Source organism: Leptosomus discolor, chromosome 4 (genome assembly GCF_034619465.1).
Source record: "Leptosomus discolor isolate bLepDis1 chromosome 4, bLepDis1.hap2, whole genome shotgun sequence".
Taxonomy (NCBI): Eukaryota; Metazoa; Chordata; class Aves; order Leptosomiformes; family Leptosomidae; genus Leptosomus; species Leptosomus discolor.
Window position 1 is genome coordinate 65697048 of NC_141394.1, and position 234254 is coordinate 65931301.

Consider the following 234254-nt stretch of genomic DNA (forward strand, 5'->3'; position numbering starts at 1 on the left):
CATCCTGAAACCACATCAAGTATCACACGAAATTAAAATTTGAGCTTCAGTCATTCTGCTTATCATTACTGATCTTACCAGTCATTATATGTATTTCTCCTTAATCTTTCTTTCCTGTAATATCTTAAGGTTTGACTGCAATACAGGGGCAAAGTCATTTAAAAACATGAGACACCAAATGAATGTCTACAGGTAAAATGTCTTATAGCAATGAAGTGTCCATTTATTTTAAAAGCAGCAAGGTTTAATGGAACATTACCAAAGCTTTTAATCTTTCCTCAAGATATTTCAGACCTTTTCTCCTGGGAACCTTGTCTGCAGGGATCCCGGAGCTAAAATGCATTCAAGCTGCTATTTCAGAAAGGGTTGAGGCAGTTCACACTTAAATTAAATTGCAGAACCCTCACAGCAGGAAACTATAGTTATAAAAAAAAATAATCTTTACATAAAAGCCTTTGTCTTTAATCTCTTTCATTAGATTAGAAGTTTAATTACAATAAGTTGCGGCAACTTCCACTGGAGTTAAAATGGCTTCAGAGGGACCAAAATTTTGCCATGAGCATCAGCCCAATACATTTCAGTAAGGCTCTTTACCTCAAAATCTCCATGATTTAAAGACATCCCTCCTAATAAACAGAATTTATTATCTTGCCTCCACTAGCTGAGTAAGTATGGCTACATTGCTTTCAAATCAGCAGTGAATCCCATTCTCAGAAAACAGCCCCACAATAGACAGTCTTTGCAAAAGCTTAATTAAATATATCCATGATTGACTTTGTATTTGAGATGCAGGTACATGAATTGAGCAAATGCACCTCCTTTCTCTAATTACCAGCTCCTAGGAAGCAGGACCTTTGGTAAGAAAGCAGGCTGTGCCTACACTGGTCAGCTCAGCTAAAGCCCAGAACCTTTCCCAGACACTGGAACACAACTACATGTACTAATAAATTGCTAGAATGGTCCTTGGTATACTTCTTCTTTGCCAGCTAATTCTTTCCCAAACAGTTCCTGGGTGCAGTTCAAGAGGCAGAGCTTTCCCATATCCATTCCCAGGAGGCACCTTGGGGGGGTTTAGCTCCAGGGATGCAGGCTGTCCCACTCCCCTTGGCCACCATATCCAGGGCTGTTCTCAATTACACTTCATTTACTAATACAGATGTGGCCTTTGAGACTACTTAAAACAGAAGGTTACCATGGCATGTCATTGCATTGAGCCAGCCCAGTCACTCTGACCACTGCATACTGCCAGGTCTCCTGGAGGACTCTTCTTTCTTGCTTGGAGCACAAGACTCTTCAGAAGACCAAATCAAAGCTGCCCCCTTCAGCTCTTGGTCGGGGTCCCTTGGGTCATGTCAATACACCAGGACTCCACATTCCCATGGACTCTAACCAGAGAAAAGTCCAATCTTTTGTTAGAGTAGTCTGAAAACCAGACCGTTGTGTTTACAGCTGGAGCCCACAGCCAGCAAAGTATCATATTCTTCCTTACAAAGGGTCACTGTTACCCCATCCCTCTTACCTCTACTGCAGAAACTTTCTTTATTCCAGAGTTTCCACTTAATTCAGGATAACTATCAGATGGTAAACTAGGCAACACTTGTTTTTCTATAAACAAGAACATACCGTGAAAGAGCATTATAGCAAAAATTATAATGTTCAGAGTATTATATTTATTAAATAAGGAAGTGAAATATCTCAAGTAGGTAGTTATATACGATTTTTTTTTGCCATTGTTCATGCTTTTTAAAAATATTACTCTGGGTGTCTCTTTAGGGTAAAATGTTAGTACATCACAAGTTGAGTGTTTTATAAAAAGTTTCAAATAAAAGTTCTTTCTCCTGTGATTCAAGTGACTAGTTAATCAGTTGAAGTCAACATATCTAGAATATTTACTAAGCTTAATGAACAGTGCCTTTTAGGAACCATATTTTAATCACTAGGTCACTCTGAAAGCAATTTGCTACAAAGCCAGTAAATATAATTACACAAATAACTATGATGTGAATTAATACATAACAACATTCACAAATGCAATTTGGATTTGAACACTACCATATAATTCAAACACACTGGGAAATTACCTAAACTAAATAAAGCAGTGTATTTTTGCAACTTCATTTATATTTCGATCTCTCTCACCTCCCACTAAAGCCTTCTGTAATTTAAAGATGCACTTCATGATTACAATACTGTAAATCACAGGTCTTATATGGTAAAAACAGCACTTCCAAATTGTAATTCTTTAGATCATATGATTAACATTCTCATTTTCTTTTCTGGATGAGGAAAGTCCAAAAAACAAAACCTATTTAAAGATTATTGTTCAAAATCCAAATGTAATTAAGAAAGCAATACAGAACCTCTTACGTTCATAAGTGTATGTGTATATATGTGTAATACACACAAATACATCCTCATGAAAGACTTTTTAAAGTTATGAGAATACTTGCGCTTTCATGCAATAGTGAGTAAACGGTTACTATGACTATGAGGTCTCAGGACACTGAAGATACAGAGTATTTTCAGGCCCAGAGGAAGTCAGTGGAGGAGGGAACTTATACATTTCAGAGGAGAATATGGCCACTTCAAAGCCTATTGCATTCAGGAAAAATAAAGATCCACACTTTTTTTTTTTTTTTCATACTGCACTTCAAAACTTAAAAAGCTGTGTCAGAGCTACTTTGGACCCACTGCTTCTCTCAGGGGTTACTAATTTGGGCATACTATCACAATACTATGGTTAAATGGCTTCCAAGGCTGAAGCAGGCTGTGTTGAAGCACAGGCCAAGAAAATACATTACTATTATCTGCAACATCAAGGTAGACCTACGTAGGCTGTACTATGTAAAGATTAATGCATAGATGTTTTACCCTTTCCCAGCATGTGAACAACCCTCCCATCAGGTTTACTGAAATAAGGGTCTTCATTCTGCTGAAAATCTTTCCTTCTCTTCCCAATTAACAGCTCAACAAAATACTTTTTTAGTTGATAAAGAGATTGACAGTAACCTAGACTGAAGGGTCCACTCTAGTTTGTGTGGCTGTATGCACATGGACAGACACAGCTCAGATGACACTTAGGTAACAGATCTAAATGACCTTATTTTTACGTCTTGAATTGGTCCAGAGACCACTCTAATTTAACCTTCATATATTTCTCCCACAAATATTCTTACTTTGAAGTCACTATTCCCTTTTTCAGTTTTGTTTAACCAGTAAATAAAAATCATCCAAAAAAAAAAAAAATAGGAATAGAGTATTCTTCGTCTAAAAGAATTTTTATCATATAAAGAGAATTTAAGTAAATCAGATTCTAATCCAGTTAATTAGTGTTCAAACTGTGCTCAGACAGCCCTGAAAAAGTATTTGTTCCATAGTCTGGATATCCATTTAAAAGCATATTATAAATCATTTCATTTTGCTTGTCTTCTAACAGTAATAATTACAAAACCAGAGCACATTTTTCTAGCAGCTATTAATACACTTCAGGAAAAGTAAGAATGATTATCCCCATTTTAGAGGTGGGGAAACCTATTTCGCATTTCATTAATGATCCCCTTTTTCTTTGCACTTCATTAAGTCATCCACAGCAGTATAAAGGGAATCTAAAGTAGTGCTGTGGTAGTATTTGTAGCATGCGCAGTTTTTTGTCATTTTGCCTTGAATGAGCAGCTTCAGTGCAATGTTAGATCAGCTTTAAGGACTGAGATACTGAGGTTTATTAATGACATTCACATCTATATGTGACTAAATACTACTCATATAGAAACCTTCCACTGAATAAAGCAATAGTGATCAGTCTTTACTAACTGAAGTCTCATGAGTGTCAAGAAATGGAATGTCAGCTATTTAATTCATAAGATTTCAGAAAGTGAGTGACTGAGAAAATCAACTTATTTTATTCCTCTGAATACTTTACATTTTAAAATCTACCTCTTGAAAAATACCAAACTCTTATCTTAGTGTCCAAGATAACAGATCAGATAGAAAAAGTGTAGTGCTTAGCTGATTGCCCTCTTTCAAAAAGGTCTCTCCTGGATTCAGCACATACACAGATATGCATCAATTCCAGGAAACTTTATCTTCAAATGATGTCTGAATCACAAGATAAATAGACTGTTCACCAATTGAACTTTCTGGCTATTTTAGCTCTTTTAAACAACTGAAATTGCTACCACAGCCATTGTAACCACAGCTAGCTTCTGTGTTATTTCTTTGAGTGACAGCTGTAAAAATGTCATAGTGACCTTGAAAACAGAGCTAGTGTGGGAGCACTGTGGAAGAGAAAAGTCACTGAAACACGAGACTGTTTTGGATGGCTCCACAGCAGATGCAGTCCTGTTTCCCTGCTGCTATTTACAGCTGGGGGAGGATGTGATACTACATTTTCCTTCAACCCTCTCACTTTGATGGCCTTCAAGATGTAGCAGAAGAGTCAAGTGATCTGCAGAAAATGGGTGGCATCAGTTTCAGGGCAGTGCATTAAAGAATATGCTCCAGGCAGCAGGTAGTATGGCAGCACAGACACCTCTGGAGGACCTGGACATTGCAACTCCTGACGAGCTCTGCCCACTGTCCAGTCTGCTCCACACCTGGCATTTTCAAAATATGCTTCTCAAAACTCTCCAGCAATTTCTTCATTTATACTAAAGGTTTTTTAAGAAATAAAAGGAGCAAAAAATATTTATATCTTTCTGGTTTAGAATTACACCCTGTATCACCTTTCCCACCTTTAGGCCCACTGTGTCACGTTTAGAAGGTAAACCATTTGGGGCAGAGACTGTGTTTATGGTCTTTTTCATGCAGTATTTTGCACACTTTGTACAAAGCTCACAAAAGGTTAGTTGTATACACTGCTGATATGATACACTGGTAGGACAGCTAAAAAAAAGTCAGTGCAGATAGCTGGAAAATTACATTAAAAATAAGTTAACAGGAAAGAGAGGAAGACATTTATTTTATGTCATTTTCCATTTGTTTCATACTCTGTTTTATTCTATTAGTCAAGCATTTAGCCAAAATTCTAGTTGCTGAAAAAAAATTGCCTTCCAGTCTCAGTTCATTCAGATTTCTTAAAATTTTTTACATTCAATTAAATTGTCCTCTTTAAATTGGAAGTTGGTAAAAAGAAATATGCATCACCAACCATGTGGAAAACATTCTGCTTTGAAAAATTTTCCTTCAAATCATAATCATTTTTCTGCAAAACACTTTGAAAATATTCAGCAATAAATATTCAATTTTATAACTAGTAAGAAATGCAAGAAATTTTATATTTAAATTAGTTCTTCATTTTAGAATATAGTACTTATCATTAGTATGTTATACTTAATCTGAGCATTCAGGACTTCAGTAAATGATTTGCAAATGAACAAAAGTCTCTGAGGATTTGCATTTGGACATCATCCTCTTCCCATTTCATTCTTCTTCAACTCTCACCCACTCTGTCTGCAACTCAAAAGAAAACAGAAATAAGCATTCCCTTGCCTTCCACAGTTTTCCACCAGACATTACAAAAATGGTTTTTTATCCTTTTGCTACTGTTAAGAATTAAGATTAGAAGATTCAAAAGAACATTTTTGATTTTTTTTTTTTTTTAATTTAGGGGTTCATGTCTCTTTCTAAGCCACTTTGTGCTCATACCAGTTGCAAACATTCAGTAGCACAAGACGTAAGAAGTGCTAAGGGACCATTTATAGACTTACTTATTGACCACATGGTGGTTGAAAACACATTTTAATCAAGGTAGCCTCGTTCCAGTTAGTTTTTTATTCATATAAATCCTAAATATATCTGAATTGTACTGAGCAAAATGTCTTAAACTTGTGACAATGAGTTCCATGGGCTAATTTTATACCATACAAATAATTATTTTCTATCAGGCTTTTTTTGATAGCCTTTTTTATTGTCTCTGAATATATTTTTCCTTGTTCTATAACAATGCTATGCTCTGCATAGCAATACTATTCTATACTGTTATATATATCCAGTAATTTGTGGCCTCTAACTGGGATATTTGTATAACTATGGACAGCTTCACACATAAGTGCTTCATCATCCTTAATGTATTTTCTGTTAAGCTCCTGGAATTGTTATGTGTGGAAGTACTTTTATCTTTATTTACAAAAGGAGAACCAAGACACAATGTTTATGTCTACACGATGTCAATCTATGTTAGGAAATTAAACACATTTGCAGCTATTCTCTGGCAGTGCAGCCATTCTCTGGCAGTGCAGCCATGTAGAGCAAAACAGCTTGTGCCTGTGTTTTTAAACAGGGGTTCCACAAAAGCTGATTTTAGAAATGATCCTCTGCCTATTCATGCTACCAAAGAAAACCCTAGATCTGTTTAGGAAGATAGTGGTTAGCACAGATCAAAAGCACAACAGGGAAAACTCAAACACTGCAATGATTTAAGTGGTATTTTTTTGGCCCTGCCCCTGTTTAAAGTTTACTTGTACAGCTTTAGCTGAAGAGTGTAGGCTCTGGTTTTCACCTTGAACAGAAGTTCAGTGTTTTATCCAAGACTACCCATGCAAGAAAGCTAACCTGAGAGAACAAATCATGAAAAGCAGTTGCTATCGTCAAGAAAAATTCGAGTTTTCCCTTGAGACAAGGGGCACAAGCCCTTCAGGAAGCACCAAAGAGCAGCTGGATCTACTTGCTAAAATGGGTGCAAGCAAGAGAATTGGCTGGGAAACAAGAAGGAAGAGAGGGTATTATTCCCTCTTATTTAAACCCCCGGGTTTAAAAGCCTCCCAGGATAGGAAGGATGAGCTTTTGAAGTGAGAGCAGCGACTTGCTTCAGGAGTTTAAGTGCTTTGGCTGGAGCCACATCAAGTTCTTTGCTTTTTCTGAGGTTAACATGGCAGAGCTGAGATGCTGCATTCCTCTATTTTTGCTGGAAAGAGACGTTTTTGGATTATAAACATCAAAAGCTGTAGTTTTTGGTGATCTGGTTTGCAGGAAACAAGACCAGCCTATAAAACAAAGTTTTTGACTCTTATAATAATTAAAAACTGTCTCGGTTTTATTCAGATCTTAACTAAAAGCAAATTCAAGTTAAGGGTATACTTCTGTTTTCCTAAAAGCAAAGATAAAACCTAGCTTAGGTAAATCAGTAGCTAGACTGAAACCTGGACCTAGGACCCTAGCCACTAGGCTATTGATGTTGTGTCAATGCATACATATTCTTCAAATAAATTATTCTAATCACCTGCTACCTCAAGAGGAAGAGGGTTTTTTACTTGCCTCTGAGTGTATTTTGATACGTTACATGGGACAGAGAGGTAATACTTAGGATACAATAAAACTCTCATGTTATTTCTTTATTGTAAAGGTCAAACATTACTCTCATAGGTTAAATGCTTACCTTATAAATGAAGAAACAATAGGGATGACCTAACAAACCCACCAAATGTCAGCAAGACCTGGAGCAGGCCCAACAAAACCAGACTTAAGTTAATGAAGTTAATTTAGAAAGAACACTGAGAACCCTGCTAGAGAGCAGCTTTTTAGCTGTCAATGATCAGCCATGTTATGATCACAGGACTACTCTAGGCAGAAAGGTAATCTCAAAGATGTTTTGTCAATGGAAAATCACCTACTGACTTCAGTCATTTTTGGATCACAACTTTAAGTAAGACAAATTAGAAACTTAAGAAGTTGATCCAAGTATTGGCCTTTTGTATCTCATTTAAAAATGTCCTAACTCCCATTAAATGTAATGCATTGAGGACATGGAATCTAGACCAAGATCATCTACACAGGGACAGATTAATCACAGCTCCAATGGAAAATAAAATACATATTTCTCTTTTATAGAGAAGCAAGGAGCACTAGGATAGCTTTAGACTTCATCTAAAAGCTATATTATTAAAAGATTTGGTACAGACATAGGCCATATCAATTCCCATTCTATTATTGAGTTTTATTCTGAAACTAGCAATCAAAAGAAGTAAGACAAAGTAACTTGTCTAGAGTATATGGACATTTTGAATAAACCAATCAAAAATCAACAAAAAAGACGCTTCTACTCTGTGAGTATATGGACACTATATCATCACACAAAGTCAGAAAGAATAAGAATACATTCCAATTACTTTTTCTTAAGGTCAATTAATTCAAAATACATTTCATTTGGGCTTTCAAAACTAATAAGGCTGTATACTCTGTGCTGCGCAAGTGGGACTTGGCAATATGCTATATTGCCATCTGGTTTTGTTTATCATGGATTTCAACTATTAAACATTTATTAAAGACCTTATTGGTTAAGCCATTCCTCAATAATTGTGGTTATTATTTATTAATCGTAATACATCTACATAATTAGTTAGGGCCTCCTTCTGGTATCCTTACTCACACTGAGTAATAATTTACTCTATTATCTACCCCAATAAAACAAACCACAAATCTGGCTAACACTCATCACAAGTTTGGGAAGCAAAACTGGTTTTCCTGTGGCATTTGCAGAGTACGTATTAAGTTAAATGATTAAGGGCATGCTCATCTGCATTTGTGTGTTTCAGTTATCTGAAGAGTTGTGTGAGGTTCTGCTTAACAATTTCAGTTTTGAGGTGTGTACATTGCTAATTTTTCTGAGATAGTTAATTCGCAGGAAGCGCAGTTCAAGATCTATCACTGCTAAGGATTTGATCTGTGTTATTGACACAAATTCTAAAGGACAGGTGATGTTCTGTTTCTTAAGATACTTTACCTGGTATTTTATTCAATATCTACTGCTATCTTGGGTTATTTTGTAAAGCAGACTAAGATTCACAGTATTTTTTCAGACAGAGGTGTACAATTTTGTATAATTTGGAGACCTGAACATTGGATAGCCCACTTGATTTAGTCATCCCAAACTGAAGAGCACAACCTGACATTAAGACACATCTTAACAAGTTTCAAAGAAATTGTTATTGGGCCCCTCAATAAGGAAATCAGGTATGTCACCCAAAAACTGTACCAAACAGTCTGACTTAATATAATCAGAAGCTGAATAGCCTTTAAAGGTTCTTTCTCACAGTATACACGAGCCAGTGAAAGTAAAGATAACAATGTGCGTATTTAGGAGGAAGGGAGCCTGACATTGCACAGATAATCAAGGAAGAGATTATTTTGAGAAAACAGCATGTAACACAATTAAGAGCCCTTGAGAAACAAGACATCAGGTCTCTGCTTGCCATTTGTGAATGGGGAAGACATGCCACAGTCCTAATGAGTCTGATCCAGACAAGAGATTAAATAACTCGTTTTCTTACCTCAGGCTGGGAAAACTGTGAAGGCCAGAACATTTCAACATGTTTACGACATATTGGATTTGTATTGTCATATATAGATGAGAACCTGGGGCATCAGAAAAAGGCAAAAGTAAGTTTGTTTTCCTACTTTCTTTCAGTTCTCAGTGATGAAAATGATGCTAAGGGTCTTTTTTTTATTATTAACAGATCCTGTTATTTTTAGCCTTGACTCAGCAATTCCCATCTCAACAGAGCTAATAAAATCCACCAAGAAAACATCTTAAAGGAATAAATATGTAATTGAGCTAGATTCATTTGATTTGTACATATTATTAATATGTATGCGGCCAGAGACTTAGGAAGAGATGTGAACACAAAACTGAGCTTGTAGAGGGTTTTCTGTACTCTCTAGGAAGTGCAGTAGGTGGAACTTTGTCTATATGTAGGAGAACTGTGACCCTTGATCAGGGGGTTTCTTAGGTGTAAATTAACTTAGCGGAAGCATTGTGGAATTAGAAAAGTAGATGCTGAGAATAATAGCTTGCCCTTAAAAATGCCTTTTTTGATTCCAGAGGTAAAATTAGTTTTCCTTTTTTTTCCATGTTTAACCTGGTCATTATTCAAAAGCATTGTATGTGCTATACGATGATTAGAAGCTAGGCTTTCTCATTGCAGTTAACACAAATGGTAAAAGCAAACTTAAACAGAACACTCAAGGGTTTGTAAGCACACTTTCAGTATATTTTAGTTCATTTTCACCAGACAAAGAAGTCTTAATGACAACCACAAGAAATTTTGCCTCAACACAGCAGAATACTCCCGTACTCAAATTAAATCAATTTATGTTAGTATAAAAATATTACAGCACAACAGAATTAAAACGATCTCTCTTTGACCGTCAGTCAATTCTGATGCACTTCTGCGATATGCATTTCTCTAGTAAGTTTGTTCTTCTCATTAAGCAATCTAAATACCACCAGCCCTTTACAAAAAAGTGAAGAGGATTTTTGGAAGGAAAAATTGTGTGGTAACACAACTTCACACTGTTTTTTCAAGCTTTTCATAAGCACTCTTTACTTTGAGTCTTTTATTGTAGTTTCTACTAGCTATAACAAAGAACTACTCAGTTACAGGACAGCTAATAGGAAATTCAACTTTGAAATTCCATTGCAGCCCTTAAAATGGTATCTCATACTTTAATGACTACACGCAAGTTTGGTAGCTGCTGAGCATCTCTATGAGCAAGATTTATACAGTCCCGTCTCAATAATCTCTCAGGCTTGGCCAATGTGCTATAACTTTCAGTCAAGCATGCTGGCTACCATCATTGATAATGCAGTTGGGTTTCACTAAATCATATTTTATTTAGCTGGAAATGGCATAAGAATTGAACTGATTCCAGATCATGGGATTTTTAGCAAGCCACAAGCGATGAGGTTGTTTCTCTCGCTTTTAATGCTCAGTGTTTCAATTTTACAACACATGCAAGAAGTGTCCCGTCGCTAAGGGAAAAAACAGTCTGAATTAGACAGTCCTGGTCTTGGATCCTGATCAGCCATAGGCTCACAGCATAACTTTGAGCAAGACTCTTTTAACCAGGCTGATCTCATTTTTTACCTTCAGATGATGCAGAGTATCCAATCTACATCAGATATCAAGGTTTCCTCCCAACAGTGCAAAGAAAAAGATGTGCATCTCCAGAGACAGATTTATTTCATCCTAAAAGATATTTCTAAGACAGGTGGTAGTGGTACTAACTGCGCTTGTACTCCTGATGCCTGTAGCAGTACTAACTGACTGCAAATGGAGCTTAGAGTTTAGGATTTTGTTGAGCTTTGGACAGCTAGCATAAGATAAGGATTTATCTGTGCTACGTTATCAGAGAAAAAAGCATGGGCCCCTTAGCATGGCCCCAGTGGCACTGGTTTCAGTATGGACTAGCACCTGAGAGAGGATTCTTCTCTGCTAACTTGCACAGTCCAGACTGCTTTCTCCACTAGCAGTGTCCACCTTGCCCAGCTTTTAAAGGCAACCTGTACACGTTGCCTTGAGCTGCAACTATATCAGCAACAGCAGTTCAGAAGGCAGTGTGAGTACCGAAACCATTTAGGGACCTACCTCTGTGCTTTAGTTCTCCACCTCACAAAAGGAGAGGAGCACTCCCTTCTTTTAATGTGTATTCCGAATACTAAAATGTAAATAACTTAGAGATTAGGAGATGCAGTAATTACAGTAGTAACAATGCTTAAAAAATCCAGCTTCTGTTAGGTTTTTAAATCATTTCAAGAAAACAAGATTCTACCCCATTCTTAAGCATGTTTCTCAAAAATTAAACAAAAGCTGTCCAAAACACAAAATACAAAAGGAGCATTTACTCTGAAAAGATGTTTTTTCAAATATATGTGTTATTTGCTACGAATATTTACTTTAATCATACTTTTTCTTTCCTACTGTTTTTTTTAACCACTTTTAGACCATACTCTGAAATGTCATGAACACTTAATTTGTACAGAAGAAAAAGGAGTACTACAGTAAGCTTTGTGTCTGTTGCTAAAATTCGAAACTATGGGATGTTTTTGCACCCTATTATATAAGAAATTGTTGAAATTGTGTTATTAAAGACTGTATTGTAATGCCTATACACCGGGGGCAGAGTAAAGGCCACTTCTAACTGACATTTCCTGGCTTGAGTGCACTATGCAACAACAGTATAGTTCAACAGCGAATATAAGGGGGTTTGCATTTAATAGAGTATTTATAATTCAAGTCAGCAGTAGCATCTTCCTAATTGCCTTATTGCCAGTTGTCGTCAGATGTTAAGCTAAAGACAGAATGATGTGTAACAGAAATGTGCTGCTGCAGTAAGAACGAACATAAATCGCCCTCTGCCATAACATAATAACTCGGCAGCCGACCATAAAGTACTTGACTGTGCAATACTCTATCCAGGCCTGTCTCACCAGAGTGAGGATTGTAGGAGTCTTCCCAAAAGCAACAATACGTTTTTTAAAAAAAAGAAAAGTGTATGGAGAAAAGTTTGGGCTGTTCTTGAAATGTCATTTCCTAGCTTGCTTCCGAGTCGGAGTGGTTCTTAATACTTGAGTGCCAGCCAAAACATACCAGCTGATAGAGGATCAATAAGCTAAAATAACTGCAGATGCCAAGACTAATATTTAAAATCCAGTTTCTAAACAGGCTTGGGATAGCCTCACGTTTAAATCAATTCACTTTTTGGCAATTATTTTTAAAATTATGACTCAGTTTAGAGAAAAATTTAAGTCGATTTATCTTTCCTCTGTTGAACATTTGTATTTCTGGAAAATTAGTGTAAGTTACTTAGGAAAGGAAATAGGAATCTGACTCAGAAGAACTAGCAGAAATGAAAGGAACAATTCCTTAAAGTATTATTAAAAAATTACATAAAGTGTTTGCCTACAACTTTAAAATAACATTTAGAAATTAGAAATTCTCCTAATACAAATCTCTCTTTCAAAAATGGCTGCCTTAAGCATTGAGGGAATAAAAGAGGGACTGCTTTTTAGAAGAGAAGCTGAGCTGTGATCCAAAAGTCCCAGTTGTATCCTCTCCGTGTAGTGGATTAAAGCAAAATCTTACATCTGAATGCAATCTATTTTAGGACTGTCTGTTTAGGTCTCATAGCTCTTTACAAATATTAGTACATGGTCTTCCATTCTTCTCCTGGATAATGTAAAATTGAATCTGAATAATTAAAGGTGTTTTCTAGAGATGTAATGCATTTGTTTTAATATCACCACTTTATTTTTTTTTCATTTTCTCAGTTGTTTCTACGCTTTTGCTAATGCAAACTGAAACATCTTGACATGACATTTCCCTTGATGTATACCTGTTTGTTAGAGGCACCTGGTCAATTATTTAATGACATAAGTGGTATTTTACTTAATATGAAAGAACATCTCTGGTGTCTACTGTCATGTTACATTTGGTATCATGTGTAAGAACTAGGAGTGATTTGCTCAGTTCTTCAAATATTTTGTCATGTTTCATTCTGTTTTTGAAAAGTGTTATAAATTCTATAGGAAACACTGAAAAGATAAGAATCACTTTGTAATGTTTTGTGTATGTATGCATGCATACATGTGTGAATAGAAACTTAGTCCAAATTTGAAACATTAAGTCTCGAGTGAAGCCCAGAAAAATCAATGGTAATTTATGCATTTTTTTCAATTTCCTTGTGACTAGTCCTATGTAACTTATTCTGTTACAAAATTGTTAGGTTCACTGAAAGAGTGAGCTTTTGTTTCTGTGTTGACATGTTGCTTAAGACTGGTAATTTCTGTCACAAAATGTAAAGGGGTTGCATCAGAATCTCCCAGACAGTGCAAATGATTATGCTGCTGTTCAGACCTCATAATAAATACTGCTAGTTCTCCACTGAGAGTATAAGCTAAACTGAGTAAGGTCTCTGTGGGGCACAATTTAGAACAGTAAGGATGTCTGACTCGATAAATGACTGGTTGATTTAACAAAAGGGTGGATGAGATCAGAATGACAAATTAATTTTGGCTAGCTGAAAAGCCATGCTTTTCTTTTTTTAATCCCCTTATTTTAAATGTACAGCACCCTTACACAGATTTTGCTTTTCAAAACTTTACAAAATTTCATAGGTGTCATGGTTTAACCCCAGCTGGCAACTAAGCCCCACACAGCTGCTCGCTTGCTCCCCCCCAGTGGGATGGAGGAGAGAACTGAAAGAGTAAGAGTGAGAAAACTCATGGGTTGAGACAAAGACAGTGTAATAGGTAAAGTAAAAGCCACATATGCAAGCAAAGCAAAATAAGGAATTCATTCACCACTTCCCATCGGCAGGCAGGTGTTCAGCCATCTCCAGGAAAGCAGGGCTCCATCACGGAATGTTTACTTAGAAAGACAAGCGCCATCACTCCAAATGTCCCCCCTTGTATGACATCCTATGGTATGGAATATCCCTGTGGTCAGCTGGGGTCAGCTGTCCTGGCTGTGTCCCCTCCCAACTTCTTGTGCACCCCCAGCCCACTCGGTGGGGTGGTCTGAGGAGCAGAAAAGGCCTTGACTCTGTGTCAGCACTGCTCAGCAGTAACTAAAACATCCCTGTGTTATCAACACTGTTTTCAGCACAAATCAAAAACATGGCCCCATACCAGCTACTATGAAGACAATGAACTCTATCCCAGCCAAAACCAGCATAATAGGTTTCAGGGAAAAGGTCAGGATTACATTACAGCCAAAAGTCTGCACTACCAGTGAGTATACTATGATGAAAATTAAAACTGAAACAAATACAGCATCAGAAGGCAGAAGGAAAACTTCTCAGTCCCAAAATCTGTTTTGTTCTGACAACCTTTGCCTGGTAGTTTGAATAGGAATATGAAAGATGTTGAGATTCCCTATACTCAAATCCAAAAATGGATCTTCAAGCAAAGATCCATTTAATGCTTTTGAATTAAAACCAAACAACATTATTTCTTCCTTCTCACCCAGTAAAGGAAGGTTGTATTTCAACAGAGGTGCCGCATAAGATAACATATAGGTTGTTTCTTTCCCTGGAAAGTTCAGGAGTCAATTATTTACGTTTCTGCTTCATTTTGGGTGTGAGTGCGTGCTTGAAGATTTGTGGAGTTTATCTAAATAGAAACATATTACACATTTTCTTACATCATATATGGACCACATATCGAAAAAGTGGTCTTAGGTAGATCACTAGTGAGAAGTGCTGTGGCACTGAAATTCAACAAGCAGCACTGCTACATTTCCTAAACCTGCAGGCAGAAACAAGAAAGAAGGAAAAAGAAAAAAAAAAAAAAAAGAAAAAAAAAAGACAACAAAGTGAATAGCACTCACAGGACTCACAGAAGTAAGAACAAATGAAAAAAAATAGCCTAGGCTGCATTTTATCAACTCATCTCAGCACATGGAAAGTGACAAAGCTATTTATAGCAAGAAGTCCTTTTCTATTCTCCACCAGGTTTTAAGCCCAATAACTAGTGCATAATCAGAAGTGTGAACTCCCACAAAGCATAAGTCTACAGCCCAGAAACAAAGCTAGCTCTGCTAGCTTACAATTCTTACAGCATGGCTTGGTCAGAGGGTGATTTTTAGGCCTTTTCCAAAATTGCAGAATAAAAATCAAGCCCTGCTCCCTAGACCTCAGGCCATTCTGCCAGCTTTCTGCCACTACATTAGGTTTGCCTAGACCACTGGCTCCCAGGGAGGACCCAGAAAAACTAAGAGGTAGCACCATCTCCCTTGAGTGTGCCTTAATACTGTCTGCCACAGTGTATGTGGGAGAGCCCTCTCCATTTGTAACCAATTCTCCAGTCACTTAAGGAACACAATTAAAGCAGAGGTGGAGGCAGAGGGCAGAAGAAAGTGTTTCAAGATCTTATGTATACATCTGAATCCATCTTAGGCCTCCTAGGCACCATCCTCCCTCCTTCTGCAGCACTGCTGCACAGTTCTACTTTGCAGAGAAGGAAAATCAAAAGCAGAAAAGACTCAAATAGCAATTTCTATATCAATCTTTTCCTAATACCCCACCACCAAAAAAGGAAAGCCTGTGGAAGGCTATGTTGTCTGTTCCAACCCACAATACCCTCTGAAGTAACAGTTCACAGGCAGCCAGTATAGCAGCAGGTCCTCAGGGAGCAACAGAGGCAAAGGAAAAGGAGCACCCAAGTGAATGTTTCATTCTTCCTCCAGCTTTTCTGATATCTAAATGGACCATAAAGAGTCTGGAATCTCAGATGTGTTCAACTTAGAGACCAATGAAATCACTTTTCCACTGGAAAAAAAAAAAAAAAAAAAAAAAACTCAAATAAAATTGTAAACACTCATGGACCAAAGAATTGCTGCTGTTTATTGAGAAAGGAATAACATCAATACCTTTCTCAGCCTCAAGGACCCCCTGCATTCCTCTCTCAGAAACATTAGCAAGATAAAAAAATACAACGATTTTTAGAGACAAGAGCCAGAATATTCTTGGCAATTGCAGTAAAATTGGGCAAATTTACTTCAAGTGCACAATGTAACTATATGATTTCTTTGATGATAACTGAGACTTACATTATTTTGTCTTTAATGTATAATCAGTTTATATTTAAGTAGGGAGGAAAAGCAACTTTTTGTAATGTCATTCATTGAAAAAGTGAATTCTGGCAGTGCCCAGCCCAGATTCTGGCAGCCCTCTTAAAGGGCAGTACAATTACCTTTTAAACAATCACAATATTTATTATTAGCACCACCAAACTAAGAATCAGACTGGCTCTCTCACTGCTCAGTACCTCAGACCATGCTTCCTCAAAGGAAAAAAGAGACGAGCTTTGCACATGCCTGAAAGACTAGTGAGTGAGGGGAGCCAAATCTGAAACCTTGTCCTACAGGCTTCAGCAATAACACCTACTCCCTCTGCCAAATCAGGGTGGCAGTCCATTTGAAGGTAGTAACAGCCTGCAGGCTATTGCTATGAACAGCGTTTTTCAAATACGGATTTCAAACCTCTTTACAAAGGATTACCATTATCTGCATTTTACACACAGGAAACAAAAACACTGGAGAAGCAGATATTCTCTAAGGATACAAGAGAACAGGAGAAGAAACATCACCTCCTTAGTTATAATCTAACGCATTTTCCGCTAGGCTAGCAACTTAAAAGCCACCAGAAGCCTCAAAACCCCAAAAACAAAACAAAAACCAGCCAAAACAGTGATTAAATGTTTTTACCAAACAGGCAGTTTCCAGCATATTCCCATGCTGCAGATGGACAAAAGTGTACACCTTCCTACATTCAGGACAAAAATGAAGGACCAGATCTCCAACGGGTGCTAATATATCCACTGGGTTTAGTGAATTTTCACTCATTTACACCAAAGAATTCAACTATTATCTACAAAAACTAAAGTGGTGATGAGTTATAAATTTTGTTTATATATAGTTTCTCCATGAAAGAGAAAAATTCTCCCCAAAAATCTACCTGTTCTAAAGACAAAGTTTTGTTGAATTATAGTTACTGAAAGTAGAAAATCATCTTTATAACAGTATCTAGAGTTAAATCTTAGCTTCAGAGAGACAGTCCCCTCAGTAGCAACTTCAAGGAAATAAACACCTTTCCAGAGATTAACTACAGGTCTAACCTGAGGAAGAAAGCTAACAGTGAATATGACTTTCTCTTGAAAATAATCTTGTTAACAAAAAACTTTTTTGTGCTGTTGAGGTAATGCTTTAGGTGACCTCGTAAGTCTTTTCCATCTCCAGCATCTGTGCTTTTGAAAATTTCCAAGGTAACCAGTACTTCAAATAGGCCACAGGAGCCAAGAGGAAACTGAGTATTTTCTTAGTTTCTTTTTTTTTGGGTGGAGTGAGCGAGATGTCTTGTTCCTCACTAATGTTTCTATTTTTCCATCTATTGATTTTTTTTTATAGAGAGAGTAGCTTTAGAGTCTATTGACAAAGTTAAGCCAAAATTAACGTGTGATGTGTATTTTTTGCACATCCCTTTAGCACTGAAGCATGTAAACAGCAGTGCTTTTTGTTTCACTCCCTTTCCTCTTTCTGTTTTGCCTGCAAAATACAAGTATGTTTGTGACATTATAGCTACCATAATGGAATATGACAGCACAGAGGCAGGAATGTCATTTTATCGCCATGGCAATAGACAAACAGTGTTTATTACCCGTAGTTTTAGGCTTTCACTCAAGCTTTGGAAGCACTTTTTAGTTCTTTCTTCTTATGCAAACACATTTTAGTGATTTTTGGCTGGCTTCATCTTTGCTGGCTCAATAAGGTGCAAATTAAACAGCAGTTCTGTGGGCCAGGAACACTTCCTGCTCCACTGAGAAATAAATCACCTTGTGATGACAGATTGCATTTCCACTACCACTCCTTCCCTCAGTCATTGCAGAGGATGGTATCTTTATATTCGGTCCAGAGAGTATACGATCATGCGTTCATGGTCTCCCCACTCCTGAGTCATTCAGGTTTATGAAACCTTAAAGCAAAGGTGAACTTAGTCCCTTTACTTAGCATATCTGACAGCATCATTAAAAGCAGTGCTATAACTTCTACTAAGTAGTACCCCGACTAAGTTTCAATTGACATACTGTCCAAATCAAGACAGATGCTTATTTAACGTACTCGCGTCTTAAGTAATTACTTAAACTTCTGAATTGCCTATAAGTATTGATCCCACTTAAATGATCTTCTTAAGTGAAATGTAAATTATCCTACAATTACAATTGTCAGGATTTATCATAAGAATCAGCATAGATGGAACAGCCTTGGAAAAAAAATGATCCTATTCTAAGACAGTCAAATTAATCAGCAGGCCAAACAGTGCTTGTGGTTCAGCTTAGATTCTGCAGCTAATATTCTATTAATATTAATTTCTCTTAGAAATGTTCCTGGTTCATTTTCACCAAAGCCAGTAAGGTTAATTATTGGGCATTTAACACCTATAAAGTAAGTTCTAATTTTAAATGTTAACTTGAATAAATTGCACTATCTGTCGTGACCTGGAAAATATACATAAATGACAGAAGATGTTGAAGCCACAAATACTCTTTTGTTGTCCTTGTCCTTTTGGCTCTTAAGGTAAATTTTGCCTGCACATATGTAGTCCCAAAGAAATGAATGCTACAGCATCACTTCTGACAGAAACATCTAGCCCTGGGGTTGAAAGAAATCTCAGACGTTTAGAAAGTGCCTATAACCCCAGCGAGAATCAATTATATATCACACCTGAGCAGTTTGTCCAGCCTGCTCTTAAAGTCTTCTAGAGATGAAGATTCATAACCTTTCCTAGACAATCCCTTATAGTATTTCGAGGCCCTTGGCAAATCCTTTATAACATCCCATCTGAACCTCCCTTGCTTGAGATTCATCTTGTCTCAGCCACTATGGAAAGACACCATAGAAAACCTTTTTCTCTGCAGCAGCCATTACATGTAGAAGATTGTTACCACATCACTCCACAGTCTTCCTTTCAATAGACTAAACATCCCCATATCATTCACTCTTCCCCCCCTGTATTTGGTTTGCATGTCAAAGTTTTGGTAACGAGGGCGGTATGGGATGGCTTCTGTGAGGAGTTGCCAGAAGCTTCCCCCACGTACAATAGAGCCAGTAGCAGTGGAATCCAAGATGGACCCGCCGCTGGTCAGGGCTGAACCAATCAGTGATGGTGGTAGCACCTCTGTGATAACATATATAGGAAAGGCAAAAAACTGCTACACAACAGCAGCTGGAAGAGAGGAGTGACAACATGTGAGAAACAACTCTGCAGACACCAAGGTCACTGAAGAAGGAAGGGGAGGAGGTGCTCCAGGTGCTGGAGCAGAGATTCCCCTGCAGCCTGTAGTGAAGACCATGGTGAGGCAGGTTGTTCCACTGCAGTCTATGAAGGTCCACAGTGGAGCAGATGTTCACCTGCAGGCCATGGAGGACCCCAGGCCAGAGCAGGTGGATGTGCCCAAAGCAGGATGTGACCCTGTGGGAAGCCCACGCTGGAGCAGGTTTGCTGGTAAGACTTGTGATCCCATGGGGGACCCACACTGCAGCAGTCTGTTCCTGAAGGACTGCACCCCATGGAAAGGACCCATGCTGGAGCAGTTCATGAAGAATTGCAGCCCATGCAAAGGACTCACATTGGAGAAGTCCACGGAGGACTGTCTCCCGTTGGTGGGACTCCATGCCTGGAGAAGGGGAAGGAAGTGAGGAAGAAGCAGTAGCAGAGACAATCTGTGATGAACTGTCCTCAACCCCCATTCCCCTTGAGCTGCTCAGGACAGGAAGAGGTAGAGAAACTCAGGAGTGAATTTGAGCTTGGGAAGAAGGGAGGGGTGGGGGTCAGGTGTTTTAAGACTTGGTTTTACTTCTCATTATCCTACTCTGATTTGATTGGTAATATATTAAATTAATTTCCCCGAGTCAAGTCTGCTTTGCCCATGACAGTAATTGGTGCGTGATCTCTCCCTGTCCTTACCTTGACTCTCGAGCCTGTTGTCGTATTTTTCTCCCCTGTCCAGTTGAGGAGGGGAGTGATAGAGCAGCTTTGGTGGGTACCTGGAGTCCAGCCAGGGGTCAACCCACCACACCGCACAACAACATCTTACAAAATTTGAACTCATTGCTCTTTTTTTGGACTCTTGAATACTTTGCCTCTTTCTTGAAAAAAGTTCCCCGACCTGGGTACAATATGAGGCCTTACTAGATAACTGGATTAGATCTTTACTAAGATTTAAGAGTTATTTAATATGATCAGCCACACTTAGAAGATTTTGTATCTCTTCATCAAAAGCTTTTTCATCTCCTTTTCCATGAATTTAATGAGTAAGTAGCTGTCAATATTGCAGTGCGGTATCTGGGTAACATCTGAAAATACACCATTGATACAGTATGTGTCACAGTCCAAGCTGTGAACTAACGGGACTAAGGGTTAAAACTGAAATTTTCACAATAGGACTAGAGAAGCTTGACCTATCTGAACAACAGATGGCCAAATATGGGATAACAAAATTAATTTTATTAAGCCAGAATTGTAGTAAAATCAGTTTGTTAAGACTAAGTAGCAAGGATAAAATCAAGTTCTGTGTGGAAGAGAACCTGTGGATGGATGTACTCACAGACAATGGGTAACACCCTAGTAACCTTTTTTCGTGCTAATGAGGCTAGAAAGCTTGAAAAAACCCGTTAAAATTTAATGTCCTAAAATTAAGTGGAGTAGTAATCGTAGTAATCTTAGTAAGGAATTAGAAATGTTTCCAATATGAACGTCTCTTTAACAAAAGTATAGTCATAACTGAACAAAAACCTACTTTTGTAGCACTGGAGATTGAAAGTTCCCAAAGGTGGTTGCAGTTTACCAAGGCTCTGATCCATTTTTCCACAATGAAGTCCTTAAATAGCACACACCTGTTCATCATTCGATATATTTTCTTTTGCTGCCGAAATAAGTATCTGCTGACTTGGTTTCATTTTGAAGCAAAAATTTTATAGTGAAAATATATTACAAGAGGATTATGTCTCTGGTATGATTCAGAGTCCTTCATCTCAAAACCTCAACCACAGCAACCAGTCTGAGAGCTAAACCACATGAACAAGTGTATAATCAATTCCAATAAACCACTTAATAAATCTAAATTGTGAATAAAGCGTCGATTGACTTCTAGGATAACACATTTTGAGTCTGTAGCAAAGAACAAAAGTTTTAAGCTCTTTGCAAACTCTCAAGAATGCAACATGTTGCACACACTAAAAAGTAATAGCAGTTGTACCATCGTTGAGCGTTTGGTGACATTTCACTGGTTCTTTGTTCTTGATCGTTCTTCTCTTTCTCTCCTGCACACTGGGAAACCTTGTGGCCACACAGTCCCTGCCTATTAATACAAGAGATCTTTCCCCACTTTTAGCTTCAAGTCCTACCAGGTGCATGTTGCAGCTCTGAAAATGTTCCCCTCTGGGAATATGTTAAGGCAATTGCTGTAATAAGCTCTGTCTTTCATCAACTGATAAAAGGTTTACACTCTGCCCTCTACCACATATTTACCTCTACAGAAAGGGCCCATCAGAGTTATTGTTAAGCACAGACAAATTGCAGATTTGTCTCTAAATTTCCAAACTGAGACATGGGACTGTGAGGACCTTTGGGAATCCTCTTTCCAAAGCTGGCTGACAAACCAGTGGTAGCCCTACAAGGGGGACTTCAGACAAATTTGTTAGTTCTGACAGCATGCATATGAGTACTCAGATGTCAAACAGGTGCTGGGGATAACCTGGTCTGCTCTGAGCACCCCACAGCTTGTCCACTCCACAGCACAAATCTCATGTGGAAACAGAAGAAGCATCCACTGCAGTCTGAGGCAGTGCATTATGCCTGATCTTGACCATGACCCCTAATAACTAGTGGTCATGCTCAGCTGCAGTGGTTTGGTTTCTGCGAGGAGGTAGGCATTAATCGCTGAATAAATTAGCACTCAGTGTTTGACACAATGCCAAGAAGCATGGGTCCTATCTCTGGCTTTGATGCAGGGCCTTCGTCTTGCTCAGCTGCTACTTCAGGCATTGGAGCTGCTTTCACTGACTGGTAATTTGTCTAAGGCAAGAGGCAAGATACTCCAAGGTGTACAAGGGCTTAAAATGACACTCATCTGACCCTTGAAAGACTTCAAGGCAGGAATAGCAAATCCTTCTTGCTCTTTCTCTTGGAACTTGCACTCCTCCAGGTCTGAGAATTATGCTCATTTTGTTTATTAAGAGAAAGGGATTTTTTTTTTAGTCAGACAGAGCTCACCAACTTCATAGATATCTAACACTATCAATATTTTTAGGTCATCTTTGGTGCAAGTATCAGAAAAAGGTTAAAGAGGGAATCGGCAACTGGAAGGATATCACAAAGCCTAGAAACTGTATTCATTAGTTCTCAGCAGCTCATTTTCTTCAGGACCAGGAGAGTGAAAAGCCTCTGTAATTACTAACTACAAATGTTAACATTATCCAGGGATTTGCAAATTCCCTTTGATTGCTGATAGCAGTTCAGATACTTGAGGTAGGGGAAGAAAAACATAAAGGGAGTAAGATCACCCGTTACAGCCAGTTCTCACTCTTTCATCCTAGGGGGAAACAAGCTGCTGTGAACACAGGGGCAGTAAAAGGACAGTTTAGCTAAAAAGCTAAAAACTTCCAAAAAGTTGCAAATAAACCAGCATGTTGGGTAGGAAGCTCATTTGAAAACTTGTGAAATAGCACCACTGATTTCTACAGAGCAGGTTAGAATTCACCTACATATAACCAAGTGTTTTGGTCCATAGAATAAATATACAGGCTCACCAGGCAAAATTTCATATTTGCAATGAATTTTCCTTCCTTGAAAATCCCCTTTGCATACACAATTAGGTCATACTGCTGCCATTTGCTTTCTTCCCCATGTGAACTGCTTGGCAGAAAAAATCCCAGCTGTGAATGAACAATATATCTTGAGAGCCTTAGCAAACCAAAAAACCTGTAACTACTGAAACAAAGTGTTCTGCCTCAGAAAGGTATCCTGTGCTTAGAAAAGTAGGTTGCATTTTACACACAGCAAAAAAATACTGAAGCAGCTCTGAGCTGAGTCTTGTGGGAAACTAGGATTTAACATTAGTCACCAAACCCAGGCTATAAGTATAGTTATGCCAGTATTGGAAATCTTATTATAATATTCATTAACCATTGTGTTTATCAGAGAGTTTATATCTACTTAACTCATGGCACCCCGGAAAAGATTTCCTGAGGATAATTAAAACCTGAAATCCTGGGGGGATTAACATCAGCAAATCCCAGCCCCCTAGGTCTAAGGGATTGGTCTGAGGATTCATAGGTGTACTTTACACAGTCATTAGTGTTTCAGGCTGCCAGTTTCATGTGCTAACAAAAATGGCCAGTACAGCCTTTTGTCAAGGTGAACAAATGCAAAGTCCATTAGGAGGGTGGTCAGTCCAGGCAGTGAAGCATTTGACCTTACACCTGCGTTTTTCTTCTGAAATGGCTTTACTTACCCCTAGTCATTGCCTAGGTCATCCCAGCAATTTTTACAGTGTTTCCTCTATTCCTGTAGGGCTCTTTCACTTACACAGCCACTTATACAAGTATATGTATATGTATATGTAGGTGTGTGTATACAGATTTACATAAAGAAAGGGAGGGTGTGAGAAAATTCTCAGTAGTAGTAGAAAAAAATGCATGATAAAGATTTTGAGAGGAAGCATGAATAAATGAAGATGCCATACTAGGAATATAGCAAAAGCCAGAAGACTAATAGACAGGCATTTTGGTCCAGGGAAACAGGAAACCACATCTAGGATATACATACATTTTTTTCATTTAAAAGAATCATGTGCCACTACTGTTATGGGGTAGGATGGGCAGCCTGTAGTATAAGTCGAGTAAGAGGAGAAGGCTCCTAAAGACAGATAAATTGACAGAAAGTAATTTTCAATTTCTCTTGCCACAAAATGACCAGATAAGAATGACTCCTTTTACAGTCCTCCTTTGAACACATATTTGGCTAAAGTAAACTCCTGGGGTTACAGAGATACTGACATAGCATTCTTGAATCACAGACCTGGAGAAAAAAAGTTGACAAAATGGAAAATATTAGATCTTATGGAGTCTTTTTTCCCCTAAAGCAAATGTTAGAATCCTAAAAACCCATCACTATGCATGTAACACTGCTCAAAAAAGAGTGTGAGAAGACATAATGCCGTCATAACTTCTAAGTAATTAATGATATTCACAATCATATGAAGGATTAAAATTTGAAAATATATGAAAGCTAAAGAATCTTCTATGAAATACATAGGATATACCCACGAGGGAGCATGAATCCTGATGTGTTGGCTTTTTAGGTATTTTGTTTCTATTAAAGCTTTCACAGGCACTAGAGTTACCAGACTAGAATGTAAATACTAACCCATTAATAATTTGTCATACAGAATTCTAAGATACTTCCTAACAAAAAAAAAAAAAAAAAAAAAAAATCTGTTGTAATTTGCACATTTTGTATTTGTCAAAATCCTTGAGTTAAAGGTCAGCACACAAAAAAATGAACCCCCCAAAAGACGGTGTCCTTTAGGTGTAGTTACTCACTGCTGTATATCATGCATATACTGCCTGTCATCTGCATTTGGAAAAGAAAGGCAAAGAGTGAAAATAATTTGATTTTCCAGGCCATTTTCCTGTATTTTCTCCACCAGGATATCAAGATTTAATTTATTGTGAGGATTCATTAAATATGTGCTATGCAGTATTGTAACAAAAGAACAGTATTTTTTGAAAGATATGGAGGGCTGCCAAGATGGGCAGAGGCTGGAGCACACAGCGTACGTGGAGAAGCTGGAGGTGGATTTGTTCAGCCTGGATAAGAGAGGACAGAGAGGAAAGCTTGTTGCTGTCTACCTCATGGGTGATCATAGGGAAGACAGAGCCAAACTATCCTTGGAGAGGCATGGTGAAAGGATGCGAAGAAACGGACACAAGTCGCAGCAAGGACAATTCTATGAGGAAAAAAATATCTCCCAATGAACAAAGTTGAACCCTGGAGCAAGTTGTCCAGAGAGGTGGTTTCATTCCCTGGATACATCTAAAACTCTCCTGGATACGGCTCCAGGTAACCTGGTCAACTGCAAAAACTTTCTTCAAGCATGGGATTGGACCACATGACCTCAGAGGTCATATTCTGCAAGTCCATGATATCTATGCAACGTAGTGAGGTACGGAGCCATTTGCATCAAAAGCAGCAATTTTAGAGGAGGCCAAAAAAGTGGGAATATGTAAGAGTAAACTACTGAGCTTAAAAGACACTAAAAAATACCCTTGTTCATATGTCTTACCGTATTTAAAAAACAAAAGAGATACTGAAATTCTGATTTACGAATCAATCACTTTTTTTTTGAAGAAAAATACATAAAGTATGGAAACAGTTCAAACACTGATAATCGCTGATTTCTCTGGAACATAAAGTACAAACAGTATTCCCAGCTGGTTAAGGTAGAAAATATGGGGGTGGAGAGAAACACTAATTATACATTAGCTCGGTTAAACTAATTCATGTGAGACTGCATCACATGAATTGATGAAATAAATGTTAGTATATGAAATGGTGGAAGAACTAGTAAACACATTATCATTGTAAACTCATCTCTGTATAAGTAGCCTGGATTTATAAATACTACAGTAAAAATGAGACATTTAAAGATATTAGACCTATCCAGCCTGCATATATCCCACAACTTTTTTTCAATAGCAATTAAACTGACAGTAAAATCATCAGAAAAAGCATGTAAACATCAACAGCAAACAGAAGGCAGCCTGGAGTAGCTTCCTGGAAAAGTGAAGCAATGATAACTCTGGGGGACAAAACATAGTTTAACTATATAGAAAGACAAGTCAATAGAACCAAGGTGTTTGATTATACCAAAAGGGAAATAACTTGGGTGTCAAAACAAAAGATAAAGAGATTCTGCTCCAGATCTTTACTTGGTGTAAATCCTACAGCTCTAGCAAAGGTGGAGGTAGATCATGGCTGCACAGATCATGGCTAGGGATCCAGACTTCAAAGTCTTTTTTTTGGTAGAAAGAAAAGTGTAGTTCATACCCTTCTTTTCACACTGAACAGTGTTTTGTTCTTCAGAGAGTCCTCATAACTCCAACAAATTACGTACGAAACGAAATATTAGAAGAGCTGAAACTTTAAGAATTAGAAGAAATTAGCAAAAGTGATCAAATTTGACAGAGGAACACCATTTTGTGCCCATAAACAAAGTTGCTGTTTCTCTATATCCCTGAGTTCTAAAGAATGTGCTTTATATACTGTATATTGTTCAAAAGCTGTTGACACTTTTCTTTCACCTGGAAAATCAAACACATGTTTCTGCAACTTTGATAAATGCCCTATTTTAGTAAATGAAATCAGAGCATATTGTCATGAACAGGTAGTTTTAGGACAGGCAAGATGCATTACTGTGAAATAGTGCTTGTGTACATTGCCTGTGTGATTATGCTTAATTTATAGAACTCACCGTCTGAGAGTGGTTTTAGTCATTTATTTCAGAGTGTATTTACATAAAACACAAGTGATCCCATTGGGATCTGTAGGTTAGCACTGAGGATATCAGCCAGCTTTGGTATTTGATGTGAAGTTTGTTCTCTCCTCCACAATTTCTCCATTGTGACTGAATAAATAACAGACCTGTAGTTTTTGAGGGCCACATACAGAAGTTTTTTGATAATCTGCTGAATCTGATCTTAGATTCTGTGTTTGGTTGTGTAATTCAGATAGAAAGTCTTTTAGAAAGACATCACATCCTGATTTTGAAACTTTGGGTAATGGAGAATATGTGACTGTTTTATTAGATGGTCCAACAGTCACTTACCTTCAGCTTAAGAAAAATAAATCTACATTTAAATAGGAACTGAATTTCAGCCTTGAAGTAAGTCACTCCATTGCTCCAGGCTTCCATTTCCACCTGCTGTATTTTGTTCACTTAGCCCAGATTGAACCAATATGTTGCCTGCAAGGAAAATTCATCCTGAGTGATTCTTCCATCTCACCCACGATGACTTTTTTCCCCAAGAAAATAGCTCTTATGCATGTCCTTGTGCAGTACCAGTGCAAACTAAGCTGCTACCTCATCCAAAGCAAAGGCAAGGCAGGGGGCAGATTTTTGCCCACATAGCACTTAAAAGTAGCTGCTGTGACTCAGAAGTGGTGAAAAGCAACCCAAGTCACCTGCCTCCACCTCTCTGAATGGAAAGCACAGGGGAGTGTGGCATACAGAGGAGTGACATACCGTTGCCCCACCAGTCCCCGCAGGGATTTGGAAAGGTGCATTCCTTCATCAAGGGTTATCACCATGTCCAAGCAAGTTTTGGAGGTAGGGGAAGGGGTATCTCCTGCACAGGCAGCGTGCATGTGAGAGCTGGAGGAGGAAGATGTGCTTCCTCCCCAGGGCCAGACTCGACTGTGCCACGTAGTTGGTGCTGCTGCCACCACACTGATCAGCAGAGAGGGTCCCAGACTCACACTGCCACTGCCACATTTATATCACAGCCTTTCTGGGAAGGGAGTCTTCCTTTACCACCACTGCACAGTCTCTGTTGCAGTGTCTATTATAGATAACATAGCACAGCGTACCCAAAGAAAAAGTACTTGTGCTGACTTGCAAGTAGAATAAATTGTTACATTTCTCATAGCCTGCGGCAATTGAAATTCCCAATTAATGTTTTTTCTGTGTTTATTTAGGGAAAAACATTTAGATGGCTTAGATGAGTAGGAATCCTCCCACTCTTAGCATAATACTTTCAATGACTTACTTTCCTAGCTAGATCTTTTTCCCTTTATTACTCAGGTAAATGTAAAACAGCAGTCTTGGTCTGTGTACAGCAAATAATGCATGTCGACTCCACTTCTAACAAATTAATGATATATCTTTGGTAAGATACCATTTTCTGAATATTCATTTTCTCAGAGAGATTAGATTCTTTCTGCTAATTTCAGCATCCTTTGCTCTCAACCACTAACCACCACTATTATAATTTAGTAAATGTGACATACTGAAGTGAGGGTTTGACCAATTCTAACAGAATTTTGGCAACACCCGGTTGACTAAAAGAAACTTGGATGACAAAACATTTTAAATGTTTGTAAATCAGGACCTTAGCACGGCTTCTGCAAATGGAGAAAAATGCCATGTCTAGACAGCTGTAGAAAAAATGGTGGGCAGGAGGAGGAAGAGCTTTGCAAGTGGTAATTAACTTAGTGAACTATATCACAAACAATATTGTAATTTTGTAATAGATCTGAAGTGGAGAAAAAGGTAATGTGTAAAATCTTCTTAATGAGAATTTAAACACATAGGCAAGTCTCACTGAGCCAAATCTTACTGACACCTTGCAATATCTTAAATTGAGGTGACAAGCTGTCTGCCCCAGGGAGAACAGCGAGCCACGAGCTGATGAAACAAGGGAGATGTGCTCAGATATGAATACAGCCACCAGGTTCTAATCTCTCCCGCCAAATATCTCAGCTATATAACCCTTGGGCTTGCACAGGCTGCCCTAATTCACAGACTGTTAAAATGCTACACTTAATGCTTCTTTTGCCTTTGGTTTTCAGGAGTTTATAGTGGCTCATAAGGGTATAAGTTATTTACTTAAGTGAGGAGGTATTTAGGTGCTCTGCAACATAGATACAGGCTTTTTCCAAAGCATGCACTTAGGTAACGGCCATCTCTGCTAATAAGCATGAAGCTTTTCAGCATCTTGAGACCTATACATTTCTTTAAACATCTGGAATATATGCTTGCTGAGGTCATGTAACACCACTTATGGTGAGCTATATTTGAAGAATTAAGCCTCAAATGGGCTGTATTTTTTGTAGCTGCAACATTACTAGGGAATTGGATGTAATACTGAAATAGAGATGCTAACAAACCTCCTGGTGTCAAATCTCTTAGGCCAGCTGGTCAGTTAGTCTCATTTTGAGATGTTCTGTATATTCAGTAGCCTCTCAAAAATAATACAAACAGGACATGTTTTGAAAATAGGTATATATACTTACAAAAATAGTCTTAATCCCACAAACCTTCTTGCAGCCTACCACATCACTGGGCTCCAGAGCAATTGTAAATGAAAACCCCACCTGGGCATAAATAGGACTGAATCCTCTTCAGAGAATAAGCCTAAAATTCAGTTCATGTCCATTCCCCAGGGTCTGATGCTGCAAATAACTGTCACCTAGTATAAGAAAATGTCTGGTAAACCAAAATGATAGTGAAATAGTTCTGGGAATTGGATCCATTAGTTACTAGCCCACTGATTCGAACCCCTATGAAGATTCAGCAGAATGAAAGAACTAACAACTTTATCTCAAAAGTTGGTTTTGACCGCAGTTGTTTATGAAAGCAAATCATCAAAGGTAAATATCTGGGAACTATACTTTTTTTTTAATCCCTTATAAAAACAATTTATGATTCTTATTTCTATTTCAAATGCTTGAGAACACTCATTATGAAATGAAATATAGCTCAGCAGGATCCTCACACAATATGTTGATTACAATTCTATGGTATTTATTTAAGACTGAAAAATGTCCCTGGCATAATGCCAGTGTCTTTCACTACTGTCTACAGTCAGCACAGAGTCTGCATAACTGCAGAGGTTGAAAAGGCTAAATTTTGGGTACATTTACTTGCTGCTTTAATTATTGAGGAGAAAACAGTTGGTCACTAGAGGCTGATAACATTCCTACTGTTAAAGTGCTTTTCATCTCCCATGGTAATGCGAGACTTTACTTTTTATATAAATAATTATCCCTATTTACTTCTAGAGCTTTTACATATATCAAATTTTGTATTAATTTTAATTAAAACCAAGTAATTATAATACCAATAGAGGGTGACTATGCAAAGATGATAAATTACAAATTATTGATAATTAAATATTACATGTGAAGGTACTTAGAATTATTCATATTTATAATTAACCATAATCTGAAATAAAAAGAGGTGTATGAAAACTAAGACCTATTACTGCATTAACATTCTCTTCCTATAATATCCAGCTTTCCCTTATAAAATTATTCATATAAAAGCTTATAATTACATATCACAATATTGAATTTTTTAGCACATGATCATTAAATCATGGGCTTTACTTTTGATACCTTCTTACATTCTCTTTGTTCTGAGTGATACAATACATGACTTGTGAAAGTACCTGAATTTTTTCAACATTATGATCTACAGTTTTCTGTTCTGTTGGTAACCTGGTAATTGAATAGTTTGTGCATGGCTAGGCTGTTCGTCACCTCTGTAATTTAATTTTTTTTTTTTCTAATGATATCTGATGTGGAGAGATTTGTGCAGTTTTACAGGGAAAATTAGTTTAAATATTTACAAATCTACTTTACAGAAAGTATCTTTTGACAATATTTTTATTTTAAATAGTCATAAAAGAGTATCTGAGTTTATTTGAGTGAGATCTAAGAGGTATTCCAGATTTCAGAATGTCATAAGTTCAAGTATAATGAATTTTGGTAGATTGATGTGAATCTGATTTTCTGAAATGTTGAGGCCCCAGTCATACCAGTTCAAGCTAATAAGAGCAAACAAACCTTTGCTTCTCTAAAAAAAAAAATCAATCTGTTACGCAGATGTGCATTTTGACATGAGCATCCATAAACACCTCATAAAAGCTCAAGAATAGAAAAGAACGTGATAAATTGCACTAATTCTGTTAGCTAGTGTGTAACACGGACTTACATTGATGTTAATAGCAAAAAAAAAAAGATTTTAGCTTCAAACAGCACCAGGTCTTTTTTATTTATTGTAGATAACACCATTGTTAATAGCTGTCATGTCACAAGTTAAATGAATGAATATGTGCATATGCATCTCTGTAAAAGTGTGTAATAACAAAGACATAATAATTCTGTATGTGCTCACATACACAAGGTAAATCTCACTATCTTTGAAAGGCAGCATGGGTCCAAATGTTTTTGCTTTTGAAGCCTCATAGACCCTTTGCCTTGCTTGATTTCTCACTTTCTCTCTAGGGTGAAGGACATGAGGGCATGTATACCGCTGACAGTGAAAACCTTGCTTAATGAAAATAAGCTGACCTAAAGATTCTAGAAGAAGGATACCTCAACATTGAAATTATATGTATTTGCTTTCTGAGCATTTTAGCTCCAAACGGATGAGACACTGGTGCCAGCAACTGGAGTGTAGATAAGGAACAGATCTAGAGCTTTTCGTGTGGAAAGATTGCATTAGCCTAGGGAACAATAGTCTCCAGATACTGCTGAGCCACAGTATAAAGAGGAAATACAATTTAAACAAGAGAGAGCAAGTATATATTACCCACTGACCTACTGCCATGGTTCTTATTTCTTAACCTTTAAAGAGAAACGTCTATTTGTTGGAGGACAAAAGAATGGTCCTGGTGTAGAAGAAAATGTGGCATATCTCAACATACAGTAAAATATGGCTTATGTTTACAGAGCACTCTTCACACAGATGAATACATATACTTACAAAGTCTGTCATTATTAATTTTGTTTTCTTCCCTGAAAAAAAAAAAAAATCAAAACAAAGCCCTAATGTTCCTATACAAGGGTTTAAAACTAATGTTTCACACAAGAGAAGCAATCTCTCCAATTTTGTAAGTCATATTACATGACTGCTAAAGAGTGACTGCAGACGCCCTTTATTCAGCATTACATTTAATCATCGTTATGGAAGTTTTGCCTCTCACTGTAATACTTAGAGCTCATACTGTAATACTTAGGGCTCATACTCATAGACGAGAAAGGGTACATTCACTTCCATGGCCCTGTCCTACATTGCTGCAGAGAGTTCCATCACAGGATAGCAACCTGCAAGGAGAGAAACCGGGAAATGGGTCAGGCCAGCTCAGCAGTGTTTAGTTAGGTGAATACCTAAAAATTTTCCCATGGCAATTCAGATCACTTTAAAATTTTTGTGTGTTGGGAGCTTTCTTACAGAAAACCCCATGAGCAGATGTAGTTAAAGGAGGGGCTGCTCTCCCACAAAAAAGCACCCAGGGCCTCCAAACTCACCACAGTCTGAACAGAAATGCCTACTTAGAAGCCAGATAGATCTGCTAAGCTCAGTATTAGAACAGACCAAAGCCTTGAAAAGAATCCAAGACAAAGTCTATGGCACTATTTTATTGAGGTTTCAGAGATAACCTCTTACAGATGTCTCTGCAGAAAATAGGTGATTGTGCCTCAGTTTTCTCTTTTCATTACATTCAGTTTTAATAACGTTACCACTAGCTCATCTTTTGAGGAATTTTAAGGAAATAGCTGTTATAAAAGTAACAGACGAAGGGTATTATCCTGGAGACTTTTGACATCAACAAGCCTACTTGCATGCATAAGTACTGGGCACCACAGAAAATTTTTAATTAATATTTAAGCTGTCAGCAATGTATCACCTTAAAATGAGAGTCTATGTTATTGACTATTACTTATCTTAAGACCTAAATTTGGTTGTTTGGTCTCCATGTTATCCTGTAATGACCCCTTTGAGATGATCTTCTTTCAACACCATCTGCTACCAGAAAAAGCAAGTACATACATATACATTTTTTCAAACCTTCATATGCAGTTACTAATTTTCCTTGGTACAGTAACATAGTCCACAGGTAGAACTGGTCATGTTCAAAAAGAAGAAAGCCCACAGCCTGGTGAATTTAATATTGTGTATTTGAATATTGCCTGGTAGTAAACAAACAGCTACTTACTGAGTTTTACGCAATATTTAAAACAAATTTTGCATAAAAAAATAATTTAAGTATATACTATTCTGGAATACGATCCAGGTAACTATATCCATCCTGCTAAGGCTAAAAGCACTCCTAGTCCTCCTAAGACTAATATAACGTAAATAGTATTTGCCTGTTCAGTAACCTACCAATTTCGCCATCTTTACAATTACTGGTTTCGCGACAGGGAAATGATTGACTTCCTAGTGAGAGGTATTATTCAGCACAAGCAAAGATAGGAGAACATGACCTGAGCAACATGCTTACCTAAAAGTTAGTCTTGTTCCCACTGAATGACCTTACAAACTGCCCAGGAAGCAGGACTCCCTATTTGACTTTATGTGCTTCTTTCAAAGTTGCAGGCAGAATCTAGTAATTCCTTTCAGGTATATGCACTTTTCATAAGCCAGCTGTTTGTTTCAGTATGTATCACAGCTACCTCATACACCATGGAAATTACAGAGTTTCTCTACTGGTATCAAATACAGTTAAGAACAAAAACAGTTTTCAAAGTGACATGTTTAAAAAATAACACTTTCAGTGTAATTAATAGAGCTGTGAATTAACATCAAGTTATTTTCCTCTTCAGACGAAAATATAGCCTGAGATAACTATATGCTGTTTCCAGCAAATTCCATGAAGTACATATATTTACAAATGTACATGCCCTATTTAAAGTTTTAGTAGAGCAGCTGTGTCTCGTGCCCTCCACTATCAGAGCCTGATCTTACACCTAAGCTCCAAGAGACACAGTTTTTGTCAGATTATTGTATCTCTCCAAGATGTTTAGTAGAAGACTAGCAGTAAAGCCACCAACTCAGTTTTTCTCTTTGTTCTGCTAATCCAGGTATTCCAAAATTAACATAGAGGAGGAAAAAATGGAAATAAATAACACTGAAGCAATGGAAAACAGTCAGATAAAGCAGACAAGGAGAAGCTGTGGTTGAAAGGAAAAAGATTTTAAACCACTGTGTCTTATTTTATTCTTTTCTCTCTTAGTTGAAGACTCATCCTCAGGTACATGAGTGGTCTACAGAGACCACAGGAGAGTTCCTGTCATACACCCATGTTCATGCATTTAAAACGTGGAAAACCCAAGTTCCTTCTCTTTGCTATTGTAATCAAAGTTTAATATCTTATGACTGTGGGGCATATTTCATCCACAAACACAGAAGCACTATGTCCAGGAAGGAAGAAAGTATCACTATCTATCACCACAGGCAAACCTGAGGGCACAATTTTTTGTTACAGCTCTATGGAGCCCATCTAAACTGGCACTCCTGGAGTAGGCCCCACTCCCAAAACACCTGCCCTACCTGCAGGTAAAATTGTCTTGAGTCTGACCCTGAGTCTGCGCAGACACAGGAGATGGAGCCAACAAAAATAAGGTATTGCAGGGTGGTGTTCTGCTGTAAGAGCTGGTTGAACGCAGTTGACCCTGAAGCTGCACAAGTGCAATTTCCAATCAAGGGGAAGGGGCCAAAGATGGATAGGGGGAGCAGGACTGCGGCTTTCAGAGGCGGTCACTGTTAGATGGAGCTACACATGAAACCCATGCTGAGATATAAGAGCTACCATGGTATGACATAGTGGCAGCACCCAAAGCTGCTGCAGGTCTATGTCTCCAGCCTCATGGCCAAAGGGCTGGAAGAGGAAACTACAAGTATAGTTGTGAGGCGTTGAGAGGACCAGATCAAGTCAGCTATGTTTTAGGCAGCTAGGTCATTTGCCGAGAAGGGATGTGCTTAATGTTAAAATGCTTCCCTGAGCTGCAATCTTATGAACTTCAATGAAGAAAGGCTGTGATGGAAAAGGAAGTTGAAGGGGGAAGATGCAGAATGAAGTTTTGATGTTGGGAGAAACAAAAAAAGCCTTTCTGTCCCTGTTCTTCCTCCACAAGGGAAGGAATAAACAATATACATTTCCTGATTTATTGCCAGTCATTGACTTGACTGTAACTCTTTTAATCTGCCACAGATTCTTTTTTTGACCCCACAGCACAAGCATATCATCAGCCAGCAAGTCTCTTCTTCCTCCCTTCATGGACTAGAGCACACAAAGGGACAGTACACACCATGCCATGCCTCTGCCCTTCTCTGGAAGCTCAGAGAGGTGGTGCGTGTGATATTCCTTCCTTTCTGCCATTCGGTTTCAAGCCATTTGCAACTTTGTGCTGAGATGACTGTTGTGCCTGAACGTTTCAGAGCCAAAAATGGAGGGTAGAGATCAACATAAGTATGGTTTCCTCCATTGTTTTTGTCTGCCTTTCCCCAAACACCAGCGCACACATAAAAGACTATTGAGCCTGTACTGTTCATAGGCTTAATGTACCCACTACATTTTGCTGCTCTAATCTGCTTTGTTTTCCTCTGCATCCGATTTTTCTCCTCACCAGATCAAGCACCTTGCTGTGCACCATTTGAAATTGCTGGAACACAAAACACTAACATACATTTCACGAAATTATACATTTACAGTATATGTCCCAGCTTTTTAGCATGGGTGACAATGATGTACTTTAGTTACAAATGAGAACATCAACAGATTGTATTACAATCTGTCACACATTCTCAGGAGGGAGAAATTGGCAACTCACTACACTGAAGAACAGTAATCAAGCATCTGGAATATTACAGTACAAGTAGATTTTATATGATCTGACTAGTTGAAGCAATTTATAATAATGACTTTTTTAAAACGAGCTTGCCAACAAGAGGTCTCTGTAACAAGCTTATGTTCATATTGACACCAGAACACTTAATGCATGTGTCTCTCTGATCAATAGTATCTCTCATCTATTTTACTAATGACACTGTTCTAAATTATCTGCACCCAAAACAGATGTACCTTAAAGACAAAAAAAACCCAAAAAACAAAAAACAAAAAACAAATCCCTTGGTGCTAATCAAAAGTAATACCCTATTTTTACAGATGCCTAATATTCAGGAAGAACTTTAAGAATGCTCACTAAGCAAAACATTTGTGTCATTTTCTGCACCATTGGCAAGTAAAACATAATAACTGCTTTCTCTCATGTGAGGAAAATGATATATTGAACAATCTGACAAAAATAGAAAGGCTGTCAAAAAGTAATCCAAAGGGGGAAAAAATGTCCTCTAGTCTCTATCACTCTGAGCTTGGACCATTACAACAGTTCCTTTTGTTCAAAGAAAAACAACAAAAAAAGAATCAAAGAAACTGTGAATATGATGTTTAATTCCCAAAAGCACAAGTTACTAATGTTCCAGTTGAGGTGAAAAGCTCAATAAAGTAGCTTAGACTGAAGGGATCCCATGCCAAAAAAACTGCTAAGCTGCTTCTAAGGTTGTATCTGTCAATCAGCAGCACACAGGAAGAAAGGAGAAAGCTAAAGAGAATGCCACAAAGTTTTTTCAAGACAAATATTTAGAAAGGGAGGCAAAATCATATTCAAAAATACAGTATAAAATTATCAACTTAGTCAGCCCTGAATTGGTCAGGCAGTTGGACTAGATGATGTTTGTAGATCCCTTCCAGCTGAAAGAGTCTAGTCTGTTCTATTCTCTTCTATTCTATCCTAATCTATTCTAAAACATAGCTATGCACAACTGAATTTATTCGAAAAATCTTGAAATTACTGTTATCTTCCAGTTCTGAAAATATGTATGTGAAATGGAGACTTGAAATAGAAATCTTTAAGAAGGATACAGTTTATGATTAAAGTATATGGTTAAGAATTAAGGCCTATGATACTTTAAACTTGGAATACTATGTAACATATAGTAAGATGAACTAAATAGTTTTGATTTATTACTAGACTTAAAGCCAGAACAGCTAAGCACAGATTTGCAGAGTCTTAAAGTCGTGGTCTGACCCAATTCTCACAACCAATGATACCTGTGCAGCCAGAGAACTGGGAACAGCAGAGGATATGAGGTAAATGAAGGAATCAGACCAGTCATATATAATTCTTGCTCCTTGTCCTCTTCTTTCTACTTCTTGACCTCAAAACAGCTTCTTCTCCAGGCAGTCAAGCTACTCCTGACCATCCAGATCCATGCTGGGCCACATTAGACACAGGAGGAGAGAGCTGTTATACCTCTTCTTCCCCCTCTGGTCCAATAAGTGAAGTGAAGCTTCCCATCATTTCTGTCAGTCATACATGGCTAAAGCAGAAAACTTACTTACAGATACCAGTCTCCTTGTTTCCACACTTGGGAGCTGCAAATCTATCAATAGACATACACGTACATACACACTACAAGATTTCAGGCCTTTGGTGTGTCTCAGGGTCAAGAAAACCACAAGCTACAAGGAATTCTTCATGTGACTGACTGCTCTAACCCATTCACAACTCACTATTGTGGGAGGCTTAGGAAAGCAAATCAAATGTTCCTCTGACAAAGAGCCAGCCTCCTTGGTGCCTCCTATCCAGTCCCTCTTCTTCTACTGTTATGTCCTGAGTCCTGCAGACCCTTTCACACTCATCTCCCAGCATGCATCTGTTGATTCCTCTCAAAAAAATCACCAGATCAGTCTTATCAAGAGTTAGAGCTACAAGAACATTTCTGAATTCCTCTCTTGACTTTCTTGAAGTTGTCTCAGTGCTGACGAGGTGCTGCTAGAGCTAGATGCAGCTCACGAAGCATCACTCTTCAGGGGAATTCATCACTGACTCCCTTGAGTTTGGCCTAGCTCAACCTTATTACTTAGTTGAGCTTCATTAGATCCACTGTTATTGGCAGATGATCCCAAAGAGGCAATGGAAACCCTAAATGCCTTTTGAGTTAACAAGCAGAAGTTGGGAAGGCTTCAGTCATAACACTGAGTGTAAGGGAAGAACAAGGCCTCAAAGGTCCCAGTGTGATATATAGGAATGAAGACATACAAGCTCCTTTGTATTCACACTTGAAGTCAAAAGAGCAGAGAAGGAGCTTTCCAGAGCACTTGGAGTTATCCAGAGTAGAGACTCCTGTAAAAATAGGGTTAAAATAAGCTCTTAGGACCTGTGTTGAACAAGGATAACGTCCTTGAGCTAGAAATGTTACGATCCTTGGACCTTTCAGTTTAAAACTAGTTTTTGCATGTTAAGGTTGACAGACAGCCTGACTAAGCTGCAGCTGCCTGCCTTCTGAATTTTCCTCCAGCAGTTTACCTGCTGTTCTGTTTAAAAACATGGCACAGAAGGTTCAGACTCAGAGCACTGACCACCTATTCTGACTTGGAGGTCTCACTGCCTGCAGACCATCTTCAGGGTGGTTTGTGTATGATGAGGAAGGGAGAGAAAAGGAAGCAGCAGCACATGTATTAAGTCTGGGGAGACATAGAACAGCTATGTTGAATGAGCAGCAGATGGAGAAAAGAGGGCCACCACAGTGCAATTGGGGAAGGCAAACTGTGCATAAGGGCTTCAAAGTAACCGGGTATGACTCCCAGTATGAACAGGGACACCGTGGGTGATTTGGCAAATGCCAAGGGAAGTAGTGAGAAGAATCAGGCAGTACCCAGGGCATTAGTCTCTGATGTCAGTACTACAGAGGATGTTGGCCCCAGGAAGAGGAACGAGGTGTTGAAGTCCTGGCAGGGAGTGATTGCTTTAACATCAAAAGATGGAGTGCTACGGTAGCTCACTTCTTTGTTTTTACAGTCTGGAAGGCTCCACAGGGGTAATTCCTGCTCTGCTCCCTTGCCAAGGACATATGACCTCTGATAGATGTTTCTCCCCCACTGAGGACCATAGAAGAGAGCCTGTCAGGTTGGGACATTTGCAGAGGCATAGCTATCCCTGACACACATGTAAAGGAGCCTGACAGCTCTCTAAAAGAACTTTCTTTATGGAGGAAGCCTGAATAGCTGCTTGGAGAGCAGAAAGTCATAGAATACATTAAAAAGCCACTTCTCCATGGAACAGCTTAAGCATGACACATAAGGCTGTTTCAATAATTATGTATACAGGCCAAGCTGCTGCTTATCTGCTGCTGTTCTGCTTTTGAAGCATAAGTAACCATAACCAGCCATTTGCATTTATTCAAAGTGGGCTCTTGGTCCAAGGATCACAAATGCAAAAGTAAAAGATCAAGCAGGAATGAAAAAATGAGGGGAAATATTGAGCTAAAAGGCAAAAAAGCAAAAAGATCTCTCTCAGTACTAAGAGTGGTGCTGGAAGAGTTAGACCAATCCTCTTGTTTTGAGATTGGGAGCAGAAAGAACACAGAAAAGCTGCTGAGATGTAATAGAGCAGTATGAGGGTCTTCACATTTAAGAAGGGATTAGCAGGTAGGGTTTTCTTCTTTGGGAGGAGAAGAAGAGGAGGAAAAGTAAAGACAGCTGGAGCTTGAAGAGTGTGACTAAAAGGAGAGGGAAGGATTCATGATCCAGCTTTCTGATTAGGGTGTTAATGTTGTGTTTCCCATGGCCTTGAACAGGTTTAAGTGGACTGAAATGTTGATACTGACTTTGCAAAGCAACAACTTCCTAATGGGGATTTCTGAAGCCAATAGAAATTGAATCACTAAAATCTACAAAGTAATTTTAAAATCCAAATCTGCATATTCATTGTGTGGATTTTGTGATATTTATTTGTAGAAGAAAATGAAAATTGTTTGATTTGATTTGGAGGAGGTCTCGCTGTATTAATGAAATTCTGTTAGTCAGTGTACTGGAACAAACTTAAAACATTCTATCATACCTCAAAATTTACATAAATATTTCCCAAACCATTTCATTAGAGTTAGATAAAAGAATATAATACATGAATTCATTTAATTTCATGGTTAGTTCCTTAATACTCTTTCAGTAAATGCCCTCTAAAATATTTTCTGTATACAATGAATATTTCACAAAACAGGATTTGACAACAGTGTAGTGTTTGTTATTAAATATTCACAAAGAAGGGGGAAGCTACTTGTAGAGATTGGTAAAGTGTGAGTATGAAAGTCTGAGCTCTATGAATATGTTTGCTGTATGAGTCTTTATGGGAGCGACAGGAAAACGTTTGACAGAATATTGCTTACGAAATTGACCAAGGAGTTCTATCTTTTGGTCATTTTATGATATATTACTTCATACAGCAGCAAAGCCAAAAATGAATTTGTTAATATCTACCACATCATTTTTCAAAATTACTTTAGAAATGTGAACTCAATGTTGGATATTGTAACAGTTTTTTCCATTATATGTGAGAGTATAATAAAATAGTAATAAAACCTCTTTATTTACACAGTAGCTCAACAGTCCTGCTTACACAGGACATTTTCATCCTACTCCATTTTTAACAGTTGCAAACATAATGCTGATTTTGCAGCTGATATAGCAAAGGACAAATCGTGTTCAGCATCACGTCAGCTAGCTGTTCTTAAACTCATTGAGAATACAGCTTCAATTTGAACGTGTGATACGATCACTACCAGAACTAGTCCTTTTCTACACTGCCTGAAAAATCACACCAAGCTCTGTCAGCCAACTTGTGTATTAAAAATTACTTTTAAGAGGATAATATTTGCATTCTCTCAAGCTACATTTCTTTTACTCAGACAGGACTTCTTCCATAAGGGTGACTCACTGGGTTTCAAAAATTAAGCATTTTTTCATCTTTTATGAAGAACTTTCAGGTACAGCAAGATACCATCACAGCTCTGTGAGATGTGAACTTGTGTTATTTTCACTTAAATTAATTCTTTCACTTTGCTACATTCATTCACTGTATTAATTTAGAAACAAACAAACAAAAAAGTAGAGCTACCTCACTGTTCCTATTGTATTTAATTGCCAATTCTTCCCTCTCCTCTGACCACATATTCCCACTCACGTAGCTGAATGTGCAGAGAGGTTCCTAGGTCTAAAGCTTAATGCTCTGCAAGTCCTCATGGCCTTTAGCATTTGCTGTCTTCATCCATTGCACTAATACATTATCCTGGGGAGTCTGAGCCAAAATCTGTTCTTAGAGACAGGAGGTTAAACCTGAGGCCACCATGCTGTGTGTGCTGGCTCACACTCTTCTTGTCCCCAGCTGCCCCGTCTCAGCTGGGCATTGCCCTCGCAACAGACAGGGGCTGAGGGCCTGCGGGGCAGGAACCGGCAATGACTTGCAGGGACAGTTGTTCATCAGCAATGCACCCAGATAACTTCGTTAGTACCTCTGTGAGTCAGACCAGAACTGCTTCAGGATGCCAGAACAGCAGTGGGATCCATTTAGCTGCTGTAATGCCTAAAACACTTAACCAACTGAATAATTTACCATTGGTCCTTCCGAAACTAAGCTGTGGCACCTCCCTAAGGATAAAATAATACAGCAAGTATCTGGAGCAGTGGCTCCCAAACACTTTAACCACAGACCACTGCCTAAATATTTTTAAGGACTTCCATATACATTTTTCATATTCTGTATTGGAAACACTGTAGACAGCAAGGTTGCCATGGCCAGTGGTTGCATTAGTGGTCTGCAGAGAACACTGATAATCTATACTGAGTCCTGCTGGAAACATGATAATAAAATGAAGCTTTCCAAGAAACAAAATATATTCATTAGGAGGTCCCAAAATCCAGCTGCTAATGAAAACATTCCACACTAATTACAGCCACTAGAATATATATAATATAGGTATCAGATAGTAATAGCTTTGTTCTTGTTTTAAAAAGAGACCCTTTAAAAACAGCAATGGAATCTTTCAGCTATAAATATTTAATCAGAAAATCCTATTCATTTGAATAAAGAAAGAACTGATCTAGGAAAATCTGGAAAATGACATATAAAAGCTCAGAAAACATCAAAACATTTCATTCTGGTGCTTTGAAAATTTAAAATTACTTTTCCTGTGCTAAAAATAAGTTTAGAATATAATTATAAAACAAAATGTTCAAAAAACCCACAGTGAAATAGAGAAGAAATATTTGAAGCTATTAAATAAAGTATTTCAATTGGCTTGAGCTGACTATTTTCTTCATTTTTGGTTGTGAAGACTTTTTGAGATTTTGATATTGCATTCTTTTATTGAATAGGACACATTTCAGGCTCCAAAGATTGCACAGGAAACAAGCAAACAAATAAAAATCCTTCCTATCCTAAATGAAAATTCATACTTTAGGGAAAAATCTTATAGCTGTGTCTCCTTGTCCTGGTGAAGGACTACTGAATATTCTGTGAAGCTCTGTTGTACTGCAGTGTTTAGAACAGTCCAGCTTTCCCTGACACTCATTGTTCTGCCTTCACCGTATAAAGCTCTCCAGTTCTTTGTTTAAGACTGCTTTACAAAAGCAATTATAAAGAATACTATTTTTGTGCTCCGAGTATTCTTCAGTCAATGAAGGTTACAATAACATTTTCTTTTTAACAGGGATGCTGAGCAAAAGGCCTACCCTTGCTGCTTCACAGCTCTGGAAACAATTGATCTGCTAGTTCTTTCTGAAAGGATGAAGGTAGCTGAAGCAAATGCAATATCATGTGGCTTAGAGGTACAATCAACCAGTATGTGGACTGTCTACGTGAGTACTTCAGTGTTCCCCAGCCTTATGATGCTTAACGTATTTATCTTGTGAACGTGGTAGTGAAGATGGTTAAGTAACGACAAGAGACAGAATTACAAGATGCTAAAGGACAGACTGACAGATATAAAAATGCAGATGGACATTTAAGAAGGCCTCTAGGAAGGGGAGATTCCTAATCTGGTTGATTTCAAAGGGAATTAGGTGCTTAAAATTTATCATCTATTAGTAGCTAGATCCACAACAGTTTAACTATTGTTTAAATATCTATCTCCCAAGTCTTTCAAATGGAATTAAAGATTGTGTAGCCTATGCTGAGCTGCAGGTCTTTGGTAGACATTTAAACAGGTCTAAGTGATTTGCCCAAGACCCATGCCCAAGTGCTACCTTGACCCCACAAATTTCACATGGGAGTTCCCAGCATTGGCTCACTCCTCTACAAGTTCCTTTCTAACAGAGAGCTCTGTGCACATTGGGTTAAGCTAAATTATTTGAAAAGGTTCACAAGAACAGCATGCTCCTAGAATATCACTGGGTTTGGTATGTCATTGTCTGTCTGCTCTGTATAAAAGGAACACTAAGAGTGGCAGGCCAGGCAGCATTTGCAAGAAGAGAAATCAGACTAAATTGATAGTAAGACTTGGATAATACACCTACAATGTACACCCTTGTGCTTGCCACATCTAGCATAAGATGGCATGGCTGATACTATACAGATAATTTAACATCTTCTTTATTTAGTTTGATTTTCACTGATTCGTACAGAGATCAGCCTTTTTTCTTACAGAAAAAGAAGGGAAGTGATTTTTTTACTGGTGTTCTGGCCAGCGTATAACTTCTGTATTTAACAACTTAAAGCAAAGCCTCATTTACAGGTAGACACTATAACGGTTTTGTATTCAAGGATTTTCCACATCCATCAATACATATGTAAAAATTGAAGTCATCTTGGATTCACTTTGTGAAGTTAATCCAAAATAATAAATATGCCATTTACAGTAGTTACTGCTCTTAAAAAGGCCACCAGTGCTGGGACCGAGAAGGAGTTTCCTTGTATCAGAGAATCAAGAGCCACTGGCATTTTTGTTCATATGGAGTGTTTTTTTCAGCTAGAAAGAGTATTTAGTTAGTGCACTGACAACAACCACAGTCTATCCTGATCTCTTCCTGTGGAACATTTTAGCCAAGACTTTCATCTTTTATTATGGAGCTTGCGTTTTTAATGAGATGCGGGAATGTTTGATGTCCCATGGGATGTATAGATAGCGTGTAGCACAGTTAATACCTTGGACCCTTCAAACTTGATATAATTGCTGAGGATTACAGAGAACTAGATCTGGTGATGCAGGTGACCATTTCCAGCCAAATATTTCTGCATACTTCTCTTATGTTTGATCTGTATCTTCTCACATCTCTTACTTTTGTGGAAGATATGGCTCCTCATACAGCATTTTGCTCAATTTTAGGGCTAAAATGCTCATTGATGAAGAAGGTCTTCCTTACGGCCACTAGAGCTGCTGTGCTTCCTCCCCCCTCCTATTTTTTCCCCACAGTCCAGAGGGAGATCTCCCAGTCCCTGTGGAAATTAAGTCAGGACATTTGAATTTGAGTCTCCAAAATTCTGAACAGACTAGACCTTATCCAGCAATTTATAAGTACCCGCTTAACCTCGAACATGTTAATAAACACAGACTTCAAAGAAAGCTTTACTTTGCATATGAATATAAACTATGGTTTTAATTTACTTTAGTAAGAGCTACATAGTCTAGTGAGAGTATTCTTGTAGCATGATAAAAGCCTATAGCACTCCTTTAAATACAGATCTATAAATCTTTTTGTGATCATGCCAAGTCAATCACTAATCTGGTGGTTTAACAGAAAAAGAAAAAAAATAATCACTACTTAAACCAGTGAATCTCAGCCTTCGAGTTCCAGACCTAATTGTTTTCCTATATCCTAAACTCTACTAAATTATGTACTCTGTATTTTTCAGATTTTCTGCACGCAAAGAAAAACTCAATTTAAAATAGCATAAATATAAAATAAATGTAACATGTCAATGTGTGAGCCATATTTACCTGCTACATCTGTAGCTATTCCACCTAATTCTTGGCAAAATAGAAAAATACTCATCAAAATGTATTTTTAAAATTCATTTATTAATTTTGCCCTGAGAAGCATTTGATTTTGTAACATGTCTTGCCTAAGTACAGATGGGAATGAATACTCTGTTGTCCAGTAGAGTATAACTTGGTAAAGTTTTTATATAGCATATACAAGTATAAGGAAAAATATGCTGACATTCCGGGGAAGTCTTTTGTGATGTAGCACTTCTCCCAGGGCACACATAATCTCTCTTCCATCCACCAGATTAAAAAATCTGTGCTAGCTATACACAAAGAAAGCTTCCTTTGCATCTTAGAGAGAAAGCTCTGCCAGAGAGGCTTTATCTTTTTGACCCTTTAACCCAAATTCATGTGAACTTCATGCTTTACAATCTGTTTGAATGTATAGGAAATATGTTAGAGTGATGATCAGAAACTAGTAAAATATGCATGGTTAGAGCAACTGCTATCAATGTAATGCAGGATAGGTTGGATGGGGCTTTGAGCAACCGGGTCTAGTGGAAGGTGTCCCTGCCCATGGCAGGGAGTTGGACTAGATGATCTTTAAGGCTCCTTCGATCCAAACCATTCTATGATTCTATGATTTGTATCACCATACTAAGTTTCTAGTGTAAACTGTAATATTAGTTTCCTTAAAGACGGAAATTGCTTGTTCCCTATGAAATATCTTTGGAAACAATTCACATCATCCTCAAGAGAACTACTTTTGACAGAAATATGTGGAATTTGTAACTTTAAGTTTCATGTTCATCTCAATTATAACATAAAACATTTAAGGGAAAAATAAATGTAAGAATATGTCATAAAAATTAAAATGCTTTTAAAGGGGAAATTCCTCTGCATAAATTTATGTAACATCGCAGAATAAAGCAACCCATCCTCTCTAAGTAAAATGGCAGCAATAACTGTATAGCTCCAGAAATCTCCACTTGTGAATGATTTTTGGTAAGGAGAAAAGATGTGTCATAATATAGACACTCAATAATTTGGTAGTAAGTGTTCCATAAAATGCAACTGTAAAAATATCTAATATAATATATTTACTTATTCCTTTTTTAAATCATAAGCCAAATCCTTCAAAAGCACTCAAGTCAGTATCTCAGAATTCCTTCACATAAAGCCTTAAAAAGTTTATAGACCCAATTTCCAAAGAATCCTGAAACCGTCACATTCTAAGTCAAATGTACACAAAGGCAAATATTTCCCCAGACATTACTATATAACAATAATAATAAAGAAAAACAACAATCAACTGTCCTGTGCCAGGTGGAAAATTACTTCCTCTGATATTTTTAACAAGTATAAAATTTTGAACAAACTTACTAACCTCAGAAAACTCTACCGTCTTTAATGATATTCTCTCAGCTTCTCTGTTAAGCTTTATATAAATTTTCTTTCAACCTCCTCCTACTTGTTCTTTACAGAAATGGCATATCTCTTCACACCTTTGCCTACCCATTTTTCCCACAAACACAGGTTTTAATAAGTAAGTGATTAAGTATTACATTACAGACCCAAAGAAGTCATTAGTGTTACCATTCATCAAGTGCCAGTTACGTGCTGGTCTTTGGTAGTTATACCTAGTTTCACCTGATTCTTTTTAGATTTTCCATTGTATTTATAAAGACCGTAAGTTCAGCAGATTTAAGACTCCTCTTAACGCAAATATATATCAAAAATTGTTTAGTTCCACCTTCTCTCCCTTTAGACAAATAATTCAGATCAGTTTGAACACAAGGGAGGAGCAGCTCTAAAGAATTCTTTGAGCAATGATTTCCCTCATTGTCTGAGATCCATGTTGGTAGATGAGTTGCAGGCATGCGCTTGCAATCATATTGCAACCTGAGGCTTAGTGTTTGGATCTAAAAAACTTCCTTATCTCCATCTTATAAAATGAAATTGTCAGAAACAATTTCTTTCATAAATCATGGAGAGTAAATGAACGTTTTCTAAATTTTCCATCCCCTGGTCATATAGAAACATGAGGTAATATCCTTCTTCATTCACAGAGTTCTGCAGCTACTGTTTTTCAGCTTCTATTGGTCATTATCATCAATGATACGATGAATTTTCTCCACAGCTTCTATACTGGGCTGCAGGACCTGCATCAGGTTTCTGCATGTCAGGTCTTTCTAAAGGTATTCATGGATTCTTTGCATTTTTTACCTCTACCTCGAAGTGTGTGGAACACCATTCACACAAGAGCTCACTGAAGCGGTAATGCCACTAATTAAATAGTCTGACATACAGTTTGCATTCCTGTATGAGCCTTAGGCAATACCTCAATCACTGTGAACTCAGAGTCAAACCTGGCAGTATTTCAAGGTGGAACCTACACATTTGCCTCCACTGAACCTCCAGAGACTCTGAATGATGAATAATAGGGGCTTTATATAATCTGCAGCAGAGCAATGTCTTATTTTTCAGACATCTTAAAAATCACAGAAGCTATGAAACCACCTTACTGTGTCTCTCCTTTTTTGTCATGGTTGCTCTCCCTCACTGGAAATTATTGAGGCCTTAGGCCTATGTGGGGAATCCCTCAGAGCTCCATACCCTCACTGATCAATGCCTCCTACAGCTGAGCATCCCTTGCAGCAAGAAGAGAAGCCACCAGGAGCCCTACTTTACACTGTAGCATTCATTTGCTTCTCAGGACCTGCACAATGTCTCACTGCCAGCACCTGCCAAAGTAACTTGAATTGAGAGTCTGTGTTTATTATAAAGCCATGCAAACATTGTTTGCTGTAACTTGATAACGAGCTTCTTTATGAGGATGGATACGATATTAATTTGCAGCTAACATTCAACATTTTTAAAAATTGAGTCATACACATTTCAACATTTTAACTGTCCTCTATTTTTTTAATTTGCCTGCATTTGCACATACATGATTCTTGTAAGTATAAAAGCTACTGTTAGATTGGTGCAGCTTGCATTTTCTTCTACAGCATTCTAAGCCAATAATCTCAATTACTTTCTGAGTATGTCTTAAACTAGCATTGTGTTTCTCCTTAAACTTCCCATAACATTAGACAGTGGCCAGATAAAAGGAAGAATCAGGAGCAGCTCTAATTTGATAAGCAATTACTCTAATGTACTTGTTTTTAACAGATTTCCATTTATTCAGGCTATATTTCAGTTAATTCAGAGGAGGATAGTTATGAAGTCGTGATTTTGAAATGTGAGAAGTTCTGCATTGTCACATTAAAAATAAAACACAATCTCAGTTCAAAGATCAAGGAAAATATTTTTTTAAACTGATAAAACTGAAAAGCTAATATTGCAATTGTGGGAGATTGAGCTTCTACTAAAGTAAACAATCATAATTGGGATCTGGGATATAAAATTTGTGGATTTATCCTAAAATAGTAATTAGAACTTGCCAAGCAAAGTCACCCACATCAAAGTAAGATTTATGCAAGCTAGACGATATTCTGATGTTATGGAGAACATAAAATACTACAAGAAATGAACCCGGAAGCAAACAAACAGACATAATTCAAACGAGTCTTCAAGATCTGCCTTAAAGCCACTTGGCCAAACAATAAAAACCAAATTGTGATCCAATATTTGAATGAAGATGTAAGGTAGTAAAAGCAAAGAGAAAGCCCTTTAGCTCAAAGACCACTTTGTAAGCACAAGGCACAGAAACACAGAAGCAGATGATAATACTACAAACCTTGTTGCAAAAGATGGGTTAGTTTTCAATTAGTGCATTGGCAGTATGGTGCCAAAAGCAGTTACATTAGTTTTAAAAAAGCCTCATGTTTTAAAACTTATACTGATAGCAGTCAGGGTTATAAAAAATACTGTCCAGGTAAACAAACAATGTGAACTTAATCTGAGAGTAAATAAACTGGAAAAGATGGAGTTTGCAGTGGTACCTCAGGGGAAAGTATCTATTAGTATATTTTTAAATTAACAAGTATGTCTACTGAAGGAAAAGTGGGCTAAAATAACTGAGGGAAAGTTTAAGATTACTTTCCAGGTGAATATTTTTCTCATCAGAGTATAGAATACAGGTAATGGAGTCCAAACTTTCACTTTGTCCCAAGGAAAAGGATCTATATCAGAAGAGACTCATCACTCTGGGAATCAAAGAGCAAACAAAAGAAGAAGAGACACACATATGTGTGTGTGGAGGGGGTGTATATTGTCATATAGATGATACTAATATCCAAGAAGTATTTCCATTTATTAAAAGTGGAAGAAAAGCATGGCCAAAAGATCTGAATATCTACGAAAAGGACCAGAACTGCTGGGCTAAACGTATGGATACAGCAACGTAGACTGTGTTAGAGAAAAAAATCACTGAACAAAAGGCACAGGTAAGACTGAAGCTATCACCTATATACACAGTCTTCCAGGCCAAAGTCTCCTAACCTCTCACCTAAAGTCTCAGTTCACTGATGAACACGTTTACACAGAGTACTCCTGAACAGGAATATTCTTTTAATAGGTCCAGCGAATCAAACAATCCAGATTCTTCTACATGACTGCCAAATCTTCAGAGTTATTTACACCTCAATCACACATTTTATCGTCACTGATTTCATACTTACTTCCTCATATTGTTGCTGAAATGTTGAAAAAACATTGAGCCTAATATCAATCTGAGTAGTACCTCAATAGGAAATCCAGCATTTGATAATGATTCACCACTGGCAAGCACTTGAAACCTGCCATATATCTAATCTTTAGTCCATTTATTAAGTGCTTTTTTTGCTGTGCTGTAAGTCTAATTTTTCACCAAAATATTATTCACCTTTATATAGCAATCTCTTGCCCTTTTGAATTACTGGCACAAATGGGGTTAGTTTTCAACCGCAAGGAACTTCCCTGGTATTCAAACGTTTATTGAAATTAAAACTTGCAGACTAGATACCTTAGCCAACTCTTTTCAAACTCTAGACTCCAGTTACTGACGTCAGCAGCGGTATCAGCACTACTTCTGCGAGCAGCCTAGAAAGTTCTTCCTTGTTCTTATGTAACTCTTGTACACCAACCTTTCCAAATAGGGAATATGAACAGTTGTTGAACATTTCCTGAGTAATTATCTTCACTTTAGCCATGTCCAATTTCACAATGGCCTATCCCATTAGCAGGATCTCCTTTGTTCCCAATGTAATTGAAAAAAAAAATTCTACTATCCTTTTTACTGGCAGCCATGACTTTTTTTGTAATTTCTATTTTACCATCAATTTCCTATGCTCTAGATTGAAGCTCATTTCTCACTCTTTTGCTTTTCTTCAATTTCATAGTATGTTTTTCTATTTCTGTTACCTTCATTGTGTCACTGAATTAGGGTAAGCTTTTAAGAAAATTAATCTCTTTCCTGATATAGAATCATGACTTTGAAGATTTTCTGATCATTCTCTAGATTTAATCAGAACACCTATTTTCTAATAACTCTGTCTAAAGGAGACAAATTTATTAAACTTCCAGTTCAGTCAAATTTATCTATTTTAATGATGTTTCTTCTTGGTGAATCCATGTATTATAAAACTACTGTATTTAATTTTAAAACCTTTAACAGTGATCAGAGCTCTTGCTCCGTAAATTCTCCTACACTTGCTTTTAAAAGTAATAATACTTTTTCCTCTCCATACATTACAGTCAGATTTTTCTATTTTTGTTAAATGGTCTTTAATAGACTCCCTTTTGTATCTGTATTTGTTAGCCCTTACAGGGAGTTCTCAATACTATGCTAGAGATACACCAAAAAGTGCCTATTTGAATTTAAATAGTAATTCGAGTGGAAAGTAGAGGGAAAGGGGTTGTGTGCAGAACCCAGTAGACCCTCTCAAAATTGTCCATTACTGAAAACTGTGCTACCATATCACAGCTTTCAGAAGTGGATGTCTAAAGTTAAGCACCAGAATAAAGGAGTAAAATGAGTTAAGCACAAGCGATACAATTTTCTTGGAGGCACTGATCAGAAACACAGGGGTTTTATATTTTCAGGTGTCTAAATATGGTTTTCAATGCTTATTTTTTAGAATATGAGATTGAAAATTGTAAGCAATCATTATTAACCGGTTCACTTCAAGACTCTAAAATATGACAAGGGCTTGTAAATATTGCATGTTGTTTCCTAAGGTAAAATCAAAACTCATAATGTCGATGGACTGGAAATCCCACATCATCCCACATGTTGTCCCACATCCTTTTCAAAAGTATTGCCTTTGTCAGGTTTTGAACTCAGCTCTAATTATTCTAGTTTCTTAATGGAGACAGAACCTACTTCTGTGCAGTATTGAAGGGAATTTTAAGGGGAAAAATATCTGTAATCAGCAAAGGGATAAATATGTTTCTGATTGGGCAATAACCCTTCCTCACATCTAGGGGGGGTGGAGACAGTGGTTCTCTATTTTTAAATACATTTTTAGTACAGTTGAGGAGACTTTATCATAGCTTGCATCTATCCAATGACTATTTGTCATTAATTTTAAATATTACTTAAGTTATAAATCTCATACAGAATAGAAACTCACAAGAATTACATTCCTTCTTCAGCAAAGCAAGAAAAAAAAATGGGTGTCACTTCTCTGTCCATAAAACTGATGTAAAACAGCTATAAGAAGAATCAGATAGCCTATTAAAGGATCTGGGACAAAAAATTAATATACTAACGTTCATTTCAGTTTTATGTCTCGTTTGTGTTTTTGAGAAATCTTTCTGAGAGCTCATACTGAGGTAAGAGTTCATCATTTGCAGGAGAGTACAGAGTTTTTACTCTTTCTTCACCTTTTGGCCTCTGACAAAAATGGTGGTCTCACAGAAGACCAGAACCTCACTTTGTTTTTAATAAAAGTGGATACCATGCACAGTTATCTTCTTACTTGTTTATTAAAAACTGAATGCCCTGACAAAAGTTATGATGTAGGCCCCACACATACACATTTTCATCTGCCTGATTTCAGCCATTAATCTGATCTCAATTTAACAGCATGTCTTAGTCTAATATAACAAACATTTAAACTCTATGACCTCGTTCTAATGCTTCTCTGCTCTTGCATACTCACATTTTATTTCAATTAGTTATTTAGATTTATAAATAAATGGCATGTCTTTTCCTCTCACCCCAGGCAATCAGGTAAACAAAATCTAACCTTAATTATGCTGTGCTTTCCTCTCTCTGCAAAATCTTTTAATCATTCCCATTCCAAAGTCTAGTGTTATGAGAACCTGGGCAATAAGAAAAATTGGGTTTGTTGTCATATTTTCTGGACATTTCATCAGCTTTTGATTACAGATCCTTGTAAGCATATTAAAGGTTTTAGTTGATTGAAAAAAAGGCTGACTTGATACTGAAAGGGACGAAAAATATAAACTTCCGTACTTCACATTTTAAACATGATTATACAATTCTATTATGTTATTTGATGTCAAAGAAGGGTGGGATTATTCTGTGGTTTAGTACAATAAAGTTGAAAAGTCAATTAACTACAAGATACAAACCTGTAGCAAGCCAGACTTCATTAGTTCCACTGTTCACGGAACTACTTAAACACAGTCAACAGACATTTACCGAGATTTTGAATTATTATTGCTCTGGATGCAGAACATACTAGGTCTGAGAGAGCTTGCTGGCTCAACCTCAGAAATGACAAAACAGAGTTACATTAATCCTAGGACAACTCTTGCCCAGAAACAACTCAACTTCTTTTGTGTGAGGTTGTAAACTCAGCAGCCCTAATTTTGTTCCTGGAGAACCATCTCAGTGCCTCAGGATTGCACTTCTCATCACCCTAATGCCAGGAGAGCTTCTTAGATGGGCTCAGCAGCCTGTGAACAGTAGAATGTGAGCAGGCTTAAGACCAGCACCCAAGTTACCCGGCAATACGATCAAAAGACAGCCAATGCACAAAGCCAGCATGTACCTGGAAAAAACAATGTTGAGCTTTGGAGTTAAATAACCTTTATTGAGCGCAAAGTAAGTTTCAGACAACTACAAAACCATTTTGCTTTTCAGCCAGATTCATAATATTCATAACATACAGATTTTTCCACTAGCCTAGACCTTCCTAATCATCTTTCTCCAACATAATCCAGAGCTGACTACGGCCAAAACACCTAAAAAAAGCAAAGTCTGTTACTATATTTGTTACTAGATGTAGATATTAAAGTCATAAGTAGTGATGTATATTTCACAGAACTATACATTATTTATTTCTATTCTGTATTTGTAATGAAGCAGAAGGAGATGTTATGTCCCATATGATGTTAAGGATGCAATAAGAAGTTTACCATCTGTTGCCAAAGAAAGATGTGAAGGAGCATTTACTAAAATTAATTATTTCAGTTAAAGCTGTGCATCTTATATGCAAGATCCCCACAGTAACTAGCTGGTGAGCCCACTGGAACAGTCTAGGGCTATTCTGAAGGACGGTGGGACTCTTGGTGCAGTTCCAATGTCAGGCATGGGCAAGCTCAAGGATGAATCAGGGACTCCAGACCAGCAATCACCCCCTGCGGCACAGCAGGGCTCCCATGCCCAACTGTACAGTGGCTCACACTGCCAGCAATGTGTAAGCAGGTGTTTGCAGGCACAAACCATCCCGGGAGTGGTAAGATGCCTCTGTTGGGACGTTGTGCTACTGCTTCTCACGTGCTTTGGGAGCTCTTGCCAGCAAGGGAGCAGCAGCAGGCATGCTCCTTCGTAAAGTCAGTGTCCCAAGAGACACAAAAAAGCCACAGCAGCATGTATGGATCTGTGATGGGAACAATTCGGAAGGACAGTTATCTGAATGAGGACCTGCGGTCACTTTAGCCCCTGGTAAATACCCACATGCCAATTTTAAAAAGAACTGGAGAACAGTAATGCTGGTCTGTTATTCACGTAATATTATATTTATCAAAACTCATGCTTCAGGGATTTAGTCAGTCCCTTATTTACATTAGGAAGATTTCCCTTCCTTTCCTCTGCAACACACAACTGAGAGATGCATTCAGAGGGAGAGAAAGCTTGTTTTTAAGATATTATGTTGGTCAACAACAGAGAAGGTCATCCTGCTTTCTTTGCTTTCTTTGCTGCAGTCCACTTTCTCAGTATGTCTGCCTAAAGTATTCAGCTCACATGACCGTATCTCTACCACTAGATTTGGAAAGTGTGAACTTCTGCTACTGCTTGCAACAGACCATCCAGGACAGTGAGTATGCCATTGTTTAGTCTCCTGACATTTGGAATGATTTTCACTAGCAGAAACCTTTGGATTATAGGGGAAGACCAGTATAAAATGTAACAGCCCTTGACATACAAAAAGTCACACTAGGTGATTACATGGTATTCTTTGGCAAGTGGATCTGATGAAAAATCTGACTTGCATATTCACTGCTTAAAGAAACAGCCAAGAACTTGAACACAGGGGAAAAAAATAAAATAGCAATACAGACCCAGTCTGGAGTCATGGGCTTAGAGGCAGAACGATCGCTCCATAGAATGAGTTTCATGAACCACTTGATCACTAACAGCAGATACTCAATAGAAAAACTAATTCAACAGGTAAGTTTTATTTTGTGTTGTAGGCAGATTGAGAAGGATTCAGCTGTCTAAACATGGATGAAAATTTTAGATGCTCCAGAAACTGGAGTTATCCACACTTGACTGGCTGGTAGACTCATCACCTCCTGTAGTTGTAGCCAGAAGCCATGGGGAATATAAAATGAAAAATATAACTGGGCACATGAATACCAATAGGTAGCAAAAGTCCATTTAACAGTTGCAAACTGTTTGGGCTCTTAAATCTTCCTGTTATTCCACAGGAAAGAAACTGGGTTTTCTATATGCTAGAAATCAAAAAGGTGTATACATCCTCAACATCAGTTTTTATTTTCCTTCCCCATTTTTTTTGTTCATAGTTTCATATTGAAAAACAAATAACTAAATCTACATATTGAAAAACTGCAATGGGCCACCTAATTATGGCAATAAGTTAGGGAATAGGTCTAGTTTAAAATATTGCGATAAATCAGTCAGACACCGAAGGGAATGGAATTAAAGTGGACTGATATGGCCAAAACAAGGAATAGAACAATTATTTTATGTTTTGGCATGGAGTTACATCTGCTCATAGAGCCAAATTTGTTATGAAAATGTGGTGATGCCATACAAATAGCCTTGATTAAAGCAAAAGACAGGAATGCATTTCTTTTCAAGGATATAATATGTCCCTACAACAAATCATTCACTGCTCTTGAAAGTTTAAAGTACTGGGTTAGTCATAAGCCAACAAAAGCAAGACTTCAGCAGTAAATTGTGCTCCTTCTTTTTTCAGACTAGCTCCTCTAACAGTACAGCCTGAGAAAATACAGCTACCATGTGTGACAGAGCAAAAGCACAATCCCGTAAACACTGAGTAAAACAGAACCAGAAGGTATGGTTAACATTGGTCACAACAGGTAACAAAGCTTAAGCAGAACTTGCAGGTCCTATCATGCTGCTATAGGAGACACAGAGTATAACAGTAGAGGGTTTTAATAAAGAAGGAAGACATAAAGAAACCTATTCTTTTCTGTAGTTGTGTCTTGTGTCTTCCCTTCCACTTACAGGGAAGAGGACAGATAGTCAAGCCTGATAAGTCATCAAGCCGGTTTTAGTCATTAGCCACTTTTCTACAGCTCTGCAGGTTTGTGAGCAAAGGAAAGAGCACTACTTCCCTTCATGCCTCCATTCCTCACATTTCTCCCTCTACAGACTTGCTGAGTAGCAAAGCAGGTTTCCTTCCTCTCTGGAGCTCTCAGGTGAGACTTTCCTCCTTCTTTGGTACATCTGGATTCTGGAGGAGAGAAATATTCCTGCTTTTAATTTGCTTTCTCCACTTTCTGCTCTCTGTCTTTAGTATTACTCCCATGAAGACCCATGGGCTCCCCAGGGAAGAGGAGTTGTGGGGTTTCTGTAGTACTTCCAGCACAAAAACCGAGCAACATCTCCTTTATAATCTGTGCCCAACAGTTGCATAAACAGGAGTTTTAACCTGCAAATGCAAACAGGGAGTGGCACTGTATATGGTTCATATTAGCATATCACATGCAGCAGAAATGGACCTAGCATCAAATCATTTGGTCTAGTCAATATATGCATTAGCTTTCTTTTTTTTTCTCCAGTCAAAGTATTTGTCAAAGCAAGAATAACATTCATCTAAATTGTGATTATGGAAAATAGTTCTCCATATAATACGGTCAACCCTCCCATTAAAATGTTAATCAGTGAATGATAGCAGTAATATTTCAGGTATGGTTTTATACATATTTCATGTCCTCTGAACCATAGTTTACTTTGTAAATATTTGCTAATCAAACAAAATATGTACTGCTAGCCTCAGGTCACAACACATTCAAAGACAGCAAAGAGGACTTCGTGCCATTTTATAATGTGACTTCCCCATTTAATTAACTCCTTTAATCTGTTAGTATCAGACTTTTTTTTTCCTAGCTCATGTGTTTTTGCTTGTGTGACTGAAAAGCTCTGTGTACCATTCTGCACAGGTCAGCTTCCTCCCTCTCTCATAGCAACTGAATCCTGGCTACCTCTGAAGTGGATATGCTAAATGGGAGGGACTTCACATCATCTCTTGTCTCTCTAGCTTACATGCACAAAATGCCGCAGTTCTGCTCAGAATGTATTTTCAACAACAACCATTTTGTGTGTGATGCTAATCAGTTTGCCATTGATGACCACATCTACTCAGTAATAAAAACATGTCGATAATACAACTAGTCTATTTCATGTTCTTTCTTAATTCACTAATATGTGGTATATACAGACATTCTTTTCCAAATTTTTTTAAATTTCCAGAAGACATGCTTAAAGCAGAAGCCACAAACTTTTACAAATCTACTTACTGTTCTTGCTTAAATAAGAAAGCAACATTCTACTCTGTATGCTTCACTTAGAAAAATGCTTGATGCTAGCGATTTGCACCCACACATTAAGCATTACACCGAACATTGTAGCCATTTTTTTCTGACACAACTTACACTTTTTGCTAACACAAGACCCAGTCCTGTAACCCTGATTCAAATGACCTCACGAGAATAATCTCACTAATTTCAGTAAATCTATTTGCATTGGTGCTGCTCAATATTCTACTCCAGCTTGCTGAATCAGACCATTAGCAAAGATATACAAATGTATTCAGCCATAGGCAACTTGTGTTTCCCTGTTTCTAAATTAATGAGCTTATCTTGCAGCATAAACAGCTCTTATTTTTCACAAAGCTTTCAAGGAATGAACATGTTCAAGATTAAACTCTTCCTTTATTATGAATATCTGTTATTTTTTCATTATCGGTTACTAAATTTTGTAGGATGCCCTACGATCAGAGAATGTTTTGTTGCTGAGTTCAGTGGTAAAAGGTTTGTTTCTTCACGGCACAACTGAAATATCTCCTGACCAGTTTGATGAGCTTCTAAGCTCCCTTCACTTCTAATGAAGAACCATTTCTTAGCAATGATAGAGCATTTATTAGCTCTCAATAGCTTTTATTCAGTAAGACTATTTATGACAGCAGAACTGAAAATGAGTATAAGCACGTGCAGGGTGGCAGCTTTGACAAGAGGTTCTGTGAAGTGTGTTGCTAACACACCTTACTCCTCAGAGCAACAGCAGGCAATGTAGTGCATTGCTGACCAAGCTGCTATGTTAATGACAGAAGAATAATTGATGTTAAAGGGGTTTTTGATCTAATGGTAAAAGGAAAAATTAAATACATTTACAAGTTCGATGTAGTAATACTGCTCAAATGCATTTAACCTCATTTATGTTCATCTGCATTACTGCAGTGATGTTCCTCTCCTTTTATTTAAGTCAAACTTCTGTTTTTATAGCTTTGCTGGAAGGGGAATATGAGACACAAAAGGTCTGCTGCAACAGAAGGGAAAAGGAAAGATCAGGACCTTCAGCGTGACTGCAGTGTGCATTGCCTGAATTCTCCCTTCCCTTTCCTTGGACAAATAAGAGTGCTTTTAGTCTAGGTTACCATAGTTTCTGGTTTCCTTAGTAACCCCTTTGAGAGCATTCATGTGTTTGTGTCAGTACGAAAGGGTGTGAGGTGGTCTAAAATGGAATGCAAACATCTCAAACTTGGAGTGAAAAAATCCCAAATTTTCTCCTCAATCAACAAAACAAAACCAAACTTAAACCAAGCAAAGTCTCACCGAAAATCAACTAAAATAATTATGACTGGGTATGAATTAAATCATGATGTGATGAAAGGACAAGTTTGTTCTCAGGTCAGAACCGTTTGGGGGTCTCCAGGCTAAACCTGGAAGGTGCACAGGAGAAAAGCACACTTCTTATCATCAAGGTGGGAATTTGGATTTATGAACTCTGACTTGCAAGGATGCTTCCTTTCTAAAGTCTTGATGCATGGCAGTTACAAAGAAAGTGGTTACCCACTTGAAGTGTAATATCAGCAAACAAAAACAAGGCCAGTAAGAATTAAGTGTTTACTAGTAGCTTTCTTTAAGTATAATGGAAATGCTCTCATAATAATATACCCAGTAATATGTTGTACAGTACTTCCTCCTCCCTTCACCCAACTGGAACTAAATACCAAAATAATGTGTTTTATGAGTTAATGGCTTGTTCTTGTTTTTTTAATCTGAAGTAATGGACATGCTCCTTAACTACTTGAGAATTTAAATTTATATTTAAATTTAGAAATCTCTTTATGTTTAAAGAAGACTGCTTTTTACCAGTAACCGTCACTGACCCTTATTGTTTTACAATCTATCCTGTCCTAGAAAGAAACTTGTCAGTAGATTTACTCTTTTGCTCTTGTCCTTGAAGAGCCCTTTTGTGTTTGAAAGGTATGGGTACAACTGAAGCAAGTCTTAGCCAAACAGCATAAAAAAATGAATATAAGAAAAAACATTTTTACTGCAAGAGTGGTTGAACACTGGAACAGGTTGCCCAGAGAGGTTGCAGAGTTTCCATCCCTGACATATTCAAAACCCAACTGGACAGAGTGCTGGACAACCTGCTCTGAGGAAGGGGGTTGCTCTAGATGTCCAGAGGTCCCTTCCAATTCCTGCCGTTCTGTGACTGTGGGACTCTGAAGTGCGTAATGGTTGGGAAACTGACTAAATGCAGATTACTGAGAGAACTGGAAAAGGACTACACTTCATGTAAGGAGGCATCAGCACATGTAAAAATGCTATTTCACAGATGTAATACTTCCCTAAGTTAATTTATAGCGTTTGACAGTTTAAAGTGTAAGTGTTTTTGAGGATATTTCCATATAAAAAATAGAGAATAGTAGCTACGGCATTGTTATTAAATAGGCCTAATGTCGTATTTTGGCAATTATAGGATTTTGAATTATAGGAATTTGGGGAAGTTAAAGGAATTAGAAGTTACAGTTAGAAGAGTTTAATTTTTATATGACAAAAGGTAAAGCTCGTCACATACAAATGGGAATAAGATGGAAAATAACTGCATTGACAACTTGAGAGTGATATGAAGGATTAAATGCTGTTAGAAAGAAAACAACATAAACATTTATCATTTTTTTAGTTCATATTTCCCATTCTTATCCCTAAGCTGTCATTCCCCTGTACTGTTGATGGCTTCTTGTGTTTTTGAAGGCAGCAATGGCAAAGCTGCTGATACCACTTTTCTAATTTCTGGATCCTGTGTCAATGTTTTTTAACTTATAATAACAGACTGCAAAATACATTTGTTGATCTTTGTCTATCTGATTTTCTAAAATGAAAATAAAAAAGAATGACATAGGTCAGCAATGAATGGTTTTGTTTGTTTCTATGAGCTTCTCCTCAGAAGTGGTTTGAAAAGAAATTGAAGTTTTCATATATTGTACATGAATGGAGTAACAGCCTCATTCTACATACAGAACACCTTACATACACATCTTTAATCAGGTAAGCAGTTTCAATAGGTGGCTCCTAATGAGCTATTTGCTACATTTCAGAGGTGATTTATTGATTTGGTTTCTATTAATTATCAGTAGGTCCTCTGCCCTTTAGTTGGTATGTCTTCATTGGCCTGTTCATTGTCCTCAAATTATTCTCTGATGCTGCCTTTTTTTGATGTTGCACTGCTTTGAATCTTATAGAATATATACTTCAGCACAAAGAGGAGGATCGGAACAGTAACATTCTGCATCTGTTTTGCTGAGATGAAAGTCCACATCAAAAAAGAATGAGGATCTTTTCCTTCAGATAAATAGCACTAAAAACACACAGGATCACAGTGCACCACTTAAAAGTCTGACTCAAACCTCAGTAAAATCAGTGGGAATTTTTCTATTTAATTGAATAAACTTCAGATTGGATCCTGAATAGCCCTGGTTTAAATTATAGTCAAAGAATGCCCTTTCCTCTAAGAGGCAGAATTGACTCCCTAGTGACTTCTAATGCTGTTTTTGAGAAGTATAAAACTGTAAAGATGAGACTGCAAAATAACAAAGAAATAATTGGAAATACCATTACCACAGCTTACTTCTTAGTTGCTGACCACAAATTTCAAGATTCAGCTCAACTGGAAAAAAAAAAAAAAAAAAAAAACAAACGAACAAAAAACACCACCAAAAAAACCCAAACTCTACAGTGAGGACTGTAGTTTGTATGTGTCCAGACTCCTGGGAGAATTTCCCTCCTCACACTTAAACAGTCTGGACTGTAGGGGCTACTTACAACTTCGGCATCATTGTTGGTTTGCAGACTGAAAATACTCGTGCATTAAGTAGAATGCTTTTAACATAAAATGCTAGTATGAGACATAAGTGCTATAGCTAAGACTAATTTTTTTTAAAAGACACATATTATTGCATATTAATAAATTTTCTTCTCAGAAAAGTGGGTTCCTTACAGATCTTGACGTTTACTAATCAGTAAGGTGAAAAAAAATAAGTGTTACTGTTTTCTTTCATCTTCTCATTCCTTCTTTTATGACTGATTTTCAGATTTCATATGGAAAAAATGGGCATTCTTTAATAGAAAAAAAATATATATCACTGAAGTTCTATAGTTCTATTCACAGATTAGCACCTAGCTCTCATAATAAAAATGTCTTTTCTAATCCAGAAACATGCATAAATATGATAGTAAGGAATCACGAATTGGATAGCATACTTATTACAATATCATGTATTGTAGTCATCACAGCCACAGAATCATTACGAAGTGTCCAGCGCAGTATGTTACTAAAATGCCTTTCTTATACACATAAGGTTATACTTCAAAAATATTTCTTAAAATACATTTCCATAAAACCTCCAATCAGATATCTCAGAGGATTAGCAAATCAATGCCTATACTTTCAGTTTCAGGTCACGATTCAAGTGTCAAAAAGTTGTTGGTTATCAGAACTTGTTACCGTCTGATGGTGTTTAATATCTCATATAAACCAGGCCACACTCCACTTTCTTGTAGCAAGTGATATTCCCCCCACAACAAAAAGAGATACTAACTGGCACACTTGGTAACGACCTCAAGGGAAGGATCTTGAATAATAGAGGCTTAAAAGATCTCTCAACAATTGGGGTACTACCGCAAACCAGGGTTTAGGCAAAATGATACAGGGAACTAGTAAAGTTGTTAGAAAATCAGTCAGAAAGGGGGGGGTCATTCTGATTAGACTATTTGTTTCTAGTAATTTTGTAATTTGTTCAGGTTCAGAGGCAAAGAAAGAAATTTGTGTTCCTTATTTTCACCTCCAGTAACCCACTGGCTTTGTATACTTTTCTTTTGGAACAAGAAGCACTGAATTTTCAAGGTAGTATTAAATAAACACATTGCCAGTAACGCTAAGAAAATCCCTACTCTTATACAGTTAATTAGTCTTGTTACCTTAATTGAAAACCATTCAGAACTCAGATCTGAATGGAGGGCGATCTGGGAAAGTGGCCAAGCAGGGGTTTAGAGCGACGCACAATGTGCCTCTCCACAGCCCGCTGGAGGCAACGGGTGTTACCTTCACAGGGCAGCGGATCAGGCTATGCTGCTGATCAAAAGTGTTGCTGAGGAGCCATGTATTTACTGTAAGTAATCTCATTTAGCAGCGGTTATAATAATGAAAAAGGTGGAAAGGGAAAGCTTTTTAAAGGCCTTTCAGCAAGCAAGAAGCAAGGAAGGTATCTTCTTACAATGACCATAAGGGTGTACAGAGGGCAGACTGATAATGGCTAAATGCCCTTCAGGAAATAGCCGTGCCTTCTTGCGGGTGTTTGCAACAGTCAGAACATATTTTTTACCTCTTTTTCTTTTTGTTTATTCCCAGTTTACTTCTTTGAACAACAGAATGTTCATAAAATAATGATAGATCACAAATTAAAAAGGTATATCAAATATTCTGAACTCTGCAATGTAGCGAATAGAAAAATAGGACTAGGATGAAAACATTTTTAAGCACTGGATCACTGAATGTGAAGACATGTTTGCTCAGCTCTTTCCGAGCTTTCAATCCAGAGAAAAAGATAAAATATAGTAACAAAGTACTTTATGATGATTTTCTATTACTAAAAGACAAAAATACAGAAATATAGAAAATTAAGAGTTGTATGTATATTTGGATTCTAGTTTATGGAAAATTGTGCACTTGTCTTAAGGAAAATAAGGGTGTTTGTAGTGAGACATCCTTGGCCAAGGGCCAAAGTCCCACCCAGCCACTCTGTCACTCCCCCTCTTCAATAGGACAGGGGGAGAAAATAAGATGGAAATACTCATGGGCTGGGATAAAGGCAGGGAGATAGCTTAGCAGTTATCACAAGCAAAACGGGCTCGATTTGGCAAAAATTAATTTTGTTTAGTACCAATTAAAATAGATTTGGGTAGTGAGAAACAAGGACAAAAATTGACACAACACCTTCTCCCGCTTTTTCCCAGCCTCGACTTCACTCCTTCACTCCCACCTCTTCTTACCTTCCCCCAGCCCCGAGTGGTGGGAAGTGGGGAGGGGAATGTGGAGTTGTGGTCAGTCCATAATGGTTTCTCTCTGCCACTCCTTCCTCTGCACACTTTCCCCCTGCTCCAGAGCGAGTCCTCCACAGGCCACAGTTCCTTCAGGAAATATCCACCAGATCTGGAAATACCTGTTCCATCACCTGCTGCATCTCTTCCCCTCCTTCTCTGGCCTTGGACTTTGCAGGGCTGTTCCTCTCTCTCTCCTGCCCTCAATCTGTTTTCTTCTCTTTCTTAAATGTGTTTATCTAGAGGCTCCCCACCCGTGGCTGAGGGGCTCAGCCGTGCCCTGCAGTGGGTTGGTCAGAGCCAGCTGGAACAGGCCACGCCTGCCACAGGACAGTCCCAGTCTCTCTTCACAAAGGCCATCTTGTAGCCCCCCTGCTGCCAACACCTCGCTAAGTAAACCCAGTACAGCATTTGATTCAGAAATTTGGTTAAATTCAAATATGAGAGAACACAAGTGTATTTTGCAAGGTATTTGGAAAGGAAAGCTTCTTGTATTATTTTGGAGGTAATAACGAAATACTCCTGAATAGTTGTAGGATATTTTTATATTCTTGTGACACAAGCTGGTCCAAATTAAATCCAAGTGTACATTGGAAGTTAATAGTAGCACTTGATTTTCTGAAAAATACATGGTTCTTCAAAGACGCAGATCATTTGTTTTCTGGAATAATGTTGACAAAATGCTGGATAAAATTTAACTCTTTTGGAAAATAATGCTTTGAAACAGAGAATGGTATTGAAAGTCTGTGTGGAAAATAAAGATACGCTCCTGGAGGCTCTCCTCTTTTTATCATACTATAGTTGGACTAGTAAAGGTATCTTTGCTTAAAAATATTGCCTTTTTAGATCGCTACAGAGCTCATTCCAATGTCCTGAATACCACCAGGTTTGTAAGATGCTTCAGAAACCAAGACTATTATTAAATTCTGTAATTCATTGCTATAGTGTATTTGCTCTGTTTTCCTCTCCTTTTTCCTCCCATATGTATATCATAAATTATTCTAATCCCAGATATCTTAGTATAGCAATCCTTATTTGTTCACGTGCATTGTCTGATTTTTTGCTACTATGACTTTTTTTCTTTTTTATCTACAGATCATTTTGTGAGCTCTTTTTGTAATAATGGAAAAAACCTGGGATTGGGGCATGCATTTTGCAAAAATTGATGCTTGAATTATTAAATATAACTCTATTCCCACGTGCACTGAGAGACAAGTAGAAAATGGAAGCTATCTATAATTTAATTATAGTACAAACAATAATAATCAGTTGTCATTAAGACCATGATTTTCACTGTTATGTGCAAATAGAGAAATGCCCAATTCACATCAGTGAGGTGTTGTGTGGCTTGCAGACCAGGACTGTATCCTTTTTTGTCCAAAACTGGAGGTTTTATTTATTTATAATATTTATTTCTAGTGACAGTATGTCACTCTAAACTTTTAATTGCATACGACAAACACATGACACTAACGGGTTTTATAAATTAAAGAATCCTTAGCTTACAAATAATTTATTTTTAATGTAATTCACAAGAGATGGGCATATTCTAGAAAAGGAATCAGAAACAGTATTCTTACTTCTAAAAGTGATTCCTTTTTAAATTGTGAGTTCGTGCTGCTATTTTGAAATTAAATGCCATAGTCTCAGCTCTCTAATGATAGAAATTTGTTGACTGTTACAGATCTTTAAACAGCATTCAGGCACATACTGAAACAGATTGATAATGCCAGCTGGATACAAACTGGAAGTGTTAAATTCTGATGCTTTGAAACGCTTCAAGAGTAGAGTTCTGGTGGCTCCAGATTGAGGACTATGCTAAACAAGGTCCCTATCTCATCCAGCTTACACCCCAACCATAAAAAGATTCCCATTGTCCAGATGAATGCTGAGATGACACTAGGCAAAGGTCATTAACACAATAATACAAACGTATGAAAAATTCAAAGTCTAAATATCACAGCTGTGCAACTGAAGTAGAGACTGGCAGAAAAGTTGTCCACAGTCCGTTGAAGGACAAGTGAAGGTCTACTTGTCGCCCTGTGTGGAGATAGACACACAGCCTGGAAAATACCAGAAATATCTTTCGAAAATATATAGCTTGTACTGAACATGTGGTGTTACTAATGACTAGGTTTTGTGTACGTGATTTGCATATTAATAAATTAATTAACTAAAAAGGCACATGATGAAAATTATAATCTATAGGATTTTGTCTAAGGGACTGACTAGACATCTACGAAGGTGCAAATTTGATTCAAATTGCTGGACAATTGACACTATAGTGCTGGTGACTATTAGTCAGCAAAACACTCTTAATGCTTTTCAGTTGCTGTGCAGCCTTAATAAAGAAACCCAAGAAGTGAACCAGGTCAGTTTTGAGCCACTTCAGTCAGTCTTTGTGGCTGGGAAAGGATAAGCAAATCTGGTCCCTGTGAGAGCTGGGATTTGAGGTAGACCCTGGGACAGTGAGCAGTGGCCTGTGGAAGAGCCCGTGAGCCCTGTAGTGCCTGGGAGATCAGGGTAACCAGCTGTAATGGCTTTTTAGTGGCAGCTATGGACATATTCAGCCCCTCTTTTTTCACCCACCACCAAACACGAGGAATTTCTATGAGAAACATCTTAATCTTCTACATCGGATTGGTTTTGGAAGCTTTTTTTTTTTTTTTTCCACAGTTTTCACACTCTATTGAGTGCCCAAACCTGCACCCTGAAAATGGTGCCTAGCTCCCACTGAAATTAAGAAATATTACTTTTCAGATCAGCTGAATTTCCATATTCAGTTGAAGAAATCTATTCAAGACTGCCTGAAAAACATATAAAAAACAAATGCCAGATTCCAGACTGCATCCCACTGCTAATATACAACAGAAATTACAATACACTGCTTGCACAGGAGCTTGATTGCTGACAATTTCACAGCCCCTTTTACCACAAGCGAAAAACTTTCAGTTCAAAAGGGTTTTTTATGGCCTTAGCTCACAAACTGATGGCATGAAATGAGACTTGCAGCTTCCATGTAATCAAAATCATGATTTCAGGCTGTCATAGTTGCAAGCACATTCTTGAATGCGTTACTCAGGCGCACCTTGTGGGCTTAGAAACCAAGATGTAGACCAGTTATTTACAGATCTGCTCCACAGCTGCTGAGTGTTTGGAACTGCCCACACTAGTGCCCATGTCATATACCTGAATGGCTTTTTCTCTCCCTTACTAGATAAAACTGCAGTTTGAATTCTTAATGGTGCCATGATCCAGCACTAAAATAAGTAATTTCATACTGGTCAGACTAAACCCAACAAGCCCAGGGTCTAGCAGGGACCAGCAACCCACTCCACTCAAGTCTGCTATGAGGAAGGCCTTTGACCCAAGAAAAGCACAGAAATTATTCCATGCCTACTCCTTCTCTTTTATGTAACGAATTTTCCTCAGTATTTGCCCACAGAATTATACATTTAAGCCATGCTACCACATTTTTTTTCAAAACGTTACAATTTTTTTTCAATTTGCTTTCTTTCTTCCATTATAATTATCAGGACCATCTAATGCTTTTGGTAATGTGGAACTCTTGAACTACCTTTAGTTAGAGCATAGTTAAACTCTGTAGGCAAAAATTGAGCTCTGTATCACCACAGAATTTCTTTGCTTATAAGGAAGAATATTCACTAGCCAAAAGACAAATCTGCAAGCATTTAACTTCTGGAAAAATACACGTTTCAGGATATGGTATCAACAAATATCCCATCCTCTTTCATGTAATTTTACACCTGTCATACAGGACTAAATATAGCCTGATTCTGTGCTCCACCACCATATGTTGCCAGTTTCTGAGTGCAGCAAGAGTGGTTTTAGATTTAAAAGATTCTATGCAAATTCCAGCTGCTAATGGCACTCATTTTTATGTTCAAAAGGGGTTTACTGCTTTATGTAGACGTTTAATTTCTACTTGTAGTTACTTAAGGTATATTCTAACATCAGATGACACTTGTCTAAATTTTATATGGCATATTCATCCTGTACACCTGTGAAACATTCTTGAGAAGAATAAGGAACAGCCAACTACTCACAGAAAATGGCATTTCATGATAATCAACACATTATGAAAACATGTAAGTCATTGCTTACACTCATAGCCTCCATACATTCAGTCCTTACAGATTACCTTTTCTCAAATAGAATTAAAATTATGGCCTTGTTATTTCACACTTCCACAAGCAAAACAGGTGTTCTGGAAGCAGGTTAACGGAAGTAGGCCTCCCAATGTTCGGGACAAGATTCTTGCTCATAACCTGTACATGCAAACACCTTTAGGTCAGGCACAAAATAAATCCATAAGCAAACACCACTCTGCACACAAAGTTGTAAGTTTTTCGAGCATAACTTACTGTAATAAGTTCAGTAGAACAAGTCTGTAATGAGTCCCACAGAACGGCAGCAACAGAAGAGGACAGCTGTGGAGAATTAAATATGCCAAACCCCAGTGACAGAGCCCTAACACAATGTTTAAGGGCACCTCATCTCACTGTTCCCTGCGTGAAAAGAATTAGCCCTTTCATACCCTTAGTCTTATTCCAGGAACGTTACAAATTCATGAAAGTGTTGAATGCCCAGTTCAGTTGTCTGGATCACTTCTATCCATCCTGATTCAGCTCAGCTGTTCCCTAGGTAGAAGTGTTTTCACTGAAGCTCTCCTCTCATCCAGATGTGGCCTAATCACGGATTTTCAGTTCTAGCCTGCAGACCCTCCTCAGCATCAACTCTGTCCTTTTTTCCAAGAGAGTTTAGGCCAGGTGTAAAAGCCTAGCTGTTGTTTTGTTCATAGGAAAAGAGGGTAGAAGAAAAGTTGTCACTAATACATCCCATAAGTACTTCATTTTTTGGCTTCCAGTTGTCTCTAGTAAGTATTTACAATACCTTTAATACTTGATGACCTCTTGCAGAATTCTTTTTTTTTTTACTCTGTGCACCCTGAACGACGAAAACTTCTATATGCAGTCCAAGCTCATGCTTATTTTAAAGAGTATCCTCACACACTTCTGGAGGACAAGGTTTTCTCCAAAACTGTGTTCAGAGCAAGAAAGAGGATTTGGAAAACCAGTATGACCATCTGATAGCTTATAATCTATACTTTCTATAAACTGACAAGCGACACCTAAAACATACGGCAATTCAAAGTCAAAATGTTGTTCAATATTTCAAAATACTGATTAATCATTTCCTTCAGTGATGTGGAATTCACTAGTGCAAAACAGAAGCTATGACACCTTGTGGAATCCACACCTTTTTTTGTCCTGCCTAGAAGGTAATGGGCAGAGCATGCAGGAGAAATACAAAAAGCTTAGAAAACTGAAAGAAAACTCAGGAGAAAAAAAATAAATAAATAAAACAAAAAAATCAAGTTCAAAAGCTGGTTGAGTGTAGTTTATCTTCAGGTGCCCAACTTGAAATATATTAAGTGCTTTTGATTTTCAGGAAGGCCCAAATTCACTTGCTGAAGACCAGTTCCTGTAGGACAAGGCATATTGGGAATTCCTTATACATTCAAATTCCTTTGAAAAGTATCGGACAAAGTTGATTTGAGTTTTCTTAGCTCTCCAATTAAGCTGACAAGTTGTCAGTTGCTCTTCTGAAGAAATACATTATAGCATGTTTTGAGATTGACTTTTCTTGAACCTCAAATCAGGCCCCAGCAACGAATTACATAGAACTGTTAATCCAGAGCTTGTATAACTAGTGTGTAACTATTAACTTGTGTAACTTGTGGAACAGTTACATCATCTTATTTTGCAGACGCCTTTTTCTATTTTATGCAATTAAAGACAGTGACATGAAGAGACCATCAAATAGGTACAAGAAACATATTGATAAAAGGTTTTATAGCCATGATTCTGGGAAGAGTATGTTCCTCACAAAGAAGTTACACAACTTCTTAGAAGTGCCAATAAAATCTTTATTCCTCTCCTTCCCCACCCTTTCCCGTATATAAATTTTTATTCTCTATTTTGGAAAAATGTATTTTATTACATTTTCAGAATTTGAGCCCGTTTGTCGTTCACCTAGATATTCATTATTCTGTATCTGTGTGAGGCTTTCAGCTGCTTCATATATATACCATACATATACAAATATATGCACGTTCCTTCTTTATCGTATTCCTTCATTAGGTATCAGAAAAAACATTTTAAAATATTTTAGGTCAGGTCTAGAAATATTCACTGCTAGGTCATGTTGTTCTGAACATACTGTCTTGTAGAAGAATATAACTTGAAATGCAGATTGTTGCACTGGACTGCTGGGATTCCAGTCTCTCACAAAACTTTTAAAGCATTTGCAATAAACCTTCTAGTTAGGGAGTCATCAGTCATATAATCAAAATATGCATTTTTAGAGATAATCCTTTTAATCCATTTTAAAGTTTTTCATTTCACAACAGAAAGCATGGGATGATCTAGTAAAGCAGAACATAAACAGCCAAACTGTACCACAGATTTTGCTAAGGATTTCCTGGGTCAGAGCAAGCAAGAGGATTTCTAACCGTTACATGCTGTGTCTTCCTCTGAAGTAATGAATCATGGTTTCTCTCTTTCACAGAGCACTTCATGTTTACAGCCTAAGTGCTTTTTTCTTGCTCCGCCCCACCCCACCCCCACTCAAAGAGGAAATAAGAGTCACAAAATAAAAGGGGGTTTCTTGGTCAGAACAATGATAAAACCAAACCTGACAGAATAAAGTCGGGCATTTCAGTGGAGCTTATTACACTAACAGGTACAACTTAACAAAATCCAAGAAAGGATTAGATATCTGGACATAAAGTTTCTAATATACATTAATTAAAGATACTCTAAAACTTTCAACTGAAAGACCTAGCAAAAAACCTAAACTCATGGTTTAAACCGGTCACTGTGTATTAGAATTTAGGATAGCATTCAATGTATGAGAAAATTTTTTACTCCAGCTCCTTATCGGAGTTTTTGGTGCTGTCTTCTTCGATCTATACTACTGGTCACTGGAAAAGTCTGGCTGCAGGTTTGATCCACTGTGTCAGTCCCAGCGTATCAATGTTATTACATTGATAAGATACTATGGCTTAACAAACTGAAAAGACAAAAGTGCTACCTAAACAAATTCACAAAGCTGAAAAAACCTGACAGAGTATTTCTTAGTTACAGTATTAAAGTACGTGCAGTACTGGTGAATTCCTCTGAGGTGGCTCATAAATTTGAGACAAAGACTTTGCCTCCAATAAAGCCTGAAAGTTGTAGGTGCCGCCTTCGGTAAATATTAATAATGGCACTGGGTGCGAGTTCCACAAGCAAAGGGTAGTCAGCCACTCAGAGCCTTCCCAACAAAACCCTCACTACCACCTAAACTCCGTATTGCTTGTTCTCGAAGCTTCCTATAAGATTGCAAATGTGAAAGAATTTTTCTATATATACCCCAACACCACATGGATTAAAGACCACAGTTACTTCTTCATTGCTACTTGCACTCTGGACATAGCATTTAAATATTTTTTGCAGTAGTTAAGAAAGCTTCGGTGTGCTTTTGAGCACTCACAGTGACCAACTCAGTCCAAACTACATCTATCCCCCAGAAGGTCTTCTCTAACTGCACTCCAAAATGTACTCTTCAACCATAAACTACTTTAAAGCAAACACATTTAATATCTTTTACAGATTAAAAAAAAAAAAAAAAAAAAAAGACAACACCCACTATGGAATTTTTCAGTCACTATAGAAGACACCACACTAAATTCTGCTAACAACCTGACATCCCAAGTGGGTACTCAGCAGAGATGCCTTGTGCCTCGGTTTTCCCTGGGTAATGAGGACACAGGCTCAGGAATGGAGCACAAACCTGCCAGGAACTACACAAGTCATTCCACTTTTTTGCTGCTCTGTCATTTTAAAGCATCTCATGAGCATTCACTGTCTCAAAAGGAGGCTTGAAAGAGGCAGAAATTGCCTTGTGTGCATTCTCCTTTTGATTCCAGGGCAAATCAATGATTGTTTATCTATCTCGAGTGAAGCAAGCGATGGTTTTTCTCCAAATTCTAGCAGACAATGCATCTATCGCTGAACCTGGCATGACATGTGTCACACAGAACTGGAAAGGGGCAGGGGACTGGAGCAGGTTAGAAACCAGCTGCCTTGGTCACACAGAGAGCACAATTACTTAATGACAGCAATTTACCAGTTTTATAGTTTGCAATGCCAAGGAAATATCACTTGTGACAGTGGAAACAATTCAACCTTGAAGTGGTTACGCAGCACAGAAAAGCAGAGCTAGTTCTTCTGACACTGAAAATCATGGAATTTATTTCAGTGCTTAATTAATGCTTTGGATACCCAACTCTAAGTAGATTTGCTGGAAAGTTTGGGACAGTGGTCCTTTTAAATAACCAGAAGCTATGGATTAAATTGTCTTTACTTCTTCCAGTTATTAACTTGACACTGGATTTTTTCCTAATGATTGTTCACTGTATGGCATTCGTCTTCCAACTGTGACAGTTATTTATTTGTGCTGTTTTCCTAAGCAACTCTGCTAATTCCCTACTGAAAGGTCATGCACAAGAATAGGGCTACCTAAGCCAGCTGAACTCTTTCAGTTCAGAAGGAGATGACATTAAGGGAGAAAAAGGTTGTTGAAACCTCTTGAGGCTAGATTAATATTTTCACCTTTCCACATTAAATGAGTGCTTTTCAAATTCGTGCTATCATTCGTTGTAACAGGAGTTCATAGACAGAAAAATTCTTACTTTTTTATACCTAAAACCACTTAAAGAGAAAAGACAGAAACAGATTTGGTTTAACAGGTAACTCACAGTATCTCAAGAATAATGTCATTAGTGCACAGGAGGGGAAATCCCAGCTATATGTATTTTTCCCTGTCGTTTATGTAAAGCTGCAGTGGTGATTTATTAGATTTATACAAAATGAATGAGAGTCAAAATGTGAAACAATCGGTAATTAAATTAGGGTGTTGATTTTTGACTAAAAAATTAATTAGCCCAAAAACTAATGCACAAAGGTTTTTACAGTCGAATAGCTTTCAGACTGAAAAACACTAGAAATCTATCACTGCTTTCTGACCTACTTTCCATGGTCATGGCTAATTCGATCTTCTTGCCTTTCATATCTCTCTGTCTCTGCCAACAGACAGATGAGCAGTGGAAGAACAGAAGAGGCAGGTTGGGTTAAGAGGCCAGATCAAGGCAAATCACAGCAAACAAGAGATTTCAGAGACCTACTCCCTAAATAAGCAGACAATTAATCTTATTAGGATGAAGTCAAAGGACGTTATTATCACAAATATAGTATGTCTCATAAATCACAAAAAAATGTCCAAGTAAATAATCTATGCATGGATAATGTAATGTCTGAAACAATTATCATACCACTTACAGTATCAAATCTAAATTCTACAAAAAGTTAATCAAGCCAATTGAATAAATAGTAGATCTGTTGAAAAATGAAACACCAGAAATTGGGGGGGAAATTGAGTACATCAGACATTTTCTACAAGAATTATTTTTATTTTTGTTTAAGAACTATTTGTTTGTTTTGAAACAGAAACAATTTATAAGATGTGAAATAACCCAGAAATCATACATTTTATTTCAATTCAGCTATTTTACCTGACCTGAACAACATAAAAGAATGTTTTTCAAGCAGGTATGATTTTGCTTTTTTCCAATAAGAAACTTTTTGTATGCCCCAATTTTCTATCCAGAGCCTTCCTACATCAATTTTATTCTGATTTCCTAAGTAAATGAGGTTTATGTAACAACACTGTCAATTGTCATCTGTACTCCATGTCTTCCAGTAACTTTTCATCTCATTGACCACTTTAAAATAGATGATATGAAGATACAAATCTCTACAAATATGTCTGATAATTGATAGCTGTTTTGTAAAGACCATAATTCATAGCCCTGTTTAAAGCAAGACAGTGTAACTGCAGCAGTTTCCTGTTGCCCAGATAGTATACACACCGACTAAGCCAGCTTCTGCATGAGCTGCTACATGCCCAGCCAAACATGGAAGTGATTTAGGAGCTAGAAGAAAAAGAGGGGAAGAGGAAAGGAGCATTAGCACATCAGGAATGTTCTGTGAGATAAAAGAGAGAGATTTAGGACACTGACCAACTCAAAGCTAGTCTCCACTCGTTTTACTGTTCACATGACTTTTTTTTTCCCTTCAAATTTTCCATTGTAGCCCCCAAAATGAAGTAGTCATTATTTGCACTCGCCTAATTAAATAATAATACAGTCTCAGGTACAAGCCACATGAAAGAGATCAAGATTCTAAACTTCAAATGATTAGGAGAGTTCAAAGAAGGGTATCTGTCATCTAATTATGCTGCCATGGTTCTGAGGATCTGCATCCTCTGACCTTAGCCCAAGTGTAAAACAAGCCACTGACTGCACTGATCCATGTCTACAGTTCCTGAAGGCAACTATCATGTCTTTCCGTGTTTGCATCTAATAAACACAAAACACATTGCTTATAGGGATTAATTGCCTTTTTGAGATGAACAGCTTATTCCTCACTGAAAATTATATTGGGACTGAGACAGATGTAAAACTGGTAGGAGTGTCAAGTCTGCCAAAGAACATGCAGATATCTTCCTAGTCCCATGTTGTGCATACATCTCTGTAATCCTGTTTTAAGGAACATGTTGACTTTTTCAGCCTTAAAAGAGCCAATTGGATTTTGTGCATTTCAGCTATAATCATAGTAACCAACAGGACATATTTCAACCAACTGTCCCAAGCTCTACCCTCTTATGCTGAGATTTCTAGTGGACCTGTGTCCACCCCACTGCCATGAAACAACAGCACCTGTATTATTGTTCTTTATAGATTGGCAGAAATTAGTTCTTATTTGTTTGTTCTTGCCTATGAATTTCCCTTTCAGAAAGCCATCAATAATGGAAATAACAAATACTCCCCAAATGCTGTTTTCTCATTTGCTTTTACAATCCCTTAGTGAAAAAAAAAAAAAAATCACCTCAAAAACCTGCTAAATGACTAATTTCAATGTTGTTTTTTTAAATTAGAAAATACTATGGTGATGAATTCTCAGCAAACTCCAGATGACAAAAGAAAAAGTAGAAATACAGAGGTTGTTCGGCTCCATGATTAAGGTTGTATGGACTATTAAACCTTTGCTTACATTAAACACACTTGGTTTCACAATTTAATAATCACAAATTTGAATAAAGTAATTCTTCAGAAGATGGCAGAACTAGATACACAATTTTTAATTTACTCTATATTTTTAAAATATAGGTGCTTTATTCTGCAGTGTTCTGGCCACACAGAGGACAGGAGAAGGGAGAGTTAATTTCGCTACAACTTTCAGTTTCAAGATTGCTAATAAAATGTATTTCTTTCATTTCAAGATTGCTAATAAAATGTATTTCTTTCAATTCAAGAGCTGGAGTCATATTTCGTATTCTATAATGCTGTTATAGATTTTCTTTTTAATAGATAATTTGGCAGAAAATTAAGTAAAAATAGCTGGAAAAAATTTTGGGAATTTAAATTAAGAATAATTAACAGGAAATTAACATTTTATTATAAAACCTTTTAGGACTGTTTTAAGTTTTTTCAAATATTATTTCTTATAATTACTATCATAATCATAGAAGATTAATACACCTAAAAGGATAGTAAAGTAAGAATAATTTAGGTAGGGAAACTTCTCAAGGTGTCTAGTAAATCTAATTTAACGTTTGTGGGCTTTTTTTTTATTATTTTATAGCTACCTGAACTGAGAGGTAAAAGTATGTGAGATATTTATAGAATATTATTATAGCCTAATGGCTACAATTTTATCTATATTGAGTAATACAACTGGTACTAAAAGGGGTTTAGTTATTGTAAGTGCAGTCATTCACACACATTTGCAGAATACCGGCTTGCAGCATGGTGCTCTACTTCAAATGTGGTTTTAGAAAAGCAGGTTCAATTAGGGAAAAGTATGAAAATATTATAAAGGAAAGAAAGTTCACCTTCAAAACCAAAGTCTTTCACAGTGCTTCTTAAACAGAGAAGCTCTAATTTTTTTACTGTTATTCAGAAACAATCATTATTTTATAGTTTTCTGCTTCCATACTTTTTTTTTTTAAAACCTTTGAAACCACATTTTTTTAAGAAAACAAAGAAATATTTATTTCTTCCCTCGGGACAATAGGAAGAAATTTTTGTTGTGTAGCAAAAGTAGAGAGCTCAAGCTCAGAAATACATGATAGGTATTTATTTATTTATAACATTTTACCTTCTACCTTATCTGGACCAAAAATATCCTCAGAGTTCTTTCACCTTTTTAAACAATAGAAATTGTTCACATATAATAATATGGCTTCAATGGTTTTAGAACTTCCGTTATAAAAATCATGTGCCATTTTTAACTATAAGAATGTAATAAAACATTTAGTACAAAATTCTATAGTTCGCCACTGAAAGGAAATATGAATCTTCGAAGGTCAGCTATAAATACCTTTTCTAATACTTTTGAGACTGAAAAGAGCTTCATAATAATGAATATAATCTTTGCCTTCCAGGAAATCACAATTTGGTAATTTGTACCTGCTAAACCAGTTTCTTTAACTTTCTTCTTTACAGGTGCTCTGCAAGATTCATCTTTCCATAGCAAAGTAGAAAAAAAAAAAAAAAAAAAACTGTTTAAAAGGAGTAGCTGGCATCATTGCAAAGTAGACTGAAAGTGTGTCTTCGGCTGGGAAGAAAAAAAAGACTTCAGGAAGAGACTTCAGGGGAAAAAAAAAAGAGTTCTGCTTCAGTGTGTGAAATGAAGTGAAACGTTTTTGGATTAATATAGAGAAACACAGGAAAAACAGATTAACTAGTAGGATTGCAGCTTTCATTGTTTCCTTAGATTGGCCTCACCCATGGTTGTTCCCAACACCAGAACAGGCATAAAATAAGTCCTGAAGGGCAAAAGAAGCTAGTGACATATCCTTCAAAATTACAGTCTTCAGTGGCTTTTACATTAAATCTATAATAATACGAACAGTTAGTGAAGTTGAAGAGTTCTCATGCAAGTGCATCTTGTCTGGCATTTTAAGAGCCCTCATGGAGTATGTCTTTCTCTGTTTATATAGTACTCTCCTTAATGCAATAAACCAAACAAGATTCTGAAATATGGAGCTACTCTGAGTAAACCAGTAAGGCCAGTAAGGCCCATGCTAAACTCAAGAATTCCTAACATCTAGGGTTTGGAGTTGTTCAGGGTTTTTTAATTATCATCCATTTCTGAATATGGAGTGTAAAAATGTTATTTATTTCACGACAACTAACAGAGAGAGAAATATGTTGACCTTTGTGGAACAAAAAGGTGTACTGGGATGGAACTGGCTGGTAAGACTACTGGCTATCTCACTCTACCTTGGCTTTCCTGTGAAGCAAAAATTCTCAGATAAATATATCTCAGATAAACACGAATATATCCCATGTCCTTACTTAAGATAACTATCACCAGAAGACAAACTACTCCTAGACCTTTCCTGACGACTCAAAAAGAACACTCCTGAAAATGTTTATAACAAAGAAAAAGGACCTATACAGATAAAAGTGACAGAATTAGAAGCCTCAATTTTATTTGAGCTGACACACTTAAAACAGTTCATTTAGTCTGTATGTGAAGACACGGAAGAACATAATTTTTTATGCCTCAGCTACTTAGCCTTTAGACCCCCAGGGTAGCCGGCTCTCTTTCAGGGCACTGGGTCGGACTTCAATGAGAAAACGAATCACCCTTCAGGCAGGTGTGATATGTACACCTACCTAACAGCAACCAAATGAGGAAAGACAAGATTTTGATCAATTTCCTTCAGTTTGACTCAAAACTAAACAGAAGAGTAGTGGTTGTTTTTTTTTCCAGAAGTAGTAGCACAGGTAATCAGTTGGCCCCAAAATCTTGCTTTTGAAGGCCTACCAGCAACAAGTGGCATTCAAAGGCTGTGTAACGAGCCAGATACTGGCTCTCAACAACCTGCCCAAGGAAGGACAAGAATACAGAGCCAGAAGCAAAATAATGAGCCTCAAAATAACACACAATGCAAGTGTTTTAAGGGCTGAGTAATCACTGACCACCACATGAAGCCAGATATGAAAAGGAAACTCAGCTACAAATGGATCATCCCCAACTAGAGCTGAAACTCTGGACAGGTGAAAAAACAGACAAGGAAGTGCAAAATACTGCTTAAGTTTTAGGTACAAACAATGAGGAATACAAAATCCAGTAACTTTTACTCTTTTTCCTGAGATGGCCTTGAGGCATTCAGTGCATGCAGCACTGTTACAGAAATCTAATAATTATTTCATGTCAAGAAACTGTAAAGGGGTAGTAATTTTAAATGAGTGCTAAATACTGATGTTGCCAGTGCCCATGTCAATGCAGCAATAATTCATTCCATCTAAACTGTTGCAATTGGGAATGCAACATGACGCTTTATGTCATGATTCCCCAATTAGTTTAATTCATACTACTGCTGAAGGGGTTGAGCCTGTCTCCTTCCCCCCTTCCCAATTCCGGTCCCCTCTCTTGTGCCAGCGCTCAGTAAGACACGTGGTGGATCAGACAGAGATCTCACCTCCATGAAAATTACATTTGGGGGATCAGTTTCTAGCCAGATCAGTGCCAGATCCTGTTCACCTTGCAGCTGCATGGATGTTCGTGTCTGGTCAAGGGAAGAGGCAAGAATAAACAACTAAGGCTGTGCCCTTCAGTAGCAATGACAATTTATGCCAGTTAAACTCTGTTGGATTCCCAGGTAATGGTTGCCACAGAAAACCTTAAAATGGAGCAAACAAACCGCTGCCTACTGTAGCTTTGCATAGGATCAGTGACAGTGATTCCTCAGCCACCTCTCGCAGTTTCTTTTTCCACTCGGCGCTTCATATATTTTTCTGTTATTTAAGCTATTCAGTCACAGTAATAATAGTTATTCCAGCCACGTTAACTAATGAGAATAATTACCTATTGTCATTTTTATAAAATCCCTTCTTTTTTAAAAAGAAAAAAAATATTCATGCTTCTTACTTTACTTCTTTCCCCTAAGTTGAATAGGATGAGTTGATTTCCGTAGTATCTGCTAGAAAAGGATGTTGGTTTAATAATTATGGATTAAATCCCTGTGCAAATTAAATCAAAAGCATCTCTCTCTTATTGCATTGCCACTTCAATCAATCCATCGCCATTCAAATGCAAGAATTCTACTAGAAGAACTCCAAGCCTCTATTGTTTTCTGTCTAGGAATCAGCATCCTTACTTGCCCTGTAACTTCCCTGAGTCAACGCAGATTTTTACAGTGCCTCTGACGTACTGTGAAGGGATTTGTATTTTCCACCCTGCAAGCATACAGGTCTTCCCTAGCTGCCCTTAGACTAATTTAAGGACACGTGGAAAATTTGGCAGAGACTGTTACAGTGCAGTGAATGGAACCACTGTAGTTAGGGTTCATGAGCAAGCCCATATTACAGTGTCATAATACAAATATATAACTAATTAACTAAATAATGAAGGGGCAATATAAAAAGAGTTTCTTATGCCTGGGGAATTATCGAGCCCAAGGCTCAAATGGTAGCTTTAAATAAGTATTCCTTTGCTTTCATTAAGACCGGTTGTTTGATTTTAATATACATTTTATATTAAAATTAATTATAATGTATATTAGATTCTGTGGTTATAATTTGTATTTTCTGCTTTATATGTCACTCACTCATTAGTTTCCTAAATAACAGAGAACACACTTAGTCAGTTGGCATTTTCCAGTGTTTTAATTGCCTGCTGTGATATAATTATTGTGACATTTTGGGATGTTTTTAGCATCCTGAATTAAATATTCTGACATCCCACAGAGCACTTCATGAAAACAGTCAAACTGTATTCAAGTCATTAGGAGTCTACAGTTGTCCTTTAATATTAAAACTATTTTTGACACAAAAAAAATGCAGATAAAATTAAAGTATTTAACAACTTAAATCTTATGTCAGTTTCATCTTTAAGATTGTGAAATGTTATTAGAATAACAGTAACTATAGAGCTCAAAATACTGCATTAATTTGTATTTCATTTTCTTTTTCTTTTCTAAGTAGCTATCAAAGAATGCTTCCTATGAAATCCTATCTACAAAGCTTAATTTTTGGTGAATTCTCACAGTAAAATATGTTACACATTTTAAAAAATAAAATAAATAATTTATTCTGATTCTTTTTTCACAATTGTTCTGAAATACTGTACATCTTTAAAAATTATTTTACTCGCCACAAAAATACTTTATGACACAATATAAAATGCTTTGACTTCCAGATTAGATTTCACTTCTGCAGACATTAGTTGTTTAATGTATTAAACAGTGAGAATGACACATGTCAATTAAAATCTTGTGAGTTAGCTCCTAACAAGGTGCAAGAACACCTAAGAAGAAGATAAATTTACATGGTAAACAGCTATTTGCCTGTCTTGGTCTTTTCAGTTGTGTTTTGCAAATGGATTGGAAGTTTCCTGGTATGTGCTAGGAGAATGTAGAAGAGGTTTTAGGAACCACAGAGCCAATAAGGTCAGCTCCATTCAGCCTTCCAGTCCAGCCCCTTCTGTCACTACCACCATCGCTACAGAAATGTGTAGGTCTTGTCAGGGATAGAAAGAGAAGTCAGGAGACTGATGGAGGATGATACTGCACACTGGCAGCCTCCAGTTAGTACCTGGTCCCTAAAGACTCATACGCTGCCTTGTGCACAGCGCTATACTAAATCGCGGTACGGTCAAACTAGAAAACCAGACAGACATAAGCTGCCACTTAACTTCCCAATGTAAGTGTACAGCTCTAAGACACAAGTTGTGCCTGTTTATTAAATCTACTTTTAAAGAGTGAGTCAATGTTTCGGTACAAACTGAATGTTTCATTTATACTTACCACTGATATCTCGAAAACTGAAACAAACTCCTCAATTCATAGTCTCACATTTTAAGACCTAAATAATGATTTTTTTAGCTTCACTGCAAATTTATTTAGTCTATAACATTAATCAATTAAATTTCAAAAGATTTCCTGAATTTTCCTGTAATAAAATTTAGAAAGAAATGCAACCCTGTAACACTGAAGTGATATTCGACAAGTCTTAAAGATAATTATGTATGTTTATACAAAAATATATTGTGCTATTGAGTGACCAAGACACAGTCAATGTAAGATGAGTGACAAGATGTCACAGCTTGAGTGGGAAGATAGTAGTTGCTGGTTACCAAAACTGAAACTGGAAGCGAGGAAGCAACAGTAAACAGCCCTATACTATGTTGGCATCAGTCTGATAGCAAGAATATAGAAAGTGAAGTTCTTTCTATTTCTTAGGACAATACAGCAAAAATCTTCTAAATCAAATCAATTATCTGATACAAGTGAAGTAAATGACAGTATTACTGTGTGCAGTGTGTGCAAAATTATTGTCCATCATAACTTTTGTGAAAGCCTGGAGAGAAAGATAATGGACTTATGACTAGGGGACAAATTCGCAGCAAAGATGTTACTTTTATGTATACGATTACCTGTCTCTTCTATGAGTTATAGCTCTACTTATAGGAGTACTTAATTACTTTATATCTTTCTGATAGTACACTGATGATTCATATTGACTTGAGCATGCCCTAGTGTATTTACTACAATAAAATGCGCTGAAACAATCCCAACTATATGGTCAAAATCTTCAATAACTCAGCTGACATTTGATGCTGACACTCCATCCTCATGTCAAACTTTATGCAGGCTTGAGAATCTTTTTTTTTTCTTGAAATCATGTCTCCACTCTTTATAGGTCTTTAAAACACTTTAAATGAGTTAATTACAATTCCAAACAGCAGATGTGGGTTTTAACAGCCATAGGGTTTGCACTAACAAGATATCTGAGCAAATATCCTGTTAACTTAAGCGAAATTAGCTCTCTTGCAGAGCAGGAAGAGTACAGAACCAAGAAATTAAAGATTGCAAATAACATGGTTAAAATTAAGCTCACATAAACTCTGTCTGCATTTATAGCCAGGAGCAGATCAGCCCTGGTCTTATGTATCCAGTTCTGAATCATTTTTTAATATAAAATTGGTGCAAGTGTCCTCAACCTTACTGACTCTATTGAAGTCAAAACTCCTACTACTTCATTTTAGCTGCTGTTTGACGGTGCTAAATGCATCCTCATTCAACAGAATATTTAAGTACATGCTTCATGCAGCTGAACACAACGTACTTAAGCACCCACTTATAATGACTATGGCAATACATGGCCCTGAATTTGCTTTCCTTTCTGCTTTTAACTATTGCCAAGCATGAAGATGGTGACAGATCACTGGAACTGGGAAAAGATTATCCAGAACAGCTTATTCAACTGGTCATTTTCAGACACAAGATTTGAGGGGACAGAGGTTTTTAATTTGAAATACAATCAGCTGACATTGTACTCCATTGCAGTGTTGTATTAAAAGCCAAAGAATAAACCAAAGAACAGTTAAGTGCCAGAAGTAAACCTTTAAAAAGACTCCAAAAACTTTACCAGATTTTTTTTTTCTGGAATATCTACTAGAAAAAAAAAACATTTTTGTGTTTGTGTGTGGAAAGGTGCTAAAAGACTATCTCTTCACTTTGTTAGAAAATAAGCACCTATCTAACAAAAAACCTTTAATGCTGTAGTCATTTAATTCATTACTTGCTCTGAGATAGTATGGAGTTACCATCATATATTTACTTAAATAGTTCTTTCAGATATATTGAAGTGATACCTGAGGTCATGAGTAAAATCACACTCACTTTTCAACATTGTCAGACAATGCATTTCGCTATTAATAAATTTGAATTGGATCTTTATCTTTACTGAAGGAAAATTATATTGGCACCACCTATAAAGTTAGTGTTTTCAAGCATGTCTCCCACTCATCACCACGTACTATGCTCCACTTCACATTACAGAGCTGTTTTAGAATGCAAAATCTGCATAATTTTCAGATGAAACTAAGCAAAAAGCACACCAAATAGTGTCCACTCCTGGCCAGACAGCTAGTCCATGGGGCCAGACTACAGCAGTCCAAAGTAAACCTCCAAAAATATAAATAACAGGGACACAAGACCTGATCACCAGTGCATAACTCTACAGGTAGAATGGGTGAAGCCACTTGTTAATGCAAACATAGCCATCTGTCCAGAAAAGTGCCATGGAAGGTTTGATGCTTAAAGGTAGAAATCACTCAAAACCAAGATTTTTAAGAGAAAACATAAACACTACAGTGACTGAAACAGATGGCAGGGACTTTTTCTTTTCTTTTGATGTATACAATAATTTAGTGGAACATCATGTCCTCCCTTGCCAATGGTTCACCTCCTAACTCTACAGGTTTCTTAAAATATACAGTGATAAGCCATCCTTGAGATTGAAGCTTCCAGGTTATCTCTGACAAGTCCTTCTTGTCAGTGCATCTTCACCTCTTAAATAAGAAACCAAACAAGGTGATCCAGACTCCACTCTTAGCTACATCTTCAGGGTTTTGAACCTCTCCCCTCAAGAAACATCTATAACCATGAACCTGTGGGTAATTTGGGGGAGAAGGTGCTCTCCATCCATCTGACTGACACCATGACAGCATGCAGAAAGGAATTTGTGATAAAATGGATAGGAAAGAGAGAGCTCAACTCTAACTTATTGATTAGGACATTTCTGTTAAAGACAGGAATACTTGGTGACAGTCTGCAGGTAGTGGTAGCTGTCATCGCAGAAGGTGATCCCTAGCATTGGTTTCAGAAAAACACTACAACTGCATTTTGTCCAGGGCCTAATCCTGTAAGCATTGCGTATGCTCTGAGAATGCCTCCCAGATCAAGCTGCTTAGAGGATTTGGTAGAGAAACAGTTCCCAGATCACTGCCAGACTGAGGTAGAACATAGGCAAGCTCCAAGCAGCCCTGGATATGCACAAAAACAAAAGTCTAGACACATTTACAACTTTAAAGGCAAAGAAACAAAGAAAGTCAAGTCCATCTAGAAAGAAACTGCTACTGAGCAAGGTCTTTTTGGATCATATTTTAGGCTTCAAGATCATAAACCCTTTATTTGAGCTACTACCCAATTCCTCTGATTTTAAGGTCTATTAGTACTTTCCCTGCAAAAGAAATAGCAGGACCTTGGGAAAATAGAGGCAACTGCTCTGCAGAAACTAGAGCAGACTAGCAGAAGGAAGTGTACACTGCAAGCCACATAACTTAACAAGCTTTACCAAGGCAGCTTGCACACTGGAAGCAAGTCAGTGGAATCACCCCGAGCGCCAGGCAGCTGTGGTTATAGACAGTTTCCAGCCCCTGAGCAAGCTGCTTTCAAACTAGCTCAGTTAGCTCTGTGCTCTGCTGCAGTCAACAGGCGTAGCATAAAACCAATCCAGGAAAGAACTTTTGGTATGCGCTTAAGTTCATAATTAGGAAAGTGGGTAAGTGGATGCTTGAAGTTAATCATCTACTTAAGTGTTTTCCTGAATTACAGCCATACACGGGTATAACTGATAACTGTATCTTTATGTAGACTCCATTTTATAATTCCATACAGAAGCAGAGAAGGAAAGTATTCAGATTAAAGGAAGGGGAATGAAGCTGAGTAAATTCTATTCATGCTAGCTTTGTTGGCTTTCTTAATGCTGTCACACAAGTTTGACCTTTATTTAGAAAGCTGTTTGATTTTTGTCATTTTAGATTGATATGTTTCTAAGCAATAGACTGTTTCTGGAAGGAAAAACATTTCTTCCATTCCCCTTTGCTTCTTGATTTTCCTCATATTATAACAATTTGCACCATTTCTTACTTCTATTGCTAATTAGATACGGTTGTTAGGTTTGTAGTAATTCCAACCGTAACTGTCCACTGTATATGGCAGAGAGCTGTTTCCTGTCCCTCACCCTGGTGAAGCAGCTTTCTGAGTAAATATTTACAAATAAACAATTTCAGTACAGTTTAATTTAAATGTTAATTTTTAAAGAATGAGAAATACATAAAGTTGATAGGATTAAATCAAATGAAAAATCAAAACAAATAAGAAAACATGAGCTAGAGTCAGTACAATCCTATTGATCATTGTGAACAACAGAACATTTATGCTTGAAAATGATAATTCAGGACAGAATATTTTATGTTCACTGAATTCACACAAAAACCCTTCCACAACTTTGTGTTTACTAAACATTCTCCAACATACTTCACAAAAAGTGGAAACAATATTGTTAGCTATTCTGAAAAACTCCCAGGTTTCAGTAAATGCAGTTTATTCTGCTCACACCAGAATCAACCCAGATGCAGTTACATCAGCAAGGGTACCTATTAGTCCAAAATTTGATCTTCACTCGCTGAAAGTGTTGTTCAGGTTGTTAAATACTCACTGCATTTCATTTCAAGGGTAGGAAAGCCATCCCTGTACAGATTATATTTCAGATTTAGTGTTACTCTTTTCTCCAGAAAAAAAAAAAAAAAAAAGCATACATAGCCTCAGTCTTGCATATTTTAAACCAAGCTTTACTAAAAAGTCACCTGTGAAAAACTAAGAGAAAACAGCTACAGAATGACAGAAGAAATAATTATCTTGCAGATATAGATCTGAGTAATGAAACAAGAACAGAGATACCTTTATTTTTTAGCTATATGTATATCCATATATTTGTAGTCATGTAAGCTAGGATGGAATTTTTTGGAAGACTGTTACAGGAGAAAACGTGTGTCCACATTAATTGTCTTGCACAATCAAGGCCTAAACTTATTCAAAAAAGAACCCAAATTCAGCTAGAAGCTCGATGTTAGCTCAGTTTCACTGTTTCAAAGATAAATTCACCCAAAGATTTATAATCCCTAAAAAGAGATTCCATTGAACAAGTAATAATGAAGCAGAACAAACTAATCCTGTAGCTAGAGCAAATTCTGAAATATTGAGACATAGGTTTAAAAAATGGTTTGAGAAAAAAATCTGTCCCTCACCTGCTGAGCCCCTAGAGGCTATGACTTTCTTGCAGTCCATTTTTCTTAGCCAGAAGTTTCCCAATCTGAATACATTCTGCATAACTTCCTCAAGAAAGCCAACTTCTTTCTATTCCCTTAACTCTTTGAGTCTTCACACTGCTGTAATTTAGAATCATAGAACAGTTTTGGTTGGAAGAGACTTTCAAGATCATCGAATCCAACTTTTGTCCTAGCTCTGTCAACACCACTAAACCATGTCCCTAAGTACATCTACCCAGCTCTTAAACACCTCCAGGGACGATGACCCCACCACCTCCCTGGGCAGGCTGTTCCAATGCCTGACAACCCTTTCAGTAAAGAAATTCTTCCTAATGTCCAGCCTGAACCTTCCCTGGTGCAGCTTAAGGCCATTTCCCCTTGTTCTATCACTTGTTACTAAGGAGAAGAGACCTACCGCTGCCTCGCTACAATCTCCTTTCAGGCAGTTGTAGAGAGCAATAAGGTCTCCCCTCAGCCTCCTCTTCTGCAGGCTAAACAGCCCCAGATCCCTCAGTTGTTGCTCAGACGAGACATGCTCCAAATCCTTTACTAGCTTGGTAGCCCGCCTCTGTACCCTCTCCAGCACCTCAATGTCCTTCTTGCAGCGAGGGGCCCAAAACTGCACACAGCACTCAAGGTGCGGCCTCACCAGTGCCGAGTACAGGGGCACGATCTCTTCCCTACTCCTGCTGGCCACACTATTCCTGATACAGGCCAGGATGCTGTTGGCCTTCTTGGCCACCTGGGCACACCGCTGGCTCATGTTCAGCTGGCTGTCGGTCAACACCCCCAGGTCCCTCTCTTCCCGGCAGCTCTCCAGCCACTCCTCTCCAAGCCCATAGAGTTGCTGGCAGTTGTTGTGGCCAAAGTGCAGGACCCGACACTTGGTCTTATTGAAACTCATGGAATTGGCCTTGGCCCAGCGATCCAGCCTATAACTCGACCCTAATTCTCTCACAAATTTGTTTCCAGTTGCAAATTTACTGTGATCTCTGCCTCAGATTCTTTCTCACCCCCCTAAAAACGCAAGATTTTTTTTCTCATCATGTAGTGAAGAAATCACTTATTGTAATACTCCTTCATACTTAAACCTTCTCGCAGGTGAACATGGTTAACTACGCCCAGGGGAACTGCCTCCCTCTCCCTTATGGACTTCACCTGACCAGAGAGCAACACCCAAACCAACACAGATAGGTAGCTATTCTCTCTGTGCCCAGTCACAGGTTTATTAACAAAGCATAACATGGAGTACATTGTGTACAAATGATCAACTGACTATCATAACGGGACAGGTTATAACTCTAAGCTTAGGTGATCAGGTTAGATAAAAATAACCTTTGAGTCCTATTTTCTAATCTGAAAATCATCTTTTTTTAGAAGAAAAAAAATAAGAGATGTTCACTTATAGCCCACATTTGAGGATTGATAAGCTTGTGTTTCACGTTATTCAGTGCTTCTACTGGGTGAGTATTTCAATATTTTTTCCCTTTGTTTTGATTCTTTTGAAGATAGCAGATTAAAGTTTTTTAATTCTGTACTTTTGTGGGTTTGTTCTTTTTAAAAAAAGATCTACTGATACTGCCCACAAAGCACACAGTATGTGCTGGAGATAGGAGCATTGGTTATGTCAGAAGCATGTTAGCAGGTCCTCAAATGACCTTTCCATAAACTCCAGGATCCTTACTCCTTCTCAGGGAGAGAAGCAAGACGACTACCTGATCACTTAATATTTTGAGGAAAGGTGATTTCTAAGTCATCATTTCTCAAGCAAGCTATGTCAAAATTAAATGAAAGCTCACCAAAACGATACCTCGAGAAGCTTATGTAGCTTGAAGGCTTGTATAGCTCGTAGCAAGAGGATTTCCTCATAACCTCTTCCTCTAGCTACTCTTGGCTGTCACTTAAACAAAGAAGCAAAATTTATTCTCAATATAGGGTAGAAAAAAATTGTCATAGTGATGTTTTCTTTATATACTTTTGCTGAATTGGGAAGACAATACTACCCTGTCTCCCTAATTCTGTCATATTTATAAGAAGCAATGTGAAGGAACAAAAAATGTTTAATAATATGTTTCAATATTTTTTTCTTTTGACTTTCATTTTCTTAGTGAGCTTTGCTTGCATGACGAGGGATTGCTACTGGTTTATGTGTGTATACATAGAGATATGTGTATATATACACATGTGTATGGCTTTGTTTCAGAGAGAGAACTATTTATTGCAGGTCATCTGGATTCTGCATGGACTTGAACTGTTTCTTCACCTTTAAGGTTTTTTGGTTTTAATGTTAAAAACTGTTATTTTAAGGAAGCATATTTGCTTTGGAAGATTTGTTTTAAATGCATTTCCCTGCTCCAAGGCATGCTATTGCTTGACTGAATACCTCTGTAACTAAAAGGAAACGTCTTTCCATGTGACCAAAAGGGTGGCTGTTTTCCCATATCTAGAATCACCACCATCACTTAAGTTTATATCTTTAGCCATACCTACTACATCAGCTTTTCTGCTTCCAGCGGGAGCACAACTGTGTTTCCAAGAGTAAATTCTAGCCGTAGATGGTATAGCAAATTCCTGTGTTGGCTAGAACAGTTGAATCAGAAGCTGTGTGAATGGTCACTGTGAAGTGTACAAGAGAAAAACAAAATTAAATTAGATGTGACGCCTTAAATATCTCGAGTATATCAAAAGTTTTTGACAAGTGAAAGAAGAAATAAAGGGGAGAAGAAACCTTACATACTTTTAGAGGAGAAGGTCTTAACAGATATTGGTGAGTGAAATTTCACGTGTTTTACACTAAAGCATTTTCGACCTGTCTTATTTTGTGCTCTCCTTAATTACCATTCTCTCTGCATTAAACCACATATAAAGTTATTGACTGTTGAAACAAATGAGAGAAAAATTTATAAATTGTGACATTCTATACTCTTGTATTTGACTCTGTTTTGAGTTACATTGTTTTATCAGAAACATAAACCACTTTTATACTTATTAGAAATTTAAACCACTTTTGAAGATGGGAAGCAGATGACAATGTAGTGGTTAACAGGGAATCCTTACTGAATAATTTTATTCAGCAAGCCAAAGTAAAGGTTGACAGAAGGCTCTAATATTATTTGATATTTGAAAAAATGGATTGATACTCTGAAGTTTTCTTTCACGATTGGAAAGTAAATTAAAAATTACAAAGATGAAAACTTGCATCTGATGCAAAAATTGTTGCATTTGTCAAGGATGGTGAGAATGAGCTCACTGCATTGCACCCAGCTAATTAAATAAAATGTGGGTCTCGGTATAGCCAAGTAGAAGACTATATGTTTATATGAAAAAAAAAGAAACATAGGCATTTCTTACAAAATGGAGAACCATATTCTAGGCAGTGGTGGTCAAAGAAATCCAGGGACAATAGCACAGACGAATGAGTTCCTCTAGAAAGGATAATGTGATTCAGACAGTTATATTCTAGCCAGGAAAGTAATCAGTATCCTTTAACTGAAGTAATTTTACTTCCAGTATCTCACTTTTGAGGTTTTTTAAAATTCTGCTGCCTGTTTTTATTCTTCTTTTTTAAGTGTATTGAGAATCTAGAAAACAGGCCAGCAGAGATCATGAAAAAATAAAACAAAATTGAACTCTAGAATATGGCTTGCTTTGTGGCTGCAGTGTGGAAATATCTCTTTGCTTCCTCTCTCACTTAAGAGAGGCTTAGTATTATATTCAAAATATTTGAGGCACCATATGAAACCTGATTTTTTTTTCCTTTCATCCAGTTAATAAACCTGACTCCAAAATATAAATTAATATATTTCATGGTGAAACATATTTCTTAGAAGAAAGTTGTCATTGTTTACTTGTTTAAAAAAATACAATTTTGAGGACTATCTGAAAAGTCTCACACATGTTGGTCATACCCATCGAGTATTTTTGGCCTAAGAGTGATGATGTTCCTGAAATGATTCCTTCATGCACTTTTAACGAAGGCTGGGACACGGGGGTAGAAGGGGAAAGAGCAGCTCTGCCATTTTGTCGTGGTTTTTTTACTTAATATTGTGTGATGTTCACCCAGACCATGGGAGGCCCAAAGCCCATTATCCTATGCCCTAGGAAGTTAGAATAGACATTTCTGAGTATTGAGAAGAGCCTGATAGTATCATACCATTGAGGGCTTAGGGCAAGGTTTGCTTGTCTGCTGGCTCATGTGCTCTTTCTTTTACAGCTGTCCACTTTGCATGGATTAGCTAAACAGTTGCATTGCCTGTTTGGTGACTAGCTGTATATCCACGTAGGGCCCTATCACAAGGGCTGATCTTAGTTCAAGCTTCTGTTTCATGTGTTTCTCCAGCTTGGTTTTGTTTCATACCTTCCCCTCGGCTTTTTGTCATCTACCGGGTGTATCATCTTGTCCTAGACATGGTTCTTGTATCATCAATTACATCACTAACAGCAGCATTATCTTTATTATCAAACTCCAAGGTTTCACTTCTGTGAAACAAATAAAATGCACTGCAAATAAAATATGTTGTTATTTATATGTTATAAATATGTTATTTGTATGTTATAAATTGGTGATAGAAGTGGTATAATAATATTTAACACTTAATGTTGAACTCTCTTCATATCAAGACATTCTTGGGCAACGTTGATTTGTCACTGAGTCACATGCTTTAGAAGACTCCGTTTATGACAATGTTGCTCAGAAGTACTCAAATTTAACAAACAATCAGGCCACAGATGGCAGTTAATCTAGTCTTTGACTAAATTAATTGCTTTCATAATTGGGTACACATGGAGCTGTTTAAACATTAAGCACAATGCTCTTAGGTATCTTTAACATAAGAAAGTATGAGTGTTTTAACCAAATGCTTTGAGCAGCTGAAAATAACAGGAGAGTGTGTTGTAGGGGGAAAAAAACAACAACCCAGAGTGCTGTGACTGCATTTAGCTCTGCAGAGACAAGAAACAGCAAGATTAGAATTGGCATGTTTGGTTAAATTTGAGAAATGTTTTGTAATTACACAGAGATAGGAAACTTGTTACTATCCCTTCACTGGGCACAGAATTAGCTTAAATGTTTGGGAGATAACATGTTTTATCAGTTTCCCCTACACTTAACCACCTGATTGCCTGCATATGAAAATAAGGGAAGAGGAGAGTTACTACTTGCACAACCTTTCCAGTGTTTGAGTGTGCAAACCACCTTGAACCTCTGACTTATCTAGCCAGGGACCCATTATGGGGAGAATGCTGATAACTAGGGTGAAAACATGATAGCTGTGGTAAGGGGAGTCTGATAAGTACTAGAATACCAAGGAGTGGTGATTTCACGCTGGTGGATTTGCACACTTACGTAGCACTCTACACATAAAGTTACTTGTGCATCATAGCAACTTGTGCTGACTTTGACTGGTTTCCACCTAACAGGCCAAGTTCTGTCTTAGCTTATCAGGTAGTTTTAGGGAGATTGTTTTTCAGATATGCACAAGCTCCTGTCTCGCAACCTACAGAGCTACACAGGAATTCCCCACCATCAGCGCAAGCTCCTGTCTTGCAGGCCACACCTGGTAAGGCTACACAAAACCAAAAAGCATTTCCACTAAAAGTCCTAATATCCCTGAAAGCACAGTGGAAATTCTGTCACTTAGACTCTATTTATTTTCCAGTTAGTATGCTCTTCCTACCCTTTCCTTTTCTACAAAGGACATGCAAGATGTTTTAAAATGTAACATTTTCACTGATAAGAAATATTGATCCTAGCATTGAAAAGATGTTATTTCCAATAATCTGTTGCCAATAATAATGCAAAACAGTTTATAGAATCATAGAATGGTTTGGATTGGAAGGGACCTTCAAGATCATCTAGTTCCAACCCCTCCTGCCATGGGCAGGGACACCTTCCACTAGACCAGGTTGCTCAAAGCCACATCCAACCTGGCCTTGTACAACCAGTTGTATAAAGTCAATGTGGAAATGGAGCTGAGATTTATTTTAGAAGTGGCACTCCATGTATAAAGGAGCATTCACAGGGGACAAGGCCACTGCTGAGGAGCTTAATGAGTTCTTTGCATCAGTGTTGGAGGTGGGAGAAGCTAGGGAGATCCTTATGCTGAACCTTTTATTTCTGGGAAGAGGGAACTTGGCAGAAGACTTGTCTGAAATCAAAGTGGCTGTGCAAGAGCTATGGAACAAGTTGCTAAAATAAACACTAAAAATAAATCTCCAAGATTTGAGTATTCACTTGAGTTCTAAAAGAATTCCAGATTGAAATAGCTGAACTACTAGTGGAAGTGTATGACCTCTTACAGCTTTTTCAAGTCTGAGGACTGGAGATAACATCCCTAGAGATTTGCTATCTTCAAAATAAATATTAAAAAAAAAAAAAATCAAAATGAAGATAAAAATTTCTTTGAATTTTTAAAGCTTATGTGATTTCTACAATGAATTTGTAGCTAAATATATTCCAGTATCATAGTCCTGTATATATAATGATAAAAGATTAGAGACCATTTTAATCATCAGCAACCAGTGCTGTTGGTTTAAGACATTCCTAGCACCAGTCTATTTTAGTCTATTTAATAAGCAGCAACACTTAGTTGATAAATGTTGAAAAAAGCTGATTATGGGAATGCCTAAAATCCTGAGAAATAAGCTAAATAAGGAGGGCTTGTTACAAGGGTATGAAAAGTACTCAGCATGAAACCTTGCCAATCAAATGTGATGAAGTGGTGGTACAGCCTTGGCTTGTAACAGTATTTGCATAACACTTAAGTCTACAGTTAATTTTTTAGTAGTAAAACACTAAAGTTAAGACTGAGTCCTTACCTTAAAGAACAAAACATTGCCAGCTTTTACACTCACATTACAAGTTCTGTTATTTCTTCAAGTCCAAGACCATAGAATCAGCGGAGACAGGAGCCTCCTGGCTTCCCTTTGAAAGAAATTACTCACATAATAGTGCAGAAAAGGTTGAAAACATACCTCGATTCAACCCTAAGCAGAAAGGGAAGAAAAATTGCACAATGGAAAGTAATACAATAGAGAGCCTGGACAGAGAAGGAATATATCTGAATCACTGTGGCACTGTGCCCAAACTTGAAGGAGCAGGATCCCAGCACTGCTCTGAAGTGGTTATAGCACTTTTAGATCCACACGAGTTTCTTGGCTGTCTTGTTCTGTGCTGCGTGGAGGCATTGCCAGGGAATATAGACATCTAGCTGTGAAAACATCCTTCAAAGCAAATGGTAGGAACTTAAACACTCTACATTTTTAAACAAGAGGAGGAAAGGGAAGAAACAAATGTTCGGGTTTTTAGAGGAAGTGGACTTGCTTAAGATAGAGAAGGAAAAGATTAGTTCTGTTTGCATCTGAACCTATGAATTTTTGGAATGAAAAAGGCGTTTCCAGGGATGGATGATCAAATTACGGGGGAAAAAACCTTGCAATGTTATGCTTTTTCTGATGATGACTTGCAGCCATCCACTTTTCAGGAATCCAATGAAGAACTGTTCTATCTGTCATGTTTAGCCCACTGTGACTTCATTTTTTTACTAGCTGGGGGGATTGCTTCATGTAGTCCCAAAAAGGAATACTTAATGTGAACCTATAATTGTTCTGTTAATTTATTTGAATTAACCTAATACAAAAATAGTCTTTAAAAATTAATGTGAAAATGGTCAGACAATGTAAGAAAAATCACAAAAGTTTAAAAAAAAGCTACTTGAGAAATAACATGAACAGAAAAACTATTCCATGTGTTAAAATCTAAATATGAAAAAAAGGACAATATGAAAATATCTTGGCTATGTTGAATTAACTGCCTTTGCAAAACAGAAACATTTTCAGCCCTTTTGCAGCACTACTGAGACAGATTGATTAAAACCACATGAAAATATACCGATTGAGAACCAGCAGATAAAAACACAAACATTTCAAGAGTGCAGTTATGTGAGGCAATATAAGGCCATAGCAAACTAAACCCCACAGCACTGATCTAGCTAATGAAATAGTTGCATTTCAAGAACAACAGTTTTCAAATTAATTCGGGTCTGAGAAACCATGTTACTCTCTGTTTATTTTGCTAAAAGGGTGGTGAATTTCATCCACAATGTTCCTCCTTTTTTTTTCCTTTACTTTTTTTCAATTTGAGATGTTTATCTTGAAAATTGAAGAGATGGAATTGGTAGGAAAGGAGGGAGAAAGGAGTTGAGTGGGGGATTCAGAAGATAACATAACTTAAATCACAGACAATTCAGCTAAAAGAAAGGTTATACATAAAATTGGTAAGATGAAGCTTATAGATGTAATAAAAATAGTTGTTCTAAATCAAACAATGAAGAGCTCTACTTCAAGAGGCAGTAACTCTGCAAGTGATGTTACAGGAAATAAACGGCTTTACTCAATGACCAATGACCCATTCAGTTTCATTTCCCACCAGCTCCCATGGTGGATGCAGGTTAGATTGTCTATAAAATTGCAGCCTATGCCAGAAACTACAGCTGAAAAGAGGTTCAAAGGACTCCAAAACATGAATTTCTGCAGTAAAACCAGAAACCTGTTATAGGCATACGCTTTCCTTCTCACAAAATCACACACACATCCGCTCCTGGGGAGACGCTAAAGACGGAGAAGGTGGGACTCTATGCTCTGCTTCCTGGGCAATGACACCATTGGATCAGCCAGCTTGTGAACTGGGTGTTGCTTATGTGATACTCTGAGGAACCACATCCTCTGTTTGAGGCTCCGTGTGTGCCGTATCTTGTCACACGCTCTGTTGGCACTACTGTCGTACAGGGAAACGCATCAAGTGTGATATTCCAGGCAAGGAAGGGTAGGTTTGGGGGGAAAAACTTCCTCCTTAGCTTAAATAATAATCAATATGTGGTCTGCAGCAGAACTAGCAGCTCTTGTGTTACTTAGCTTTAGCGAGTCCTCAGCTAGTGTAATTGTAAAAGTCATTCATGAAGACAGTAAACAGTTCTTTGTCTTTCAATAATAGCGTGAATTTGGATTACTGGTGCGTGCTCTGATGGCTGGCTCAGTTCTTCCTGTCTGTCTCTAATATTAAGCTACAATTAGTGATCTATTCTCTCTGGGTTTAATCGCAGTATATTTTCAGCTGCAGAGTTGCTCTGGTGATGGCATACTTAAACTACTTGGCCACTTGGGAAACTTTAGAGAGAGTGAGTGACATTACTCAGCTGTGTGTAACATAGGATAACAGTTTAAATGGGAGGGAAAACCAGCCATATTTGATAGATACCACTCTGGAGACATCACTTAGGAGTACATATCGGATTTTACCTTCCCTCTAAATTTAATTTTAATAGTCGAATAACGACATGTTAAAACAGCAGCCTAATCTATAGAAGACTAATCTGTTATTTTTTGGCATTTCAAGCTAGCTCCTTTCACTTGCGTACCTTTTTCTGCCAGGCTAGTGCTGAAAGAGGATGTATCATCTCATAAGAACACTTTAAGAATAATAAATGTTTTAAATTAGTACTGAAGAGAAGTTGCTATATTTCTAGTTGCAAATTATTCTAATTGTTTTTTATAAGATGACACCATAGAGTCTTTCATGTAGTTTGCACATTAGCATTTGATTTCACCTCACAAGCCTGTACTGTTTAAAGCCCTATTTTTCCTACCTTACTGTGCACTGAAATGTAGCTCTGCTTTGAGGGGTGATTCTGTAAAGTAACATTTTGGATTCTACTCTGACCAAATATGCTCAGCTCACCATAAAAGTTTATGGTGAGGTTGTTTTTTTCCTAGCTCCAGGGGTTTGTTTAAATGCAATGCAGCCTTCATACATGTGTGCTTTTGTGTAGCAAGCAGAACGTGTGTGTGATGAGACCACGGCCCCTTGGCCATAGAATCACCAGAACTTTAGCCTCTAAAAAGTAGTGATAAACAAAGATCTGAAATTAACCTTTGAAGATTTCTCTGTGTATTCTAAAAGGGTATAAACCAAGATCTCTATTCATGTTTTAGTTACCCATGTAAAAGTGAGTGCATCTATTTTATAAATATTTACTGCGGAGTTTTATTATAATGCTTGCTTGCTACAAATAAGGCTAGTTTGATACATGGAAGTGACATCTCTATTAAATCAGCTAGTATAGTTAAAGCAGACAGGACATGAAGAAACTGGTATTCTTGCAAGCTTGGCTGCTTTCAGCTGAGTTAATTAGATGGTCCGATAAGAAAATATCCACTCTGATACAAACTTTGTTTTACCTATTCAGATCCTCACAGCTTTAAGAGCACTACTGCTAGAACATGTGATAACTAGCATTTTCCCACTTTTTATCTTCTATACAAGGGATAAAGATGTTTGTCAAAAATGATCATCTGCCTGCAATAATCGTGTTTCTCGTACCTAGAATTAGGTCAATAACACGGGCACAAATACAGCGCTGACCTGATTGGCTTAGTGCTGCCTTTCTACTTGAGGAAAGCTTCACTTCATTAATTTCCTGGTACTTTTCTCTAGGTAGAGATTTAAGGAGCAGGTTTTGGTTGAAATATGTTATTGTACATTTAGAAATTCACCTTGGCTAGCTTTCTATAAACCTGTGCATAGACACAGTTGTGTATATATGTTGGAAGATAGTGATATCAGTTAATGCTGATGGGATTCACAAAAGCAGACCCTGTAATTAGGAGACAGCAGTACTTTTCATCGTATGAAATATGCAGTCACTGAACACCAAATATTATACACTGAGATTTCAGATGTAAACACGTGCTTTTTTTTTCTTCATCTGCAAGATGTTTGATATTAAATTATAGCCTCTCTACCCGTCACCATTTCTAAAGGAGCACAAGAAGATAAAAGGCCTAAACCTCAGGGACCTGGAATGCTCGCAAATCTTACTTGCTCCTGGTGATCCAAAAGCCAAGGAGTGGACCCGAAGTTGCCCGACCTTTATGCCCTGTTAGAAAGATCACTCTTTCATCCGTGTGCGAAATGCAAACTTCTCCAATAGTTCTTATTTGAGTCTGAGCTTTCACTTTCCCTACTAGAACTGATGACAATGCAAGGAAATGTTCGGGGTTCACGTTTCAAGGCTCGCAGGCCCCCTAACCCAGATGTCAGCAACTAACTGTGAAGGATTTTAGCTTTTTAAAAAAAAAAAAAAAAAAATTCTGAATTTTAAAGATATTTTTGTGCAACTTCACAATGATTGAGGTTGTTACGAAAATTCCAAGTCTAAACTATTAGATCAGGCATAATCTTTTCACCTGGGCTGTGCCGCTTGCCACCACAGGCAGGGAAGCGGTAGATAACGTGATGCCTCTCACAGCATTCTTGCCATACTGCACTACAGCTGCTGGTCCAGCTTCTTCTAGTGGAGGTTACCTTCCTTCTCCACTGGAGGAAAAAGAGTAGGCTGTATATCAAGCTTGGAATAGTGGAGGTATCTGCTGGCAGGATGTGAAATAGTAGGTGGAGCAGTAATGCCCCAAACCATACTAAATCTAGCTGCAGGGGAAAATAATTATCATTCCCCAGCTGTCTGTGCTTACCTCTCTTTTGGAGGTTGCCAACCTACTCAGCCACAGCATTTTACAGTACAGTGTATCAGTTTAAATCTCTGAAATCCATGGTGTTCTAGCTGATGAGATTGTGCTCTTTTGCATCTTGCCAGATTCTCCCAGAACCGCTATCTGTGCTGGCTGTCCACTCATCACAGCCTGAATCTACAGATGAGATGGTGCCTGAAAAATCCTGTTGCTTTTGAATCTGTGTACTTTTCCAGCTCCTGTATTTGATCTCCATTTTATGCAAGCAGCTCTAGATCAACTTAAATATTCTGTATGAGTGTGCCTTTAGGAGTGACCACAGGGATTCTGCCTTCAAAGCATGAACAAAAGTGTATGCAGATCACTGAACATAACTGGAGGGTTTGCATCTCACAGCCTCTTCTATGGAAGCTGTGTGCTAAGTCCCCTAGAATTTTTTAAGATTAAGTTCTCAATGATCAGTGAGGAAAAAATGATAATTATTTTTTTAAAATGAGAAAATGCCTAGATAATTGATCACTTAAAATGACATTTTTCCTACATCTGATACTGCAAAAGAAAGTGGTATATCTTACAAGCATCTCTAAATTTTTTATAATGTGCTAAATTGTTAGAAAATGGATATTGCAACTAGCTTTAAGAAGTCATGTATTGGGAATCTAATATTCATGATGATTACTAAATAACCCTTATTCAGTTTGGCTAGATTCTGTTTCTAAATGATTACATTAGTGTTTATGGTGAAATCTCCTCTAGTGTAATTTTTTTTTTACCCTTCTATTTTCTGCTGTTATGCATCTTTCAAGTATGAATGATTCTCTGCAATACTCATTCATAATGCTATCACACAATTCGTCATTTAACTCTTTCTGTTTTACTAAGGCACTGACAGTTTCCAGGTTTACAAATTGCATTCATGTGAGAAAGGGAGCTGACCACTTCAGGATGTATTCACTCCAAGATAGCCTCTGCAAAAGGCTTACTACAGTGTTTTGACTGTTCAAGTTAGACTGTTTTAATTACACTTCATCCTTACCCCCAGTTTCTGCAAAGCAGTACTTATGTGACAGAGCCATGCAAAGCTGTCTTTGGAGGAGTGAATTCCACCTTTGGGGATTAATTATAAAGAGGTTTTGGTGATGAACAATTTTGCAATGTTTCAATAAGATAGTTAAATCTCCCCAATGTGAGTTCAAAAAAATTAATTCAAAATGTCAGATTTTGACGGGGTTGTGGTATCAAACGGTAAGCATCCGTGACTATTTTAATTTCTCTATACCCCCAAATTAATGTGAGATGAAGCAGTCAGAAAGAACAGTAACAATAATTCCTGTAGCTTCAAACAAAATTGTGCTGGACTTTGCCTCCAGAGCCATTTCTAAGGAACTGACTCTCTGATCCCATAAAAATTAGCTAGGAATGGCAGCTAAAATTAACTAAATCAAAATTATCCCTCACTGCTCCAGCTTCTGCCCTTAATCAGTCTTCGAGTTTTGATCCAATCCTTGTTCAGGAGAGTGGAATCGCTTCTATAAAATCAAGACAAATCCACATAAGAAGTGACATCTTGGCTGGAAAGTCATTTTCATAAAGAAGGAAAACCAGCTAATGTAAAAATAACACCCCTGATGATTTTGATGAAGCAGGATCCTTTGGGTTACCCGGTTCAGTTTTAAGTTTTGAAGAATAAAACACCTCAAATGGAGAGAATGGTTCAAAACCTTGTTTCTACAGCATATCTGATATCTAGGCAGTATTTTCAGAAGGCTTAGGAATTCAAAATCTAGGCAGCTGTAAAAATTCAGTTTGAAATTCTTTCTTTCTTTGTCCTTTCCTCCTCCTACTCCCTGAAATCTGCTCACCAACTTTGTTAGTCAGGTTTACTTCTTTTTTTTTCTTTCATGCGTGGAGAAGTGTCTCATACAGGAGGAACCTTTAAGCTACAACAAAAAGTGTATTAAATTAACAAAATGGGGGGTGATGTAGTTCCTTCTCTACTCTTCATTTAATCGTAGACATCTCAAACTAAAACTCTTCCAATGTGGGGCATTTGTGTCCCTACAAAACTGATTTATGTCAAATAACTTCAGGGATTTAGTTAAATGAGTAGTGTTTCAAATTCTTGTGTGTTGAATTCATTAAGCTCAATTAGCTGTTTTGCAGAAGTGACAAAGTTTATTTTTATGAAATTTCTTTACAAAAAAAGACATGACCTGCCATCTGTTAACAAAGTTTTGTCATTCCAATGGAAGCAGAACTGATCTTCAGCGCTGTGCTCTACAAGCAATCCCTGAATATGTCCTTCACCCACAAAAAAGAACATCTTTAAGAAGTTCAGAAGGAAATATCTGCCATGGAAAGTTTGCAAGAGAAGCAAAAACATGACAGATTTTTTAAGCCCACCTTATGGTAAAAAAATATTTTTTTACTAGAGGATATTATTAGTTTGAAACTGATGCATTCTGTCCAAATAAGGTTACATTTTAGTCTGTGTGGGTTTTGACAATGCTTTCCCAGACTTGCCTTGTTTTTTGCCGTTTCTCTGAGGCAAGGCTGATGATTTTTGTTGCTGTTTGGAAGTCCAGTGCAAATAAGAGGTATTTGCAACAGATCTGAGGTGAAGGAGTAGATAGCCAGCAAGATAGACTGGCAAGCTACTGCTTGCTGTGTATTGTGTGTTGCCGTGATGAAAAGCTAGAGGAAGCAATGGGCTGCCTTTTCACCTGCACTTCCAGTCTTCCCATTCTCCTAAAATTCTCCACTGAAAACCAGTAAGAGCTCCAGTAAGAGCTCCATTCCCAATAGCCCCACTTCTGGTTGCGCTGACGCTCTACACAGATACGTAGAGGGATGACTGAGTGGAGAATGGTTTCCTGTTGAAGCTGAAGCCCCTCTGCAGCTTTGACAGTATCGTTGTCATTAACTCTGCTCATCTTTTAGCACAAGAAAAAAATTGTGTATAGATAGGGGTGACATGATTCTTTACAGCATTTCTCCTCCTTATGGGGGAGGGAGGGGAGAAGCAAGGGTGTCTCTTCTTTTCTATGGCATTATTAAATCCTGTTTTCTATCACAACCTGCAAACAGGCACAGAAAATGCCATTTCTTGTTGAAGAAACGCTGCATAAAAAGACTGTTCTGAGAAAGGGGGCAGGAGGGAGGAGGAGGTACTCAAAGACACACCAGGATCTGAGAAAGCAGTAAGATCTTGATTTTTCTGTCTGGGGAATTCAGGACTGCTAATTGCTCTCCTGCAAGGCACGGGTAGCAATTGTCACATTAGACTGGTGCTGAGGGATGTCTATCTTGTGCTGGAGTCTGGAGGTACAGCATGAGGGTGGCTGTGTGCAGAGCAGCAAAATCGACTGTCCAAGCAGTTGTCAAACGTGCCAAGTAATCCAACCTGACGTTCTTGTACTAACTTTTTTGCAGTTATCTTAATCTGACTTCAGTTCTGAAGTCATTCGTGGGTTGATAGTAAGCTTTCTCAGGCGTGCTCCCCAGATACTGAACTAAACTACTTGCTTCCAGTTTCCAAGCTATTCTTTTCCGAAGGGGTGGTGGGAGATAATGCGTGTTTTGGGAGATAATGCCGTGTTTTGTGTGATGCAGCCCGCAGCTCACCTCCCCAGCCAACTCTACGTGATCAACCACACTCAGGCTGAGGGAAAAGGCGTTGAAAAGTCTGGTGAACCGAGCGGTAGTTTAGAGAACTTCAAAAATCTCCGCCTGGAGTGAATTTGGCTAGCTAATTGGAAGGGCACAGCATTGCGCCTTCCCTGGTGTGCCAGCCGCATCCACGCGGGTGGTGGAGTAAGGGATGGAAGGCGGGAATGGGCTGCCGACGGGCAGCAGCCCCGGGGGGGTCAGGCGTGGGCGAGGGAGTGGAAGGGGCTGCGGGGGGACCGTGGGCCGCGAGCAAGCCCCGCTCCGAGCAGCACCCGGGGCAGAACGTGGGATGAGGGCGAGACCCGCGGCCGGTTTGGAAACCCTCCTCGCCCAGCGCTGCCTCGGAGCGAGCTGCGGGGCCGGGAGGTGCGGGGCGGCGGTCGCCCTGCGGTGCTGGGTCTCGGGCAGCGCGAGGCCGTTAGAAGGACCGCCCGGGGGGGTCTTCCCGGTGGGGAAAGCGCCGGGGCTGAGTGCCATTCCCCCTTCCGCAACGAACTACAACTCCCGGCGTGCATTGCTGCGGCCTGCCCTGACTGGGCTGGAGCAGGTGGCGCGCTGCCCCGCGGGAGTTGTATGCCGGGGGGACATGGATGGGAACGGGGGCGGCGGTGGAGAGGGAGCGGGGTGTCCGTTTTCGGCCCTGTTACCGAACCGGCCCGCTGGCTGCGGGGGAAAGCTGGAGACCGGGATGGGGCGGGGAGGGAGGGAGGGAGGGCGGGCGCGGCGGGGCGGGGCGGGGGCGCGGCGGGGACACGTGTCCATCACCCCGCCAGGCGGCGCACGCTCCCCGCCCCGGATGCTGCGCGGGGGGGGGGGCGGGGGTGATGGAGGGGGGGGGAGCGCGGGCACGCGCTCGACGAGGCAAGGGGGGTGGGGGGGGGGGGGAGGGAGAGGAGCCGGGGGAGCGCGCGCTCGTATGTAAATGAGCGGGCGTGAGGTCAGAGGCAGATGGAAAAGGGAACAGACAGAATGGCCGCCGCGGCTCCCGCTCCTCCTGCCGCCGCCTCCGCCTCCCAGTGCCGGAGCCCCCGCTGCACGGCGGAGCGCAGGGGAGTCCGCCGAGAACTCGACTCCTGGCGGCACCGGCTCATGCACTGTGTGGGTAAGAGAGCGGGGGGGCGACGGGGTATCCCGGCCGCGGTGGGGGGGCGGGGGAGGGGGCAGCGGGGTCCTTGAGGGGAGCGGGGTGGCCAGCCGGGGAGCGCGGTCTCCGCAGGGTGGGGGGTGGGGGGGGCGGGCGAGGCGCCCTAAGCCCGGGTCTCTGGGGTGGGCGGAGGGGGGGGATCGGGGATGGAGGAGCGGCTCCAGCGGCTTTCTTGGAGGGCGGAAGCGGAGACGGGGTCTGTGGGGGAGAGCGAAGGTCCTAAGCCGCCGCCGGGCAGCGGAGGGTGGGCGATACGGCTTCGGTTGCGGCCGCTCGGTCCCTGCCTTCGCCGCCCACCGAGACCCTTTCTCGGCTCGGGTCCTTTTGTCTCGGCTCCTCGTCGTTCGCGCGGTGAGTGCCGGTGGCTGCCCCCCTCCTCTCCTCCTCCATCGCCAGTGCCTGGGGGGCGGAGGGGGGGAGGGAGCCCGCCTGTGTCTCTGCCTGTGTGTGCGCCTTTAAGAGGGAGCCGCTGCTGCACTGACGGTTGGGATTTGAAGTTTTCCCTCCCCCCTGGAAGTTGTCATGGCGACGGCAGTTCTCCCCTCGCGCTCCCCCCGCCCGCCCGCCTCCGGGGCTGCCCCGGTGGCTCTCGTGCCGTGAGGTTCCCCCCCCAGCTCACGTGACTCCCCCGCGTGTCGGGGCGGGGGAGCGCGGTCCCTGGCGGCGCCTCAGCGGTGTTCCCGCGCGGGGAGGAGAGCGCTGCCCGGCCCCGCTGCCCGGCCCCGCTGCCCGGCCCCGCTGCCCGGCCCCGCTGCCCGGCCCCGCTGCCCGGCCCCGCTGCCCGGCCCCTGCTTCGGGTGCTGCCCTTCGTTGCGTGTGCCGCCGCCGCCTCCAGGCGGGGGGCGCTTCGGCGGGGGGCTTGGGTTGGGTTTTTCTTGTTTGGGGGGTGGTGTGCGTGCGTCTGAACACTTTGATGCCGGGAAGTGCTTATTTGTATCGTTTCAACAGACATTTCCCGTCTTAGGGAAATAGATAAAACCCTCGATCTTCACGTAGCGTGCTAGTGTCGGTGCTGATCCTCCCCGGTGGCTGAGCGGTGGAAACGCGCCTAGGTGTAACGGGGAGAGTAAGCAGCAATGCGTTCAGTGTTTCTGTGTGTGCTTGAGAGAGATCAAAGTGAGAAGTGAATCTCTAACAAGTAGGTGCACTTATAATTACAGGTGGTTAGCTTTGTCCGGGTCTGTGGGGCGCGCTTTTTTTTTTTTGCATATTTTCGGTAACCTGGTAGCTGCTCCATGCACACATGCTGCTTGCTCTTGCTATGTTGCCCCAATAATGCTTTGAAACACCTGCTATAACGCCTCTGTATATATGACGATACCTGTGTATCCTTGCACTGGGTTTTTAATCCTTCAAGTTGTAATTTTTGGGGGGGAGAACAATGTTTATTTATTTCCATACACTATTATATAAACAGTGTTGTTTCCACAAGAAGCCTTAATTAAAATACATAGAGAGGGCTAGTTGGTTGGTATAGATGCTGTGATAAACTGTTAAATCTGATGGACTGATACCTCTCGCAATATATAAGTGGCCTTTCCTCTGCTTACCTGTTATTTAATGGCATTTCAGCTTTGAGTTTAAACTAAAATCCTAAAAAATCTGTGTGACAAGTGGTAACTGCAGGGACTTTCAGGTGGTAATGGTATGTTGCCAGATGCGTTCACGGAGCACAGTTACACAGCACCACTAACACTGACGAGGGCTGCAGAGAAATGTAATGAGTGCTCCGTATTTCACCATATGAGCAGAATATGGTGAATTTCACCATATGTTGGGTCCTCTGCTAGGCAGATCTTTGCGTTTAGGGAACTTCTTCAAAGTTGTCTTTTGGGTTGCTCTTTCACTGAGAATTGCAAAGTGTAAACCATCACATGATTACTTACATTGTACATTGATTGAGCTGTGGTGTTGCTTCATGCTCAATTTTGTCCTCCTTGGAATAAAAGTTACTTAGGATATGATTTCTTTGCATGTTTGTGATGCGAAATTCAGTTAATAGAAAGGATCCCTGAAATGATTAGCAACTGCTGAGGAGGAAGGACGTTGGTTATGGTTTAATGGTTAGTCAAGAGCTATCTCGGTTAGGAACTGTTATTTGGCATGCTTGTTGAGCAGCCCTTATCTGAGCAAAAGTGTAAACAAAGTGGCAAGAAAGTGAGTAGTCAGGATAAGGGAGGTAGAGTATGCTTAACAGGTTTGGGTTGGTTTGTTGGGGTTTTTTTCTGCTTTACTTGCTTGAAGCTCTGTTCCATTAACTTCTGTAAAAAAACCCTCGTACACTAGCTCAAATTCACTTCCAAATTAAAAGTGGCTAATTGTTCTCACTCAGCAAAGTATTCCCAAGGATTTGAAGAGTCCACCAAAGTTAGTATTTAGCTGGAAGGTCTGAACAACTGTCGGGTTGATGGCTGAAGTGGCAACATGGTGGGGGGAAGTGTGGTGAATATGATGGATGTGGCATAATTTTTTTTCTCCACCCTTCTCAAGAATCATGCATTTGTAGCAAAGTGAAGAAAATTATGTGGTAAAGTAGTAGCTGCCCAATTCTTGAACTAGGTTACTGTTAATCCTAAAACCAACAAAAAAACCTCAGACCATTCTGCAGCGTACTGTTTGCATAGGGTCAGTGATGGTTAGGGACCTCTGCTTGAAGGACTGAATTGTTTGTGTCTCAAAACCTGGTTGAAAACATAAATGTTTGCATAAGCTTTAGAATTAAAAGCTTGGGTTTTGCCAGCCTATTGTGTTACTTTGTTATCTGAGGAATATGACTTAAAGTCTCAGGTCAAAATGTTCAAGCGTTTAATGAATTTGAGAAGAAAAGCAGTGATAAAATGTCACTGATATTACTGGGAATTCTCTTATTTAGTATCTAAAGATATTTGAAGGTACGAGAGACTTCACATTGTAAATGAATGGAATATATTCACAGAAATTTTAAACAGGTGTTCAGTACAAAATGGCTGTTCAGATGGTAATCTATGTGTGGGTTGTGTCAAGCAGTAACATTCCTCAGATGCCTAGCCTTGTGCTTATGGATGTGCCTAACTTGCATGATTCAATGCTTTTAGAAGACACCTGAAGATCTTGATTCTGTCGGTGTTCTTACAGCATGCATAATACGTGCTAACAAGTACTGTTTATAGGAGCACTCACTGGTATGTTTTGTACTAGGCACAGTCTTTGTGACATAGCTAATGAACAGAAGTACCCCACTTCTAAATTCTGTGCATATGGAAAAGTGCCAGGAAGCTCAGAGTTGAAGTATCTGTTTAGCCAGCAATGGAGTGTGGTGGTGGTTTAAATCACAAGGTATTTTAAGAGGTGACGATCAGAACGGTTAAAAATTGTGCTTCGGTGCTCTTTGAAAACTTTGTGATGTAAGTTGGTTAAATGCATTCCATTGGATTGAGAGGCTTTGGTAGTAAACAGCTACAAATTCTAGCCTCACACTTTCAGCCTTAAGAAACAGGATTTATGTGTTTTTTTCCAAGCAGTCATTGATCCCACAGACCAACACTTGAACTTTACAGGTAGCATGTTGGTAAATACATTGAGTCCCCGTAACTTTCATGAATAGGCGCAGAGGAGAGACCTAGTCATTGCTGGGGTGCAAGAAAAAGCTTCAGTATGAGATGATGCTTTTTAGTATGTTACCATGGTATCCTGTGGGTAAAGTTTGGAGCGGTAACTTGAAGCTTTTTAATGGAAAGCGCCAGGTAACTCCAGTTATGGATGTCGAAATCTTCTTACTAGGGCCTTTACTGTACTATGGAAATATAAAAGCCTCTGAATAATCTTTCACTATGAAAATGAAAGTTTAAAATATTATCTGAACTACTTTAAAAAAAAAAAAAACAACAAAAAAAACCAAACAACCAACCAAGCAAAAAACATTGCTGTTTGGGGGGAGGGGAAAGGTAGAAGTTTTGCTGTTCCTCTGCTGCAGCTCAAGGGCACACATTTGACAGGAAATAGCCTTGTTATTGCTTTCTTACGAGAACTGAAATTTGGTCAAAATAAAAATCCATTTTTGTATGCTTGTGAAGTCTAGCATACAAGTACTCCTTTACTCATGTTAGATTTTTTCAGACTTTTTTTCACTCTAAACTAGGATATGTTGGTGCATCTAATTCTGCTTTGATGGATCCAGAACTTTCAATTTTTCTTTTAAATATTTGAACTTCTGCTCCAGCTTACTGTTTTTGAAACAGCTCTCTCAAGTGCTCTTTCCAGGAAGAGGGATTCCCCCCCAAACAAAAGATTTGTAGCTACTGCATTTGGAATTATCTCCACGCTTACAACACTCCTGCCTTAAGTACTTCATATCTTTGTTCCCACAATACGTGTTCTCACTTTCACTGTGGCTGTAAGTACTTTGCAGCAGGTCAGTGTCGCTTTTTTTGTAATACTGCTGCAGTTTTAGGTGATTTTCTGTAGTTAACACAGTAGTAGTGGCAGACCTGGTTATTTTACTAAACACCTGTAATGTTCTTGTCTGTCTGCTAGTGACTGTTGTGATGGCTTGATGCTCTATTACCTGTCAAGCCACTAACAGACTGTATGCGAGAATGATTTCAAAATTATACTGGCTTTGAACTCTTGCTGCCTTGACACCCTAGCTTCTTTAAACAGCAAACAAGCTTACTATGGCTGTGATGCCATCACCTGCTATGATGGGCGGTAGTACTGGTGTAAGGTGTCATGCTTTGAGCTGTGATGTGAAACTCTTGGAGTGATTCCAATGTAAAACAGATCAGGGAAGTAATCTCAATGTTACTGCAAACGTTGGAAGAACAGGAGTTAAATCTTGATCAGAATCACAGCACAAGTTCACAGGTAGGTTTTGATGCAATAGAGGAAGATGGTATCATGTAAGGGAATAGCTCAGACTGGTAGTTCAGAGGCAGGTGTGCAAGTCAGCGTTAGCATTGAACACTTAATATGAACCCACAGTCTAAGACTACAGTGAAGTGCTGTGTTGCACCTTCAAGTCTGATGGAGCTGTTAGCAGAATGGAGAAATCGTGATCCTGACTCTGCTCCTGCTGCTTATATGCTTGCATCAGCACTCATTGGACCCCTGACTGATCTGCTTTTACTCAGTAGCTGGTCAACTGTCTGTTGAGAGGAGTTAGGGGCTTGGAAAAAAAAAAAAAAAAAAACCAAAACAAAGAAACAAAAAAAAAAAACCCACAAAAACAACAACAACAAAAAACCAACCAACCAAAAAACCCAAAAAAAACCCCACCAAAAAACAACCCATAATCTGATGGATGCTGGTGCTAGTACAAGGACAGGGGTGGGTTCAGTAATTGCAGAAATAAGCCAATGGATTGGTTTAGTTGCCTATGGCACTGTCAGCTGCCAGGGCTGGAACACAGCCCTAAACCTACCATCCTGATTTCCCCTGAACTAAGCAGGTTAACAAAAGAGGAAAAAAAAAAAATGGTCAGAGTGTGTATATATATCATGGGAAGCTGCTGCAGTGTATGTATCACATTAACTGTATTTAGATTGAAATAAGAGAAAACACGTGGGGTTTGTTTAGCTTTTGTTGGACTATCTTTGTTTCAAATATGTAGTGTTAAATCAGCTTCTTTTCCATGTCCTCTCACAATCCGTTTCAACTCATCAGCTTTTCTCTGAGAAAGAAGCAATTGCCTACTGCCGTCATTATGTGTTTTTGAAGGGATAGTTTGTTGTCATTACTCTTAACTTTTCTTGTAGGGTTTTCTCAAGTAAAAATGTCTCTCTCAAGTCACACAGTACAAGAAAATTTAGAGTAATGACACCCAGAGGCTTAGTTTAAAAGGCAGGGGGAGGAAGTGCTGTGTATCTAGCAGTAGATGCAGTACTAGTTCACTTGTGACCTGCAGTTGTAAGGAGGTATGGAGCATAATTTTATGAAAGACAAACCTGTACCTGCTACACAGACTAATCTATGGACTGCATGGGATGCAAGCAATGCTTTGTTTGAAGTCTTAGCGCTCAGAACAGAAATGTGTTGCAGAGCATACAAGGTCTACTTGGAGATATGTATCTTCAACCTGTGATTATGTTTTTGGTGCTCCTTGTGTCTAGATACTGGTATGTGGAAGCAGGTCAATTTTTAAGTGTTCCAGGAACTTCCACAATCTTTGTCAATGTTTTTAGGCATAGCTTGAGCTTTCTTACTGGATGTTCTTATATGGTACCTGTGTACTTTCCACATAGGCTGATAGAGAGCTGAGAAACTTAAACTGATAGTCTTGCTACGTTGTAGGCACTAAGAGCTTCCTAAGCTGGAACTTGTGTAAACCAAAAACGTGGAGTATGGATATTGTCACTGCAACTTAAGTCTCCGTTCTTTCCTTGAACTGGCATTCAGTAGCTGTGTACTAATACTTGAGGTTGTTAACTTTTGGGGTTTTTATTGTTGATGCATAATACAACTTCGTTGATTTTCTTTCTGGACTCACTGTACCAGCCTTCATGATTTATGTTGACTGATATGAGAATTCATTTATTAAACGGTTCAAACTAGACTGTAAAACTAATTCAGCTTAACACTAATCTAGAAAACACAGGAGGGGAAATGTGGCAGGAGGAAGAATAGGAAAGAAAAGGTAAGATCTAGTTTAACTTGGATCGGCTTCCTCATCAGGTTAACTACAGACCTGCTTTTGCTAATGGGTCAAGTATAAGTAGCTTTACTGAAGAGAACAAGGCTTCTGATTTTTTTTTACTAACTACCTTTTTGGGGGGTTTGAAGTGAACTAGAAACTAAGTTGGCTGAACAGCATCCTAATCAACAAGAGCAAGAATACAGTACCACTAACAGTAACATCTTTCTGCTTGTTCTCCCTTTGTAGTGGAACTTGTCTCATGTAAGAGTGAACTGCCCTGCTATTTTAAGTTAGTCTGGAGGGTGGGGGCTGTGTGTTTTTTGTTGTTTTTGATGTGGCTCTAGGTTGGTTTACTGTTAGTTGAGTCTCCTGAACTGTCTTGCTATGATAGTAAGTACTACTAGTTGTGTAAGGGAAATAATAATAGGAATGTGTCATGCTGATCAGTTTATCAGATCAGTGTATGCTGTTGAGGAGCTGTACTCCAGCTGCTGGCAAGTAGACAGGGCTTGTACTGCCTGCAGCTAAAATGGGAAAAATTAGTACCTCTTCCCCTTATCCACCCTCACCTTTTTTATTTTTCAGCTGCGTTACATGGGTGTTTTGAATAGTTACAATGGATGCCTTCTTCTTGACTATGACTCAAGTATCAGGGCTTCAAACAAGGCTGTTATTCTAACCTTTAGAGTTCAGTGTGTTTACGTAAAGTGTAGAGGTCGGCCAGAGCTTTACAGACTTCACTAACTTAAAATTAGTTAGAACCACTGTCTTTTATGTTATTCTTGAACCTTGCTCTCCTCCATATGCTTGAAGGCAGCTTTAATAAGATAGTTTGGAACATAACGGAATTTGTGTTATTCACATGGCTAGTATCAAACTTCTGAAAAATAGGATGGCATTATAAATTTAGCTACCATGCATCAAAAAAAAAAAGAAAAAAGAAAAACCTTGTTTCAGGGTCTAAAGTTGTTATGTGATGTATCTCTCTTGTGGTTGGTGTGTGGGGTTTTTTTGGGTTGGTTTTTTTTTTGTTTCCCTCTGCTAATCTACCACTTTATCCTTCCATCCGCTAAAGGCGTAGAGGAGCCAGGAAGAAGGGAGGAGAGGGTAGGGAAGGGAAGATGGATGGTAGTAGCTCATCTGTTTGAGCCCATAAGGTGTATTACAAAGAGTAGGGGACTCTGAATCTGCAGAAATGCATTGAGTGGTAGAAGTTGAATTCCTTTTTATAGGGTGTGGTCAGCAGCATGTGACTCTGCAGATCAAAGCGACATGTGTCAGGTTGTCATTTTCTTTTTGTTTCCACTTCTGGGACAAAGCAGGTTCCTGTGTAGTATCTTGAAAAGCTGGGTTAACCCCTCCTTAGAGAAATGTTTTGTTCTTTGCAAAATTTTGGCGTCTCAGGTGCTGCTTTTAATTGTGTTTGGTTCTTAACTTTCATCCAGGCTTGCATCTCCATAGCAACATGTGTTGTATTGTAGGAGTGAGAGTTGGGTAAATGTCACTAATGCGAAATATTTAAGTCTGTTGGTAAATGAAAGCTCACTGAATTTGTGACCTCTTTAACTATGTTCCTCAGCTTTCAGTTTCTGTATAGCTTGGTAGGGTCCTGCTTTCCAGTTGTGAGAGATCCTAGCTTTTGTTGCACCTGGGGATGGATTACTCATGTTTAAAGAGCTGTTGGGCGGAAAAAAAAGTTGGTTTGCAATTTTTTTTGTTCTGAAATGCTACTGATGGCTTCTAAAAAATGCTTAATTTTCAGATTATAAATATTTGTCTTCATTCCACAGTTCCCAGCTTCTTCAAATCATCTTAATTAAAGGCTAGTTAAAATCTTACATATGAGTAATAGTTCTCACTGTCATAATTCCACTGCTTTATAAACTAGCTTTAGTGCCTTTCTAGTCTGCTGAGCCACTAATAGGTCAGAGGGCAGTGTAATTAATCTAGGGTTGAATATGCTGCTGCTTTTTGTAACTACTGTCAAAAAGCTTTTCATGTCATATTTAGAAGTTTTATTTTCCATTCTAAAAGCACTACACCATTTTATAATGCCAGGTTAAAATAGTAGTGGTGCAAAACTGCTGGATGTCTTTTGAATAACAGTGAACTCATATTGCTGCCATATATGACGTAGATTATAGAAGACTCCTTTAAGGGAATCCAGCTTGTGATTGCAGCTATCAGTTTGGCTCACAGAACAGAGAGCATGCCACAGCAAGGCCCAGTTAAATGTGAAGACTTGACTTTACCTAAGTGTAGCTATTAAGCCTACTAATCTGAATATGGGGGAGGATTATCAAATGGCTACTGCTTTGTGACCTGTAGTTCAGATGTAGGTCATTCTGGTGTTAGCCATCTGATGAGGGAAGAAAAATAGGATCTACTTAGGACTTACTGATGCCTTACACTGCTCTGTATAAGGGCTCTAGTGCCAAGTGTGCCAAGCTCTGCCTCAAAAGTTTTCTATGCTACTAGCTGAATTAATGCAGTGACTGTGGACTTCTGTGATTCTGGCTTACACTCCTTCAATTTTCTTACTCTTCCTGGACCACCCTGTCTCTCGTTCCTTCAACTTTCATAAGCAGTCATTTCCTCTCTTTGACTTCTCGTTAAAACCACCTATTTGTCTTTTCTTCCAAACCTTTTGTTTATTGTAACATTAAAGCTACTTTGACAACTTTATCTTTCTCCACAGTTTTCTTTCAGTTTTTGATTTTTGTATGTTTCTATATGGAGTGTCTTCACAGTTGACTTGCATTACACCACAAACATGCTCACTAAGGCAAATTATACTTTTCCATCTTTCAGTCCAGGAGACTTGTGTGATATGTTCCTGTAAGTGTTTAATCCCATCTGTTTCTTTCTATATGTACTGCTGCTAGATATCCCATTTTATGGTGCTTGAGGCAAAGGGATGTATGCTTCTTTCTACCACCTTATTTGGGAATTGTCAGTCTCTGGCAATTTTGCCAGGTCAAGAAATCTGCTAATCTTGTTATCAGTTTCACATACTAATCAGTAGCCATTTGGAAGGACTTCATTGTTCTTTTTTGGAAATGGATCCCAAACTCATTCTGGCGAGGAGTTAAGGCACTTCTAGCCTTCGTTTATCCCCACTTTTTACGTATTGTGACAACACTGTCATTTAGGGGTTTTCCTTAGGTTTTTCCCTTTTATTTTTCCCCTTCCATATTTATTCCTATTCAGATATTATTGCTTATTTAACGTAGTAAAAACTGGTTGTTAATGCATGATGAGCACTAATGACTCAAAAGTCCCTGTAGAGGATTTGAATTTTAGATAGTTCAGAGAAATGAAAAAATGTAGCTACAAATGTACAAGCTAGTGCAAACTGTTAATAGTGGATATTGTCTGAAGTTTACTGTCTGCACTGTGGTACAATCCCAGTTGCAGTGTAGAGGCTATAATAAGCTCTCTGTTCTTGTGATCTGTTTGAGTATTTTCTTTTTGTCCTGTTTCGGTCTGAATGGGCTCTACAGAGTCATGCTAGGCAGGATTTCAAACAAAATTTAGTCTGGACCGTGTTGAATGGGGGTCATAATAAGTTGTCTGTGTTGTTGGATAAGAACAACTCTACTAGATCAGAGCAAGTCTATAATAGTCTAGGACCTGTCGTCTGCAGCCAGTGGTGGCACTGCTGGGGAAAAAGTTATTAATACGTAATGATATTTCTGAAATATCTTCCAGTCTTCAATGACACTTGTCTTGATCCTTTGGAGAAGAATAGTTTTCTTGGGGTTTTTATAACTGATTTACTAGATTATTCTACCATAACTTATTGTTGATTTTTTTTTTTTGGTGGGTGTGTGATTTATGTTGTTTCAAAAATTTCAGTGGACCTCTGGTGTCCCCTGGCTACATTGTGTTGTGTGACTCTTCCATTTGTCCAAAAACAAGAAGTGGAAGCACCATATGAAATGATTACTTAAAAAGGCGAGGGATGGCAAAGCTGCTTCCTATTCATGTGGTTTTGGGGCTTTTCCAGTTTTCTTTTTTTCGGAAGACGTGACCTATTGTCCCGTAGCCATCTCTTCCATACCCCAAGCTGAAGAGTTTTTACATGTTCCTTGTAGAGAAGCTGTTTGAATTTGATCATTCTTCCCTCCTTTCTTGTGTTTTCTTCTTTCTTCTTGAGGTGAAGAAACTAGAACTATGTGTGTTCAAGATCACATCAGTGTGAGTTTGTGGTGAGAAACCAAGGAACAATGCAGAAGATCTACCTGTAAGAAGTCGATGCATTTGACATGCCCTTTACAGAGCTCATCCTTTCATAGAACTGTATTTGAACTCCAAGATAAAACTTGAGTGATAAAGTCAGTTCAGAGCTTGTTGCTGTCTATATGATAGGAAAACTTTCTTTCTGCTCTATTTAGCTTTAATACATACTTGCTTTTGGCAATCATCTCCAATTTCACCACCTCAATATCTTGGTATTTTGAAGTTCCCCTCATGTTGTCTTGATTTTCTTTGCTCTTAATACTAGACTGTACCGGGCAGTAGATTGTCACTTCATTAGATCATCTCTTTGGGTGGAAGAGCAAAGGCAACCCTGGGATACTCTTGTTTATGACCTCCTGCAGTGAAAACTAGCCATTTACTTCTGTCTTTTAACCAGTTAATTATTTATGCAAGGGTTTCACCTCTGTTGCTTGGGAGATGGATGTCAATAGATGTCATCTTGAAATCTTGATTTACTGTGTCCTATGTCTACATGCCTACTGACATCTTCAAATAACTCAGTCATGTTTGAAGTACAAGTTCCCTTCACAGAAGTTACATTGGGTCTTCAGTAATACACTATAATTCTTTATGTGTCTGATAATTCTGTTCTTTGGATTTTATTTGCCCGGTTGTGAACATTCAACTTGCTGGTTTGTGAAGATTGCACCAGGGGAGTTTTAGGTTGGATACAAGAAAAAAATTCTTCACCAAAAGGGTTGTCAAGCATTGGAACAGGCTGCCCGGGGAAGTGGTGGAGTCACCATCCCTGGAGGTACTTAAAAGATGTGTAGACATGGTGCCTAGGGACGTGGGTTAGTAGTGGACTTGGCAGTGTTGGATTTACAGCTGTACTTGATGATCTCTAACAGTCTCTTCCAACATAAATGATTCTATGAGTCTGTGTATGCCTCTGCTGGCATATATTCGAAGCAGCTGTCTGTCTGGTAGGAGTGTACAGGCATGTACAAGATAAGCATACACAGTTGCTGATTGGTTTTTGTTCATTGGTGGCAAGTTTTGCCACTTGCCTGTACTCTGGTGTTGAGGTAATTAGGCTGCCGATTTCTTTGCAAATACTAGTTCAGGTGTATCATCCTCTCAGTTTTTCTTGTTGTTACTTTCTCTTTTTGTTCCTGTCAACAATAGGCTGTTATTACAAAAGCATGTCTGTCTTACTCCTTAGACAAACTGATCATAACATGTGGGGGTCAGGTAGGCCCTCTGAAGAGCAGGAGAGGCTGCTCCTTCCCTGGCATCAGCTGAACTTGTTTAGCAGAGGGAAGGTCCTAGAGACTATAGGATGTAGCAGACTGGGAGCGTGCAGCTTAAGTGGAAGGTGAGTTAAATGGGGAGGGGAAAAAAAGAATGGCAAGCAAGAAGTATTAGCTGCTTGGTCTGAGAAGTTGAAAATGAAGACTTCTGTAGACTAGGCTGTATGGAACTCACAAGTTGTATTTAGCTGACTGAAGACGAGCTTGGAAGTGATATAGTACAGTGGCTTTTGGGGAAATATGGTTTATAAACTTGCTTTTACCATCTTACCTATTTACTTTGGAATTCTGCCACCTGTTGTGAGTTCTGCTCTGTTGTGGTACCTGGCTTTTGAGGCCAGAGATCTTCTGGTGATGATTAGAGAGTTTTGCCACAAAGAGTTTCAGGAGGCTTTGTTTCAAAGCTCTCCCGATTGAGGTCTTGTTAGACCTTTTTTTGTTGGTGCCTAAATCTGAGGAATTGTTGAATTAGTGGTTTATGGTTGTCCTGTGATCTATCAGGAAATGACATCCTCTGGTCAAAGTAATGTCAACTGTGCAACTCCTAGTGGGTTCTTTACTTGTTTCCAGGTGTTTCTGCATGTCGTATAATCAGATGTGAAATGAAATGTCGTATGTCTGTCTTTGGGACCTACATTATGTTATGTGCTGATGCAATCAGTCAGAATTTCAGGTATACTTGTATGCTGTCTTGGTTTGCCTTGGATAGAATCACATGCTAGGGAGGCCGTTAGCAGTTTTGAATCAGCCAGGGCAGCTGACTTGAGTGAGCTACAGGTGTAGCCCATCCCATAATGTCATGCTCACTATGAAGGGGAAAGGTTTGCTGAGGAAGGGAGGTCCTGCTGGGGTTCCTCCTGCTCCCCAGGACTGTGAGGGCCAGGCTTCTAGGATGAGTGTAACTTTGTATACTTTGTCTTGTTGTTTCACTGAATCTGTCCTTGCTTCAACTTTCAGATCTCCTCTTCTTTTCCAAATTCCCTTCTCAACTGGAGAGGGGTCATCAGGCGACAGAATAACTGCTATAGTCTGAGCTCATACGGCCTAAATGTAGACACATGCATATTTGGATTGTTGGTAAAAATGTATCTAGCAAGGTAAAACTTACTCCTCAGAAATAGTCTAAGCTTCTCCAGGCTGGACCATCTCCTTCAGCATTACTTGTTGTTGTCTTCCTTCTTTTTTGTCAGTTTCATGCCTGTTTTACATGCATTGTGCAAATTCCTCTCAGGCTTCACAGTTTTGTCTTGAGATGCCAATTTGTGTATCTGCCTTAATTCTAACTGATGGATATGCCATATCACTTGGTACCAGTCTGCTATAGTGGTGTCCAAAAATGTGCATTCCTTTTCCATGGCATCAGGTCCTCTCAGCTGTCTAATGTGGAGCTGATAAATGTGAGGTGGCTCTTCATATTTTTTTTTTTTGCCTTTCCTCTTTTTCCTTAGGTGCCTTACTGTAGTTTATTTTAATCCCTTACTGCTTTTTAAGCAGTATCAGCAAAAAAAAAAACCAAAAACTGATACTGGCCTTCTCTGTTGGAATGCCAAATGTTATACCTTCTCAGAGAATTTCTTCAGCAAGACCATCAGACTAGTTAGGATATATTGGAAAATAGTTTTATTTCCTGTCTGTACCCTTGTCTAAGCCTACTGACTCCTGAACAAGTGTGTTCTGCCCCAAGAAAATGGGATTTAATAAGAAATGATTGTGACTTGTGGCATCAGGAGCTCTTATTTTGCAGTGTTGGAAGTGTCCGGTGCTCCGAGGTTCATGCTAATGTCAAAAACTGCACTTCAGCACTGACCCTAGATCAACTTCTGTGCACAGTCCTCAGAAACAATGGTAGATTACTTGAGTCCTGGATACTTCTGCATCTAGTACCTCACTATTTCACTTGCAGAGAGTAGGTTGGTTTCTTAAAACTAGGGTTTCTCAACAAAACATGAGGGTTTCACTGGATAATTCGTGTTAGAGATAAACTGTTTAATAAATCCTACAAATATCAGAATCTCTTTTCTGAGGAATCAGATCACTTTGAGGAAACTGATATTAATGGAGCATCTTAAAGTCAGTATAGTGACTGCTTGTTTTCCTGAGGCCTTTTTATTAATTTTCTTGGTAGGAACAACAAATTGCAGACCTTCTGCTCACCTTGTCTGCCTCATTCAACCACCAGCATCACAAACTCAGAAGACCAGGGCAGCCTTTTCTACTGTTATCTGCGAGAGTAGCTACTTGTGTGATTTGGAAGGTGTATCTGAAGAGCTGTTAACTGCCCTTTGTTCTGTGTGGTGCTGTACTTCACCTGCACTTTTAACAGCCAGCTGGCCTGACTATGTGGCATACAGAACAATTACAAACTGATACTCATCAGCTTTGTCAGTTGTATGTCTAGCAGTACTCTGGCATTTTCTCCTCCTTCATTCTCACCCTTGCAGAATAGTAATAAAGGCTATTTTGCTCTTTCTGTGGGGTATGAGTGACCTTGACCTATGAGACTAAGAAGTTTGGTACCAAATAAGCAATTTCATATGAAGTTTTCTAGCATGCTGGAACTGAGATTTATCTGGTTCCTGCAGGAGTTTCCCTCTTGCCGGAGATGCAGACTGTAACACACTTTTCTTTTAAGAAATCCTATTCCTGTACTCTTGACCTTGCAGTTCAGTTGGCTTCCCCAAGTCGTTGCTCTTGTCTTTTTAAGTTGTTTCATTAAGAGAGAAAAGTACCCTACTTACAGATGAGCTCAAAGTACTGAAGTTTCCTGTTTTGCCATGCTTGAGACTTATGGGAAGTAATAGGATATGGCTGTCTTGGGTCAAAGAAACTCACTAGATTGTGAATGGAACAGTGAAATCTGGTAAAGATTCTACCTTTTTATTTGTTAAAATTCATGGTCCTTCTGGAAAAAAAGCAAACCTGAACCTAGTAGCTGTGTAGTTTAAAGTTTCTGTTTCAAATACATTTTTTTAGCTGCTTAAACGTAGTGCAGAATTTGTGCTGATTTTTTGTTTGTTTTAAGCTGCAAAATAGGAATATGAACTTTTTTTCCTTCTTTTGCACAGTGTAAAATGAAGAGGTATCTCTTCTCATTATTTTTACAGCAGGCTAAGAAATTTAGTTCTGAGAATCAATGTCTGTCTGGAAATAATGGGTGTTTGCCTCTGCTAAGGAAGAGCCAGTGCTGTAATACAAGAAGGAACAGAGTGTTTCTAAGACAGGCTAGCTTACTGTTTAAACCCATCTGCCTTGTGTAAGAGCTCTTGTCTGTTCTCCACATGATTAAAGTATTCGGAATCTTGACACTAGGTACTTCAAATATGTATCTTTTTCCTTTGTGGTATTTCACACCCTGCTCCCCAAGTCAGGTTGGACAGTGGTTAGTATTGTGAGTTTTGTAGAACATAATCAGAAATAAGTTTTGTAACAATTCTGTAATTAATCTCCCAATAAATTCTCAGAGCTGATATGTGGTTTCATTTGAGTACTACATGACTTCTGTTCCATAGCAGGTGAGAGTCCAAGACCCACGCTTTGAATCTTACAATTTTGTGCTTTGTCTTGTGCCACTTAATGATTGGGAGGTAGTTTATCAGAAGTTTGTACAGACGTGTGCTAATTGCTTTAAAAAGACAACCAAACAAAAAACCCCACCCAGACATACCTGCTTAATCTTTAAATTGTGTCAAATGCTAAAAGCAAAAGCAAGAGGCTAATTAATTTTTTCTGTTCTCTTTTTATATCTAACAGATTTTATCTGATGAGAGTGCCTAATGTGAAGCTGAAATTTGTATTTAAAGTCTATATTTCTGCTTTTTAAATCTCCAATGGGATACGATTACTCAAATGTTAAACAATTAGAAACTTGTGTGTATTTTTTCAGTATATTATGCAAGTTCAACGGAAGTAAGCTTAGAAGATGTAGGTTACAGATTCAGTCCATGACCTGTAAGTTGAGATACACTGCCTACCTACTTTGAACAATGTCATCTTTTCTTTTATTCACTGAGCGTGCTTAAGAACTGATTTGAAAACATAGTTTAGCGAATTTAGAGTTCTTCCAGTCTAACTGGAGCATCTGAGGCACTTGCAATTTTAGCCTTGAATTCCAGAAAATCCTTTTGAGAAAGGAAACATGGTTAATACTTTTTACTTCAAGTGACGTTTTTGCATAGATAAGAGTGTCCAATTCTTGTTGACCTAGTTGATATGTTGCCAGTTCTAAATTTTGTCAATTTTGCCAAGCCAAATTTTGGCTGGATGCAAAAATGATGTCTGTCTGGGGGTTTGGGGTGGTTTTGTTGGTTTATTTTTTCAAAACCAGGTATTGATAAAAGTAAGCTGTAAGGTAAAGGTGAAAATACATGGCATAGGTGTTACAAAATGCAGAAAAGTAAACTTATCATAAGTTTACCAAATTAACTGCTAGTTTAAAGGTATGTTGCACTTATTTCTTGGTAAGATTGTGTTATGTCTAGAATTATTAAAAATACTTTTTAATAAGCTGTTCTCAGTGTTTGTGTTAACATGTTTGGAAATAAATACTTTGAAGAATGCGGCATTGCGATTTATAGGGTTAGTTTACTTATTGTGTCACAATTTGGCTCTAGATACAAGATGCCTTTAATTCTGTAACTTCAGCAGTTAAGAGAAGTGTCAGTTGATTTCAAAGAACTACCATATTAGTGCAGCCTAGTTGCAGGATTTCAATCTATTTCAAGCTGCTTTTTTATTTAAACAGTAGAAACCAACAAATATTTTCTGAATATGAGGTAGTTGGATCTAATGAGAGGCAAGAATGACACTTATCCTGTACATCATTTCAAAATGGTTTGCAGTTCGTGGGGAATATACAGGTTGTTTCAATGATGCAGAAATGACAATTGAAAAGAAGTGTCCTGAAAATTCCCCTGAAACTCTGAATCTCTTAGGAAATTCTACTTACTTGTTAAACTTACTGTGAGGTGGCAGTTTTGTGGAATGCTCCTGAAGGCTTTAGACTTTGTTAGCTTACTAGACCCACGGTGTAGTACAGAATCCTAAGCTTCAGTTTCTCAAAAGCCCATCAGGCTAGGAATGTTTTGAATTAAGTATTTTTTTGGCTCATTGAACTGGCTTTTTCTGAGAACTGTATTTTTCTCCAACAGCTTTCAGCTAGCTCTCCCTTCTTAGCAGAAAGCTTCATGTTCTTTGATTGTGACAATCCAGGAAGTGTGCCAGACCTATTTAGTCATTAGTTGACTGCTAGGCTTTCTCCCAGATGCTGGTTAGGTGTGTGATACTACATAGTAGTAAAGCAATGTTGTGACCTATTCACTGTTACAGATTTGCTGTGGACTTCACTTTTCCGTGATGATTTAGTGAACATCTGACTAGGCCTTCACGTAGAAAAGAAGTCTTTGTCTGGCAATCCTGAACTTTTTAGGTAAAATAGCCAAACTTTGCAGTCCTCTTGTACATCTTAAAATTATGGTTAAGACGCAAGAGCATACTTCAGGCACATGGTCTTCTGAAAGTGACAGTTGTTTCTATGTTTTAGTCTTGGGCATTATTCTACTCATGCTGTAGAACAGTTAAATTGATAATGAATGAGGCAGTCAGGAATACTTTTTCCAAGCTGGATGTTACCTTCTTTTACAGTGACTTATGCCCTCTGAATTTTCTTCTGTAAAGGTACAAGCTATAAACTGGCCCAAATTATCACCAACACAGTTCTGAGTAACAGTTGGTATCCAGATAACTCTTTCATGTAGTGTCTTGAAGAAAAAAAAAAAAAGGCAGTGGGATAAGCTTCACTGTCTGAAAAAACACTGATATTCACACCAATTCCATATCTAAATGTCCTTATGTGGCAGCTAGGATTACACCAGTGTTCAAAGAAAGATTTTTTTTTTTTGAGAGAACAGAAATTAAGTTCTAGTAGCTGTCACTTAGAAGCGTTTTTTTCTCCACAGAGCAGCACAGTTACTTATGTTTTCCTTATGCCTTTTAAATTATAAGTAACACAAATCTCTTGAAATATCTTGCTGCTATATTAGAAATTAAATCTAATTTTAATTTGGACAGTGTCTGGAAGCTACAGTAAAAGGTGTCATGTGGGTTTTCCTGCGTACAAGTCTGCAAGGACACACTCTTATTGGCATAGAAGATTACTTTGGAGTGTGGAGGTGCTTCTTTTTTTTATTGAACCTTATTTTTCTTACTGTGATTTATAAGTACCTGATAAATAGACCTGAACTTAGATTTGATGCTAATCTCAGTCTTAACCTACAGTTTTTTGTGGTTTGTCGTCGTCTTTTTTTTTTTTTTTTTTTTCCCCTGTTGGCTGCCACCCTTTTCTCTAAAATTGTTGAACAATTGTGGGGGAGGCAGGACATTTCCTCTTTTTGTTTTGCCTCTGAGGTATGGCTGAAGTTGGTCTCCCTAGCACTGGAATATTATTCTGTCCTTTTCGTTCTGCGTAATGCTTATAACTGCTTAATGTTACAGATGGCTCTTTTGATTTATGTATTCTTTTTGGAAACTATTTCATCGCTGTCTACATCCCCTCAATGAAGCACAGAGTAGAGTTGAAAGCAAGGATTTTTATCCTAAGTGAAAAGTAGACAGTTAAAACTGAAGCTGTTCTGCAGTCTCATTTCAACTTTTGGTCACCCTATCTCTTCTCAGTGACAGCAGCAGTGTCCTCAACTACATAAATTCTTGGAGTCAAGATTTGAGAGAAGGGCAAATATCTTTTTTAGCTATGGTTCAGAATTTGTATTGAGGTCTAAATAGAGGATTTCCTCCCTTTCACATTGGAATCTCTGGTATGTTGGTTCCTGTTTGCTCAGGGAATCTGAATCAATATGGTAAAGAAAATTAGTGTGAGTTAAATGTTTAGAATTTTCTATTATAAGAATACTTTTCTTGTGTGCTATAAGCAAAGAGTGGAGTCAAGCTAGACAAGATACACAGCAGAAGCCCCCTCCCTACCCCATCCCTATGTGAAATCTATCTGAAATTATGCCCCAAGAATTTTTCTGCGAGAAAAATTGACTCATTTTTACCTGAGAATCTGGCTAGCATTTTATCAAATAATGATTTTACTGAATATATATTCTGTAGTGACACTACAAACAGGAAAAAGATAATATTTGAATAAAAATTTGTTAATTTTTGCTTCTGCTCTCATGCTTTATATCTTGAATATTCTGCACATCAAGCTAGTTTATTTTTTCTTACTGTTTCTATAAATGGCAAAAAGGTGGTGTTTGAATGTTTGCTTGTTTTTTGTTGTGTATTGGTTTACTTTTTCTTTAAACTCAGTGCTTCAGTGGTTTTATAACCTGGTCAATCCTTTCCAAATTGTTATAGTACATTTAAAAAACAAACAAACAAAAACAAACAAACAAAAAACACAACCAACCACCCAACAACAACAAAAAACCCGTGTGACTTTGAGAATTATGTCAATATATAAACAAGACTGAGATTATGAATCCATCTGTGCCTGGGCAGGAGGGGGGACGTGGGGCAGAGAGAACAGCTGCTAACCTCTGGAAGGAAGGGAGAGGCAGAAGAAACAGATAGAGGTGTTAACATCTAACTTGAATTATGCTGAACACTCTGCTTTACTCTTACAAAAATAACTGTCTTCTCTACAGAATATTTTCCTTTAACAAGTTGTAAGGGAGTTGCTGTTTGTATCCTAATGGTGGCATAAAGGTAACTAGGTGTGATAAAGAAAAAGATTGACCTAACTATTTAATGCTTTTCAAAATTTTGAATTAGTGCTATAGAAAACTTGTAAAAATGTCTTCTAAATCAATTGGGTGGGGTCTGATGTATCAAAGGAACTTGGTGGCTGAGTAATAAACACGGATATTCTTTAGGGGGTTGAGACTTACGCAATTTTTTTCCTGTCACTTGGAAGCAGGGAACCGTTCCTTTATTTGGAGAGAAAAAAATATGAAACTTAGAACCAGCTAACCATTTTTCAGGGGGACCAGTGATCTTCTGCAGTGTTGAATATGGTGGAACATGGAGTGCAAGCAGCACCTGTAAGATGGGGACATATACTTCAGAAGGCTGTAAATTTTTATGATTAGGAACTAAAAGATGACTGAATATGTGCTCCAAGTCCCTTTCTTATGAAAGGGATAACTTGTAAGAACGGCAGATGACTTCTTCGCCTTTTTAAGTAAGCCAAAACAAAATACTGCTTCCTACTCTTACCACATATATTTTAAAATAAATATTGAAGGTCTATTGAGAGAGGATGTGAAGTAGAATTTTTTTCTTTCAGAGAAACTGAAAGTCTTGGTGCTCTGTCTGCCTGGGTTACTTGTTTAAAAAAAATAAAATAAAAAATTAAAAGTGGTTCTAATGCTTGACAAAACTAATGAAGCTGAATGGTGTCAGTGGTACGATTGTTTAAATCCAAGATAGCTGACTTAGTAATGCAAACCACAAAATGTTCTTCAGATATACTCCTGTACTGAGCTAAAGTAATAATGCAATCATGAAATTATATAGAATGGGGAGAAGTAGAACTGAAATTTGTCATTTATATATAATGCTCTTTCAAATTACACTTAGTTTTCAGAAGGGATCGCTTTTTAGTTGAGTGAAAGAGGGCAATGTGCCAAGGGCGGGGGGAAATATCTTTTAAGTCATTGCTCTGGTGTGGAAGAATCAAGCTTAATGTTTTTAACCGCATGTATATTTTTACATATGAAGGGAAATTTTTACTTCTCGTGGTAATGTCAGTTATGTCAGTGAGTTTTAGCTCGAAACTGTGTGTCTGTGTCATACCTTGCCATGAAGTTACTGCTACTTAAATAAAAGTGTATGGGGCAAAGGAGCCTAGCAAGTAAGGAAGTTAGCCTGTTGGTTAGGGCAATAAGCTGGGGTGTGCAGGATCTGTATTTTGGTCCTTAGTTGTCCATAACTTCTTTCCAATGGGATTTTAGTTTCTGAGACTCCTCATACAATTTATGTAACAGTCCTCATAGATTAAGAAATACCATCTCAAAATATGGGTTGTATGACTTCAGAATGGAAACAGAATTCATATGGAAACTAGATAACAGTGTTCCTGTGGTCAAAGGAAAATGCAGGAGCAGGAATTGAACTCTTAGTTCTAATCAAGTCTCTAACAACTAGGTAAAGTAACACTAACTACTATTACAAAACACCAAAAGAAGAAGGAAGCTTCATTTTAATACTGTGTCTGGCAGTACTGTGCCCAATCTCATAAAAATGTAATCCTATTCTTTGGATTTTCCTAATTACATTTTCAAGACTATTTGTTAAATTTTACAATCCTCTAAGAATTGAAATCAGCAATTCTGAACCTATTTTCACATTAGTTTTGATTTAAAAAGCAGCCTTAATGGGCTAAACTCCACACTGCTTGAATATGCCATTTTTTCTACTTTTCATTCCATTTACTCTGCTTAGGATATTGAATGAACTCAAAGCAAGGAGGAGACATGAATCTTCCTTTCTGATGCATGTTACTTAACAGCATCTTTTTCTTAAATAGGAGGAGGAGTGAGGCCTGATTTTACTTAAGAAGCTAAATAACAAGCGATTTGGACTTCAGTAAAACAACTTGAACTACCCTAATTCAGATGTGATTCTTGATATAGTAAACCACAAAGTAGAGGGTGATGGAAGTTCCTGTAACAAGTTAATTTTTGGGCATGTGGAAGTTGAGAAGATTTTGATATGTGATTCTGCTAACATTGTTAGGCAGGTTAACAAAGGTGTGTTTCACAGAGTCTCAAGATCCCCCGCTTTCCTGGGTGCCTCCAAAGGCTGTACTTTAAGCTAAAAGTCATTTTGTTGTAGTAAAAATAATGTATGCATGCTCTGTCCTTCAAAGCACTGTGCAGCAGTCTTACCCTTTGCCTAACTGAGGATATGCTGCAGAAGGGAAGAAGCAGAACTTAATTTGCATGCGCCCCGTATTTTCCAAATTTCGTAACATAGTTAGAAAGAACAATATGATCTCTTCTAGTGGGTACCTTTCAGTGTTAAGATAAAAAAATAGAGCAGTAAATATGAATCAGATGAGCAGTATTGTTGAGCATCTTCTTCCCATTTAGATTTTGTCTAGCTATGTAAGGAGCATTCATCTACCATATCTGGTATGCATCCAGAGATATGAATAAGACAGTCGTTGTGGCTTGGAAAAATGTCAAACGAAAAAGTGAATTTATTTAGAAATATTTTCACTGGAAGCTTTTTATCAGCTCATCTGCTCATACTTTCCTAAACTGGAAAAAGCTGCAGCAGATCAGGGGAGGGAAGAGCAAGTATAAGTGAAGGGTTTTTCTGGATGGCTTATTACAAAGTCATTGGTTTAATGACAATTTGAATTATAGGATTGTCCTTCACTGACTTTTTTTTTTTTAAAAAAAAAAAAAAAACAGTGGCTACAGCATGGTAGCTAGATACATGGTTTTCCAGTTACCCTGTTACAAGAGACTAGGCAAGCACCTCAATATGCCCCTGTATCAATTGTAATTATGATAGTTTGTGTAAGTCTTGAAGACTGTCCTTGAGACTTAGTAGTATTATGTTCTAGCACTGAGTAAAAGAGCAAAGAAAAGGGCTGTTTGGGTGTTTTGGGGTTTGTTCGTTCTTTTACTGAAAAGGATTGAATTTTAGTAAAATATGTTGAAAGTGACTAACAAAAAAAAAGGACTTGTAGCTAAAGCCCTAGAATTGGATTACTTCTGAAATGGAAACATGTACATGGGGAGCAGGGTGGGGGAAGACCAGTTGTGAAGGAGTGAAGAGTCAAAGGTGAATGGAAATGTATCTGCTTTTATAAAATGCACTTTCTTTTGAAAATAAGATAAAAATATTGGAATTAATACAGCCATAAACAAGACTAGGGGAATCAAGAAATTAGTGTGATGTAGAGTGTACCAAACCTATCAAAACCATTTTAATATAAGCTGTGCATATACTATTGTTTTCTTTCCCAACTGTATAGCAATTGCCTCTCCCATCTTCAGACCAGCCAAGTGGCTCACTTGAAAGCAGTACTCAAATGTCAGCTTTCATTTATTACATGATATTTATTCTTTTTTTGGCTGTTCTCCTAACACATAGTCTGAGTAATTCAAACAAGTTTGTTGAAAACATACTCGCAGTCTCAGTTGTGGTCACCTAGAGGATGTAGGGAGGGAAGGAGAGGAGTGGTTTGAGAAGGTACTGAGTTGGGATAACTGTGAGGCTAAAATAACTATTTCCTCTCAGAAATGTTATGGACATACAGCTATTGGAAAAACAATAGCCAATGTATAACTAAACCTGTTTCACCTCAATTTGTATCTTAAAATTGTTCAATTACAACATCTGTTCAAAGTTAACTCAGGCCAACTTTATATTAAAAATTTGAAATCTGCACCTTGCGATTTCCTCTAGGCTTGGTGCAGCCTAGAATATGGATAGTTTCCACTGTGACGGGTACAGTTTAGCTATTTGCTTGTTTCTTGATGGAGGAGGCCTTCATAATGCCTACCCATGATACTGCTAAAGAGTAGATGAAAAATGGCCATATTTGGTTGTGCAGTGAGGAAGAGAGGGGAGAAATTCAATGAAATACAACAAGGGCAAGTGAGAAGTCTTGCATCTGAGAACAACCCCATGTACCAGTGTAGGTTGGGGACTGAGCTGGTGGAGAGTAGCGTAGGGGAAAGGGACCTGGGGGTCCTGGTGGACAGCAGGATGACCATGAGCCAGCAATGTGCCCTCGTGGCCAAGAAGGCCAATGGCATCCTGGGGTGTATTAGAAGAGGTGTGGTCAGTAGGTCGAGAGAGGTTCTCCTCCCCCTCCACTCTGCCCTGGTGAGGCCGCATCTGGAATAGTGTGTCCAGTTCTGGGCCCCTCAGTTCAAGAAGGACAGGGAACTGCTTGAAAGAGTCCAGCACAGAGCCACAAAGATGACTGGGGGGGTGGAACATCTCCCTTCTGATGAAAGGCTGAGGGAGCTGGGTCTCTTTAGCTTGGAGGAGAGGAGACTGAGGGGTGACCTCATCAATGTTTATAAATATGTAAAGGGCGAGTGTCAGGAGGATGGAGCCAGGCTCTTCTCGGTGATGGCCAAGGACAGGACAAGGGACAATGGGTGCAAGCTGGAGCATAGGAGGTTCCACATTAACATAAGGAAAGATTTTTTTCACTGTGAGGATGACAAAGCACTGGAACAGGCTGCCCAGAGAGGTTGTGGAGTCTCCTTCTCCGGAGACATTCAAAACCCACCTGGACATGTTCCTGTGTGACCTACTCTAGGTGGTCCTGCTCTGGCAGGGGGGTTGGACTAGATGATCTTTTGAGGTCCCTTCCAACTCCCAACATTCTGTGATTCTGTGTGTTCTTTGAATACCTGTATCAGGTGTACCATCTGGGCAGCTTCCATGAAATATAACAATCATTATTCTTTTATTCACAGCGAAGAATATTACATCCTGTGCTGCTCATACATGCCAGCGTACCCTTTCTAATGTAGATAGGTTTTTAAGATGCAACAGGCACTAAATAGTTTACAGTGATAAAACATTAGGAAAACTGAAAAAACAAAGTTCTATGAGCACTTGAAGGGTAGTTTCTCTTTAAGAAGACTTTATTTAAAAGTTGTGAAGGCAGTCTAAAGACTAATTTTGGCTTTAATCCTGTCTTAATTCTCTTAAATCTGAGTTAACTTGTAGAGGCAAATAACATACTGGAAGCAATTCATAAAGTAACAGTTTCCGAATTGCTCAGTGGTGGTAGTTACTCTTACTTTTCCAATTTCTTTGACTTTATGAAGAGTTAGTAAGAACTCATTAAAACCCTTGCCTTGGCCCATTTAAGACTTCTGTGGTTTAGACGAGATGGTACAGCAGTCCTGCTTCTAGCTCCATTGCACTTCCCCTCTCCAGGGCGAGGGTTGTGAATCGGTGACTGCTAAGCTTAGGGCCACTGTTCAACTACTCAAGTTCCTCACTTCCCATGGGATCTTAAATTCCGTCTCATGGCTGCTGTGGCTGAGACCATTAACAGTCACATCACCTATCAGTTCTTCATAATGAGTAGCAGGTCTAGCAGAGCTTCTTTAATACCTCAGTCAGGTTTGTCCTCCAAGCACCATAGAAATATCCCGGCTCACTTGTGTGCTGCCATGTTGCATGTCTAACAGATATCAGGATGAGTAATATTTTTCATGAGAGTTAAGGCCTGTGATTATGCAGCATTTTTTCTTGTTGTTTTTTTGAAGGCTTCATCTACTTACCCTTGGTTGGGCAGTATTTAGCAATGTTCACCATGATGTTCCCCTGGTTGACTCCTGACCCATGGATTTTCAACTGTCCTGGAGCCTGTTCCATGCTAGATATCTGTTTGTTCAAGTTTGTTGCATAAACACTGTCCTTGACTTTCTCACTTCTGCTTTCTTAAAAGCCGGTATCCATCCACTGCATTTCTCCAGTGCGTGAACTGTCTCGCTGTGCTGTGTACTCCCATAACATTGTTACGTTCTCTGGTTTATAATCCCTTGTGCTTGCTTCCTGTGCTGAGTATGTTCATATGCAGCTACTTAAGATGTGTCCCTGCTTATTGCCAGTTTTTAAAGGGGATTGTAAGAGCCTTGCTGTTGTGTTGTCCTGTGCATTTACCTTCTCTGCCATTCTCCTACTTTCTAGGCTTCAGTCTCCGCTTCCCTGGCAAACCTAGTTTGAAGCTCTCCCTATGAGGCAAGTCTGTTGGCAGTGGTGATTTGCAATTTGCATTTTCAAGTGGATCCTGTCTCTCCAGCACTTTTCATTTCTCAGAGGATCCTACTGTCTGAAGAGTTGAAGTCCTGCCTGCAGCCATGTAGTCAGATGTTGATCCACAGGATGTGTTTGTTCCTGTCAAAGCCTTTCCTCTGGATCAACACCTGGGCTTTGATGTCATTCTTTGTTGTCCTTGGACTCCATTAGTTAGCTGTGATCTGCTGAAGATCTCCTTTGGCAGCGTTATGGTGGCTGTGTCGATGAACAACAAATGATAATATGGAATGGCCAGATGAGCCATAAGTTTCTCTGCAACGTTGCAGATTTGGCAAGCAGCAGAACTTTCGAGACAGCAAGTCTGGCTGCTGTGCAGAAGCTTTTGTGCCCCTGGGAGTTTGCAGTTACTCACCCATTGCTTCCTTTTACTGACGCGGGCTGTGACCTATGGATCAGGCATAGATGCCAAACCTGATTCAACTTGTTCCTCCTCACCTTGGAGCTCATGCCTTTTCAGCACCTCAGTAGCTTCTGATGGAAAAGGAGAGCCCCTTCTTGTGACTGGAGGTCCTGACTGGTCCTGGGATCCTCTTCCTAGCCCTGAGTGAGAAAAGCAATAGATTTGGTAGAGGAGGTGCTTGTGAGGCAGGGGGAGAGTTAACATAGGGAAAAGAACTCTGCACAACTTTGTTCAGGAAAGCAAACTGCGGGAACTTTTAACTGGGTTAAGAGACTGTTGGAGGAACCTGACTTAGATCATAAACGGTGTCAGGTAATGAAGAAAGCTCATAGTCTTTTTACATGAAGATACAGGAAGTAAGACAAGTAAGTAACAGAAGAAATTTATTAGAGGTAGAGGGAGTTTGATGGATTGGGGCATTGCAAGTTCATAGAGCCAACAGTGCTTCTTTTCAGTTTGCAGCTAGAAAGTGTCCAGGCTCAAGTAACAGTAGTTTTGAAAGGTAGTTTGGAATCAAGGAGGCGATCAGCCAGCAAGAGACATAAAAAAAATCTGTAAAAAACAATTTAGAGCAGATTTTCTTTTTATTGGCAAATCACAAGCAGTATACGCAAAGTCTATTTCTGACCGGTATCTGTAGGCTCTTCAGGTTCTGAAGAGTTCCAAAACTACTACTACCGTTTGTGTACGCATACTGCCTCATGAAGTGAAACAAAAGTTTATTGAAATGCTTGTGTTCAGGTGGTTTTGTTTTATGAAACAGTGCCAGCAGATATTCATCAGTAGCTGTACTAGAAGCTAAGATGTATCCTCCTGTTTAGGCTAAATTAAACTTGTATCAATCCTGCTGAAAAGTAGCAGCAGAACTTTGTAGAAAACCGTACACAGAGGAAGTAGTACACATTTTCTGGGAAAACTTTAAAATGAGCACTGGAAAAAGATTCTCTCTATGTTGTTAGGTTGTTCAAGTAAACTTTCTTTTAAAAGAAAGGCTCCAGTATCCAAAGGTGAGGAAGCAAATGATCACATTGAGTAAGTCTGAATTGTGGCTCCATGGTGAAGTTCTGGGAAGAGTTGTAAGAGAAACATCCCTTTGGATGGGTGGGATGGAACTAAGTTTGGTGGGTTGGTGTGTTCTTTGCTCAGGAAGAAAACCCCACAGTGTGCTAACTGCTATCTTTAGTCTAAGCTGTGTGGAAGCCTGTTTGGAAATTGTGGCCCTTAATGAAGGGCTGTTTCACAGAGCTGTTTTTCCTGTGCTCGTGTTTTTGCATAGGCAGGAGCAGGCAGCAGGGCAAGCAGATACGTATCACAGAACGTTAAGGGTTGGAAGGGACCTCGAAAGATCATCTAGTCCAACCCCCCTGCCAGAGCAGGACCACCTAGAGTAGGTCACACAGGAACATGTCCAGGCGGGTTTTGAATGTCTCCAGAGAAGGAGACTCCACAACCTCTCTGGGCAACCTGTTCCAGTGCTCTGTCACCCTCACAGTGAAAAATCTTTCCTTATGTTTCTGTGGAACCTCCTATGCTCCAGCTTGCACCCGTTGTCCCTTGTCCTGTCCTTGGCAATCACTGAGGAGAGCCCGGCTCCATCTTCCTGACACTCGCCCTTTGTGTATTTATAAACACCCCTCAGTCTCCTCCAAGCTAAAGAGACCTAGCTCCCTCAGCCTCTCATCAGAAGGGAGATGTTCCTCCCCCGTAATCATCTTTATATAGGTACTAAAGGAAAGGCAGAAACAAGTGATACCCTCCACACCTGGTGGGGAGGAGGGAGAAGGTGTGTGTCCAAAAAACAAGGAGGTTTTGGGTGCTGATGAGCTTCCTGTTTTTTGATTTTAAAAAGTGCTAAGAAATAGGAGTTAGTTTTTGTTCTTTTGGAATAAGTATAACTTGTCTTCAAGAGATACTTCACTCCGTTCATCTCCTTACCCAGTGTCAATAACTTGCAAGAACCTAAGTACTGGCTAGCTGCTAAGCTAAAGTGGCTTGCAGTTTATAACATTAATGATCATAATGCACACAGGGTGTTTTATATTTCCAGACTCTTGTGTTTGTGGAATTGCTATCTTAACTTCAGACTTCTTCATCTCTCTTGCTTTTTTTTTTGTCCATAACTCTTTGAAGCTAGAAGAAATGGGAATTTGTGCAATGCTAATATTATGTGAATTTATATTACATTGAATCTAAGAGTCTGTGGATGATGCTTTGAGGTAACTTTTAGTGTATGCTCGGGCCTTGGATTTTTGCTTTCTAGTTTTTGTAGACTGTATTTAAAAAGTGTGTGTACATATCTTTTGTGAGAGGACAGTGGTTTTGTCACTTAATTTCTATTCTCACATAGGACTATATTTCATAGAATCATTAAGGTTGGAAGAGACCTCTAAGATCATCAAGTCCAACCGTCAACCCAGCACTACTATGCCCACTAATCCGTGTCCTGAATGTCACATCTATACACTTTTTCAACACCTCCAGGGATGGTGACTCCACCACCTCCCTGGGCAGCCTGTTCCAATGTTTGACCACTCTTTCAGAAAAGAAATTTTTCCTAATGTTCGATCTAAACCTCCCCTGGTGCAACTTGAGGCCATTTTCTCTCGTCCTATTGCTACAAAGAAAAGTGGAAAATTAAAATAGAAATAAATTTCTAGCTCAAGTCATAGTTTTATAGCAATTATATGTATGTTAAGTTGATTATAATTGTAATTGATATATTAAAATTATAAAATAATACAGAAATGAAAGATAAACTTTAACAATGACCTGTCAGGCTGAACAGCTCCTGTGTGCTAATGTACCTTCTTTAATCTACATTAGGATTTTAATACATTATTTAACATGCTACTTAAGATATGGTACATATTTATTCTTCATTATGCTGGTGTACATACTATCTAAACCAAAAAGTAAATGTCATCTTTGAGAGCACGGTATGTTTTGTGTCTTAGAGTGTGTCACAGCTGATGAGCAAATTTTATGATTCTGAATGTTCTTTGTTGGTGGTAGGTAGTTGTTTCCTGAAGATAATGGTATCTTTTCTGTGGTGTGATGATAAAATAGTCTTGCAAAGTACTGTAAAACAGCTATATCTTTTTAATATAGACAAGTCTTAAATATGAAGAATGAGAACCTTAAAATGCTGCTTTGAATTATCCTCTTAGTTGAAAATAAGCTTATTATTTAGAAGGAGAAAATAGGAGGTACTTGGAAACTGTTTCTGTATTGAACAAAACTTCTATTTCATTGATGATGATGATGATGAAATACAGTGAGAATTTACATCAGTTGTCATGCATGTCCTCTCTTGGTTTTGTTGTGGTTTGTTTTTGTTTTGGGGTTTTTTTGATTGCTTGGTTTGCTCTGTGTCTCTTCTCCATTGTTACAGTGTGTGATTTTACCAAATACCTAAACAGACTAGCTGGTAAATCTGGAAAATAATTGGATTTGTCTAATCCTCAATTTTAAAACATTTTTGTACAGATATGAAGGACTATAGAAAATTCTAATGATATCAGAAGCAAAATAAGCTTTCTTTTTTATATTTGTAGAAATATTAGCCTACTCTGATTCTGTACTTTCAGGTGGTCATAAATAAGAAGTTTCTGATTTTGCAGGTTTCCTCATCTTTTTTTTTTTCTTCACCCCCCCCAACGCCGTTCTAATTCTCAGTGTAAGAGAGACTACTTCACTTGTGTAGAGCTATGAAGCTAATCTTCCACCTTTAAGGTTCTGTGGTAGTTATTTTAAGTCTAATGAGGTTGTTGGGGCATGGCTTAATAGGCTGATTGTGTGCAGATGGCAGTTGCCTTGTCTTATTTTTATCTTCTAATTCTGTTGAATAGTACTATAGTGGAAGGAGTAAATGCTTGTGCGATAAACGTAACAATTTTTGGAATTGCTCTCAGAATTTGAGAATACTTGTTGCCAGTGTTCTCAAATTTGCTTTCTTTTATGAGACTTCTGATTTACCGTTTTAAATGTTTCTTTTGTCTCCAGGTTTTGAAAGTATTTTAGAAGGGCTTTATGGACCAAGGCTACGAAGAGACCTCAGTTTATTTGAAGGTAAATAAGCGAGCTTTAGTGCAATGACCTTAATTTATTAGTTTTTCTTTTAGTTAAAGGTAGTTTAAAGTATGTGTTGAAAACTAAAAAGGAAATCTTCAGTTGTTTTTCTTTCTAATGTTTATTTCATCATGTTCTTTCAATACTGTGCGATAGGCAAAACACTAGGTAAAATGGTACCGAGGTTTTGTTCCTATGCAGGGAAACTTTGAATTAGCTAAGCTTTTCTGAGATTTATTCTTCTGGAATACTGTATCTTCTACTTCAATTTTTGGTCAGCTTTTAGAAAAAGAAGACCACCTGCTCAGCTTCCTATTGACATTAATTGACAAAAGGAAGATAATTAATGCCTGTTTGGTTTTCCTGGAGTGGTCAAGAAAATTAAGACTTTTTATATATTTAAATGTCATATATATATATATATAAATTAAGCTTTTTACACTTATATATTTTCATCTACGTATAAGAATATATCTCCATATAGTATATCTACATTAAGTATGTGCATATATATATTTTTTTAAAAAAAAAAAAGTATTTTGTTGCCCCGATAAGATCTAGCCTTATTCCAGATGGGTTTGGCTTTGTTGCAATAGCTGTCAATAACACCTGAGTTTTTAGTTAGTTAAGTATGAAATGATTTATCTGTCTCTAACAAAAGCAGAGGAGGAAAAAATGCAGCACAAAGTTGCTTTTAAGTATTGAAAAAAGTGTTCTGTCAAGCTCACTTTCATGGCTTTAAAAAATGTTCTTTCTGTTATGGAACCTTCAAAATATTCCATTTACCATTTATTATCTGATAGTGTAATTTGTAAAGCATGTAACTTGCATGCTGCTAGTACATGAGGCAGTGGTGTATACTGTTTGTTTGCTTAGAATAGGTTTGGAATAATTGCTTTAACTTGGTTATGGTTTTGTCCTTGTGCAAGTTCCTTGGCCTGTATCATGTGCATAACATTATCTTCAAGGGAAAGGCGGAGGACTTGAAATACTACTTTACAGATGTTTTAAGGATAATTTTTGACGCTTATAAAGCTAAGTATGCCACTAGTCAGACATAAAAGCATTTAAGAAATGTGTAAACTTGGGTTAAGGCTTATTTTCATGTGTAGAACTCCTGTCTGCAGTGATAAACAAGCACATTATTGCTTTGGAAAGGGAACAGGGCATTTTTACAATAGTGTACAGTATCTTTTTTTCTGCTTGTCATCCCAATGGATTGCTATGTATTGGGCTTCACGCTGATTAGTGGTTAAAGCGTTATTATTCTTTTGCATCAAAGGGTTTACATTTGAAAGAAAATTCAGGACAGTGTTTTTTTTGTAGGTTTTTTTTTTTTACTTTAAGAAGTTAGAAAGTACTGAGCTAATGATCAGAATATAAGTTACAGTTCAAGGAGCCTGATAGTACACAAGAACGTGTTACGTTGCTCCTTTAGAGTTCCTACATGTATATATTTGAGCTGCCTTATGGGAAAAGTTTTAACTTATTTGCCTCATGCTGTTGAAGATTTTCTGTAATCTACTTCAGAACGGCTATTTCCATTGCTTGCAGAGGACCTTTGATATTTGATGCCCCAGTGACTTTGTCCTGCAAATTGAATTCATGTTTATCTAAAATGTAAAGTTTTAAAACTAATTTTTTTCCGATTTGCAAGAATGTCTGTCAGGACGCGCTTAAATTTTTCAACAGTTAAAGCCCGTTTCAATGTTGGACACATCTGTAAAATTGATTTTTACTTCTGGAGCAACTGCAGAAGAGATGGAATGTTAGGTTGGGATGCCCACCAAACTTTACTCTTTTGGGTTCACTTTTATAGATACAGTATCTGTAATTTCAGTAATCCCTTGCCATGTTTTGTAAAACACCGTCGAGGTAGACATTATAGTATAGGGTGCAAGGCCATTTCTAACTTGAGGTCTCAATTGCATTATAAAGATTAATATAGAACTTTGAGTAAAATTTGTTATAAATCTTTCACCTGTTGTAATTTAAGTGCCATTTTTCACTTTATGGATAATAAAACTAAGATACAAAGTAAATCTGCCTTGGTTAGCAAAATATAGGGTTGGTAGAATTGGAACCCAAGTTTCTAGGCTTAACAACATGCCTAAAGCCCTGCATCTTGTAAGGTGTCAATTTTTTTCATCATAACCACTGAACCAGTACTGTCAACGTGCAGTGCTATGCCTCATTAGCAAGCGTATGTTTTCTTGACCAAACATCAAGAAATTAGATGGCTTTCTTATCCAGAAGTGTGTGAGAATGAGCTGAAATACATGCCTCTTAGCTACAATAACATTTTTTCTTACTTTGATGGTTTTATGTATTGTTTGTAATATAGGAAAAAAGAATAGTGTGCATAAAATGTTAACATAAATGTTAATATCATTGATACATTTCCTCTGTAGTTCTGTCTTGAAATAGTATTTCATCTATAGATTATTGTGTTCTCTCAAAGTTGCTTGAGAGAATAATAAATAGTGATGACAGACTTAAATGGTGAAAGGTACAACTCGGTTTTACTAGGTTGTTTTTTACTTTTCAAAGAAAACTTCTTGTAAACATCAGAAACAATCTTCCTGAGAAGCCAAACTAATTAAACTGAAATAGCCACCTGTAGCAACAGATAGTTAGCTGAAGACGGCAATATTTTTTTCATTATCTTGAAATTCTTACATGATGCATATGTAGGACTTGCCTTGGGTTTGTTTAAATGGTTCTCATCATCTCTGTTCAGCACCAGATTTTTTTTCCTGACTGCTTTGAGAATGCAGCTTCTGGTTGCAAAGGTGTCAAGACCTTGGCCATTCTCTGAATGAGTTTCTGTCATTAAATCCTTACACATGAAATGAAGAAGCAATAGTGCTGTGTGAAAAGGAAAGGAATGATTTGTTCAGAATTGTGATAGCTTGAAAATTTATTTGGACATTATTATAATAATGCTGAAAATCCTTGAAAGTAAGGGCTGAATTTTTTAAGCTATCTCGTATAGATTTACTAGACAATTATTTCACATTTTAAGAGGTAAACACATAATCTGTTCACTACTATAGATGTCTGTATTTGTTAATTCAGCATGACTCCTTGGGAAAAAATAGTTTGTGGAAGAAAGATTTGAATGCCTTAGGAAATGAAAAAAGGTAGTTGTTTTTGTCAAAGCTCACCATTTTATTCTTAAAAAAAAACAAAACAAAAAAGAAAAAACAAAACAGAAATAGGTTTTAACAGCTTTGTACTAACTGGCTTTGTTTTCAAGTAATGCTTTTTTTCTCATAAGCTGGCTAGTGTTATACGTTGTCAGCAAATCTTTCATCAGCTGACCCCAAGCAAGATAAAATTGGGAGGGGAGATGACCATGATCCTAACATGAATGTAGCAAAGAGAAAGGTTGTTCTGCTTAAAGTGCCATCTGTGCCTCTGATCTTCGAGTGTATGGTTGTCTGTCTAGTTAAAAACTAATACTGCTCTCAGTATGTTTCCTGTGGTGGTGCCCTGAGACTATTGGATGCCTGGCGTTTGATATATCTGGTATATATCTGATATCTGATGGCTGTTTTGTTTCACTCACTGGCATACTTAATGTGTTATGTTTTACATGATTTATACTTCTTTGAATAAACTTAGTGTTACCTAGAGCTGATATTTCTTGAGGCTTGCTTTTTTGGTGACACACAAGCATTGCTCTAGTTAGGCTTTTTACAGTGGAACTTCAAGATGCCAAGGCAGAAGAATTTCTGTGAAAATATTAAACTTGTCTTGAAGTAATGCACAGAATCCCAGCATTCATAAGTAGATTTGTTGTGGTTGCAAGGAAAACTATGAACACATGAAATAAGAAAGAATAACGTGGGGTTTTTTATCTGTGGACATCTGAAAGGAATAACTCTAATAGTCTGGGACAGCTTAATTAATTCAGCGAAGGTAACTCATTATCTTTTGTTACTGTCTTGTCAAGAAAAATCTTGTCTGTGATTTTGATAATCAGGTGTCCAACATGTCAAAACTGCTGATTTGTATCCCTGGAAGCATGTAACACGTTAATACAGAATTCTGTTTTAGATTAGTATTTTAGAGCTGAGTGAGCTAGATTTAAGTAATAATACAGAGTTACTTGGGTTATGTTTGCACTCAAGAAACTAATTTTTTTCACATTCATTTTATTTCTGATGATGCCTCTGTGATAAATATACTTAAAGAGTAAGAGGTCAGCAGTTGGCAGGGTGGCACGGGGGGGTGAGTGGGAAACAGCCTGGACAGCAAAGTCAGAGAAGGAAGAGGGGAGGGCACCAGAGTACCTTGGGCACCAGAGCAGAGATTCCTCTGCATCCCATGGAGAGGACCGTGGTGAAGCAGACAGAACCTGCAGCCTGTGGAGGACCACATTGGAACAGATATCCACACTGCAGCCCATGGAGGGCCCCATGCTGGAGCAGGTGGAGATGCCCTGAAGGAAGCTACAGCCCACGGAGAGCCCATGCTGGAGCAGGCTCCTGCGGGAATTGTGTCCCATAGAGAGGAGCCAGTGCAGGAGCAGGTTTTCTGGCAGGAACTGTGGGCATGTGAAACAGTCTCTTCCTGAAGGACTGTGCCCTGTGGAGAAGACACATGCTAGAGCAGTTCGTGAAGAGCTGAAGCTGTGATAAGGACGCACACTGGAGCAGTTCAAGAAGTCCTGTAGCCTATGGGAAGTCCCTCATGCTGGCACAGGGGGAAAAAAACTGAGTAGGAAGGAGCAGCAGAGAGGAACTGTTATGAACTGAGGACAGCCCCTGTTTCTCATCCTTCTTGTGCCATTTGGGGTGAGGGAGGAGGTAGAGGAGTCAGGAATGAAGAAATGAAGTTGAAGCCTGGGAAGAAGGGGTGGTAAGGCGGTTTTAGTTTTGCCTTTCTCATTATGAAAATCTATTTTTATTGGTAATGAATGCCATTAACTTTCCCCAAGTTGTCTGACTTGTCTGTGGCAGTAATTGGTAAGTGATCTCCCTGTCTTTATCTTGACCCCAAGTTTTTCCATCTTACTTTCTCCCCCTGCCCTGTTGAGGAGGGGGAGTGAGAGTGTGACTGGGTGGAGGGTGGCAGCCAGCCAAAGTCAACCTACCACAGTGTGTTATTGAAAGCAGATAATATCAAGAGCCTCCCTATACAGAACTGTGGTTGTACTTTAGTCGTACAGAGAAAAGGAGGAAACATATTTCGTAATTAATAAGGGGGGGTGGGGAGTCTAGGTTGTAAGTGCATGAACTGGAGATGATCGGGGTGGAGAGGACCTTGGTGTTGTAGTTAACTAGATTTGTATTCGTCTGCCAAAATGCTACTGCTATGATACTCGTGCACAACTAGGATACTCTAGGAAAACTAATATCTACAGCTCAAGGAAGTCTGGTGTAAATGTAAAAGAGAGGCATTGTCTTGAGATCTTTGTCACCTGTGTTCAAGTGAGAATGGTGCAGAAAAGATGGGGTTGAATCTTGCAAGAGAAAACTGGATGGATTAGATGAGCCTAGAAAACTAAGTGTAAAGGGTGACTAATGATACTCTGTAAATACATCAAGGTGCTAAATACCTGAACAGTTACTGTTCATGAGTATAAGAACAAAGTTGCCACAAAAGCAAACTGGAATAACTTGCTATGAGTAAATTTACTCAAGGAATTAGAAGGTTAATTTTAACTATTAGCGCAGTTGGTTTGGGAAAAGCTTTAAAGCAATTGGTGGTTAGGGAAGAGAAGAGGATGTGGTAGAAAACTCTTAACTTTTGAAATGGAGCTTGATAACTTGTTTAAAGAGAATAGATGATGTGTCTCCAGTGGGAGAAGCCTGGACTTGATCTAGGTGATCTGTTTAAGTCCTATAATCCACCAAGACCAAAGTGCATCTTGTTGTGATAAAACATATAAAGTAACTTTAAGGTTTCTACATAAATCAAGTGCTGAAAGTTAGGTTTTGGGTTACCTATAGTGATGGTATCAAATCAATTAAAATGTTTTAAGTACAACACGTAGCTCAAATGGCAAGGAGTCTTTATCCTAATTCCTAGCTTAGTTTACTACAAATTTGCACACTTTCATTAAAAGGAATGATGACTGGAATTCAGAGCTTTATTTACAGTGTTCAGATACCTCCAGTAACTGTGACAAGAAATTGATTGAAACGCCTGAGTTTACCTTTCCGTTTAAGAAAGGTGCCTTCTGCTATTTGAAAACTGAGCCACGTGAGCCAGGCGAGACTTTGGAAATATCTGAAGAATTTAATGCTACTGACTACGTTGTACCAATAAATGCGTATTAGATTATGGTGGAATTTATTTAAGAGAATTGTGGGATGTGTTTTGATCTTAAAATCCATTTTTACTTGTTTAAATCATCTAGCTTTTTTCTTCTTTTAAGACTGTGAGCCAGAAGAGCTGACTGACTGGTCTATGGATGAGAAATGTTCCTTTTGTAACTTACACAAAGAAACAGTCAGTGTAAGTATGCACATGATATCAAGCATGACTCCTCAACACCCAATTTTTGATATGAAAGTAAGAATCAGAGAATTGAATTTTGCGGATAGGTTAATACTTCATTTTGTAGCTATGAGAGGGAGCAAGGTGGTTTGGCTTATTAGTAAATATCTTCTTAGTGGTACTTTTTAGTCAATAGCTCAGTAATTTAATTGTATATTGTACTACCAGTAGAATTAATTTCTGAAAGATGTTATAATCTTCATATGTCTTCTAGGATCGTGCATCAGTTATCGGTTCTTCACAGTCAACGCCTACAGAGGAACTGTCATCTCAGGGCCAGTCCAACACTGATAAGATTGAATGCCAAGCAGAAAACTATCTAAATGCACTCTTTCGAAAGAAAGGTAATAAAAGCATGCCTTTTGTATTAAGGGATATGACAAAAAGCTAGAGGAATCAAATAATTCATGGTTGACTTTGATTCTTAAGTAGTTTTTATTTATCTACTGAATGTTGTTTCTCTTCTTTATTCCTTTGGTTTTCCTTAATCTTTTTCTTTACTTATCTGAATCACTATGAATGAAGCACTGCTTTTCCTACTTGCCATTAATCCTATTGCATTGTGTGTTACTCTCTTGAGTTCCCTATTCATTATATTTTGTTGTCTTTTTTACAATGAGCTGCTACTTTTGTTTTCATGGCAACTTCAGGTGTCATTCTCTAGAATTTTAAGCATTTAAACATTTTCTTTTCCTAAACTTTCACTTCTGGTTTTCAGCAGGAAGACTGTTTTAAGTGATTGAATGTGTCTTATGGATTACAAAATGGGATTTGGGATCTTCTCGCACAAAAGTTGCTACTTCAAATACATCCAAGTCAGAAGTTGAAACTTCTTGTCAAAATATAGTATTTAATAACTCACTAATTCTTTGACTAGCCTTGTTCTTTGGCATTCAGCAAGATATGGCAGTACATGAGTGACTGAAAAGTCAGCTTGGTTCATGTGAGTTACTCAGCTAGTCACTGTCAAAAGCAGCAAAAATACTTATTTTCTTCCTTAAGTTTCTGTGTAAGGAATGGGAATGCAGCTCTACTCAGTAACTACAACTTTCACAAGATTTTCTTGGGTTTAGTAGGTGTACCTGGATGTCAGAGTATATGAGTATGACTAGGGTGACAGCGCTCTCTTGCTCTAACAAAGTATTAGTCAGACACATTCTCTTCTTTCACATAAGTGGGACAAAAAAACACCAAGTTTTCTCTCCTTTACCTTGCTGTGGCAGGAAGAGATTGCTATGGCCTTGAACCTGAGGTGGGTGAATCTTTTTCTGTATAGGGCATCTGTCTGTTCAGCCTATGTTTTGCTTAGGGCTTTAAAGAACTTTATATGAAATACAACAGCATTTTGAGTTCATCTTTGTTCCTCAGCTATCTTTAAAACCAACTATCTTCCATTTGAAATAAAATGTCCGGTGAAGTTGCTACCTCGTTACTTTTGAAATTCTTATATTTTCTTCACAGGCCCAGTTGTGCGGCATCTCCCTAAGCAGGTATTTTAATTCCTTCAAATTTCTACTTTCTCAGACCTTTTCTTGGTCTTGATGTACAGTGTTTTTCAGCATTTGTTTTCTTTATGCTTCTGCTGGAGATGCTGTCTTTTGATACTCCTTGAGAGGAACTTTTATCATGGGAGAAGTGAAACTTGACATGACCTCACCTTACAGAATGACTGACTTCTGTGAAGTCTTTCACAAAGAGCATTTGGCTTTTAGCAACTTCCTTAGGTTTTTTGATCTGGCAGATCAGTAATGCTAGGATAAAAAGGTTTTGTCTGTTGGGGGAGAAAAACAAAAACAAAGAAACCCAACCCAAGAAACAAAAATATTTTCTGATTTTATTTTTTTTTTTCTATGATTCTGTGAAGGACTTGTGTATTCTTGGGTAAGAGCTACTTTGAAGAGTTTTCTATGAATATTGCTTCAGTTCAGGTTCCAGCAAAGTCTCTTAAGTTTAAATTATGGGAAGTGAAAAAGAAAAAAAAGGTTTGTATCTGCAAAGGGCATGTGAAACCAATTTATGAGGTATTTAAGTAATTGTCTTGGCTTTGTAGGAGGAAGATGAAGAGTTTTACTAGGAAAATCCCAAGCCTGCTTTCTGAATTTTTGTAGTTTTTTGAGATGAGTTACCAACTTAAGAAAAAAATCAAAAAATTGAAGTAATTTTTTTAGCTAAGGAACAGTTCTTATACCTGATACTAAAACAGATACCCTTTCATTGTCAAAAAAAAAGTAGAATTCTTGGTTGGCTGTCCTTAAAATGACAGCAACACTTGTTTTATTTGTGTTGACTGCAAACTCCTCAATATCATATGCTCTGTCTTACCAGCACGGTTTCATTTAGGGCCTCTGAACAACTTCTAAGACTAGTGAGCAAATTTGAGAATTGTGTGTATTGGTCTCATTATTCTTTTTATTTTAGAACAAGTTAGTATATGGCTTTTTTTTTAGTTTGTAGATGAGTTTTTGAGTTTAGGTTTTGGGCTCTTTGACATCAGAAAACTAGTTCAGAAGATCTCAAAACATGCAGCCATGTTATATCATTGCCTATAGTGTACGACCTTCAGGCATTCATAGATGAGGATTTGTCTGTACAATCTGAGACAAAGATGATTCCTTTTTCCCTTTAAACGGATGATAGAATTACTGCCAAGATGGGTAAACTCTTTTGAGGCTGTAACAGTCTTCCAATTAGGAAGCTATCTTCACTATGTGTTAGTGAAAGACTGGATTGGTATGTAGCTGTCTGCAGGAAAGGCCTATCCTCGGCAGACACCTCAGTAAAGCTGAAGTAACTTTGTCGTCAAATGTTGGTTGTTTCCATTAAACAATATATCTGAAAATGCTTTCTTCAAGTATGACATCTCTCTTCAGCCATTTGGTGTTATAGGCAGAGTAGACTGTGGTACTTTTCCACTTATGTAACATTGACAAAACACAATGGATGTATTTTAAAGAGGCAGTTGCGAGGAAAAACCATGATGTGCATTAAAAATACATATTAGTTTGTCTTTTTACTATGAATGTTATAGAATGTGGCCTGTGTGATCATCATTACATGGCAGAACTATAATTGTTTAAGAGCTTGATCAGACATTTTGATCATGGTTTATTAATTTTTTGGGTTTCTAGTGATTCACCTGGTATGTTCTTGGAGGTATTTTTTTCCATGCAATATTAATGTGGCCTCTTTTAAACAAAAACGTATACATACACACACACATACACACACAAGAAAATCCTGTACATACATTCATGGTTGAGAGTCAGGTTCTGTTTTCAGGATAAGATCTGCCAGCAGAAGATAAAAACCTGGAAAGCTTTTGTAGAAATTAAGGAATTGAGGCACAAAATTAAAGGGAGAAAATGGTCAGGATGACTTGAATCTTTCCAGATTCTCTGGGCAACTCTGTCAAGTATCTTCAGTGCCATGTTTTCCATACCCTGTAAGCTCTTTGAAGTTGTTCTTCCTTGTTTCTGGGTACCTGTCTTGTATTCTGAAATATTTCCAGTCATAACTATGGCTTTCTTACACCATGCCATATACCAGCATTTAACTCTGAGTTCTCCTGTTCTTTGTTTAGTTATATCTCAGAGATACATAGATATCACAAGCTGGTTATGTTTCTTGGACAGTCTATGTATAATTTGGCAAACTATGGAAATGTAATCTTGCGCATGTAATCTCAGACTACAAAAAGGTGTTTCTGAGATGTAGATTTGAGATGTACACACTACTTGATCCAATACCTGCAGCTTCTTTTTATTAATAATTTTAAGAAATCAAATTTTTCTTTTCAAAATCTGAAAGGTTTTTTGTAAGAACTGAGAACTCTTATCACAGTCTGTGCAGTAAACTTCTATGACATCCTTGCTATCCCTCTTCAAGTTCATCAGGAAAGAAGGTTTAGTGGGATTTCAGCTGCTTTTATAAGGAAGTAAAACCTACTTTGTGTGTTGACTACATGCCTGCCAGTGTTACTTTCTTAGCTAACTTCTGAATTTCTTGGTCATTTTCAGCTACATTTAAGAAAATCCTTAGAAATATGACTGAATATAGAGTAATGAAAACTACCATCTGAGTAGAGGAAGGAAAAATCTTGAATGTTTATAAGAACAGAAAACTAGAGTGAACTTGGCCTTTATTCCTTCTGTTTGTTGATCAATCAAGTTAAATAATCATGATACATGGCTCAGAATAAATTGCTGTATTTTGTTTTTAACTTGCTGGTGATGTGATAGTGAGCTTGATAAGCTTATGGGTAGAGCTAAGGATATTGCTGGGATGGTTTGGTGGCTGTTGAGGTGGGGTTATTCTAGAAAATGTGGCTCTTTTGTGAAAAGGGGAGAGCTGGAGTGAATGCAGGAAACATGCTGAACCAGGTGTTCTTAATTCTGCTACTCACAACAGGATTGTAAGGTACGGGGGGGGGGGGGGGGGGGGGGGGGGGGGGGGGGGGGGGGGTGATTCCCTGCTGATTTCCACTGCCTTTTGGTATTGCATCAGAAGAGAAACTAAGTTGCTATTTGGACTTTCTTAATGAAAAAATACTGTTTTTTCAAGAAATAGAATACTATAGTGGAGTCCTGTTTTGAGAGCTTTTTCCCTTGTCCATTGTCCTGCCAAACACATGTGTAAGTCTGAACTATCAGTTATATCGGTTGTTCCATTGTGCATTGCAGTCCAATGATCACACATAGTGTTAATGTACAGAATAGTTAAGAATGTGGATTTAATAGTTACAAGGTGGTGCAGTACATAAACTGAGGAAGTCTTAATTCTAAATGCCCGGCTTTGAATTAAAATAAATTGTTGCAACTAGTCATAATTACACATCATCTTTATTACTGTCTTCTCATGCATTCTAACTGTAATCTTGATGATCACAAGCAGAAAATATCAGATTATATAATACAAATCTGTCATTTAGCCTTCTCTTATCCTAATAATATCAGGAGGCCTACAGTGATCTGAGAGAAACTAGAGGAACATCAGAGCTGCCTTTTTACTCCAAATTCTTAGAGTGTGTTCTGCTGGGTTTGAAATAGTAAGTAAGTACTTACGTGATCCATGGAGTAAATACAGATGACTTCTGTTTTAAATCAACTATGTGAAGAATAGAAGTTTAAACAGATGTAGGTTTAAAACTGTGTAAGTAGCTTTAATCATTACTTCTAATAAATAAAGCTTTTTAGGTCATACGAAGTATATCTGGTGCCATCTGCTGATAATAATTAAGAAATATATGCTAGTGATACAAAGCTCAGAGACTTAATACTTTTCTTAACCCAAAATGCAGTAAATTACATCTAAAAATTTAGATGACTAATTACAAATTTCCCAGGTATAGTGAAAATATACCACTGTGAACTTAAAATGACCAGTCACTACATGTTTTCATTGCACATTTATATAATACTACAGACTTTCAGCCATTGAATGCAAGTAGTTAGGTATTATGTAATAGACTTCAGGTGTGTGTACCCTGTTGTGGTGACTCAGAGTCTTTTATTGATAAAACATCATAGGAAAGTTACATTTACCCTTAAAAAGTATTTTTTCCCCCAAATCCTAAAAAGTGTGAGAAGAAAATAGTATATGAAACCATATTAACTTTTTCTTCTTTCATTTGAATATCTAATATATCTCTCATTTCTGTTCTCTATCACTTGGAGAGCTGGGGGAAATTATTTCTAACTTCAAAATACTTTAAATTGCTTCTTCCTCGTAATACAAGTTATGCATCCCCAGCTTCATTCTCCATTAGGAAGTGAAGCAGCATTAATAGGAATGGATCAAGAGCAACTTTCCAGGACCTCTGAGGAGGTTACTGAGAAGACAGGGTCAAACTCTTTACAATGGTGCCTAGCAGGATGATGGAAGATTACAGTAGACAAACTGAAATGGGAGGTTGTTTTTTATGGAAGGAAAAATTAGAACAGGCAAGCAGTGGAACAGGCTACCTAGAGAGGCTGATACAGTCTCCACCCATGGAAATATTCAAGACCTAACTGGATAAAACCCAGAGCAACCTGGTTTGATCGCATTGTTGACTTGTTTTGAGCAGGCAATTTTACTATAGAGACCTCCCAAGGTCCTTCCAACATGAATTATGTTTTATTGACTTACACGATAGAACAGTCTGTACTGAAGATGTGATAGTGACGGTACTTGTGTTTATGGCAGTTAAGCTTAGACTAACTATGGTCTAGCCCTGTAGATTGAATATGCATTAGCAGCAAGATCACTTCAGACATACGCTTGGAGCACATCTTCTAGATTACTTGCTCTGAGATACCTTCCTTCTCCCTCAGTATTACCTTTTTAGAATAAATTAACTTAAAATCTGTAAACTGTCAGTAGCTGTAGCAGTTGAATATGAGAAATTTTGCTGCATTTATCCTTCCACAGGGAGTATTTGGAAATTATTAGAGAAAAAAAAAAACCTAAAAAAAATATTATAAGAAAAAAAAATCCTTCATTATTTCAACTAGGTCAAAAGATTACTTTGCTCCTAATGGAAAAGCAGGCTTCTCTTGTGTCAGCAGTTGAGGCTGGGCTGGCCACTAACAAATGACAGACACTCTCTATTAACACCTCTCCCCTCCCAAAAGGGAAAAGGAGAGAGAATAATGGAGAGACACTTTACAGTTTGGAAAAGAAAACTAAAACCGCTTCAATGAAACAATAACAATAAAAGAAAAGATAATAAGAATAAGGAAATAATGAAATATATACAATATATACAAATAGATACAAAACCAATACCGAACCCAACTCCCCCCACCCTGATGATGATACATCACTACCGACACTGCAGGGCTGGCACTGGGGCAGTCCCAGGCTGGACTCAGCAGCAGACAGGGACGGGATGCAGGAGCTGGACTCAGGCACTGGATTCAGGGATGCACGGATCGGGATCGACGACAGAAGAACAGACAGAGTCCTCCTCAGATGTCGGCCATCGAAGAAGAGAGATTGACCCTCGTGATATCTCAGCTTTATACTGAATGTGACGTATATGGGATGGAACACTCTGTTGGTCAGGTTTGGGTCACCTGTCCTGTTTGCTCCCCCCTACAGGTGTGACCTTTTTCGTGCTTGTGACCCTTTTCACTCCTGGCACCCCAACACGGAGCACAAGAGTTAGCAGTGACCTTGGTTGCTATAAGAACAAGTATAAGCAAGGGCCTCTCTGCATCCCATTCCTTGGTATGAACTATAAACAACAGGGCTTATCACTGCTAGAAGCAGTCACTGTCTGGAAAAACGTGCTGCTGTTTCAGAAAGTGCAGTTAGAAGAGACTTAACTGAGAAGTTAAAGCACTGAAACAGATTTAGTTCTGGTTTAGCCAAACCAGGACATCTTGCAAGTGTCTAAAAGCAATTCATGCTTGCATATGACCAGTGTGAAGAGTCTAAAATAGAATAGAAAGGCAACAGAAACTTGGGAGTTCTGAAGGAGGTTTGTTTTGCAGTTTAATAATAATTAATGCTGGGATGGTCACTAATAAGCAGAAATTTATTCCAGGCGGTTGTGTTTTCCAGCTAATGGTAGGCGTCCCCTGTGCTCTGTGATCGTTTGCTTTTTAAAAGCATGGATCGTATCAGGATGTGAAATAACTTTGTTTACCATTTGCACTGATGATCACCTGTTCTCCAAAAATCTTCCAAGAAGTTTTTCTTGGGTGCATGAAACAAACTAATTTCTCTGTATGAGCAGTCTTGTTTCAGACCAGATGACTAATCAGTGTTGCTGATATTTTCTATATTTCATGTTGTATGAGTGTCTTGATTACTGGCTGTCAGACTTTTGTTTGCTTGTGTTTGTGGGTTTTTTCCTTAAGCTATGCTATTGATCAATAGGTTTCATTGTCTAGAACTAAGATTCCCCTGTCATAAAGACACTTACTTTTGTTTCTAGATAATTCAGTTTTTCAATTCCATCTCTTGCCTTTCCTTGTTTTGTTATTTTTTGCATATACGTTATCATTTTTACACCTGTTGCATTACTGCTTCAATATCTTTTGTTAAAATTTTTCTTTCTCTGTAAGTGTGTCTGTAGGATGATGAAATTCTGGTTGAACATTTATTGGATTTGTTGTTTAGAAATTGCAAAATACCAATAAACAAAGAATACACGTGCCTGAGTGTTACGTGATGGGGAGAGATCTTTTTCTTTGTAGGTACCCTCCATCATTTAGAATTTTACCTTATACCTCTCCTCTAGAAACTCCTATCAATTTTAGAAATTTTGGTAGAGATCTGGTTGAAAGATTGTCAGAAGATAGAGCTTCAACCATAAGCAGACTTGTTTTGTCGTGCCTTGGTTAAGGAATGTTGAAGCCAAGAATGTCTAGCATATACTCAGTCTTTGAAAATGTTGGAGCTTCACCTTGTCTCATAAAGCATTACTGAAAGGCCAACCGGGAGGTATTGACAAGAAGCATCTGAACAGTCAGTTGCCCCCTTTTATGCTTTAGCAGATTGTATATGCACGTTTGTAATTCCTTGCAATACTCTGTTGGTGAAAATGAATTCTCAAAGTGGAGCATGTTTTGAATAAACCTGAAACAATCCAAAAAAAGAATCTTCTATGCATTCATCCTGAACTTGAGCAGCATTCTTTGATCTGGCTCAGTGATCACTCTTGCTTGTAGATGGATAAAGCTTCATTGGCATAAAATACTTGAGCAAATACCCTGTGTGATCCTCCAGACTACCTATTAGGAAATTCACACTTTGCATGCAAACATCTACCCAATCCAGTCCTTTCAGTTTCTCCCCTTCCATGAAAACAAAACTCAATTTTTTCTGTCCTGCCTGTTTCAGACTAACTTAAGTATTACAGTAACTGCCACCATGTCCATTGCCTTCTTTCAGGCAATTAAGGCTGACCTAAAAGCTAATTCTTCCGTATCACACTCACACTTACTTTAAATCTTTAAATTCCTGTCCCTTCTTGATAAAATCTGCTTCAGTCATTATCTGTGAATTCAAGGATGGGCAGGGGTGAAAATATTGAAAAGGATATTTTTGTTTTGTGTGTCTAGAGTTGAAGAAGAGAAGGAAGAGTGGGACAGTGAAATGAGTACTACTACTACCCCTTTAAGGAAGAACATAGATCGCTGAGTATAGGCAATTGTGCTTGCTTGTGAAATGAAGTATTGCAGTCATCAATGCAGTATTTCATTGATGGGTAGCACAGCTTACTTTGAGTTTAATTACATTATTGTTTATGCTAAGTTACATATCTTGATTTTGTTGATCTTTTTGTTGATCTACTATATATTAGGATTCTTTTTCAGTGACTCACAAACACAGTTTCAGCTATGCTTGTTAATAAGAGTTTTAACTTATTTCTAGCTGACAGATGACATTAAAAAAGTCATAGGTATCTCATGTTTGATCCTTTTATTATTTCTGTGTGTTTAAAATGAAACACTTCTTTCCACAGGACTCTTACATGCACAAACAAAAAATAGGGTAAATACAGTTTAGAATAGGAAATAAAGCATTTCTCCCAAATGTTTTCATTGGTAGCACTTTGGAAATATCTTGAAAATCCTGTAAGATTTTACAATAAAAATTTACGACTTTATTATAAAATCCAATTGCTTGTATTACTACAATTTGTGTGGGACATTTCAAGTAGCATCATATCAGTTTTGACATTGTGATCCCGAATCTACAATGGGGATTATAATCTAATATGTGACACAAAGTTTTTCTCTCTTTTTTTTTTTAAGATCAGCTTCTCAAAACTCCTAACTGTTCTGTTATAAAAAGGATTAATTTACATAGCTGCACTTAAAATGAATTACTTTAGTTATAGTTGTTCTTTGAAAATAACTTCTTTATATATTAATTCCTAGCTTTATTTAACTGTCACTGGTTTGATTCAAAACTCTTTTGTTTTCAAAACCAAAAATGAACAGTCTGCAAATGAAAATTCAACTTATTTATCAAGAATAAATACAGATTCTGACTCCTATACTTGCATTATTTATCTACCCATACAGTTTTACTTGCATGCTATGACAGTGGAACAAGGTAAAAATTGCTGATGTGTGCTAAACATGTTTTTCCAAGTAACCTCCAGTTAGGAATGGTCATAAGAAAAACTTACTAGACATCTGAATTAGTGTGTTCGTTACACGTCTGCTTGTTACACACATTTATTGTGCTTATAGGAAGTATTTATTTAAAGTAATTAAGTTTGGTTTTTAATACATCTGTTGCCCGTGTTTGTTTGTTGTTTTTTTTATTCCTAGATCTTCCTCAGAACTGTGATCCTAACATTCCCCTAGTTGCTCAGGAATTAATGAAAAAAATGATCCGTCAGTTTGCAATTGAGTACATTTCAAAAAGTAGCAAAATTCAAGAGAACAGAAATGGTTCATCGTTTGAACCAAGTCTGATATGTAAAAGTATCCAAATGAACCAAACGGAAAACTCCCTTCAGGAAGAACAGGATAGCCCTCTAGACCTCACTGTGAATCGAACTCAAGAACAGAATACTCAGCAAGGTAAACTTCTATATCTGCTTATTTGTGTTTTGCTGTTATTTATTACCTTATTATGTCTTACTCCCTTAAAAAAATGTGACTGTGTCAAATACTTGTTTTGTCTTTCAAGAGTAGTAATCGGTACATAGAATAAAAAATTATTCTATGTGATTAAAATAAAGTTGAAGGAAAATTAGCATTGTATCAACTTAAAATTTAAAGATAACATTTTTTCTGGTGTTTGAAGGAAAGTGTATATAGGAGAACTAAAAAAAAAAAAAAAAAAAACCAAAACAAAACCAAACCCAAACAAACAGGAACAAAAAAACCCAGAAATCCAAACACATTATTTCTAGAAATATTTTTCATATTGTGTGTTAGCAGGTAAATATGCCTGTGTGCCTGTGTTAAGTAAGTGGCATTGGAATTTCTCAGCTTTAGAATAATGAATCTAAACCAGCTTGGCTGTGGCTGTCACAGGTAACAGTGATTCAAAGTTTTGTTGAAGAAATGGCTGTTAAGGAAAGAAGCCTCCTGAGCAAAGAGAATGATACTGGAATTTCAGAGGGCAAAGGTCATTCAGTCTGTCGGTCCTTGGACACTTTGATTCTTTACATGCAGACTGGTTAGAATGACAGAAAGAGAAGATTAATTTGGGAGGAAATTTCCATACTTCATTTTAATCACTATAGATCAGTGCAACTTTCTTAATTGAGAGTAAAGCTAGAAAAAGAAAAAGTCTGTCTCACTATTATTTTCTAAAAGGAAATAATTTCTTTGCCTCAAGGAATATTGCTATCCAAAACTGATAACAATGTAATCACAAGAGTGTTTTGGACTTTGAACTTCATTTGTGTTGCCATCAGTTTTCAGGAAGGGTTGTGACTATAATGTGCAACTGAAAGCAGTGGCCAAAGCAGCTTTTGTCTTTTACAGATACAAGGATCCATCTTAATCCTGCATTAATACTGCAGACCAAAGGGGAAAATTTACCTGTATGTCACGTACCATACTAAAGTTAAAAGAAAGATACAACTGCAGAATTAGGTTTTGGAAAAAAAAAAACACAACATACATTGGTCAGAATGAAAGCACATCCTTTTTCCTGGTGGGGGGAACTCTGACATGGGTTTACCTTGCTAACCATTCCTATTCTGGATTAAATTTTAAGTATCCTTTCTCTTTGACAGCAGAAGCATTAAGAAATTGTGGAATTCCTGCCTTTATTCTGGTTCATGCCTGGGTTTAGTGAATACCTTGTGCAGATTAAATCTTGAGAAGATATCAGTTGTGCTTTGACATACCTCTGCTATGGATGAATTACAGATTTTAGAGACTTATAATTGGCCAAGTTGAAGCACTTGCACTGATACCACTTTCCTGATACCAGCATTACAGCCTGTTGCTTACTTCAACAGCTGGTTATAAAAAAATAGCTAGTTTAGAATGTCCATAAGGGAGTCAAGTCCCCAAAGACAGGTTCTGGTCCTCACTAAGCCCAAATAAATCTTTGAGGAATGAAAGGGAAGGCAGAGGGTGAACAGGGCAGGGACAGGAAGAAAGTTCTGCTGCCACCCTCATCTATTTGAAAATCCATTTTTTGTCCAAGAAAAGCTTGAAAGTAGATAGAGATGGAGGTATTTAAATCTCTTTTTTTAATATCGTTTGGATTTTTCTTATAATGAGGCTAAACAGCAAGTTTAGAGTTGTGCATCTTCAGCAAAACATCTGAGTCTAAAACAGTTGCTCAGCATACACAGTTTACTATAAAACTTGTATACTGTGTAAGATACTGTAGATTCTCAGAACTTGTGCTGCCACATTTGCTGTAGTGCTTAGCAGATGTTAAACATACTAGTCTTGCTGCGAAGTTTAGAGCTACTGAAATGAGAGTAAGTACTGAAACAAGACTGTAGCTGGGAAAAGGTTTCAAGCCATCTTATCTTATCTACCAGGGAAGTTGTATTGCGCTTCCTGTTTCCCACGAACATATCAATTTTGAGCGATCTTAGCTTTCCACTGTAGTGGTAGCAACATGAGCAAATAAGATCAAGGTGGAAAAAGTCAGCCTGCTGGTTTTTATTTGCATTGTGTTCTGGATGCAAGGACTCATGAAAAGTTCTTTCAATTAGCTGTTATCAGGGACTACGTATTATTATTCTGCCTACCCCTCGCTTCTGTCCTTTTCCTGAAGAAAGCTTGGATATATTGAATGCTTACAATAGGGAATTGTGATTTTTTTTTTTATTGGATTATTTTAGAAAATACATTATTCTGTGTCTAACTTAGTATACTTTTTCAGTCTGGAGACTTGTTAAAGCTGTACCATGATTCTTTTCTTAGTAGTAGTGTCTTTTTAATTTTCATGCAACTCTTCTTATTTTTTGCTATTTGTAATTCCTGTTACAATTGCCAAATGAAGTGGCAGTAGCAGAGTAGGAAGCTCAAATTTGTACATTGCTTTGATGGATCCTCAAAGTGGAAATCTTTTTGATTCAAATCACGTGAAGCAGATAATGACCGAAATACAAATACTTTAGGTTCATTTTCTATTTAGGCAGGTGCTTTGTATTTACAGTAGTTGTCTTCAAAATGAATGATCTAAATAATAAAACACAGTCTTGTTCCTTTACTATGGCAATGATTCTTCGACTTAAGTTGAGAGGAGGGAGTGAGCTTTATTTTCCAGATCACTAGAAGCATTTTTTTGCACTGAGCATATCCAAACTAAGTGCTAATTCATACTGGAAAAAAGATCCTGCCACTGAAGATGTTTGGGTGATCTTATCTTCAGTTAAGAAAGCTTCTTACTTTTCTTCCAGTATCTGCAGGCCATCTCTGAAGTACTCCCAAAATATCCAGGTCTGACGCTTCCAGACCTGATACCCCTGTGTATTGGGTTTACATGGCAAGGTTTTAACAGCTGGGGAAGGCTGCAGGGCTGGCATCTATGAGAAGAGGTCAGGGGTGGCCCTGTGCCAGGCACAGCCAGCTCTGCAACAGACCCACAGCAGGCCAAAGTGGAACACGTTGGTAAGGTTTGTGGTGCCTCTGAGAAAGCATATTTAAGAAAGTGTAAAAATACTGGGCAGGCAGGGAAGTGAGAAACAGCAGGGTGGACAACAAGGTCAGAGAAGGAAGAGGAGGAGGCAGTGCTCCAGGTATCAGAGCAGGTATTTCCCTGCGGTACATGGAGAGGACCACAGTGGAGCAGGTATTCCCCTACAGCTCATGGAAGAGACCACTCTGGAGCAGATATTCACACTGCAGCCTGTGGAAGACCCCACACCGCCGCCCCATTGGAGCAGCTGGATATTTCCTGAAGGAATTGTGTATGGAGAACATGCAATGGAGCGGGGGAAAAGTGTGAGGAGGAAGGAGCTGTAGGGAGAAATTGTACTGACTGTAACACCCATTCCCCATCCAGCTTGTGCCACCTAGGGATGGGGGAGAGAAGTAGAGGAATTGAGAGGGAAGTTGAGCCTGGGAAAAGGTGGGGTGGGGAGGGGAGGTGCTTTAATTTTTCTTTTTCTCATTCAAATTCTTTTAATTTCCAATAAATAAATTTTCCCCAAGTCTGTTTTGCCTGTGATGGTAATTACTAAGTGATGTCCCTATACTTGTCTTGATGACCTTTCTCATTTTATTTCTTCCCACCCCCCTGTTGAGAAGGGGGGATGAGAGAGGGACTGGGTGGGGTTCTAGCTACTGGTCAAGGTCAACCTGCTGCAGCTGTGGTACTGAATCATTCAGTACTGAGTATTTAAGCACTGGCATCCACGTATGCCTAGCTGGCACCTGACTGATAGCAGAGTCCCAAATTATGCGCTGCTGCTTCTACATGTGGAAGTGTGGTAACTTAGCAGAGTGCTTGAATTGCTGTGCACCTTGCCGGTAACTAATTAGGCAGTTACTTCACTGTCAGTCAATTAGAAGCAACTGTCTCCAGAAATACCTATATCTTGCTTTTTTTTTTTCCTAACCTATGTAACTCTTAAGACTATTCAGACCTTGAAAAGAATACTCTGTAAAGCAAAAGAAAATTTGTTTTGTGTGCAATGTATCTAACAAAAATAGGGTGGTATTGCGTATTTTTGTAATATTACTTACCCTCCGAGCCAATAAAAAAGCAGCATCTACGCAGGATAAAATGTTGGAATATCCTGCAGCAACTTATTATTTTTTTTCATGCAGTCATGATGCTGAGCTCTTTGGGGAGTATTTCCAGCAGCAGCTATCTTTCCCTTGATATAGAAATGGGAGAGTTGATCACTCAGGCTGCTAAGCACAGTGACTCACAAGAGGCAGAAGTATAAGCTATACAAATAAATAATCTGTTAGTTTAGCTACACAAGCTTATTCTTGTTGCTGTATCTTCTAGGAACAATGATAATGTGTAAACATAGCAGAAAAATGTGAGGGAATTTGGATAGATTTCATTGTTTCGTTAATCCATCATAGACTGGAGGACATCAGAAGGTAGCTGGCAACGTGTGACATTTTGCTACATGAATGTTTTACAGCTGTCCTGTAGCTTTGTCGTTGTTGGCTGTTATTGAAGAAGTAGAAAAAATCCAAGTAAATTCTGTTTAAATTATTTTAAATATCATTTTATTATCCAGTTTAACAATGTGCATGTGATTTCAACAAAATTTGTGACAAAATAAAGATTTCTGAATAATGGACCAGAATTTGGAAACAATCTGGAACACAGGAAGTTAAACATGAGGAGGAACTTCTTTACTTTGAGGGTGGCAGAGCACTGGAACAGGCTCACCAGGGAGCTTGTGGAGTCTCCTTCTCTGGAGGTATTCAAAACCCGTCTGGACATGTTCCTGTATGACCTGCTGTAGGCAAACTTGCTTTGGCAGGGGAATTGGACTAGATGATCTCCAGAGGTCCCTTCCAACTCCTACCATTCTGTGTTTCTGTAATTCTTAGTTTCCTATCTCTTGAAAATTGACACTGAAGTTAAGTATGGCAACTGGGATCACAGCATGTGTGGCCTCTTGATTGCTATGTTCAGGGCTATTGAAAGAATTTTAAACACTACTGAAAATAACCTTTTATTTTCTTAATATACTGTTCTTACCATATGTGCTGGGGGAAATACTATGCTTTTGGGAGGTACACATGCTATGTTCCCAAAGATTGCTGTGTTCAGGGCTATTGAAAGAATTCCAAGCATTACTGAAAATAACTTTTATTTTCTTAATACGCTCTTCTTATCATAGAATGTGTTGGGTTGAAGGTTCCTATAAAGATCATCTAGTCCAACACCCCCTGCAATAAGCAGGGACATCTCTAACTAGTTCAGGTTGCCAGAACCCCATCAAACCTGACCTTGAATGTCTCTAGGCATGGGGCTTCCCCCATCTCTCCAGGCAACGGGGCAGAATCACCTCTCTCGACCTGCTGGCCACACTTCTTTTGATGCGGCCCAGGATGCGATTGGCCTTCGGGGCTGCAGTTGTGCATTGGTGGCTCACGTCTAGCTTTTCGTCCACCAGTACCCCAGGTCTTTTCCCACAGGGCTGCTCTCTAGCATGTCTTCTCACAGCCTGTATTGATACCGGCAGTTGCCCTGGCCTAGGTGCAGGACTTTGCACTTGAATCTCATGAGGTTCACCTGGGCTTACCTCTCAGCTTGTCCAGGTCCTTCCGGATGGCCTTCTGTCCCTCTGGCATATCAACTGCGCCACCCAGCTTGGTGTCCTCAACAAACTTGCTGAGGGTGCGCTCAATGCTGCTGTTATCATGTGTATTTGGGAAAATACTATGCTTTTTGAAGGTGCACCTGCTATGTTCCAAAAGAGAAATTGTATGAGCTGTAAAAATATTCAGGAAACAGTTTGTTTAATACTTCTGCATGAAAAGTTCACCCTAAAAGGGTACATTTTTGAGGGGAGTAGGTTTTTCTTTCTTCCTTGGCTGCCATGGTGGCTAACAGCCAAGCTGCTTGTCAGACGCTTGCTCCCTTCTTTTTCAGTGGCACAGGGGAGAAAAAGGGAAGAACAGGAAGGAGAGCTGATGAGTTAAGGATATGGTCATTGCTTACCGCTTGCTGTCACGGGCAAAACAGACTCTGCTTGGGGAAAATTAACTTCAATTATTGCTTATTAAAATAAATTGTTAATTCAGGTAGTGGAAACAAAAAGACGTGTTACAACACCACCTTTCCTCCCCACTTTCCCAGGCTCAGCTTCACTCCAGATTCCCTTGTGACCACCACCCGCCCTGTGGTGCAAGGGGAATAGTCTGTACCTAGTGGTTTCTCTTTGCCATTGATCTTCCCTCTGCTGTTTTCTTATTCTTTGTTCCCTTTTTCTCTCTCCATCTACTACTTTTTGCTCTTTCTTATATATAAGTTTTCTCATAGGTTCTGCCCAAATGGCTGCTGGGCTTAGCTGTGCCCTGCAGTGGGTCTGTTGGCACTGTCTGTGTCTGGCAGAGGGCATCCCCTGGCCTCTCCTCAAGGATGCTGCCAAGACCTTGCCACGGACACTCAATATCTAGCCATATACTTTTCACATACAGTTTTTCATTTTACAAAGTAGCATATGGGGTCAGCAAAAAGGGGCTAGTCAAAGCAGTAGTTAAGAATTCATGAAAGGCTTTGGCATTCTTACTGGCAGTTGTCTGAAGACACTGTTTCCATCTGCAGTAGCACAGAAAATAACCAGGAAAAAGTGTTGAAGAAAACAGTGTTGTTTTGTTGCCATGAAAAATTTTATCAAGGTTTACCACAGTACAATGGGTAAGGTAAAGGGAGAGTTGTTATTTACCAAATCTCACAGTATTAGAACTAGACAGGGCTTGCTGAAACTTCTTAGAAAGGAAAACCAGATACTGGGCAGCTTTTGCGCAGCAGTTTGTGAACATTAGGAACTGCTGTGACAGGAGGTGGTGGAGGTGGACAGTGTCACTGGGTTCAAAAAGGGCCTTACACAACTTCCCAGCTAGCAGAACAAAGGCCAGAAACAGAGTAGGCAGGGATGTATCTCTGAGATCCCTAATCCAATGATAGCAGCTCCTGGGTGAGCAGGAATGAGCTGCAGGTAATGGCCAGGCTCGTGTGCTGCCCCACAATAGGAGTGGAGTTTTTCCCACGCTTGGAGACTGAGGACTGGGTAGAGTAGGTTGTCTGACCTGGCAAGGCAGTTCATAATAGCTCGTGAGAGGTTTCCTGAAACCCAGAAAAAGTTTGCTAGAATTGATGCGGAAATACCAATTGTAGGAATTCAAGGGTGACCCATACAGTTTCTGTTAGTTGCTTCCCCCCTGCTCTGTTTCTCTACCATCTGGAGTTTCAGGTGATTGTGGTCCTGATTATTTTGAAGAGACCTTTGATCACAGTTATGACTCGGTATTGCTGCACCTGATGATCTGGTGCTGAGAAGCAAAGGTCAGTGGTTGAGCCAGCTCTTTGAAGATCAAAATCATTTAATTTGCACAGAAATAACTTTATTGGAAGACCATGAGCAGCAGACCTAAAAAACTTGTAATGATTTGTTTCTGTTATCCAGTGTTACATAGTGTTGTTTATAAAGACTGTCAGCTTGGTCATAGCTTCAAGTAAAGAGTGGAAGTAATTCCGTGTCTTACTAAAGCCAGCTTACACAGTGTTTTTTTCTCTTCCTGAGTTGTTCTGTTCCTGTCTAGAATTCTTGACTAAGTACCTGTTTTGAGTGATTGAATAGAAATAATAGAAAGTTCTGGCTCGGTTTAAAAAAAAAAAGGTATTCCTGTCTTGCAAGTAACAGGTTTTCAAGGTTCATTACCCACTTGTAGGATGTTTCTTTGTAAAATTTTTGGTCTTGTACCTAATGAACCAAAGTAAGTGTCTCTACTGTGTGTATATACATAAACTCATTTCATTAGGTAGCGTTTCATTATGTCTTAAAGCTTTCTAGGAGATGCCGTCACTTGCCTACCAATCGTAGGTGCTCCTTTGTTATAATAATTATAAGTGATACTACTACAAAGCAGGAAGATCTGCCAAAACCAGAAGCTATTGTCTATTTTTAATGATTTTTTTTTTGCTTATCAGCCCCTTCTGCATCAATTTTGAGGGTTTTGTGTTGTTTGGTTTGTTGTTGGTTTTGGTTTTTTGTGTTTGCTGGGGGTTTTTTTGAGTCAATAAAAGCCTGGTGTGTGGTGACTTTAACTGGTATTTTGGGTTTTATATCAAATTTCTTGCACGGTTCTCTCTTACTCTTTCTACTGAGGATCATCTTCCCATAAAGCATTGTCTACAGGGAGGTGTCATATACTTAATAAATACATGTGCTCTGTTGGAGGAACTGTCTTGAAACTGTTTTACCCTTTGGAGGCCCAAAATTTATCTAATCTTTTGTTGTAAGAGCCTGCATTTTCAGTGCTGCGCTCCTTTTAGTCATTTTTCAGCTTACTGGTGGCCTTGAGTTGTCAAAGCCAATTCTGAAATATTGGAAATTAAAATTATTTGGATTAGATTTTGTTACGGAATCTTGCGAGAGTCTTGGGTTTCGGGTTTCATTTGTTTGGGTTTTTTTTTTCCCCTAAAAATCTAGTTAGCTTCGAGGTTTTGTAGATGGACTAGAGAGACATGATTAGCTCTTCATAACTTGATGTGTTGTGAACTTTGAGGTAGTTTTTTCTGCAGTGACTTTGTCTAGTGATCTGTTCTAAACTTTTTTTATCATAGTGCCTATGAATATCAACTGAAGATGGAGAAACTGTTGTGAAAGGGAACACACAAACACTTAAGAAAGGGAGATGTACTTTATATGACTGACAGAACATAACAGGTGAAATCTGTCTGTTGGACAGGAGTCGGAAGCATTGCGAGCTTAGGTATTTGGGGCAGCTGGATAGGCCAGATAGTCCCTGTAGAATATTTCTGTAGTGTTTTTAATTGACTTTTCCTTCTGGAATACCACTGCATCAGAAAGGTTGATTAATATTAACTAGTCCTTCCTTTGAATTTCTTAGGGTTAAGGAAGACTTTGAAAGGAACATATTCAGGAGAAAAGGAGCATCCTTGACAAGGGGCATATTTATAAATATTTTTTTCCCCTTATGCTGACTTACAATGCTACTTTTTCTCTCTTTACTCTTCTTCTAAAAATAGAAAATAGTTGGGGAAAAACATTCAAAATTTGTCAAAAACAGTCAGAAACAAATAGCTGAATTTGATTATTACAATAAGCTATTTCTATGTAGTATTGGTATGAGGAAGAGTTACCCTAACAATTTTTCTGAATTCTTATTCGAGTGTTGGCATTTGGACTATGCAGCCAACGCTTCACGTCTGTATCTGAGGCTGTGGTAAAATATATATAGTTGATTGATGCTTTAGAAATAATATGCAGTAATATGAAAATGACACATAAAAAGGGCTAGGGTAAGATTGCTTGTAGAGCTGAATGTTGAGCTACATGTTGAAACTCAAAATTGGATTCTCAAAGCTCAGGCACACAAAACAGCCCAAGTTTGAAACAGAGAACCAAGAAGAAAGGTATGATGTTAAATATATTTAGGGGATTTATCTATAATTTAAATGTTGGGGTTTTTTAAAACAAAAAACTTAAAGTGCAAGGAGTACTTCAGGTGCTAATTAGTTTCTTTATTTTTCAATTATCTTAAATATTGATTTTTTTTTTTAAATGGTTTTCTATTTCAGTACTTCATAAGTTCAACAGCCAACTGTAAGCCTTGGATTTAACATTTGTCAGTGTCTTAACAAGCAGACTCCCACCCCAGTTTAGGTCTTTCCATTTCTCTAGTTACATTATTACATGTGGGGGCGGCAGGGGGGAATATGTATAAACAAACTGTTAGAACCTTTGATGACATAAGTACCATATGCTTAAAAGTATATTGGGCTGGAGCTCTCCTCCTACTTACTGGGGTACTATTTTCTCATTCAGTAACCTGGTCTGATCTCATAGCTGACCCTGCTCTGAGCAGGAGGTTGGTCTAGAGACCCGAGATCCCTAGTGGCCTGAATTATCCTGTAAGCCTATGATTTAATTATGTCAATTTTGACTTCAGTATCAGCCTTGTTCGTTTACAGTATGTAAATGTGAATATATGAATAATAATAATATCAAGTGCATTGCTTTGGTTGCCTTGAAAGTAAACAGTGCAATATATATGGATACATACATGATTTTTAGGAAAGCAGTCACATGTTTCTGTTTAAGATAGATTCTTTTAAATTTTACTATTTCTGAATGAGTTTGGGGTTTTTTTTATTTAAAAAAAATTTGTTACAAGTCAAATACATAAAACCATTTGCTGGCAGCTGACTCTGTTAAAGGAATAAGATGTCAGAAATTTTACAAAATAAAGTAACTGCTTAAAAATTGTGCCATAGGTACAAACTTTTGCTAACAAAATTTCTGAGTTCATCCTTAAACAACTGCTATCATTACTACTTGTTCTTTGCAGGGGATGGAGTGCTAGATCTCTCTACAAAGAAAAGCGCAAGGTTGGAAGAACCAAAATATGATCCATTGTGTTCTGAAAACTCAGTGTCTGGGTAAGCAACATTTAGGACTCTCTCCGGCTTCTGTAAAAGACAATCCAGGTTTCTCTTCTCTGAAGTCAGGTTTTATGTTCATAACATTTGTATATACTGACACACACACGTGGTTCCTGTTTTTCTTTCAGAAGAGTTTTTGTCACTCATAAGTGTGTGTCTATGTATATATCATATGTTTCATTTGTCTTTTTTCTTTTTTTCTGTTTAAAGAAAAGTTATCAGAACAATCACCAAACTTTAGTTCATGTTACTAAAAATTAACTGAAAATTGATTACATAACACGTGAAAAGTAATAGGATAGCAAAAGAAAATATATTCTTTCAGAGTTTATTTAGGAAACTTCAATTTTGGACCATGTTAATATTTAGATTTAAAATATTCTTCAACTAACATGAACAAGTTAAATGACTATTATCTACAATATTCCTTAATAGAGAGAGAGCAAGCGCACAAGAGAGAGAGCTCTTAATCATCATACTTATACTTACATCATGGTTCTGACTATGGTGTGTGGTGGCAAACGGTTAAATTTCTTTATTCAGCAGGAAAAACGTTATTGCATCTGCTGAGAGCTACCACAAAACTAGTGAAACGCATTGTTTTATTGGATTTTGTTATGATCTTGGCATCTTCCCATCCACTAGCCATAGCAGGACCCTTTTTGTCACCTGTACGTCTTACCAAATAACTTAGTACAAATAGGGCTACAATAGCAGTATTTGTTGAATGATGTAAAATTCATTTTATTAATTTGCTGATATGAAGAAGTTTTAAAATGAATATGACTTTGTAATTAGAGAGCCGTAAATAGTGGCTAGAAGTTTTTAAAACTGTGTTTTATTTTGCCAAAATGGACTTGATTGTTAACTACAGCACTTTATCTTACTGTTGTAGAAAGCCTAGTTTTGTGTAAGTCTGGGATGTTTGTGTGTAGTTATGTACTTATTGCTGCAAATTTTCTATGAGGGGGTTGACTCTTTTATTACTTGTTTAGCGGTAACGTCACGTTTCTACTAACAAAAACTCCTTCAGGATTTGGGGATTTAACGGAACGTTAATTGTATAATTAAAATTATAACAGTGTTGCTCTGCAAGCATGTGAACAAGGGAATATAGCAAGCACATGAGAATATTATCAAATACTGAGCTAGGATATAAAGTTCTTGGAAGGGCTGCTGTAGAAGCCACCGTATGATTTTTGACACACTGTCCTACCAGAACTGTAACATTTTGCTAGGATAATCATTTGACTACCACATCTCAAAGGCTTAAAAGTATCAGAAGCAGTGATGTTACCGAAGCAAGGAGTATAATAAAGGAGTGGACCCTTCCCTTCCATAGCTGTGTGAGAGTCTCTCATACATCAGTTTACCATCGTTTCATTCCATCCATCCAGGAGACTACACAGACACAGAGAGGACTATGTGGAAAGAAGTGCTGAGTTTGCAGATGGTTTGCTCTCAAAAGCTTTGAAAGACATTCAGTCTGGAGCACTGGACATAAATAAAGCAGGCATACTTTATGGCATACCTCAAAAAACTTTACTTCTCCACTTAGAAGCCTTACCAGCAGGAAAGCCTGCACCTTTTAAAAACAAAACTCGCGATTTCAATGATAGTTATTCATTTAAAGACAGTAAAGAAACTTGTGCAGTCCTACAAAAAGTAGCCTTGTGGGCAAGAGCTCAAGCAGAGCGCACAGAAAAAAGTAAACTCAGTCTACTTGAAACCTCAGAATTAAAATTCCCAACAGCTTCCAGTTACCTCCACCAGTTAACTCTACAGAGAATGGTCACTCAATTTAAAGAAAAAAGTGAAAATCTACAATATGAAACTTCAAGTCCTACTGTACAATTAAAAATTCCTCAGCTAAGAATAAGTTCTGTGTCCAAACCACAGTCTGATACTGCTGGTCTTCTGGATGTTATGTACCACGTTTCTAAAACCTCCTCAGTCTTAGAAGGATCAGCTCTTCAAAAATTGAAAAATATACTCCCTAAACAGAACAAAATTGAATGTTCTGGACCTGTAACTCACTCAAGTGTTGACTCCTACTTTCTGCATGGGGACCTCTCTCCTTTGTGTCTTAATGCTAAGAATGGGACAGTAGATGGAACCTCAGAAAATACAGAAGATAGTTTGGATCGTAAAGATAATAAGCAACCAAGAAAAAAACGTGGCCGCTATCGGCAGTATGATCATGAAATAATGGAAGAAGCAATTGCAATGGTAATGAGTGGGAAAATGAGTGTTTCCAAAGCACAAGGAATTTATGGGGTACCTCACAGCACTTTAGAATATAAAGTAAAAGAAAGATCTGGAACATTGAAGACTCCGCCGAAGAAGAAACTCCGATTACCAGATACTGGCTTATTTAATATGACAGATTCAGGGACTGGCAGCTGCAAAAAATAGTAGCAAGCCTGTGTAGAATAATTGCTAGCGAATTGTTTTGTGTGTGTGTATGTATGTCTGTATACACACACAGTGTGAGAAATACATATGCTCACTCTGACAGAAGACGTGAAATTATACAGTTCAAATACCACATACATGCCTTTTGAAAAATAGTTTTATTCAGGGTTTTCACTGTGGACAGAATTATAGAGTTGCTCACTTAATTCTGATAGTGTGTATTTAATATAATCCTTGTATAAATAGGTGAAAAGATTCAGGTTTTATTTAGTAGTCAATAGCATAAAGATGTTTTGGGAAAACAAGTATTTGTCATGTGAAGCATAATTTTTAATTGGTGAAGAACCACTCTACCCGTTCAATAATCCATCTTATTATGGAAATACACAAGCAAGGGTTAGCAGACTTTTATACTTCACAGAATACTTGCAATAAATTGTAAGTAACTCAGATTACACAGATGAAGGGATTTTTTTAAAAAGCTAGTTCCTTACAAGGAAGTGGGTTTGTGAAGTATTAGTAGGATATAGTACATTCTGTGAAATAAAATAACTTCATCGTTACTTAAATATCCAATACAAGTAAGAAAAACATTTCATTACTAAAAATGTGTGTTTAGCAGGCATAAACTGCATTTTTTATCATTTTAAGAAAATTTTGTTGTTGGTTTAGAAAGAAATTGGTGTTTACAAAGTGTACACTTCTGAAACCTGAGAAATTACTGTAGTTATAGAATTATTAAATATTAAATAAGATGGAATACTAAGAGGATAAAATAATTTAAACTTTAACATAATTTTCCTTTTTAGTTTGACAAATAAGGTAACTTGTAAGGTTTAAAAAGAAAGTTGGAATGCAACTTAGAGCATGTTCATAATGTGCACAGAATGAGCTTGAGAATGGTTTGGGTTTGTTTGGTTTTTTGTTTAAACGTGCTGGTTAGTTGATGTTATGACTACTTAAAATTTATTTAAGGATTGTGTCACACTCCTATTGAAAAACCTCACTGTAACTGTAATGTATTTGCTGCTGTGACATTTCGAAACATTTTCAGTTTATCAAAATGAATACCAAGTTACATTATCATTTTGCTAATAACCAAATTTGCAGTTCAGGGTCTTGATAGAAATACAAATATTAAACAGTGAAGCTGTTTTGAACTTTCAATAATATAAATTCTTTATAAATTTGGTAGTTAGAAGTTAGGCAGTTCACTTTAAATATGTAACTTTTAATAGAATTTAAGGGAGACCAATTACCTTCATATTGCAGTTTTTACAGGAATTTCGAAGTATTCCCATTGGACTTTATATCATACTTTTTTTTTTATAATATCACAAAGTATATGTCTACATATGAAGAATGGGGGCTTGCTTTATACATTCAATACTGAACATCAATGCCCTTTTCCTCTCAAAATGTAATTTTTTTCTGTATTCATCTAATTTGGCGTACAAAAAAAAACTTCAACTTTTATGCGTTTGGTGCACATGCATACATTTTTTCCCTACTTAAATTTGCATGTCTACAGGTTAATTATATAAATGAAATGGGCCGTTAGTTACATGTGGACCACATCAGGTAATTGATTTATAGATAAACTTGCCATTAAATTCAGTGGAGAGCATACTGCAATACTAATGGCAAAATATAGCCCATATTTGTTAATCCTACTGAAAAATAACAACTTCCATTTTAAAACAGAATAATCCTTTGAAACTGCACCACCAGTATCTCAGTTCTTTGGTCTCTCAGATCTATACTGAATCTTCTTCAGTGATTAAGGTTTACTTGCATATTACAGAATGAATCCTTTTTTTAAGCAGAACCATACCTGATAACAAGAAGGTCACAAAACAGCAGATGTCAGGGTCATCTTTCATTTTAAAAGAATTAAGCCATATTTTGTGAGGGCCAGAAGGATTAATTTATGAATATATCCCCACTGAAAAAGGAAGCTGAAAAAACCATAAATGTTTCATGATCTGTCTTTGTACAGTTTTACTTGCAAAAATTTTGGGCTTCAATACATTGCCTAATATTTGTACCATACTGATGTTTTCTACTCCTCAGACAATGTTATGAATTTGAGTCAGAAGTTTATATTGAAGGCAAGTTACAGTACTCTTTTTATATCATTTAAAAGGTGACCTGACCAAAAAATTAACAGGATTCATAAAATCAGGGATCATTTTACTATTGACTTAACAGTACTCAGTAGTTTTGTATGTAATATTATAATTAATTTTCAACATTTTAGTACTTGTATTTATTTTTTGGTCAGAAATAGTATATTAAAATATTTTTTGATAGTTTATAGATGATACTCAACCTGTAAGTGTTTAAAGGAACAGAATTATTTGTTTCTAATTATTAGGCTAACCTTTGATTACACAACTAAGGAAAGGCAGGGAAATGTGTAGATTCTCCTTCCCCAACCCCTATGTATTCCATTAAATGTCATTTAAATTACACATTTTGAACTGTTTTATAAATTCAGTTACCAGTCACTACTTAGTAATTGACAATTTCTGAAAATTCCTGTTTCAGCAGAATTTTAAATGAAGGCGAAAGCAAGCCCTACATGCTTTCTACTTATTTGAATGTTTCTCAAGTATTTTATATTAAAAAACAGTGCCTCTGTTTTTAGAACTACTGCTCAGTAAAGCTGTTTAAACCATTTCTGGTAGCTAATGACAATTTTATATTAAATTGTATATTAACTTTAGTGAGACTGATTTTTTTAGTTGTTTACAGTACAAATACTTGTATTTGTTTTTTAATTGCAGTATTTCCATTGTCGCAGTAATTTAGTAAAACTCTGTGGCTGCCTTGATTTTTGACAGATTTTTGTTAACAACTGATTTTTAGGCAATTAGTTATATTTATGCATAAATCAATTGCACTATAATTCATGAATTATTTATTACAATATTTTCTAATGAATTCCATGTATTTGTCTTGTGTTGTAAATGTACTGTAATTCTGTTTCTTCTTTGTGTTGTTATATTCCTAAATCTGATTGTATGGATTTAATTGTTTAGTTAACGTGTTTCTACGTTGTAATTTGTAGTAAAGCACTTCAATGCTTTTGCACATAAATTTACAACACTGATGTGTGATTGATTTGCTCATTCAGTAAAAAAAAAGAAAGAAACAAAAACCTGTACACTGACTCATTTGACTTACTCCTGAGGCACAAGTTTATTAGCAGTGGCATAAGATCAACGACTGCACAAATTAAGCATGTAATTATTACTATGAGAATTTTATACATCAGAAATAGCTTTAAGAAAGGATAATTTCTCAGAATTGATACATTAGTTATAAATGAGGAGAAATTGAGAAAACTAATTTTATAACAGTTACATCCTTTAATTTGCAGCTAAAAATTATCTATTATATATTACAGATAATATATAGCTTTTTTTTGAGGAATTTATTTACTTAGAGTCAGAAAACGAACATTTCTCTTAGGACAAATTTATATTTCTATAATAGTTCTATGCTGATCATATGAGTACTTGAAAGTATGTTTTGTTCCCAGTTTTGTTCCTGTTCTCAGTCAGCAAACAAGTTGCTAGATTCTTCTATCTTGTCTGTGGCTGAGACAACAGAGGCTAGAGCACTAGGGAACGACATCTTTTGGGAGTCCTCTGATAGACCCTTTCCTCATAGTTTTTTGATTTGTGGAGGAAGCAAGAGTTTACTTTTTTATACATAAAATAATACACTGAAGGGCTAGCACTTAACCTTATCACATCGCTGCCTTTGTGCCAATTTTGGACTCCAGTCAGCCCCCCCTCCACTGAGTGCATATTGGTCCTCTCGCCTCTCAACCCATCCACTTCCTACGCACTCTTTATAGCCGTCTTCTTGGGTATGATTTGTAGGAAGTGTAAGACTATTCTGTGAAGGAAGTAAGCAGTTGTGAAAGTGGTAGCTCTTCTATGGAATTGTGTTTAGGCCTTTTATCTGGAGTATAATCTAAACTATGTGACAACACAAATTTGAAGGGCTATAGGAAGAAATTACAGGAAACTGAAATATAATTCCATAATTATATTGAGAAGCTACTAAAAATTAGTTTGTTTAAATACATGGACATCTCTACAGAGGGAGACACTTTAAAGAGTATTTTTTGCTTTAATGCATTGATTTGTTTGCATAGTAAGCTCTGTTCCCAAGTAAGGGGGTTGATGTGTTTTCACAGCTTGGAAGGTTATTTAGAGTGTGGTACTGTTGCAGTAGAATAGATGAAGTTAAGTTATCTCATCTTTAGACACTAACACACGCTAAGGGACAGCAGATTATAGATGTTACACACGGGTAGATAACCAGGAAAGACATTGTATTAGAAGACTATCCAGTATGTCTGTGATAACCAGAATATTACTTTATACAACAGGTGGATCTTCACATAGCAATTTCAAAGTAGTTTTGAGGCCATTGGAAATTTTAGTTATTGACTTTCAGAAGGCTTTAGGGCTCTGGAAGTTTTTTCCACCCAGTGGAAGCCGCTATTTTAAGTAGCAGTTGTGGATACAGGTCCTCTACAATTAAAGCTCTGCAGCGGAACTCCGTTAGACATACCTTGCAAGTCCACACAGACAGAAGGAGACCTGTCTGGAGATTCAGTCTACAAAGACTGTGCTGGAGCTGTCTTTTAGGAAATTAGTACTTAACAAATTTACTGTGATTTACAAACAAATTATTGAAGACCTAGTGCCGTGCTCATTTGTTTTTCTATCTGGCCTTTCAAAACATTATTTCGTTGAAGTCTTGGTGGTGGGGAGGGCAGTTAGTTTTTATCTATAATTGTATTACTAGAATAAGCTGTGTTTTCACAAGCGTAGTGATATGTTTCAACACCTTGTGACTCCTGAGTTTGTTGGACTGAGTAACACTCAGACTCTTCTCAGTGAAGTGGCATTTCAAAAACAGTTAACTCCTGACAATGACATGCCCTTGAGTAATCCTGTTTTTACTTCAGATTGCAAGTGCGAAGAGGGATTTTTCTTATTTTTAAGACTTCAGTTATTTCAGTTTAAACGTAATCGTGATTTCAACTAGTACCATCACAATTATCTTATGCTTTTATGAGTTAGTATCACCTAGATGCTTGATTTTGAATATATACCATTTCATACTAAATATTACAGCATAAGGAAAAAACATGAGGAATTATTAAGCAGAGTTGGCTGTTCTTAAGGTCTAAACTTCAAATTTTGTCCGGGACAATAAAACTACAAATTTGTATGTATAACTTCCAGTAAGAATCCTGAAGCTAAAAGTTATTATTGATGCTAATAACATTGGGTACAAGCTAATTAATGAATAGGTTACTTATATATAAATACAACATATTAAATTTTAAATGTGTTTGTTCCTTGTTCAATACAGTTGTAAACCAAATTAAAATTAATTTTTTCCAAAGTATAGGCTTAAATGCAAAAAATTACAGGAGATAATAGTAGGGCAAAAAGTTAGTGTCATGTTCAGAGTTTGGTGATATGTTTAAACAATACATACTTTTCTAAAACAGAATTCTTCCAATATTTTCTACTCATGCAATTGGTTTCGGTAAAACATTTGAATTAGGTGTTAACTATCTGTTGATAGTTGCTATCCAGCATAAGGATTTTGTATTTAATTGAAGAAATATCTGTATTAATTTCTACCATGGAAAATTTTCAGCTTTTCAATATAAGTGATTGATTAGGTAAGTAGTGACCTTAGTTTTAATAATTTATAAGAAATTAATTAAATAGTTAAGGTAGTATTTTATAAGTGATTTTATTTTCAGTTAAATATCTTTGAGAACAACTGCCTAGAAGTCTTACTTAGATATAGGCCTACCCCACATTTGAGCTTTAAAAGTTATTAACCTTTATCACAGAAGTTATTTATTCCAGTGGTGATCTCTGTTTCTGTTTAATGAAGGAGAGTGTGTGTGTGTGTGCGCGTGCACACGTGTGTGTGTATGTGTGTGTAATACAATGCAGTGAAGAGCTTGTCATGCACCGCTGCAATTTACTTGAAAACTAGAAGGGAAACTTCTCTTTGCAAAGAACAGTAACAGTAGCAAGTGGCTATTTTTTCCATTTTCTTTTAGCCTATTAAGTGTTCTTTAAAAATAAATACATAAATAAAAATGTCCTTAGAAGGATCCTGAAGAGCATTTGATATACTTTGGAATATGAATATCTTAGAGTGGGATTCAGGAGAGATAGATCCATTCTTGCCTCTGACACAACCTTGAATTGTGACCTTGGGCAAGTCATTTACCCTGTCTGTGCCTCAGTGTGAATTGTGAGTAATAATCCTAAGCTCCCCAGGTTCTTGGTGAGGTTTTCCTTTGTTAATGAATAAGGTAGTTTGAAATATTGGAAAGTTAACATTATTGTAATTACATTTAGATACAAGAAGCTACGTTTCAAACTATTCTTTTTGTCCCTTAATTTCTTCCTGATTATTTTTCTTATGGTAGGACTATCTCTGCTATATATATGATGCACATCGTTGCTAGTGACACTTACGAGTATGATTGAATAGTGCAAATAGAACCATTTTGCAAGGTTTTTAGGCTTGATTTAACCATTATAACAAACATTAGATGTGGTGTTTTACTGTAATTTATATTTTGTTTTGATTTGTTTTCATTTTCAGTTCAAGCTCAACAGCTGATGCAAATTCAGAGGAAACAGCTAATTTGGAAAAAGGAAAATCAACATTAAACAAAGTTTTGGAGTCTTTTTGTTCATATCACTGGCAACAGACTTTGGCTATGTTAAAATTTTTAATGCAAGATGAAAATGTTCCTATAGTTTGCAGTTGCAAGCAAACACATTTGGTCCACTCCGAAACACCCAGTTCCCTTACTGAAGAGGATGGCCACGTTTCATTTTGCAATTGCAATGGACATACGCTGACAAAAAGGTGCTGTTTACAAAATCAAAGACCAAACACTTGTTTGCCACCTCTGTCTGTTTGTGTGAAAGATTTCGATTCTTTGTCATGCCAAGCTGTAGCGATTGGATGTATTAAGACAATGGTGAACAAAGCATGTAGTTCTCATAAGCATTGTGCTGAACAATTCCAAAATTCTAACAAGCATTCTGTGAAAGCAGCAACATGTACATATTCAACTAAGGACCATCATCTCTGGAACAGCATTAAAAATCCAGATAGATCTCGCAGCCCATCACCACCTCCACTATCACCCATACAGAGTAAAGAATTTGAATCATCAGAAGGATCGGTTATAGATTTTGCAACTTTAGACAATAACAAGCTTGAAATATCCATCAACCAGCCTCCATCCCTCTTGCCAGCTGAAGGAAGTGAAGGAGAATTTGAATATGAAGGTAAAACATGCAGAGGAAAAGAGACTGAATATTCATATGGAACATTACTATCAACAGACCAAGAAAGCAACAATTATTATATAAATTCTGAGAAGGCTGAGAAAGGTGAACATTCTGCCATTTTTCAAGATTTAATGGACCGTATTAATGAAAAGTTAAAATCAATAGACACTACAGATATAGCAACAAATCTTGTAAAACTTTCTAGCAGTGACAGGGCACCAGAAAATGATGTCAAATTAGGAGAATTCATAAGCTCTCTTTTGCATAATGCGAAGGCAAGTGATTACAGCTTTATGGAATTACTTCGCCAACATGATAAAGAAGTGGAAAATAAAATTATCCAAACAAGATTTCGCAAGCGTCAGGAAACTTTATTTGCAATGTATAATTCTCCTGATTCACCATTCATTCGACGACAGTCTTTGCAAATCAAGAGGGAGCTTGCAAGCCTTGATGAAACCCTTGTAAGAAAGAAGTCAATTTCTGAGAGAAATGCAAAGAAAGCTACAAAAAAAATTGATAAAATATATCCAAATAAAAGACACGGTTTTACTGTGATAGAAGATGAGTCTTTGCAACATCTTGAAAGTAATCCATGCATGAATTGCCAAACCAAACCAATGTGCTTTCCAGTACACCAAACAGAGTCTTTCAAACTACCTCTTACTAATTTTCAAACCAGCTCTGGCTTTCTAGTTCTTTCAGAAGACAGTGCTGTTGCAGCCAGCCAGGCAAAACTCACAAAAACACAAGGAGATTGTGCAGCCTTAAAAGAGACTGATCAGATTCCTCTAAAGGATGAGAGTAATGGAATATTGGTCAGAACTAAACGTAACATTGTGCCTCCTGGATGGTACTCTGTGTATGTAACGAACAATATTGTGTTTAGAAAGTCACCCAATGCAAAAAAGTCTTTAGAAAGTTTGGAAAAAATGAAAATAAATAAAGACATTCATGCTGACAGATGCAGTGATATAAATATAAGCAAAATTGTGAGAGACACAAATCTGCAAGTTGTTGTAGAGCGTTTAGAAGATACAATAAACTTAGCCAGAAAGACTAATAACCCGTTGCTGGATAGTTACAAAATAAGCCAAAAATTCAAAGATAATGCTTATGAACAGGTTATGAACCCAGCTGCTAGAAGAGGCTTACCTTTCACTCTGAGTGAAATGAGATGCACAGGACAAAGCTTCCTTCCACATTCACGTGTGCCAAGCAGCGGCAAAATCAAAAATGTGTGTGTGACAACAAACAAACAAGAAATGGTTATAGATCAGGAAATTAATGACAGCCTTTTGAAATCTCTGACTTTTGATTCATCCAGTTCAACTTCCAATAATGGGGACTTGCATATATCTTCTGAACCTGGGGAGATCTCATCTCCCTTAAACTACTCTAGTCCTATTAAGCTTATGTTTGTCTCAGAGGTTAATAGTAGTGAAGGAGTCAAATATACTTTGACATCTGCAGCTGCATCTTCTAAGGGAAGCAGAGATATTTGTTTGTTTCAGGGGCCCGCAAACACTTTGTTAGACAAAGAGGCCACAGAGGATCTTTCTCATGCAGTCTCTGTCAAGGATTGTGATTACAGTGAAAACAATACCAAGGAGGAGTCAAGTTGTGTTTGTGCAGAAGCAATTACAAGCTCTTGTCCAGTTGGTCAAACTAACTTAAATGACTCAAAACAAAATGACGAAGTTGTGGAGAAATCGAGCAGTAGCGGCGAATCGGTTTTAAAAAGAAAACCTGGTAGACCAAAGAAAATAGGTCCTCAAGTTGTTAAGCAGGTTAAGAGACCTATTGGCCGGCCTCCAAAACCAAAAATAGACATGACTGAAAGCACAAAACCCAGGCCTGCACTTAGCAGTGATGGTAAAAGTACCAAGTCTGATGCAGCAGTAATGGAAGAAGTTAACAGCAACAAAAATATTACTGTGACAGTTGTTTTTGGAAGGTCAAGAAGAACTAAGAGACATGTTTCTGTAGGTAATCTAAATGTAATCAGCATTCTGCCCACACAACATGTTGGTCCTAATTTTGCCAATGACCACAGCAAAGCAAGGCACAATGCAGAAACTGAAAATGCTTTGACTGAAATAGTAAAAGCCTTACAGAATTCTTCTACTGAAAACGAGGTCTCTGGTTATGACTATGTCAGACCTATCAAAAGTAACCTGGCTTCACCACATCCTTGCAGCAATATTATACGGCCAATTAAGAAACCGTTAACCACCATTCGAAAACCTGGTAGGCCAGCAAAAGTAAAAATCTCCGGCATATCAGTGACCGTTAATAGACTTTCATCTCAGGAAAGAAAAGTGAGTATTAGCAACTGTTTGCCTCCTTTACAACAGCAGAATGTGTTAGAAAAAAACATACCACAGGAGAGAAAAAATCAACTGTGCAATACCATGGGTCAAGGAACGAGCATGCAAAAAGATCCTAGAGAGGATGGATCAAACAATGTTATTACAACAGTGTCAAGAAGACATGACATTCCATTGAGACATTCTGCTAGAGACAGAAAACCATCACTGCATTTTTTACATTCGTTAGCATCTTCTAGTGCATTTACTTGTAGAAGTGCCTTACTACATAAATCTTACAAACTCCATTTGAAAAAAGCTAAAGATCGAAAGGAAAAACGTAGGCAATCAAATCAGAGCACAGCATCCAAAGATACCTCAGAATTAAGACATTCAGGAAATGCAAAAAAGGATGTTAAGGATGGTGAATTTGGGCCCATTAATGAAGTATCATCAGATCCCATTTTTTCATCTAATCCCTCTCTCAGGTGGTGGGCTACTTCCACTTCAAGTGACACTTTGTTGGAAGAACTGAATAATAGATTTGAACAGATAACTAATACCTGGTTGCGAGTGGGGGGAAGTGAGTTTGATAAATGCGTATGTGAGAAAAGGGATCCCATTGAACAAGACTGTAATACCGAAATGTCAAACCCTTTAGACTCCTGCCTTGTAGAACTTGAAACATCACCTATAAAAATGCTTTTTCAGAAAAAGTGTGATATGAATGAACTCTGCACCTGGTTTATGCAAACTACAGAAACACAGTCTCTCTCTCTGGTGAGAAAGGCAAATGCTCGCAATCCTTTAGAAGTAGTTAGTACTAGAGAGATAAAGATGGAAACTAAACAATCTGATCTTAGTACTTGCCCTTTCAGAAAGCACTTTAAAAAGTTTGCACTATCTTCTCCTTCAAAACCAGCAGGGAAATTACAAATATTACATAACATGGTGAGGTCTCCAGTCTTAAGCATGAAAAGTAATTTTGCACTAGCCAGATTAAAAAGAAATGAATTTAAGAAGTTACAGCGTGATAGGTGGGGACAAATGAAAAAACTCTATAATCAGGCTCCCGGAGGCTGGAAATCAAAAAAGAAAAATTTGCAGTTCTTTTGCCAAAGCCAGTTGTTTAAAAGTACAAGTGGGGAAACCAATGATGAAATGCCCAAGCTCCAGGAAAAAAACACGTTAGAAATCCAGCCCACTCAGACTTTGGTAGACTCTCAGAGTAGCCTCTTGCCAGCTGAAAGTGAAGCCAGAGATGCATTTGTTCAACAGATGATGGGATCTTCTGACTTTAACCCACATCCTGGTTTAGCAAATATACTTAAGTCGCATGCAGAGACAAATGGAACAATTTGTTGCCAGCAAAGTGTTAGAAAAGAACAAAGCCAAGATAAACTGTTTCAAAATACTTGGAAAGCCAAAACCTTTAAAGATTGTAGGATATTTCTGAGAAAAATCAACCATATTGAGCAGCACAATTCATTTAAGTTAAATAATGTCATTTATTCTCCTGAAGCTGTTGAAAGTAAAAGCAATCAGGCCTATATGGAAGAAAAAAGACATCCTCTTTTAAGGTCCCATTCTACTAAGCAAAATGCATTAAAGCAACAAGAAAATGAAATGGAAACATCTAAAGGATCTAATTCTTCTAAAGTGACTGAAGGGCTGGATCACCAGTTTCACAGCAGAAAATTAAGTAGTGGTGTAAACCATGATGATAATCCTGCTGGTAGTTCTGAAGTTGTTATCAGAATAAACAAAAGAAAAAGTCCACAATGGGAGACCACTGATACAAATGTAAGAAAAAGGCATAAGAGACAATCATGCAGTAGTGGACAAATGGCAACTTATTACCCAAAGTATCAAGTAGGTAAGTTCCTGTTCCCCCCTTCATCTTAAAATTGCAATCTTAAAGAACTGGAGCAGTCAAACAATTAAGCACTTTGGATTTTTTTTTATTGCATGATATTCATTTTAATTTCACAGAAGTCATGAAATTAAACATTGTATAGCATCAGAATAACACAGAAAGTGCAATTTTAAAATGTATATAATATTTTACAGGACTCTTTCGGCTACAATAGGTATGTCGCATTGTATTACAGCTATAAGACACCAAGATAAAAGAAAAAGAGCTAACTAATATAGTTCAGACAGACAAATCCAGTTCTGACATATCTGAAGTCAGTTGCAACTAGTTATTGATTTCAAAATGAACAGAATTTCATTCCACTGTGTAGTTTCTCATATTATGAGGAAGGATAAATTATAAAATGAAGCAGAAATTCAGTGTATTAACATACAGTTGTTTAAAAAAAAATGCCATTGAATGATTTCTAATATAAACGTGTAGTGGCTTTAGAATTATACGGTAAAAAATAGTTCTATGTACTTCTGAGAAGTATTCATGCAGAGATCCGTTTTAGTATCCTTTCAATGCCAAATGAAATCTGCTGACTAAAGGGTTTGCGCATTGAATCCTTACAGAGCAATTTAAAATGCAAAATTGTTCTAGACAACTACAATATACAGTTACTATGCTAAATGCATTGGCTTGGAATCTTTTTAGGCTAGTGTGAAATTAAATCCATTTTTAAAGCTAGATATTTATAATACATTGTAAAACAACTGTGATTGCAGAAGGGCCATTATATTACTTACAAAGAGGGTACACATGTGAAATTGTTTCTTCTGATGGGTGAAGAGATCTCCTTAAACAGAAATCTCAACTTGTTCCAATAAACTATGATGTGAAATACCAAGTAAAAAAAAGTTTTGCAATAGGAACTTAATTACTGCAGAAGCATTTGTTTGTAGAAACAATATTGTATTAACTAATCTAATTATATTGCCCGAAGAATAAAAAAAAACTATTCAAAATACCAGAGCAGAATCTTATGTCACCCCTTGTATTCTATATTGTAGAAAACTATCCCTGATAATAAACTGAAGAGTTAATTTAAGTTGTAATATAAGCAATATTATGGCTCTTGTTTACTTTATTTCTTTTGTGCTTTATGTGATATACAAAATTCTTCATATTAAGCTCATTCAGTGTAACCCTGCTTTTCCAAAGTACAGCATTTTTTATCTTTAGACTATTATTTTGTATTTTAATTCAATGATTTGGGACCAAACTCAACATAAAAAAACTTGGGTTTTTTGACACAAGATTGCTGTAAAAAAGCCAGAACTAGGAAAGGAAAGGGTAACATCTATCTGTTTCTTTTTTTGCGAATGAAGAAAGAGCTCTCTCATACTTTTATTTCATAATTTTGACTGTAGTTGAGAAAATTTTGCATTCGAATTATATTTATCTTTAAACTTTTTGTTGCTATGGCAATGTAAGCCCTATTGCTGTGATGTGGTCTCATGTTAGTTTTAATTGGGACTCAATTTTACTTACCTGATAACTTTCCTCCTGTAGTTTTGGATCTTTAGGAAGTCTGATAACTATTTTGATATTTTACATTTTTTCATTTACAGTTTTTTTTATTTTCCCTTTTACTCATAGTTTCTCATACCAATCGTTGTCTTTAGAAAGGATATGATGGAAAGTTCATTGATAAAGGAAATGTTAAAAGACAAAGGATTACGATTCTGGAATTTTCTCCACACTTGTAACCCCAAATCTTTTTTAGGGGTACTGTTGCAGTGTCAGGGGATTGTCTGATATAGAAAAGGATGTCTTGTTTTGGCATGTTGATTCAACATTATGTACTATCTGCCAAGGAAATCATATAAATGGTTTCAGTCTGGAGTATAGCTGCTGGCTAAAAAGAAGGAACATGATTTCTAGCTGTGCATGCGTGTGTTTTCAAACATAATTCCTGTGTCTGGGAGTTTAATGCACATGAAAACATCATTATTCATTCGTATGTTCTTTGGACTGTATTTTTGTTGATGTGGTATCATAAATTATATCATCATTCTGTTGTCATGTGTGAAATGTTCTTATATACACATTTATGGTCAATATTTAAAGTTTTTCTTCCAAGTTTTACTGATCTTGGTTTCTTACCGAATATTCTTGAGAGAGGTGTTGTGATGCTGTTATATTGTGAAGCATTGGGGCAGGTAGGCAGAATGGTGTTATCAAATTTTTATGTATACTCAATTTTTGTTAGAATGTGCGGGTGGGAATAAAGCAATTGAGTTCTTACAGCTCACGGTACTATCAAGCAGGCAGAACTTAGACGTGTACTCATTGTAGCCACAGAAGAGAGTTAATCACTTTTTCAAATTGCCTGTTTTATTCAAGATCAGGAGGACGATAGATGTATTGGTCCATATGCTGTTTGCTACTACTTGACTTCTGAGCTCTTGCTTCAACAATGTGTTTGATGTGTTGAGGGGCAGTTCCCTTCTACTGTAAATCTATGTTCTGACCATTACCATTTTAATTTCTTTAGCAACACTGAAACATTATTACTATCTGTGGTGGCAAAGAAAATTACGTAAGCATGTTTTTAGGAAAGCATTTAAGTTTTCTTTCCACGAGAGTGGTTCAGTGTGTTTCCTTATAACACTGAAGACCACATACAAGTGCTTTGGACTTGGCCAAACTAGATCCAAAAAGGCTTCAAGAGAGCCAAGCTAAAATAAGAGAAACCATTATCCAACAATAAAATGGGGCACTATAGAAGACTCCATTTTAGGAACTTACAATGTACTGAATCTTTAAAAAATCTGCTTCAGAGAGGGTGTGGATTTATCACAGATGCAAAGGAGGCTGTGGACCTACAACAGCAGCAGGCAGCACTGTGTGCTGTGATGATATTACATACATATTTACTTACCCTTTGTATCAGGGTGGGTATTCACATAGAAAAGCTTTTAAAAATCAATTCCAATCACATGAAGCTAGGATATTTTCTTGATCTAAAATGAACTTCTTCATTTTCTCACTTATAATTTGACTTTTCATCAAGCAGTTTAGAAGAATAAACGTTGTATTTGTTGGCAGAGAATATAAATTTTCAATTTTAATTTTTTAACAGCATTTGAATGCTATTAAAATGCTATCTTAATGAGATCAAGTTAGTACAGTACTTAAAATGAAAATTTGCTAATCATCGAATGGTTTGGATTGGAAGGGACCTCAAAGATCACCTAGTTCCAACCCCCCTGCCATGGGCAGGGATACCTCCCACTAGACCAGGTTGCTCAAAGCCCCATCCAGCCTGGCCTTGAACACTTCCAGGGAGGGGGCAGCCACAATTTCCTTAGGCAACCTGTTCCAGTGCCTCACTACCTTCAGGGTGAAGAACTTCTTCCTTGTATCTAATCTAAACTTGCCCTCTCCCAGCTTCCAACCATTACCCCTCGTCTTATCACTGCAGGTCCTTGTAAAAAGCCCCTCCCCACCTTTCCTGCAGGCCCCCTTCAGGTACTGGAAGGCCACTACAAGGTCTCCCTAGAGCCTTTTCTTCTCCAGGCTGAACAACCCCAACTCTCTCAGCCTGTCCTCATAGCAGAGGTGCTCCAGCCCCCTGATCATCTTGGTGTCCCTCCTCTGGACCCACTCGAGCAGGTCCCTGTCTTTCTTGTGCTGGGGACCCCAGAGCTGGACGCAGCACTGCAGGTGGAGTCTCACCAGAGCAGAGTAGAGAGGGAGAATCACCTCCCTCAACCTGCTGGCTGCGCTTCTCTTGATGCAGCCCAGGATATGGTTGGCTTTTTGGGCTGCGAGTGCACACTGTTGGCTCATGTTCATAATATTTGTAATCGTTTCAAAGTTGATTACAAGAGTTAGGAATCTAACTATGAAAACTTGGTATTTTTATGAGGCTAATTGGTTCCTTCATTGTGCACGTGAAGTAATATCTATCTTACTATGACAACAGGCAAAACTTCTTAAACTTGGCTTCCGTTACTATACATTTTCTTTAAATTGGAGGGAAAATTTTGTGAACTCTTTTTAAATGTCTGTATTAGTATGGCATTAATATTGCAGTGTTGTTGCTTATTTGTCTTAGTGCAATCTGGTAGCATAACAGCTACACAATATGAATTGCTTTCCTACTTCTGTGGAAGACATTAATCTCACACCAATGATCTAGTGACAAAAATTACTGGTTTAGCAACTCTCTTCAGCTTTGTCTTTCATGAAGGAGCACATTCTGCACTCCCAATGGGGAACAAATGTAAAATATTAGGTTAGGTAAATGCAAAAGAGACATAGTGTAACAGTCATTAGATCTGTTGATTTTGAGAAATCCTTTTCAACAGCCATGTCTTAGCTTTTTCAAAAGGCTTTTCATCAGAAGGTTGCTTGGCTTCAGAATAAGTTTCTCCTGTGATGCAGAGTAAGCAGACAGACATTTTCATAACTGTAATTCCAAGACAGGAAGTTACTTTTTCACAGCCAGCCATAAAACAAAGTAAGAAAATTAATAGAAAATGTAGGAACAATATTGAAATGAATGACTGTTCTCAGTAAGTGGACCATTTTTAATGCAGAAATAGAGAAGCGGAAAGGCAGACTTGATATATAGTTGACTGTACATGTATAATAAATCTTGACTCATTTAATGAACTTAATGGTCTCTGCCTCATTCCCCTGAATGCAACAACAGCAGCGCTAATACCACAGTCTAACACTCCATCTTGTTTTACACTCTGGAATTCCGCTTCCCGAATGCAATTATGTAGTCTTTCCTTCCCTTGTCTTTTTCTCCCATCATGGGATCTAGTGTGAGGTGTGTAAATTTTGGGTGCTGTTTTGTTTTAAACTGGTCAGTTACATATTGCCTTAGGGTATGCTGTTCCTCATGGTTTTTTCAGGGTTCTGAGCTAAGGATTTTTACTTTTGCTTATTTGAAGAGTAGACTTCTGTCAAAGGACTCAACTCTGAAGTCTTTCATTTCCTTTACCTGCAAGGAAATTTCTGTAGTTTAGTGTCAAGATCATTAAGCCTTTGTGTAGGATTTGTATACCCAGTTTTATACCTAAGTGGGGGGTGGTTCATCATTTCATTCAGTATTACACAGAATCACAGACTGGTAGGGGTTGGAAGGGACCTCTGGAGATCCTTCAGTCCAACCCCTCTGCTAAAGCAGGCTCACCTACAGCAGGTTGCACAGGATTGCGTCCAGACGGGTTTTGAATATCTGCAGGGAAGGAGACTCCACAACCTCCCTGGGCAGCCTGTTCCAGGCTCTGTCGCCCTCAGAGTAACAAAGTTTTTCCTCATGTTCAGGTGGAGCTTCCTGTGCTCCAGTTTGTGCCCGTTGCCCCTTGTCCTGTCACTGGGCACCGCTGAGAAGAGCCTGGCCCTATCCCCTTGACTCCCACCCTTTAGATATTTATAAGCATTGATAAAATTTCCTCTCAGAGGAATATTGTTTTGTTATCTCTTTTTAGTTTTATTTCCTCAAAAGCTGAGAAACTGATGCTTTCCTATTTGCCCACAGTCCTGAGGAAATAGTTACATTTTTCAGCTTTCTTTAGGGAACTGGTAATACTATATAAATATGGACAGGCTATCTGTGCTTTAATCTTTCTGAAATTTCTAAGTCTTTTCGCTTAAATCTTTCACTAGAAAAGAAAACAGTAGTTTTTCCAGGCCTGCCTAGTGCTTTTGAAAATATGTCAAGTACATATCCTTTCTAAAATCCCCTCTTCTATTAAGAGTTTATGGCCTTAAAGCAGAGCTTCAGTTCATGATAGATGATAGAAAAGGATGCCGGTCAATCGACACAGTCCCTGATGATGTAACTTGTAAACAAAGTATTTATGTAGTCTGACTATCACAAAGCAAGTTAATTATACTGACACAATTCCATGTTTTAGTGTTGAGCTCTGCAAAAATATTCCTGTTCAAGAAAGGTGCTTTAATTATAGAGAGGCATGTGTATTGTGCCTTAGGTTGCATTCCTCTGTTGTTTATATGCTGAAGCTGCTGGTGTTTTTTTTTTCTTTCACCAAATTTTTGTAAAATGTCTTGTACAAGAATCTTCACTTAGTTACATGGAAAAAAATGCAGATTCTGGTTCCGGAATTGAGAAGATTTAAAATGTTGTGAGCTCACTGGGATGTTGTTTGCATGTATTCTTGGGTAGATTTTCCTTCCCTAATTCCTCTTTCACTCAAAGATAGTTGTCATTTGTCCTTTGATGATTCAACACCTTCTTCAGATTTTCAAGCCAAATATAATCATAGAATTGTAGAATTACAGAATGGTTTGGGTTGGAAGGGACCTTAAAGATCATCTAGTCCAACCCCCCTGCCATGGGCAGGGACACCTTCCACTAGACCAGGTTGCTCCAAGCCCCATCCAACCTGGCCTTGAACACTGCCAGGGAGGGGACAGCCACAGCTTCTCTGGGCAACCTCTTCCAGTGTCTCACCACCCTCACAGTGAAGAACTTCTTCCTAATATCTAAGCTAAACCTTCGCTCTTGCAGTTTGAAACTGTTACCCCTTGTCCTATCAGTCCACTCCCTTATCAAGAGTCCCTCCCCACCTTTCCTGTAGGCCCCCTTTAAGTACTGGAAGGTCGCTGTAAGGTCTCCCCGGAGCCTTCTCTTCTCCAGGCTGAACAACCCCAACTCTCTCAGCCTGTCCTCATAGCAGAGGTGCTCCAGCCCCCTCATCATCTTCGTGGCCCTCTTCTGGACACACTTGAGCAGATCCATGTCTTTCTTACACTGGGGACCCCAGAGCTGGATGCAGCACTGCAGGTGGGGTCTCACCAGAGCAGAGTAGAGGGGCAGAATCCCCTCCCTCGACCTCCTGGCCACCCTTCTTTTGATGCAGCCCAGGATATGGTTGGCTTTCTGCACTGTGAGCACACATTGCTGGCTCAGAGTCAGTTTTTCATCCACCAGCACCCCCAAGTCCTTCTCCCCAGGACTGCTCTCGATCCACTCATGGCCGATGCTTGGGATTGCCCTGACCCAGGTGCAGGACCTTGCACTTGGCCTTGTTGAACTTCATGAGGTTTGCACAGGCCCACCTCTCCAGCCTGTCCAGGTCCCTCTGGATGGCCTCCCTTCCCTCCAGTGTGTCGACCTCAGCACACAGCTTGGTGTCATTGGCAAACTTGCTAAGGGTGCAGCCAATCCCACTGTTCATGTCACCAGCAAAGGTTTAAACAAGTCCAAACATTTATTTGCAGACTTTACAGAGCGGTGCTAAACCTTATTAACTTACCTGAAATTTTGTTTCAAATGTGGGTAAATATTTGGTAGCTGTTAGAAATTATATTTCATTTTTTATGTTCCTTCTTCCTTGTATTCTTTGTTAACTGGATATTAATGTAATATAAATAAGATTTTTGCCATGTTTTAAGGACAGTATTTTCTTCTCATAAGGCTTTTTTTCTCTGGTCCTTCCTATGGTCAACATGAAAAAGAAAGACTCTCTGCTCTTTAAGATAGCCTTGAGTCTTGAGTGTTCTCTAGCATACTGAGTGTTTCTGAAAGCTGGTGACAGCCTTCAGGTTCTAATTAAGCCAAATATTTTTACAATGGTCAACAACTAATTAGATGTGTCTAAATGGAAATTGTTTTATATAGGAAGCCCAAGATTTTAAAAGCAGCATTTTGCATTCACATGCACACATCACAGCTTGATGGTTTTGCCCTTAGTGGTAACTGAATTAGTGCCATCCTTTGTGGTTTCAATGTTATATAAAACATGATAGTGTTATTGGGCGTGGGATCTGGCAAAGAAAGTTTGTGGAGTCCTTACTAACAAAGTTTACTTCCTAGTTATTTAAAAGATATTATTAGATATTTTAAAATAAATCAGAAGAAAATGTTTGGAAACCCTAGTTATGGTTTTTAAGAAATATGAGTATGTAGAAATGTATAATTTATAGACCAGTACCTGGACCGTACAAATGCATATGAACTGAGAACATTTCTAATGTACCATTTTAAGAGAAAATCTCTTCTTTGAAATACCGCAAATAGAACCTAGATTGAGGTCCCAATTTAGAAGTTAGTTGGAATTTTTTAATTGCTTGGTTATTCACAAGGATTTTTTTAATAGTGCCTTATAAAAAGCTAGAACAGAAAATAGAAATTATTTTACCGCTAGTTCAAATAAAATAGTGAAGTCATTTTAACTAAGCAATAAGTAAAATGTACTCCACACATTTTTATCGGGTTCCTAACCAGGTTGTGACTCAACATAATGTTTTGACTGGTTGCAGTGTACCTTGATAAAATAATCCTGTTCTTGAGACACATCTCTCTCCATCTTCTCCTTTCAATGCATGAGGCATCGTCTTGAATTACTTCAGTTGTCGTATCTCCTCCGTCTGTTATTTCTTTATCCTACTTATTGGACTGCCAGCTTTCGGCTGACTGACTGGTTTTCTAATCTAAATGCTCACTTTATTTTTTTTGCTCACTGTGTGATTCTTGTCAACATTATTTTTTATATCACTTGCTTCAGTAAGTCAGACTAGCTACGTTTTCCCTGCAGCTTTCTACCTTTTTTCCTCTCCCACAGAAGCATAGAAGTGTGCCCACTTTTTCAGGGAGGCTGAGGAGCCCAAACAGGATGTCTGACTACTTCTTGTAATGGCTTAGCTCCCATAATGAAAAGTACACCACTGTCATTGTCTCTCTCTTCCAGTGTTGGCTATCCCACTGCTTTTTATATATCATAATACTTACTTGTGTTTTTACATCAATATAGCATTGACTTGTGCTTCATACGTGAGCCACGATAGCTGCCTATGCCGTTGTTAAAGAACTGCCTCACCTGCATTGGTGCTTTGCCACGGTCCCTGCTGAACTGTTGGTTACTTCACAGCATTGCTTTTATCCATTTATTGTATTCAGACCCATGTCTGAACCACTCTTCAAACCGTTACACTCTGGTTGCTTCACATTCATCTGCATCCTCTCGTCATACTTTGCTCTCCTTCAGTACCAAACTTCAGTTGACTCTCAGATCACACATCAGCTTTCTTTTTTCCCAAGCTTTATGTTTGTGAGTGCCAAAGCATACTCTCAGGAGCACTGCAGAATGAGTGCAACCCATTTTCATTCCCTGTTTTGTTTTTTACTGCGTATTTGTCATTGCATACTTCTGCTAGTCCATACTATCTCTTACACCTGGTAAGAAATTTATAATATCATATGAGCAACGTGTCAGTCAGCCTTTGTCATAGATTTCTTCAAATCCAGGTATGGAAAATCTTTTCTAAATAGCCATGCCTACTTTTTAATCCGCTTTTTCTTATTGAAGATCAGGTAACAATTTTTTTCCTACAATGTAAAGATACATGTCTTTTCCAAAATCAGGATGTATAAGCAGACTTTGTCTTCCGAGCTCCATGCTTTTGGGCCAACCGCCATGGACACTTTATAACTCTAGAAAAGTTACCGTTTCTGCTCCCATTCTCATGGCAAATTGCATATTCTGTTCTTGTAGAGCAGGTCAAAGAATTTATATTTCTCTTTCCATTTTTTCGTAACTGAAGGAAGGGGACCTTTTACCAATGCTGATTTCTCTCATGTTCCAGACATCAGTAAAGGCTGCTTAGATGATTCTTCAGTGTACAAATAATGGTATCTTTGCTCTAGTAAAAGGATGTAAATCTTTAGTGAGAAATGCCATGCTTTATGGAGACCTAGGCTTATTTTTCTGTATTCTTTTGTTTGGCTTTGTCAATCTGACCAATTTTACTGTCTGATTTGTTCTTTCAACAGCAGAAACTCACCTGACTTAAGTCTGCATTCAGCATTATTGGTTCCTTAGCACAAATTAAATTTAGACAGGAGTTTCACAAACTTTTCTTTCAATGGCTTTGCCAGCTTGCCTGCTCTCTATTCTCTGCTTACTGCCACATGCTCCTTTCTGTCTCCACTCCTAGGCATACAGGAAAGGAGTCCGTGCTTCTATCTTTTATCATGGTTTATTTGTAAGTGGGGCGGCTGTCTTGGCTGTAGCCAGTGAAGATGAACTATAGACCCGCTTGTCTTACTGCATGCCTACCAGTAGAAGTGGCCTTAACTTAAGGGCAAAGCTTAGGACCTCAGCTCCTTTCAAAAGCATAAGCCTATGCATTTCTGCTTGCGTTTGAATGTTTGATATCAGTTGCCAAGCCGTTAGTGAGTAATGTGACTCATGTTTTTCCAAGCAGGTCTTATGAAGGTATTCTTATTCTTTGTTTTTACTTTGAGCTCAGGGTGGAATTTTTCTAAATTGCGGTGACGTTAGGAATTAGAATAAGACAACTGTCACGTTTCATACTAAAATACCTGCAAACATAAAAATTAAGATGCTTAGGGAAATCGGTCTTTTCAGATGGATCTTGTCACAGGTTCCTCGTATCTAAGATTTGGATTTCACAAATATGCAGAGATTATACTTGATATTTTACTGACATTGGCTTGCCCTCAAAGTTGTCTATTTCAAACTATTGAAATCTCCATTATTTGCTTCAAATAATGGATTATTTTCCTGTACATAAAATGGAAGCCTAGCTGAAAAATTCTTGTCTAGAAGCTACAAGAATGCCATGTGATATTTTTATAAAAAAAAAATTCTTATTCTTACTTAGCTAATGCTCTTTTATGGGTGTGTCATGTTTACCGTTTGGAATGGAGGCTAAATTTTTTTGGGGGAAAAAAAAGTACTTGAAGTTAGGTTTCAGCATTTTTATTGGGGCACTTAGCATGAATTTCAAAACATTAAGTAACAGTGATTTATTTTTAAAGTTTAAGAAATTTACTTGCAATGCAAGTGAAGATTTAAGAGCTATCTTTAAGGTATCCATTCTTAAAATCGGGGTGGTTGTTGTTACCTGTCTTTCTAGTTTAAAATTTTAGAGATGTGCGTTTGAAGAAATTCTTTTGTATACCATGTTTGTTGCTGAGACATTTCATATTATCAGTTTACTCCTCACAGCTGTTTTTAAATTGTATTTAAGGTAGTAGAAATTTCAGAAAAGGAAATGACCTATTTGCAAATTATTGCTTGACCTTCCTTAATTCAGAAGTCTGGTGGATTATAAACCACCCAGGGACCGTCTCATCATATTTCTGAGATGATCTCCCTCCATAACATAATTGCATTTGTAATGTCAAATAACTATTATGAATTAAAGATTCGAGATTAATCCAGCTCAAATGACAAGATTTTACATAGCTGCATTCATCACAGCATTGAGATGGTGGCATTCTGTTTCCTCTGAGAACAGCCCAAACCAGCATACATAGTTCTGAACCTCCGAGCCTTAGCCTTATTGTACCTCATTCAAAACTATTTTTAATTATGTATATTTAGAATAAAATAGCAAAAACTTTTCTTTTGTCACAGTATATTTCTAAGGCAAATGCAACAGTACTTATCTGCACAACAGCTGTTGAGGGGTTTTTAATTTATTTGCATGCTACTAACTTCTAATAATGCATAGGAGTTAGGTGGTTTCCTTTCACCGAACTGATGATCGGAGGCAGCCTTGTTTCACGATGATGCCTAGCTGATAAGAATTAATTATGTTAATCATAAAATTAATGATGCTTCCTTTCAACTGTTAGATTCTTAGCTGGGTTTTGTTTCCAAGATCTTTGAAGACAGTATGCTAGGAATGATTTGAGATCATATGAGTATTTTTTTTCTTTAACAGGTTTAATACTATCCTCACTAGCAAATTCTGCCCTAAAGTTTTATCACTTCTTCATGCCCATTTCAGTGACAGCTTACGTTAGTGCTTTGCTTCCTTGTTCTTTAAGAACACTGTGCCTTCTGTGGACAAATAATCTGTATTACCACAAAACATAGTGATTCTTGTAAAAAAGATCACAGTTCTAAATAACTTTCTAAGTCAGGCTGCTTTAAATAATTATAACATAAAAAGGGGACAGGAATGTTGTCTGTATTTAAACTTGCCAACAGACGTTCAAATCTGTCCTGTATTTTGGGAAGCCATCAGGGCTGAGCTCTGTACTTCCATGGTTGTGCAAGTCTGATTAATTTGTTTCTCTCTTTTTTTAATACTCGTTTCAGCTCCTGATTCCTACAGTGAAGTTGCAATTTAAACCTTTTATGTTGCCTGTGATCTGTTGTGTTTAAGGGACTGAGAACATTTTCTATAGCTGACTGGTTTGGGGAGAAAGTCGTGTTATTTCTGTGACTGCACTCTGAAACTGCTGTCATCTATTCCACTTGCCAGACTTTTACCTGAAAATGCATACAATATGCTGTTTGGTTTTACTATTGTGCTGTGTTCTTTGGAGATGAATTAGTGATGTAAAAGGTGCCACAAACAACCACTGTGATACAATTTTGTCTTTGTGCAAGTTAAACTTAAAGCTTGAACAGTATGTGGCTGTCTCAATATATAGCTTCTGGAAATAGCTACCAGTGAGTAACCACCTGCCATGGGTGTGCCACAAGTGCTCGGCAAATTGCTACTAGCCTCTTTTAGTTATCTTTCTCATATATTTCGTATGTATTTAATTCCTATTTCCTCTTCTCTTTGCTCCCTTTTTTTTTTCCTCAAACCAAGAAAACATTTCCGAGTTAGTGTGAAGAGCAAAAGAAACCTTTCCACCATAATTTTAATCTGGGATGAGGGCTGGTTCTGACTTCTCATCCTGTCTTTTTGTCGCCGTTCAGTTCACCTCCTGTCTTGGTTCTGTCTTGTGTACTCTTTTATTTGTCTTAGTACTCCAGCTGCGTTAAACCCAGCTCTCATGTCCAATTTTTAAAAGACTCCCTGGATATTGCTTATCTTCTCAGCTTGCTTTGACCTAGTAGAGTATCTCATCTATTTCCATGGCATTTCTTTCTCTCTCTCAGATTCCCAAACAGGATTCCATCCACTCAGATGAAAAATGTTATTTCTTATTAAAATGAGAATCCATTTGAGAAATGGAAATGAGACATTAAAAGATTTCTTTGTAGATTTCTTTGTTGTTGTATTTTGGCACTGTGGAAAGATGAGTTTAGAGCCAATAAATCAGACTGCATGTGCTTGGTTTACGTTAATTTCAATGGATGTTGCATTAGCAAATCAATCGCTGCTGGAAAGCATGCGGAAGCTGCTATAGTCATTGTAGATTTCAACCAAATATATTCCACTATTTCCTTTTCTGGGAAGTGTTTGAGTAGTTTGTACAAAGAAAATTTTTATGCTGCTGGAGTTTTATTTCTACTCAATATTTTTGAAACCTTTCTGTAAAAGCCTCAAATCAGTGCTGTGTATCACAATGCTCTTAACGCTTTCCAAACTATCAACTTGCACATGGTTGATGGTGGTGTTTAACAGGTGCAGTTGGCAGAATTTCTGTCAGACAGGAGGGTAAAAACCAGTTTGACCTAGCGCTCAGCTAGTTGGGAAGGAGACTTTTTTATCTATGAAATAAGTGTTGCAAAAGATTTAGAGAAACATAACCCTGCAGTGACACTTTCATAGTCGCTTTACAGCATACAAACACACAACATTTGCTGGTAATGTCTTTGATAGGAAATGCTGAGGAGTCACCTACAGATAAGAAATATTTATCCCTACCTCTCCTTTTTCTGCATGGTCTTGGCACCTTGTAATGACACAGATTAACTCAGCAAATGTATGGACTTGAGCTAGCCAGACTTTTTTTAACCATCATTTTTGTACAACAGGTGTCAAATTCCTGTTTTCCCTGAAGAATGCAGTTCCAAACTGCACAGAAAATAAGCAGCTCAGAAAATATTATTTTCTTTTTGTGCTTGGCAGCCTATCAACTTACACAGTATTGCTCTCACATCCTCCTATTAAAAATCAGTATTTCTGTTATCATAACAATGATTTGGGTACAACTAAAGAAAGAAATGCAAAATTTCACAAAGAAATACTTATATTCAAGCAGTTTTAACTGGAAGTGTGGAAGAGAGCAGGGTTTTCTTTAGCTCTTAGGAGCATGGGAATGCCACTTGTTGCTTCTTTTAGTAGCGGACCTTTCTATTTTGTTCCTTTTGCTTTAGTGACAGGAGGAAATTTTTGTGGAGGGAGATGATCCTTTCAGGTCCTAGCAGGCCTGGAGACTTAACCACACATAGGGTTGTCTGCTTAGCCAGGGGAGACTAGATAGGACATCAGAGTCCATCGGTGTTATTCTGATTTGGCTGCTGTGAGTTGTTAGAATAACACAGGGAATCAATCGCCTCTTTCTCCAACACTGTTGAAAGATAGTAAATTCAGAGATGATTCAGTAATGGTGATTGGGGAACTCAGAGTTGCTCACATGGAAAAAAAACCAAAACCCTGGAGTCATCACTGACAGTTTTCTAGACGCATTGGTTTTGTGTGCAGCAGCATCCAAAGGCAAGGGCATGTGAGGGCATCCTCAGCTTGCACTGACAAAGCAGAGTGTCCTGTCCCTGTCCCCAACCTCTGTGTCGACATCCCTGGGGCCGTGCCCAGTGCCTCCTGCCTCTCCAATAGTTGACATATCCTCACTTACAGAGAAGATCAAAAATCTTTGTAAGACTGAACGTGCTCCTTATACAGAGCAGTGATACAGCACATGCTAAAGGACTGCAAGAACGCACAACTTTGCTCCCTGAGATATATTTTTTTTAAATTGCAGTTGTTTCAGATCAAAAAGGTATAGTCTTGTTTCCATGTACTTTTTTTTTTTTAATTTTTACTTTTCTAAGACGAGACAAGAATGATCAGGATCAGTTATTGTGCACTGAACTATGGAGTCTTTTAAATAAAGCAGTAGAAGTGTTACCAGCACTTCAAGAACAGTTAGAGGATAATGTAATTAAAGAAGAAAAGCATCTGAATTTTTGAGAACTATCACTAGTTTATCATACAAAGAATTTTAACAAAATAAAGAATGTTTTCTTCTTTTTCATCAGTGAAAGCAGAACTATTGAATATGCCATGGCTGGAATGTATGTTCCATGTTACAGAAGCACCTGTAACTGCCTCCCACAAATCACATGGCCGGAAACTGATTAACTGAGTCAAGTGAATAAAAGCAAAACAGATGATAATTGCTGGAATAGTACACAGATGGCTTCAGAACTGGAAATTCTAACCCTTTTAGAGACCATTATAAGAGATCAGTAAATGCCTGTTGTCTAGGAAGTTAAAGGGACCTCCATCCTCTTACTGGTGCAAGCGTTCGTAGTGGAGAACTCGAGGAGGCTGCAGAGTAGGGATGCTCCACAGCCTAATTCCCAGCTCTACTGGAATTGGCTTCATGGCTTCTGGTAGCACCAGCCTGTAACCTGCAGTTCTTCCTGAGAGGACGGTTGCTGCACAAAACACCTCTTTCTTTTGCTGGGAGTGCTTAATACACCGTGCACCTTTTGTAAGCAGAGTGGAATAAAATTTAGAGTAGAATCTATTGATGGGTCTGGCTGGAGAAATTCAATTGCTTCTATTTAATTTTATGCCTTAATTACATTCTCTACTTTAAAAATACACCAATTTTGTACCTTGTTACATCAACAGCTAGAAAAATAAACCACTAACTACAGGTAAAAGAATGGAAGGCAAGATATAAGACTAGGTTATTCCTGATTAATGAATATATTAATCCAGATGTCTAGCCATATTATTTTCCACTTTATTTTTATCAAGGTAAAACGTCCTAAAATACTTGAGCTTTTTATGTTGATGTCACCCTTACTGGGGAACTGAAAAAAATATTAATTTAAGATTTTTATATTCCTGTTGTTACGCATTCTCTTAAAATGCCAAACTCTTGAGTTAACAGTTACCGGCATATACTTCAGGTCCAGTTTTGCAATTTCAGTCCTGCCTTTTACACCTTGTACAGAAACCTCCACAAAAGCTAAAAGAATAGGACAGTCCCTCAGAGAGGCGTTGGGTAGTATAGCACTCTGCATTTTCATCTGCAGTCCAAGCAAATGGGAAGGTCACAGTTACAGCAAATCCTAGCATACACCCTGTTACTGCCAGCAGTGTTGTTTGGAAAACGGGCCATACCGACTTAGTACAGTTCCGAGTTTATGTGCAGAAGTAACATGGTAAATCACTGGAGAAGGCTGAACCTTTAGCTTTTTTCTGGCTGGCACTTGTCCAGCATTAAACAAGGTTTGTGTATCTACTGCTTTAAAGACAGTAGAAATGCTATTCTTTAAAGCATTTTGCAGGTATATGCAACTTCATAGTTTGCAAGTTCTCGATTCCCAAGCATTTGTTTTCCTTTCAGGTAACAACCACTATCAAAAAAACCCAAACCCAACCTCAAAACAAAACAACATTCCAGCCCTACCTCTTCATTTGGGTGTTGATTGTTTCCGTTACAAGTTTAGGTTTTGCTACCTGGCCGTGCCTGGAAAGCGCATAATCAGTCAGGGTAGGAAAGCTGCAAGATTTCAGAAGTCAGCCCCAGCACCATCTCATATATACACTTAGTCCCATGGTCATAAGAAAAGGCTTTGACTTTCCTCACAGCAACTGAGGGCAAAGGTTCCAAGTCTGAAAAGGTTGTAAATTCAGGACAGTAACCTTGCTGACTGAAGTTTTCTTTGTCACCTACGCTTACACTCTGTGTTTCTATGGGAAGGAGAAGATCAGAGCAACAAGCGTCTGTGTGCAGACCAGCAAAGCGTGAAGGAAAAGGGTACAAGGGAAAACCAAGACAAAAGAAGGAGGCAGAAGGAAATGCAGGGCATGGGAGCAGTACCCGTTACAGAGGGTTAGGAACCAGTTAGTAAGTTAGAAATGCCTGTTTCACTACCAAGTCAGAAAGGTACAGCCTTCTAGAGAGCTTGCATGAAAGTGTAAAAGAATGAAAAATTGTGTTTCAGATGCTCTGTGAAAAATAACAATGCATTGTCACTTGAGCTGTCACACAAGCTGTCCTCCCCTCTTGCCATGATACAGGACAAAGTTTAATCAGTCAATAGCATTTGGGTAACACAAGCTAATATGGTTTAGGTTATACTCTTACAATTGCTGAGTGGCCTTAGCGAGACTGCTCACCCATGTGAACGCTATACTTCAGCAGATTCAATCCTTGATAATTTCCACCAAAATCCTGGGATGGACCTGGTTTCCTGAAATGCAGTAAGAGCCATTAAGAGATAGTCTTGATGCTTAAACACCCCTTTGTTAGGTGAAACTGTGAGGCTAGGTTATAGCACGATCATTATTACCTCCTACCCTTAATTACAATACACAGAACTTAAGTTTTAGTATCTCATTAATTAGAAATATTTCCAACTTTGTATCATTCTTGCAGTTCTTGAAATCTTTGAAAAGGATGGTGAGAAACAATGAACTGCACATAGGACACAGATCACTGTGGGAGGTAGGCAGTAAAAAAAAAAAAAAAATATAGTAGAGATGGAGAGGTTTGATTTGTGTGCACAATTACAGTGCTTTATATATTAAGGAAGAAATTTTTTACCATGAGGGTGGTGAAACACTGGAGCAGGTTGCCCAGACGTGGTAGAAACCCCATCCCTGGAAACACTCAGGGTCAGGTTGGACGAGGCTCTGAGCAGCCTGATCTGGCTAAAATGTCCCTGCTCACTGCAGGGGGGTTGGACTAGATGGTCCCTTCCAACCCCAACCATTCTATGAAGTTATTCTATGATTCTAAATAGCAACAGTGAGAGTATGATTACACTTAGGCACCGGTCTGCTTAGCGATCCCCACAAAGGGCCGGATTCCTTTCCCTTCCTGTATTACTTAATTCCCTAGATTTGAAACAAAATAAAAACTGTCTGTATGTTAGTCCTTGGCTATATTAAATTAACCATGTCAGCAAAAAACCACCCCAACCCCAAACTCTTGCCCAGTTCCTGCTTTATGGGTTTCCAGCAGTGGGCTGGTTTGAGGGTTTGAGGCAGGCCAGGGTTTGAGGCAGGCCAGCCTGCAGCGCACCTCTTCCCGTGCCAAGGAACAGCGCGAGCAGGAGACTGACCCGGGACGGTCTCTGGGGATTAAGAGGAGCTCAGCTGTTCCCACACAAACAAGCCCCACCGGCTTCATGACCTGGAGAGCGCAGCACAGGCAGGTTCCGATCGCGGTGTTTCTGGAACATCGTGCGGCAAAACAACAGAAAGTACCCAACCGCGTACGCAACCTGCCGCCACCTCACCTTGCCTCTTGTCTGTTTGCTTGTTTGCAGGGGAAGAGGAAAATGTACTAAACTTTTTCTCATTTTTTTCCCTCTCCCTGCCCCACTTCTTTTCGCACAGCACACTACAAGTGAAAGTCTCGGAGCCGCAGAATTCAATAGACATGAACACAGAAAATGAACATTTGAAGTCCATAAAGATGTGCCTTAATCAGCCCACTGAGTGGAATCTGAGTTTTTCAGCAGCATCTCTCGCCAGCTGTAAAGTTTTTAACCAAAATCTCAAAACTGATGAGAACAAATAGATTGCAGCTGTTCTTGCACTATTATTTTGTACATTGTTCCTCATTTTTTTTTCTGCTGAATAATAAGCATTTATTACATTGATCTTGAAATTATCTTGTGTGATTTGGCTTTATATTACTACTAGCATTATTCATTTTGATGTACTTTTTTTAAATATAAAGTTTCACATTTGACCATCATGAAATTCTTGCAGTACAAATTTATATCAGAATCAGATGTTCCCCTTTAATAGTATTGTGATTTTTCTATGTTCTTTAATTATTATTTCCCAATTTTATTTTTGTGCACGAAAGTTAATATATTATGTAATTTGTGGCACAGGTCACCATGTAAAGATTTATGGTAATAACAATTCAAACAAATCTGTAACAGGTGGAGACCGACTACCTCAAAGAAAAGCAGTAAAAAGTTAAATTACCTGAGGAGATCTCCTTCACAAACTGATTGAAATGTATCGAACCACCAGTTGGTTTCTGCAGTGTGCAGTCCTCTTCATTGATCTTGAGAACTTCTGTGTGACAGTGTTTAATGACCATAATGTCTAAAAAAAGGCCAAGCCTGCAGGAGAATCTCTTGAAAGATTGTCATTCAACAAATCTGTATCTGCACTTTTTGAGGTTTCTGCTAAATGGTCTTTCTTCCCCTTTTAGTTTTATGAATTTATGCCTGCCACCATTAAAATGGATGTAAATGCTCTTCCTATTTCTTTTTCTTTTTTTTTTTTTTCCTGTGTGCTTTGGAAATTCAATGTAAACATCAAAATTTTAAACTCTACTCAAAGTAGTAGTAAATGGTTGTAGCTGACTACATTGTAGACATGCCATGCTTACATCAGCTTCAGCAAGCTTCATGTACTTCATTCATCAAAACTTTATTAATAGAGCTATAACAAAAGTGTTAGAATAAAACCATATGATACATTTCTCTTTTCTGGAGTCATACATTCAGTGGCTAGAGTAGAGGCTTCTTAATTCAACTTCTTAATATTGCCTGTCCTTAACTTGCCAAGGACTAATTTCCCAGAAGAAAATTTCCTTGGAAGACACTCTATTGTATAAAACAAAGGTTTTAAAGATTCACTTAAAATTATCATCTTACTTAAACCGAAGATGCAGCAGTCGTTCTTCACAGAAGTCTGTTGGTTTGCAGGTGCAATCCAGTAACTGAAATAAAAAGGTTGTTGTGCATCTCGGTAAGTCTCACAACATCACATAAGGATATTGAGTCACTGAAGTGTCAGACAGTGCGGAATGAGATTAAAAGAATGAACATTCCTCATCACACCACACTGTCTAGAGGGTCTTTATGTATCTCAACTGTTTAATGCACTTGGATTATGTGGGGCAAGAAAGCCAAAAAGGGAATTAAACTTCCCAGGGGAGAGGCACTGAAGCCGAGTTCAGTGGAGCCGCACCAAGGCACAAAGAACAGGAAGGCGTCAGGGCTGTCCAAGGGGGACAGAAGAGTCTTACCAGCGGTAGAACTAAGGCAGCCGGGGTCTTGTTCGTGTGCCTGAAGGAGGAGCTGCCACGTGGGTTTTCTCATCTCAAAAGACCGAGTCAATACCAGAACCTTTCTGTTATGGACGCGTCTCTCACCTCCAAGCAGCTGTCTGGTTTTGTTGACTTTTAACAATTATGATCCCTTCCTTGTATCATACTGAGTTTAAATTGGCTGATGAGTTCAAAAGTTTTCAGGTAGGAGTCAGATACAGCTATGACCCAAGCTCATTAACCACTTCTGTAAGTCAGATAATAAACAACAAAACTAGAGAAATAAATGTTCTTGGTGCAGCACTTGCCCTTCATCTTGAGATAGCGACCAGCCTAGGGAGACTTACCAAGAAAAAGTCTTTTAGTTTATAGCCTGAAGAGACTGGCTAGGCAAGCAAACAAAAACAATATCACAAAACTGGTTTTAAGAAACAAAAAAAATAGTGTAGGAATAAACATGGCAGCATTTTAAGTTTGAAAACAGTGGACCACTGCTATTTTATCATTATTTAATACGGAATCGAGTCTAGTGTGGCTCATGTTTGACACCTTGTTGTGTTTAGCCAGCAAAGAGATTATTGCTAATAATCAGCTTTGAAAAATACAGCAGACATCTGTTTGTCCTACCCTGCAATTAAGCTGCTATCCCTCCTCGAAAGGTGAAGTAATGTTGCAAGAGCGTACCAAAAGCGTCCTTGACAAGGAGCAGAGCAGGGGAAGCACCCAAAGGGGCTGGAAATCACATGCCAGTTGCTGGTCAAGTTTCTAGCCTGAAAGAGGATCACGGGGTCATTCAAGCACAGGAGGACCTCAGGAGGTCCGTAGTTCTACATCCTGCTCAAAGGCAGGCCAGCTGCAAGGCCAGAGCAGGTTGTTCAGGACTTTGGCTAACCAGGTCTTAAAAACCTGCACAGCCTCTCTGGGCAACCCCTCCCAGCTGTTCTCAACCTGTCCCCCTGCCTTTGTATCCTTGTAGTCTGGTCTGAATTTCGACTTGTGCCCGTTGTTTTTTGTCCTCCCATCACGTGCAACAAAGAGCCTGGTTCCATCTCCTCACCAGACTCCTGGTGGGTAACTGGGAGTCCCCCCAGCACCCGCAGGCTGAACAAGCCCAGCTCCCTCGGCCTCTCCCCCCAGGACAAGCGCTCCAGCCCCCAGCCAGCTTGGGGCCTTCACTGAGCCCACTCCGGTTTGTCACTGTCTGCCTGCTGTTAAACACACGCCAGCGAAGCCATACCCACAGCGGACACCCTGACTGAGAGGTGGCTTCGGGGAAACCTGATCTTTTCAGTACAGCATTCCCAGGAGACGCCAGAGACAGAACCGGCGTGTGGCAAGGCACAACCAAACAGCAAGGTGGCGAAACGGAAGGTCTTCAATTTGTTCAGGAAGGCAGGCCCAGAGAAGCCTTTTTTTATCCCTCCTGCTTTTCCTAGAAACCCATTTTAACCAAAAATAAGAGTGGACTAGCAGCAGTGGTGCGCTGTTCTGCCACTAATACACTTCCAAACCACTCATGAGAGTGAGGGTGAGAGAAATTAAAAATAAAAAAAAAACCCAACCAACTCAACAAAACTTTAAAGCACAAGGGAATCTCTGACTGACAATCAACTGAGAAAACCTGAATTTGCACTTCACCCTTTTGAACTATGCTCAGGGAGCGTTCAAGGGGGCAGACACTGCCTCTGATCTCGAATGGCTGCATGTGTGCAAACTCACGCTAGAACACAAGTTGGGGAGTTGAAGGTAAGAACTATGAAAAGAGGGAGCTCAGGACTTCAAAATTCTGTTTAAAATTAATAATTTATCACAGTTACATAAGCTTCTGGATAGCAAATATCAGCAAGAAAGTGTGTCATGGCATTACGTGGTTTGACAAGTTTCCAACAAAAACTGAAAGGGAGGAAAAGCAACACAATCCTTTCTGTTCTCTATATGCAAGCTTGAAAATAGTTTGGGCATCACCCTTGGGGAATACTACTTCTCACCTGTGTCCCTCAGCCATCTCTGAGAATTCCCAAAGATCATTTACAGTATTTTACCTATTTTAAATGCAAGTTCCTTAGACAGCTACATTTGGCAGCAGTAGCTGAGATATGTGTGTCAAGCAATGGACATGAATTTTCTGACTGCCTTGGAAATCCTCTATCTTGAAGACATCATTGACAGTTTCCAGACCAACACACAAGCATTTCCAGAGTGAATCAGCTCGGCCGCCAGTGACTACCATGGACAGTTTAAAGTTAATCGTCTGTTGTCTCTGTAAAACTCATGACTATTCCTCAACGTGTCCTTCGAAAAAGGATTGTGAACTTCAAAGCTACAAAGAAATCACAATTGTACACAGTCCTTACAAAGTATTTGATTTTTTTGCCCTTTCTGTAAATAAGTATTCCTTTCCTTATTGGATCTGATTTGGTACCACAAATATTTTTACGCTTTACTAAAAGCATGTTACTGATTTTATGTAACACGGTCAAGAGCAGTAGCAGACTTCCAGGCTTCGCTTTATAAAACCAGTAACTCTGTTTTACCATTTTGACGTTATTTAAAATAAAGCACACACATACCTGCAGGAAGCAGAATTCACAATTAAGATTAATTCTATTTTACATTGGCATGGACAATAAAACCTGGTCAGCGGATGCACAGGCTAATAACTGAAGAAAGTAGGTGCATTAGAAGTAGGTACGCTCAAAACCGCTGCCGTCACAGGCAGCATCTCCAGGTCAAACATTCTCTCTAAATAATGTTAAATGTCAAAATAGCCTCAACCATTAAGTACTTCCCAGCAACAGTGATTTTTATTTGCTGATAAAAAGCATTCTTTATTAAAAAAAAAAATCCAAGTTTTGTTCAGATAATGTTTTAAAATGTTTTTATTAAATGAATGATGGATTTCATCAGGAAAACCATCAAAAGCATCTATTTTAAAAAAATTAAAAGTGCCGAGAATTATAAATGATCACAATATAAAAAGCATTAAATATGACTAACAACAACACAAGTCTTATTTTTCAAGTCTGATGTTAACTGCCAGCATTGGCGAAGGACATTTTCTCTCCTTTTGTCTTCATTCATCTGCCTCCCTATTCAAAAGCTGTGAAAGATTCATTCTTGTCTTTTCAAGTGCCACTGTTTTTGCTCGTCTTGAAGGCCTGGAACTTGACATTGGGACAGATTCTGGAATTTCGTCACCACTGAAATGTAAAATATTTTCAAGTAAGGCAAAAAAGACTACTCAAACCTAAGAGTTTTTACATTAACAAACTTGAAATATGGTCTTAAAGAGAAGTACTTCTTATTAATTATAAACTTTTTGTAACGATGTTTACTGGTACTGCTGTATCGCCTGGAAAAGACAACCAAGTGTCAGCAGTTGCAAAATAAGGAAAACCCCCAAAAGATCAGGTGGTATCTAAGTACAAGCACTGAAGAGGCAAATGGGAACGAGTGACCTGGTCACCCACCCTGAAGTCCGTGGATGACTTGCTTGAGAAAGAGCTGAAAAGTTACACAGACAAAGTCATTTGAATGCTTGTATCCTACAAGACGGTAAGGGAAGGAATGCATTGCGTATATTCACTTCTCAGTCTTTTCTAGAAGCTTATCAACCACATGTTGAAAAACAAGAAAAAAAAAAACACAGAGGAGAAAAAGAATAAAAAATAAAGAATTTCATTCCTCCACAGAACAGTTATAAAAAAGCAGAAGTAGTGATTGGAAGAAGAGCAATATTGTAAGGCAAAAATGTGACTTTTGTTGGCGAGAATGTACGTTAACTTTATGCACAAAAGGTATGGTAATAACGTAAGGTACAGGCTCTTGGGCAATGACAATAAAATGTGAAGCTGTCAAACCTGGTACTGGTTCAAAAGTACCAGTTCAGAGAAAAGTTTTTTCTTAAATATTTATCTGTGTATTAGGAATAAATATTAAAAATGCAGGTTTGGGAAAAGGAAAACATTTGAATCACGTGTCCTTGCTAGAACAGACATTGTGGTTTTGATGGTGGAGAGAAGAGGATTTACCTTTCGCTACCACACGTTACAGTTGTGCCAGTTTTTCTTCTGCTCACAGACGTCACTGCTGCTGCTGCTTTCCGTTTTCCTAAGTATAAGCAGAAGTCTCTTTTCATATCACGGTATCATTTCTTTTCTTAAGCTAGCTCTGTGTCTCTCTTCAGTGTTTGATATTGCATTGAAATATGTAAATACGCTGTCACCACAGATGGAATGTGGTGACAAAACAAAACCAACAAACACCCCACAACGTCCACTTCTCCTATGAACACCTGTACGTTAGTGTAAATGACTGTGGCCAAGTTATCTTGAGATCCTGTAGTGAGACTTTTTTTTTTCTTTTTTAAATGTGTTGTTGGGAGAAGCTAAGAGCACAAAAATTTCCCCAAAACAGACTATTTTAATCTTTTAACAAATAAAATTTTAAAAACTACAACAGAGTATGAAGACTGAATGGGTTTTATATCTGTATGTTCACAGAAAGTTAGTATGAACTTATTTTATTGAAAACAAGTATTGTGGCCAGAAAAAAAAAAAACCTAGTGCATACCTTTGCCAGCTTTGCTTTTCGTGGATTTCAATTTTGCAGCTGCTTTACTTTTAACTTCATTAACTGGAGTATGAAGAGCATCTTTATTATTTTCTGTTAAATAGAACAGCACATGCAGAAGTCATAATCAACTTTTAATTTATCTTAAGTACCAGTATTTTAAATTTTGGCTATTGTATTAAGAAGCCACACAATTTTAATGCCACTTTTTCCTTAAACTAGAAACTAGATAATAAGGCTAAAAGGAAGCTTAAGATGTCACTCAGCTATAACCCTGCCCCAACATAGGTCAAATCACATGTAAACTACTCCTGACAACTGTTTAGCCTCCTCCACTGTGTCAGAAGTCAAGCAAGCAGGGTTGAAGATCAGCTTGGCTGAACGGGGAACTCCTCATGGAGCTGAAGAGGTGAAAGAAGTGTCACAATCTCTGGAAGCAAGGTCAGGCTTCGCAAGAAGGTTAGAGAGCTGTGGCTCATAGATGCGGGGAGAAGACACAAGAGGCCAAAGCTCAGTTGAAGCTGAAGCTGGCCAGTGTTGTGTCAGATAACAAGAAGGGCTCTTTAAAGTATGTCACAAGCAAGAAGCCTAAAGAAAACAATCAGACTGATACTTGTTGAAGATGGTGACCTGACTAATGGGAATGAAGAAAAAGCAGAGGCATTCAGGCTTTTTTGCCTCAGTCTTAGTAACACCAATGGACCTCGGGCTGCCCTGTCCTCCGAGTCACAGGACCACAAGTGTGGGAAAAGTGACTTTCCATTAGAGGACACTGACATTGTAACAGACCAGTTGTATCAGCTGAATGTCCATAAGCTCGACATAAGCCAGCAGTGTGCCCAGGTGGCCAAGAAGGCCAACAGCATCCTGGCCTGTATCAGAAACAGTGTGGCCAGCAGGAGTAGGGGAGTGATTGTGCCCCTGGGCACTGGTGAGGCTGCACCTCGAATGCTGTGTGTGGTTTTGGGCCTCTCACTACAAGAAGGACATTGAGGTGCTGGAGTGTGTCCAGAGAAGGGCAGCGAAGCTGGTGAAGGGTCTGGAGAACAGGTCTGATGAGGAGCAGCTGAGGGAACTGGGGTTGTTTAGTCTGGAGGAGGCTGAGGGGAGACCTTATTGCTCTCTACAACTACCTGAAAGAAGGCTGTAGCGAGGTGGGGGTCAGTCTCTTCTCCCTAGTAACAAATGATAGAGTAAGAGAAAATAGCCTCAATTTGCACCAGGGAAGGTTTAGGTTGGACATTAGGAAAAATTTCTTCACCAAAGGGTTGTCAAGCATTAGAAAAGGAAAGTCCTGTTTAACTAATTCGATATCCTTCTATGATAAGGTCACCCTACTGGATGAAGGGAAGGTGGTGGATGTAGTTTTTCTGGATTTTAGTAAGGCTTTTGATACTGTCCCTGACAGCATCCTTCTGGACAGTGGCCAGCTGTGGGATGAGAGGGTTCATGGTGCACTGCATGAAGAACTGGATGAAGGGCAGAGCTCAAAGGGTTGTAGTGAATGGGGCTACATCTGGCTGGCGACCAGTCACCAGAAGTGTTCCTCAGGGTCCAGTTCTAGAGCCAGTCCTGTTCAGTACATCTATCAATGACCTGGATGCAGGAGTTGAAAGCACCATTAGCAAGTTTGCTGGTATTACCAAACTAGGAGGTGCTGTTGACTCTCCTGAGGGACAGAAGGCCCTGCAGAGTGATCTAGATAGATTGGAACACCAGGCAATCATTAACAGCATGAAATTTAACAAGACCAAATGCCAGATTCTGCATCTGGGATGGAGTAATACTGGGCACAAGTGTATATGGTGAGAAGAGTGGCTGCAGAAAGAGATCTGGAGGGGCTGGTTGATGGCAGGCTCAATACGAGTCAGCAGCCAAGAGTGCAAACAGCACCCTGGGGTACATCAAACACAGCAGAACCAGCTGGTCAAAAGAGGTGATTGTCCTTGTTTTGCTGTATCTGGTATTGGTGCAGCCTCACCTTGAGCCCTGTGTGCAGTGCTGGGGCCCACAAGCTAAGAAGGATGTTCAGGTACTTGAATGTGTCCAGGGAGGGGAACAAAGCTGGTGAAAGGGCTGGAAGGAATGTCCTGTGAGGAGCAGCTGAGTACTCTGGGTTTGTCTAGTTTGGAGAAGAGGAGGCTGGGAAGCGACCTCATTGCTCTCTACAGCTTCCTGAGGAGACGTGGAGAGGGAGATGCTGAGCTCTTGCCCCTGGGATCCAGTGATAGGACATGTGGGAATGGTTCAAAGCTGCACCAGGGGAGGTTTAGACTGGACCTTAGGAAGCATTTCTTTACCGAGAGGGTGGTCAAACACTGGAACAGGCTTCCTAGAGAGGTGGTTGATGCCCCAAGCCTGTCAGTGTTTAAGAGGCATGTGGACAATGCCCTTAATAACATGCTTTAGCTTTTGGTCAGCCCTGAAGTGGTCAGGCAGTTGGACTACACGATCGTTGTAGGTCCCTTCCAACTGAAATACTCTATTCTAGTCTTAAAATTTCTTAACAATTTTAGGAAATTCCTTTCTTCAGGAGTTTCTCTTATTGCTAGGAAGCTTTTCTCCTAACGTCAAATCTAAATCTCCTTTGCAGCAATTGAAGGACGAAAGAATTTCTTCCTAATATCCAATCTAAATCTCCCCTCTTTCAGTTTGAAACAGTTACCCCTCATCCTATCAGTACACACCCTGAGCAAGAGTCCCTCCCCACCTTTCCTGAGGGCACCCTTGAAGTACTGGAAGGCTGCTGTAAGGATTCCCTGGAGCCTTCTCTTCTCCAGGCTGAACAACCCCAGTTCCCTCCAGCGTGTTGACCACACCACACAGTCTGGTGTTGTCAGCAAACTTGCTGAGGGTGCACTCAACCCCACTGTCCATGTCACCAAACATGTTAAATAGCACCACTCCCAGTACCGACCCCTGAGGAACACCACTCATCACTGGTCTTCACTCAGACATTGAGCCATTGACTGACTGAGACCATCCAGCCAATTCTTGATCCACACAGTGGTCCATCCATCAAATCCATGTCTCTCCAGTTTAGAGACAAGGATGTTGGGAAAGACTGCATTGAATGCTTTGCACAAGTCCAGGTAGATGATATCAGTTGCTCTTCCCTTATCCACCATCGCTGTAACCCCCTTGCAGAAAACCACCAAATTTGTCAGGCATGATTTGTCCTTAGTGAAGCCATGTTGGCTTCACCTTATTTTCACCTCCTTATTCGCCATGTGCCTAAGCATAGCTTCCAGAAGGATCTGCTTCATGACCTTGCTGGGCACAGAGGTGAGACTGACTGGCCTGTAGTGCCCTGGGTCTTCCTTTTTACCCATTTTGAAAAATCAGAGTTACCTTGCCTCTTTTCCAGTCAGTGGGAACTTTGCTGGACTGGCACGACTTCTCAAATACGATGGATGAAGTGGCCTTCATCCACCAGTTCCCTCAGGACTGACGGATGCATCTCATCAGGTCCCATGGACTTAGGCGCTTTCAGGGCCCTTAGCTGGTCTTGAACCTGCTCCTTTCCTACAGTGGGTGGGTTCTTCATTCTGCCAGTCCCCGTCTTTGCCCTCTTTGACTTGGGCGGTGTGGCTGGAGCACTCGCTGGTGAATGCTGAGGCAAAGAGTTGTAGAGTGCCTCAGCCTTCTCCATATTACAGGTCTCCCGATTCCTTTGCGGAAGAGCCCACATTAACTCCTGTCTGCCTTTTGTCACTGACATACCTATAAAAGTTTTTCTTTTTGCCCTTGACATCCCTGGCCAGATTTAACTCTGTCAGGGCCTTGGCTTTCCTAACCTAATCCCTGGTTGCCCAGGCAGTTTCTCTGTATTCCTCCCAGGCTACTTGTTCTTGCTCCCACCCTCTATAGGCTTCTTTTATTTTGCTTGAGTTTGTCCAGGAGCTCCTTGTTCATCCACACAGCCTCCTGGTATTTTTGCCTGACTTCCTCTTCATTGGGATGCATCACTCCTGAGCTTGGAAGAGGTGATCCTTTTCTCCTACAGCCTGCTTTTATAAAGTTCTCAAAACCCTTTCATGAGAAATTCGTACCAGAAAGTATTATCAGCTGCTAGAAGAAAACACTGCAACTTTTTTATCAAAAACGTACTTCCAACTTCCCAATAAATATTTGAAGACAAACATAGAACACATAAGAAATTAAAATATTTGACACCTCCAGAAACAACAGATTAAAGCTGTGAAATAATCCACTAGAAAATATAAACAAATAATTAGAAGAAATGTTAAAAGAAAATATGATATGTTTAAACAGTTGCATGTCAATAACTCTGTTTTACTGCTGCAAGCAAACCTAAACAAGTTTCATCGAATTGCTTTTCTGCTGTAAAGTGTCACTCTCTGTGCCAGCAGCACAACATACACTGCTAAGGCAGAGGCCGCTGCATAAGCTGCACAGGCAGTAGAAAGTCTTCCAGTTACTTTCACTTCAAGTTCTTAAATACCTATAAAACTAAATCTGGCTCCAACACATGAGCTCCTAAGAAGGACAGACAGGTGTCAACACCAAAGATATCAGCTACATACTGCTATAATACAGTCTGCAAGAAGCACAGGCACGGTAACTCCAAAGTCTAAAAACCCCACAAAGTACTAGTTCCTTCCTCCAAGTTAGTGAGTCACATTCTAAAGGAGAGTTGGTTGGCACTAGTATTTAGCCACATTTAGGCACATAAGCATCCCAAACAGCTAAAAAAAAAAAAGCCCATTCTAATACTGTCTTTGTTAAAAAGAAAGAGCTGCAGGGCAGACCTTAAAACTCAAAACACAGCACTACTTATATTAGAGTAATATGGAGAATAAGAACACAGAATCTGATCAAAAAGCAATTAAAATATGGAAAATACTTCAATACAAATATTGTAAACTGTATTTCCTAGATGTTACCTTTTCCCATTTTTTTCAAAAAGTACACTAATTTAATGGAGGAAAACAAAAACTTACTGTCATAACACCTAAACAAGTCACTCAGTTGTACACCCACTATCAAACTACAACTCTCCTGAATTACCTTCTTCAATTTGAGTAGTATTTTCAGATAATGTGATGTCAGTTTCCTGCGTCCTTTCAGAGGTGCCCGTTTCCTCAGTCCTTTCAGAGTGGTCTTTGCCCACATTAGGATCTTTGGTCAAGTTCATCTTGATCTTCTCAATAGCTCTCTGACACAGTTTATCTTTCACTTTCTGCAGAAGACACATTTAATGTTAAATGCTACTTAATTTTACAACTTTTTCTTTTATCCATTAAATTTACCCACTAATAGGATTAGTTACGTTTACTGCACGAAGGATACAATGTCTGACAAGATCAGTCAAGTTGAAAGGAGAAACACTTTCTCCATCAACACCAGGCAGTGCAACTCCAAAATTTTTTTTTTTTTTTTTTTTTTTTTTTAAAGGAAACCATAAAAACAAAGTGACTGGACTTTTCCAGCTGAGTCCTGGAGGATAGCTACCTCTGGATGATACGTCCATACTGGATCAGCATTCGTTTCACGATTTCTATATACCACTGTCTTCCTCTGTCACATTCCCAAATTTTACTTTATTTTTTCCATATTAATAAAAGCATCAATGTAAAAACTTTCACATCCCACTTGTAATCCCTTCCCACTTCATCTTAAATCAAGCACCCTTTTCATGCTGCCTAATGATCTTATGTTGTAAGTTTAGGCATAAAATTTCAGCTGTTCATAATTTACAGTTTGGATGGCTTATCTTTTTGTTAAAGACTTAATATTTAATTTTACTTTAACATAAAAAAATTAACTACAACACAGTTATCAAAAGAACTTACTGTACTGAAATGTATCATGTTGGGCACAGTTTCACACTGGTTTTACTATCTACAGTAGCCAAGATACATAAATTACATAGCGATATCAGCTCAGATTTTTGCAAACGACTGATCAAAAATTAATTTTCAAAGACTGGTTAAAATAAATTCCAGTCACATTGTCATAGTAAACAGAAGGCATTTCATTTTTAAGCGTATCAGGATATTAGATTGCTAATGGTTGAAAAAGTAAGAACCATATTATTGATGTACTACCTCTAGAATCTTATTGAGCAGAACCAGAAGATTCTCTGCAGAAGAACTACTGAGTTCTAGTGAATTTAAAGCTTTCGCATAAATACGAACATCTGGTGCCGTTGGGTCCATCAAGATTTCATTGCAAATTTTCACTGCTAAACTATCATGCACTGTTGAGTCCTGTAAAGGAAGGAAATTAGATATCAGAAATTTCGCTGGGAACTATCTACAAAAGACAGCGATGGGATCATTCTGACTTAAGCAGCTAATGACTAATTATACACAGTAAACACTTTCCTAAAATGCAGTATTTTGAGTACATACACCAACTGACTTTTATAAATACTTTTCCCAATATAGACAGCTAGCCATGGCGCAAGTTCCTACTAGCATTTTTTAATTGTAAGAGAAAGGGGAAATTGGGTGAGGGTGGAAGGAGGTCACGCTAAAAGATATCATTACCTGAACAGTCATTTAATCCGGCGTCTGGCACTAGGAATCTCAGAGCTAGCAGTAAGTGAAGGGGGTCAGTTCTTAATCTCTAGACCCAAATACTGCTTTCCTCCAGTTTAACACACTGTACCTGATAGTCCTGAGACTTTTTAGACTGAGGTTTCAGTCCACTTGGTCTGGTCAGATCCACTAACAGTTCAGAAACATTACTGATATCTATTTCAGCCAAAGGTGAAGTTGCAGGAGCATTTAACAGTGTTCGCAGAGTTGGAAGATACGCTTCTTCAAAGCATTCCTGGTTAGACCTGTTTCAATTGAGTCAAACATCAGTAACATAATGAGACAAAGTAAAACCTTAATTCACCACTAAGTTTTCTCTTCTGTGATGAAAGTTCACAGACCCATTACATCAATCAAAGCAAAGTGGGAACAGCCAACCTCGGTAGACACAGCCAGCAGGATCAAGATATCAAAACTGCTTCACAGAAATGATTTTTTTCAAGTTTTACCATGTGGTATTTCAATTAAGTTCTAAAAGTAACACTTCCTGGCTCTGAACAGTCTGAAAGTTTATCCTTACTACTGAAAACCTAACTGATATATACAGACATATTCTCTCTTAAGGGACAGCAACACATTTTTCACCGTCTTTTATTTAGAGTAACCTGTTTTCTGCTCATTGCTCCTTCCTGCTAGCATTTTTCTTTGGGGATACTTTTCATTGTGTAAGAAAGCAAGGAAGCCTGGCAAAAAAAAAAAAATGCAGTGGTTAACAAGATTTTTGGAAGAAATACTTATGCTTTCTTTCCTCAGAAGAGTTAATAACTCCTGCCAAGCAAGCCTAAAAATCACGTTGCAGTTGGTTCTGCAGCAAGTTGTCTAAAAAGTGTAGTTCCATAAGGCAGGTCAAAACAATTTAAAAAGTAAGGTGTCACAAAGTATAAGGTACTAGTTGGTGAAGTGAAGCCTTTTTTGTTTCTGATGCTTGTTAACCTCCTATTTGAACCCAAATAACTGCAGGAGAAAACTAAGAAAATAAGTAATTTCAAAAAAGCAGATTGTTTGCTGCTGGATTATCGAGCCAAATCAGCTGACCAAAAGACCTTTTGAGCACTAAAACTGGGGCAAGAAGGAATGGAAGCAAGAACTATCCCTTTCAGCAGCTTTAACGCTTTAGATTGGCTCAAGCATAACTGAAGTATCATTCAGACTATTTCCTGTAAATTAAAGAAATAAAGAAGTCCTGTAGCGTATAGGCGGAAGGCAGAACTTTCTCCTCTTAGGCTGCCAGAGAGGTTATTACTCTTTAGAAAACATTCCATGAATAAGAACTGTTCACTGGTTACAAGATCCGATCCCTGTTATTAGCATGCCATGCCTCCATTGCTGTGACAGAGTATTTATGGAAGTCAACATCAACATTTTTTTCCTCACACAGAGTTCAAACGTTTAATTTCAAAAAGTAAGCCTCTTGATTATATCTGTGACCAGAGCAGCACCCAGAAAACAAACTGAAATTTACATTTCAGTGAGAGATCAGTATCAAAATTAGGTATGAAGCTCAGCCAAATCTCATTCATTACCTGAGATTTCCTTTTCTGAATGGCAACTTTGCAGACAGTTCTGAATTACACACAGTAATTAATAATTCTCTTCTGAAAATACAGTATTGGTAACCACTGACACTCCATGATTCATCTTAAAATGAACCGTTTGTGATTTAAGACAGAAAATTAATTAACACAGATCCCAAATCAATAAGCCAGACAAAGATTTAGGATTTTTTCCTCTGATGATTTTTCTGGTTTTTGCTTAAGGCGTACACCATATTTTTCTTTCCAAGAAAAAGATTATATATGAGATGCCACAAAGAGTTGCCCCATTTGCAAATGACTTTGAAATACACAGAATTACTCAGGTGGGCAACCATTAGGACTCAAAAAAAAAAAAAGTCAGAGGGTCAGAAGATGACATTCACACGTAAAAACATTATCAATGATAAAAGCTTAAATTCATTACTCAGATACTAGAAGCATACAAATTAGTTTTTCTGTTACTTATTTTCAAAATAATTTAAGTAGGGAAAACCTCATTCTGGAAGAGACTTGAATTTTTTTTTTCCTGACAACAGCAAAACCACATTTGCTTGGGATTTTTTCCTCTCCAAACCCACTCCCCTTTCAACTACCCCTCTTAATATGGCAGTTTATAGGCCACAAAAACTTAATTCAATTTGGTTTGGAAAAATCAGTAAGATATATATTAAGATGTCTAACTTAAATCTTAACCATGAAAAGAAAAGCAGATACAAATTCAGCTAGTTCAGACTGGGTAAAACCCTAGAAGCACTGAAAAGTAAGTTAAACATTGAATTTTCTTTGAGCAAGTGAAAGAGGAGCTTAAATAGTAATTCTCATATCCCTTACATAAGCTCTTTATAACAAAAAATAAACAGAAGACCTTGAATCTGCTTTGAGTTTAGATTGGAGTATTCTTTGGTTAAAAAATAAAGCAAAACAAAAAGCCCAAACCACAACCAACCAGCCCAATGGCTTTGATATCTACTGGGCACTGATTATTTTCTATTGAAGCATTCCTGCTAGCTACTTTTTAGTGACACTTCAAAGTCTACTGTAGTGCTCAACAGCATAAATAAGTAAAGCACATCTTTTTAAATTAATCTTTTATTCAGTATTTTAACCAACAGTTTCAATTATAGGCCTAGGAAAGAATAAAAGTGGAAGGCCACAAGAGTGAGAGGGAATTCGTGGAAAGTCTTCAGAATAGTCACAGGTTGAAATTATGTACGTTCAAAAGTAACATGCGCAGGAGGCTGAAATAGACTTTTAGATCTACTTTGCATTTGGGCAATTTCTACTTGTGCAAGATCAAAAAAGTTCCCTAGAGCTGCTAGCCCAATGTATATTTTCACAGAACAGTTTACAAAGGCCATACCTATTTGCATAAGCAAATAAAGGGAAGAAAACTCCTAGACAGTGTCTAAGCCGAGTATCCTCTTCAGTCACAGGATTATACCACAACAAAATAAGACGAGAAAGTAGCTTGGCACTAATCAGCCTCCCAGAGAACATCAGTTTGGCTATTCCTTCTGCAGCTTCTGTCCTAAGTTCTGAAAACTGAAGAAAGAATTGATCATATACACAATACACTAGCATTTTGCACCAATGCTTTACAATAATAGCCTACATCCCATTTTGCCCATCAATTCCCAACACTCACATATTTGCACCTGCATACAATTGAAAGCTAGCTCAAGAGTAACATTAGTCTGTATCAGCAACAAAGTTGTGGTCATTTTCTAGGACAACTATTTTAACATTAGACCATTGATTTCATTCAATTACATATCACATAATTACACATGCAATCTAGTGGGATGGTAAACCTTGTGCAAAAGTCATTTTAAAACAAAAGTAAAGCAAATTTTATAGTATTTCTTACCTCGCTGTCTAAGAAACCTGAAAGAAGCTGCAGGAGGCTGTGAACCGTAGCAGTCTCTTCTTCCTCCTCTGTTGTTTCACTTTCTTCCTCATGATTTTCATTTTTACTGGGTGCATCTTCATTTTGAGAGCTGTTGCCTCCTCTGGCTTTAAATGGCTCAATCCCAAACAGCATTAGTTGATCAAAGATTGCCTTTAAAGCACTGAGCTTTACCTTTATGTTATCTATTTGTAAAACCTAGGTTTAATAAGGAAAATACATACATCATCTTACAGTAGACCACCAATGTTAATATTAAGATTTCTTGCTTTAATAAAATGGTTTAATTTGGGAAACTTTTTATAATACTTGGGACAAATTTCAGACTTTAAAAAGGTGCGATACGAGTTTAAACCTGAATTTATAATACAGTCTGGGAAATAATGTATTAAGTCTTCTATGCAATTTCCATTATATAAAATCCATTGAATTTCACTCGCAGAGTGAGCATGTGTCTGAGATGTAATTTTGTTGTTCGACTTCTAAACAGACAGTGGACAAACAAAATCTATTTGCCTATAATAGCTTCTAGTGTTAGGCACTACAGAAAAGACAATTCCTGCTCTGAAATACCATATAACTTAATTAAAATAAACAGTATGTAAAAAGACAGCAGGGAGCAAGATAGTAATAAAAGTCATAGATTACCCTATGTATTATAGTTCAAATTAACATTCAAATAAAACCATACATTGTGGGTTAGCCTAGAGATCCTAGATCTGTTTAGCCCAACACTCTGCTTCTGATGGCAGCCTATACAATGAATATGGGTTTTAGTATTTAAATAAGTTAAGTAATTAAGTCTAAAGTCTAAGTTGCTAAAACAACTGAAATCCTTCCTAAATGAACTGATTTTTAATGAGACATACTCAAAGGCAAATTAAAAACAACAGCATATGCTACTTTTTAGGAACCCAAAGTTCTCCTACTATGGTGCCCGACAGCTCTATCATCTTGTCTGAGCTTAACAAGTCATCTCAATGCCTGAACACATGATGAGCACGATGGCCACCTGCACTTCTCTCAAAGCCAGGGTCTGAAGAGTTAACAATAGTGTCATATTTTATATAATTAGCTCAGCGTCAGAACATTTACCACAAAGGTGGGAGATTAGGGCATTATGGTATCCAACATATTCCATATCCATAGGTGCCTGGCCATGTCATCATTTGTTGGTTTGAATATTACTTTACCCTCTAATTAACAACTCTTCCTTAATCCATACAAAATTAATAATTCAGAAATTAAATTGGACACTTGGGATCACAGGTAAATATGCAACAGAAATGCAAAACCAATCACAGTCACATTTTTAGTTTGGTTTCCCAAGGGAGGCAGGCTTACAGAATCCTACAGCTTCTCTTTTCTATGTTGTAGTAACATAAAATACACGACTGATTTCACCCAGATTTGGACGAGAAAATGAGACTTTACAGATAAAGAATTCCTACAAACTTTCAAGAGATGTGACCTTTCTGTTGTAAGGCATGCTACTACCAAGATACAATATAAGCTTGAATATTATTAGACATCAGAAAAAACTACATGAAACTATGCTTTCCAGATCCAGATCTTTAGGAAGTCAGGAATCACTGCTTCTTACATAATGTAACTAAGGAGGTTAGCTTGTTATAGATACAAGTTTAGTTTTATTTAATAAATCATACAGACCATAGTACATTTCCCATTTGACATTTTACCTGTAACAGCAACGCAAGCTGTTGTCGGGCAAATTCTTTGTTCTGAAGGGCACAGCAACCCAAACACAGAACTGCCATATTTCTCACAGCTGGATGGACATTAGTTATGCCAGGAAGTATCTGGAAACAAGATTATTAAGACTTTATAGTTGAAGTACATGAATTGAAAATAAAAAACTGACTACTAAAATGTGCTTACTCTGAAACTAAAAATAATTTAATTTGATACAGGATTGGAAAGTGGTAACTAATATATACTCTGTGTAGATACAAACAGAAGAAGATTAAGTATACCGTCTGAAATCAGCAATTAATGGCAAAAGTCACATGAGTGTTTTGCTTTCTGTTTGTTTTTAGTAGCTATTTGTTTTCAAACAAAATTGAGTGGACCACTCATTGTGGAAATAAAAAAAAAAAAACACACACACACAACAAACCTACACATTTCTTTATAAAAGACATTCGCATTCTTGCAGAGAAACAATACCCAGTTCCAAGCTGCAAAATACAGATGCCGCTTTCATGTACTTGGAATAGTTTTGAGAAGACAACGGTAAAAATCCACACAAAGGAAAAGCCAGATACAGGGTGAATGCTACATGGCATCATCTTATATTTTTGAATTTACTAAAGAGTTCAAGTTTAAACAACAAATAAGATATCCCAAATCATGTAATATGTGAAAATCCAGCAGGAACAACAATACAAAAGCAGGATCTTGGAGAAAGAAAAGTGGAATAAAAAACAAATGTGAAAATTAAAGAAAGATCTAATGAAAAAGAAAAGGTTTGAGGGACACATCAACACTAGTTAGGATTTTTAAGAATACTTCCATACAACTGGAAGAAATCAGGTGTGGTTCCACTACATTTACGTTTATCTAAACTGGTGTTGCAGTTTTCTTTGCCGTTTGAATTCTAAGAATGCCCATACAAAGTTAGGTCATCTAGCCCACTGTCTTGTTATCTAAAAAGATCAAATCCAAATTGCTATAAAGTATCACACAAAGTAGATACTTCCCAAGAATTCTTGACAAGGTCCCAACAGTTTGAGCTGAGAGATACCAGAGCTGGAAGGGTGTTCCTATCTACCTAATCATTCCCTAATATTTATTTTTCTTGGACTCACTCAGTCTTCCTTGAAATTTATTAAAGTGTTCATCATGCACGCAGCCTGCAACAAGGAATTCCACAGATTACATATTATGTGAAGAATCAACTCATTTTATTTGTTTTGAGCTTGCTAGTTGCTTGCTTTATAGGGTGGATCAACCAATCCTTATTCACTTTCTCCATAACACGTCTTATGACTTCTGCCCTCTTTCAGACCCTATCCCTAAGCACTCTCTTCTCCATGTTTCAAATGGGTGACCTATTTAGTCATTCTTCATACAGAAGCCATTACACACACTTCCTTGCTGCCCTTCTCTTGACCACTTCCAATTCAAGTATAAACTTTCTAGACATGTGGGATAAGAACCGCACAGAGTATCCAGATGTGGGTACACCTTTCATACAATGGCATATTACCATGTGTGCAAACAAAATGGAAGGAAAGTTACAGTCTGATATTTAGAAACGTTCATCTTAAAATCCATACTCTTCACAATGAAAACTACAAAGTATATCTTTTAGACTACAAGAGGCCTATAATGCCACTGTCTTATTTTTCAACATAGAAATATTTTGCTCTTCAAAGGTGCTAAGAAAACATGAGGGGAATCCTCCCAAAGACCTTTCCTTGTACATGGAAGGGATAAAAGAAAGGTCTATGTGAGTTCCAGTCTTTCCTAGATAAAAAGCTTTCAACTAGCAAAAAAAAAAAGAAAAAAAAGAAACCCTGAAGAAGTTCTCCATTAGAAATCTCGTAACTTCAGCTGATAGAAAATCCAGGTAATTAAAGCACTAGCAGGGGCAGTAAGCAGATTCCCAGGCACCACACATGGCACAGCATAACTCAGCACTGTCCAACATTAATCAGATATTGATCATATTCCTGTTTTATTTTAGTATCTCTCTGCCACAACCAGTTCTGGCACAGGAGCTCAGAACAGTGTACCTGGACCGCACCTCCAAGACACTAGGTTCTGGGAATGCTTAAAAGCACCAGGCACAGCACTACAAATAAGCAAAGTGATTGTGAAATAATCACAAACCATCCTGCCAGCAGCTAAGGGCCAGCTATGATGTAACCTTTGTTATTATAATGTAAACAGTATTTATTCCTACATACCAGAGATTCAATGATTCCATTAATGGTTGGACCAATTCCTTTGGAAAGGGACATGATCTTCAGAAGTTCGTAACACATCATCAGACACTTCAACAGTGTTTCAGGATCATTCTTCAAATGGGTCAGGGAAAAGAGAAAAACGTTATTAGCATGAATGGTGGCTGTGAGAATGGGGACAGTAATCATAATTTTTCCCTACCCAAATAAAGATTTCCTGTCCACTATACATTTGTTGTGCAAGTATATTAATCAAAATCTGTTTATAAACTATGATAAAAAAGAGATTCAGGTTCACGTTTTCAGTTAATAGTAAAAGCAGTAAAAACAAGACCCTTTTAGAATTCTTCAGTTACTCAAGGACAAAAGAGCAATTTAACTGCAATTCATTTTTTGCTAGAGCATACCATCAGCTTCTATACATGCAGAATGAGAATACTAATACCATAAATGTTCATTTTCAATTTTAAGAGTTTAGATGATACAAGGCCAAACTACACTCTCTTCTAAAACTGTGAATAAACATCAAAACATAACCAGCACTTAGGAATACAGGAAGGGAAGAGACCTTCTCCACATTCATTTCTTTAATTTCATATTGCTCTGCTTCTTTTATCAGATCATTTTTTCTGTGTTCCAACTCAGTTATTGTCTCTTTTAATACTGATGCTTTATTAAAATCCTGCAGAGTAATGCATTCTTCCAAAGCTTCTTTTGCTTCAAGAAGTTTCACTTTTATTTCAGCCAACTGAAATACAGAGTAAAAATAAAATTAATATAATACCATAACTTTTGGGGTATTAGCCAAAAATACACTATTGACACTAGCCAATATTACACTGTTATATAAAACTCTTACCAGATGGACATACCTAAAACAATATTTTTCTTGTTGACTCAAATCTACTTACCTTAACCTCCTGCCTTCTTATTTCAGCAGCATCAACAGGCTGGTTGATTGGCTCACGGATTTCTGATATAATTTCTGCAATCTGTTGTTACAAACAGTATATTAGTGCCATTCATTTCAGCTCAGATGTCAGATACTAAGCATTTGACTTTTCCAAATACAAAATATCATCCTTCTGAAAAAGTATTGAACATCTGTGCGATGTCCCTTAACAGCTAATTCACTGCAAATAAATCCTTGGTTTGACAATACACAGTCTAACCATGAAAGACAAGTGTTTTCTACCCTTTAGCTAGGTAAGCAAAAAAACAGAAGACTGTATATCCATGAATAAGTTCAGCAGTTTCTATGCCAACAGTTCCCAGGTACTATCTCTGGATCTGAACACATGCTTTAAAAAGAACTACTGGTAACAAGAGTAAGGTTTTTCATCTGTTTCTACTTCAATCAAAATATAACTATCATTTAAAGGTCTATAGTATGAGAAGCCACATAAGCAATTTAATTTCAAGCCAAACGCGTACACAGAACTAGAAGCAGAACTAGGCTAAGAGTTTTTCAGTTGGTTAGGGTTTGTTTGTTTGTTTTTTAAAGTCAAACCCATTACGTTAATAAAAAATGAAGTGACACATAAGGAAAACTAAAGACTGAATGAGACAGGACAGTCTTAACTTGATTTAGCTTGTATCAGATCACCTCAATTTAACTTCCTCTCAAGCTGTACCAAATCAACAGAATATATGAATCACTGTATTTCACAAGAACAACAGAAATGCACACATTTACTATTACTATTGTACTGTGATGCTAAGATTACCATAGTTCTTCCATCATAATCATGTGACAAACCTATATCCTAGCTTTACCCACTGGATTGAGGTTTTCCAGAAGTCCTTAAGTACAGTGTTCATTTAAAATATTTGAGCAAGGGTCTATTTTTCAGGAGTCAAGTTACATAATTATGCTGAATATAAAGACTCTACTATATAAAACACTTTTCTTATAAGGGTTTTTAGTACCTCTGTCAGCTAACAGGAGGGAAGAGAAAACTGAAACCTGGAAGTGTATATTATCCTCACTTTGAATGTTTTATTAGATCCAAACAGTTTCAACTATGACAAAAGATTCTGAAACAGGCTGATGAAGTGTAATACTTTCCTAATTTGAGGATTACCTTTACTACAGCAGCCAAATCTCTAAAGATAAAGATCTTTAGGCAACAACAAAATGCAGCTATGCCAAAAAAACACCCAAACAACCTGATATTTCTATTACAATGCTTCCTAAAGGCTGTTTGAATACGAGGAAGGCAGAGCCTGGAAAACATTGAGCTTTTAGAATTACTTACAATTTGAATCCTTCTGTCATCATCCTTAACAATACTGAGTAATCTTTCCACAAGCAGAGGTATAAGGGCTGTTGAAGTTGCAGGTAGAATAAGAATTTTTTGTAAAGTAACTAACAAATGCTTTCTGCATTAAAGAGGAAAAAAAATAAATCCGCTTATTCAAGAAAACAGAAGATGTAAGAATTAATATTTCACCCACTTCAAGTTAGTGTGATGAAGACTTTATAATACATTGCAAGAAAAACATCTCTACAGCTGTATTAATTGCTGAATATATTTTCTTACTTAGCAATGTTTGCTTTTTCCTGATTATACTTGATTTCTCTTGATTAGAAAATGCTGAAGTTTTTATTCAAGTATCACTACTGTCCAATGAAAGGTCATACCAGCAGAAAACAGTCAGAGCATCAATACTGTGGAATGCTTTCATAAAAATTATCTAGCTGGTAACTAAAAAAAAAAAAAAAAAACCACAAGCTAAACTATCCTGCCAGTCTGGCACACATATAATGCATTCCACAGAGTTTGACATTATTGCTGTGTTTGTACTATCATAACTGCAATTCTTCATGAAACGCCTGTGATGGTATGAATTCCCAAATTTATTCATTCTTATTACTTCACATCAAAAGGCTGTTCAAATTATAGGAACGATTCAGTTAACACTGTCCAATTCAGTGTGGCATCTAAAATATCTGTAACCTTTCAGGTCGGGCTTAAAAATGTAAGAAACACACATGCTACTTACTGTAAAACACCTGCTGAGAACTAATCCATTTATCTCCTTTTTTTTTTATGTACTATGTTCCAAATGAATACTCTTGTAACTTCATAATCTCAAGCATACATTATGAAAACAACTGAGTTTGTTCTCCCCAACAACGTTGTATCTGCATTAAAAGTCATTTTTCCATAAAAGCAAGCAGACTATATTTGGCACACTTTGGAGAACAATTCGTTAGAGAACCCAAGCCTTTCTTCCAGCTAGCATTAGAACTGTATTTTGTCTGTTTGATCAGGTTATTTTCCTGACAGAAACTCTATGCCTGTCCACAGGCATGAGTGCCATAAGCTTAGTAACACAGGTTTTATGTTTAAGTTTACCTTCCTCCCTCTTCCGTGGTATCCATGCAGCCTATGATAAGAATCAGTTGCTGGCCTATAAATTCTTTTGTCATCAGGTTTTCAAAACAAGCAAAGTCTTCTCTTTGCTCTTCATCAAGAACCGGCATATTTTGAAGGTAACTGAATCCAAATAGAACACATACAATTACATTCAGAATCATTGCTGGGGAGAAAAAAAAACAAACAAACAAACAAGCAAAAACAAAACCACAAGACAAAGAAAACCATACACACATCACAAAATTAAAACAAAGCCCAAACCTCACCACTTTCTTGTTCTGTATAAACAAGTAGTTACCTTAGTTACAAAACTGAAAAATGTTTGTGTTTTCCTTTTCATAGACTAGTAGTTCCAGAAAGTTTAGACCAAATAATGTACAGTTTAAAAATAATGCACTTCATTAAATCAATCCCTTGTTTGAGAAAGCAAAACAGTAAGAAACAGAAAATGATAAGTTGTGTTACTATGTGTGACTTCAGTTCTGTGCCACTGCAAAAAGACAGCATCTTACGAATAAGTGTATAGATGTATCATTTTTCACATATATAACTAGTATTTTTCTGCATATTTAGGTACTATATATGTTCTTCTATATGCTCGGAAGTGTTATATTGCCTACAAGACAAAATACAAGAAAATCATTAAAGTGTGCAGTGAATTTTAAAGTCTTTATCTGATCAAGTATGCCATCACAGAAGAAAAATCTGTTGTCAGACACTTCGTGTAATCAGTTGTTCCATTTCTTTATTTTTCTAGAGTTGTTGCCGAAAGCGGGAATAAACCTGACTTTTAATACTACGTTGGTGTTCAGAGGTTTATTCCTGCTTTTGGTGACAGAGTCGTTCTTTTATCAAAATTTTATCCATCAATGAGAGCATGCATGTTCAGAAAATCTAGATTGAAACATTGCACACAAAATTCAATACTGAATATGATGCAATACATAAAATTCAAATACTGATATGAGCTGTGAAAAAGACGATTATTTTTACCACAGCTTTGCAAATACTTTTCAGCAACAGCTCATTAAATTAACCAGATTTTACAAATTTCTTCAAAGTCAGGACAAAAACTTTGCACACAGCTACTATTCAAGAACATCTGAAATTACCGTGTAGGCATCCGTTTCTGATCATTTAAGAATAATGTTACCTGCACCAGATAATAGTGTAATACCTAAGAAAAAATGCAGGATTGTGAACTTCACTTAAGTATCAATGACTTGCAGTTTCTTACTCCTCCTGTTACTCTCACAGCACAAATAAAGACTCGGACTGTACAATTGCAAATCTTACCTGAAACAACTGGTAGCACAGCTTACCAATGAATAGCTCAACAGCTGATACTACAAAGAAGTACTACCAAACCTAATTAATCTTACTCAGCCTCTTCCTGAAGGGGAAGATAATTGAAGGCATTTTGAGTAAGATAAGATGGAAAAAACAAAACTTTTTTTTTTGAGAACAAATGTTCTATGGACTCTTAAATTAATTATGAATGAATAAATTTACACCCACCAGACTGGATCCAGATTTCAAAATTAAGGAAGCACAGATGCTTCATTTATTAAATATTTATGAAACACGTTAGCACATTCCACATTGAAAAGTTGCAATGATTTCTATAAGTACTACTAGCATATCACACCCTCTGAAGTGAGAAAAGAATATGCATACTTTTAACTGGAAACATCTATCAAAACAATGCATTTTTCAGCAGATCTGATGTATAATCATTTCAGGAAGCTTCACTCTATGTTTTGCAAGCACAATACCGCAGTTAAGATTTCTCAACATTCTCCACGCTCACAAACATAAATTCTGTTGAAATTTTACATCAAAACTAAACTATCCCACTGAGGGGAAAAAAAAAAATAAAAAAAACCCCACACAACCAAAAAAACAACTCCACTTTGGTAAAAAGACTGACTTAACAAAACACTGGGTTTTTCCCCCCGCCCCGATAAAGTGTTCTGTAATTGGCTCATTTAGCAGCTCTGTCACCGCCTCCAAAGGTAAGTTTTTGGGAAGCGTGCCTGCCTGAGCAGGGGAATGGAATGGAATGAACTTTCAGTTTCAAAAACACTTCTCTTGGGGACAGCAGCCAAATTTTACTTTATTTTCACAATATACAACAATGAAAAAAAAAGTTATTATTTCTGCAAGCTCTAAAAACCTCTTTCTGCAAGTTCTTTGCAAACACACAGCAACCTACATAATAAGACGGACAAAGGAGAACTGCATATTACAGAACAATTACTCTATTATCTTAAATTGCAAAGGTTATATGCTACTGATCAAGCAGTCCTTCCTGCTGATAATTCACGAGAAAGGACATTCCAAAAATTGTTTTCAAGTTATAAAATATCCTCTCAAAAATCTTTAAAAAAATTAATTTAAAAAATAATTTTAAAATTACTGTTCAAGCACAACTTTGGCTTTGGAGGAAACCTGAGTAGTTGCATAAAAGAAATATTCTCTACTTTAAAGAAAAATAGCAGTAAAAAATTTTTAAATGCAATGTACCTTAACAAATAATCTGCATATATAGCTGGTTCTGGCAACACCTGTTCTAGTAAATCTTCACCTTCTTCACCTTTTGATTTTAGATATTCACAAAGACATCTCCAATATAACACATTCTCAGCTGTTAAGTCGTCCACTGGAATCAGTTTTCTAAACAAAAGTAAATAAATATGGAGAGATAAATAAAATAGGGTCAAAGACAACAAATGCATAGAAATAGATTATTTCCTAAAATGAAAATAAAATCCTGTCAAAGGTATTCCCCACAGAAATACTTAAAAGACTGACAAAAATAGCTTCCTCTTTCTTAAGTGAAGACATGGAGCTCCCTGAGCCTCTCACTACGTTGCACTTCTCAGTATTTTAAATCAAGGTTGTTCATATCAGTTTGCAGAAAGATTCTCCTCAGCCCTTCAGACCTCCTAGAGCAACCAACCACCCAAGTACTTTAGTTCTACAAACACTGTTATCACCACACATGTCTGGAAAACTGAATTCCATTAATCTGCATAAATGCAACAACTGCATTACATTATTTTTCCGCTCATGTTTGTGAATTGTTTCTTCCATTCTTAATACAAGATCTTCACATAATATTCAAGTAGCAATCACAGTATGTCAAAGGCAAAAAGTAATAGAACTGCTTCTCAACACTTCAGTAAGCTCATCCTCCATTTACCAGTCATAAGACCCCCACTCCTCTTTATAATCAGTTTTTTCCATGCTAAGCATGACATATAATCTTTGTTTCAGAAGCAGAACATGAAGCTGCGCATTAATTCTACCTCAAAACAGAAAAGACAGAGTTATCACTGTCAGTAGTACTTCTCACTCCCCTGAATCCCACTTTACTCGCAAACAATAACATTTTTGCTTTTCTTTTAGGTCCCTCATGCACCAAAAAAAAAAGAGAATGAAAGAAAACAAACACCCTAGCAACATGTAGATAAAAATTGATCATTTGATGGCTTCCCTTTAATCTGACAAGTCTTTATTTACAAGTAAATTTAACAAACAAAAATCATAGACTTCAAAAATCTAAGCATTTCTCATACTGATACTGCATCGCTCAAGCTGTAGTCAAAAACGTCATACAAAAACAACCCTAATCTTTTCCATAAATCAAATAACCTCATTACAAGGTGAATTTCACTCACTCCTCAAATTTCATTAGTTTACTTCTTAAAAAAATTCTCAGTCTTTCAGAACTGATCCTGCACAAAATGAGGCTTCTAAGTCAGACTGACAAGTTCTTAACTACATAAATTGTTTCCTTTGAATCCCCTCACTTCCTTACAGCATCTAGAAATGTGCCAATATCTTATTTCACCATTACTGATGCTTTTTAAAGCCAGACAGGCCCATATCTTTAACTCTGGAGTGCAATGCATGTAGCATCTACTGATTTCAAAACATCTGTCGTAAGCTACTCTACTAGAATGCAAGACACTTCATATGATGCCATTACACAGTTTCCCCCAAAACACAGAATAAGATTTTATTATCACTTTTTCATCAGTAACAATTTGTCATTTAAGTTTATCATCTGAAATTAGACTCCTACCAGTGTTAAGAGTCACTTCATGCTGGTTGCCTCAATTAACTCAAAGCGTTTCTTCTCATGCCTTTTGGCCTCCCTCAGCCATTTCCTACAACCTCTAATTTCTTGTTTTCTTCCCCCCTTCATTTTTGCTTTAGGGATCTTAATACTCATCACACCATCCTCTTCACAGCTTAGGAACTCACTTAAGTCAAATTCTACCAAACATTAACACAGAAAAAGAAGCCTCTAAGATACGAGCTTCTGTCAAGCTCTATTAATATAAGTAAAATACCTCCAAAAGAAGGCTGAAACACAAGCCAAATAATTCCATTCTGATTGATTCTGCAAACAGTTCATGGATAACTGAACCAGCCCCAAACTGTGCTGCCTGTAGCACAGCAAAAAGGATAGAGAAAAGCCAAAGAGGACTAGCCAATGTGTGAGAAAGGCCAGAAGCATTACTGAGAGGGAGAAGAAGCAGGAGACAGGGAGCTGTTCAGTACGACAGGTTAAAAGAAGAGAAGAAATTACAGTTGTGGGGGCAAACTAGAGCATTGCCTTTATTGTAAGCTGTACAGACAGTACAGGAAATAAACCAAATTAGACTCTAAGTTGTTACTGATAGAAAAGCTTGTTTAGTTGATTAATTTATTGTCTCCTCTTAAATTCTAAGAGTGTGATTTTTGGGGTGTTCAGGAAACAAGACTACAAAGACATTTTTCATTTTTTCCTCTTGCTTATCTGGCACAATGATTTTCAGCTGGTAAACACAGATCTTCTGAAAGAGAAAAAAGCATATCCAAAGCACTTAAGTACACAAACACCAGGGAGACATCACGGCTTACGTCACAATATCAGTGTTTTATCACAGGTAATAGTTACTCTGCTCCCCCTTTAGATATAACCTTTAATTTAATATTCTCATACAAAATACTTGTCTTTTGGAAGTGAAAACTGATCTGCCTGCATACCTGCTGTCAAGGTTTTTACAGTTCTGAATATAGTCATGAAGTGGAGATGATGAAAAGACAGCATTTAGTACTGGGATGGCCACTTCTGGGCAGTTTTCTACATCCAGTCGATGAAGCAATTCTAAAACATTCCCTTCAGCCAATCGTAACCAGGCTTGAAGCAGTTTCTTCTTCATTACCTCCTTAACAGCATCTAATAACACAACAATTTAAATGGTTTAAAACTTTAAAGGTCAAAAAATACAAATTTTTTCCACACACTTTTACAAACAATTTTTCTATAGAAGGCTTTTTGGAAAGAGGTTGTTATGAAGTTGAACTTGATGTTATCTTAAGAAAAAAACCCAACAGTTAAATAAGAACTACCTGTGGAGCACTACCACATTTTGAGGCAACATACTTACTCCACTCTGCCCACCACCAGAGAATTAAAAAACAAAAAAAACCAAAAAAACCCACACACAACGCTCTATCCAAAAACTGTTACATCTAAAGACAGCACCTCAATGCAAAAAATCTACAAACCATGAACTCTTACACAGCAAGGAAATATTCTGAGGAAACATTGTTACATTGTTCTGTTTCAGGCATTTAGGAACTGGCCGCTTCTGGAGGAAGGATACTGATGTACAGACCTTTAGTCTGACCGTCCACACAGAATTCTTCTGTTAATTATTCAGCTGGATTATGAAATCTACATAAAGATACTTTAAGTCCCTCCTCCCCATTGCCACAATGAACAAATAGTTACTGGATCAGTAGAGTACTAATCAAGGAAAAAAGTAATTACGGGAACATCTAGAATATGTACACCACAGATTTAAGCAGGGAAGTAGAAAGGCTAATTAATAGTTGGTGGAAGTAAAAACATAATAACTAGGGAGCAATACAAGTACGCTTTCAGAACCTTTTTGAAAACAATATCCAATAAGGGAAACAACGAAGTCCACCACACTGACAACATCCACCTTCCCTCTTACAATTATAAAGGCAGCACTTAAAGTCAAGAGTTCAAAAAGAGCTGTAAAAAGGCCTCGAAAGAGCTAGATTAAGGTCTTAAGAGTAAGAAACCTCCAAGACGGTGTAAAGTATAAACTAGTAGAAAGCAGTATAACGAAAGAGAGTGAAGACTTGACAGATAAATGCACCCTGAAAAGTAGAACTAAGCAGAGTCTGGATTATGTCTTCCAGGTCTTGTTTAATTATAAACCCTTGTTCTGAAGCAGATATGGAAAAACATCCAAAATTTCAAGCTAGCAACCCTGAATGAGCAGGTTCCTCTCTTGTTAGCTTGAGAGTTACCCAGAAGCTAACTGAACAAAGATATACATATTCAAGGTTATAGAATTTGCAAAACAGAACAAAATGAGGGAATATTAGTAGATGTATATATAAATGCAATCAGTTTGGAACATAAACCTCTTTTGCCCAGCAAAGAGCATATGACGATATCAATGATACCAGTGAGATTATATACGTTGGCAGATATCTCCCCCTGCGATTCTAGGTGTCAAGAAAAAGAGTAAACCCTCAATAGCTGAAGAACCATCCTAACAAAGAGATAGATACCAGAGAAAGTATCTGCTCTGGATCATAAGACAGATAATATCATTAGAAGTTGGGAAGAAGTTCTTCACCATGAGACACTGGAACAGGTTGCCCAGAGAAGCTGTGGCTGCCCCCTCCCTGGAAGTGTTCAAGGCCAGGCTGGATGGCACTTTGAGCAACCTGGTCTAGTGGAAGGTGTCCGTGCCCATGGCAGGGGGGTTGGAACTAGATGATCTTTGAGGACCCTTCCAACACAAAGCCATTCTGTGATAAAAGAAGGCAGTTCTTCACGTTGAATGCCCCAACGTCACTGAAATATAGGCCATGTAGAAAGGCTGTACCTTCTCAGTAAGGAAATACAACAAATCCTTGTTTCTAACAAATGAAGGATCACAGGGAAAAAATAGTGAAGGTAGTTTCCCCTCCAGTTTTGAAGGATTACTAAACAGAAACACATTCACAACCAAGTACTGGGGCACGGGGCAGGACACGAACATGACTGACAACAGCAGCCAGCAGATAAACAGCAGCTAGTTAGGCCAAACAGCAAACTTGTACACTACAAGAAATAGTAACTCAGAACATGGGTTTTAAAGTGCTGGACTTCAAAACCAAAATCTGACAAACTTCATTAGACTACTATAGAACAATTCAGGTGCTAATTAAAACTTTTTATACAAAGGAGGACTTCTTTTAAGTGTAGTTCTATGCAGCATAAGAAACCACTCGGCTGATCTTCTCTTCCTTTGCTGTCAAGAGCATACTAACACAATCCCCAACTAGCCAAAAAGAAAGGTAAACCCACATACATATATGACACACCTTTAGGAGCTCCAGTTACCAAAGAACACAGGTCTTGTTCCCTAAGTGAATATCCACATAGGTCGTATTTCTCACAGTTCACAAGTAGCACTTCACTAAGCAAGGAAAATTCTCAGAGTAAAATTCAACAGGGCTCAGTACAGACTTTCCAAACAAAGTACGTGGATAACACAGTAGCACTTCGTAAAACTCGCAGCTTTTACAGTGAAATTCATGTATATAATTGCCATTGTTGGGAAAAAAAAGCCATGTTCTATGCGGGCATGCCAAAATTGTCTCTCAGATGCATATGACCTTTTGATATTTTGGCAACACCACCGCATGCAATTATGGGTACATTCTGAATGGCTCTTTATATAGAAACGATACAGTACAGAAGACATCACAAAAGATTAAAGCTGCTTCATGATGAAATGAATACGGGTCAATCAAAAATTCATTAAAAAAAATCAAGCTAGTTAAACTACCAGCTGGGAAGATTTCTCTCCAAAAGCACATAGGCATTCTCTCAAACATTTGTATTAAGATGATGAGAAAGATGATATCTTACCAGATCTGTCATTAAGTCCTTGTTGCAATAATTTTACTCTCTGGGCTATTGACAGAGCTCTCATGTGAACTTTTTCTGCCAAAACCTTAAAAAAAAATTAAGACATTTAAAAACATTTCTACAAATGATAACAACCAAATTCATTAGCTACCTGTGGTTTTAAACTCCCAGTTTTATCTATTCACAGAAATCATAAGTCAATAAAAGCCTATAACAGCTGCAGCGTCAGCATTGTACAAGTATATTAACAAGTAGATTCTTATGTGTGGAAGAAAACGTAAAATAAAATAAAGAATAAAGTTAACAAACAGCTTAGAAGCTTGGCAGCCCCTCTTGAATGCAACACCTGGACATGGAAACTATTCTTTCTTTAAAGCTTCAAGGCCAATAAATACCTACAAAGAAATGACTGAAGTATGTATTTTTCTTAAAGCCTACTAACACAGAGATTCAGCTAAAAACCGGAATTTTATCTAGGTTAGGAAAGAACAGAAGGTGGCTGTGTTGAAAAACCTGAACATTTTGTTTGAACATCTTGCCTAATATGCCAGCACAATATACACAGTAGCATACCTTCTTGCCCTTGCCTCTACATGTAAACATATGTAATGGTTGATACTCGTCAAAATTGGAACATCAAAAATATGCAATTCTTTTCACTAGTATTGCTGTGATCCTAGCTTTACTTAATTATCTATTATGTAATAACAAAGAAAAATTGCTTAACATCACAAAATGCATAGATACAATCCGCTTTTCTATATATCATTTAGACTTTTACTGTCTGATCCTGAAAAGCAGAGTTCTATCACAGAAGTAATTTCTATCAAGCAAGTTCTGCAGCCAAGTTCAGGGGTTTTAACTGGAAAACCTGTATTAAATCACTCCCCTTCAAAATTCTAGTACACGGAAATAAATTATTTAACCATTCTTGGTGTTTAACCAGTGAAATAGGAAAAAGGCTTTAAATCTTTCATTGCAAGTCAGGCTTTGAAATGAGTATTAAGTGATCCAATTTACCTCATATGCCAGCTTCCTGACAGCTTCCTTTACATCCATAGTGCGGCCTACAATTTTTGGCAAAGTCCTTGCTGATGGAGCAATACAGGACAGCACTGCACGCCTCACTTCTGAATTTGAATCATTTTCAAGTAATGTGTTGTAAACTGCAAGTTAAACAGTCATAATAATGTTTTCATAAGAGTTTAAAACATTACAGAAAAAGAAAATTAAAAAAAAAAAAGTCAGCAGCTGTTATTAGAACCCCTCCCCTGCCCCTGCATAGCTTATACAAATTTAGGGAACAGTTTAGGGCCACAGCTTCAAGATTTCATGGCAATTACATGCTGAGCTATGATTTCAAAAGAAATTCAACTACACAAATAATATTTGCAATCATAAGTAGGATCTTCAGTTAATAACTCTGAAAATTCCTACTCCAGATCCCATCTATAAATAAACACTCTGTCATTTACTGGACAAAAAAAAAAAAATGTTGGCTCCGTAAAACCTCTATTCACTGGCTATATTATATCTATACTGTACTGATCCTCATTACCTTTGAGGTGGATCCTCAAATTCTCCTAGACACAGAAAACTGCAATCTCATGAAGCCTACCAAAACTCAAATAGTAAATCTCTTATGTAATGCTTTTTATATTCTTGACCCTTCTTCAAAATTAAAAGCAAAACCAAAAACAATTTAACCAGAGAACACTTGAATTCACCTTCTTGCTCTGCAAGATGATGACTATGAAATTTGATCCTAAATAAGCAACTTGCAAACAAACACTTAGAAAATATAATTTGAAAGAAGGTACCTTAACAACCAAAAAAACGCCAATTAACTTACTCTTCATGAAAGACAGTATGCAGAAGTTAATCAAGGCACAATTTACAAAACAACAGCTGTGCTGCTACAAACCTACAGCCTGTCTGCCTTGAGACAACAGAAGCAGAGGCTTAGTCAAGAATCATACTATACACAAAGAAACCCCAAAACAACATAAACAGCATCAAGAAACCTGGGTTCCAGAGATGTTGATCTCTTAAAGGAAGTGATCCATGAATAAAACAAGATTCGGGGGGGAGGCCAAAAAAAGCATAGGTCAATGTCAGTAACCAGTTGCCTCATAGGGCAGCCAGCCATAAAATCAGTTTTTCTATTATCATCTCTACTCCTCTAAGTGTTTTTGTACAAACTCAATTTAATTAATAGTACAAAAGCATCCTTAGAGGGTAAGAACTGAGCCAGTGTGTACCACATCTCTTTCACAACACACCATTACTCTCACCATCCTTCAGCTATATTCAGTTCATAGAATAGCCTGAACCCAATATTCATCTGTCATTTAACCTCCAGTGGATCTCTCCTTCAAGCAGTCCTGTCTTTTCCCCTTGAATTATTACAAGAATATCCTCTAAGATTTGCTTAAAAAAATGCTTTAAAAATGTTTTAAAGTAATATAAATCAACAAATGTTCTTAAACAAGAGAAAAAAATACTACTACTTACTATTAACAACAGGACAATTTTCATCCTTAGGATCTTGAAGTCTCGACAGGGCCAAGACAGCTTGAATTCTCACATTCGAAAATTTATCTTTAAGTCTGACCAGCATAGCTTCATGAATTTTATCAAATAAGTCATCATCAATCTGGGCATTCTCTGGCATATTTCCCAAAATCTTATTAACAAGCTGACATGCTCGAAACCTAACTGCATGGCTGTTCGCACTGTGAGACTTAGGGAAAGAAAAAAAAAGTATTCTTATAATCAGACTTTCCTCACTTCCAACATAAAGCTATTAATATGCACATATAAATAGTAATATTCTATACAGTACATGAAACATGCACTTATATATTTCAAAAGCTTTTCTATTTATTTTTAATAAAATTAAAAAGTCACAGAACTGGAAAACAACTGTGACCCACCACCTATACCAGTGGCACTTTACATAATTAGCAATGCCTTCACAAGGGAAGAAACATGCTTGCTACTCAGCGCAGACACCAGTACATTAGCCAACTTACTGCTGTCTCCACAAAACTTTAGAAGATAAAAATTAACAATGATGATTAGTCACCCTGGTCTGACCAGTAATTTTTCCATGTCAAAACATTAGTTTAAAAAACATAATTCCACTTGTCTTTTCATGCTACTGGAAGTGTTGATGATCTGTCTATGTAACACTTGCAATAAGCAGGAAGGAATAATACATATGCCAACCACACTTGTATGAAAGATCTCCTTACTTATCAAAGAAACAGTGTAAGTTCATTTCCACAACACTTCCACAATTTCACAATTATAAGCGCACCTACAGTAAAGCCTATAATGACACACCTGATGGCCAAATAAGAAAAGAGTTTGTATTTTCTCACGGGCCTAACTTTTGAAATCCACTGGGTGGGGGGTTGGGTTTTGGGGGTTTGGGCAGGTGGTATTTACTTGTAAAGCATTAGCTTTGCCTTGCTTTCCCTTTTTAAGTTCTAATTTGTAGGTATCACTTCGAGCACCAGCAAGTTTTCTCCACTGCGTGAAGTTTCCATTTCTTATGTTAAAGATTTAATAATATTACTGTACCTCAAGCAGAAAGTTAAAGATGCAATTCAGAAGTAAATTATCCTCTTGTTCCTCCTCACTACCATCCTCTTTCTTCGTTTGATAAAATGAAGTAACAAATTTAGCCACAAAATTGATCACTTGTTCCACTGCTGGTTCCCGTCTGTAGATTACCATAGCATACTTAAGGAAATTAATGAATTTTTCATTAAAATCTTCCTTATTTTCCATCTGAAAAAAAAAAAAATCAAAACACAACAAAAGATAACTACCCGGTTCACCTTCAAAAGCAGTACCACAGAAAAACAAATGGTTTTATAATTGACAGCTTCCACTTAAATTGTTAAAGCGCCAAAGCCAGCAGTTCAGCACACCCGCTGCTGGACGCTCTTCGCCGAACATTTTGCTGTAACTCCACAGCAGGCACGTCTTGACCGCCGGGCTCCACTCTGGAGTTCACGTCTACCTGCTAACAGGTTTCAGAACGGCAATCGACACCCTCATCGCTGTCACCCTGTGTCACACCTTCTTCTCGGGTATCCAAATACCTTCCGGCAACATCACTAATACCTGCCGCGGGCTGTTCTTAAACCCACGTTCGCAGGAGACGACTGCGTACGGTAGCATAGCGCTTGTTTTGGTATTTTTTTCAGTCGCAGGGCTCTTCTCAGGCGTGCTGGCCTCAATGCTTGCTCCAGAGGACACGGGGCCGCGGAGGCCCCTGCCCTCCGAGGGAAAAGCAGAGCAGCTACTGAGCGCCCGCCCTCCTTTCCCCCTCAGCCCGGCGGGTCACCGCTCCAGCCCTGAGGGCAGCCGTACCTCGTTATAGGTCCTCTTCAAAGCCACGACAAGTTTCGCGTGGTTCTGGTGAGGCTTCTGGGACAGCTGAAAGGCTTCTTTGATTTGCAAAACCTTCTTTTTTGCTCCCATGGCTGCAGAGAAAGGGGACGGTCACGTAACGACTCCTCTGCTCCTTAGCGCGGAACCGTCCCGGGAAGGCCGAGCGCTGCTGTGCCCGTACGAGGCCCTGCAGCAGTGGGGCCACCCCTCACGGCGGAGGCGGACCGAGGCTCCCGCCCAGCAGCCGCTCCGCTCCTCGCCTCTCCTCCCGCGGGGCCGCCACTGCCGCCGCGCGCGCACCACCAACGGCCGCAGCGCCCGCGCCCCCAGCTTCAAAACGGGCGCGAGGACCGTTCCCAATCTCGCGAGAAGCTCGGTGTGCGCGTGCTCGCCCACGCGCGCTGGAGGCGGGGGCGGGGGCCGGGGCCGCGCGGGACCGCGCTGCTGACGAGGCGGCCGATGGCGCGAGGAGCGGCCGTTAGCCGGGGAGCGCGCGGAAGGCGCCGCGCCGCCATCTTCCTCTGGGGCGGGCAGGGGGGCAGAGGGGAGAGGCGGGGGCGGTGCGGGGCTGCGGGCGGCTTGGCCGCCGCCTCTCGGGGCGCGCCGGTGGCGGAAGCGGCTCTTTCAAAGCGGGCTCGGTATCGGCCCTGCTGCGGCTGAGGGGAGGCGGCGAGCAGGAGGGTTTCCAGAACGTGTGTTGGTGCAAAATCCTTGGGTGCGATTTACAGACTCTGGTACTGCTCTCAGCCGCTGTCCCTAAGTCCTCTACGGACGTGATCGTCGGGAAAACGAATATAGTTGCACTTTGCGAATGGGAGCCTTACACCGAAGCAATTGGGGTCACAAACTAAGGCTCAGCCTGTGTCTAAAAGTAATAAAAGCCCTTTGTAGGATCATAGAACCACAGAATGGTTTGGGTTGGAAGGGATCTCAAAGATCATCTAGTTCCATGCTCAAGGAAAGAATTTCTTCCTAATATCTAGTCTCAATCTCCACCCTTTCAGTTTGAAACTGTTACCCCTCATCCTATCACTACACCCCCTTATCAAGAGTCCCTCCCCACCTTTCCTGTAGGCCCCCTTTAAGTACTGGAAGGCCGCTATAAGGTCTCCCCGGAACCTTCTCCAGGCTGAACAACCCCAACTCTCTCAGCCTGTCCTCACAGGGGGTGCTCCAGCCACATGGAATGGTCATCCAATGAGATGAAAAATGCTCAGCTACTCTAGATAGAGCATCTATCTAGATACACTTGCCTATTTTAAAGTTCACTTTTGCCTGTTTTGAAGATGTCGGTAACAAAGGGGATTAAGTTCACCAGGTCACCTGTTCACGAGGTAACCGGTTACTCAGTTCCCTGGGTGAACTGCCTAAGCTGAAACCGACTTGCAGACTGCATGTTTCTTATTGAAACGTTCTTCCATTTTCTATCAGCTGTAAGGGGGGTTGGAAAGATGGATAGGTTGGAGAACTGACTTGCTGGAATGCATATTTGTGTCCTTTCAGACTGAATCTTTTACTAGTGCAAATTTTCCCCAAATTTTCACACATTTGTTGTGAACCTAATGTTTCCCCAGAAATCCTTTAACTTGAGAACAGTAATAAATTTTGTATCTGATTAAAACCAGGAAAGATAACTAAACTCAAACTCCAGAGATGTGTTACGGGTTACAGAACATACTGTGAGACAGGGACTGATATTTAATGAGAAGTAAGGCAGGGGATGATTAGCTGAGGAGAAACATTCTGAGCATATATTAATTACAGAGTTATACAGAGCATTCAAAAATGAGAACGGTAGTTAACTGTGGACACTAGAAACTTAAGGAATTTGACATCTATATGTGTTTCGTCTTTTAAAAAAGTGTCTGATTAACTCAAGTGATGACAGTTATTTAGTAAGGACAGGTGACATACCATCAAATGTCAGTAGGTCAAATAGGGCAGAACCCGCCCTGAAGAAGGGTCGGTTTTGGCTAAGGAAAAAAAAAAAAACACCTAACAAACAAAATAGATAAGCACTAGGGGTCAGTCTTGTTCCAGATCTGAATCTTCCCAGTGTTTTCTTTTAAGCAGCAGATTTTTATCCATAAAATAATGGAATGATTTTCCCTTTACAATTGTGTCAAGGATTATGGGATATGTGGAGAATGCAAGGCAGCAGCAGGAGAAAAAGCATTCTATTTTATAGATAAAAATAAATTTTAAAATCATTTATACAAGTGGTGGAGTTTTTTTCCTGACATATTGTACTACCATACGTCTGTGTGTGTTTAAAACAGGTACCTGCTTTTTAATGGTGAGTCGTTTCTATATTGTATTAACTTTTAAAATGTAAGGATCTGGCCTGATTCAGTTCTGCTCCCAGAGAGCAGGAAATGGATTCTATATGTACAACAGTAACATAGAATCTTATATGTTAGCTTTTTCCTAAAAGATTTTATTTTATGTTGGGGAAATGATCACTCTACAAAAACACTATAATCAACAGCAATTCCTCAATGAGTTGGGTTTTTTAACTTCATCTAGCTTTTTTCTGCTATAGGAGTCTGTGGAGAAGAGGATGGAAACAGGAAGAGAAGAGCAGGTAAAACTTTGTGATTCTTGTGGCTTTAAGAATCCAGGACTTTTATTTGAAGTGAAACTAATAATGTAAACTGAACTATTTTTGATTCACATACGTTTGGCAGCCCATTTGTGCCTACCTGCATCTCAGATCTAGAAATGAGGGGTTTCCCTGGTGAATACCTTGTGGTCCCTTATGATGGATTTCATCCAGGATGTGAGATTTATTTCTTGCAGTCTGCTTTAAATATTTCTGTTAGGCTTTGTATTTGTAGGTAGAAATAGAAGTCAGGCTTCTGTTAATGACAAATTGAAGCCTAACCTGATTAGACATCCTGGCTTTCGGGGTAACTATGCTACAGGGATCCAGATTCCCAGTATCATAACTGGTATTTCATGTGTAGGTATATAACATGCTGAAGTAGGATCACAAATGTTGGCCATTTAGACTTTGCTCCACATCGAGTATAACGGTCTCCCTGTGATACCAGACATTTTGTTCAACTGATAGAGGTGACTGCTGTCAGTTTTTACAGGTCCTTGTTCTTCAGGGCCTTGATTGCACTAATAAGCCTTAATGACCCCTGACCAGCCTTACCTGGGGCCTCCAGCCACACTCCTTGCCGATGGGCGCAGGAACCCCATTTCAGCTCAGCCCTGGGGTTTCAGGCCTTTTCTGAGCTAACTCTCAGGGCTTAGGAAGGGCCAGCTGCTATCTGAAGGACAGATAAAATGATAAAACTCATAACCTTGGGTGGTGCTCCAGGCTCTGGAGGGAAGTGTGCTCTAATAATTCAAGGGGTTTTTTCCTTATCCTTTGAAACAGTGACCTTATTTGCTATGTGGTGGTCTACTTCTGACCCACTGTTCTAGATCCTTTCTCTTTTGTTTCTCAGTCCTGTTGTGTGAGCAAATACACAGTGCTGCTGGGTAAGCCAGGCGTGCTGCATGCCAGTTAGTTTGTGGTAATTTTAGATATGGGTCACTGGGTAAAAAATGGGTAAAAAAGGAAAAGTTGTTGCTATCCTACTTAGTAGGTGTTCAAGGGCTTTTGTAATTGATACTTCCAGTTGGTTGCAGTTTCTCTATTAAAAATATAAGCACAGAAATATTTCATCCGTAATCAGGCCGCCATTATGTAGCAGTAATCAGAGGTTCTGTTCACCACGTTCCTCCAAAGCTTGTGCATACGTAAGTCAGCTATAAAAGTGTACATACAATTTTAAATAGTTACTGTTTTCAGTCAATGAGGAAATTAGTAGCACTTCTGGTGGCTTTTGAATTGGACTGACAAATCCCATTTGCTTTATGAGGTATGAAGAAATGAAAATTCTAAAGTAGTTATATATAATACTTTTATATATATAATAGATGTAATTACCCAAGGTATACCAGTGGCAGAATCACTTTATACTTGTCCTTTTTCTTGCATTCAATCCCAAAACAAGCTTTATTTGAAGTAGGATACCGAATTAGGTGAGCATGATAGCTGCTTTTACAAGTCTTCTACTGCCTTTTTTTAATCCTCTTTTTTTTTTTTTTTTTTTTTCTGTAAGAAGGACAAAATAGTCCCTGAATTCTGTATTTCAGAGGTCAAAAAGCTACTCTGGGGTCAAAATGAATTTAAGTGGAGATCAATAATGAGGATAGTGATTTATTAATTAAATTATAAACTCACGTAGGGATGCATCGTCCTTTGTTGAGACACTAACTTGGGAAGTTTTAAATCAGTTTTATTGACATGGCTTTTATCATTTGAAACATAACATGACAGTTAATGACTAACTCTATTGTTCTACCATTTTTCAAATGCAAATTTTATTGGACTGCAAAACAGCAGCAGAGTGTAATCTGAGGGATCAGTTTAACTTTGCCCTCATGTATAAAAATAAATAAATAAATCCCACTAACCTCAGTAGTACTGGTTGGTATTCAGAGAAAGAGTGAAAGAATTGGGCTCTGTATTAATTGTGTCTTGTGAAAGCTGTTTGTAATATGTTAAACGAAGGCACAAACATGTATTAAGCATCTGCAACAGAAATATCTTCTGGATGTCTTGGAATTTGGGGTGTGTGGATCTTTTAATAATAGCTAGTCTGAAGATTTCAGAAGCTATATTGTCTGCATATTCAACAAGCAGGAGGTACCAAAAATGGAAGGCTTATAGTCTTTTACTCGTATATGACTTGGTTTTTTATAATAAAAAGGAAATCAGTTAATGTATCTGAGCAGTAAACTTATAAACCTGTGTACGGTTACTCATAGACTTGTAAAGACTGTAGTGACACAACCACCTTCCCTCATAATTTACTTAAAACCAATGCAGCAATAATACTTCAAGAAGAAGTGTATGTGTGTGTTTTCTGTTTAGACTTTTAATTTTTATTTTAAACTGGCTTTGCCATATCCTGCCCCAAGTTCACAAACATTCTGTAATCTGCTTATGTGTTTCTTGTGGTTATCACAAAAAACACATTTGTATAGTACAGGCTTAAATTATGTTTTGTGACACACTTGCTTTGTCATCTTATCTATAGGTGATCCCTAGATCAAGTGGAAGAAAAAAAAATAGGTCATTGAAAGGCTCTGATATTATCTGCTGAAATTCTGTTACTGAAAACAAGTGGGATTTTCAGTAGTGGAACTACTGAATTTGAGTCACCTATAATTTATGTTCTGTGATTGCATTTTCTGGTGAATGAGATATGATTGAAGTTTTTCCAGTGTTTGAAGTATTGACTGACAAGTCTTATTTGGACCCAGAATACTTTACCAGTGACAAATTATGTTCTGCTAAAACACCATCTTGTACCAAAGCCTCAAGTTTTTCCCTCTACCTCCCTAAAATACATAAACAGCCTGCTTGAAAATATCTGTTGCTTACTCCTTTCCCAGCATACTTGAAGGTCTGTGCTCCTCTGCTCTGCCTCTGCCTACACAAGTGTATCAAGTACCTGTCCAGCCACACATTCAGGTCCAGTGTGTCCCCTGCTGTTCAGTACAAAACCCATGAATGTTACTATCTGTCTAGTTGAACGATAACACAGGGAACTTACAGCAAGTATTTTTAAAACTCATTGCCTTTTTCTTAATGTGCTTTCCATTTTCACTGAGTTTTGTTCTGTTTCTGAGGAAACAAGGTGCTAGAAAATTGCTCCAGCCCTCTGCATTCTCTTAATTGCCGTAATAAGCTTGTCAATTTTATCAAAATTTTACATACAATTAAATTCCTATACTTTTTTCTCAAACTGATGACCATGTAGAGAAGATATTATTACCATATTAACTGTGTTAAACTTCAGCGTGAGTACATGTCTTATCAGATGGCAGGCTATTGACAATGGCACGTCCTTATGCCCTCGTCACAGAGACAGTTTCAGTCACAGGCAGCAGCATCTTGGACACTAATGTCAGTGAATGAGGACACTATACTTAGTCATTCCGTGTGCAAGGCTGTTTCTTACCTTTTCTTATTAATGTTCTGTCTGGGCTAAACTTCTCTCCCTGCTTAGTATCTCCCTGCAACTGTGACCATCTTTGTTCTCCTTCCTGGCCTTCTCCTATGCTGTGTTTCTTGGTCACTCATTTCCTCTCAGTCCTGAAGTGGAGATTCTTTCTGTCTCCAGAGACTAGGAGTCCCTTCTTTTCTCCCACCAATTAAAGGGTTTGGTTTCTCTGTCCCAAGGTTGTCTCTTCTTATGTCTTCTCACTCCTGCAGGCATCCTTCTTCTGCCCTGATCTTTTTCCTCTTGGAGTGTTTATTCTTAACAGTGCTTTACCTCATTTTGCCCTCACCGAGGATTTCCCTTTCTCACTGAGGATTTTCCTTTTCTCCTTTTGCCCTACCCTTAGCTGACAACAGATGATCCTCCTTCCCAATTCTGATGGTCCCAAGGAAGCTGTTTTTCAAACCTTCTACTAGCAAAATGGAAGCTTCTTGCCCAAGAAGGACAGAAAGCACTAACTGGAGGTGAGATAGGAAAGCTGCCTTACCTGCATGGACAGTGGGGGCGAAGCAGCCGCACGTCCCCCCTGGCTGGCTGCGAGATAGCATGAGCTGAGATGGGGCCCTTGGCCTGCTCCATGAGGTCTCTTGTGCTGGCTGTAGTGACACATCATAGGGGTGTTGAGCAGCTCTCAGCTTCTCTCACCCTTTCTTTCTCCCTTTTCCTCTTTTCCACTTCTTCAAGATCATCCTACTTTGCCTTCTCCTCCTTTCTCGTTCTCTTGTAGACTTGTTTAAATGCGTCCACTAACCATTTTCTTCTTGCATAACACTTTACTGAACCATTCCTTAAAAATCCCATTATCTTAATAGCTTGCCTTTTTTGTGCCATTTTTTTCTACCTTTTCTTTATTTTGATGTGTACAAGCCTGTTCTCTTTGAAGAGAGGGCACAGCTTGCAGATGGAAAAAAAAACAAATTACCTGTAATATTGTCAGTTTTCTTTTGGCACCTTTGCAACGCCTTTAGTGCAACTGAGGGGGAACTGACCAGTCTCTTTGGGTAAGGCAGGCGGACCGGATCCTGGACACTGCTCCCGGGCTCAGGTGTGCCCCTCAGCTGGAAGAACTGCTCCATTCTGCTTTCAGCACAGCAGCAAAAA

At 38.2% G+C, this 234254-nt stretch overlaps 2 protein-coding genes across 4 annotated transcripts; one reads left to right on the forward strand and one right to left on the reverse strand.

Annotated features, from left to right (window-relative positions):
• The first annotated feature begins 100767 nt into the window (after window positions 1–100767).
• LCORL (ligand dependent nuclear receptor corepressor like) lies at window positions 100768–191209 on the forward strand. 2 transcript variants are annotated; one of them, XM_086464078.1, is made up of 8 exons: window positions 100768–100921; window positions 131301–131366; window positions 137755–137834; window positions 138091–138220; window positions 148148–148402; window positions 158816–158906; window positions 167994–172875; window positions 191150–191209. In XM_086464078.1, the coding sequence occupies exons 1-8, from the start codon at window positions 100768–100770 to the stop codon at window positions 191207–191209; spliced, it is 5718 nt and encodes a 1905-aa protein (XP_086320204.1). The 2 variants fall into 2 exon arrangements, with proteins under 2 accessions (XP_086320204.1, XP_086320205.1); XM_086464079.1 differs by lacking the exons at window positions 158816–158906; window positions 167994–172875; window positions 191150–191209 and adding an exon at window positions 160307–160383.
• Window positions 191210–195782: 4573 nt separating this feature from the next.
• On the reverse strand, window positions 195783–227175 carry NCAPG (non-SMC condensin I complex subunit G). Of its 2 annotated transcripts, XM_009954028.2 has the most exons (21): window positions 227065–227175; window positions 226267–226476; window positions 225193–225421; window positions 223699–223844; window positions 222679–222763; window positions 219759–219951; window positions 217245–217394; window positions 214698–214838; window positions 213594–213717; window positions 212247–212327; window positions 211904–212083; window positions 211339–211449; window positions 209107–209226; window positions 207368–207604; window positions 206861–207042; window positions 204036–204210; window positions 203471–203632; window positions 202431–202602; window positions 197400–197492; window positions 196859–196937; window positions 195783–196027 (listed from the first exon to the last, which is right to left on the reverse strand). In XM_009954028.2, the coding sequence occupies exons 1-21, from the start codon at window positions 227173–227175 to the stop codon at window positions 195901–195903; spliced, it is 3108 nt and encodes a 1035-aa protein (XP_009952330.1). In that variant the 3' UTR covers window positions 195783–195900. The 2 variants fall into 2 exon arrangements, with proteins under 2 accessions (XP_009952330.1, XP_086320297.1); XM_086464171.1 differs by lacking the exon at window positions 197400–197492.
• Between the last annotated feature and the right edge of the window lie 7079 nt (window positions 227176–234254).

Bases quoted from the DNA above. Each gene is read 5' to 3' on its own strand.
- NCAPG (XM_009954028.2), bottom strand. From the start codon at position 227,175: ATGGGAGCAAAAAAGAAGGTTTTGCAAATCAAAGAAGCCTTTCAGCTG. The intron at 223,845-225,192 runs GTAAGTAGTAGT...TTTAACTTGCAG, and splicing joins AAATTGTCCTGTTGTTAATA to TTTACAACACATTACTTGAA. The intron at 203,633-204,035 runs GTACAGTGTGTT...CTTCCTTTACAG, and splicing joins AAAAGTCTCAGGACTATCAG to GACTCAACAGTGCATGATAG.
- LCORL (XM_086464078.1), top strand. From the start codon at position 100,768: ATGGAAAAGGGAACAGACAGAATGGCCGCCGCGGCTCCCGCTCCTCCT. The intron at 137,835-138,090 runs GTAAGTATGCAC...TATGTCTTCTAG, and splicing joins TACACAAAGAAACAGTCAGT to GATCGTGCATCAGTTATCGG. The intron at 158,907-167,993 runs GTAAGCAACATT...TTTCATTTTCAG, and splicing joins TCTGAAAACTCAGTGTCTGG to TTCAAGCTCAACAGCTGATG.